At 42.2% G+C, this 288,358-nt stretch overlaps 6 protein-coding genes and 2 long non-coding RNA genes across 21 annotated transcripts; 4 read left to right on the top strand and 4 right to left on the bottom strand.

Moving 5' to 3' along the window:
- Positions 1-21,240: 21,240 nt before the first annotated feature.
- DCAF4 (DDB1 and CUL4 associated factor 4) lies at positions 21,241-34,468 on the top strand. Of its 2 annotated transcripts, none has more exons than XM_079990238.1 (14): positions 21,241-21,361; positions 22,790-22,942; positions 24,065-24,153; positions 26,753-26,910; positions 27,464-27,546; positions 28,959-29,061; positions 29,377-29,520; positions 30,319-30,368; positions 31,627-31,706; positions 32,321-32,416; positions 32,492-32,589; positions 32,952-33,128; positions 33,249-33,363; positions 34,037-34,468. In XM_079990238.1, the coding sequence occupies exons 2-14, from the start codon at positions 22,833-22,835 to the stop codon at positions 34,285-34,287; spliced, it is 1,554 nt and encodes a 517-aa protein (XP_079846364.1). In that variant the 5' UTR covers positions 21,241-21,361; positions 22,790-22,832; the 3' UTR covers positions 34,288-34,468. The 2 variants fall into 2 exon arrangements, with proteins under 2 accessions (XP_079846364.1, XP_079846363.1); XM_079990237.1 differs by lacking the exon at positions 21,241-21,361 and adding an exon at positions 21,386-21,536.
- Positions 24,388-25,839, bottom strand: LOC307224104. The gene is made up of 2 exons (XR_013842425.1): positions 25,323-25,839; positions 24,388-24,532 (listed from the first exon to the last, which is right to left on the bottom strand). It is a non-coding gene; the product is annotated as an uncharacterized lncRNA (long non-coding RNA).
- On the bottom strand, positions 34,411-38,523 carry LOC307224056. Its single transcript, XR_013842397.1, has 2 exons — positions 37,514-38,523; positions 34,411-37,481 (listed from the first exon to the last, which is right to left on the bottom strand). It is a non-coding gene; the product is annotated as an uncharacterized lncRNA (long non-coding RNA).
- Positions 38,524-40,070: 1,547 nt separating this feature from the next.
- Positions 40,071-60,949, bottom strand: ZFYVE1 (zinc finger FYVE-type containing 1). Of its 2 annotated transcripts, none has more exons than XM_079990086.1 (12): positions 60,670-60,949; positions 58,945-59,758; positions 53,930-54,434; positions 52,007-52,221; positions 49,530-49,636; positions 48,620-48,728; positions 47,991-48,088; positions 47,764-47,881; positions 47,013-47,183; positions 46,018-46,222; positions 42,696-42,809; positions 40,071-42,193 (listed from the first exon to the last, which is right to left on the bottom strand). In XM_079990086.1, the coding sequence occupies exons 2-12, from the start codon at positions 59,434-59,436 to the stop codon at positions 41,961-41,963; spliced, it is 2,367 nt and encodes a 788-aa protein (XP_079846212.1). In that variant the 5' UTR covers positions 59,437-59,758; positions 60,670-60,949; the 3' UTR covers positions 40,071-41,960. The 2 variants fall into 2 exon arrangements, with proteins under 2 accessions (XP_079846212.1, XP_079846213.1); XM_079990087.1 differs by having other exon boundaries at positions 46,042-46,222.
- A 6,512-nt stretch (positions 60,950-67,461) lies between these two features.
- RBM25 (RNA binding motif protein 25) lies at positions 67,462-103,920 on the top strand. 3 transcript variants are annotated; one of them, XM_079990062.1, is made up of 19 exons: positions 67,462-67,609; positions 77,773-77,891; positions 78,143-78,192; positions 78,816-78,986; positions 81,791-81,848; positions 82,506-82,666; positions 87,026-87,208; positions 89,212-89,265; positions 89,523-89,606; positions 93,253-93,533; positions 94,068-94,281; positions 94,754-94,843; positions 96,021-96,094; positions 96,869-97,019; positions 97,391-97,715; positions 98,038-98,312; positions 99,993-100,091; positions 102,299-102,346; positions 102,497-103,920. In XM_079990062.1, exons 2-19 carry the CDS (start codon positions 77,786-77,788, stop codon positions 102,587-102,589), a joined length of 2,517 nt encoding a protein of 838 aa, XP_079846188.1. In that variant the 5' UTR covers positions 67,462-67,609; positions 77,773-77,785; the 3' UTR covers positions 102,590-103,920. The 3 variants fall into 3 exon arrangements, with proteins under 3 accessions (XP_079846188.1, XP_079846187.1, XP_079846189.1); XM_079990061.1 differs by having other exon boundaries at positions 67,567-67,709; XM_079990063.1 differs by lacking the exon at positions 89,212-89,265 and having other exon boundaries at positions 67,568-67,709.
- A 3,448-nt stretch (positions 103,921-107,368) lies between these two features.
- Positions 107,369-136,759, top strand: PSEN1 (presenilin 1). 3 transcript variants are annotated; one of them, XM_079990277.1, is made up of 12 exons: positions 107,369-107,473; positions 116,129-116,259; positions 119,664-119,702; positions 122,124-122,383; positions 123,421-123,562; positions 124,954-125,021; positions 126,009-126,229; positions 128,808-128,906; positions 130,408-130,494; positions 131,020-131,196; positions 132,498-132,616; positions 133,231-136,759. In XM_079990277.1, exons 2-12 carry the CDS (start codon positions 116,176-116,178, stop codon positions 133,384-133,386), a joined length of 1,452 nt encoding a protein of 483 aa, XP_079846403.1. In that variant the 5' UTR covers positions 107,369-107,473; positions 116,129-116,175; the 3' UTR covers positions 133,387-136,759. The 3 variants fall into 3 exon arrangements, with proteins under 3 accessions (XP_079846403.1, XP_079846404.1, XP_079846405.1); XM_079990278.1 differs by lacking the exon at positions 119,664-119,702; XM_079990279.1 differs by lacking the exons at positions 107,369-107,473; positions 116,129-116,259; positions 119,664-119,702; positions 122,124-122,383 and adding an exon at positions 122,908-123,075.
- A 24,189-nt stretch (positions 136,760-160,948) lies between these two features.
- On the top strand, positions 160,949-217,133 carry PAPLN (papilin, proteoglycan like sulfated glycoprotein). Of its 3 annotated transcripts, none has more exons than XM_079989889.1 (28): positions 160,949-161,268; positions 168,757-168,819; positions 176,873-176,988; positions 178,722-178,782; positions 179,896-179,998; positions 181,285-181,415; positions 185,211-185,334; positions 185,770-185,850; positions 186,453-186,625; positions 187,293-187,416; positions 187,962-188,088; positions 189,275-189,340; positions 192,049-192,256; positions 193,632-193,808; positions 195,264-195,420; positions 196,983-197,069; positions 197,984-198,257; positions 198,361-198,478; positions 201,706-201,835; positions 203,666-204,311; positions 205,291-205,428; positions 206,210-206,334; positions 207,463-207,604; positions 208,786-208,923; positions 210,571-210,698; positions 213,287-213,395; positions 213,681-213,856; positions 215,826-217,133. In XM_079989889.1, the coding sequence occupies exons 2-28, from the start codon at positions 168,760-168,762 to the stop codon at positions 215,972-215,974; spliced, it is 4,068 nt and encodes a 1,355-aa protein (XP_079846015.1). In that variant the 5' UTR covers positions 160,949-161,268; positions 168,757-168,759; the 3' UTR covers positions 215,975-217,133. The 3 variants fall into 3 exon arrangements, with proteins under 3 accessions (XP_079846015.1, XP_079846014.1, XP_079846016.1); XM_079989888.1 differs by having other exon boundaries at positions 198,361-198,508; XM_079989890.1 differs by lacking the exon at positions 189,275-189,340 and having other exon boundaries at positions 198,361-198,508.
- A 3,708-nt stretch (positions 217,134-220,841) lies between these two features.
- On the bottom strand, positions 220,842-284,757 carry NUMB (NUMB endocytic adaptor protein). Of its 6 annotated transcripts, none has more exons than XM_079990124.1 (11): positions 284,633-284,757; positions 247,985-248,127; positions 244,242-244,316; positions 239,428-239,460; positions 235,230-235,304; positions 232,136-232,276; positions 231,409-231,610; positions 228,408-228,707; positions 227,567-227,716; positions 226,389-226,544; positions 220,842-222,844 (listed from the first exon to the last, which is right to left on the bottom strand). In XM_079990124.1, the coding sequence occupies exons 2-11, from the start codon at positions 248,108-248,110 to the stop codon at positions 222,135-222,137; spliced, it is 1,968 nt and encodes a 655-aa protein (XP_079846250.1). In that variant the 5' UTR covers positions 248,111-248,127; positions 284,633-284,757; the 3' UTR covers positions 220,842-222,134. The 6 variants fall into 6 exon arrangements, with proteins under 6 accessions (XP_079846250.1, XP_079846252.1, XP_079846251.1 ...); XM_079990126.1 differs by having other exon boundaries at positions 284,591-284,688; XM_079990125.1 differs by lacking the exon at positions 284,633-284,757 and adding an exon at positions 284,445-284,584.
- Between the last annotated feature and the right edge of the window lie 3,601 nt (positions 284,758-288,358).

Here is a 288,358-nt window from a genome sequence, read left to right as displayed (position 1 = left end):
TTTTCCCAATATCTAAAGCCCACTTGATCATTACCTCCTTGACCTGTTCGTCTTTGACCTCCCACTCCAATAATGTATCATACATTTTTGATATTACCTTGGTTCTGTTTTGTAATAACACTTTTTCTAATAATGAAGGTTCATTTGAGAAACCTTTTTTCTTATCTGTCCTGAACACTTCATTTTCGGCAACACGTTCATTTTAACCACCGATATTTTGCCAACAAGTGATAATCTTATTCCAGATTTCTAAATCTCTTTTTATTCCTTTCCAGGTTTTTATGTAATTATCTTTGAACAGATTACTATTATTATTTGGTCAGCCAAATTCCTAAATACTTGGTCCTATTTACTATTATTAATCCTGATATCGCCTGTAGTTCTTCCTTTTCTTGCTTGGTCATATTTTTGACTATTATGTTGTTTTATTATTGTTTAACTTGAAGCCGGCTACTTTCCCAAATTCTAATATTCTTTCACTTATCTGTAGTATGCTTTCTTTGGGGCTTTCAATAGTCAGAATCAGGTCATCTGCAAATGCTTTGATCTTATCTTCCTTTTTCCCTAATGAGATACCTTTTATTTTAATATCATTTCTTATGGCATTCATCAATAATTCCAATACCATAATTAATAATAGTGGTGACAAGGGGTAACCTTGAATTGTCCCCCTCTCTATACAAAATTCTTCTGTTATTTCATTATTAAGAATAAGTTTGGCTTTTTGTTTCCTATATATTGCCTCTATAGCTTTAATATAATCTTCCTCCAGTTTCATTTCCTTTATGACCCTTTTCATTAAGTCCCACGACACCTGGTCGAATGCCTTTTCCGCATCTATTGATATCAAAGCAGCCTTTTTGATCTTCTAGGTATTCTAGTAAATCTATTACATTCCTCATGTTGCTGTGTATGTATCTTTAGTCCCCACCCTGCACTCCACTCTCACCTGTGGCTCCTAGAAGCTGTCAGCATGCAACAGCGGCTACATCCTGGGAATGGCTTTGACTCGCTGGCTAAATCAGGTGAGGGCAGCCAATGGGTCTCAAACCCTCAGTGAGTTGGGGACTTCCCCCTGCAAGCAAAGTCAGGTTCCAGCAGATTGAACAAAGGAGACCATCTGCTGGGTCCAACAGTCAAGAAGGCAGTTGCTGTAGAGTGGGTTGAGGGGCCGATGGGACTGATCAACCTGGGAAGGTAGCCCATCTAGGAGAAGGAAAATCTGATCCTGAACCTCTGCTGTCTTGTGGGATATCTTCAGGAGAAGAAAAGGCTAAGGAGGGTACCCTACGCAAATCCGGAGTGGGGAGTCCCTAAGATGACTGGATGGTGCCTCCTTCTGGCAACTCTTGTAGCCAAGCTGGTGTCAAAATGCATTGCTTTCCTTTGGACCACATCAGCATGACCGAGGGGGGGGGTCTTGTCTGGGCAAACCAGGACCTCCATCCACACTGCCCAGGCTTGTGCTCCAAGAGGGTCACTTCAGTACTGCTAACGCAGCAGTTTGACTCACCCTTAGCAGTGGTGGGCATTAGAGTCTCAAATTTCAGTTGTGCCATGTGCAATGCCAAAATCCAGCACCCCTTGCCTCTTGCTTTCTGTTGGATGTCATAGTTGTAGTGTCCCAAGCAGAGTCCCAGAAGCTCTGCGCCAAGTGCAACAGCACCAGTAGTGCTCCCCTAGATCTTCCTTTGCCTTTGGAGGAGCACTCCATTTTCTCTTGTGACAGACGGATACCAGCAACAACGCATTGAATTGTTAAAAGGCATCAGCTAAGAATCCATACTCTTCCATATCCTCCCTTCCAAGAAAATCTTTGAAGACTATGTATTCTCAGCTATGAAAACAGCTTCCTTTCTGGTATATAAATTACTGCTATGGAGCAACTTCATTACTACAGCCCTGGTACCCTGAAAAATGTACAACTGTAACAGAGAACCTAAAGAGGCTTGGAGAAGGAGAGGAGCTGTTTCTTTCATTTTCCTAACCCTTATTGCAGCCACTTTGGCTAACCTCATACAATTCAATGGGATGGTAAAATGGACTAGAGAGGATCTTAAGCAATCAGTTGAACTCTTCTGCATTTGAGCCTGATACAGTGATAGCAACGTGTGTATATGTCTGTGCACGCACGCACGAGTGTATTGTATATGCAATGGATGAGGCTGGCCAGGGAGGATGTGGCTTTTGCATTTTTTAACAGCTGCTGGCTGTGCACTTGTGAGTGGGTTGCACAGCCTATGAAGAACAAGAGGGAGGGGAGGGACTTCTGAAATATGGCACTCCTGTGAGCCAGCAATCACACACCAACTCCTTAGTGTGACACTGAGGCAGCACTTGACCTTGCAAGTAATTTTTTCTTTTAAAAAAAAATATAAAATATAACCCGGAGCGCACAAAGTGGTGCAGGCTGCGAGGGAGGCAGCAGCTTGTATTGCACATTACCAGTAATGTCATGGGCCTGCTAACACCCACGCAGTCCTGTTTCACGGAATAGTGCTGCAATCAAAGTACTAGCTGGGGGCTACAGGATCACATTTTCCTAGTAACAGTATATGGTATTTTGAGCATTAGGAAAATGTGATTTTCCTGCTACAGCAGCATTTGCTTGAGGGAGGCCAATTGGATCCTTGGCGCCCACGAAGGAACTGCTGTGCATTCATTGCTCAGAAAAGCAATTGTCTGCATTATACAGACTGCATAAGCTCCAAAGACTCATCAGGCCAAAATCTCTAGGGAGAATCCATGCCTAGAGCCACAGTTAAACACATGCAGTTCCAGCCACAAATTTAAGGGAGCAAATTCACCCATTATTGCAGGCCTGTGCATAACTCAGGGAAGAACTACAGTAGATAAATTGTTGCCTTTTCCCCTTGAATAGGGGAAAAGAACAAATTTTCCACAGAGAACAAGATAGTGACCCACAGGGAAAAAGGATTCGGTCATTTCAAAGCACCATAGCATTTATTTTATAAGATAGATATTATTTAATTTCATATAAAGCATTGTTTGTGTCTGAGGCTTTAAGAATATTTTTTTACCAGCGAGTGTTGCTTACCTAAAAGGGCCTGCAAGAGAAAAGATCCTGAACATTACAAAATTGTTGTTACAGGTTCAAGGTCCTTGTATTAATTTACAAAAAACTTGGGTCCAGGAGACCTGGGGGACCCCCTGAACCCTTATACCTTTGCTTGATCACTGAGATCATCTGCAGGAGTGTCACAGGTTGTTTCCCAAGTTGGCAAGGCTCATTTGATAACTGCAAAAAACTGAGTCTTGAGTGTCATCTGCCCAGTATTGTGGAACACCCTGCCAACAGAGATACAGTAGGCACCTTCTGTTTCAACTTTAAAATACAGTGGTACCCCAGAAGTCGAACAGAATCCGTTCTGGAAGTCGGTTCGACTTCCAAAACATTTGGAAACCAAAGCACGGCTTCCGATTGGCTGCAGGAAGCTCCTGCAACCAATCGGAAGCCACAGAAGCCGCGTCAGACATTCGGGTTCCAAAGAATGTTTGCAAACTGGAACACTCGCTTCCGGGTTTGCGGCGTTCAGGAGCCAAAACATTAGACTCGCAAGGCGTTCAGGATCCAAGGTACGACTGTATGTGCTGAAAACTTTACTATTGCATCAGGCTTATGCAGGCAATTAATAATACATTGTAATAATACATCTTTCCATAATAGCTGATTTCTATTTTTAATATTTTTATATGGTTTCTATTATATGGTTTTATATGCCTATTGTCTTTGTCCATGGAGTTTTCTTGGCAGGGATATTGGAGTGGCTTGCCAGTTCCTGCTCCAGGTGGATCACGTTTAGTCAAAACTCTCCACTATGACCTGTTCGTCTTGGGTGGCCCTGCAAGGCATAGCTCATAGCTTCTCTGAGTTATTCAAGCCCCTTCACCACGACAGGGCATTGTTGCAAACCATTCCGATAATTTTTATGAATGTTGTTGTTGTTTAGTCGTTTAGTCGTGTCCGACTCTTCGTGACCCCATGGACCAGAGAACGCCAGGCACTCCTGTCCTCCACTGCCCCCCGCAGCTTGGTCAGACTCATGCTGGTAACCTCGAAAACACTATCCAACCATCTCGTCCTCTGTCGCCCCCTTCTCCTTGTGCCCTCCATCTTTCCCAACATCAGGGTCTTCTCCAGGGAGTCTTCTCTTCTCATGAGGTGGCCAAAGTAGTGGTATATAAATATTTTTAGGAATAAATGACCCCTTTTATTTATCTGACACCACAGACAACTCACATGTGCTGTAGCTTGTTGACTCTTGGAGAAGAGACAGTAAATATCATGTCAAGTCCTTCAGCCTCAACTGCAGATCCTCCTTGCTAATACAAGTCATCTTTCTGCAGTGGCAATAATGAAGATCTGCAACAGAAACAGACACCTTTTGTAACCCCATACAACAGCAGGAGCCACATTATTCAAACCATAGCTTTGTTTTTAAACACAATTCCTTCCAGTACAACCAGAAATGCGGAATGCCTCAAGGCTATCAAGATCTACTCAGCATCTTCTGAAATTGATGGCAATCTCAGGGTTTACACAAATCCATTGAATTCTGGTACTATGGGTCCTATTTTCCAGGATAAATGGAGATGGAATCAGTGGAGTTCTGTTTTTTAAAAGAATCAAGCAAATAAAATAAATAGGATTCATGGTAGACCTCCAAAGACATAACAAAAAGGCTACTTGTTTTGACCTTTAAAGCTCTGATCACTTTAGGCTCCTGAGACCTAAAAGACTGCTGGCGTTTTCACACCTAAGATTTAAAATGCCTTTTTCCTTCACTTTGTAATGCAAATTATAAGTGTATTGGCCATAATTCTCATTCGCATTACAATGCCCCTCTTCTAGGGTCTCTTCTGCATTTAGAACGGCAACCAGACACTAGAAGCTAACATAAAAAACGAAACAAAAAAAGAAGACTTGGAAGGCAATTTGAGCCTTGTTTCTGAAATTGCACTGCTTCTCTCCTAAGTGATGGTTTAAGTTGCTATTTCTTGGGAGGAGGAAGGCTGGCCATCCTAGTCAAATAAAATGTTGTGCTAGCTGGTGAACCCAGATCAACGCACCACTTTTGGATTGTGCCAGTCTAGACAGGAGCCTTATTGGCATGTATGGCAAAATCTGCTGTGTATTTCCTGTCTCCTGCCCCAACATTTTAAATCGACAGTTTTCCCACCGTGTTTTTTCTCACCATTTTCTGAGATTTCCATCATGTGTTCTAGCTTTCTAGAAATAATGGTGGTGGTTGGTATGGCATGCTTTAAGAAGAGAAGAGCCCTGCTCCATCAGTCCAAAGGCCCACATGGTGCAGCAGTGGCCAACCAGATGCCCATGGGAAACCCAATAGTACTCTCCCTTTCATTCCTTTGATTCTCCTCCTCCTCCTCCTCCTCCTCCTCCTCCTTCTTCTTCTATCACTCATAGCCAAGTAAGGTTGTCTTTCATGAATATGGCCTTAACGGTGTGTCTGTAGGTGACTATGGAGGCCAATTCTGGACCCACATGTCCTGGACATAGGTTTCCAGGTAGGAGTTGATTGATCAAAGTGAGGATTTGCCAAACTGGTACTCAAAGGCATGCTATCTCTAAGGGCTCCTCCACACTTCCATTTGCTCTGCCACTTTCCCCTGAGCAGCAGGGAGACGATCCATTCTTTACCACTGAATCAGAACAAACTACATTCGGGTTTTCCATAGATTGACGTTTGTTGCGATTCAGCAGTAAAAAGCGGGTTTTCCCAGGGAAAGCTGGGAGGCAAACAAGAAACCTCTCGGATCTGTGCTTTCTAGGCATGGGACAAATGTGTGCATGAGCTATAAGAGTCGAGACAGAACATAGTCATCATGACTAGTAACTACTGATAGCCTTATTCTCCATGAATTTCTCTCATCCTCTTTTAAAGCCTTCCATGTTGGTTGCCATCGCTACATGTTATGGGAGCGGATTCCAGAGTTTAACTAGGCGCTGTGTGAAAAAGCACTGTCTTTCGTCTGTCCTGAAATAAAGGTAAAGGTACCCCTGCCCGTACGGGCCAGTCTTGCCAGACTCTGGGGTTGGTGCGCCCATCTCACTCAAGAGGCCAGGGGCCAGCGCTGTCCGGAGACACTTCCGGGTCACGTGGCCAGCGCGACATCGCTGCTCTGGCGAGCCAGAGTCGCACACGGAAACGCCGTTTACCTTCCCGCTAGTAAGCGGTCCCTATTTATCTACTTGCACCCGGGGGTGCTTTCGAACTGCTAGGTTGGCAGGCGCTGGGAATACTGCCTCATATATTACAGGTTATAAGGAAGACACACGCTTCTCATTCTCTTAACATTTAACCACTTCTGCAGTGGCTGTGCTGGGATTGAGAAAGTCATGGGATGGGAGAGCTAGGCTCCTGGTTAGTGGCTGCTTTGCCCCATTAGACCACTTTGCCCTAGCAGGAATGTGCTGTGGAGGACTTGACAAGACTTATTCTGAAATTCTCAGTGATGGATCAGTCGGATCAGACATATGCTGCAGGGCTCAGTACTATTTTTGCTGCTGACCATGTCGCAACACTGGCACACGGTTTGTAAGGATCCCCAGCAGAATCCTCATCAGACTCAAGGTGGTTTGTCATGGCCCAGGAAAGACAGATTAAGGCAATGAGCCTGCTTCTGACTTCACGATGGGCTGAGGTTTAATTCAAACCACTTTAATTCAAACAAGCCCAATATTTATTTATAAAAGTATTTATATGCTGCCCTCACACAAAAGATCGGGGATGCACAGCAACATAATAAAGCTTCAAAAGCAATACAGAACAATCATTAAAATGACTTGCTACACAAGAAAAGTTAAAATGACTTGCTACTCAAGAGAAGTTTAAACAACTGCATAGTCCTGTTGTCATAAAAATAAGAGAAAAACCCAGATAATAGGGAAGTTAACATGTTCACAAAGTGAATGTGTAGCACCCTGCTTGTGGTTAACGCTTAGCTGGAATGAAATATTCAACGCAGCAATAGAGAAATTAAAATAATAATTTATTTGTCGGACAAATAAATATGAGGCACAGTGGTATATGGTTACCAAGCTCTGGCCTGGCCTCCTGCCGTTATGGCCAGCACTTATATTTCCTTAATCCAGCCCCCTTGCTCCTCCTTTGGCTGCCTCTGTCCAATCAGCCTGGTTGAAATTCCTATTGGCTGTTTGCTAGAACCAATCACAAAAGATACACCCATTTCCTCTTGCCTTTTATGGGAAACAAAAAGCTATATATTCTTCTATCTATAAATGACAAATAAGTAGTCATTTATCTTACATTTGTCTCAACAAGGAACCTTAATTACCAGCTCACCTCTTGCCCTCCTTGCCCTATTGCCCTCCAAAACAAATGGTTAATCTTAAATTTTTATCTTAAACAGATGTCAAGGATCTTGAGTTCACATCATCATTGAAAGATCTCCTTCTTTTGGAGGTCTTTAAACAAAGGCCTGACAACCATATGTGTGCTCTAATGATGTTTCCTGTTTGGCAGGGGGGCTGGGCTGATGGCCCCTGTGGTCTCTTCCAACTATATGAAATAAGAATCTAGCATAATGATTTAACATTTCTTGGTTTCTAAATCCTTTGCATAATTAAAGGTAAAGGTAAAGGTACCCTTGCCCGTACGGGCCAGTCTTGACAGACTCTGGGGTTGTGCGCCCATCTCACTTAAGAGGCCAGGGGCCAGCGCTGTCCGGAGACACTTCTGGGTCACGTGGCCAGCATGACATCGCTGCTCTGGCCAGAGCCAGAGCCGCACACAGAAACGCCGTTTACCTTCCCGCTGGTAAGCGGTCCCTATTTATCTACTTGCACCCGGAGGTGCTTTCGAACTGCTAGGTTGGCAGGCGCTGGGACCGAGCAGCGGGAGCGCACCCCGCCGCAGGGATTCGAACCGCCGACCTTTCGATCGGCAAGCCCTAGGCGCTGAGGCTTTAACCCACAGCGCCACCTGCGTCCCATTTTGCATAATTACATTTAAGCTAATATATTTCATACATTATCATAGATAGCCTTTTAGAAGAATAAACCTTCTCAAAGTAAAAAAGGAAGGAACATTTTACAGCCTCAAAATAAAACAGAAAGAAAACCTCTTCTTCTCTTTACACTCCCCTTCTCCAGCCAAGCCAGTCTATTTGTTCTTGGCCTTTTAACCTTAGGAAAATATGGCTCAAGTTTAATGGGAGGCACATGGTTTTATTTTACTATTTATCAACTCTTAATTATGTTTATCTCTTTTTTATCTTCTGTAATATGTAGGGTCAGTGTAACCTTGGCTGTCAGCCTGTAATTCCCTTTTTACGACTTTGAGAATTGTTTTCTGCTATAAATCAGGGGGGCCCCTTGTCCAGGAGGATAAACATCTTGCCAAGGTTCTTAGGCAGCTGGTCTTCTGCCTGGCATTTAACATTTGAAAATCTTTAAGCTCATTTTAAAATGCAGGCCCTGATCAAGCCTTAATAAAAATGCAGGCTATGATTAGATGCCTCAAATGAAAAGCAAAGCAAATACTAGCTGGACCTCAAGTTATATTAAACTCTAGATTCAGTCTAAATAAAAGCACATTAATATTTTGCAGGTACCAGAAAGCCAGACTTCTGAAGTTCTTAAATCCAGCTATAAAGCACGCTACTGCAACTTAGTTAGTTCTGAACAAGTGCACTATAAATCATTGTGGCGCATGTGTGGATTCCAAGAAATAATAGCAGCAGCCCGTTCCTATGCATGTTTGCTCTAAGAAAACTCTTATTTCAAAGGGGGTTATACTCACATGCACAAGATTTCAGAACCAGGCTGAAATCCTATGATTTCAGAACCAGGCTATGAAATCCTACAAAGGGAAAAGTGAGACTAGACAGCTGCCCACCTTCTACATCCCTGTGCTTCAGCTGAGATGGTCTCTGCTTCTGCCAGTGAGCAACACAAGGCTACTCAAGAACCATCTTGTTGCATCAAGGTAAAAGGAACTCTAGTTCTCAATAAAAATATCCCTCCTTGTCATTTGTCTTTTTTTCCGTTACATAGTTTTAACGGATGTCCATTCTTTTAATATTTCTATGTACACCTCTTAGAGAGGTTCACCTGAAAAGTGGTATAGAAAGAAAGAAAAGAAAAGAAAAGAAAAGAAAAGAAAAGAAAAGAGAAGAGCCAGTATGCACTGGAGGATCAGGTTGCCATAAACAGAAAATAATAAATATCCCAAGTATTGATATTGAAGCAGCTTGTGTGAACATCAAAAAACCTTCACACAACATTCTAAACACTAAGCTTTTTTGTTCCTTGAATGTACTGACTTTAAGAGAATATTGTGATTTAGATATTGGAAGCTGCCTTGGGACAGCATGGCCCTAAAAGGTGACCTAGAAATCTCCAAAAGTAAATGAATGAATGAATGAATAAATAAATAAATGCAGGTTTATTTCCCAGACCCACTCTCTGGGATCTCTTTTGTACAGGGACCTTCAATTGCCTTATTTGCCCTCCTCGGGGCCAGGTCCTGAACCCAGAATCTCTAGCACTCTAAGTTAAAACCTCAGCATCTCTACAGACTGACACACCGGTTTTAATCTACAAGACACATGCATCCTCCTGCATTTTCTACAGGTGAATTAGTTGGTAACAGTACGCACTAGCACTAGGCATGCTGCAGATTCCGTATTCTATTTATACATTTGGAACAATTTCCCCACCACCACCACCTAATGCTTTCCCTGGGTAAATAAACACCCACAGCGTGGAATAGATCCCACATTTCCAGAGTATGGAGGTTGCACACCAAGGGTCAGCATGCGAAGCGGAGTGCCAAAGATATGCAGCTGTTCCCTTCAGTCACTGTCTGCACTTACAGAACATGGGAATTCCGCTTGTAGTCCAAATCCCAACGTAAGCATATTATATTCAGAAGAACTCTGGCAGCAGTCCAGCTTGCAGCACTAACAACAACCCGATTCAGATTCCTGAACGGCATGACAACATTGGTGCAATAAGGGACAGATCCCTTCTGCCTTACTGTGAGAACTTAACCCTTGCCCCGTTAAAGGTTCCAATCCTATGTTGAAAGATTCAGGGCTGATAAAAGAAAGTACTTATTCACGCAATGAATGGTGAGACTATAGAATCTGTACCCACAGCAGGCAGTGATGGCCACCAACTTGGGTCGCTTTAAAAGAAGATCGGACAAATCCATGGTTAGATGCAGTAATGCTTATGAATACCAGTTGTTGGAAGTCACAGATGGGAGAGTGCTCCTGTGTTCTGGTCCTGTGTGTCGGTTTCCCACAGCTCTGCAGCTCTGCAGCTAGAGGAGGCCATGGCTGGCACTCTGAAAAGAAGCACTCTTGATCAGGTGTGAGAATAGACTGCAACACGATTGAAGAGTGGAGGATGAAACTAATGGACTACGCGGAACTTGACAAACTAACAGGAAGGATCCGGAACCAGCGAGACCAGAAATTCACTGAGGACTGGATTAAATTTACAGATTATATGAAAAAATTATGTGGTGATCAGACAACGTTTGTAAGTTTTCAGGAAGTTCTGTGAAGAATTAATAGTAGAAATATTGTAAAAAAGAATAGGCTAAGCTATTATTATATTGCAATTAATCAGGGAATGTGAAAAAAGTGACTAAGATGGAGAATTACACTGGTCAACAACAAATTTGTTGTCTGTGTTTTTTCAGTTGATTTAGGACGAATATGATGCGCTGAATCCAAAAATCACATTGGTTTTGCTCAATCAGGTCAAGTTTTTGAGCTATGGCCACATGTCATTTTTTTACGTTTTTGTTCACATGTACGCTTGTGTGGAGCATTTTAGAAGAAGTTGGTGGGGGGGAAATGCCATGTCGAATAATTGTTTTGATTGGAAATGATTATTTTAATGACAAGAAGTATTCAGGTCTGATAGTTCTGGGTGATTATGTCGAAAAGGTATCAGTTTGAAGCCATAAAACCTTGAAATCTTCCATAAATTGGTGCGGCAAAGCATAAAGTTGCTTACCATGCTTATTTTGGTATTAAACTTGGTGACCAGGATAAAGCTTGGGTGCCACACATGGTGTGCAAGGCATGCACCAAGACTCTACGTGGGTGGACCAATGGCAAGAGGAGTCTGAACTTTGGAATTCCCATGGTTTGGAGGGAGCCGACAAACCATGTCACTGACTGCTACTTCTGTGCTGTTGATGTGACTGGGATCAACAGAAAGAACCGAAGCAGCCTCAAGTATCCTGATCTTCAATCAGCACATCGTCCTGTAGCTCATTGTGATGAAATTCCAGTGCCTATCTTCGGAGAACTTCCTGACATTAGTGGCGAAGATGCCTCCAGTGTTGAAGGACATGAAGAAGAAGAAGTGGTTCTTGAAGATGATGCTCCACATCCATTTTCCCAAAAGGAGTTGAATGATCTAGTTCACGACCTCAGCTTGTCAAAGGACTCTGCCGAACTGTTGGCATCCAGATTGAAGGAAAAAAACCTCCCCTCTGACAGTGCTCACATCAGCTTCTTCCGCAACAGGCATCAAGAGTACCTCCGTTTTTTCTCGGAAGAGAAGGACTTGGTGTATTGTGCAGATATTGCGCAGCTTCTGCTCAAGCTTGGAGTGCCACAGTAGGAACCCAAAGATTGGAGACTGTTCATTGACAGCAGCAAGCGATCACTGAAATGTGTTCTGCTACACAACGGCAACCAGTTTGCCTCTATACCCCTGGCTCACTCGAGTACACTGAAGGAGAACTATGAAGCGGTGAAGTATGTGCTGGAGAAAATTGGTCATGATCAGCATAAGTGGTTTATTTGTGTTAACCTGAAGATGGTGAACTTTTTCTTGGGACAACAGTCTGGCTTCACCAAGTATCCATGTTTTCTGTGTACAGTATGTGGGATAGTAGGGACCGTGCTCAGCATTACACAAAGAAGGACTGGCCTGTGCGGGAGGAATGGGTGCCTTCCAAAGAAAGGAAGGTCATCAATGACCCTCTGGTGGACAGAGACAGAATACTCTTCCCACCGCTGCACATCAAGCTCGGCTTAATCAAGCAGTTCACCAAGGCTCTGGACAAAGATGGTGACTGCTTCACTTACTTGTGCCAGGCTTTCCAGGATTGACCATGGAGAAGTTGAAAGCTGGCATCTTTGACGGTCCTCAGATCCATCAGCTCATCAGAGATCCAGAGTTTGGAAACTCAATGAACGAAGTGGAACTGGAAGCGTGGAAGGCATTTGTTCTGATAGTGAAGAACTTTCTTGGTAACAATAAGGCCAGAAACTATGCAGAACTTGTCAACAACATGCTGACTGCTTTCAGAAACCTGGGCTGCAACATGAGCGTCAAGATGCACTACCTATTTTCACATATGGACCGGTTTCCTGAGAACCTGGGTTCAATGAGTGATGAGCAGGGGGAGAGATTCCATCAGGACATGAAAGAGATGGAGACCAGGTATCAGGGTCGCTGGGACGCAGTCATGATGGCTGACTACTGTTGGACTCTGAAGAGAGACCTCCCTGCCGCTGAGCATTCCTGGAGTTCCAAGAAATGGAAGTTCAAGCCCTGAAGTTTGAAAAATGGTGAAGCAACATGCAATTTACCTGTACTTACCTTTATCAATGCCTAACATTCAGTTTACAGTAAACCTGACCTGATGGAGAGAAACGGACGCCATTTCCTGATTCAGCAGTGCAAAAATACCCTAAATCAGTTGTAGAAATCTAGACAACATTCAAAAAGTAAAAAATTGTTGCCCAGTGTTATCAGACGAGCTGGTGGAAGTCCAAAAAAAAAAAAAAAAGATGATGTTGGTGATAAAGTGGATTTTTTTTATAATTTTATATTGGAAAATTAATAAAAATATATTTTTTTAAAAAAGAGAGTAGACTGCAACATTCTGTTGCAGATCCTATTAGTTTAGTTTAGTTTAGACCTTATACTTCCCTTCTCTTCCTGTCAGGACAGCATATTAAACAATGAATACATTTGAAATATCGAAATATCTAGACATCAACACAATGAACAAACCAATATTGCAAAAGACAAAGCACCAGAAGGTAATAAATGCCCAACTTTTAAAATGGCATTTTTTCATAATTAAAAACTATAAATGATTGCCCAGAATGGTTCAAATATCTTTGGAGACATTATACTTGCCTCAAGTTCACATTCCTTCCTCTGATTCTCTGTAGTGCATTCCAGTATCTACAAACCTCCATAATTATGTTGAAAAACTAAAAAAGACGTCCATTCAGCTTAGATCTGCTGGGTTCCAGTAACCACCAGAACTTATATATGCTAGTTTCAATGTTTTGCATAAACATTCATAATAGTTTATACATTTTCAAAAGTATACCCTAATTCACACGAGACCCCATTTCAACAAGATTCTTTATATGCATCAACCCACCACATATAATAGGTCACATCAGGACAGTTTTATAGCACAGAGACGTGCTATCAAAGCATAATCTGCAGGGTCAGGTATTGCTGGAGTGCCCCACCCCAGTCTATAATGTCCCAGATGTCTCTGCTCATACCGCAACAGATGCTAGACTTTCGTATTATGTGACCTGTGCTAAGATCTCAGCCTCCTTGATGGTCCCAATAACCAAAAGATATATGCAGAAAAAAATAAGGTCTAGGCAATCCAAGAAAAGATACATTCTCCATCTGCATATATTATGCAAATTGGTGAAACTATAGAACTTGCATATTTCCTCTTATTATGTATAGTTTTAAAAGTTTTGCTATTTTGCATAATTCTGGTTTTTTTCTCCTAATCAAGGGAGGATGAAGAACACTGACACTTCGTTCAAAAGAGTCTCTGGCTTCTGAGTTTTCAGTAACCATAGTCCACATAACCTTCATGCATCTTTACAGACATAAGGCCTAGAAATGTACTTGGTTTTTTAAAAAAGTACACTACTACATTTTATGCTTCTTCTCTCCATAAAGACATAGCCCTGTCAATAAGGATTTCAACACACCCTGCGGCACTATTTTATCTATTTCCAGATGAGCCCCAGTGACCAACATTTATTCACCAAACTCTTAGGTTATGTTCTATCTAATCAATTCCTTTTCCCCTGGACATTTTGAAGTTAAGTTTAATTTTTGCATTAATTTTTCTACAGTGGGAATACATTCTTGCAAAATTTAAAATGCCACGTAAGACCTCCCGTGACACTTCTTTCTGCCACCACCACCTCACTAAGTGGCATTAATTACCAAGGGAGAGAAGATTTTGACAGACTCAGCAAATGTCATTTGGTGGCGTCCTAGTTGTAGCGCTGCCCAGGCTGCAGTGGGATAAATCCATGTCAGGCAACAAGGTTATGACTTGCACCTGAAGCTCATCAGGCATTGCTTAGCCACCCTGATTGACCATCTGATGTGGGAGGAAGTAAGTGTTTGAACTGGTTGCTTGCTCATGAGTCAGCCAACCAGCAAGCAGCTGGTTGATGGCTGCAGCTGAGTAAGAGAGCAGGGAGGTTGATAAGGTTTTTCCAGTGTGACAAGGAAATTGGGAAAGTAGTACAGACTGCTCTTGAAAAAAGGATGGTCAGCCGTTTATGTTCTGAGCAGTGAGGACCCTGGGACTGCAACATGATGATTTGTGGACACCTATAAATCCATAAAGCTAAATTTAAAAAACGAACATTTTAAAAACAAGGATTCCATTCCTAAACACAGAGGTCACACAAAAGATTGAATGGCATATCTGAATTTCAAGTACATAATATATACAGGATCCATCCAGCTCTCTAAGAGTCCAGGTTAACAGGTAGGTAGGTAGGTAGGTAGGTAGGTAAATAAATAAATAAATAAATAAATAAATAAATAAATAAAGGCCCAATTCCCTGATCTTTCTTGCATGCACAGAAAGCCCTGAGATCCTTCATCTATACTACAGTGATAGGCATGTAACAGCTGAAGCCAGTGCAATAGGACTTCACCCCCTTCCTTCCTTCCTTCCCTCCCTCCCTCCGAGCAGGAGAAGCCCCAGTACTTCACATGGAAGAAGAGAGGAAATATAGTCTTGTCTGTACAGGCATTTCTGCTTCCCCTTAGTGAGTACAACCCAGGATCTTCTCATTAGAGCCAGAAGTGAAGATGTACAGTAGAAGCCATAAATATGGGCTAGAGTGCTGCTCATAATTAAGCTGCAAAATCTCAATAAGAACTCAGTGAGATTTAGACTGCCATGATATAAAAACTATGATCCAATAGGATGATGCAGAATGTCCATCAGGTGCCCAATTAAAATTTACCAACTTCTGCCACTTTAGCTCTTGTATAAAGACAGAAACCTCACTCTTGTATAAAGACAGAAATCTCACTCACAGAACTATCTTGGTTTGAGGCCTTGTAAATAATAATTTACAGGTAGTTAACCCTTTACCATTCGACTATGTATAAACCCTTTACAACCAATGATTTATTTCTTTCTTCCTTTCTTCCTTTCTTCCTTTCTTCCTTTCTTCCTTTCTTCCTTTCTTCCTTTCTTTCTTTCCACTGTATAGAAGATACATAACTTGAAGCAGCAATGTGATCCTTTGCTCCTTTCCTTTGGGCAAGCCATAAGATTTTTACTGATACTCATCCAAACTCACAATAACTTTCATCATTTATGTTGCCATCTTCAGATTTATTTTTTCTGTAAAAATGCTCTGGAGTGAAACCAAACAGTTCTTCAAAGAATGTCAGACTGTCATCTGAAATTACCATTCCCTGTCATCCCTGTTGTATGTTACATAAATTGCCTTCCAAGTCAAAGTCAGTGCTTGCTGTTCCTGAATCCGGTAGCTCTACACACTTGCAAGTAGTTGGTTGAGCTACAGAATCGGCTGTTCCCTCTGGAGGAACTGATCACACACAAAAAATCGTTGTTTGTTTGCTTCCCTTGGCTTTACTGCACTTCCAAACCGCCTTATCAGGAAGAGTTTAATCACTCTGTTTGTAATAGTGCAATCTGACAATGCCTCCTTTGGCATAATTCAAAAGTCAGCAGCGGTAAAACCTTCACCTACTTATAGCTTTGGGTTGATCTCCTTCAAAACGGACAGTAGTCTTTCATCATGGGGTGCCATCCCTGATTCTTCTGATTGTGCTTTTTAAACTGTTGCAAGCTCTGTCAGTTTGCATTTCTTAGTGCAGAAAGTATTGATCTGATGTGTAGAGATCGTTCCTATTCTAATTAATTCAAGAGGGTTCTGGAAGCTTCTCTGCGTGAAAGAAACAAGCAAGGTTCATGACATTTGGGTTATTCCTTCAGAGAAGCTGAATACAGCTGGCTTAAACTGGTTCTGTTATCTTTTTCTGTCAAGGTCATGCTGACTGTAATTGTAAGGCTCACTCTCTGTCTCTCTTTCCTTCTAGTGTGGTGTTCCGTATATAGTGTTACGGTTTAATCTTATTATAAATTATTGTAAGTTTAAGTTAAGTCTGCTGCAACTGGATGTCTTATGGACAGTGTCAATCCTGAATGTATGGATTTGTGACCATTATGCTCATTTGCCTTCAGTAGCGGTAAAGCTCTGCTGGATGAAATATTAATTTACTCTGCTAACTATATGTTGGAATCTGCTCTGGATCAATTAGAATACATGACAAGCTCATTCTACAATATTTGTTCACTTGATTTCCTTTCATTTATGAACCTTGTTGTTGGCATCCATCTGCCTCAGGAGACTATAGATGAGTGCACCTTTGTGGGTGAAGTCAAACTGTTGCCAGGCTGCAGCGCCTTCTGTGACCGTGGAGACTGATGCGGGAGAGACATGTTTTCTTGCAGCTAGGGAAGTTGAAGGTGTCCAGTTGTGCCGCTGCACATGTGGTTCTTCTCTCTGTGCTCCTCCCAGCAGTCATTCCTCCAGTGATCCATAATCACTGTTATGGATACATGACCTGACTCTCTCCTCTCCAGGCACTGCAGTTGTCTGCAAGGGATTCCCATACGGCAGAATTGATGTGGCCAGCCTTCATGTCGGTCTACCAATGGGCCTGGTGCCTGAAGCCAGCTCCCCGTACAGCACGTCCTTGGGGATCCTGCCATCTTCCATTGCGTGGACATGACCAAACCAGCTTAGACGTTGCTAAGATAGGAGTGCGAACATGCTGGGAATTTGGGCTTGGGAGAGCACATCTTTGCTTGAAACTCTGTTCTGACATGTGGTACCCAAAAACACCCACCCACCCCAGTAGCTATGACCCTGTGTATTATTATAGCTGGAAAAGATTCCTTGCAAACACAGGATTACTCTTGGTGCATTACACCATCTGCAATCATCTGTCAAAATAAATATACAGGTGCCATTGTGCAAAATTCTTTTAAGTGTGGATGGGACTGTATATACATTAAAAAACAAACAAACCAAGGGCATATCATGTCTCTGCAGTAGATAACCAGAGAAGCTGGGGGTGGGAGATAGTTACAATAGCTAACTATCTAATGATGAAGACTCACCTGTCTGATCAAATTTTCCTCTCAAAAATGATTGCACATGCACTTCAAGCTAGCCTATGCCTGTTTAAGTAATTACTCAAGGGCCAAGAGTCAATGAAGGACCTGTGTATTGCACCCTGAATGGAAGGGGAAAAACAGAATCTGCGTATTCTTACTGACATCATGGTTAAGCATTTCTGGAGCTTACATCCATGGCTTAAATGGAAGCAAAGACTGTGCATAAAGTATTGCAACAGGATGTAACATCAATATATTGAAACCAAGGAGATGAACTGTAACTTTTACTAGATGCAACTCTCAAAAGCTCAGTAAAAATACTGTTGCTGCTTTTGTTTCTTTTTAAAAGGAAGTATGGGAGTTTAGTGGTAGGAAGATGAATATTGACTGTTCATTCAAAAATGAGAATGTCCAAGACTGGGGAAGTTGTATGTGAGAAGTTCAAGACACATCCCAAGAGGTGAATTCACCCCATATGATTTAACATCACCCATAAAACAGCATTAAGCTCATCAGTATGAGCATGTGGGGGTTTTGCTAGATCAGTTAGCTGGCTATTTTCCTGCTATGAGCTAGCACGGGACTCCACTTTCGGAAGAGAATCTCTCCAGAGAGGACATCTGCTATGGAAGAATTGCATCCAGATGCTGAGGAACATGCAAATAAAGCCCTGGCCTGAATCTTGGGCCTCAGAAACCAGGGATTTAGTAATAAGACCAGGCTGCCTGTTTTTGCCTCTGGGTTGGCTGCGGGGGAGAATATGCTGCTACTACTGTAAGAATTTTTACCTGGCAACACTGGATGGAGAAGTGAAACTTTTTGCTTGGTACTTGGGGGTTGGGGTGGGACAAGCACTTGACTCTTGGCTATCAGCATCTGATTAGCAAGGAGAACATTTGCTCACTAGTCAGTGTCACAAGGTAAAACCTCAGCCCTGTAAAGGTAAAGGTAAAGGTACCCCTGCCCGTACGGGCCAGTCTTGACAGACTCTGGGGTTGTGCGCCCAACTCACTTAAGAGGCCAGGGGCCAGCGCTGTCCGGAGACACTTCCGGGTCACGTGGCCAGCGTGACATCGCTGCTCTGGCGAGCCAGAGCCGCACACGGAGGCGAGCCAGAGCCGCACACGGAAACGCCGTTTACCTTCCCGCTGGTAAGCGGTTCCTATTTATCTACTTGCACCCGGAGGTGCTTTCGAACTGCTAGGTTGGCAGGCGCTGGGACCGAGCAGCGGGAGTGCACCCCGCCGCAGGGATTCGAACCGCCGACCTTTCGATCGGCAAGCCCTAGGCGCTGAGGCTTTAACCCACAGCGCCACCTGCGTCCATAACTGCTGCCTGCAATGTGTTTATTGTGCTGTTTTATACTGTTTCTACATAGTTTTATCATAGCTAGCCATTCTTTCACTCTTAGGAGAGGGAGGTCAGGATATAAATTAGAACTATATAATAACTAGTAATAATACCAGCAGATTAAACTATAAATGGGATGGTAAAAACAGCACAAGCAGTAAATTTAAAGAGAAAACCAATTCACTGATGAGGCATGTTAATTTTAACACCACTCCTTCTACTAGTCAACCCAGTGGCCAGTGTGTCAACTGAAATGGTGCTGTATGTGACCCCTTCCAAAAATATTTTTCAATTGTCCTAACATACACTGCTTCACAACAAACGTAAAGTTTTATTTGTAAAAGAATGTGCTCCGTTGCCATTGATTAAAACAGAAAAAGTATACTGTGTTAATGCAATGCTGCTCTCTACTGGCTGGAATTAGTCCTGACACTGAGCTTATAAAAAACCCCACACCTCATTCAGTGTTAAAAATATTACAGTGGTACCTCGGGTTACATACGCTTCAGGTTACATACGCTTCAGGTTACAGACTCCACTAACCCAGAAATAGTACCTCGGGTTAAGAACTTTGCTTCAGGATGAGAACAGCAGCGGCAGCAGGAGGCCCCATTAGCTAAAGTGGTACTTCAGGTTAAGAACAGTTTCAGGTTAAGAATGGACCTCCAGAACGAATTAAGTACTTAACCCGAGGTACCACTGTACTTACTTAAAATAAATGAGCAGATGTACTAGTAATGATGTGCAGTACAGTACTAGTAATTATGGATTTAAAAGTTTGACAAACTTTGGCCCAACACTGGGAAATAGAGAAACAATAAAAAGAAACAAGAATACCTGGATTGCCAAATAATTCATTAGGCCAAAATGAAAAATCTTTATATGAGACAATTAAGACTTCACAGCACAGTAATGCCACACATTCCAAAATCATGATTAAACAAAACAGACTGGATTAAAGTAACTGGACATGCTAGCAGCCCATACAAGGATCTCCACTAGTGAAATGGGGTTTCCCCACCTCATATCCCCCTACCTAAAAAATAGCTTGGAGTGGTCAGAACAAAAAAGAACAGCAAGGTGGGAGGAGAGGGAAGAGGGTTCCATCAAGCAAGTTGCTGTGTGTTGAATTTTATGTCCCATCTCTTGCATATTTAATTCCAAATTATCCCTTTTAAAGTAATGAGTGACTGGTGCAACTAAAGTCCAAAATTCCTCAAGCCAGAACTCACCCAATATCCATACAAAACAACACTAATTTAAAGGATTAAATCCATCCCAATTTTGTGTAGCCAGTAGGATTTCACTGTATTGCTATACAATATAGAAGTTCCACAGAATTCAACCCAGTATATATACTTATGGGTGGCATTCAATTAAGTCAAAAGTTAGACCCCCTGAAGTCAGCTCTATGATCTCTTTCATATATACAGTTACAGATAGGTAGCCGTGCTGGTCTGCCATAGTCAAAACGAAATAAAAAAAATTCCTTCCAGTAGCACCTTAAAGAGCAACTAAGTTAGTTCTTGGTATGAGCTTTCGTGTGCATGTATCTGAAGAAGTGTGCATGCACACGAAAGCTCATACCAAGAACTAACTTAGTTGGTCTTTAAGGTGCTACTGGAAGGAATTTTTTTATTTTGTTTCATATATACATTAGCTGTCCTAGGATTTACATAGCAGTCCAAGGATTTATTTGCAGTTTCATAAGGGTATATATTGAAAGTAAATAATTAAATGAGCAAATTAAATGAATTTGGAAGGTATTTTAAAAAAAATAAGGAACAGCAGAAAGAGGGGGAAGGAAGTCAAACTTTGAAATGTTAAATTGATTGTAAAACTAATGAAATGTATAAACTTGAAAAGTATAAATACTGTAAAAACTTTTTTTTTAAAAAAAGGATTTACTTCTCCCTAATTGTACTATTTCTATCTTAGCACTAGGCTTTCAAGAGAAAGAGCTGAGCTCTCGATGCCCGCGCCCCGAGCAACAGCGCATCTCTGAGGTAAGACCAAAACCGAAAACTTCTCCCGACGGCGAGATGCCGTTTCCTCAACCAGTTTCTACGAGTTGCTCGAAGCCACGCCCACACGGGTTCGTCGCGTGGCCAGAGAATCCTCCGCGCCCCGCCTACTTCTTCTGAACGGACAATACAGTAACCCCTTCCCCGCCGCCAAACAGTCACGTGACCGTCAGCGAGGCAGGAGGACCGCGCGCGAGTGAGGTTGGGCGGAGGGGACGCGGGGAGAGACACTAGATACATAGTCCGGCCGCTCTGACTCTCTCTCTCTCTCTCCCGGCGAGGAAAACAAAACGGCATATGATCGGCAGCCCGATTCGACCAATTGAAAGCCTCGGGCGGGCGGAGAGGCGGGACGAGGAAGGGAACCAATGAGAGAGCAGTTGTGAAGAAGGAAGCTGAAGGAAGTGCTGAGTCGAAGTAGCTTAAAGCTTCCGAGTTTTTCCTGCCACGTCGCTGCTGGAGGTGTCTGGAACCTTGAAGATCAAAGATTAGGTGGGATATGCGTGCGCGCGCATGTGGTCGCTAGCAGAGGGAGGAGCTGGGAGGAGGAGGAGGAGGAGCAGAAGCGGAGTAGGAGAGGCTGGAGCGACTGCTTGACCACTTCCAGAGTTTTGAGAGAAACGGAGATGGAAGGAAGGAGGCTGTTGAGGGCTGCTGCTTGAGGCTGGTAGGTCGGAGTCCGCGGGGGGGGGGAGTGGGAAGTTATGGGTCTTTGCTTCACTCCTTGAAGCGGGAAGGGCAGAGGCGCCGTGTGCTACCGATTTTGTGGACTTCCGACAGGCACCTGGTTGGCCGCTACGGCCCCCTCGGCACAAATTCGCTGTTTTTTCTCCTCTGACTTTAGCTGTGGGTTAGGTTTTGGTTGGGTTATGATAATTTTAGGTTATATTTTAGTGGTCAAGATTTACTGTATATTTTTAACTGCTGCCAAATCTGAATCGTCTCTGTTAAACCCAGTTGCAATTCAATGTATTCCTGTTGTGTTTTAAGATTTTTCTGATCTTGTAAGTGAGCCGGAACTGGTCTGTGACCGTAATAATAAAATTCGATTTACTTGTTGGGTTGGATAGCCTTTCTTCCTCTTAAGGAGACCCTTGACTTAATCTAACCATAAAAGTAATGGTTACAGGTAGTAGCCGTGTTGGTCTGCCGTAGTCGAAACAAAATAAAAAAAATTCTTCCAGTAGCACCTTAGAGACCAACTAAGTTTGTTATTGGTATGGGCTTTCGTATGCATGCACGCTTCTTTAGATAGTCTGGCTTGTATAAAAATAAACAACTTCCATGAAAGCCGGTATAGAAACAGTTTCCATTAAAGTTGGCGTTAACACAATTGCAGTACAAGGCTAATAATACTAAGACAAAACTAACCAGTAGTAGGAATATCCAATACCTATATCCTCACAGAAAGCTTGTTACGGGTTTCGCTTGATGTCTTAAATGAATCAGAGAGTAAGTTGGATGAATGTTATTGTGCAGCGGCTAGGATCCAGAGACTTGCTTTACTGGAGCTCTGGTTTTACTGCTAGGACTTCTTTCCTTATTTTTTGTTTTTTAAGTTGAAGAACACATGTTGTATGTACAGTAGTATGTACAGTATGTACAGTGCTTCAGGATGAGAACAGAAATTGTGGGGCGGGAGGCCCCATTAGCTAAAGTGGTGCTTCAGGTTAAGAACAGTTTCAGGTTGAGAACGGACCTCCGGAACGAATTAAGTACGTAACCAGAGGTACCACTGTATCACAAACTACTTTTTGAAATAATTTCCCCAAAGAATCCTGGGGGAGCTACAATTCTCAGCAGCCTTTAACACGCTACCATTCCCAGGATTCTTTGGGAGAAGCCATGTGCTTTCAGGGTGTATGATGTGGCTGTGAACACAGATTTTAAAGCAGCTGAATTGAGGTGTTATTTGTGTAGAGCTCTTCAAAACTGCTGAAAGTTGTGCTGTACAGTGCACAGAATGAAACGAAACTGTTGGCGAGGCAGAATCTGCTGGCGAGACAACCGAAGGCCAGGTCCCAATCAGACTTGGAGAATACGCCACCGCTGGACTTCTTCATCAAGGCTAGGGTAGGTGATGATACTTTCAAATTTTTAAGGATTAATGCTTTAAATAGAATGGATGAGTCTCGGATATTTACAGTGAAAGTCCACGCTTAAATATTGACACAATAGTTGCCCTGCCGCACTCAGTTTGCAGCTCAGTGCTGCAGAACATCAGTGTCGGTATCCATCAGAGGAAGCAGGAAAACTGAAACATTAATTTTTTTCATGCACTTTCTACAGTGGTTTACAGAAATAAATATGCAGATAGTTAAGAAAAGTAATAATAAATATGCAGACAATTAAAAATATTTTCTATCGTTTCAAATTTTATGTGATTTCAATATGTACGTATAATTGGTGTAAACCGCTTTCATTGTTTTTATGAATTTGAAGTATACAAGTATTTTTTAAATAAAACAAATATATAAACAATGAAGCGTTTTGGCCCTTAAGCATTATCTAAGAAGGTCTTTAGGGTTTTGTGTTAATTTTTTGTTCACAGTTCATATGTGATATATGCCTTTTAGATGAAAATGGCTAATTTTTTGATTGCCCCTATTAAAACAGATAGCAAACTAATGTTTGTGTGGACGTCACTCCGAGTCAATAGTAAATTATCTGAAGTATGTATGTTGCTCTGGATAGCTCTGTAGAGATTAGGTAATCTGCCTATAAACTGCATACACACAGTAAAATTGATTCCTATATTGGGATAGAGTAGACCATGGGACTTAACATTTGGTTATTGTAAGCAGTGTTGTAGGAGGACTTGGAAGTGAAAGATCCAGGGGGATATTGGATGAGGTGGAATCTGAGTATTATACTGAGAGGTGGGGCATTTTTCCAATGCGGGAGGGAAAAGAAATGTAATAGCGGGAGAGAGAGAGAAAGCAGGGGACATGTTCCCTTTTCTTATTCCGTTCTCTTCCTCAGCGTCCCCCAACAAAATTGAGTTCCCCAATAGAACACTGGAGTAGATGGCTTTATATTGCTCAGGGTAACGACATTTCTTGAAATTAGTTTCCTGCTTTTTAATTCACTCTTAACCTTTTCACTCATAGTTAATTCGATATTTGTACTTGTTTAATATTTAACCCACCAAATATTTTATGGAATCTTTCTTACCTATGTATCTCCTTCTTATAGACAAGAACCATCACTGTACCCAGACACTGGCGAAGATGAATCTCCCTCCGCTGCATTATCTGAAATACTCTCGAGCATGCCACCACCTGGTAAGGAATTTACCAAGAAAGTTCCCACTGCTTTCATGTGTTTGAGACCTTTGACATGTATTGTCACTCAACTTTTCAAAGGGTGCCTGCCGCCTGTGTCTAAGGAATATTTTAATCGGTTTTAAAATATTGACAAGTTAAATTGACAAATGGAAAGTAGTGGCTTTCTTGAAGTCAAATCTTTTTTTCAAATGATAAATATATAAACATTTTTTCAAACATAATTCACATAAATGAGTATTTCAAGGCCTTGCCATGCCATCTTTATTAAAACAGGTTTCTTTAGGGTGCTTCTGCCAGACATGTTGTCAACTTCAGCAACTGAGAGTGAGGTTTCCATCTTCATTTCTGTACATAAGAACTGCCCTGCTGCATCAACCTGCATGATTGACAAATAATTCCATTACTAAATTCAGAGGGTTAATATACTGTTCAAAGATTCTCACATTCTAGCAATGTCAACAGGGATGAGTGGGGGACAACTGCCATATCTGGTCAGATAGAAATCAGATACATATGTCCAGAGCAACTTCTTGGAAAGTAAAGCTGAAAATAATACATGTTCATATTGTAAAAGGAGTTAACCTCCCTGAAGCCTTTTGGAGACGGCCAGTATAGTGTGCTAAAAAAGTTGTGTGCAAAGTTAAAGTAATCTTAAAGAATGACTATGCTGTCTCTATTCCACTTGGTGAATGCAGTAACTTTGATTTGCTGCTTTCATTATAAGTAGCCAAGGTGGGTACAAATCAATGATTTAAAAAACAAAAAAACCTGATTTTTTAAAAATTAAAATTGGATTTTTAAAAATAAAATGCTTTTGGAGGAAAAATCTTTCTAAAAATAGTTTTCTAATAAGGATTTGTTTTTAATTATGTAGCATGAGGCTTTATATTCAATGTTTAAATTTTTTTGTAAATGAATTTCATTAATCCATTCACAATGTCATGCTCTTCCAGAGGTTTCTGTAAGATTATTTGGGGCAGTTTTTCTAACAAGAAGATGTTATCACAGATGCTTGTTTTTGTAGTTCTCAGAAGTGTGAATTTGTGTATGCCGATATAGCATGCCTTTTCATCACAGGGAAAATGTTATAAACATACAGAGTTGAGGAAAAAAACTTAATCCCATTGTGCCTTTCCAAATTTACATACACAGAATCAACCCCATACCTCTTAAATGCTGAGTTCCAAGAGGTTCAATGAATAGATTGTTCGGAGTGGAATAGATCTGCACAAGTAGCTAAGTGTGAATCTGTAAAAATGAAAGTGCAACCTCGTGCGCAGAAAACTCCACAAGTCTTGGGATCTTTGTGTAATAATTGTGCAAGTCAGTTGTTTAACCACATCAGTTAACAAGCATGGATACATATGCTATAATGTTACTGTTTTAGTTAAATAAATTGGTTAAATTGTTATTAAGGAAATGGTTATTTTTCTCCTTCCAAAAAAGTACAGCAGAAAAGTTGTCCGAATATAAATAGTTAAATTATTAAATCTCACAATAATTTCATAATTATTTATGTATTTCTAATAGTATAACCAAATCAGTAATTTTTGCTATAACAGTAAAAACTACTCTGAAAATTTATTATTCCAAAAATGAGGGCTTCATCTGGTTGTAAATATTAAGATTATACCAGGAAGAATGAGTCTTTTTGTAAAAAGATTATTTAAATCAAGTCTTTTTTAAAAAAACTATTTATTTTATTTGATTAGATGTTCATACAAACATTAATACACATACATTTGCAACCATAATAACAACAAAAAGAAAAAAAGATAAGAAGAAAAACAAAAGAAAAAAATTAAGGTAAGAAAGAAGTACATAAAATAGGTGGATGATAATACACCTTTGTGACTTCCCTCCACCAGTGCTTGTCATTTTTTCATTCAAGATCTTATTTACATTGCAAATAATGTATCACTACATTATTTCTTTTAGTATACTATTATCAATACAACTTTACGAGCTTAGTCTAAACATCCCAGCATGTTACCTTTAGAGCAGTGTTTGCTCATGTACTCTTCGAACCATAACCATTGTGACCTTAATTTCTGGTGTGTTTGATATCTTATTGCCGCAGTTAATTTTGCCAGTTCTATAAATTCTGTTAATTTATATAGCCAATCCTTTTTTGTGGGTATATAATTTCCTTTCCAGTTCTTTGCAAGGAGTAACCTGGCTGCTGCAGTTGCATAAAAGAATATTTTTTTCCTTTCTTGTGGTATCTCATCTCCTACTATACTCAGTAAGAATGACTCGGGTTTTTTCCCCTAAAGATACCCTGAGCATCTTTTTTAGTTCCTCATGGTTGCATCCATCCTATTTAAATCAAGTCTTACTGGCTAGTGATTTAAATCATGATTTAAATCAAATCCACCCTGTAAATAGCTACAGTTGTCCTTTGCACTGAGTTTTTATATTTATTTGTAAGAAAACTACCAACTACTTCCTCGTGTTAAACTGCAATGGTAGATGCTTTTCCTACCACAGAAAGTAATTGTATGAAGTGCTACAGATGTTTGTCCATTGTCATGCAATATAATCTATGGGGAAGATGGAAAAGGGATCAGCTAACGGTGTTTGATTTCTTTTTAAGAATTACCAGGATTTTACTACGATCCTGAAAGGAACCGCTACTTTCGCTTGCTTCCTGGGCATAACAACAGCAACCCCCTCACCAGTGAGAGTATTCAGCACAGAAGGCTGGAGAGTCAAAGGCTAAAGCTCTTGGAGGAGGAGGAGAAATGCATGAAGGTGAGCTGTTTCACTTAATTATTCTCTCATAATTAGGTTCACTTAACGCGTAAGGTCATTGCCATCAGCTGCTTTAAGAGTACGTAATTCTATGCCGGATTCTGGTTTCTGATGTAAGTTTACACGTTTCTCTTACGTTTGAAAATCTTATTGTTCAAGCTTTAATTCATAAATTGAAAGCTTACGTTATTCATTTGATTAAACATAGAACAAGATTATGTGAAGTCCACACGCTTGCTCGATGTAAGAGTGACAATTGTACTTGAAGAGTTCATGGAGTTGTATTCAATGAAGTCATTGGATGAACAACTTCCAGTGGTGCAATGGAACTTCCTACCCTTTGTCCTTCTGAAAGCCCCCCTCCCAAAAAATACTGCTTTGGGAGTTCCCCCATTCCTCCAGAGCAGGACTGTGTTTGTTTGTACTCAATCACACATGTGGAGGTTGGGAAATTCCATTGTGTGATAGTTCTGCTTATGGTTTTGTTGGATTCTGCCCATGATTTTTTTAAGCACAAGGAACATGATTGTGCACTTTCACCATTTTTAAACAGAAAGCATCCAGGTCTGGGCTGAACTCTTCAATCGTTTTACGCAAGAGGCAGTTAGGTTTGCCTAGCTCTATCAACTATCGCAGGTAAGATGATTTTACATTCCTTTTATGTTGCAAAGCTCTTTCTCTTAAGCTCTGTGGAAAAGGGGAACTTCTCTAACAGACCAGAGTGACTACAAGGTGCCCAATTACTAAATATATCAGTATCAGATTCTACAGTATGTGGAGGATGGATCTACAACATACCTTTCACATTTATTTGGTTTGCAGCCTACCTAAAACTACTTTTGCTTGATTTGGTGGAAGATATAGTTATCAAAGTACTTTTTTGATCAAATGGTAATCTTTCTCTGTTCATAGTATTTTAAAAACAGTGTGTAGTTCTTGTATATAAGTTACTTATACTCCATTTTTATCCCGTCCTTCCTCCCAAAGGGCAGCCTTTATTAGACTAGATTTTATTTCAGCTAAACAGTCTAATTGTTGCTGTCACTGAGGGTGCTATCCAACTAACTCACTTGTAAATGCATTTGCGCGATTCACCTTACAAGCCCCATCAGCAAAAACCCTATGCGAGGGCTTCCACTTGCATGATGGGGCTTTCCCTCGTCTCTCCTCCCACCACTGTATGCCACCTGAAATTGACTGGTGGGAAGGTGGAGGTGAACCCCCAGAGCAGTGAAGGGGGGGGTCGATCCATCTGGCAAGTTGATAGGGGAGGAACCACCTATTCAAATCAGCAGGCTTAAGTCTCCTTTGAGTATGGTGAACATTGGATATCATCTATGGAATTTCATTGATGTTGATAGGCAATACACTGCAATTTATTCTCTCTCCCCCCCCCCCCCACTATTGGACTTTGCACTGGAAATGATAGGTTTGGGAACGCTCAGGTACAATCCTATGGCTAGTTGGTGGGGAAATATGAAAGCATTTTAACCACCAATCTGTTAATGCCTTGTCAGACTCTACTGGCAGAATAGAAGGGAGTACAGAGTGCAGTCCTTCCATTACTATGTGTAAAATATTTTTTTTAATACTTTGGTCTTTCATTTCCCTCCTGTTGGAAACAAGGGGCTGGATACATTTAGATAAAGTTCAGAAGTGTACGTAAATCTCCGAGTTTTGGAATGTTATCAGGAAACCAGGAGGGCTTTGGACCCAAGCAGCTTCCTAGAATGTCCCCACCCTTTTGACCCTGCATCATGTTGGGCCAAGGTGTCAGAGGAAGCTGGTGCCATTGGAGAAGGATTATCCGACACTGGTTCTCCCTGACCCAACGTTCTGTTTGTTATGTAGAAGGGTTAGATCTGATCTGTCCTATGACGGCTGCTACACCATCTCCAGGGGCCATAGGACAGCACTCTTAATTTATCTGACCACTCTAAAACAACACTTGATTGTTAGCACTGATACTGGCTCTCATACTGATTTTGGCTTTGTTGACATTGAATGCCAGTTTCCTTGGTGGTTCTCTTTTCCTCGTTCTGACGTAGGTCGATCCATGAATTAAAAGTGAATTGCATGCAGAGAAGGAAATTGGAAATTGAGACCCCAGATTCCTCTATTTGTGGAAGCAACAATTTTAAATTGATAATGGTAAGTTGGAGGGGTTTTGTTTTGTTTTTTTACTTATGTTAGGACAGTCATTTATCTTGGTATTAAGGTTGCAATGTGATCTTACAGCAAGAATGATCTCTTCCAGATGCATCCATGGGAAATTCTTCTGCCATTCATTTGGAAGAATGGCAGCTACTAGCTGGATCTTGGGGCAGGGTGGGGGGCAGGGGGGCATTTGGCAACTGATAAACTTTCTGTAACATTTTGAGATGAGATTGCGATTTTCTTCATTAGTGGAAGAGCCCTCCTTGGGGGAAAAGTAACCCCTCAGCAATTCACACCTTGCTTTTGCAGGCAGACAGTGCCTCTGAAAGAATATTCACTGTGAATGACGTGGAGCATGGAGGATGCAAATGTGGTATTGTCAACCTCAGTGGTTTGGGGAAGAATACTCTTACTGTGGAAATGTACGACAACCTGTATTTTACAAACCGCAAGGTACTGCTCTGTCCTTCTTTCAAGTTTAGAATTTATTTATTCTCTTTAACCCTAACTATTGAGACCAAGCAGAAATGTGGAGCACTTAAGTAGATTTCTGAATATCAGTTGCTGGGGAACAACACTTGGAGAGGACCAATTTACTTGTGTTTTGCTTATGGGCTTTCCATAGCCATCTGATTTGACCACTATGGGACATGGGATGTTGAACTAGATAAGCCTCTGGTCTCATAAGCTGGTCTGGTCTTGTGTGAGAGCCTAGCCACAGTTATCTGTGTTCCAGGTTAGATTATTGTAACTCATATGTGGTTTGAATATGGAAGCTCTTTTCAGAATTCAGTTGCAAGACTGCCAAACCAAGACCAGACATCAGGAACATGTTTCATCTCTGCTTAAACAAGTTTTTGGAGGGTGGAATATCAGTCCTTATAACCATAGGGATGAGACCCTTTCCCAAAGATTGCAGTGTACAGTATAAAAACACAAAATTCCTAACATTAAAAAAAAGAAATAGTTACACACATCCCACACAAACACACTTTTAAAAAGCCATAAATTATTTAAAAGGCCTGGTTAAAGAGCTGTGCCAATCTGTAGGAAATCTATGGATTCTCATTTATTAACTAGATTGCATTCAGCTTCCTATTCATTTTCAGGGGGCGGGGGGAGCAGGGTTATACTTTCATCACTAGCCTGTTCAGTTAATCTATCTGCATTCAGATATCCTTGTTCCAATAGGCATTTTCTGTGTTTTTTTGTTTTGTTTTGTTTTTTTGTTTTGTTTTGTTTATTTTCAAGGTGAATTCTGTGTGTTGGGCCTCGCTAAGTCATCCGGATTCCCATGTGTTATATCCTTCTTATAAAAAAATGAAATGCTATCGACTGTCTGGCTCCAAACACCCTCTCTGATTGCATGAAGCCCGGGTGGCTCTGTAGTTTTCGCTGGAGCTGAGGATGATGAAACAATCGCTGACACTGCTAGAGCACCGGTGGCTGAAAACTCATTCTGAGTCAGACCGAACACTGGTTAGAGCTCAATGTTGAGCCTACCAAGTGGTGATAGCGACAGCGAAGAGCACCTTCTTCACCGCCTCTATTGCATATGTAGAGAACAGCAGCAGGAGACTCTTTTCAAGTGGTTCACAATCTAGCGGAACCACCTTCACCATCAGGGCCTTGTGATGACCCCAATTATCTCCTACAATGATTTTGAAAAGTTCTTTGCAGATAGTCGCTCAGATTCAGAAAGATGTAGACGCCACAGTGGGGTCCAGGCTGGGGTGGAAGAGTGCTTGGGTCCTGTCTGGTGATGTTGCATGGATCAGTTCCAATGAGGATGTGGACAGGCTGCTTGGACAAGTGAAACCAACCACATGTCTCCTGGATCCTTGCCCATCCTGGCTCATAAAAGCAAGCCGGGCTGGGCAGTGGGCTCCGCGGGGTGGTGAATTCTTTCCTCTGTGAGGGAGCCTTCCCAGACCCACTGAAAGTGGCGGTTATTAAACCACTTCTTAAAAAACATCTTTGGACCTGGCCAATATGGCCAACTATCGCCCAGTCTCAAATCTTCTGTTTTTTGGGCAAGGTGATTGAATGGGTGGTTGCTGAACAACTCCAGGCATGCCTGGAGGATGTGCACCATTTAGACCCCTCCCAAAAAACATGAAAATAGTGTTCTCTTCAGTATGATTCTAGAAAAATCAGTTTTCTGTTCTGGGGCTTTGAACTTAAATTAAGTAATGCTACTGCAGTGTTTTTGTGCTTTGTGGTAGAAAGAAGAGGAACATGACTTCCATCATTTATCTGTTTTTTTCCTTCTGTTTATTCTTAGTATCTATGCTAAAAGTAGGGAGCAGAGATTGGAGACATTGGTTTAAATGGGGGTGGGGAACCCCATAAGTTAACACTTTTATCTATGATGCTTTCTTGATAGTGCATGTTGTACATCTTGAAATGCTCTGAAATCTCCTGTTTTCTAGTGAAATATTTATTAGTGCAACTGTGGCAGAGGGAGATCTGCCTCTTGTGCTGATTTAAAGTGACACATTCTGTTCCTGCGAGAGCTGTCTGTATTGTCTCTTTAATATCCTTAACTACCTCCATCAAGCTGTGCCTCATGGGCATTGCAGAAACTCTCGGCTGTGCCAGCCTGCTTCCAGCATCTTTGTTCAATAACTCTAATGCAGGTAGTGTATATCTGTTGGGTGAAGTCTTAGGCATGCGGAGATCCTATATGAGACATACCAGTTTTACAGTTGCCAAGCGTGATTTTTCTGAGTGTTATAAGAATAACACTGACATTGCCTTATGTCCAGGCCTCTGGCTTTTGTTGGCTTAGTTTAGGTAACTAGTCAGCCTTCTGTCGGTAATTGTTTTGCTCCCTTTATTGAACATAGTTTTTAAAATTATGTCTGAAGCACGTTGCTAATGTTCAGCCACTGAAAGAGGCAAGCAATATGCTTTGGGTAGAGGGCATACTTATAAAAGATGGGATTTGGGGATGCATCGTGCAAATTCAGTCATCATAATTCCTTCCTCAAAGCAGTTCGACTAAAGTAAATGAGACTGCTTTGATCTAAGTGGACTATGGCCTTGCTCCCTGGCAGGCATGCAAAGCAGGCATTGGGTCGTCAGTTAAGCAGTTCAATGTGGCAGAAGCTCTTCCAAGTGTTTTTTGCATTTTAATGTTTTGAAGATACAGTGGTGTGAATAATAAAAGATAGGTACCCTATACCGTTTTTGGGAGACAAACCTGGTGTTGAGGATACTTTCCTAATGGCTTCTTCCTTTTTCTTTTTAGGAGACCAGCCTGGAATGTTGTGCAGCTTCAAGATCTCCACAGCCTGGTCCTGTGCTTGGTGTCTGAATCCTCAGGCTGATAATTACTTTAGCACAGGTAAGGTGAAATACTTTACCACTATCATTATGGAACTAATTACATGTCTGGTGCTTACATTTTGTTTCATCTTAGGTTTAAGTCAACAAGTCCATGTGACCAATGCAGTGACCGGTCATCGTCAGATATTTTCTATCAGCAGTGATGCTCTCGCACAGCAGTTTGCCACCCAGGTAGGAGAGACTTTTTGTGCAACAAGCAGACCCAGGCAATGATAGCCCTGAATTTCTGTGGTTAATGTTGTCACCACTCAACTTAAACAAGCTTTGAGGATACAGTAAAGTTGTACTATGGAGTAGTGGATAGAGCACTGAGCTTTGGTGGAGAAAACCTGGGATCAGATCCTAGTCATTGAATTTGCCTGGTTTTCTTTGGTTGGTATCATGTAGCTTATTTCAGATGGTTGTTGCTTGGATAAAATGGAGGTGGGGGAACAGCCCAGGTACACAACCCCTCGCTACCCAAGAAGGAGGGTTTGGGTACAAGTAGTAAGGCAGTGTTGAAATCCACTGAATTTGTTCTTTGGCTTTTATAGGCTCCAGTGCTGTATAATGGCTGCCGTTCAGGGGAGATTTTCAGCATTGATGTCCGCCGACCCACCAATACAGGGCAAGGGTTGAAAAGCCTCCGGCTGTTTCATGACTCAGCAGTCACATCTGTGAATCTTCTGAAGGATGAGCAGTACCTCTTGGCTGCAGACATGGCAGGCCGGGTAGAGATCCAGTTTGTTTCACGAAATATTCCATGAATACTGTTTTTACTGCCTTGCCTAAGCATTCCGAGGATTTTCCTTTAAGTGATGTGTTTGTTCTCTTACTCTGTCCATTTACAGATAAAACTCTGGGATCTGAGAAAACTAAAATGTGTGAAAGAATATCACGGTCATCACAATGAACACAGCATTCTGCCTTTGCATGTCAATGAGGAAGAAGGGCTTCTTACAGCAGGTAGGGCACATGGCCATGCACAAAATGGAGTTTGCCTAAAAAAGGCTGTTGAGACAAAGCTGTCTGCCGTTGTTTTTGACAAATGTTTTATATATCTCTAGGGCTGTGTAGTGAGAGTTTTTCCATCGTTGTTCAGCCAAAGGATCCAGTGCATTTCACTCACAGTAACTGTACCGAGTTAAAATATTGGTCCATCTGCCTTAGTGTTGTCCACACTGGCTGGCAGCAGCTGCCCAGTGTTTCAAACAGACTTATATAACCTATAAATAGAAAATAATGCTGTCCTGCATTTGAATTGTGAAGAAATCTTAATAGCTGACAGGAAACATGCCCAGGACTCCACAAAATGTTTCTAGTCTGCTGACCCAAATTTTCAGAAAATTTCTCCTCTCTGGGAGATTCATTTGCCCTTTCTTCCACATATGTATCTCCTGGGCCTGTGTTTTGCTCTCCACAAATGGCTGAGCTTTATCCTTGGCCTCTGATGTTGCTGGCCACCATCTCCATAAATCCACAATCAGTCCCATCCTCCTGGCATAACTCTTGCAGCTGCAGCAAGCAGCCTCGCATGATTGAGGAGACAGGGAGATGTAGATGTAAATGTAACAAGTATTTCATTAAATGGACGTAATGGGCTGTTAGGTGCTAGAATTTTTGTTTTTTCCTTCCTCAGTGGGTCAGGATTGTTATACACGAATTTGGAGTCTCCAAGATGCTCATTTGCTACGGACTATCCCTTCTCCACATCCATTTTCCACTGACTCCATCCCAAGTGTGGAGTTTTCATCACACCTTGGAGGCTCCAGAGGGGTTCCCGGCTTGCTTATGGCTGTCAAGCAGGATCTCCATTATTTCTCCTATAAAACAGACGATCCATATTGTCTGTCTGCCAATGAAATGGACAATTCCACTCCACCTCAGTGATGGAGAACAAAAATGTGGAGGCTGTCTGCTCTGCATATTGTTGCATGGAGATGGGCTGTGGTTCTTTCCTTTAACATTCTTTATTTTCTTATTTCGTGAACACTTTTCTCCTCAGTTTTCGTATTTCAGAATATTGTGAATAAAGTCATGGGAGCATTTAGTTGCTTTTGCTGTTTTCAAACACAGTTCTTTGATTTTTATTGCATATTGTCAGCTTCAGATGTTGAAACTCATAGAAGAAAAAATTCAGTATACCTGCGTCCTCAGATATGCCACTTTACAGTTTCCATGCTACATGCTTGCTCCTAATTGTTTACTTGGAGAGCTTATAGGTTTTATATAAGCCCACAGAAATAGTAGAACAGTGCTGGCTATCGAGGAAGGGTGCTTTCATCGGCAGTGCAAGCAACCTGCAGGAATATTGCCCATGCCATGCAGAATGGCTGCTGTTCTGGAAATCCTGATTATACCTAGCATTCTTGCTTCTGGGCTGAACATGTTCAGTTCCAGTTACTGAGCTTGCTGATTACTCAATACATAATATTTTTCTTGCTTCTGTAATTTGCTAGAAATGCTTACCAAAAGCTATGCCATCTTGCAGAGTCTCTGAGGTGGGTCTGCTCGTGTTCCCAATGTCCTAAGAACTAGAATTATCTGAGAGATATTTCAAGTGACATAAATCAAGCACAACAAATACTTGCTTCCCAAAGTATGTTTCTACTGTGATGGATAGGGAACAAGTACGTGCAGATTTATGCTAAACCTGACCTGTTCAGCACACCATTTTACGCTTTTTAAAATAAGTGGATTTAGATTTTATTTTGACTGTTCTTCGGCAACTTTTGTGTTAAACTCAAATGTTTAAGAATTTAAGTGAAAGTTTGTTATTTGTTGCTGCTGCTGTTTTTAGAGATTCTGCATCTTCATCATTCCACTATGAAAATGTTTCTTAAAAAATAAAGGGAGACTGAAGTTCTTAGTGGATGGTGGATTTGAATCCGCAGATCTGTTCCAGCACAATAACAAATATTTTTGCAAAGTCTCTGGAAAAGTGGTATGGTTTTTAAGACAACAGCAGCTGAAGGAGGAATTTAATTATTTTACTTGGAGCTCAGATACCAGCATGTCTGATGACACCTAATCCACAATAGCAGCTTGTAGCTCTAAAACGAGTAAGGAGTGAGAGACGGCTGCCAAAGTGGGCTGCCACAGCACCAGAACAGAAATTGAGACTCTGTTGCCCACCTTTGGGGGCTTGGAAGACAGTTTTGGAAATATCAGCACAGCTTTTGCTGAGATAACTGTTAAACATCATTTTCAAAGGCTCCAAAAAGCCTACCAGAACTCAAAAGACAAGACTTTTGATGTGGAAAACAGTTCTGGGTTTTCTCATCTATGGTTTTAGTGAGCGTTTGGAACAGGATATGACAGGTGTTTATGGCTTGCAGATATATTTGATTTGAAGGTCCCCCAGGGGTGTGGATTTGAGTATACTCATTGAGTTAACTTTTCCACTGGAGTGGCAAGTGGGACTTAATGACATATTGTAGTTAGCATTCAAAAACAATATAAGGCACTTATTCCTAGACATAAAGTGAAAACCTTCCTTACCAATGAGGATCAGCACAGTATTTCAAGACTGATCTGTTGGGCTGTTTCATTGCAGGGAACAATTTTCATTTAAGTGGGTCATTGAATCCTTAAGACACTTAGGTGTACAAATACCTACTCAGTTGTCAAAACTGTAATTTCATACTACAGGCAACCACCACATCAACCCCCTGGAGAAGGAGAATCTGGAATATGATGCTTTTGAATGAACTCTATAACTTGTGACTTTGTGCATAAGCATAACCAAGAGTCTGTTCCATGTTCAAAATATTTTAAGACACTGTAGGCTTTTTGGACGAGTAGGAATAAATTAAATATTTTGGACTGGAGGTTCTGAATGTGGCTCTCCCAGACATCCCTTTAGTGTGCACCAAGTTCCCTCACCACTCCTTCTTTATTATTATTATTAATTGGGATTCCTTGGTGCTTGCTATTCCTTTCTGCCTTCACACCCCGTGTAGACTAGGACCTGGGTAGCCAGGGTTGAAATCCTGCCCTGGGCCAGTCACTGTCTTTGTCACAACAGCCTTGTGAGGCAGGTTAGACTAAGATTAGAGGGTGGGAGAAACCTTGCGCTCCTTAAAGGAAAAGTGGAATACGTAGAATGAATAAATAAAAATTCTTTATAGGATTGGAAAGGAAGAGAGAGTAGCAGGTGGCAGAAGCCTGTGCATCTTAGCCTCCTGCTACTGCCTAGTAATTCTGAGGGATCAGGGGAATGACCAGGAGTGCTTTGCTTAGAGGTGGGGACAGGTATCTGCTTTTTAAAAAAAGCTTTGGCCAGTTCTTGTGGTTGGTCTGTTGCTTTGGCCCATAAACCTCTCCAGATAGGTTTCTGCAGCAGCTTGAATCCTAAGCTGGTAGCAGGCACTCCTAGCCACTGGCTCTTCCAGAGAGTCCAAGAGAACCACCAAACTGTATTCTTGCCCCTTGAGAGGAATGCAACCCTATCCTGATAAGACACAACAGTGAAGATTCTCTGGATGACCTTCCCAGTGCTTTCATGTAGAGAAATCATAAATGTGTCACCATAAATCAGTTAATGGAAGAATGGTGACTTGCAGTTACCTTTTTCAGAAGGGGAACAGTAGGCTTGGGGAAAATATGCTTGTTTTTACTGAATCTGTAAAACAGACTTTGGTATTTCTCTTATTATACATTGAATCTTTACATTGAAATAATATATAGTGAAGGCTGAATTCAAATACTTCATTGTAAACAAAAGAAGAAATGCTTCATTTTTTAAACCAGTATCTAAGCCTATCTTTCCATTTGCCAGCTGCCACGTTGGAAATAAATAATAACTTTGTCACGGAATAGTTAACTCGAAGCCTTTAATTTTGTAACTTTTTTTGGTATGTTTTGGCATGGTTGCTTCATCTTACTACAGCCGGATCCCAGACTGAGAAACACACCTGTGTGCTGGGTTAACCATGCACTGCGCCTTGTAGAATATGTGAACCAGGAAAATCCCTGTTTGTGGGGCTGTTCATGGTATGGTGTGTGAAGAATATTTATTTCATTTTTATACTAAACCTATGTGGAATTTAAACTTCATTTTGGCACGGGTGTATCACCTTTTCCTACTTGCTTTATAATGGCAAGCCAAAGACACTTCAGTAATTTGTATTATCTTATGACAATTCCTTTGTGAGCAGGCACCTACTTTTGGCTTCCCATTTAAATTCCCATCTTGGCTGTGAGTCCTGTCCCCTGCCCTGCAAGCCGTTTCCCACTTGGCCTGGGAGGACCTGGGCCCTGACTGACTTCAGCTACAAAAGCTGAGGCCGCTGAACAGACTTTTGGGGCTCTACTGACTGAGGTGGGGGTGGGGGGTTGTTGCTGTTACTTTTTTTTTTTTTTGTATTTTTATGTTGATGTTATGATTTATATGGGTGTTTTTTTAATGTGGTTGTGTACTTTTTGATGTTTTATTGTTTATGACTACTTTTAATAATTATGTATTTTTCATTTTGTAAGCTGCCATGAGCATAGTTTTAACTATGGAAAGGTGCCATACAAATAAAATTATATATGTTTGAAAAATCTGCTAATTTTTATTCGTATTTTTTTGTACTAGTTACCACTAGCTGTACTAATTTAGCACCAATACACACATCCCTTTTTGTCAATAGATTATGAAAAGGGTGTAACTAAAGTCCATGGCAAAGGTTGATATTTTTGGCATATAAGCCCTTCTTACCGATAAAATCCCGGTTAGGAGGTGGGAAGCAGCAAGGTGGAAGGGGAAGGAAAGAAGGCTTTTCAGATACCTTGCCTTCCTTTTATTTACTTTGGGCACACTAAATTTAATTTGGACATTCATAGTTGTTAAGTTAGCCTGGTACATTTGCTTATTTGTCATTTTTTTTTTTTTTTTTTAAGGAAGATGAATGCCATTTCCCCAAGGCTCCCTTAGGCATATCCCTCTAATGCAGAGGTTTTCAACCTCTTTTGAGTCCATGGCTCCCTTGACCAACTACCTTCTTTCTTGTGGAGCCCAGTTATGTCACCCCTTGCCTGCAGAGCTGGCAGCCCCTCACTCCTTTTTGAACACCCTCCCTTGTGGAGTCTTCCCTCAGCCCCCTTTCCTCGGGAGTCCTCTGGGAAGCCGCAGCTGCCGCCCCTGCCCCAAAGAGAGGTGCCTCCTCACACTTCCCCACAAGGGCCTGGGAAGCATCCCCTGGCCAGCCCCAGAGGCACCGTTCATCTGCTGAGCTTGTAGTCAGGGGTTCTGCAACTAACAGCTATGCATGCCTTTGGGAGGCAGAGACACAAGAGGGCATCAGAGTAGGGAGGGAAGGAAAGAGGGACAAAAGCCAGTGTTGCCCGCAGCACCCCGACCATCATTCAAGGCACCCTAGGGTGCCACAGCCCACTGATTCAAAACCACTGCACCAATGGCTCACTTGAGGTGGTCTGGCTTTGGCTGGAAAAATACCTCAGTAATGTCTTTTTTTTAAAAAAAAAAAAGTATTTACACATGCAGCAATGCCAGCCTCAGGCTTTTTAATCACTTGAGGCAAAACATAAAATGGTGCACGTCCCCCACCTTTACCACCACTTGAGGCAACCGGAGGTGGCCCAGGGACACTTCAGCGTGCTGTAGGTGATGAGGGGGAAAGGAGGTTGGAGAGGAGCAGATGGCGACAGCAGTGGCCTTGCTGTTTCCAGCAACAAACTCGGGAGGCAGCAAGTGACGTGCTTCTTGGCCTTCAGAGCTTCTTCCGAGCTCCTGTTCTGAGGTACCAGAGGGACTGTTCCCCCTCAGGGGGCGACTGGGATGACAGCAACAGCACATATTTGCAGACAAAGGAGCGGCAAAGGTTCATGAGGATCCCTTCACCTTCCTTTCCGGATCTGCTGTCATGGTGACTGCCTCAGGGTAATGGGTGGACAGGCCCTCCCTATTGCGGAAAGGATACTAGACTAAATGGGTCCTTGGCCTGAACCAGAAGACTCTCCTTATGTTTGAGGTGCAGGTAAACGCTAAACTCTGAAAGTCCTTGTGCTGGGCTTCCACAGCTGTGGCAGGTTAGTAGAATCCCACCAATGGTATTTCTCACAGAGAGCCCCAGTAGTGTGAAGTCTTGTTTCTTGCTATAAAATTTTCTAGATTTGTTTGGTTTGCTACTGATACAGCTAATCTTTTATCTGAGGGGTTATAATCATTCACATACCTAGCTTGTCTAGGAAAAAAAGGCGCCCTAATTATATTGATGCCTTGAGTCCTTTTGTATCTGGAGATTCCAATCTTTTACTTGGGTATGATTTTGAAACTAAGGGAAAGCAACCAGTTGCTCTTGGAAGCATAAACCTCCCTCTTGTTTCCAATATAATACGGAGTATTGCAAGGCCAAGCAAAATTACAGGTTCAACTTCCCCATCTCCTAAAAATTATGGCACGTTATTTCTACTTTGTGGAAACTGAGACAGTTCTTAAAAGCATTGCCACTTATAAGCTTTCTCCACTTTCTAGAACAGCTAAGTGACTTAAGGGGAGAGGGGAGGGCAAGGAGAGAGAGTGAGATGGTGCTAACAGGCTTTCTGTTATCCCTCAGATACACTGAACCCACCATGGCACGCATTGTAGAAATGCAATAGCTGGCTTTAAGAGAACGAGGCTGTTCTGTGGTAACAACAAAACCCAGACAAGTCAACGAAACAGAAGCTTACAAGTGAAGATTTTATACAAGGAATGCCAAGGGTGGTCTCTGGGTGTGCAATAACATGGTAGAATACCTACATGCATGGAGAACATACAGAGGGCATGGACTACACAACAGGTTTCACTTGTATTTTCCACCACAGAGTCAAAAATAAAACACTTCAAAGTGCAGTTACCTAGGTTGAAAAATCACTACAAGATAACTTCTCCCACTTCTATCCCTTGAAGAAAAAAACCCCAAACCTAGTTTCTAGTTACAAAACACATATTAATCCCTGTAGAGTTTAGACAGCAGGAATGTACTACTACATAATCCAGTTCCATTTTGGCATGCAAGCCGGAAACTGTCTCTCCCTTCCCAAGACACAGCAAGATTAGGTAGATATACAGAAGAAATCAGCACACTTGTTCAGAAGGGATAGTCCTTTATAGCACTTAATTTCATATTACAGTTCTAAAATAGGGGTCAGTCATCAAGGTATACAAGGTTATATTTTAATAAATGGGAGAAACAACAGTGCCAGGGTATTGTGCCTGACTATCATGCCAAACTCCAGCTGTTATGAGTGACGACAAATCTCTGCCATGGGAATGTGCCATTCTCAGGAGTAAAAAGGAGAAGGATTCATTCTTCAAACTGATTGGGTTTCTGAAGGTCTCTTGTCATGGAAGCAGAGATCCACATCAAAGTCTAATGCGATAATTTTACTCAGTGGTTTGATCAGTGTCTCAAAGTGATTCAATGCAGGGTTTTCTCCCTCCAAAAAGACAATCCCCCGATGTCATCAGAAGTACATCACTGTTTTCCAAGTTGGTTTATATGAGTGCTTTAAGGGTGGTTCACATAGATACTGCTAAGAATCTATACTTGGGACCATTTACAGAAGACAAGTGACTAAGATGCTAAGCATACACTACACTGCAGGTTTGTGGGTCTTGCCTAGTACTTACCTTTGCTCTTAGCCTGAAGATTTTTGATGGGGGGGGGGCGGGGAAGAGTCCATCAACAAGGAAAACCAAGCATAGAGGAATGTGAACAAGAGAAATAAGGCCTCATCAGCCCAAAGTGAAGCTGAAATAGCTGTTAGAAGACCAGCTTTAAGTTTTGTGTTACATTGTTTGATTCCTCCCATACTTCCACTGCCTTTAGCGCATGGCCCTTCTAAGATTACCATCCTTTCTGCAGCAGCACATATTTTTATCAGGACCTGTACAGAGCAGCTTCCTCATTTCTCTGGCTGTTTTCAGCCATGAGGAAACTCCTTAGCTCTGGATGACAAGGCCCTATAAACAGAACAAAAGCCATCTGGGGTAAAATAAATATGGGTGATGGGAGTTCCAAAGGGTCAGACCCAAAAGCTTAGGACTCACTGTCTGAAACAGGGAGTATGAACAACGGTTAGTTCAAGGTGTATAGAACCAAAGCCTTTGTAAGTCTAAGATGCTGTAAACAAACAGCAAAATGCTTCACACAAAAGAATTCCAAGGCACTCAAGAAGCTGTATGTTTGACCCCCTTTACATTTCAGAAAACAGTTCTATTTACCTTTGCTTGTTTTAATTGTAAATCATCAATGCTTCATCAGCCAGCTGCATTCTTAGCATACTCAATAATATAGATATAGAGATACATACTTTAAACTGGTATATAATACACTGGATTTTTGGATTCCTCATTTTACTGCAAGCTTCTCCATACATCCCAAGTTGGCCAAGTCCTGCAGAACTTGTTAAAACTAGCTGTTCAGCAATCCTATAGAAATCCGCACATGGGGAAAAAGGGCCAGAGATCAGGAGCATGCACTCTGGCTGTAAAAGGTTAAAAAGGGTGACTTTTGTTTTATCTAACCCTGAGAAGCTAAGGTGTTATGGAGGACCCAGAAAGGTAGGTAGGGTTAAAGGTCACCGGGCTTTTTATTGCAATTAAAGCAGACTCTGACAGGATGATCCCAGCCACGGGAAGGGACAGCTCTGCGCTCCAGAGAGCACTCGTCACAGAAACCCTGGCCACAGGCACGGCAGTGGTGCTTCGACAGCTTGATATTGAATTCCTTCTGGCAACTGTGGCAGTGTAAGATTTCATGGTCGGGCACCCAGTAGGCAGGTCTGGCAGCATCCTTCACGAGACCTACAGAGAGTTAGGGGGGAAAACCCACAACACCATTTCTGTTTGTTGCCAATAAAGAGGAGGAGGGACTGTACAAAACCCACCGCTGCTTTTGCTGCCCTTAATGAAGGATTAGGACTAATCTATAGGATGGTTCAAGTAATTCTCAGGCTGTGGCTTATAAAGGATTAGTGAACAAGTTGTCGATAAGCCCAAGATTTCTGTTTTCCCTGCTTACGCTTTTGGGTGCAACCTTATGTATGGGAACCAGGTTTAGAGAATAAAACAACCTATTGCAAAGCTCTGCATCTTAGCATTAACTTGGTGGGGGAGAGGGAAGGATGGCAATACCTGTGCAGATTCCCCACACCTGCCACCTGAAGAGCCCTGGTCTTCTGCTTCACTGGACTTCTTTTATTTCACTAAGTGCTACTTGCTGAGGGGGAAAGAAAAGCCTCCAATTCTATACATACCCACTGAACTGAGAAGCTAAAAGGTTTCTAAATGCACCAATAGTACTTACCCAACGGGATATCAATGGCAGTCACTACAGCTCCAAGAGTGTTCTGCACAGCTTCACCAACCTTCCTGGCAATCACTGTCCCCCCTTCCTCATCAGTTGGAGCCTCAGGCACATCTGCATGACAGAAGTTAGGGCTCAGAGACAAAGGCACAACTCCAGCCTAAGACACAGCTGTTCTATTTAGAATTAAAATTGATGTTCCCCCAGAAGTTGCAGCCAGCTGCAGTCAGTGGTTGGTCCCTAACCTGGTAGGGGACAATGACTGAAATCCATAGATCTTCCACACTGAGATCTTCACCGAAGGCTACCTCCCCAGGACGATTCCACCAAAAACTGTTTTGTGGGCAGAATCCATGAGTAAGAAGAGATGAAAGCTCACAATTTTCCTTTCTTGTTACCTTTACTTTCAGCTACTGCCAAGTGGGCAAGGCACAAAGCAGGGCTATATCCTCACAGTAGTATGAGTAAAACTATTGTGCTTCACTATCCTGTCAGTGGCATAGGCTATCTGTGTGACTGTGAAGGTTTTCAAGGTAGCAGCTGATGAGGGGACTAACTGCCACAGGATAATTTGCTATGATTTCTCATGCTTAGGCAAGAAATTGTTCAATCTGCAGCTTACTTAGCTGCCCATGCTTAAAGACATGGTTTCTACATGAACATGAGTTGGAAATGAGCTGAAAATGGGAGAAACAGGTTCTTGATCCCCTTTGTTTTATTTCAGGTTAAGTAAAGGTAAAGGGACCCCTGACCATTAAGTCCAGTCGTGACCAACTCTGGGGTTGCGGCGCTCATCTTGCTTTATTGGCCGAGGGAGCCGGCATACAGCTTCCGGGTCATGTGGCCAGCATGACTAAATCACTTCTGGTGAACCAGAGCAGCGCACTTTGCACTTTGACGTGCTTTCGAACTGCTAGGTTGGCAGGAGCAGGGACCGAGCAACGTTGCGGGGATTTGAACTGCTGACCTTCTGATCAGCAAATCCTAGGCTCTGTGGTTTAACCCACAGCGCCACCCACATCCCACTTTCAGATTAAGAGACCCTGTAAATAACAACAGGCCCATTATACCAGGGATAAAAGGGTGACTGGAGGTCTTGAATTCATTGTAATGCCATAGGATCCCTGAGACAGTCAACAAAAGTGTGTGGTTGATTCTTTGGGATGCAAACAGATATGCCTTCAAAGAGGAGGAAGGTTTTTCTGCTGTGAAGGGAGCTCTGCTTTCAGAAGCAGCTGGCATGGTGGAGTAATGCAGCAGGAGTGCCTTCCTGGTACAGCAGCCCTGCTGCCAGCTACTGGCAGTGGCAAGATCAGGGATGTGTTGGTTCACTGGCAGAGCCAGTCTGGCACTCCCACCATTGCCCCAGCGAAGTCCTTGCCACACTGCCACTCTGTCCCACCCCACTGCACCAGCCACTCCTGTCTTCTTCCCAACCACCGCTGCCACTCTTGCAATGGCACCACCTCATGTTACGCTTCCGGTGGATGCCTGCTTTGCAGGGTCGGGGGTCGGGGAGAGAACCTAAAACACAAGGATCTTGGCTAGCCATCTCGTCAAACATTGGTTCAGTGCTTTAAAAATATTATTAATTATTATTAATAAAATAATAATAATAATAATACAAGTTATGTGTTAAGCTTTATAAAACTGCTTTTGAGAAGGAAGTGGATTTGTGAATGACAGAATGGCTAGCCAATTGACACGATCAAATTCAGCATCTGAAAACCAGAACATCAGGACTTTCCTGTGTTTGATCGGAGCAGGGGAAGGTACATTTCACAACAGGCTCACTGCTGAAATTTTTTCATCTGTACAAACACCATGATACCCCCTTGTTGAATCAACTCTCATTTATCCACAGGTGTATAAGCAACCTCTATAATATGTTCTCCTAGCTTGAATCGTGCACAAGTGTCTTGAAATGGTATGTTACCAGAGTCATAAACAGCTCTGGTGTAGCCCTGGGTAGGTTGCCCTCCAAGGTTGCACACAAGGCTTCTCTGGTGAGCACCAGACTGAATGCTGCCACCTCCTCCCCTTGCAAGCTCAGCATGGCAGCAGCAGAGATGGGTGGCAGCACTCAGCCTGGTGTTCCCCAGCCGAGCAAAGCAGCTGTCGGCTGCCATCTTTATTAATCCAGAATGCCTTGGGAATTCTAGGGTAAGAAAAGATGATAGCTGCTGTGTTCAATTAGCTCAGTGCTCATCAGAAATTAAAACAAAACAAAATCAAGAATGACAGCATCAGCCCAGTCAGCTCTCCAGGGTCCATGGGCAACTATGATGAAAAAGTGTCGGTTTGGAACTGAGCAGCTTCAGGAGCAGAATGACAAGAAAGCATCAACAACGTCCTTCCTTCCTCTGGGGAAGCTACTCAGTACATACACACTGTTCTTCTCTATTGCCATTAAATAGATCATTTTCTTACAACCAGTGAATAAACCCATTGATTCTAGAGTTAAAATGAAGGAGATTTAATTCAATCTGAATAGTGATTTCTTAAGATTTAGGTGAGTTGTTTTCCTGGAGGAAGAAGACTTCAATTGTAAATGCACTGAGATATTTAGAAACTAAAATTTATTATTATGCTCCTTCGTTTTGCTTTCTCATTATTCTGCTGTTTGGTGGAAATTGCCCTCTACTTTTGGATACAGGAAGGACCACAGGTGAGTGTCAGGCCCAAACTAGATGAATCCCTCAACTGGAAGGGACAGGAGATCATCTTGCCTGATGCAAGAAATGCAGTGCTACCACATTCCGTATAGGTGGCCACCCAGCTTCTGCTTGAAACCTCTAATGAAAGAGATGAGATGTTGGAAATCCACAGCTAGATCCCCCAATTTATTTCATAAGCAACCAGAAAGCCCTAAATCAGAACATTCTCCCACCCATGGGGCAAATAGTGACTTTGGGATGTATTTAGATCAGGAGTTGGGAAGCCTTTGGTCCTCCAGATGTTGCTGGGCTACAATTCCCATCATCCCTAGCCACTGGCCATGCTTGCTGGGGTTGATGGGAGTTGTGGTTCCACAGCAGGTGAAGGGCCAAAGGTTCCGCACACATTCTTTAGATGATGCAAATAGCACAGGTTAACAGCTTCCTCCAGTGATGCCATCCCAATCCAACTCAGGGCCCCCATGGGTGCTTTTGAAGAATCAAAGCAAGACATCCAATCACAGATCTTCAACATCTCACATAGCCTGACCTCAATCTCAGCTGGCAGATGACAAAAGGCAACAGGGACAAGCATTTAAAAGCACAACATGATACACCAACACACACACAAAAGGTTATAGGTTCCCCCCCTTTGGTTCACACACCTACTATGGTCAGGATGGGATTACCTAACTGAACGCCCCTGCCGTCATAGCAGCCATCGCATACTCGCACAGGTGTGGGGCCCCAGCCACGTTCGGGAACAGGGCGGGTCTTGGATGAACAACCATCACAGAAACCTTCTCCACAAGCCCGACAATGGTGTTTGGTGTCATTATCTTTAAAAGAGATGCCACACTTTCTGCAATTCTGAAGGAGATAAAAAAACACAACAGCAAGCCATTGGACTAAGTAGTTTGGTGAAAGAGGATGAAGAGGCATTTTTAGTCTTTCAGTCAGCTAAATTGGTGGTGGGAACATCTGGCCAGCAGGGAACTCAAGCCATATCATATCCACACCTGATACAGCATTGTGTGTGTGTGTGTGTAGACCAGGAGTGCCAACGTGAATAAAATATTGGGTGGGCCAAGGTAAGCTCCACCCCGCATAATCAATCACAAGTCGCAGTGCACACACACCATTTGAATGGCAATGCCCATCAACTTGGGGGCCCCAACCCGCTCAAATATTTTGTGGGGGGGCGCAAAGGGAACTTGCCCTAGGAGCTGGCTCCTATGGTGAGGACACAGCTCTCTGCTAAAGGCCTCCTGAGACAAGATTGGGCAAGGCAAGCAGGTGTGAAGGGGTCATTAGCATCTGCTACAGCCTCAGAGCTAACCACACGATGAACAAATTTCATTTTGTCATGAGGCTCAGGATTGGCACCTGCATCAGAGGTGTCTGTGGTCCAGCTGTTGAGCCTTGAGCAGAAAGGCTTCTTTTTTTTTTCCTGGTGGGAAGCAGGAGAGTGAGAGCCCTCAAAGGAGGAGACTACACACAGGGCTGTCTCACTATGTCTGCTGGAGGCAACAGATTTGTAGAACACAGCAGAGGCATTTCATCAAACAATGAACCATTATTTCATCTCTTTGGAGAAAGAGAAGTAGGGGAAAGGAAAAGGACTTCTCATCAGCATGCAAGTATGATGACTGCTAGATACCAGAATCTGGGAATTGGGTTTCCAGTAGGCTGGAGCGATTTGATCCGTCAGCCAAGAGGTCACTGCTTTTGTGGGTCCCAGGCTCAGTTCAGACACTGATTGTGCCATAAAGTTCATCCCGTCTATGAGACGCTGAGCAGCATTGTTGTTGTCTTTCAGACTGCAATCCGTCTGCAACAAAAATGGATATTCAGTACAATTAACATCTCATTGTGCCTACCTGCTGCTGACCTGCTGACCTCTACCAAATGTTAGAAGATATACATTGTCTTTTATTTGGAGAAAGGAAGGAAATTAGACTTCTGTTACTGACTGGGATGCCCCAGATCTTCATGTAAATTCCTTAGAAGGAATTCAAAATAGGAGCTCTGTCTAGGGGCATGGAAGATCCTAATGCATGGCTCTGGTCCCTTCTCTCACTCTCTGCTTTGGAATGTGTGGCCTAAACACACTAGGATGGATCTTAATGGAGAGGTAAGGAGATGAACCAGGATGAATACAGAAAGTATTTCTTGAAGCTGGACAGGAGAGATCTGGTTTACATATTTCTCAATCCATGTCCCCAAGACACAACATGGTGGCATCAAACTTGGCTTTAATGACCTGGGCATGTAAAACTTCTTTCATCGCCAACATCTCCTGAAATGGGATGATTTAACACAACAGGGGTGGAATGCCTGCTACTGTGGCAGCCTAATCGTTTCCCCTTCAATTAAAAGGACAAGAAACAAATGTATGCAAGTGGACTTACACCTGGCCAGATGTGCACAATTTCTGTCCTCACCACGGTATCCACAGGGTCTTGGTTGCCAAACCAGTACTGTCGGCTGCGGTACACAACTCCGCAGTTGGGGCACTCGATCACGTACCTGCAGTCAGGAAGGAAGAAGAGCTGGTCACTCAAGCATGCTCCAAGTGAAGAGAATGGGAGTAGGGAAAGATGAAGGGGGAAAACAGCTCCTCTGCTTCTGTACTCACCCTGACCAGGCATACTTGGCAAGTCCCATCCAAGGGGAATCAGTGGAAGCGGATGTTTTGGGCACCACTCTAACTTCATTCCCACGTTCATAACAGGCCTGGAATGCAAAATATCAATTAAACTCTTCCATTTACAATGAAGAGTTATGTGTTAGTTCCCCCAAAATGGAGGCAATGAGGAATGGTATGGTTTGAACATATGCACGAAAACATTAACAGCATTAAAACTAGGAACTCGCTGTTCTTCAGTAGACAGTGGGTGCCAGAAAACAGGCCAGGGAAAACCCTAGTTCTTTCTAGCCTAAAGCTGTGAAATCTTTGACCCACCCAAAGTGAATTCACAGCCCAGCAGAGGCTCAAAGATCCTCTTGTTTCTGCCTCCAACTGCAAACATAGATGGGTTGTGTAATGTACAGAGGGAGGAGGATGCAGAGTTTGCTCCTTAACCTCTTCAGGTAAGTTGACAAAACTTCCAAAATACAGGGAATACCCATCACAGGTTGCAAAGCACCTTGCAAGCTACAATACATGGATTGATGGGCTACATTAATCTTAGCAGGTTATAAGCTATGCAGGCTCTTCTTGTCAACCTCCAGTACCAGAAGCTCTCTTTCACTTGCTCCACTCACCTTGCATGTAAACACTCTGTTATCGTACTGATGGGTGTATCTACACCGATTCTTGGCTTCATGAGGTACCCCTTCTTTTGAATGGTTCATGCTGTTTTTACATCCACACCTGGAGTTTCAAAGCAAAGCACATAAATACTCAGAAGGCAGACTGACCGGAAGCTCCCTAGTGATCTCTAAGGCTCCCAATCATTCTTTTGCAGTTGTGGCTTGCATTGGTTGCTCTTTACAATTAGAAGTCACATGCAAGCCACACTGCTTCAGCTGGGAGTCAGATCAACCTTATGTCAGATGACTGGCAGACGCCCACCTGTCAAATGTGGCCCATGGGTTGTTCGTTACAATTGGATCTGGCCCACCAGCTAAAAGTGGTTCCCCACCCCTGATTATATAGATTCCAGGTTTATGATGTTACCCAATGCCTTACCCACTAAATATATATACAGTGGTACCTCCAGTCGTGAACGGGATCCATTCTGGAGGCCCGGCCGCATCCCGAAAACGTTGTAACTGGAGACGCTCTTCTGTGCACGCACACGGCACAATTGAGAGCTTTTGCACATGCAGCGAAACCCACAAGTGTATGTGTTTGCAACCAAAGTTTACATATCCAGAGGGATACGTAAGCAGAGGTACGACTGTGCAGTAATGTTGGATTTTATTTAAAGATAATAAGATCGTTTCGGAAGCAGTGTTCTCCCAACAACATAAGAAACAAAGCAAATTCCCAACATGAATAACCAACCGCAGAATTTCTCACCCAAGTTTTACTTAACAGTGACATTGGCAACTCCCTATTTAAAATGGGCAATGACTGGGTTGCTTGTAACATGGTCATTATATTGTAATATATAGCATAATTCTGACACTGTAGATCTTATTCAAATAGTGTTCTTCCCATTCCACCTACCCGCAGCTGAGACATACGGAGGAACAGGTGAAATACTCGTCTGGAAAGAAGGAGCTGTGGGCCATCTGATCATCTGGGATCTCACCGCAGAACCTATCACTCAGTGCCTGCAGAACACACAGAGAGAAACCAGCAGTGAGCATAGAGCTAGCGGGACATCAAAAAAACACCAACTTTTATGGAACAGTATAGGAGTGTGAAGCGCCTCTTATGTGTCAGATCAGGGCATGGAACATTTTCGGCCTAGCACGTCAGATCTTTCTCTCCATGCACCCTGCAAGCCAACTTTAATAGATGCACAGAGCCACTTCCCTGACAAGTATCTGATGGTTCCACGAATCTGTCAAAACTGAACTGTGAGGGAGAGGTCTGCTTTGCCTGCATGTTCCCCAAAGGAAACACAGCACCTAGCAGGACAGAACTCTCTGCTCACAAGCAGATGAGCGGAGGGTACAATCCTGCCCTCTGCAAGGGTCTGCTGTCAGTGAGTTCCTCCTCCACTGTAGGGAGGCCTGACGAGGCACTCTCCTGTGGCGGATATATATCGTGATAGATTGAGGCCTTGTGATGTTTAGCTGGTGATAGATTGTGATGTTGAAAACCAGATATTGCCCAGCCCGATCTTCAACAAGGATGGAAAGACTGTCAAAACTGTTAGGTTCTAGCCATATTGCCATTTGTTTATTCTTTTCGTAAACCACTTTGAGGTTTTTATTACAATTAAATGGTATATAAATTTCATAAAATAAAAATAAATCATAAAATCCAAAATTTCCAGGAAAGAGAAAGAGAGGCAAAGAGCTTACTCCTACATTGGCAGCCTATTGGCAGGAATTTCCCTGAATGTTTTGTAAGCAACTTCTCCCCCCATCCCCTGCTCACAAAGATTGAATGTAAAGATTGCAAAAGCACCAAGCAGACCCTGGAAACCTTTTAGACTACAGGGGTATCATTGCCTGGCCATTACATGCATTTTGGGAGAAGCAAACTCCTCCCTGCTGCACAGTTATTAAAGCCACAAAATCTCTCTTTGGTTCAGCAGGCGAGAACCGTAGATTAAGACAGTGCAACTGATTGCAATTCAGATGAGAAACTTTTCTTCTGGCAACAAAACATTAAATACCTCATGATCAGAAAGTGTATACTTCACACTGCAACATCCATAAATAGATAAGCCATGAATGAATAATGAACATTAAAACCATGGGTAACTATACTCTTCACGTACTGTAAAAATGCCTGTCAAATCATAAACTGAACAAGGAGGGGTTGTGGAAAAGAAGAGTTCGGCTGCAATGCCATGCACAATTTCCGGGAAGTAAACCCCACTGAGCACAGCGTAAATAATCATAGGGTTCTGAGAGAACATGTTAAGGATTGTGTTGTTAGTGACAACACCACAATAAATGTAGGAGCGGGATTGTAGGGAAGAAGTCAAAAAATACATCTTCTCATTACATGGGAAAGATCTAATTGCATAATAAATGCTCAACGGAGGACGTGTTGCGGTAAAACTTCTAATTGCATACATATAAACTCTCTCCTCCAAAAACATATCCATCCTCATTTTAAAATACTCAAGCATTTGCTCACACACTTTCCCTGACAGCCACTCAAGACTCTTACATTGTCCCCTGAAGAGCTGTGCTCTTGACCTCCACTAGCTCCAGATGTTACATCTTTGCTATCTACAGATGAAAAACCATTTAAGGAAACTGAGGGAAAAGATCAAGGCAAGTCAGAGAACAGGTTGTTGCCTGGAGACCATGTCCTGACTCTCAAGTTACCCTGGCAACAAGAAGGATCTTTCCATTGTACTACAACAGCTTAGTCTTGCCTTGCTTAGCCATTTATGGTGTATTACTACTAGTAGAAGCACAGTGTCTGTAGAAACCACGTTTGTAAACACTGGGGGAAAGTATTAAAGAGACATGGGCTTGATGAAGTACTCTTTTCACCTACTCTACAAAGCCAGTCCAAAGTTTCTTCTGGCCTTTTTTTAAAAGAAGAAAACAACTCACAGAAGCTGATATGCCCTAGGCAACTGGAATAGTCAGGAAGTACAAATCAGACCTCAGTGTTAGTTGTAAGCCTGCCAATGTCCTCAATTTCCCTCGGTGTCAGCCTAACTGGAGGCGGGGTGTCCATTTTCTCTTGGCATGGCTCACTTGCCGTACAGTTCTGGATCTGCCTACTCTTCAGGAGCTCTGATACACTGTCTACTCCGGTCAACTCTCATTCTTTGCTGTTTGCTTTATATTGTGGGAGTTGCTCCGTGGATAGGAGGAGTGTGGGTGACCCTGCTTTGGGACGGGGGTTGGACTTTGATTGCCATCAGGTCCCTTAGAACAACTAAGAATGAAACTGGAGGAATTGGCAATTTGAAATATAGCCACCTGCCCCCAGAGCTGCTGGCTGTGACGACGGAATCTGTGGTCTTTGTATAGAGGAACAGTAATTCACCATCTTACACTTACTTTGAGTGCCTTGTAGATAACTCCAGGAGGCCTGGGAGAACGGGTTGTATTGTTTTCTAGCTGCTGCTCCACGGCATGCCTGAGCCCAGAGAAATCCGTTGGGGGGTTATGTGTCCTTGTTCCTTTGTAATGGATCGAGCTGAAGGCTTCAGGGAAGAGCCCAAGTTTCCGGAACCGATCCTGGACAAGTTTCTCAGGCACCTCAGAAGGGTGATCTAAAAGATTCAATCACTTTAGCTATATTATCGTGAGGTTTGCACACGTATTTACTTTTTTTTACATACATATTTACACGTATTTGCATGTGCATTCTTGATCAAAACAATGAATTCTCTCCTAAATAATAGGAAACACCTAGAGCAAAGCATAGGCTGGACCCAAAGGTTACCTTCCTTTCCCAGAAACAACATTTCTGTGAACACAAGGGCCTTCAATCCAATGGAGGGGCAATTTCTTCCAATCCCTGCAGCCCCACCACCACCCTGTCACCTATGCTGTTCTGGAGTAGACTGGAGGGAAGGGGGGAGGCTGGTGAAAAAACCAGCTGCCCTTTTCTATTAGCACATGACAGGATCACGGGATCCAACTCCATGCTACCAGCACATACCTTTAAAAAATGTGGCTTACAAATTGTTAACCTAAATAGATTATTAGAGGAAAGAAATGGGGAATAGGAAAAGAAGCCCTTTATAGGAAATCTTACATCATTATTTAGATGCAGGTCTGCAGAAATTTTAGTGCCATTGCCTTCAGTTGTATTGATGGCCTACTAATGGGGTCACATTGGTTTTTTTAAAGTGTATCTGCTGCAAGGTGCAACTGATGAAAGCCTCCTCCTCCTACAACAGCATAAACTACTTGTACTACCATGGTCTATAAACAAGGGATTTTTAATTTATATAATACTGCTTATTTTCTTGTGTGCACAAGTGGTGGTAGAGCTTTCGGGGTGGGTTTTTTTTACTACTCTACCTATTTCTGTAAAATCAGTGGCAATGACAAAGAGGGTGTTTTCCATTATACTCCAAAGATGGCAGAATCATCTCCTGCAAGAAAGTTCCAGGAACATGTTCTTGAAACTCTTTTTATTCAGATTAGATCTCAGCTGCTGAATATACCAGCTGGACCACTTACCACTGCTCTTTAAAATGCTTATTTGACTGTCTTTACTGTTTACTGCTTGTTTTATTAATTTACATTTTGTTGTTGTTGATGATTATATTGTTGCTTCAAAGCTCTGAAGCATCTTATTGAAAGGCAGATTTTTAAAACTTCTTAAATAAAACAAAATAGTTTCTGCATCTTTGTCAGTTTTTCGGTTGTTTCACTGGTCCAGAGCTACTGGTAATGCTCAGCAAAGTCAGTCCACAGGGAATTCCTTTCCTTTTAGTGAGGGGCTGATACCAGGGACATACATACTGCCAAGCTTTTTATTTTTTAAAATATGTATAAAAGTACTCTATAATGTGCAAGCAGGATTTGCATCTATTGCATAATTTAGTCTGCTTCTGTTAGGTATCAAGGGAAAAACTATGGAAGACAATAAAGCCATGCTTCCTGCCACTGGAAATTCTGATCAACCCTGCCTCTGGTTTCTGAGATTTCAACAGGTGGTATACACATGCTTTCAGCCCTAGCTTTGCAGCTAGATTATCTAGAAACTTCCTTCTTCTCCTTGCTTTTAAGAAAAGGACGATGAAATGTGATCCCAAATGCCATATTCTCAAAAAATACACATAATCCAAGCTAACTGGCTTATGCTTTGCTATTTGCCAGATGCAAACTCCCTGCACGTTACCTCTCCACCTTCTATATTCTAGATAGTGAGCTAAGTCAGCATTCAGACCCCAAATCTTCCACGTGGCAACACCCAACTCCATCCCAAGTGATTGACATTGCAGCAACCAATTTGCGTCTACTCACCAGCACCTAGTAACTGTGTGTATACAGTCTCGTGGAAGATAATGACTCCAGGGCCCAAAGTGGATAAGGGAACATCCAGGCCACAACGGGCTGTGGTTGCCTTCAGTTCTTTGGTGAAGTGTTTTAGGTAGGCCTCTGAGGCATCTCCAAGAAATTTGAAGAGATCGTTGTGAAGTCTGTCAGCATGAGTACGGTAGATGATAAGGTCCGAAATAGCCAAGACCTTCAGAAGCAGCCGGGTCCTCTGACTCAGGTTGACAGTGGCCCCCAGAAGACCCTCTGTGTCAATCACCACCATTTTGTGGACAGGGTCATAGGCTGCCCAAACCCCTACCGTACAAGACTCCTGAGCGGGAGATGTTTTAAAAACCTCACGACCGTAGAAGAAAGTGTGGTTAAGGGTATGAGATTTGCCATCCCCAGTGTTCCCAAAAATAGACACCACCTTTACGTGCTGATCAGGTTTGCAGTCCAGTTTCCTGATAAATTCGTCTTCGTTTGCCACCTTCCAAAACAAGAAGAGAAAGATTGCGTTAGAACTTTTTAATGGAAAGAACCCACTGCTGAAATGGTGCTGCTTCTTGGACATGACTTGTAACTGCAAGTGACATTCTTTTAGCCAGTAACACTCTGAGATACTGGTGCCTGCTAAAAACTTTTTTGTTTAGGCAAGGCATGGACGGTAACATAGCTAGCCCACACAGGAATATTTGGATTTCTTAACCTGCCTAAGGATGTCACATCTTAGCAAGAGGGGCAAAAAACTTAAATGACTGGGCAAGGATTTATTCCATTACTCTTACGCTATTTTAAAATTCTTAGCATCTAGATATCATTCTGTTATTATATTTGAGCGTAGTTGAACTATGCTGTTATCTTACCTCCAGGAAAAAATATGATCCAATCATAGATTCTTTGCCACTTTAATTACATACAACTGACATACATTTTTCCAGTATGGAGTGAGCCAATGAAAATGTGAACTAAAACTCTGAAGTATTAGAGGGGGGGTCATATATGAATGGATGTCATGTATTTTCTTGTCCAATCACACCATCAATTTGACTTTGTCAATGAGACATGAAATTATACATATAATTTGAAGCATATATCAGATAAATTGTACCATCTTTCTTCTCCTTAGCAGGACTCCTCTACACCTAACAACTGTGTGATAAACAAAATTTAGCGGATGAGGCTTTTCCTGGCAAACAGCTGAAGCGAGAAGAAAAGTTTCATCTGGTATGTTTTTGCTTGTCTTGCAGCCTTTAAAAATGGTACAGCAATTCTCCACAATGTATACTATTTAAATGAAGGTAGATATTTTGAGGGAGAAGCCACACCTGAATTCTCTTCTACTTCTTTGAGGCCGTTAGAGAAGCAGACTCTCCAGGTTGCAAATTGGCAACCTTAATTGTTAGGAATCCACTTTCAATGTCACCATTATGTTTATTAGAAAAGAGAACAGATGTGCTGCTAAGCCATAACTGAAGGCCTTATAGCCAAGCCACGGGAAGGTTTGTCCTCACTGAAGTCAAATACAAGCTTGACATTTATTGCATTAGAAAACAGCTCCACACACCAACCCACTACTGATGAAACAGCTAGAAACAAGGACAAATGGGATAGAAAACTGAGTCTGCATCCTACAAAAACCTTCTTGGGAGTATGCCCTGTTGAACAGAGTGAGAGTCACTTCCGAGTACACCTGCTAGGGTTGTGTTGTTAATTCAACAATTTTGTAGTTGCATCAGAGAGATACCTCTTTCAAAAGAACTTACAACTTTAAAAAGATATAAAACAGTAATAAAAAAAGAAAATCCAAGACAGCATGACAGTCAAGCTATAAAAGAGCTAAAAACAGCACCCCAAAATAAAGTTAATAGGTAAATCATTTTTTAAAAGCTTTCTCTAAAAGGATATTCATAACTGCTGGTTGCCCATGAGCTATGACACCCTTGCTCCTAAGGAGTCTTATTCAAAGTCAGTGGAACTGCACCAGTTTATACGGTAAATGAGTTATTTTCAATCTGACCTGTAGATGAGGAACCATACCACCGACTTCTCTAGAGATGGGAAGGCCTGGGAAAAAAACAGAAAATTGGGAGAAAAACCAGGGTGTTTTTTTTTTGTTTTGTTTTTTTCCAAACGGGGAAAAAACAGCTTTGGGGAAAAAAACAAAAAAAAAGGGACTGGTTTCCCCCCAGTTTTCCGGGTTTTTTCCAGGCCTTCTGATCTCTAGACTTGCCTAAGAAGAGAACAGAAGTTACAATGCATTTTACAAGCCTGTAAGCTTTCACACTGTTGTTAGGGCTGCCATTTTATTTCACTTGTGCTGTTCTTCTGCCTGCAATAGCAACCTCATACCCAGAACTCCACCCAGCTACACTTTTCCTTATCTCTGTAACAGAAAAAGCTTTACCTCAGTGTCAGTCACTAGCATTTGACCAAACAATAGAAACAGTATAGATGGATAAGGGGAAAGTTATTCCCTTATCACTAAGTATGGAAACTGACAATGGATGCCTTACTTAGGAAGTGGCCTTATACCTTTTCAGGTATATGAAATGTAACAGAATACCTTTCCCTATTAGACATATTGTACTGAAACACGGATACTTAATATAAGATACTCCAGGATTTGCCTGTTGTAGGATATTGGATCTTTAAATGTGAAGAACAAAATAGTATATTCAGTTACAGTTTACCACATGAAACCCCTTATTACTAAAGGACATTTTAACAAAGTTAATATTCCAGATCTGTACAACCTGTACAAACAAAACAATTTTTTAATCCTAAAGATGGTAAAGCTTTTGTTTTACGGGAATTCATTACATGTCACTCCACACATGTGATCTATGTGATTGCATATCCTTGTCCACGTGTATATGGAGGAACAACAAAAAAAGTTGAATTTTGGAATTATGGATCATTGAGCAGTAAGATCAGAACCAGAACAACTGAAATTTTATTACTTCCATATTTCATGGTATACAACCATACACCGTAGCATTTGAAGTTTTTTGCAACTGAGCAAAAATTTCAAATCCTCAGCACTATTACTCAGCAGGAATCATATTGAATTGATACATTAAAGACAGTTTCTCCCAATGATTTAAATTAAAGATTTGATTTCACAACATTTCTGTAATAAGGTCAATGTTATACTACGCCTTCCCACTTTGGATATATTTTTATGGGCATTTGTTATTTAAAACTTGTATGGAAGAAGTATGTCATTGTCCTGTCAAAGGAGTGAAGGTTGTCCAGCTGACAAATCAGAGAAGTGATAGTAGGATAGTTTCCTTAGGCCAGTAATGTTACAGTAGTATTTCAGACAGCTTGTTTTGTTCTAACTACTGAAGCACATTTAGAAAGCAATAAATATGAGGAGTTGTTGTTGTTATTTTAATGTGATAAAGCAGGGAACTAATGTACCTTATAGGCAATAATTTTTCTATAAAAGAAAATACTTTTAAGTTAGAAGAACTGCAGCACACAGCTATCTAGGAAAAACAATTGCATTATATAATTCAAGTTGGAATCCGTCTAAGAAATGTAGAAGTTGTTTTTCATCTGTGGAGCTTGAAAACGGATGTTTTACGGGTGATTTGTAGTATATGTTATTGTTGTAGATGGTTGATAACTTTTATTATTAGCACAGTATGTGGACTATTTGGATATAATTTGGGTTCCCATTTGTTGTGCAAACACAAACATGATCTTAAAGGCATATTACAGCTGAGAGTGTGATTTTGGCAAGACTCTACAGGAACTCATCATTCTCTTTGAAGCTCTTTACTTATCTGCTCAATCTCAGCCTCCCTTTAATTTCCTTATACCAAGTAGGTTAACTCTTTCAATGGATTGCAAAACTAAGAACATTGTAAGTATGATGATTAACTGCCATGATAGTCTTGAGGTCCAGCAAACAGCACTCTCAAACCTGAACAGATTATGTAAGACACAGTGCAGAAAAACAGAACTATTATGCAGCCACCGTTACAATAGAAATTGGAATGAAGGTTCAATTCTGACATCCAACAAATCAGCAAGTAGTCTGTTTACATCTTAACCAACTTGCATTGGTCATACTTATTGCAGTTCAAAGCTGCTTGTGGACTTTGGAATTCAAATCCTAAGATCTCAACTCCTCTAGCGGCCAGACCAAAGCTTCCTTCTGTGACATCAGAGCAGTTAACCCAGTGGCAGCAAGAAGACTTATGATGCCTCTGCCTACTGTGACATCATAGCAAAGAAGCCATTGCTTCCTGACTTCAGTGTATGCTACAAACTACAGAAGAGTTTCTCTGTTAGGACAGATTTACGTGACTTTGACCATGACCTCATTTGTATGTATTTGAACCAAGTGGCTTTGTTAAAGTTTGCAAGTTGAGGAGTGGGAGGGAAAGTGGGTGGGTAAAGGAAGAAGGGGAAACTGATTTTGCCATTGCTAATACTTGTTATATGCGCTAAATAGGAGGGAGGTAGAGAGAGAGACAGACAGATTTAAATGTAAGGCACATATGTAGAGGCTCTCAAAAAAAATTTCTTTAAAGACTGAATTGAGGCTGTAATGTTAGCTACTTACCGTGCATCTTGCCCACTCAAGAAAGTATCCACCACACAACTGTCAAGTTGAAAAGTCACAAAGAATAATTCTATACTACAGTGATACCTTGGGTTAAGTACTTAATCCATTCCGGAGGTCCATATTTAACCTGAAACTGTTCTAAACCTGCAGCACCACTTTAGCTAATGGGGCCTCCCGCTGCCGCCGCACCATCGGAGCATGATTTCTGTTCTCATCCTGAAGCAAAGTTCTTAACCTGAGGTACTATTTCTGGGTTAGCGGAGTCTGTAACCTGAAGCGTATGTAGCCTGAAGTGTATGTAACCCAAGGTACCACTGTATATCATTGGGTTTATTCCCCCCAATATGATGCTGCCTTGAGTCCCTCAGATAAATCATGCAGATTTAACGGTCTGCCTTTCAAAAGTCACATTTCTTACCTGGATCTCCTCTGTTTCATCTACCAACAGGAAGCTTACAACGTTTTCTGTCATCTTCTTCCTCTTGGTCTCCTCATCCATCCCCTCCTCCTCCTCGTGAGATTTGTCACCATGGTAAACAGTAATGGGGTGCTTCCTCTTGTTTCCACCCGCATGTGTCCTCTTCTGACACTCTACACAGAGGTTAATTTTGCATGCTTGGCATCTTATTGCTGCCCTCTGTCTGGAGTTTATGATATTGCTCTGCATGATATTCCCACTGGCAACCTTGCAGGTGTCACAGTATGGGACATGGCCAGCTTTAATTCGGGTCCGTTCATGGTTTCGTAGCCTTTCCTGCCTGTGTAGTTCTTCTTCACACCGCTGGCACTGCAGGCTTCCACACTCATCGCACTCAAAGGTTGCTTCATCTGTGCCACTGCAAGCATAGCTTTCCTGGCACAAAAGGGCAGTATTCAGGCCCTTATCAGCTGTTGGAGGCTGGGCACTCATTTTCAGAAATTTTACTGTTAGCTTTACAATTTTTTAACAGATATGTACATTGGTTTTCCAAAGGATTAGAATTTGTATTTATCTTAACATTGAGGAAACTCTGCATATGTTGATATTTCTATTAAAGAATGTGTCCGTCTTGATTTTCTCTCGTCTATAATGGTATCATCATATGCGAAGCCAAGGTAAACACTGCAGCTTTCCACAATTCAGGACAGGCCCAAATGTATTATGGGCTTAAAAGTCACACTGAGGTTAGATATGTGTAAGAAAAACAAGGATATGTTTCTAAAATGCAAGCCAGATCTTTTCCCTGAAAGGCCTGAAAAAGAAATAGGAAAAAGATTTATAAAGATAACATCAGTGGTTTTATATTTTTTAAAAAATCAACAGAAAATTCAGACAATATTAGTAAACCTTGTGCTTTCCTGTCACAATTCAACTCCTCCTGAACAATGCAAAGCACTTGTGGACATTTTCTGCATCTATGTTTTTTGCAAAACAAGGAATGTATTTGTCTGCTCACAGCAATGCTATCTCAGACAAGATCTTTATTTCAGCTGCAATTATATCTGAACAAACTAAAGTTCATCACACAAAATAAGCAGAAGGGCCTTTATAAAAGTAAGTGGCATAGGCCCCAATTCTATGTATATTCACTCAGAAATAAGTCTGACTTAAGTCTGGTGGCAGTATATAGGATTACAGCCTTAGGAAGCACGGAAACAAATCTGACCAGGGAGAGCCACATCAAAGCGCCACATATTTTTAAACCCTACTGTATGGGTTTTTATTTTTCCCAGCGGTGAGTATCTACTTACCTTAAATTAGGACAATAATAAATTACAAACGTAAGTCAAGCAATGTTTAAGCCAGCAAACGGGGTGGGAGGAAGGGTAGGTGTCTTACAGTAAGACCATTCCATCTGTTTACATTTGTAACTTATTTGCTTCCAAAACAGGACCTTTTGCCTTAAAGCACAATAAATATTTGTCTGCCCATATTGCCTAAAAAAGGGCAAAACATATACCTAACGAGCTGCTTACTTAAGTTTACTTTAAATCACAATAGGAAAATATTGCTATATACTAAACATTTCTTTTAAACTAGTAGATCTTCTCATAAACAACAACGGGGTGGGGAGGAAACAGAATAAACGAAATGACAGGGTCTGCCTAGGAGTAAAATATCCCCCCAACATCCCGATCTATTGTTTACAAAAACAGTAGGCACCTTCCTCCTCCTCTTCCTCCCTGGAAGTCTTAGTGACTAAGTAATCAGATCACAGTCTCCTCCTCCTCCTCCTCCTCTGAGCTTCAAAGATCGAGCTGGGCAGATCCTTCCTCTCCCCCGCAGGGTTAGGGCTTAGCTCCTACAGTGCCTGAGCCCCACCATGTAGACCTGGGACCCTCTAGGAGGGATCGGGGCCAGTCCAAAGCTCTTCTCCTTCTCCCCTTGTTGTCAGTCTTGATCAGCTGATCGCAGGGAACTTCAGGGTTATTTTTTTTTCTAAGACAGGAAGGTGAGCGGTCGAGGGGGGAAAGGCCGGGTGCATTGTGGGAATCGTAGTGCTCAGGGGGCGGCGCTTCAACGCGTTCGGAGCGGGGCAGAACTACATGTCCCAACATGCACTGCGGAGAGAAGTTGAGCCGCCTTGCACAGCACCCCGGGAGATGTAGTTTCAACAATCCCTGGGCTCGTAATTGTGACAAGCCGCGGCGGCGGAGTGAGGTTTCGTAGGAGGAGGAGAATGCATGGATGGGTGTGATGTGGCGTAACGTGTTGTGTAACGCGGAGGGATAAAGAGAGATTATCGGATAGGGGTGGAAATTCGTATAGATGTAAGCTCTTCGCCTTTATGGAATATTAGGGTTGACTGCGGCGCACCTGGGAGTTCAGTTTGGCTAAGGTAGCAAAGAGGAGGTTGCAACAGAGCCCCATAAAACTCCCCTCTGGTTTATTCCCAAAGCGAGGCTTCCTTCTGGTTTGCCACGAATTATCTTTAGAATGTCAGTTTAGGGATCTCAAGGGCTGCAGGAGTTGTTAACAGAAAGCGCTTCGAATCTGTTCTCCCGGTTCTATCTTTTTGATGGATGATGAACTTCTGTCCAATTGCTAGCAGAACTTCCGTATAGCTATGAGTGAAGTTGGTCCGTTAAACTTGGCTTTGGCACTGGGAGATCTACTGGCAGAAAACTGGTAGAGTTGGACTGGAACCTGAAAGTGATTGTGCTATATAACAATCTGATGAAGGATGAAGAGGATGTCAGGAGGGGTCTGCAGTCACAATACAAGTTCCCAAACACACTGGTGTAGAGCACACACTCCCAGAATAATTGTACTTTGAACTAAAGAGCCTGAAACTATGATATATATGTATAAATGGAAGTCTTCAAACTATTCATCAGTAATATAAGAATAGTTGAGCATAAGTGATTATGTTACATTAACACATTAATAGAAACAGATGCTATACATAAAGTACATGTATTGGGTATTAAACAAAGATGCCAATGCATATGCTAATCTGAGCATGATACTAAATAAATGTGTTGCCAATAAAGTCACATAGGTTCAATAAAGATGAGCATCCTAATGTGTAAATTAGCAAAAGTTTTCTATAGGTGTATACAAGGTTTTTTGAGATCCAAAATGACCAACACGTTTTGAATTCAATAGAATTCGTCACGAGAAAAACCTTTTTCTGTTTTGCGTTCAGCTGCAACATGTATCTTCACTCTCATTGGACTGTAAGGTTGCAATCCTTTAAACCCTTAGTAAATGGCTTATTTCTGAGTAAACATACATAGTAATGCAGTGCAATGCTACAAGCCTGTACACATTTCTCTGGAAGTAAGCTTCACTGAATGCAATAGGACAAAATTGTACTGTGCTGGTATGAACAGTAGAGTGCAACTACTTCGGATTTTTTTTTAAACCATATGAACATTTTATATAATTTTTCAACTATTTTTCTACCCACATGGCGTACCCAAGGCAACATTCAAAACTCCATAACTACAACACACAGATATCTCATAGTTTAAGGCAAACAAAATGGTATCTCTGTCTACTTATTCCTGTGACGTTGACTCCTTCTCGCTGACTTTATACATATCTATGGTGTGATCACTCTTGGAATTCTCTTGACAGTTCTGGTTACCACAGAGCTGGAAAAGGTGTAGAAAATGACAAACAAAATAATCAGGAGGCAGAAGCAACTCACTTCCAAGAAAAGGCTATGATGTTTTGGGACTTATTAGTTTACAAAAAAATTAAGAGTAAGCGGACATGATAGTTTATAAAATGATGCATGTTGAGAAAGTTGTTAGAGCTAAGTTTGTGCGTTGAACCACTGTCAAAGCACAAAAGCTGCTCAAAGGTCTGGTTGGCAACTCTACAAGTGTCTTCTGATTTCCCCAACATAGTGTGATCTGTTTGTAGCTGACTTCAGGAGGTGACTGTAAGGCAGGGAGCTGGATCTGCTAATGGGCAGCTGAGCCTCCTTTCTCAGTTCACTTAGGTCCTGTAAGCTTTAAGGGAGGCTACTCAAATACGTAGTCAGTTGGTCTAGATAGGATAATGGAGTCCTGCTGCAATGCTACCACATTGGGCTTATCAGGCAATACAGGGGAAATTGCCATGGGGAAAGGAGGGGGTCAATATGGCTAGTTGGCTAATGGAGGAACAGGATTTTACTCCATGCATGCATGGTTGGCTCAGGTGTGGAGGCTGACCCTTCTTTCCTAGTGTGCTGTGTATCCTGAATTTGACTTAGGGCCCTCCAAGCATGCAGCAATTGTTCCACCAGTCCAGGGCTCCTCTTGCATCACCTATGTTCCTGGTACCTATGACTGCATGTTGGGGTTGTGGGCTTCAGAGTGACAAATGCTCCATGACATCTGTACTTGCCTTCTGCTCTTATGGCTAAGTGTGTAGGCAATTGCTTTGTGGTATTTGAAGTGTGGTCTCAAGTCCTATGTCCACTGGGAAGGATTGTTGGAGTGCTTCCCAATTAGCCCACTCTCCCCTGTTGATGTTCAAACTTCTTTCCCAAATTGTGCTTTATGGAGTGTGCCACTATGTCTGTTGGAGTGAGTACACTGTAGCAGTGTACGTTCTGCGTGGGGTGAGTGAGGAAGTGCCTGAATCATTGCAATGATATTGGCTGCCTCCACATGTCATGTGGCCATTGTTAGTGGTTGTGGCATGTGTTTGAGCTGCATCAGGGAGCAAGGGTGGGCACATCTATCCTTGTTTTTGTTATTTGTTTGGAGATGTGTTATTACTAACCTCATGTATGGCAGGCATAGGATGCTTCAGCTATAATGTTGGTGTATTGGAGGCAATTCTATGACCTGGCGTAAATAAGAATATAGCACAACTTTATCAGAGTGGGGAGCTAGCAAAGCAAAGCAGTATTTTTTTACTGCACTTTGCCTTGCCCAGTACAAGAACTGGGCTGTAGATGTGAAGCTGGCTTTGCCACTCCATCAAGCTCTGCTGAACGTCGATTAGGGTTGTATTCTAATTTTTTGAGAGCAACTGTTGTAGCCCCAACCAAGGCTGCATCACAGTTTAGCTAACGCTATCCAAACTCTCAGCATGATCACTCTCTGTTAGTCACACACAAACACACACACCTTTTCTCAGGAAACTTCAACCTTAGCTTCTATTGAGGGAATGCCAATGTGGAACAATTAGCAAGCAAATAAATCCTGAAATTGTATTGTATTATTTTGACTGCTTAATGAGGAGTTGTCCATCAGCCACTGTAATGATGTGTAAAGATCAGAATGCAAGGTATGTAAATGTAATTGCATAAAGCATAATTTAAAATATAGTTGTTACTCTACTGAGTTTAATTGGAAACTGCTTCATCAATAGCCAGATCATCTGCCACATCTTAATATTCCCACTGAATATTATTACTTGTATCTTCATTACTTGTATTGTAAGACTGCTAGTTGTTTAAAAACGGTTGTTACTCTGAGCCTATGGAACAACAAAGGCTAAATATAAATCCATGACCCGTAGTCTTTCTGTCTGTCCTTTTCTCTTTCTATCCCTATTCAGGCATTATATTCATGAATAAGTAATATACAAAAGCTGAAAGAGTGGGGCCAGGTATGCTAGTTCCACCACCACCCCATCCTCATTCACAACTTACATTATAGTACTTTACATCAGGGGTGGGGAACCCTTTTCAAACCAAGGGGCCACATTCCTTCCAGGGAATGGACAACCTTCCAGGAGCCACATGCCAGCAGTTGGTAAAATCACAGATAAATGTGGGCAGAGCAATGAATCTGTATTTTACCTTTGTGTGGCAAGCTAGTTTATTCACAGAATTGCACACCCCTCACTAACCTCCATCTAGGCAAGCAAGAAATGTAATATGTGTTAAAGGACAGTTTCTAGCCATAAAAAAATCACCCGAGGGTGCAAAGCAGGGATGGTGAGAGGTGTGGTCTGGAGAGGCCTGAGGGCCAGATAGAGAGGCCTGGATTTACACGATTAACTAGTACTTTTTTTATCCCAGGCTGATACTGACATGTACTGTAATTCATGTTTTGCCGTGTTCAGTCTAGAAGCTACACAGGAAACACCTCATAATTCACCTCATAATACTCATAATTCAGTATTATTCTAGTGAACAGAGTGCTGAGTGCTTTGCAAATTTTAGTGACCATCTGCTGCAGGAATCCTGCTCTGCTCCTGTAGATTCCCTGGGCAATGTAGAACCCTGCAAAACTATTCAGAGACCTATTTGTATTTTTAATTTTTAAAAAGAAACACCTGCATTAGCATAGATTCAACTGTACTCATGCGCAGAAAGACACATGGAGTTTTATTAAGAAATGGGGGGTGGGGGAAGTGTCAGCTTTTCTACTTAAGAGCTTGTAAAATATGAACAGTTTAGAGAATAATGTAGCTTGGGCCCTGAGCGTATGTATGTGAGGTGTTGTGTATTAGTGGTTTGTAAAAAAGGTAAAGGTAAAGGTACCCCTGCCCGTACGGGCCAGTCTTGACAGACTCTGGGGTTGTGCGCCCATCTCACTTAAGAGGCCAGGGGCCAGCGCTGTCCGGAGACACTTCCGGGTCACGTGGCCAGCGTGACATCACTGCTGTGGCCAGAGCCAGAGCCGCACACGGAAACGCCGTTTACCTTCCCGCTGGTAAGCGGTCCCTATTTATCTACTTGCACCCGGAGGTGCTTTCGAACTGCTAGGTTGGCAGGCGCTGGGACCGAGCAGCGGGAGCGCACCCCGCCGCAGGGATTCGAACCGCCGACCTTTCGATCGGCAAGCCCTAGGCGCTGAGGCTTTAACCCACAGCGCCACCTGCGTCCCTGGTTTGTAATAAGAGTTAAAAGGGGTCCTTCTCCGGAAGGGAGCCTGGACCTCTGGCAGAGCACAATTGAAAGCCCTTACCAGCTAGTAAAACGACAGAGACCAGACCAGAATTCTAGTGAAAAGCAAGACGGCTAGTTAAGCCTGATTTTTATTTTTAAAAACTGTTGCAACAGGGTGCTCCCCCACACGCAGGAGAGAGGAGGAGGACCCAGAACAAAGGTGTGCCCGCCGTTATATAGACATTTCAAATTGCCCGCCCTGGAGTCCAAGACCACCCCCCAGATACAGCATCCCTACATCACAGAAATCTGAGTGCATTGTTTTTACCCTGTCTGCCAGGTTACCTGTTAATGGTCACTTGACCGGATTACCTGGGGAGTCTGGCCATCCTTTTGTAATGATAACACTTAATTCCTGAGCCAGGTCACAGGCTCACCCTATTCATACCTTAAATGTGCCCTTAAGGCAGGATTTGTGAGGACAGGGACAATGGGGAGGTTTCTGCATTTCCTTTGACCTTGTAGAGAAATATTTGAGGTGACTGAAAATGGCTTTAGGACTTCCTATGGATTTCAGACATGTGGTTTTATATATTTATATATGTGTTTGCTTGGTACATTTATGAACATTTATTATTATTATTAATGATATCATAGCTGTCAACATTTCCTTTTTTTAAGGGAAATTCCCTTATTCCGAATAGGATTCCTCGCAAGAAAAGGGAAAAGTTGACAGCTATGATATATATATATATATATATATATATATATATATAAAACCTAAAAATTCTTATAATGCCAAACCACAACAGGGGAAATCAGGCACAAGTTCAAAATCCCCCCCGCCCATGAATTTTACTTGGTGACCTTTGGCCAGTTACTACTCAACTTGATCTACCTCAAAGAGTTGTTTGGATTTCAAATTTCAAGAATGAAGCTGCCCTACACCAAGACACCTTGGCTTCGCTACCTAGAAACAAGGCCACAGCAGTTTCCTATTTTCATAGTTTTTCCGAAGGCACTGAAGGCAGCCTGCTATTGAAGTAGGGAGCCCTACAGTTCAGGGTTCCTGAATGTTTATTGTGGCTGTGCGTGTCTAGGAAGCCATTTCGGAAACGAAGAGAGCCCCAATAGGTTCGCTTGAAGCGCTGGCGTATGCTTAATGCATGAAGGGGTCGATGAGAACAAAGACGCTCTACAATGTTGGTTTTCCATGGTAAGAATCCAAAGAAGCTCAGATGTGACCGGGAAATGGCGGCTCGCCGCAAAACATTATGCGGTAGTGTTGATTGCCCACAGCAAAGATGGCGACAGAGTCGTCAAGCCGCTCGCCGCCCTCTTTGCAGGTAATTGACGAGATGCACCACAGACTTCATTCCTTCTGACGCTCTTCTTGTGTGAGCTAAAGGAGTAGGAGGCCGCTACTCCTAGGAAACATTGCAGCAGGGGCAGAGGTTCGCACTTTTCTCTAACTCAGCTTTAATCCTCGGCGATTTTTCTCAATGAGAAAACTAGTCAGTTACAACTCTACCCTCTGAGAGACGGGCGGACAGGCCGTGGGGAAGAGCTGAGGTGATTCCTAGAGGTTTCTGTTTCCTTTCGGAGCGGGGGTCGCTCTAGCTCCTATCTCTATGGTCGGCCGCGCGCGCTGCCTCCCGGTCTTCTGACGAAAGGCGCTCAGGGGCGGCCCCTCACGTGACCAGCGGCGTAACGCGACGGCGCCTGTGGCTCATTGCGGTGCGTTCGCGGCCTAGTTGCCTTTGCCGGGTTTAGAGGCGTCGCGAGGGAAAGGCCTCGTTTCCTCCGGCAGCGCTTGCGGTGAGAGGCGGGTGACGTCCGGGCCGCTGCCGCTAATCCTCCTCAAGGAACGGGGAGGGGGCGAGGACATGACGGGCCTCGCCGGCATGGGGCACCTGCGGTACTGGGCGCCACTCTAGCAGGGGGCGGGAGCGGGTCGAGGGGGTTGGGGGGGGTCCGCTCTTGGTTTCCCCGGGGGAGGCGGAATGGCGGAATCCGCGACCTACAGGCCACGAGGGGGGGAGGGGAGCTGGGCGGTGGGATCGGGTCCTCTTTCGCGGGGAGGGGGTTGTTTGGAGGTCCCCCCCCTTTCTTAGCGGATGGGCGGAGGGAGAGGCTGTGGGGGGCGCTAGTGGACGAGAGCTTCTTCGGAAGGCAGGGCCACACTCTCAACCGCCCTGCGAGTTAGCCCGTTTAGAACGAAGCCTTGTAGTTGTGTTCCTGGAAGCCCCCCTGCGTGTTTTGTACACGGGCCTGATTCACGACGTGCGTGTTCAGAGCTTGACGAGCATCAAGCTTTGACTCGTACGTTTGAATGGGGCCATCGCAGATCACGCACCGTAGGCAGAATTGTCAGTGTTCTTGAAAGGTCTGACTCGTGCAGAATAAGCTTCTGTATGGCAGTGCGTTGGCAAATGGGTAATTTTATTCCAAAATGTTGAGCAGCAAGCTGAACTTCGCTATCTTTCAAGTTCAGCGTGTAAAAAAATTAATAATCCTGCAGCTTCTATACTTGAACATGCAGTACCTGCAACATGCCCACATAATGGGGTTGGGATCAATCATTCATAACTGTGTTTTAAGTAGCAGGTTATTGTTCCTTTATTGCAGGCAAGGCTGTGTAATGAATCTGCACAGCTTCAATGGAGGTTTTCCATTATGTGTGTGAGAAATGTGTTTTAAGCCTTAATAACATTTACCTGAAATGAAACCCCAATGGAACTTGGTATGAATTAGACTTGCAGCAGAAATAATGCTGGGAGAGCAGGCATATTGATCATAGCTCAGTGGTAGAGCATCAGCTTTGCATGCAGAGGGTCTCAGATTCAGTTCCAAGCATCTTCAGGTAAGGCTGGGGGAGACTGTAGTCTGAAATCCTGGAGAGACACTGCCAGTCAGCCTAGGTATTGCTGAAATAGAAGGCTGTGTGGTCTGACTGCTTTCTATCTCTAAATATCTCCAGAAAATTAATGTTAAATTAACACTGAACATTTCAGATCTTTTTATGCAATTCCAAAATACAGTAGTTCATAGTCCTCTGGCTCTGTTTCCGGTGACTCTTAAACTAGTTGTCTACTTGTGTTTAGGCAACATTTTGATAAAATGTTAAGAAAAATGCTAACTGTATTGCATCTATAATCTTGTTTTTTCATATTTAAACCAAGATGCCACCAGTTAATCCAAACTTGCAATCTCTGGTGCAGACTGATTACTGAAATTTGTTCAAACATAAAACAATCTATAGCAGGATGAAGAGGATGCAAGAGGAGTACCTTAAAACAATTAATACAATGTAAATAGCATAACTTTAGGTGTATCAAAACAAACTTCTATATAATCTTGGCATTTTTTCTTTTCTAAGCATAATAGTATTGCAAATACCGTACTTTTCCATGTATAACATGCTCCCTTGTATAGCACGCCCCTTATTTTTGGGCACTCCCAATTTCATAAAATTGCCCAAAGTTGTTGAGCTTTTTTTGGGGGGGGGTGGATGCAGTAAATCACTAACCCAGCGATTGCAATCACTTGTGCTGCTCGTTAATAATTGCTCACATCAGCTACAGGCAGCTGCCCGATCGCCAACAGCCGATCCTCAGCTGCCCTTAACGCAGCAACCAATCACACACCTATTTCCTACAACTAATACAAAGAACCCCTTGCCACAGCCACCGATCACACTACAAATCACCAATGACAATCTGCAGCTCGTGGCTGCAACCAGTCATCCCTACCCACTACCCATGTATAAGACACCCCCAGTTTTTAAACCTCTTTTTTTTTTTTTAGTAAACTTCTTTTTTTTTTTTTGAGTAAAAAAACCCTAGTCTTATACACAGAAAAGTACAGTATTTTGTTGGTCACCTGTATTTATTAATATATATTTCTATACCACCATACATTTCAAGAGGATATATATACGTGTTAAACATGAAATATCATTTTTTTTTAAAAATACAGATTAACATTAAGCTGCCGCTTTGCCGTGCGTTTGTGGGGAGGGCTCTTCCTCCTGCTAGCCCATTCTCCATCTTGGGATTGGGGACGGGCCCATACTCCACCTCAGCATATAAGGCTCCAAGGAGGCCTCGGAACATTGCTGCTGCCGCTTTGCCGTGCGTTTGTGGGGAGGGCTCTTCCCCCTGCAGGCCCACTCTCCATCAGGCCAGGGGGCGGGGCCCACACTCACCACTACCGCAGCTTTGGGGACACTGGTGCTGCTGCAGCGGTTGCTTGAAGTGTTTTTATATGTTTTAAACTGTTTTTATTTTTTGCTTTGTTGTACCACCATAAGCGGTGGTTTTTATCCATGTATTTTTATTTTGTATTGGTTTATTTTGGGTTGGGGTGGGGGTGGTTGTGGAGTGGGGTGGGGATTGGTCTTGTTTTCGTGTAATTGTTTTTTGTTTGTTTGCTTTTATATCCTGTAAATGGAGGCGAGTATGAGGCTTGGGATTCCTACTGTGGAGGGGCGAGGGAGGTATGGCGGTGGGGGCAGATGTCATAGGCGAAGGGGATCGAGATACGGATATGCTCGTACCCCTTCCAATCTGCGCCCCATCCCGAGAGACGAGGGTAGGGTGAGCAAGGATTACTCACCTCCGTCACTGGTGTTGTGCAATGCCAGGTCTATAGGCAACAAAACCGCCACCCTGCGAGATTTCTTCACCTCGCAGGGGGTTGACCTGGCATGTGTGACTGAGACCTGGGTGCGCGAAGGGGATACTGTTACCTTACGAGAGATGGCGCCCCCGGGTTTCCCCGTCCTCCACCAGTCGCGGACTGTGGGCCGGGGGGGGGGAGGGGTGGCGTTATTAATCCGGGAAGATTGTTCTTTCAGGGCTCTACCATCGCCATCGATCCCCGGCATTGAATGTGTTGGCCTAGTGTGGGGCTCCGAGGTGAGCTTGGCTGTCTGGCTGGTGTACCGGCCACCTAGCGCACCAGCAGCCACCCTGTCAGGCCTGCTGGAGGCGGTGGCCGGCTGGGCCTTGGAGTTCCCTAACCTATTGGTATTGGGGGACTTCAACATCCATGCTGATGCCACTCCCTCCTCACAGGCTCTGCACCTGGTGTCTTCCATGGCGACACTAGGGCTCTCCCAGTTTGTTTCGGGCCCCACACATCAAGCAGGCCACACGCTGGATTTGATCTTTGGCATCGGTATAGATGTGATCATGTTTCCTTCGATGAAGGTGCCATGGTCTGATCACTATGCTCTGAAAGCCAGGATTGACGTTCCACCCCCACCCTGCTTGGGTGGCGAGCCAATTTGGGCTCGCCCGCAGAGGCTGATGGACCCTGATAGATTCCGTCAAGCCTTGCGGGACCTTTCTCCCTCTGGCGACTCATTGACTGAGCTTGTTGAGGCCTGGAATACCCAGCTCCTAGCAGCCATCAATGAGATCGCACCTAAGCGCCCTCTGCGACCCCGCAGAAACCGGGCTCCCTGGTTTACCGAGGAGCTCCGGAAAATGAAGCGGGACCTCAGACGGCTAGAGCGAGTATGGCGGGGTGCCCGTGACGGAGCTTCAAGAACATCTTATAGGGTTTTTATGAAAACCTACGAGATGGCAGTGAAGGCCGCTAAGAAGTCCTACTTCTCGGCCTCCATTGCATCCGCTAGCTCTCGCCCGGCGCAATTATTTAGTATAATTCGGTCTTTAATGTCCCTTGAAGGACAGGCAAATTTAAATAACAATTTGACACACAGCTGTGAGGCATTTGTGAGCTTTTTTGCGGAGAAGGTCTTGTTGCTCCGCCATGACCTCCCTGCCAATTTGGATACAATAAAGGAACTGGAGACCCCTCGACTGTCCTCGGGTTCAGTATTAGACCACTTTGACTGGATATCCCCAGCCAATGTGGACAGACTCCTCCGAGCTGGAAAGCCCACCACCTGTCCTCTCGACCCGTGCCCGTCCTGGCTGATTAGAGCGTATCCAGACGAGGTGCGGGCCCCCCTGGGAGATATCATCAATCTGTCCCTTGGCACCAGGACATTCCCAGGGGAACTGAAGGAGGCAGTGGTGCGCCCGCTCTTAAAGAAAACATCTTTAGATCCCTTAGATCTATCCAATTACCGCCCGGTTTCGAATCTACCATTCCTGGGTAAGGTGATTGAGAGAGCGGTTGCTGAACAGCTTGGTAGGTTTCTGGATGAAACATCAGCTCTGGATCCATTCCAGTCCGGCTTCCGCGCTGATCATGGGACCGAGACGGCTCTGGTCGCCCTAACAGATGATCTCCGCAGGCAGCTGGATCGAGGCGGGTCGGGGCTGCTGATTCTTCTAGACCTCTCAGCAGCCTTCGACATGGTCGATCACGAACTCCTGGACCACCGCCTTGCCGACGTGGGGATCCAGGGCACAGTCCTTCAATGGCTGCGCTCGTTTCTCTCTGGTCGGGGACAGAGGGTGGCGCTTGGGGGGGAATTGTCATCCCGCCACTCCTTGGTGTGTGGTGTGCCCCAGGGTGCAATACTCTCCCCGATGCTTTTTAACATCTTTATGCGCCCCCTCGCCCAGCTTGTCCAGAGTTTTGGGCTGGGCTGCCATCAGTATGCTGATGACACCCAACTCTATCTGTTGATGGACGGCCACCCGGACTCGGCCCCAGACACACTGATCAGATGCTTGGAGGCTGTGGCTGGATGGTTACGTGGGAGCCGGTTGAAGTTAAACCCTTCGAAGACAGAGGTCCTCTGGCTGGGACGGGATGACATGGGACTGAGGGGGCAACTCCCATCTCTTGCGGGGGTGCAATTAGTGCCAGCACCATCCGTTAAGAGTTTGGGTGTAATCTTCGATACCTCCCTCTCCATGGAGGCACAGATTGCAGCTATAACAAAGGCGGCATTTTTTCATCTCCGCCAAGCTAAGCAGTTGGCTCCTTACCTCTCTCGCCCTGACCTAGCCACTGTGATCCACGCGACGGTCACCTCCAGACTGGATTATTGTAACTCGCTCTACGTGGGGCTGCCCTTGAGACTGACCCAGAAACTCCAGCGGGTGCAGAATGCCGCAGCAAGACTCCTTACGGGGTCTTCGCTTAGAGATCACATTCATCCGGTGCTATACAAGCTGCACTGGCTCCCGGTGGAGTACAGGATCAGGTTTAAGGTGCTGGTTTTAACCTTCAAAGCCCTATACGGCCTAGGGCCCTCGTACCTACGGGACCACCTCTCCTGGTATGCCCCACAGAGGAACTTACGGTCTTCAAATAAAAACACCTTGAAGGTCCCAAGCCACAGAGAGGTTAGGCTGGCCTCAACTAGAGCCAGGGCTTTTCTGGCTGCGGCTCCAACCTGGTGGAACGCTCTGTCACAAGAGACAAGGGCCCTGCAGGACTTGACACCTTTCTGCAGGGCCTGCAAGACAGAGCTGTTCCACCTGGCCTTTGGTCAGGGCGCAGCCTGACTCCCTCCTTTGGCAATCTTTACAAGACTTTAGTTTATGGTTGCCATCAATTTTGATTTTAATTCATTTTTATAATGTTTTATAATGTTGTACTGTTTTAGTGTTGTTAGCCGCCCTGAGCCCGGCTTCGTCTGGGGAGGGCGGGATATAAATAAAATTTATTATTATTATTATTATTATTATTATTATTATTATTATTATGACTTGGTAAGCAAAAATTAAACAGCTGCAAAGACCTGTTGGTATTTATAGGATCTCTGGTGGAAATGTGGTTTGGTGTATGACTATGTCCCTCTTAATTTAAACTTTATTTAAAAATATTTCAACAAATGAGAAATGGAAAACATTCTGGGATCATATAACATGACCAGGAACTTTTTCTCTTTCATGCATCTAAAAGCCTGACTTTGTCCAAGATTTTTACTATCTGACTCCCCCCCCCCCCCCAAACTTTGAATTCTATGGAATTCATCCTTTAACTTCTTATTTTTCTCTTTTTACATACTGAACAGCCTCATCATAAAAGCTGGATTCATTAAAAGGCCATATTTGCAAGACAGTGCTATACATGTCTACTCAGAAGTACCATTGTTTTTCATGGAATTTACTCAACTAAGTGCAAATGGAAATTCAGCCCTAATGTCTCATCTTTATTGCACACACATGTATCTCACCTCTCAGGATACAAATGCTTCCGAGCTAGCTTATAAGTAACATTATGTTGAAAAAAAGTAAAGCAACACACGATAAGAAGTAGCAACATACAGAACCATTGGGATTCTTTCCACAGGACATATGGTGGTAGATCGCCCTCTGGGAAATGTGGGAAAAATCTACCGGAGCAGGTTCTGATGTAGTTTTTGCCTGCATTCCCATCTCCTGGAATCCTTCCCAAAGGACAGTTGATGGCTCTGATGTGATTTTCACCTGCATCCCTCTCTCCTGGAATCCTTCTGAGCTCTGTTTATTGTCTAGCTGTCTTGCCAGTATCCAGAGTTGAACATGGCAGAAATAAGTTTTAATTTATTCCTTTATTTCTTGACATTTATTCAATACACAAATCTTTTAGTTGTTTTTTATAGTTATATGTATGACTATGGTAGAGCTCTTTATTTTAATGCAGCATTCTAGGAATAAGCACTTTTCTCCATCCATGCCAAGGTTTTTGGCCAAGTTTTGTCAGTCCTTCAGTCTTTCCAGGTTTATCTATCTCTTTACTGCTAACTTGGTTATAACTGGTTTGAACTTCTGCAACTCCTGCCTGCTAACCTTCCTTCCAGCAGTCAAATTAGAATGCTTCTCTTGTAATCTTCAGACCTAACACTGCTGTAATTTCATTCATGACTTGCTTTCACATGTTCCCCATTGTTTTCTACCTAGGATGTGGATTTCCTGAGCAGGGGGAATTAATTAGAAAATGTAATGCTACCCTAAACTGTTTGGCTATGGCATGCATGTTTGACTTTTATATAGTAGGGAGAGGTTAAAAAGTATATCATGCCATTTTTTGTGCTGTATAAATATTTCTTTAAAATGTACTTTGTGTGATTTAAGTGTTACATTCTGTATTTAATTATGGGTGTTTATAGCTGTACAGTAGTTGATTTGTTTACTTGCGAACCCTTTATAAGTTTGTTTTGGCATTAAGCAGTATACAAAAGTTGGGTCTTCAATCAGTTTCACCTACTACACCAGCAAAAGCCATATCTGGATTGGAATATTCTGGCCACCATAGTCCATGCATTGGTAACTGGATTACTGTAATGAACAGTCAGACAGGCAATGAGGTGGTGGGCTTACGCATGCAAGTGGTGAGCTTGGTGACTGAGCATGGACTTTATCCAAAAAATTAAAGCAATACTGCATGTACGGGAGTGGGCGGGAGGCAGGTGTGATAAATATGTCAGTGATATATCCATTGTATGACTGCCAATCCTGCCTTTTAAAAACAGGATTTTAATTATTTATTGGTTAATTTATCCTTTGGAACAAAGGGTAGCAGTAATAATATTTTTACTAATCTTCTAAATTTTTGCTCATAATTGGTAGAAGATTGATTCATGAAGCAGCATCTGATACCCCCAAAATGTTTAGGTTTTTCACACCAGACAGCTGAAGGGCTTTTTTCTCCTTTACATTTTTGGGTCTTCCATCCCTTTGTTTTTCGATTACTGTACTACCCAAGACTCTGTTCCTTTATCTTTATCTTTCAACTTGTTTTCTTTATTTTCCATGCCTGCGTTCCTGCCTTCTGCTAAAATCTTACTTATTTATTGACCAGCCATTCCATTTTCTGCTCATGAATCCACACTCCTTTCCACCTTCAGGTGCTCCTCGGACCAACTACTTCTGTCTTCCCTAGGTCACTATAAAGTCAACACTTCTGTATCCCTTTGATATCAGTTAAGCTTTCCCTTACACTAGTCTTACTGCTGCTTGGTTAAATTATCATTCATGTTGTAATTTAGAAGCTGCCTTATATTGACCACTTTCAGACATCACATTAAACTTTGGTATATCACAAGAATAAGCCTAAGCGAGTCTGGGGCTTGTGTACTGCAGAGAGGACTTTAGACAGTTTTGATTTCATTTTTTATTAACTGCAGCTTGAGGTGACATACCAATCTGACAAACTCTAGTTAATCTTAACTACCTGTGGTTGGAAAGTAATTTATTTGAATAAATCATAGTTAAGATTAACAGTAGTTTTTCAGGTTCAGGCAACACTGACTGTTATTACAAAAATTTAGTGACACTTTCAGAGGATTTAGGGACACGCAAACCCAAGGCTCACCTAGACTCATTCTCATTATGATATAGGATTGTTTCTTGTGTCATCCAGATGCAGCAACTGTTTGTTCATCTTGTCCTATATTGTTCAGTCTAACTGGTAAAAGCTTTCTGGTACTTAAGAGTCTTTCCCAGCCTGAAATCTTTTCATTACGGATGCCAACAACTGGACCTGAAACCCGCTTGCAAAGGGTGCTCCACTACTGAGCTTAGCCTGAGGTCATATGGTTAGAGCAAGCCTTCATGCTTTTTATTGTTGAGCTTTAGTTTATTTTTGGTCCAGTGCACCCATATTTCATTTACTTGGAAGTAAGTACTGATTTCAACGGGACTTGCTTTCAGGTAAACATGTATAGAATTGAACAAATAAAAGCATTAAGTGCCTTGTCTAATATTTACTTTGTTTTATAAATTTATATGCCACCTCTTTAAAATTTTATTTTATTTATTGTAAAGGTAAAGGTACCCCCTGCCCGTACGGGCCAGTCGTGTCCGACTCTAGGGTTGTGCGCCCATCTCACTTAAGAGGCCGGGGGCCAGCGCTGTCCGCAGACACTTCCGGGTCACGTGGCCAGCGTGACGAAGCTGCTCTGGCGAGCCAGCACCAGCGCAGCACACGGAAACGCCGTTTACCTTCCCGCTATAAAGCGGTACCTATTTATCTACTTGCACTTAGGGGTGCTTTCGAACTGCTAGGTGGGCAGGAGCTGGGACCGAAAGACGGGAGCTCACCTCGCCGCGGGGATTCGAACCGCCGACCATGCGATCGGCAAGCCCTAGGCGCTGAGGTTTTACCCACAGCGCCACCCATGTCCCTTTTATTTATTGTAGTAATAATAAAATAACACAAGCAAGCAGTAAATACCAAGATGATACAACATCAAATCTAAAAACAGGGCAGCAGCAGACAAAAACAATCCAAGCAAAAATTCCAGCTCTAAAAGCAACCTCAAAAACATAGTAGGTTATATCCAGTTGATGCCGTTGTCCAAGCACAAGGGCTTTTGATCCAGCAGGAGCAATCCTCCTGAATCAAAGCCATATTAACACTTCATATAAAACACCAGTACCAGAATTGTACTTGGAAGCACATGGGAATTTAGTGAGCCTGCTTAAAAATTTGTGTCATACGGTTCACATAATGGTCCTAACCGATGCTTTCCCCATGGGAGAACTGTTTTCTCATTGGAGATGCATCTTATCACTGACATTGCTGACTTTTTGTAGATTGGTGAAGACACTTCTCTTTGACTAGGACTTTGGGAGGGCTTGAGGATTAGTCATCCAGCATTAAGCTGGAGTTCCTCAGTTTGGATATAATGGGGAATTCTGGCTTAATACAAGCCAGGGTCATCACATCAAAGCTGGTGTGCAATGAAGGGAGCAGCAAGGGAGGAATATTCATCTAGGCTGCAATTCTTATCCAGACTGGGCCTTTGTGGCTATTAGGATCAGCTGTGTTCCCAACTGAGCCTTTTATCTCCACAAAACTTGCTAGCCCTACCTACATAGGGGGGTAGTTTGTGTAGCAACAACCTGAGGTGAGAACCATGCTCAATGGGCTTTCTCTGTAGGTGTTTCACAGTTAGATATCTCATATCTGATAACTTGGAGCAAGATGTGCTTAGGCAGCTAGAGTTAGGCTAGAGCTCCTGTTTTCTACCTGGTTTTAAGCATCTTGCTCATTTAGGGGGAGAGTAGAAACACATGTAAACAAGCACTGATTTGAAGCTAATAGGTTCATTCTTTTTCTAGGTTACTGCTAAAAATGTCTTTTCCGCCTCACTTGAATCGCCCTCCTATGGGTATCCCAACACTTCCACCTGGGATTCCACCTCCACAATTTCCAGGTTTTCCTCCACCTGTACCTCCTGGTAAGTTTTCTATCAGAAGCTTGTCTGATAAACCTCATTCTTCTATATTGGTCAGTAATATCTTAACATTTTAGGTTGGTGTTTAGTTTTTATTTGTGACATGTGAACAAAATAATCCTGCAGCTTCTATACTTCCTGAGAGCACTCAACAGTTCTGTTCTGCCTATTTAATACATGATTTGAAAAAATATATATATAGTTTTTTGGTAGCTGTTGCTCAGAGACTATTAATGCAACCTCTTATTTCACAGGGACACCGATGATTCCTGTGCCAATGGGTATTATGGCTCCTGCACCAACTGTAAGTATTGCATAAGCCACTGTTCACTGTAAATACCTTTTTAATTTAAATGATAACTTTATAAAAATGCATTAAGATAAATAACAATAAAGCCACAATTAGCAGCATCAAATATTAAAACACAGCATAGTTGTGTTCATCTTCTCCCTACTGTATATGTAACACTGTACCGATCCCATATCATTGTTAGCAAATTGGGAACCATTCCCATGAACACATGACCCACCCTCCTCCAAAACAAAGTCCTACCTCCTTTCGCTTTTTGACTTTAACCATGTTTAATCATTGGATCTGCACTGACACTAACTATGGTTGGGGTGACGTCTTTGAATTTGAAAAGAATGTGCATGAAAAATTGCAAGGCTGTAACAGTGTAACACATTTAAATACAAGGTTCCTGACTTAAATGTTATTTCCTGTGTGCTTTTATTTATAAGGCACGTGTATTGCAATTTGTGAAGTAGAATCGACTCAAAGGAACTGTATGAAATTTCCTTTGCAGGCTAATCTGTTCAGGCAAAAATAATTAATGCTAAGTTCCTGCTTGGTACAGTGCTTTTTAAACTTACTAATTGTTGCAGTGGGGAAAAAATCACAAGAGGTATTTGTTCCTCGTCTTTCAGGTTCTGGTCCCAACTACCGTGTCAATGGTTGGAAAACATATGGGAGTTAGAAAGGAACATCCAGGTCTAAAGAACAAGGAAAATGATGAAAACAGCGGTCCCACTACTACTGTTTTTGTAGGCAACATATCTGAAAAGGCTTCAGATATGCTTATACGACAGCTTCTTGCCGTAAGTGGAATTGCCTTTTAGAAAGCAACCTTGCATTGTGTTGATTAGAGATTTTAGTGTTGCTTAATTTTTCATTGATTTCATTGACTTTTTGTATCCTTTAAAATGTTAGTTACCGTAAATTCTTTCATGTTAAGTGTTCCATATGCATGCAGGGCTTTTTAGCTCACCTCTTCCCAATAATAATAAGAATAAGAATAAGAATAATTTTATTATTATTTTTATACCCCGCCCATCTGGCTGGGCTTCCCCAGCCACTCTGGAAAGTCCACCCTCAAGATCACGGCCCTCCAGACCATATCTCATGTGACACATGAGGGGCTGCCCTACAAAGATAAACAATCTACTCCCAATAGACATGCAAAAAAATTTCCTGCATTGCAGGGGGTTGGACTAATGACCTTCATGGTCCCTTCCAACTCTACAATTCTATGGTGATGGTGATGGTGATGATATTTATATTCCACCCATCTGGCTGGGTTTCCCCAGCCACCGTGGGTGGCTTACAGCATATAAAAAATTGTTGAAACATCAGACATTAAAAATTTCCCAATACAGGGCTGCCCTGAATCTATGAAATGCTAGATTATTGCTACATATTATTTCACCCCTGAAGCTAAGTACAAATTTACTAACTTACCAACCTGTTTGCATTGTGTTAGGATAGTCAGTGGTGGGTTGATGTAGTTTAGGCTGTTACCAAACTAAACTCTTGGAGAAGCTCTTTTCATGGAAAATAAGGCTAGGTTATGCCTTCACTAGCAGTACGTCACTGGTAATCACAAGCTGGGAGAGGTACAGTTGCTCTCAGGTCCTTCTTGAAGATTTTCCATAGGCAGCTGGTTCACCACTGTGAGAACAGGATCCTGGACTAGATGGGCCACTGGCCTGATCCAGGATGGCTGGCCTTATGTTCTTTAGTGGAGAACACTAAAACATATACATTAAATCAGAAACTGAAATAGCAAATACAGTCCATAAAAATAATTACAATAAAAATATGAGCTATAAATGAATTTCAAAAACAAAAACAAGTTTCCTATCTAATGGGTTACAATGGCACAAATAAAAAACTTAAATCAGACTGGATTTGAAGGGCAAATATCCAGGAAAGAATAGGTTTTCATTGTGTAAAGTTTAAAAAATATTTCTGTCTAGGAAAGAAGTTCCATAGCTGGGGCACCACTACTGAAAAGACCATATCTAATTGCTATGCCTCAGATAATAGGAGCAGATGTAACAGGGCCTTATTGCAAAAATTTCAGTCAAGGAAATGAGTATTTGGAAGGAGATGGCAGACCTTCAACTCACCAAGGTTGCAGATTAGGGTTTTAAACATGACAGCCTTTAGAATCATAGAAGTTGGAAAGGGACCCTAACCCTCTGCAATGCAGGAATATGCAGCTGTCCCATACAGGGATTGAACCTGCAACCTTGGTGTTATCAGCAGCATGCCCTAACCAACCAAGTGATCATAAATTATCATGATTAGTAGGGTTTTAAGGAATTATAAGTGAGATCCAATTCTGGCAACCCATTTGCAGAATGAGATTTTGATTTTTCCCTTTCCAGCCACATACAAGCCCTAGAATTTGCTCTGGTGTGTCGCCTAATCCTCCAGATTTTGGTAGTGCAAGTCCCAATGCACGATCCTGCTTTATAAGATGCAACCCTATTAATATATAGAAGTACAGTTCTTAATTCATATTTCATTTTAAACCAGGTTCTTTTTAAAGAGACACTTTATAAATTGGGAAATGGTAACTTAAAATTTTGTTTAGTGTTTTAAAAAATCTGGTTATTTTTCCTCTCCTTTTAAAAAAAAATCAAACTCACTGAGAGATAATGGAGGATATGTTTTAAGACAAACTTTATGTACAAGGAGTAAGGAGCTGTCTGTGGAGGTGGTAAAGGTAAAGGTACCCCTGCCTGTACGGGCCAGTTGTGTCCGACTCTAGGGTTGTGCGCCCATCTCACTTAAGAGGCCGGGGGCCAGCGCTGTCTGGAGACACTTCCGGGTCACATGGCCAGCATGACGAAGCTGCTCTGGCGAGCCGGCACCAGCGCAGCACACGGAAACGCCATTTACCTTCCCGCTAGAAAGCGGTACCTATTTATCTACTTGCACTTAGGGGTGCTTTCGAACTGCTAAGTGGGCAGGAGCTGGGACCGAAAGACGGGAGCTCACCCCGCCGCGGGGATTCGAACCGCCGACCATGCAATTGGCAAGCCCTAGGCGCTGAGGTTTTACCCACAGCGCCACCCGCGTCCCCGTGGAGGTGGTAGAAGAGGCTAAATAATGATGATTAGCAGGGTTGTGATAATAAAATACAGTGGTGCCCCGCAAGACGAATGCCTCGCAAGACGGAAAACTCGCTAGACGAAAGAGTTTTCCGTTTTGGAGGTGCTTCGCAAAACGAATTTCCTATGGGCTTGCTTCGCAAGACGAAAATGTATTGCGAGTTCCTGCAGGGGTTTTTTCCTCCCCCCCCCTTTTTCTAAGCCGATAAGCCGCTAAACCGCTAATAGCGCTAATCCGCTAAGCCGTCAATGGGCTTGCTTCGCAAGACGAAAAAAACGCTAAACGAAGAGACTCGCGGAACGGATTCTTTTCGTCTTGCGAGGCACCAGTGTACTAGACGCCACCACAATTATTAGGTGTGCTAATTTCTTTTAGGATGTCTTCTCAACTGACACAAAATTCATTGAGAACTTTCAAGAGTGAGAGAAGTTTTCTGAGTAGCAAATTTTTTTAAAAAAAAATCAATTGCCTCAATAAACATTATGTTAAAAATATTTTACAGAAGTGTGGCTTGGTTTTGAGTTGGAAGAGAGTTCAAGGAGCATCTGGAAAACTTCAAGGTATGTATACTTTTTTCCTTTTCTTTTCCCTCTAATAGCTATGAGGATATACGCAAGCTTGGTTAAATTTCTGAAGTGCCCACGCTTCAGTAGCAAGGGCTGAATTTTATTTTTCCTCTGAGCTATTCTGTGAGTCAATAAGTGTATCGGATGGAACACAAGTTGTGCCTTCCACTGCAGATCAGTGGTGATCTGGGCACTTGATCTGGCACTGCTTGCTGCCCAACTGTACTGTACCAACATAGCACTGAGAATTAATGCTGCCATGCTAACCAGCTTCCCCTACTACTGAAGAGTGGATTGTAACTTTATGCAGCCAGTTAAATGTTGCAGCAACCTAGTATTTTTGGAAAACGAGTAACTGACCCTAATGGGATTTCAGATGAAAGGCAGCATCACAGGATGGGTGTAGCCTTCACCCTCTGAATTGCAGTTGCTTGGGTTTATGGGACTGGGCTGAAGATTTTTTAAGGCATTTAAAAATGTGTTTTAACTGAGGTCCTGCCATATATTTGGTGTAATCATAAAACAAATACTTGACATTAAAGGCAATTGTGTGTGTGTGTGAGAGAGAGAGGGAGGGTGTGTGTGTTGCTCTCATGTGCATATATAATTTTTAAAATTTGCTTTTATAAATCTCAATTATTCATCCCCTAGCCTTTGGGTTCTGCGAGTATAAAGAACCAGAGTCCACACTACGTGCGCTCAGGCTACTACACGATCTCCAAATTGGAGAAAAGAAACTACTTGTGAAAGTTGATGCCAAGACGAAGGCTCAGCTAGATGAATGGAAAGCGAAGAAAAGGGCTTCCAATGGGGTATGTTGTGTGTAACTATGCTAAACTGGGACAGGAAACAATTGAATTACAAATAAATTGGATTGGCATTAAGTGCTCTTAGTTCTTTTACCTGATTTGCTTATTCTCTGTTGCAATTTAACCTGCTATGCTGACTTTATTACACCTTTTCTGCAGATGACTGTTGCACTGTTCTTTTGTTTAATTTTCATGATCAGAATTTGACTGTAAACTTCAAATCCCCAACAAACTGCACTTTCTGCTTGAGAAACTGGATTATAAAACTTTGGCTGACAGAAGAAGGTTAAGGGATGAGCAGCTGCAGGCTCTCAGATCAAACCCAACCATTTTCAGGAGGAAACCAGATGCCCTGCTCTCTGCTAGACTTGCTGATCCAGAGTAGAGTCTGCCAACTCCAAAATAAAAAAAATCTGATTCCAGCTGGGTATGACCAGCATGAAAAGCTTTGCTTAACATGCAAAGTTGTACATGTGCTTGCATGTCCTCTGCCAACAAGCACTGTGCCCATATACGTTCTCAGGCCACCATAGTTCAACCTAACCATTTAAGTGATAGTTTCATAACAAGCACAAGCAGGTGAACCTAGCCACAAACTGCATGTCAAATCACATTTGTAAACACCCTCACAATTAAGTACAGTGGTACCTCGGGTTAAGTACTTAATTCGTTCCGGAGGTCCGTACTTAACCTGAAACTGTTCTTAACCTGAAGCACCACTTTAGCTAATGGGGCCTCCCACTGCCGCCGCATTTCTGTACTTATCCTGAAGCAAAGTTCTTAACCTGAAGCACTATTTCTGGGTTAGCGCGTATGTAACCTGAAGCGTATGTAACCCGAGGTACCACTGTATTTAGAAGAGAAAATAGTAAGATTGGAAGAAGTAAGGCATAGAATAGTCCCAAGAACAGTCAGCCCCTGGCTAAGATGCAAAACATAAGGAAATCAATCTAGAAAGTGAGTCATTTCACACAGGTGCACTATTATCAAAAATTTCAAATAAGTTCACAAGTTGCAAGTCCTTGAATTTTTTTACAGACTTGCCTATCAACACGTGAATTCACAAATCACTTTAAAAAATGTATCTAATAATAAGCTGTCTGCTAATAATACAGTGTTAAAGGGTCTAAACCACTGAGCCTCTTGGGCTTTCCGATCGGAAGGTTGGCAGTTTGGATCCATGCAAGAAAGTAGATGCTAGTGCAAGTAGATAAGTACTGTGGTGGTAGGAAGGTAAACAGCGTTTCTATGCGCTCTGGTTTCCGTCACGGTGTTCTGTTGTGCCAGAAGCGGTTTAGTCATGCTGGCCACATGACCCAGAAAGCTGTCTGTGGACAAATGCTGGCTCCCTTGGCCTGAAGCAAGATGAGCGCCGCACCCTGTAGTTGTCTTTGACTGGACTTAACCGTTATGGGGTCATTTACCTTTACCTTACCTTACATTTTCTGGAATGATAATGTTAGAGAAAAACATAAAATATTTAGAATTTTTTATCTTGATTTAAGTCTATGGCCAAGGCTCATCCAAAGAAGATGTGAAATATAGTGCATTTTCTTACTTGTAGTAACTTAAGCAATCTTGCATAGCTTACAGTGTTGCTGTACTCTAGCAGCTTCTGCAAGCTCCTGGTTAGGAGTACATGCCTCACCATTCACTATAATTTGTCCTTGGGGCAAGGAAGGGAGAAATAAAAACCAGAAGCAAAACACAGCCAACCCACTCACTGAAACATCTTAAAAAGTGTTTTAATGCATTGTTAACTTTTTGCTATGTTTGTGTGATAAAGTAGTTAAAAGCTTTTAATGAGTTAAATTTAGTTACCCATGTGCCATAGAAAGGGGTTTAGGGTTTACCATTTTGATACACAGCCTATAAAGTAGGAGTATTTTAGTATAGTGCTACCTCGTGTTACGTACCGTGCCCCTTATGAATGCTGTGGGTTACACGCTCCGCTAACCCAGAAGTAGATGCCCCTTGTCCCATGATGCGAGCGGAAGTCGCGCTCCAGGGGCACAGGAGGCGCCATTAGCAAAAGCGCGCCTCATGTTATGAACGGACCTCCGGAACGGATTAAGTACGTAACACGAGGTACCACTGCATTTATTTCACATGAGCAGACAAGAAAGCTCTCCATAAATTCCTGCTGTCTTAAAATATGGAGAAACTAAATAAGGCAGATATCTGGCTCTACTTAACTTCCATCCCTGACTAATACTGTTACCCCCTTAATTTCTTTTACTACCACCTAAACGGCACTACCTATTAGGTCATTTCAGGCTGTCCCTCCTTGACATTGCAGCTTCTGCACCAGCTGAAATCCCCTCCTGCCCCTACTTCTTAGCTACTGCTTCTCCATAAGCCTGTCTCTTTCCTATTTACTCTTTATCCACTTGGCATTTGACTGGACATCCATCTCTTATTCTCAGGTGAGATTCCCATCCCCTCTTTTTAAGGCAAGAATTTATTATTTAAGTTTAATACAAGTGTATGAAAAAGGGGGGGACATGATAGGACATTGCCTGTTTTTCCCCCACTGCTCCTCAGTAGCGACAGCAGTGACAAATGTTTGATGGGATGGAAGATAAAAAAATAAATGTAATATGCACATTCTTTTTCTGTATTTAGGTTTTCCTTGCAGCCAGGCTGTAGGCTGAGAATGGCCTGGAGCAAGTTGAAGTCACTTGGCCTCAGGTCATTCATACTTCCATGTGCAGATGAGAATTTATCTATTTACTATTTGTAAGGAGGAAAGTGGGGATTTTCATTTCTTACTGTATTTGATTCTGTGATTTATTTATTTTTAGATTTAGAATTGTGAGCCCCTTTGAGCCTTCCGAGAGGCAAGCTATAAGCCTTTAAATATATAATCATTAAAGTTTTGTAGGCAACTGTGTATATATTAATGTTTTTATTAATAGTTTAAAGTCTATGTTACATTCATCTTACATGGAAAATTGAAATTCAGCAATTCTAGTGTGGAAGTGACAGTCTACAGATATGTATGTTAAAGCATTTTACACACATGTATTGTCATTGTGCAGTATGACCACTTACATGCAAAAGTCTGTTTATACTGCAGTCAAACTCTGTGTATAAGTTTGGTAATGTGTGACCCAAAGGGTAGCTTGGTACGGTGTTGCCTTGTATGTGTTCTCCGCTTTGTTGAACAGCATTCTTAATCCTACGGAACAGAATATTTCTATAACTGCTGACATAGGGTATTAATTTGAAACCTGCACTGTATTATGTGGTACTTGCTGCATAAAAATATCACATGAATCCACACTAAATTATTTTTATTCCTTCAGAAAGCACACACATTGTAGTGTATCATTCTCTTTAAAGTTTGTGCCAGGCGTCAGCAAATTCATTTGCCCTCTGTCATGTGTGGTGAGCGGCAAGCATTATTCTCTGAGCAGTAGAGTGGTGGTTCCTGCCACCACCCCAGCTTCAAAATTGGGAGGAAGGCGGTATGGCAGAGGAACCAAAAGAGACTTAGCTATAAAGGATTGGCAGGCACGGGAAGTGTTGGCTCTTGCTACCTAAATGCATCTTATGCACCTTTGTGCAGCACCCAAAACTGCATGCTGCTCTCTTCACCCAGGAGTTATTGGGTACCACTTCCCAGAAATGCACAGAGGACCTTCCTGCAGCAAGTGCCAAGCACTTTTCAGCTGGTCTTTTCTGAAGGCAATGCTGTGTGTGTGTGACCACTCTGCAGCTTTGTCAGCTGGTTGGTTCTGTACAAAACAAAACATTTTCAACTCTAGCAAAACAAGCAGTGCTTTAGGCATTAATTTAGCTTTGTCTTCCAACAATGAGAATAAGTAGTAGAGTGCTAGGAAGGCCTTTTGTCTTGAGAAAATGATGGGGATATATGTGAACTTTCTGGGTTTGCCAATTGAAAAATTCTGTGTATCACTCTTGTGAGGACTAAGGCTGGGCAATGTATTGATATATCATCCAAAACTGGTTGAAGTCCATATCATTATATCTGTTTCATAATTGTTGACCTAGCAATATACTGAGAATCATGGGGGTGGGGTGGGGTGTGTTAGTTATGCAGAAATCCCAATGTGGGAAAACTGAAGCCAGCCAATGCCTCTATATAGCTCCATCCTTATTTCAGACCTTGTGATGTATCAGTATATTGCAGTGTTTAGCTGGTGATATAGCACAATGTTGAAAACCAGATATCGCCCAGCGATAGTGAGGACCTACTAGAATCTGTAGTTGTACACCTAGCACTTCCACTTGCTAGCTACATGTAATAGACCTATCTAGTTCATATGAAGTAAACATTTTGGATGCTGTTCTGCTATGTCCCATGTGCTTGACTTCAAGATTTGTGTTACTCTTTAGAACACCAGGCCAGAAACTACAACTGATGATGATGAAGCCCTGGATGAAGAAGCAAAGAGAAGAGACCAGCTAATTAAAGGGGCCATTGAAGTGTTAATACGGGAATATTCCAGCGAGCTCAATGCCCCCTCCCAAGAGTCTGACTCTCATCCCAGGAAGAAGAAAAAAGAAAAGAAGGAGGATGTATGTGTTTTGATTTTGGACACAAACAGATTTACTTCATCTCCCTACATAAGGGCCAAACCCTGTGCCAATACATTAGCTCAAAGCATCTGATGAGAACACAAATCAACAAACCTTGATGTTAGCAGAAGTTTTCATGTTTCATACTGAAATTAAATCAGTTCTAGATGCCAAACCCTGTGGATGTTGTAGGTCTGTGAACACAAAGGTCACAAATGCCTAGACTTCTTGGAGCTACAGGTTTGAATCTCAGCAGGTTTGATTCAGCCTTTCATCCCTTCTAAAATACATGTATTGAAATAATTGCAAAATGTTTTTTTGAGATGGGGAGAAGATTTTAAGACCCTAAAAGAGATTCTGCCTGTAATGTTTGACATCTTAAATGCCCTAAGTCACTGGGTCATAGAGGTTTGCACTGGTGTTATAGCCACAACTCAGCTGATTGGCAGCCCTTCTTCACTGTCCTGATTTAATTATGTTTGTGCACATAGCTAAGAAGCTCTTTCTTATCCTTGAGGGATGAAAGCCATGATGTTACAAAATGGTTTGTTAATATTTGGCTGTTGGGCCGCCTGACATCCATACTTTTTAAGTGTAACATTTGACCCAAAATGCTATAATTCCCCTTCTGTGGATAACCCTGCTAATGATTACACTAATTTTTGCTTTCCTCTGGGGGGGAAAGGGTACAGCTTAGTAGTAATTATGCCAGCCTTGAAAATGCGTCATGATTGTTTCAATGATGGGCTCTTAATACCTGCCACTCACAGCAAAAGATGGGGGTGAATTTTGGTTTCTGTCTGCAGCCTTTCTTACTAAGCTTAACTTTCTCCCTTATGTTGTGCTGATAGCAAGCAATAAGATAGCTTTGGCTGCTGGTGAAGTGTATGAAAAGGCAGTGCAAGAAATAATGCTTCTCGCTCAGGGAGTGAGTGCACCTCCCACTGTTCTTTAGCCTCCACTTAACTTAATCTTGCACTGATTTTTTTGCATTCTGCACTTATTTATAGGCAAGCCATGTCTCTCTCTTTAAAAGTTATTATCCATGCTATGGATGGTGTTATGCATATAATCAAGAATATAATGGTATCGAGAGACATAATGGTACTGAGAGGGTACTTTTTAGAAGCCCATATTAAAAGAACTGAATATTGATCTTCCTCCTTTAATAACTGCTAGTTTTAGGGTGACCTGTAGCCACACCTTGCTGATGTAGCTGGGTTTTAAATTTAGGGTGGTCTATCAGAACAATGAAATATTTAACTGTGTCCTTGTCTTCCTGCCCCTTGAAATAGTGGAAGTGCATCTTTATTTTGTAAGGATGAACATGGGACACGAGCATGACTTCTCATCCCCTTATCTGTTGGGAAGTGTGGGACTAAAAAAGCTCTGTGCATGGTGGGGGGAGGGAACTATATAAAACTGTGGTGGGTGCCATGTAAAGCTGGTTTTGAGGCACTGTTATCCCCTTTATTGAATGCTTATAATTGTGACTGGTTCCCTTGCCCATTCTGTTTGTTGAAAAGATGAGGGATAATGTGGGAAAATTGAGAGTGCGGGGAAAAGAAATGGCAAGTGAAATCTGACTCTTGATTTCAGATGTGGGGAACCTCGCTAATTTGCAGTAACTGTTGGCAACCCCCCCTTGATATAATTACAATTTTGCGAATTAGCGAGTAAGAAACAAAACGAGGCTTATAATAGTACCACAAAAGGCCACTTTTAACAAGCGTAGCTTAGCTTGCAAGATTTCCTAGAATGCTAATGTTCTGCAATTTTAAATGGAGACATGCCAGGGTGAGGTGGCACCCAGCAAACCTTTGCCGAGAAGTAGATCAGTAAACGGAGAATTAGCGAGGTTCTTCTGTAACTTTGTTGAGTCAGACCTACGGTCACAGCAATGCAATATTGCTTATTCTGCAAACATACAGAACATTGTTTTTTTTCCAGAGTAGTGTGCAATCTATTTTTTAAAAAAGAAATCTCCGTGGATTTTTCCGCAGATTTTCCGCAGATTTCCAGTGGCCCCACTGATACCCTATCCACTCATCACCAAGGTTCGTTTACATTGTAGGCTTTGACAATGACTATGTTTACTGCTAGTTACCAGATTTGTGACTCGTGTCCATCTAATTTTTTTTTTCATTCATTTAACATCAGACTGTGAGGTTTGGTACTGCAGAAGGCCTTTATTTATCTCTTACAAGACTGGTACAAAACATCTAACCTTCAGCTTTTCTTTTGGTTCTCCTGTTTCTGTGCAGATGGGTTTTAATATTCTATCTCCTGTTCTGCCCCCCTTTCTCTCTTACAGGAGGATATAAATGCTATTGAAATGGAAGAAGATAAAAGGGACCTGATATCCCGAGAGATCAGTAAATTCAGAGATACGCACAAGGTAGTATACTTGTTTTTGTACCTTATACAAAATTAGGTTTTTGCAAAATCCAGTTTCCCTCCCCCTTTAGAAAATTTAAAAGCACATGACCATATCACATATAGTAGGCATAATGTGTGTCTAAAAAGCCACTAAGGACAAAATCCCACTTAAATCATCTTATTTTGTCCTTTTTATTTTCTAATGACTACCTTGCAGTATCCTCAGTGTGAATACATTAAAAAAATCAAACACATCTACCCCACTTTTCTTTAAATTAACCCAAAGCAGCTAAAACCATTTACATAAGACCCAATAATTAGACTGGGCTGCTGCGTAAAACATTCTGGCCCCCACATCATTCAGGCAGTTGTAAGACATAATTCAATCTCTGTTTTACTGAGCTCTGCTGCTTAATTTAAACTTGAGATTTAATTTAATAGCTCTGAGTTGAGAATGGGGGTGAAATTAAATTAGGTTAGTGGTTATCAGACTTTACCAAAATTTAGATGCATGGAAGAACTGTAAATTCCCATTAAGCTAATCTATTCATTGACCCCCACCATTATGATAGAGATCATATGGTGACTAATGCAAGATGAAAAACACAGCTTGGAAAGTAACATGGAATAGGATGTAAGTATGAGCTTCTGTTTTTTTTATTATTTATGGATGCCCCCTCAGAAAAATATGCAAAGGGGTAACTGGCTTGGAAATGTGTTTACACAGCAAATCCTACCTCAGGGTTCCCACCTACAGAAGTTTCTGTAATGTGAATTTGTGAATGTGTTCCGGTTGGGAAGGGTGGTTTAAGGGGGGGTGAAATTCAAGCTATGCATGCACTGTCTCTTGATGTTAGCTTCTAAGGGAATATGAACTGCCCACCAAGGCTGGAGTATTGCACGCTCAGTGAAGTATTTATCCCTGAAATGAGTGCTTGTAATTTGCTAATATTGGTATAATGGTGTGAATTTACAAAACGGGTAAAAAGTACTCTGGTTACAGGATCACACTTACTTTAAAGCAAAAATGGATGTACATTGCTGGCAATGCAACATATTGTAGTATAACTTTGGAATGAGAACCTGAGGATAATTGTTCCAGAAGATGTATGAAACTGTTCAGTGGTGAAACATCGTCTTATTTCCAAGCCCCAACATACCTCTGAAATGTAAAGAAATAATGTGGTTAAAACAAAATCAAAATATGCTTCACTGTTTCAGAAGCAATCGGGCATTTTGCTGCCTTTGATCTATCCTATTGGGGGAATATTTTGAATTAACCTTTTCTAATAGATGGAACTAAATCTAATACAAAATGGCCATTTCATATATTGGGTGGGATGTTCAAAAAGGGGCTGGCTAATGAGCACAGTGAACCTTTGCATGTTTTTTGGTTAGAATTTACAAACAATCGGACTGTTAGGGTATCAGCATTGCAGGGGGTGTCCATTTACAGCACAGATGAGTCTGAAGAGAACCGAAGGTAAGATTTTACTTTTTTTTTCTACCTACCTTCTTTGCTCATTACTTTATTAGCATATCCTGAATCTTTTTCACCCCTCATTTCCTATAAAACATCCTTTTGTTCACTTGGAAGCAGCCTATTACTTAAATTTTCAATATGAAACAGCAGTGCTGATTTGGCTTTTAAGAAAAGAGAAGCTTGAAATAAAAGCCTTAAGATGCCAAAAGTCAATGCAAATTTTTATCATGGCTTTTACTACAAAAGAAATTTTTGCGGGGGAATCCCGGAACTTAACCAAAGACATTGTTATTGGAACAACTAAAGTAATCTGTAAGTATCGATCATTTCAGTATATAAACTTTTCTATAAAAGTATACGAAATTTGAGGTAAGTTCTGCTTTTGAAAGTTAATATAGCTAGCATAACCTTAATACACTAAATGAAATTATATTGTATGAGAGCATTTCACTTAGAAAGTAGGTTGCCACATTCTGTACACTTTCACTTTTTCCTCCTCCATTATGGCTGTTCTCTACCATTCTCAAATACCCTTTTCTTTTGTGAGTTCAATGTATCTAACACCATCCTCCCTATATTTCACTTTTGGTACCGTTTAGTGTGGTGGTTAGATATATTGACCTTTTGTTTATTAGTTTTATTACTGTGACTTTGTTTTGGTTCTCTGGTCCATGAGCGCACACGAGAAGACTGTCTGACAGGTAAGATTGTTTTTAAAGTTGTCTTAAATTATTTGTTGAAAGAGAGAAATATATGCGCACTTTATTGTTCCAGTTTATAAATGATTTCAGCGGTGGTAAACACGGTGCCAAATGGGGCGATTTTGCTCTTCCCCCTTGCATCAAGGGCATGCAATATATTCAGGGTGTGATCCTTCCTCACTCATGCTGCACCCATGCACAGGCGGTGCTCTGTTACTTTCTCCTTAGCATACATGCAGGCAATGAACCAGGCCACTGCTGAAAATAAGAGGCTTGTGCACTTCTCTTCCACCCTCCTCCACTTGCCACTTGGTGAAGGAACAGATCATGCTCCTTCCACCAAGTGACAAGAGGGGGCTGAGTAGTGATGCAAGAGCATCTTATTGGCTGAAATGGTATGGTGCGCTGATTGCACATGTGGGCTAAGGAGAGAAGGCGTGAGAAATGGGCTCTGTTAAGCCCTATGTTGATCTCTTCAGGCACAACACTTGGATGTGGAAGGATCATGCCCTTAATATTTTGGCACCCATCAGGCTGATATTTGGCTTATGTTTTTTTTCCCTTCCTTTTTTTGGTTTACTTGTGAACCATGTACTTGCTCTTCCTCCCAGAAATATAGCTTGTAGGCAAGGTTAATCCAGTGTTGGCGGTCCATGTCCTAGCACAGCATCTGTAAGTTAACACACACCAATTGCTTCCAAGGATGGATTTATCTATCATTTTAATGAGATTTTATTTTTCTATTGTCTTCATGGGAGTTTTGGTAATAGGCATGACTTTTTGAATTTAAAAAATGCACTTTTGTATAGAATTCAGTAAAAATGTACTGTATAACCTTTTAGTCTTGTCTATGTGCGATTTCCAACCTTCTTGAGGATCCTGTTCTTTAGAAACCATTACTTTAAGCAGTGAATGCAAAAAATTAAAAAAGTTGGGGAGAATAAAGTGATTGGTAAGATGTATCCTTCCAAACATTTCAAGTAACATACACAGTTGAAGTTGATTTTACTTCCCATCCTTGCATAGAATGAATTTGGTTTGGCTGTGGTATGAGGTAATCTTGTCTGTCAGCATCCTACTAAATGATCTGCCTACATGGGCAGGATTAACTTTGCCAGCTAAAAATTCATCTGTGTTCAAGCTCTTTTCTATCTTTCGTGGCTCGGGAGTTTTCTGTGAACTATTGATGGCAATGCACTATGTAATTGTCAGCATATGCATATATGAGGTGAGCATTGCCCTTCTTTCCAAGGTTGGAGATTGCCAGTCTATGTTAGATATATGCTTTTTGCACGAAATCTAGCCTTATGATTGCAGAACTTCTTTTCTTATGAGCTGACAGTAAGCTGTTCAATATTTAAATGTTAAATTATTGGTGTTCTTGAAATGCTCACTACCAGCCTTGGGTGTTGTGCTTGGTGGTGGGGTGGGGCCTCCGACTCTAGCTACATGCTAACTTTGAAAATCCTCTTGGTTTCTAGAAATTGGAGGAGGAAAAAGGCAAAAAGGAGAAAGAGAGACAAGAAATTGAAAAAGAACGGCGTGAAAGAGAGAGGGAGCGGGAGCGTGAAAGAGAAAGAAGGGAGCGTGAAAGAGAGAGGGAGAGAGAGCGTGAAAGAGAGAAGGAAAAGGAACGGGAGCGTGAACGAGAACGGGATAGAGATCGGGACCGCACTAAAGACAGAGACCGGGACAGGGAAAGAGATCGAGACAGAGACCGCGAAAGAAGCTCAGACCGAAATAAAGATCGGAGCAGATCTAGGTAAATTGTGCTGTGTAATGAATACTTGTTAATAAATTTGACAATGGTTCTTAAGGAAATAATTCATGGATGCAACCTGTTTTCAAGACCAGCATGCAATAAGCCATGAGGCAATGAATTAAATGGTATGATTTGCTGACAGCCGTGGTGCCCTGACCCTCAGGCCCTTTTGTATGGTTTGGCTGACGGAATAAAGCCACAACCAATGTACAGAGAGACGTGTGTGTGTGTGTGTGTGTCTGTCTGTCTGTCTCTCAATGTAAGACAGCAAACTGATGTACTGTGTCTATTCAAAACGTCATTTGTCTAATGACTACACAAGCAACGTTGTAGCTAATTTGAAAAACTTAACAGAGGTTTTGAGTTTTGGCTTAATTTCGGTGATCTCAAAATCACAACTTTTGTAAACCTCGTATTGTATGGTGTTTTAATTATCTATTAGAGTTAATTTTGTTAGACCTAACCTCTATTACCAGCAGTATTAAATGTTGACAATTATATGCATTAATCATTTGTCATTATATTTGTCCACAGAGAGAAAAGCAGAGACAGAGAAAGGGAGCGCGAGAGAGAACGGGAGAGGGAACGGGAGCGAGAGAGGGAACGGGAGCGGGAAAGGGAACGAGAACAACGGGAGAGAGAGCGAGAAAAGGACAAGAAAAGGGATAGAGAAGAGGATGAAGAAGATGCCTATGAGCGGCGCAAACTGGAAAGGAAGCTTCGCGAAAAGGAAGCAGCTTATCAAGAGGTATAGGAGGATGTTGCTTCTGATCTGGGGATTGGATTCAAAGGGATTCTGTTGCAAATGGAAAGCACCCGGTTTTTGGGGGTGGGGTGAGAATATTAACTCTGCCATTCCACCCACTGGCTTTAGAGCCCTGCATTGAAGCCCCTCTCCTCCAGTACCCCATGCTCCCTCAGGAGACACTTGTTGAAAGGAGGTTGTCTCTTTTCAGGGCGAAAGCCCCATTCTCTGAATGGAGGTCTGATAACAGTTGTTAAAGATCCAATTTCCTTATCGTGGAGCATGTTTCCTGCCCATACCTGTATTCTAATAATTTTGTAGCATTGACCATCAAACTTCATTTTACAGAACCTCTGTATTGAAATAGAAGACTGGGTGATATAATTAAATGTGGATGGTTTTGCTTCTCTCAAGTGACATATGGGATTTTTTCCTCTCTGGTTCAGTACATTGTAAACAGATTATTTTGTTTCAGCGTCTTAAAAACTGGGAGATCAGAGAACGGAAGAAAGCTAGAGAATATGAAAAGGAAGCTGAGAGGGAGGAAGAAAGGCGAAGAGAAATGGTAAGGGGTTCATTATTTTTTGCACTGCCTTTATTAGATGCTCAAATGGCAGAATCTCTATGCTGGTATACAAGGATGTCCTGTAGTGGCAGTAGTAGTAGTCGTAATATTTTTGTGACTTAAGTGGTAGCTCACAAATGTGAATGCAAAATAGCTGAGTCTGTATGTTGCCACAATTTTTAAAAAAGCATTATGCAAAAAGAAAGTGTTTGGCTGCTTTACAGACTTTGTTCCTTATAAAGTAAAAAGGTCCGCTTCCCACCTGAGAGATGCCCGCTCCCACTCCAGCTTGCATGCAAGTAGGAGTGGGATTGCTCACCTGGGGAGTTCAAGCCCTTCCTTCCAAGCTGAGAGAGCCATGATCCCGCTTCTGCAGCCCGGCAGCGGCATCTGAGAACTCCTGCACTGCCTCTAACGCAGCTGTCAGCCTGTCTCCGCCTTGCCAGGTGGTGCTCCTTTAAACTTCTCCATTGAGGGGAACGTAGCCACACATCTCTCACAGGAAAAGTGTGATGGAGCCAGCACCTCCTCAGCTGATCCATCTGCTCCCATGCAAGCAGGAGTTGGGGTCAGAGATCTCTCACCTGGGAAACAGGGGCTTTGCACTCCCCAGCTAAGCAGCCCTGATTCCGCTCCTACTTGTGCGGGAGCAGAAGCTGGATCTAAGTTTGCATGCCTAGTGACATTTTTACATGTTTCTTTCAACAGCAGGACCCATCCATTTTCAAAAGCTATATTGTAGACTGTTTTCAAAAGTGGATTGGCACAGGAAACTGCTTTCTAAAATGCATGCCCAAATTCCTCTCATGCATTTAGAGCTCATTAATTTGGTTCTCTTGCATCCTAGCCAGAACTGACAGGCTACTTGAGGCAGATTTGCACTCAAAGCGATTATTTCAGGTCCCTTATGCAAAGCCTGGCTAACTTATCTCATGCCTCTACACTTTAGTTCAGAACTGGGAAGACCATTCTCAACTCAAGCTTCAGAGGGTTCAGTAGTTTGTGAGGAGGAAATACAGTTCCAGAAGCAGGAAAAGCAAACTAGTAGTGACTTGCTATCTACTTAAAGGAAGGTGCTACTCTAGAAACTTTCTGGTAGGGAATAACTTCTACTCCTTCAAGGGTGACGAGCTAATTTCTGTCTGAAATTAATTAAATGTTTTCAACTCTCTTATAGGCAAAAGAAGCTAAGCGTCTAAAAGAATTTCTAGAAGATTATGATGATGACAGAGATGATCCAAAATACTATAGGTATGCTTAGCATGAACTGCAGGAGATTTTTATTTATTTATTAAATTTGTATACCCTTCTATACCCGCAGGTCTCAGGGCGGTTCACAAGATAAATCAGTTTGTGTTCTCGGGTTTCATCAACATGACTCCTATCAGAAAGACATATGTAGGAAACCTTGTGTTCCAACATGTGATGAGTAGGAGAGGTTTACAGACAATGTGATTTAGAATAATAGAATTGTAGAGTTGAAAGGGATCACAAGGGTCATCTAGTCGAACCCACTGCAATGCAGGGATATTTCTGCCCAATGTGGGGCATGTAGTGGGTGAATCAGGTTAAGCTAGCCAAAGGTGCTCCACACCACAAAGGAAACCTGTGTGTTCCATGATGGAGATGGCAGCCCCAAATTTGTAAATTTAATGCAGCACCAATAAGAGTGATCATTAGATAAATCCTAGCAAATATGCACCTCTTTTATGAAAAGCACTGAACATATTCAGATAACTTTGTGTTGGAAGAATGAGGAGACTTGTAATCACTTTCAAACTAAAGGATCTTTTATTTCCCTAGTTTTAAGAATTGCTATTCCTTCCTGGCATGTTCTTGTAAGAATCCAGGTGCAAAGAAGTGCATGGCTTAATCCTACTCCAAACAGAATATTTTAGTTCTCTGATGTAGGGAATGAAACACGAAACTTTATAGTCAATATTCTGTATCGGGTGCTTATGGTGTGCTGTTTGTGGGAAACAAGTGCCATGAGACCTTTAAAACAAAAGTGAATACATGTTACAGGGGAAGCGCTCTGCAGAAGCGATTGCGAGATAGGGAAAAGGAAATGGAAGCAGATGAAAGAGATAGGAAAAGGGAAAAGGAAGAACTGGAAGAAATCCGGCAACGTCTTCTTGCAGAAGGACACCCAGATCCAGATGCAGAGCTACAGAGGGTAAGAAATGCCTTTTTTGGCAAAGTGTGGTGAATGAGCATTTTTATAATAGTAGACCATGTCATGTAGTCGATTATTGGTAAGCTAGAGATTTGTGACTGACACTGTTGGTTGACATGTCTTGGCTTTATCCCCATGTTCATGTGGAAAGCAGTTTTTTGTTTCAGATCTCTTTATATAAGTATCATAGTATTGTTAATCTGGATTATTCCTTACTTATAAAGCCAAATAAAAATGAGCTTTTAAAAAACTGCCTCGGATTAACTAGGATTATCCATTTACGGGGACAGCCAGGCTTGCTTTGCATGTTTTAACTCCTAATAAGTGCATTTGGTGAAGAATGTGCATAAGACCACAATTTTGTTCCATAGATGGAACAAGAGGCTGAAAGGCGTCGACAGCCACAAACCAAACAGGAGCCAGAATCTGAGGAAGAGGAGGAGGAAAAGCAAGAAAAGGAAGAGAAGAGGGAAGAACCCGAAGAAGAGGAGGAAGAGCCAGAGCAAAAGCCCTGCCTTAAACCAACCTTGCGACCCATCAGCTCTGCCCCATCTGTTTCCTCAGCAAGTGGCAATGCAACTCCTAACACTCCTGGGGACGAATCTCCCTGTGGTATTATCATCCCACATGAAAACTCGCCAGATCAGCAGCAGCCAGAGGAGTACAGGCCTAAAATAGGGCTTAGCCTCAAATTGGGCAAGTTTTTTTTCTTGTTTCTATCCATGTGAGGAAGGAGGGCACAAAGATAGGAAGTCAGATTCTGTGCTTCCCTTCTTTGAACCTTTTGATTGTATAATTATTATTGATCCATTTGAGAGCAGAGCAGTTGAGTGAAGCAGCATAGAATAAGCTCTTTAATCTTAGCCACTTTGCTCTGTGGTTGATTTTTCTCCCCCCAGTCTTTTATTATTATTTTGTTGATATCCCATTGTTTTTAAAAGTGCAGCTCTTACCTGAATTTGGAAGAGTCTCCAGATTGTGTTTAAATATATTAGAATGAATCTTCTTTATATTTTAGGTGCCTGCAATAGTCCTAACCAACCCAATGCCGTGAAAAGAAAGAAACTCACTGTGGACAGTGTCTTCAATAAGTTTGAGGATGAAGACAGTGATGACATGCCCCGAAAAAGGAAACTGGTGCCCCTGGATTATGGTGATGAAGACAAAGGCTCCTCCAAAGGCAGCGTCAATACTGAGGAGAAGCGCAAGCACATTAAGAGTCTAATTGAGAAAATTCCCACAGCCAAACCAGAACTCTTTGCTTATCCTCTTGACTGGTCTATTGTGGATTCAGTAAGTGTAAATTTTTACAAAATCTTGAGTATGAACTACAGGACATGTGTTGCACTAATTTGCCAGCTCTTGTGGTTCAACACTGAGTATAGGTAAAATTTATGCACCTTATTGAATAATGAGCTCTGTTGTAAAATCCTTATTTCAGTACATAACCAAGCCCCCATGCCTGCTATTTATCTTTAACTAGAAAAAAAATACCCTAAACATAGGCATGTCACATCATTTTATTTTATTTTATTTTATTTTAATTTAAATATGTTCTATTGAAAGCCGCCCAGAGTGGCTGGTGTAGATAGTTAGTTAGTTAGTTAGTTAGTTAGTTAGTTAGTTGGTTAGTTGGTTAGTTGGTTAGTTGGTTAGTACCGAAATGCAAAGATTGGCTTGGATCCTAAGGCTTCCAGTCTAGCAAAGGATTCCACTAGCAGTAGGAAGGGGAGACAATATTCACTTGTTCATCTTAAAGCTCTCCCACAATGTTCTGGAAAGTCCCCCAAACCTATGGAACACATTACAGTGGTACCTTGGGTTACATACGCTTCAGGTTACAGACTCCGCTAACCCAGAAATAGTACCTCGGGTTAAGAACTTTGCTTCAGGATGAGAACAGAAATTGTGCTCCGGCGGCAGCAGGAGGCCCCATCAGCTAAAGTGGTGCTTCAGGTTAAGAACAGTTTCAGGTTAAGAACGGACCTCCAGAATGAATTAAGTACTTAACCCAAGGTACCACTGTATGGAGGACACAAGAGGCTGGGGGGAAGAGGAAATCACTTCTGCTCACTGTACTTTAATCAGTGAAAGAGAATTCTGGATTCGAGCTATTCACTTATATATCAGATCATTTAGTAGTGGTAGCATGGAATACATAGCAGGCAAGAAGTAAGGAGGCATGTTGCTGTTCAGTCAAACTTGTCTCCTTGATGAGATCTGCTGCAGGCAAAGGGAGACAACTAAAACCTGTTGCATTGATACATCTGCCCATGTCCTATTTTGGATCCTGGCTTACAAGTTTGGCAAGAGCTAGCTACCAATTAAATAATGTTAAGTTCATAAACATTTTGTCTTTTAACTGATCTACTTAATTTTTTTTACATGTTACATACTGTACATGCCTTGAAATCGAAGGAATTTAAAGCAAATTTTGATAAAGGAATTGCCATCTTAACTCTGCAGTCCTATGCATATTGTTTTAGAAGTAAGTCTCATTGAGTTCAGTGGGACTTATTTCCAGGTGTGTAGGTTTGCAACCTCAAACATTTTTTCTATTTCATTCTGCTATAATTAAACACCAGAAGCAGATAAATCTAAAAAAAATAGCACCAGTACTTAAAATTAATTCAAGCTTTACTTGGTTTATTTACTGATGTAAGCCCATTTAAATCTTGCAGTCATAAACACAATAGGAACTTCTTTACACACTACATTACAAGATGTGGTCATAGCCACCAGCTAAAATGGAATTAGATAAATTCATAGAGAAGGCTTTCAGTAGCTATTGGGCATAACGGCCTGAAGCGAGATGAGCACTGTACCCCAGCCTTCGACTGGACCTCACCATCCAGGGGTCATTTACTTTTATCTTTACTTTTACCTTTTATAAGTGACAAGGGATGAAAGCAATGTATGGTCCAAATAAAAAAATATGGAAACTATTTAAAATGATAATATTTTCTATTCTAGACATTAATGGAACGTCGAATTAGACCATGGATCAACAAGAAAATAATAGAATATATTGGTGAAGAAGAAGCAACGCTAGTTGACTTTGTTTGTTCAAAGGTAAACTTCTTCATAAATACATATTTTAGGTGGCTGGTGCTATAATTTCGCTTGCCAGTTGGGCTTACTCTGGACTAAGTCAGGAATAGCCTTTACAACAAATAGGCTGGCTCCTTTTACTCTTTCATTTCAGCTTAGCAATTTTCTTCTGTGATTCCGCTGTTTCTACTGTTCTTTCTATGTATAAATACTAAAAATAAAAATTAGACTTCCTTTCCCTCATCTTCACAGACTGGCTTCTGAGAAGGAGACACAAGAAGCTTTCTTCCCCCCCCCCCCCTTAGGGATAATTGCATTGCCCTCCTTAGCAGCAGTGATACAGTGAGATCTACCTCTCTGCAGGCTTTAATTTTTAGCCCTTACAGAGGTGTCATTGGCTGAGGTGGATTTTTAGAAATGTGTACAGTGGTTACAGACGCTTCAGATTACAGACTCCGCTAACCCAGAAATAGTACCTCAGGTTAATAACTTTGCTTCAGGATGAGAACAGAAATCGCGCGGCGGCAGCGGGAGGCCCCAATGGCTAAAGTGGTACCTCAGGTTAAGAACAGTTTCAGGTTAAGAACGGACCTCCAGAACGAATTAAGTTCTTAACCCGAGGTACCACTGTACTGTCATCACTAGTCGAAGTATGAGCTGTTTCCCACCCCCTATGCACCCAAGCCACCACGGCCTGAAGTAAGCCAAACACTCCTGAGCAGGCTAGACCAGGCCTAGAGGACACCACAGCTGTGTGTGGCATTCCCTTCACCAATGGAGCTAATATCCCCCTTATAGGGTAGGATGGCAGTCTCAGCATCACATGAGTGCATTGGAGCACATTGCGAGGGGCAACTGGTCCAGATGGATGGGAGACCCTTTGAGTCACAGCACAGCACTGACTGGCTCAAACTGCAGGCAGCATGTCTGGCCACTCAGTACTTCTTCTACAGCATGCCTGTCTCACACCCTTTGCTTCCTCTGAAACAGCATTGGCTGGAGTAGTAAGTTGTTGCCGTTGGGATCCACCCTACTTGGTTGGGCTTTTGTACATCCCAACCCAGTGACGCTACATGGGCAAGTGAAATAGCACCATTGTACCTATCTGAAGAGTCGATTTGCTTGTCCAATGTAGCATCACCGAGGCCACACCTTTGCATAGCCTGCAACACCTCTTTCCACCTCTGCTAGCACAGTCGGCTTTCAGTTGTAGGATATAGGTTAACATTAGTCTGAGTTTCATTTCTGGACTGTTCATGCTCAGTGAGTATGCAAAACTAAAGAGGAGTCAGCCTATTTCCTGTAAAAGGTACTCCTCCCTTCATCCACTGGAGGCGCAAGGAAGCCCAACTCAGTGATGCTACACTGGACAAGCAAATCTACCCTTCAGTGGTACAGTGGTAACTTTCTCTCCACCTCCCAATCCGTGCACTTTCATTTCACAGTATTTGCCCAAAAGTAAACTACTGACAGTGTGTTGCCTTCTATGCATAAATATATAACTATGTTGTTTTTTAAACTGATGGGTCAAAAGCCTGATACTAGACTTGCACACATAACCTGCAGGCTTGTGCATCAGTTATTTTGGGAACTACAGTCTGCTCCAACATGACAGCAAACTGTGTGAGGGTTTTGTTTTGAGTTAATTAAGGTGGCAGGACACAAGTGGTAACTTTCCTTTCTCACTGTTCTTGGTCTACCTCGGTCACTCACAAATGCAATCAAATACCTGTTATGAATCGAACAAGGGGGTTGAAACTAAAAATGCCTTTTGGTCCACCTTTCAAATCATTTAGGGTTGTATCCAGTTGTGTTTCTACTCACAATAAGGGTTTTTGATCAGCAGAGGCTTTTGTGAATGGATTGGGAAGAGAAGCCGTTTCCCAAATTTCCTATTTCTCCTACATACCTGGAACACCTCCTGTGCTCTTCCAAAAGCCCCCCCCCCTCAATCTTCTGCAACAGGTTTTTGAGGTGCAAGGAGCTACAGAGGAAAGGGGGGAAACAGTAAAAATCACAGTGCTTGCTTCCATTCCCCTGGAGCAAACAACCTTATTTAAAATTGAAAGCAACGGGCTTGCTTTTCATGGATTTTATTTTAAGATACATGTGTTTGCTACCTGCTAGAATGTTACTGTTATGCGGGTAACAGTTCTAAATCTTGCATGGTTCAATTTTCAGTCATACAAGTGCTGTGTTCTCAATGTTGATATGCCTCTCTTTTTCAGGTTATGGCTCATAGTTCACCGCAGAGCATCTTGGATGATGTTGCTATGGTGAGTAAAGGAAAAACATGCCACATCCAGAATTTCTAATTTGTGTAAACTTAGAGCTCTTCTGTGAGAATCACCTTCACTAAATGTATTCAGAGAGATGTACCTTTTCCTCTGGTTTTTAATGCCCTATTTTCTTCTTTTTTGGTGTAGGTGCTAGATGAAGAAGCTGAAGTTTTTATAGTCAAAATGTGGAGGTTATTAATATATGAAACAGAAGCCAAAAAAATTGGGCTGGTGAAATAAAGAATCCCTTTTTGTTTTGGGGGCGCCATTTCAACTTTTGTTCTGCATCACTGAAGAACTTTGAAGTTTCTCTGTCTTCAAGAGACATTTGTGAGACCTGTATTTTTTAAATGTAGAAAATGTGAATTTTTTTCCATCTTGTTACACTGAGGTCCCCTCTCCTTCCCTCCTACCCTCACCCCAGCTTCCTTGGTTGTAATTATCTGAATTCTGCATTGGTGGTTTTTCACTCACCAGGTACAGTTACAGGTATTGTTTCATAAACTACTGCAGCTGCTGTACACAGTCTCTGATATTCATCTTCTAAACTGTTCCTTGTAAATATTAAAAAGACCCATGTTTTAGAAACATCTGTGCTTACCACAAACCAAAATAATTGAATTTTATGTAAATACACCAACCTCTTCTTTCCCTTCTCCATTTTAAAATATTAGAATAAACTTTAAAATTCTAAAAATGGATGGGAGTCATTTTGTTGGCACACAGTTTTCATCTGCATGGATAGGGGATCATTCCCTTGTTGGACTTTCTAAAATTTCTAGAGGAATCTATAGAAAAACATGGTGGACTTGCTTCAACTCAGGCATTCTTGTAAAGCCATTGATAAATTTCCTCCTGCTCGTTACATGAGGCCTTTTGTTCAGTTACGGTGGTGACAGAATTTCATACTCAGTTGTGTTTTTAATCAAGGATAACTAGTGCAGAAATTTATTTAATTTTAGCTTCCTACTAATACAAGTCTGACATCTAAAGTATTCTTTTTTTAATTATTTAAAATAAAATCCATAGACAGGTTTGGGAAACTTGTGGATAGAAAAGGTTTAAAAATGTAACTTGAGCACAACAGTTTACAATGTTAAAATCATATGCTTTCGAACAGTGGAGAAATTTGTTTTTATGTAAGTCATCAAGTCAGTTGTGACTTCCTTTTTGTACTGTAAGCTGTCTGTCGGATAGAGGATGATATTTCTTGTCCTCTTATTCTGTATGAGTTTTATACATATGCTGATGTGGTATCAATAACAATGTACTGTAAACTGCATTTTTTAAAATCTTCACAAGTAGAAAGACTGTACGCTATGGGCCTTCTTGATTGCAGGATGAACACTTTCCAGGAAGCAACAATTCTCACTTTTTAAAATACTGCTCTTCTGATATCTCTTTACCTGAAGGATACAGGTTGACCTATTTAGGAGGTGCAACCATGACACTGAGTTACTGAGTACATGCATTATAAGAAGACAGCTGGAAAAAACTGTTCTTAATAAATGGGATCCTATAAATGGTTCCACCATGTAAATATTTCAGATATTAAAAATGTATATATTTGATCTGGATTTTGATTATTTAATTATGTTTCAAAATATACTACTACTTCTATTTCATTTCTGGAAGTAATGGATTAGTTGGCTTGTTGATCTGGCAAAAACTTCCCAGTATGGAAATACAGCTTCAAATTCTGTACACTGGCCAAACTATATAGTGTTGAGTTGGATCTAGAATAAGCTGGTTGCACCTGAGTTTGTTGAAATCAAGTTAGTCATAGTTACAGATAGGTAGCCGTGTTGGTCTGCCATAGTCAAAACAAAATAAAAAAATTCCTTCCAGTAGCACCTTAAAGACCAACTAAGTTAGTTCTTGGTATGAGCTTTCGTGTGCATGCACACTTCTTCAGATACCACACTTCTTCAGATACTTCAGGTATCCGAAGAAGTGTGCATGTACACGAAAGCTCATACCAAGAACTAACTTAGTTGGTCTTTAAGGTGCTACTGGAAGGAATTTTTTTATTTTGTTTCAAGTTAGTCATGTTAGTCATGACTAACTGAAGTCCCTAAGTACAATTTGTTAAATTTGTAGCCTACGTTTCCACCAAATGTTGCTGTGACTAACAGTAATAATTTAAATAGAGCACAATAAAACACCAACAAAATACAAGTTGAAGTAAAAACAAAGTTGCCAAACTTAATCTAGATCCCACCTAGTGAATTGTATTGTTACAATTACTGGGGGTGGGGGGAAGGAATGGAATCTCAAGAATGAGAACCATACCACTTCTAGGAGACAAATTATATGTATTGACCTGTTACACAATGATAGAAGTGACAGCCTAACTAATCAAAGAACAATAAAAAACTGAATAATAATGGTCTGTTTTACCACAACCCTTCACAAAAAGGGAAAGGGCCATAACTGGATCATAGCATTTCCAGGCAGGATCCAGCTGAACTGGAGAGTTGCTGTCAGGCATTTCTCAATCTGATGCCCTTCAGATGTGTGAGATGAGGACTCCTGTCATCTGATGATCATTGATCATGCTGTATGAGGGTGATGGTTTAGAGTCCAATCTGGAGGGGGCACCAGGTTGGGAAGCCTATGCATGATGAACAAGTGGCCTGACTGCTATAAAGCAGCTTCTATGTTTGGTTTATCGAAAAAGCAACACTGAACACTTGAAAACAAGAATGTATGCTTGATATGTATGGACATACAATGCTAAATTAGCAACAGCAGTGCAGCAATAAAAGGTAAAGTTAGCTGCATGGCTCCCAGGAGTTGATGTTGGTAACAATCTCACCATCAAAATTAACAGTTTGCATCCTAACCAGCAAAAAAAAAAGTCGAGAGCAACAAAAATTACTGCTGAAAAATTAATTTTAATGTACGTAACTCCCAACCATCTGCTGAAACATAAGTTTTTAACGCAGAATTGACCTGATAGTGTCTTTTATTGGTCCCTTTTTTTAGCAGACATGTAACTCATGTAACTTGTGTATTTGTTTTGAAACTACCTATGTTTGATAACATTTTCTGTCTTCTTGTTTTCAAAGTTTTATTTCACTGGCATTTTATTACAACTATATTCTATGAAAACCACATGGGAGTTTTTATTGATTATCAGCATATACATCTTGTAAAATATAAATAAATAGATCAGAGGGGGGGAATAGTTCATCATCCCAACTTGGCCATGCATGCATCTGATGGAAGTTTGATACCAGCAACATCTGCAGCACCGTAAGTTCCCCAGCACTTACTTTATATAAAAAGTTTTTCAAGGTGTGTATTAACACAAGGATATTGGTTTATAAGAGGTGCTGAGATAATAACCTAGCTCAGGGTTTTCAAATGCCTTGGACTACACTTCGCATCTCCAGCCAGCATGGCCAGTAGTTGGAGATTATGGGAACTGTAGTCCAAAATTTAAGTTTCTGCAGTGTCTTTCAAGTTGTGGGACCCTTGATTGTATGCTCCTCACTTTAAATCAGGGTAGATTTGTCTAGCTGACAGTTGGGCCAAGTTCACACACTAGTAGTCACAGCTGTAGCAACATAAACTGGATACCTTGTACATCTTATAACAAAGCTTATCTAAAACTATGAAGGCAGTCCTTATTCCCAAAATCAAAAGGTATTGTAGGTTAGGATGTTGAAAGCAATTAGGCTTGTTTGTACATTATTTTAAGTTCTTACATTCATGAGAATCGCCACCACAGACAATCTACAGAGTTGTGTCTACATGTAAACAGCTTTGTATCGTTTTTGAAAAGTCAGGAGCCTTTGCTTGTCAGAGTAAGGCAGGGGTCAAATTGCCAGTTATGCATGAAGCTCACGGGATGACCTTGGGCCCCTCACTGTTTCTCAGCCAAACCCACCTCACAGGACTGTGAGGCTAAAATGAAGAGGGGAACCATATACACTACCCTGAGCTTGGAGGAAAGGGGGGGGGTATAAACGTAATAATAAAATGAAATAAACCTTGTCTCATAGGGCAAATGTAGCAAGTGGCAGAGGTAAGATACTAGTGGCTGTGACTCCTAAACTGCTAAGGGAGTTGTAATCCTCTGCACACTACTTGAAAGTAATCCTAACTGAATAGGATTTTAGTGTCAACATACATGTATACATAGGGTCGGGCTGCAAAATAAAGTGGGTGTGTACCAAAGATGTCATGGACTTTGAAGACGCTCGAACTCAGGACGAAAGGTAGAAATGCGCTAATAATAATAATTTGTTAAGAGGAAGGCACGTTTGGCAAACCCTCACCACGATAAACTCCCACCCGGAAACCTACGTCCCCACTGTGGAAGGACGTGTGGATCCAAAACTAGCCTCCACAGTCACTTACGGGCTCACTCTTAAGACCGTGTTCATGGAAGACAATCTTACTCGGCTACGAGTGATCGCCAAACTTAGAAGAATAATCGCATGGGATCTACCCTAGCAAAAGGAGCGACTTCCCTGTTGACCCTCCACGAACAGAGCTAGTATTTTCTCTCGGCCGAACTAAACCCAATGCGCAGCCCTTCAGAAAGAACGCAGACGGTTTTGAGCTTTAATGTATTTATTACCCCCCTTTTGCGCCAATACAACCTGACCAACCTTAGCTACTAGGCACCTACACTTCGGTGGAAGGCGGCGGGCGGGCGAGCGAGCGAGGACCTTTTAACTCTTAGGCAGCAGAATGGCTGCGCCGGCCTTGCTTCGAGGAGAAACGTGCAGATTAAGGCAACCCTTCTTCGAATGGAGCTGCTGCCTTTTTGGCGCAGCGATTCCTGACGTCATCAGCCCCCGCCCGTTTCCTCCGGCGGCGGCTGCTGCTGCTGGTGCAGCTGTTGTTGTTGCGCGGCCTTGCGCGCTCCTTCTGATAGACAGCTGCGGTCTGCCGGGGAGCTCGGCTGCGCAGGCGCACCACCACCCCCGAGCGAGCGTGAGTGGGCGGGGACGAGGCGCCGAGTCCCGAGGGGAGGGGAAAATGGGGGCGGGGCTTCGGCCGGAAGCGCCGTGCGTGTCGCGGGAGGAGGGGGTGGGAGGGAGGGGGTTGTGCTGTGAATTCGGGCCGGGAAGAAAACAAACCGGTGGGACCGGCTCCGAGGGGGGACAGGTAAGGAGAGGTGGGCCCGGGGCGGGGAGCTGCGAAGAGCGCGACGAAGAAAGCAGGCCCGTGAGGGGGAAAGGAAGCGGGGCTCCTCTTTCGGGGGGATGGGGGCCCTTCCCCTTCCTCTCGTCACGTCCCCCCTCCTCTCGCCCCTTCCTCACACGAGCGTTTCCGAGGGGAGTCATGCGACTCCGGAGCCAGCCTTCCCTCACACCACCGTGGCCCTCTTTGTCTCAGGTCAGAAAGGATGCCCCTCCCCACACGAAACCTCCTCCTGGCTTCAGACGCTTTAAACAATACGGGCTGGAATCCCACCTCCCCGCCTTCCCTTCGTGGGTGAAAATGCCCCGGAAAGAGGGCGGGTCTCCTCCAACCACTCCCGCGGACCTCCAGTCCGTGGCGGAAGTGTGTTGAAATCTGAATTAATGTGCACTCCCAGGCGTGTCTACTCATGAGTAAGCCTCGTTAAGTTTGTTGTTGTTTAGTCGTGTCCGACTCTTCGTGACCCCATGGACCAGAGCACGCCAGGCACTCCTGTCTTCCTCTGCCTCCCGCAGTTTGGTCAAATTCATATTAGTAGCCATCTCATCCTCTGTCGTCCCCTTCTCCTTATGCCCTCAATCTTGCCCAACATCAGGGTCTTTTCCAGGGAGTCTTTTCTTCTCATGAGGTGGCCAAAGTATTGGAGCCTCAGCTTCAGGATCTGTCCTTCCAGTGAGCACTCAGGGCTGATTTCCTTCAGAATGGATAGGTTTAATGGGATTTATTCCCAGGTAAAGGTGCGTAGGGACGCAGGTGGCGCTGTGGGTTAAAGCCTCAGCGCCTAGGGCTTGCCGATCGAAAGGTCGGCGGTTCGAATCCCTGCGGCGGGGTGCGCTCCCGCTGCTCGGTCCCAGCGCCTGCCAACCTAGCAGTTCGAAAGCACCTCCGGGTGCAAGTAGATAAATAGGGACCGCTTACCAGCGGGAAGGTAAACGGTGTTTCCGTGTGCGGCTCTGCTCTGGCCAGAGCAGCGATGTCACGCTGGCCACGTGACCCGGAAGTGTCTCCGGACAGCGCTGGCCCCCGGCCTCTTAAGTGAGATGGGCGCACAACCCCAGAGTCTGTCAAGACTGGCCCGTACGGGCAGGGGTACCTTTACCTTTACCTTTAAAGGTGCGTAGGATCACGCGACCTTAAGTGATTTTGAGTGTACAGCATAGCCAGAATGGACTTGGTATGCTAGCAGAGGCTTTAGAAGCTCTGAGTGGCATTCTAAGTTTTACTCGGAGAGTAGACCACTGGAATTGATGGGATTAGTTGCATTCATTAATTTCACTGAGCCTACTCTGAGTAAAGCTTAGTTGATTTTTACCCTCTGTGTCTTTTATAGTTGTACAGAATGCGGAAACTTGGAGCTTATGTCATCATGGGGATGTGGTAATGGGGAAATCTTTTGTCTGTTGAAAGTTCTCTTCTGAGTGTTTTTTAAAAAATTGTGCTTTTTCCTTTGGCACAGTGTTCTGATAGTACTGGACTGCTGTTTGTGTCCAGTTGTTTTCTGACTTTTTTCAGAATAAAGACTAAGTGCTCCTTTTGAAGTATGTTAGCCAGTTCTTTTTTTCTTTCCACCAGAGGTCTTGAAGCCTCTAAACTGGTGCTTATCAATGAGATGCAGAAATATGTGGCGATGCACATATTTCTGATTGGCTGTACTGATGAAATTTGGTCTTAGGTCTGCTTTGCTAACCCACCCCCCTTTATTGAGTTTTGAGGAGATTATCTGATAGGAGAGGGTTGTAGATGACTTAGATGGTATAAGACTTTTTTAAAAAAAAGTCTAACCATATTAAAAATTGAAAAAAGTAAGTGTAAATCATTTGTATAGTCAGGATAGTAATAATAATAATAATAATAATAATAATAATAATAATAATATCTTTATTGTCATTGCCCCCTCTCGGGGACAATGAAATTACTTGGCTGCTCCATCCACCCAGGTAGGGCACTCCGCTCAAAATCAGAACAACTATAAAAACACTAATTAAAACAATACAGTATAATACAGCAAGGAAGATTAGATGACTTTCAAAGTCCAGGTTTCCCATTCAGGGCCGAGATCACTCTGGAGAAGAAGCTGTTCTTGAGACGGCTCGTTCTTGTCTTCTGTATCTCCGTCCCGACGGCAGGAGCTCGAAGAGACAGTGACCAGGATGCGATGGATCTTTTACTATGTGTAGAAAGTTGGACTTTCCCTTATTTCTTTGCATATTTATCATATGTAAAGTAGGGTTCTAATTGGCATTGACAATGGAAATATGGAACCCAGCAGTGTAACTGGGGTATATTCCAAGCCAAGTAAGTAATATTCTAAGCACTCTTGGAAACAAATGAAAATGAGGTAATGCACAGGATTCCTTTTTAGTGCTTTTGAATTGGCCACAGCTCCTTCTAATTGCTATTACTATCACATTTCAAAAAAGTTGGCAGGACTATCATAATCTGTCTAGACTGTTCATGAATTGATTGGTTGCTAAGCAATGGATTATGTTTTCCTGTCATTTTGTTTCAGTGGTTTCCAATCAAATAATGTCTGCTAAGAGAACACTTATCAGGAACCTTGGTTAGTTCCAACCATGATTAATGTCACTGCTAATATAATAATTTGTTGTCACTTGAAGCTAGTTTGAAATCCCGTTAAGGAGGGCGCTAGTCGTTGCTATCTGTAGCAGCTAAGCACGACTAGGTCCAGCAAGACAAATTTGTGTTCTAGAAAGGAGAAAGAATTCAGTCCTGTGGTCCACTCCTGACTGCTTAACTGTGATTAATTTCCAAAAATTATAGTGCTCCCTTCATTGTACAAATTATCTCAGGGTGAGTCACAATAATAGTAGAGCATCCACAACATAAAATTGATAATAGAATATTGCTAATATGCAGATTAGCATCTAAAAGTACAGCAACCCTTAATGATACAACAGAAAACTACTACTACTACTTCTTTGGCAAGCACTCGTAACCGAGTAAGATTGTATTCCATGAACACAGTTTTAAAAGTGAGTCCATAAGTGACTGTGGATGCCAATTCTGGGTCCACACATCCTTCCACAGTGGGGACATAGGTGTCCGTACTGGAGTTGATCAGATAACAAGGTTGTGTCTGTACTGGTCTTGTGTTGTAAAGCATCTCTGTGCTGAAAATAAGTATCCAGAGAAATGTTCCTGTTTAAGAACAGATCATCTCTACCTGAAATAATAATGCATTAATATATTTTTAATCCTATTTACAACCTGTCATGCACTTTCTTCCTGTTTTTAAACCAGCTTCATTTCTCAGTTCCCTCCAATCATTCCAGTTTGTTTCCTTTAAAATTTAATTCTCATTCATTGTGCCATGCATGCAGTAACTTCTAAAATCCACTTGGTCCACATGTGAGATATTTCTTAATAATTAATATGTGCATCCCTTGTAGTTAGAGGCTTTTTCTAGGTTGTTTCCACATAGTTTATGAAAGTTCAGTGGAAATACTACAGAAGAGAGTACCAACACTTCTTTCAAAGAATCAGTCTGAGTAAAGTATATCATTTATTTCATTAACAAATGTGAAGAAAATTATGGACTCTGTGTTTTTATAAGCATTTGCAACATCCTTCCTTTATAATATTCTCCACCTCCCACATTCACTCCTCCATGCTATCGATTTTTATCAAAATAATAATTGGCAATGCTAACTGCAACAATACCAAACCAGAAAAAGTTAACTAATAGATGGTGCTCATTTATTACTACAAATGGTGTTCAAATATCTGACTTTCCCCATTATTGCATTCCTTCACTGATAAATGGCTGTGGAGAAATAAGTATGGAGTCTTATTTAGCTCTCTTAGTAAAATATAATAACAGTATACTACTACTCAAACATTGCTTCCTTAGACTTGATGAATAGAATGCAAACTCAAATAAACAACAATAGATGCTATGACTATATATTTTAATTTTTCTCTGTGATTGTTTAATGCTGTCCTACTGGACAGTTAATAATCTTCCATGTGTGTATGTCTCATAGAATAAAGTCAGAACAGAGTGAACACTGAAATCTTAAGCAGTTTTCGGTGAAGGTGAAAGCAATGATCAACTGTCTGAGCCTATGCAATTATTGATTCTAGACATTCTTCAGGTGGAGCTTGGTCAAACTTGTCAGTAGAAGAAGGATTACTATTATACACATCAGCTAGCCTACCAATCTTGCCACCAGGGTGGAAAGTATAGAAACCATCATTCTTGATTGCATCCCCAAAGCCTTGTTGGAGCATCTGTTCAAGATGATAATGAAGTGTTTCTGCCAGTGAACTCTGTAGCTATCTTTTATTTTAAATCTCGGAGCAGGCACATTATTGAAACAGTATTTTTCAGAGTAGAGTCATACCCCGGGTTGAATATGCTTCATGTTGAGCGCGTTTGAGTTGCACTCCGCGGCAACCTAGAAGTAACGGAGCGTGTTACTTCCGGGTTTCACCGCTCACGCATGCGCAGCCGCTCAAAATGACGTCATGCGCAGAAGCGGCGGAAGCGACGTGCGCGTGCGCAGACATGCCGTCGCTAGTTACGTTTGCTTCTGGATGCGAACGGGGCTATGGAACAGATCCCGTTCGCATCCCAAGGTACCACTGTATAGAATAAATAAGTCTAAATGGGTTGAAAATTTCGCTTGTCTCTGTTGGTTATATCCTACCATTTTATGTAATTTCCTACAGACCTATGCTTGATTCTTAAACAACCCTATCCAAAGAAGAGGATGAAAGGGCAGAGTAGATTGTGTCCCAGTGGTATAGTAAAGAGACCTGGGTGACTGATTTCAACTAATTAGTGTGCTATCAAGTTATTATTTGAATACAGTGGTGCCCCGCAAGACGAATGCCTCGCAAGACGGAAAACCCGCTAGACGAAAGGGTTTTCCGTTTTGGAGGTGCTTCGCAAAACGAATTTCCTATGGGCTTGCTTCGCAAGACGAAAATGTCTTGCAAGTTTTTCCAACTTTTCCCCCCTCCCCCCCTTTTTCTAAGCCGCTAAGCCGATTATCTGCTTATCCGCTAAGCCGCTAAAAGCCGCTAATAGCGCTAATCCGCTAAGCCGTCAATGGGCTTGCTTCGCAAGACGAAAAAACCGCTAGACGAAGAGAATCGCGGAACGGATTCTTTTCATCCTGCAAGGCACCACAGTAATTGCATTCGCCATAGGTTTAAGAACACTAGTGTGTAGACAGTGTGTATTTGGAAGTTTAAGAAACAGTTCTCTTGGCTCTGGTTTTGCAAAACATTATTATTATTATTATTATTTGTAATAATGTTGCACCCAGTAGAGCCGATTGCTTGTCTTCCATTCTTTCTTTTATGTGTCTAAAACTAAGATTTCTCCCATCCTTTTGATTTTTCAGAATTATCATATATCAGTATTAGATCTTATTGTGTACATATCATTCTAATTGGTTTTCAGAGGAGGTTTGCATTGTTTTTTGCATTGCATTGTTTTTCGATAACAGTTAAAAATCGTGAATGGCTGTCACATTTGAATCTGTTTCCCTTACTACTGCCCATCAGCTCCATGTTTCTATGTTGCAGACAGCTAAGGCTTAGAAGTAATTTCCATTTAGCAATGTGGAACTTTTCCGTTGTGCTCAGTAGGGCTGGGCAATATATCAATATGTCATCCAAAACCAGTTTGAAGTTCACATTGTCATAATTGTTTCATAATATTTGAGCTGTCAGTATATCATGAATCACAATGTGTGTAAGGACTAGGCGATAACTGGTTTTCAACATTGCAATAACTCACCAGCTAAACGTTGCAATGTTATCAACAGCTAAACCTCACACAATATCACCAGCTAAACTTTGCAATCCATCACATCTGTAATAAGGATGAAACTATACAGAGGTGAACAGGACAATGTCCAGGCAACTGCTACTACTTAAGAGGTCTAAAATGGGTAAATGACAATATTATCAATCACCACACAGTCAGTTTCATCAGCAGGCAAGCCAAAACGCATCCCAACAGGACTTTTGGTTTTGGCTTGGCTACCAAATGGTGGTATGCAGGACAATCCAAAGTACAGCAGTGAGTCATAGTGAATACATATAATCTGGGACTGCCAGTCTGCCAGCAGGAGGCAGAAGCAGCAGTGGCAGAAACAGCTGGCCATGACCGCAGTATGTGTTGGCAGTAGAGGTGACAAATTGCAAGGCCTCACTGTGACAGCCCAATCAGTGGTGGCCTGCGAGTCCTTGTGGTGGTGACAGGAGGGGGCAGTAGTAGCAGCGGCAGCCTGCAAGGCCTCGTGGCGGCAGAAGTAGCAGTGGAGACTTGCAAGGCCTCACAGTGGCAATGAAAGCTGGTGGCAATAGCGGTGGCAGCCTGTGAGGCCTTGCGGTGCCAGCACAAACAGTGGCAGCCCGCGAGGCCTCCCAGCAGTGATAGAGAGTGACAGCAGTAGCGGCAGCAGCCTGCAAGACTCACAGCAGCGATGGGAGGCAGTAGCAGTGGCAGCCTGTGAGGACTCAGCAGTGATGGGAGGTGGCGGCAGTAGCAGTGGCAGCCTGCAAGGCCTCGCGGTAGTGATGGAGTGACAGCAGCAGCCTGCAAGGCCTCATGGCGGCGACAGAAAGTGGCAGCAGTAACAATGGCAGCCTGCAAGGCCTCACAGTGGTGACAAGGAGTGACAGCAGTGGCCTTGCGGTGGCAGTGGGAGATGGTAGCAGCCTGCAATGCCTCACAGCGATAACAGGAAGTGACAGCAGTAACCGCAAGGCTTCGTGGTGGCAACAGGAGGTGGCGGCAGTAGTGGTGGCGGCCTGTGAGGCCTCACGACGGCGGCGAAAAGTGGCAGCAGTAACGGCGGTGGCTTGCAAGATCTCATGGTAGCTACAGGAGGTGACAGCAGTAGCCGTGGCCTGCAAGGCCTCACAGCAGTGATGGGAGATGGCAGTAGTGGTGGCAGCCTGCAAGGCCTTGCAGCAGCAACACACAGTGGTGGCCTGCAAGGCCTTAAGGCAGTGATAGTGATGGCAGTAGCGGCAGTGGCCTGTGAGGACTTGTGGCAGTGATGGGAGGCAGCGGTAGTGCCCTGTTGGCCTCTGCATAGTTCCTTCCTTATTTCAGATATCATGATATATCAATATATCATGATGTTTAGCTGGTGATATATTGCAATATTGAGAACCAGTTATTGCCCAGCCCTGGTGCTCAGTACCTTCTGCCAAGCTGTTTCGTATACATTTTCCCCCACTCCACCCCCCAGTTTATTAAGTGACTTCTCCCATCTTTAGGATCTTCTTTCAAAACCCAGTACCTTAGCACAGCCTTTCTGCAACAAGCCTTGTCTCAACTTACTTACACTTCTGCTGCCATTTGACATACTTTTTCCCTTCCACTGGACCCAGAACTTACACTTACTTTTCATTTGTGATTGGAACCTTAGGTGGGTGAGCAATAAATAAATGGAGAGCAAGGAAAATACACCATTCCCTGCTCTCCATTTATCTATTTTTCCTCCTCCCCCCCACCCCACCCCCCGCTCACCCAGTGGGTTTTCCTTGCTTACTGGACATTGGGAAGGTTGCAGGAAGGTTCTGGTAGCATCCTAGGGCCCTCTCATGATCTCAGATTCTGGTAAGCAATCCTCTGCAGTGCGGGAGGGGGCGGTTCTGGGGTTACTGACTTTGCACGATTTTGCCTTTGTTCACGTTCTCCTGCAACAGAACCTTAATGTAAGTAGCAGGCCAACTGTATATTTATAAATCCTGGGTGTTCCCTTTATTCCCCATTTCTGGTGAATATAACTTGCAAACTGTGTACAGCACATATCAAACTTTGGCAAATGGTGGTAATAGTAATGGTGGTTTAGATTAATGTTTTATATTGATTTAGGAAACCATCAGAACAACAAATGTATCAGATGGTTGCATGTAAAGATTGGCTTCTTTCTGATGTAATCATTTTAAATTCTGTTCTTACCCCTTTTGAGTTGCTTCCTTAACCACTAACAAGAAATTCTAGATCACTTTCACACTTCCTGGTATGCCAGATTTTTTGTGGGGGAGGTAGATATGTTGAGGGAAGATGGCAGACAGCATGTTTGTCTAGGCACATGTTCCTGTCCTGAGCACTATCACCATTTAGTTTTCAGGGGTTCATTGGCCTGCTCCAAGCAAAAACACTGCTCAACTTTCTAGCCATAGTTTAGAGACAATTGAGTGTTCTGTGGGTTCACAGGCTCATCTTGTGTGAGCATTCCTCAGTCTTGTGGCCAGCTGTGGTTAGCACTGTCTCTGCTCAATGTCAAAATTAACCATAGGGAGTGACAAACAACCATTTTCAACCCAATGGTTAGAAATTGGTTTGTGTTAACTATTGTTAGCTTTTTAACGTCAGTGCAGATATACGAACCACAATTATCTCCAAAATAGGAAGGGCAGGAAGAACAAATGACTCCATGGTGTACAACAGATCACCTAACAATGGTATGGAAATAGTTAGATGGTCAGGCAGCAGTGTACTTGCATTCAGTTACTTTCCCCTTCGCTCTTGTCTTGAAAGCCAACAGCTTAAAGCAAGAACATCATTTCAGTTCAGGGTAAGATAACAAAGGATTTCAGACTCTCTCTTTTTAAAAAAAATTACAGTTGCAGTATCTCAAGAAGAAGGAGCATTTGTGGAGTACCAAGTTCCAATGGCAGAACTATCTGCACACTTATCACAAGTCCAGCGTGGGCAGCTGAGAGAGAACTTGCCTGACAACCATCAGACCAATACTGTACGTAAGGACTATTTTTTTCACATGCCAGATTATAAACTGCATATGGTAGCTGTGTTACAAAATGCTGAAAGATTGTGTAAAGCCTCTTGTGTTTGTTAAATGGGTCTTGTAATCTTGAATGTCATGAAGAAAGCAACATTTAGCAGGTGTAGTGAAGTGGTTAGAGCAGGCATAGGCAAACTCGGCCCTCCAGATGTTTTGGGACTACAACTCCTATCATCTCTAGCTAACAGGACCAGTGGCCAGGGGTGATGGGAATTATAGTCCCAAAGCATCTGGAGGGCCGAGTTTGCCTGTGCCTGGGTTAGAGTGTTGGACTAGGAGTGAGAAGACCAGGTTCAAATCCATGCTTGGCCATAAACTAATTCTGTGATCTTTGTCCAGTCACTATCACTTAGCCTAACCTACCATTATAAAGTGGTTTTGTAGATTAAAAAGTCACGTGTGCTGTCTTCAGCCCTTGGAAGAAAGACAGGATACCAATGTAAATAATAATAAAAATAATATAAATGCATTTAAGGGGGGGGGGAATCCTGTTTCATTCTTTGCTAAATCTTTCATACCACATGCATATTATACTACTTTAGAAAGCAGTGACCAGTAAACTCTTTAACTTTGATTTATTAAGTTATCAGATTGTATACACTGGTACCTTAGTTCTCAAACTTAATGTGTTCCGGGAGTCTGTTCGACTTCCGAAACCGTTCAAAAACCAAGGTGTGGCTTCCGATTGGCTGCAGGAGCTTCCTGCACTTAAGTGGAAGCCACATCGTATATTTGGCTTCTGAAAAGCATTCACAAACCGGAACACTTACTTCTGGGTTTGCGGCGTTCAGGAGCCAATTTGTTCAGCAACTAAGCCATTCGGGAACCAAGGTTCCACTGTACTGCTTAATTTTTATAGACAGTACAGATTTATTTATTTATTTTTGCTGTGTGAACATTAGGATTTATTTGTTTATGTTTTATTAAAATATTTACAATCTGCCATTTGCCTGTACTGATATCAGGGTGGAGCACAGAACAATAAGTAAAAACAGCCACCTAAATAATAAAATAAACAGTACTGTTAAAATATACCATCAAGCAAAAAGAAAATGTCTGAGAAAAGAAATAACTCTTAACCTGGTGCCAACATGAGGATAGCATTGGTGTTGATTGTAAGGAAAGGGTGTTCCACAGACAGGGCGCCACTATGGAGGAAGCTCTGTTCCTTCTTTTTCTTCTCTTACTACACATAATGCTAATTTAATGGTGCAACTGATGTATCACACTTCAAGAAATTGGCACTGCATACTGTGTTGTAGCATCTGCTTGAAGTTTTGTACTTGTAGTATCTTCTGTATTTGCAACATACTCTTCCAATCTCACTTGCCTGATAAACAACCACAAACTGGGCTCAAAAGCAAATGACTGATGAAGTAACTCTGGAAAACTTCTTGCTTTAAATCCTTGTCTTGTAAATCAAATTGTGAGGGCAATGTATCCTGCAAAGTGGGTTATCTTTTAAATAAAATAAACGAAAAAGGCCTTATTCAATCAAAGTTTCTGAAGATCTGAATTCACTAGGCATGATCTAGTTCATATTCAGAATTACTGGCCTTGTTCACCTGTCACAGCAAACCACAGTTAATGGTTTATGGTTAACATATCAGTACTGGATGTTTTGCTCTTACCCACTTCTGCTACATAGGTAGAAACAAACCATAGTATCTGACTTAGCCTTACATCCAAATTAGTGTGAGCCGCGGGCCATTTTCTCCAAACCATACCCTCCAGCTCATCAGCTGATGTCACTTAACTCCCTGCTCATCACCTTATGAGTTAATGTTAAAACCTGCTCAGTTTGGCAGAATTACATGCAAACCCCTTTCTGATTTCTTGATTCAGGAAGGGATATGTTTTGGAATCCAATGCTAAAATGTGGGATGGGGGCTTTGTATGATGCTGCCTTGCAAGATGCTTTGAAGTCTTGACTTGGGACTTTCTACCTTGTTAAATTTATGGCAGTTCAAATCATATGCAATTGCAGGCAGCTTGGGCCTGTTTTGGAGCCCCACAAGCTATCAAGGAAGCCAAGAGAGGATTTTACATCTTAAGACACATGAGCATCATCTCTTCTGGTCATTTAGCTTACTCATTCAAAGCTTCAGCTGTTTCATCAGGTCACTGCTAAATTCTGGACCTTGTCTCTGTGTTCTGATCCTCAGTGAAATTTTAGAACTCATAAGGCTTCGTGGGCAATTTGGTCATTAGCTTTACCAATAATGTTGCAATACATTATGCAGGAAAAGTCACGTCTTTTATTGCTTTAACTGTGTTCTACTATATTCATTCAGAATGGGGCTTTTACAGAAATACCATAGCATGTGCTGAACAATGAGGGGCCAAACAGAAACTGAGATTTGTGAAGAATTTGTAAGACATTTTGAACCAGTATTATTTCAGTATCATTTACAAAATCTTAAACAGCTTGTGCCATAAAAGTGGAAATTTCAGTATTTTTTATTAAAATAAATGCATAGGTATTGTTCCCATTCTGAGTGACCAGTCCAGATGATGTTAACTTGGCAGGTATACGCAGGATCAGCATGCAGGAACAGCATCATTTAAAAAATATTATTGCTCCCTAATTTCCTTACAAAGATCGCAGACACTTGTAATACCTTACCTGTTCATTGCTTTTCAACATGAGTTCCAATGCTTTGAACATCTTTTTGAAACCTTAGTGCCAAGCAGACCTCCCAAAAGTTTCCATACTGAATGTGAAGGTTTCTCAGCATTAGTTCACCCAACTCCTGATACAAGTTTTTCAAGTTTCCCTGAAAATCTCTTGCATCTTAAGAGATAGTAAACACATTCATTTGTACTGAATGACCCAGAATCTGTGTTTCAAATATTGCCATTTTTACATGCTACTTGATAACCATTTATGGTAAGAGCCGTAGTTGGAAAAAAGTTTCCCCTCTAAAAGGTTCACTTACTGCACTGACTCCTTGCAGAAACCAAGGCTCCTCCTACATAGAATCCTCAGTAATTGAAGAGTCAGTGGAAGTCCAAAATTTGGCAAAATTTTCAAACCCTACACACCATCATATCTCTTTCCTGGAGCTGCCTTCTGCATTTCCAGTTGGGTGAAAAGGCACTGACATAGTTCAGGAAGTTCACACGTCCCAGTTCTGCACCTTTGGGACTATTGCTTGGGTTTGATATTTAACTCTTTTTTTTGATAGTTGCCAAGGCTGCTGTTTATCTTTGGTATTACTCATTCACCTTGAAGATATACAGTCATTCTTGCCCACACACCAGAAGTACAAGGGTCTGGTTCAAACCTCTTTCAAGGCTTTACTTCCATAATGGCTGATGAAACTGAGGAATCTGTTCCTTTGCTTCCACTGCAGGTGGCACCTCTGACCTGTGATCTGTTTAATGCTAATCAGGTAGGGATTTGTGTTTTGTCTGTACTGGAACAAAGTGCAACAAATATGACACAATCCCCAGTGTCATAAAATGCATCTTTGCTCAGATATGCCTGCAGGTTTCACTGTTGTGCATTACTTTATCTTCTGTTCTGAATTGCAACCCTCAGCACAGTTCTTACTTGGAGTAAGAACCATGTCATAATGTCTTTTTTCCGTCTTTGTGTACTTGTGGCCAAAACCCATCATGCCACCCTTCAGAAAAACTGATACAAAAACTATTTAGTTCATACAGCCTGTGAAAATTAACTCCCTGTAGGAAGCAGTCATCAATATTCACTTGCAAGTGTCTTTGAATTGTACTTCATACTGCACTTTTTTTTTCCTTCCAAAGTAAGGGCCAAAGATGTTTCTTTGAATCCATCAACAGTTAATAAAAATGTGATGCACTTGACTCGCACCAGGAGAGGAAATTTAGGATCATGGGTGTGGTTGTGATGTGTATTCCTGTGATCTGTATTCTTTTATTACGCTATAATGTTGCGGCTTTTGGGAGATATTTTTTCCTCTCTAAATTGAAATTATTTCATATGGTGTATTACGTTTGAATGCTACAACAGCATACAAGCTAATGTTTTATGTTTTTATGCCACCGCTGCCAACCTCCACAATCTCAAAAGCATAGGTATTACTGCTCTTGTACCTGCTCCTGTCTTGTGGTAATGCCGTACTTGTTTATTTCCAACACCCTTTTATAATTGGCCTGTGTTCCCTTTGCAATTAAAAAGCAAAAGTGTAGGAATGGATACAGTTGCACTTACGGGAACAAAGGATAAGTCCTACTTTGTTACTGCTGTTGAGGACATAGATTTTACCTTGGACCCTCTAGCACAGTATTGGAGTTTATTATTTATTCACAAAATTGGTTGCTACACTGACACCATACCTAATGCAAGTACACCAAAGGAAGGAAATGAAAATCTTGGAAATTTTTGAAGTCTTCTTGCTTATATCTGCTTCCTGTTTTCCTACTTCCTCTCTTCCCACCTTGCTCTAAAGTATTACCTTTCCCAGACCAGAAGGTGCAGCACTTTTGCATACCGTTCAGCCAAAAGGGAGGCGCTTCTCAATGTCATTTTTGGCAACATTGAAAAGCACACTCATCTCCCAGTTTAATTTATTTTATATTTTGTAATTGTATCAAAAAGGCTGGAGGAAATCTTTGTCTCAGGGTCATGGCAACATTTCAGTTCGGAATGATAGCCAAAATTGATATTGTATCTTCATGATGTCATCCTGTTCATTACATCATCCCTGATTTGCTGTCACTGTATGACTAATTGAGGGGGGGGAATCAGTGCTGTGAGGAAAGAAAGAAAATGGTACAGCAGACTTGGTAAATGGTACAGCAGAGTGCAAACATTGGCATAAAGAAGGGGGTGGGGAAACATTCCTGCATATATTTTTTAGGAAATACTTTGGGACTCGAATCCAAATGTATTACATTCTATCCAAAAACCAAATCGGAAGACTATCTGACACAGCCATATTATTTCAAAGCCGCAACTTCATGCCATGAAGCTCTTCTTAAGGGAAAGGTGCTGTGGCAGAAGGAGAAGCTTCTACTTACTAAATGCCCTAGTGGAAGGAAAAGATGTGTATCAGTAAAAAGCACATGAATCCTAATGTGCTTGTGCGTTCCTTGTTAAAATACTGAATGTAAATTGCAGATTTTAAAACATTTTTATATCTCTTCAGGTTGTAAAGAAGCTTCAGATAGAAAAGTGATGGGAAAATGTTGGGGAACGAGGAGACTAATAGGTTGAAATTTACCAAAGCTCTTGCCCCCAAGAGCTGATTCATTTTTTATTTTTGGCACATTAGTAAATAGCAATATCAAGTAAGAATATTGTAGACAAAATTATTGAGGTAAATTAACTTTGGCATTTGTCGCATATGTAGAAATCGTACACTAATTAACTGAATACAGGTAACTGATATCTGTCTAATTAGCATAATTACCCCTGAGGATTGTAACACTAACTGCCCTGCCTAACATGCTTTCTTTCTGCTTCATCTACAAGTGCACATTTACCATTTATCACTTCTTTTTCTTACAGTGTGACTGTTATCATTAATTGCCCCTGTATGTTAGATGCTCTGCTGGTCTTTAGATCCTTTCAGCTGAATCTTTCCTTTATTTCACATGCTGCCCTTTAGTAATATAATTTTATTATCCCTATAACCGGCAACTTCATGGGGCTTCTGGCGATGTCCTGTCTGGGCACAGGCGGGGCCCACGCCCACTTAGCTTCAGCAGTGCTGCAGCATCAAATGCTGCCAGACTACTCACTGGGCTCTGCCCTTTACGATTACAACATGGAATATGCATGTTGCATGCAGGTTCTTATGGATCTGGGATTTTTAAAATTACGTTTGTAGAATGACAACGTTGAAAGACGGCGTAATGAAAGCAGCGATCGAAGATGCAACGATAATCCCGGTTCAGCCTCTAACGGGCAGCCACAGCACAGCACTCGGCAAGTGGTGGAACAAGATGATGATGACGATGATGAAGAGCTGACGCTGAAATACGGGGCAAAGCATGTGATTATGCTGTTTGCACCAGTCACGCTTTGTATGGTGGTAGTTGTTGCAACCATCAAGTCTGTCAGCTTTTATACGCGGAAGGATGGACAGCTGTATGTATTATTATTTTTCCTTTTTGCTCTGATGTCCTCTGATATCTACCCCTTTTTGTGTTCTGCCATTACACCAGTCTCTTCCTCTAGCTGCTTTTCTCCCAGCCATGCTCTGAGACTAGAAATGAGCTCTACCAGGAGAAAAGCAACTAGGGGGGGAGGCAGTTTTGGAGGGGAAGAATAAAGCTGCTTCTTCCTCCCACTTCTCTTCTTTAGATCATTCTGGACCCAGGTCCCACTTTAAATGACCCATATTATAATACTGTACACTGTTACATCTAGTTATACCTTCAGTGACATTCTGTGAACCAAAGGATAACTTGAGGTTTCTCATTTTATAATGACATGCAACATTGCTCCTATTGTTGCATTCCCATGTAAAGTCAAGTTGCACCTAGTACTTTATAGATAAATAACCCAAGTTTTTATTCTATATGCTCAAGTCCTCAGTCTTAAGGTTGTTTTTTAGCATGGTAATCTTTTATTAACCTCACTACAAAAAGTAAGCTTTCTGACTACAACGTATTTCCTGTGTCTGCCTTTAGTTTTGTTCACAAGTGAATGAAATATTAAATTGTAATTCATTCCGTATCCACTAGATGGTGTGGGCATAAAGGCATTACAATGGAACCTTGGTTCTCGAACGGCTTAGTTGACGAACAAATCAGCTCCCGAATGCCAAAATCCCGGAAGTAAGTGTTCCGGTTTTCAAATGTTTTTCAGAAGCCAAACATCTGATGCGGCTGTTGGCTATTTTTTCCCGGGGCGCCAGCGCCAATTGGAAGGCGTGCCTTGGTTTTCGAACGTTTCGGGAGTTGAACTGACTTCCAGAACAGATTAAGTTCGAGAACCAAGGTTCTACTGTATTTAGAAGAATTATGGCTCAGAGTATGTACTTTATGTGCTAATGCTTGCTTATTTGTTGAACTCTCCCTAGGGTTGGTCTCTTGCGCTTAGTCAAAAACTTACTACAGTTTAAGAACGCATTCATATTGCACAAATTTCACCTTTTACTTTTTATCTGTGTTCTATTGCAGCATCTACACCCCATTCACGGAAGATACAGAAACAGTTGGACAAAGGGCTCTGAATTCTATTCTCAATGCTGCCATTATGATTAGCGTCATCATTATCATGACCATACTCCTGGTTGTGCTTTATAAGTACAGGTGCTATAAGGTGAGCTCAGGTTTACTCTTACTGTATCGAGGCTATTATTGAAGTCTTCAGCATGTCTGTCTCATTGTTTCTAATAGCATACCTGGAATATTTTCAGCATACAAAGAGCCAAAATATTTTCAGCATACAAAGAGTTGCTAAAACAGTGCCTAAGCTAAAGATCAACTGTGATAGAGCAGCACAGGATGATAATAATAAAGATAGCTGCTTTTTTCGATATTTCACTATAGATAAGGATAGTTATGAATATTTAAATTGGCAACTAATGTGTATTTTTGACTTTAATTTAGTGGGCCTGTTTTCAGGGAAAGAATAAATATTGAATTAAATTAAAGCACCCTTTAAAAGCTGGGAATAATATGGAAATGTGCAAAAAAAAAAAAAAAAACCCACCCCAACCTATTAGAGAATGGTTTTGTTGCATGCACTCCAATCTCTGATCGGTAAGAGACTCCAGGGGTCCCAGTGCTTACCCAGGCTTTAGTTTTCTTGGAATGAAGGTCAATGGGGACTGTAGTGTCTTTGGGATATATTGCTTTATTTATACATATATACTACATGAGAATAAGATGGAAGGGCTCAGAGCATTAACAGTCTAGGTTGGAGGGGGAGGGGGAGGGTCACCAAAGTCATAGTTCTGGATTCAGCACACAAAGCAGGTCAAGCTGCTGTGTCTCTCCAGCTTCCTCCTCTAGCTTCAGACCAGACTTAAGACAAAGGGCTCACTCTTTATTGATGTTTTCCTTGATCTTGTACTCCTAGGATGATGTAACGTTCAGCCAGGGGGCAAAGGCCCATGCATTTGTCTCTATAGCAGTATGGTCACTCTTGCCTTGTGTAGCTGAAGGGTGCTTCCAAGCCCAGCTAATCTTACAGAGAGACTGGCTTGACTGGTTCAGTGGTTCCCTCTGCTAGATTCCAACCTAACAGATACATCATCACCGACTTGGAAGGGACCCACAGGCATCATCCAAACCACCAGCCCAGTCCTGTAACAGGTTATTTGGACCTCTTGTAGTCTTTATTTGTCCATAATGTTGGTTCTCCCTCCCTTTGTCATGGACTGCATGTACTTACGAAATGAACACATTTTACTGTGGAATATATATGTACTCCACTCTGTCAAGTATAACCATCTCCCTATGGCACGTTAAGCCAAACCTTGGCTTAGTTGCCACACACACTCAGCTAAAAAACCCCAAAAGGAGCCAATCACCTGTGACGTGAACCAGGTTCTTGTCTTATTGACCAACAAATGACAGTTTTCTTTTTTTATTAGTAGTTTAGGTGTATGTAAAAAGAAAAAAAAAATCCAGAAAAACAGGCTTCAATTTTCATTATTATATTCCTTGTGTATAGTAAAATTATACTGTTGTTTTTTGTGTTTTCAGGTGATCCATGGGTGGCTCATCGTTTCTTCACTCTTCTTGCTTTTCTTTTTCTCATTCATTTACTTAGGGTAAGTTTACAAGTATTTTGATCTTTAGAAATGTTAGTAAGTAAGAGGATTAGCAAATTTTTGTTGTCTTGTAAAGTCTATACCCCTTGTAAAAAGTAAATATTGAAGTACATCTGGAGTAAAGAATACCACGGGTGCAACACTGCAAAGCTTTGTGTATATTTCCCTGGACATTCCTCACAGCGAGGAACTAAGTAATTCTCGAAGTCTTGTAGTCTGAGCTGTAGAGGAGTGTGCTTCTCAATCAAGACTAAAATAGAGATATTCAACCTTGGGTCCCTAGATATGTTGCAAGTCACATTATCTTAGACCATGGGTAGTCAAACTAAGGCTCGGGGGCTGGATCCGGCCCAATCGCCTTCTAAATCTGGCCCGCGGACGGCCCAGGAGTCAGCATGTTTTTATATGAGTAGAATGTGTGCTTTTATTTAAAATGCATCTCTGGGTTATTTGTGGGGCATAGGAATTCGTTCATCCCCCCCCCAAAAAAATATATATAGTCTGGCCTGCCACAGTGTCTTGAGGGACAGTGGACCGGCCCCCTGCTGACCCGTGTCCTAGACCGTAGGTTAAGCTGGCTGGGCTTGGTAGGAACTAGGAACATTTGGAGCCCCAGAATTGAAGAAGTCTTCTCTGGAACATGAGTGAATGGTGTTCAGTTATAGCGTAGAACACTTACATGTCTCACTGTTGTGATTACTTTTCCAGTTACGGAGATTAGAAGGAGGTAAAAGGCAATAAAACAATGTGATGCACAAGCGAGCCTAAAAGCATGACACCACATTTGAAATGAAACTTGAATCCTGTGTTTCTTCTAAATGAATTCCCCACCCCTAAGCTTTAAATCTAGGCTAGGAAATGAAGAAGAAACTTTGAGCTTGCTGCACAAAATGCAAACATAATTTGCAGGGTTGATGGTTGCTGTTTCTTCTCCACCATTCTTTGCGTAACAAGTTTTTCTCATAATCTTGTGTGTGTGTCCAATAGGGAGGTTTTTAAGACTTACAACGTTGCCATGGACTACTTTACCCTAGCGCTCATGATCTGGAACTTTGGAGTGGTGGGAATGATCTGCATTCACTGGAAAGGCCCTCTCCGGCTCCAGCAAGCCTATCTCATTATGATAAGTGCTCTAATGGCCCTGGTATTTATCAAATACCTCCCTGAATGGACTGCCTGGCTCATCTTGGCAGTGATTTCAGTGTACGGTAAGATCCTTCAAACACATCTTTTACTAGGAACAACATTGACTTACTCTGCTTTTTTCCACTTTTATATTTAATGCCTAGAAAACTAGAATCAAGAACCAGACCCTTTTACTTGTGTCCTTTTGAAGTCTAAGAAATCATACTGTGAGTCTGTAGAATACTTTGATTATTCTTCCGTGTGTGGACTATTCCATCACAAGAACAAAGCATTTATTTTCCCCAATCCTTTGCCCTCAAGGCAGCCTGTCTCTGGTGAAATGAGATAGGTGATGCTAATGGGAGAGAGATATCATTCTCAATACCTAAACTCAGAAGACCTCTGAAAAAGAGGGAACTAGAACTTTTCCATATTTTGCTGCTTGATAGCAGCCAGTCCTAAGAAGAATCTCTTAACAAAAAATCTCATAACAAAAAAATTTGTTATGGAAAATATCTAGTAACAACAACTCTTCGTAGTTTGCAGTTAATAAATTAATACCGTCTTATCTTTTATGACATACTTCCTCCTTGGTGATGCTGGACTAGGTTTACCTTTGATCCAGCATGACTTTTCTTAAGTTAAGTTGCTCTCATTCTAAAAAGAAAGAAAAGGGGGAAAGAGCAGATTTGCGCAGGCCATGTGACAAGTTTCTTCCCAAGCTTGATCTGAGGTGAGAATTGTGATGTCTTTGCAGCACTGAACAGTAGAGAACACAAAGAGCAGCCAAATTCCCCAATGACTAAAACATAAATTACTGTAGGAAAGTGTTCATTTATCACTTTAGTTAAGCGTTTAGAACAAAATCTACTTTTAAGTATAACAAACATGTCATTTTTTTTTATTTGCACTCTTGTTTCCCCCCAAGACAGCAAGGTATGATGTAAAGGGATGATTCCTCAGGTTTTGCCTTTCATAATTTTTGAATACTTACATCAGGTTTTGGCTAATGCTAAACACCTCTAGTTTTTGAGCCAGATCACATTTAAATGTAAGCTTTACCTTTTTCAAGTGGGAACAGGAGCTTGGCAGCCTTTTGAGATATACACACAGTGTAAAACAGGTTTGTGAATGTCACATGCTTTCTCCTCAAATTGTATTTGTTCAGGAAATCCAAATGACCTTTATAAAGCATTCTTGTTCTTCTGCATAAGATGTACAGAAACAAAGGTTGCACATAAACACAGATGTTCCGTGTCACAAGATTATGCAGATTTGACAGTACCATCATATAACACTCTGTCATCATTCAGATTCTGCACTCAAAATTTGTTTGTTATGCATAAAGGCAATTTATATAACTGTTAATAACATCTGTGCTGAATATGAAAAGAATTGCCAGATCACGTGGAAATACACATTTGCATCTGCGTAAGACTGTAAGTGAGGATGTTTCGTTCAGGAAGAGTAGATGTTTTTCACACTATTGAATTTCAGGCATATCTGATATTTGTGTGTGTGTGTGTGTGTGTGTGTGTGTGCGCGCTGCTAAACAAAGTGATGGCATTTAATTTGGTAAAGAGTGTCTAAGTGTCTTAAAATGACATAGTTCTAGAGATAGCCATGTAATGTTCAATTTTAAAAAGAACCCGGAGAAGAGGCTGTGTCATGTACATGCTGTAAAGGTAGTTTTATTCTTTGATATGTGAGCTAAAACTATTGAATGCCCAGGTGCTAACATGTTTTTGAAGCCTGCCAGAAGCAGCCACATAGGGTGGAGCAGGAATAGATTTAAGCCCCAGAGGCCACATTGAAATGGAGGACAGCCATCATTTGCTAAGTATGCCTTGCCTCACTAGTTAAGTCAGTTAATAAAGATGCCTGAACTTTTTGGTATCCATGGAGGGAACTTAGAAATAATCAGACTGGAAAGCTCATAAACAGATACATTACTCTGGTTGCTGCATATATATTTTTTCAAATAAGACTTTATCTTCACAATTGTGAGACCTGTGAAGATTTGGTTACTGTAATATTTTGTCCACAATGTGGAGAGATATACAGGCAGTATCCTAGCACATAACCTGAAATTTTCTGTAAGACTTCTTCCTGCAGGAGCACTGAACTGCTTACTAAGCTCTTTACCTGATCTTTGACATCTGAGGCACAGTTTTTACTATTATTTATTAAATTTGTATATCGCCCTTCATCCAAAGATCACAAAGCAGTTCCCAACATAAATATCCAAAAGGAGAACACAAAATATATAATAAAACAAAAACAAACCAATTATGCCCCCCCCCCAAAAAAAACACATTTAAAAGGCAGTGGAATATTAATCAGCAAAAGGCCTGGTTATAGAGAAACGTTTTCGCCTGGTGCCTAAAGATATATAATGAAGGTGCCATGCAAACCTCCCTGGGGAGAGCTTTCCACAAATGAGGAACTGTTTTTAGGACTCACCCTACTCTTTTTATGTAATTTATTTTTACTGATTTTAATATGGTATTTTTATACTGTTGCAATCCACCCTGGTGTCCTACGGTGACTGCTGAGGTGTAAGCAATCTCCACTTTTAAGAAACTGTATTGCTAAAGTTTAGTTTTTTTCTGGACAGGAGTTTTTTCTGTGTGTGTTGACCCCAATGTTGGTGTCTTTCAGATCTGGTTGCTGTATTGTGTCCTAAAGGACCTCTTCGTATGCTAGTTGAAACCGCTCAAGAAAGAAATGAGACTTTGTTCCCAGCACTCATTTACTCATGTAAGTATACAGAGTTGAGTTTTATATTCTGCAGCCTACTCCCAAACTATGGATATTAAAAATCCATCTGATTTTCTGCTGAAGTTGTGTGATGCTAGATGTGCAGCTGTGTTGTCGCGTTTTCATTTCTTTGGGACTCAGATCTGCTGTTGGCTCAAGAGCTTGGAACGTGTGCTGCGTAGGATGTCCCAAGATGAAAAGAACATTATGTTCTACCTTAATTAAAAATGGAAAGAGAGAAAAAGGATTTGGCCTGGTCAAAACACCTCTAATTGTTTTTAGCAGTACAGTGGTGCCTCGCAAAACGAAATTAATCCGTTCCGCGAGTCTCTTCGTCTAGCAGTTTTTTCGTCTTGCGAAGCAAGCCCATTGACGGCTTAACAGATTAGCGCTATTAGCGGCTTAGCGGCTTTTAGTGGCTTAGCGGATCAGCTGATAAGCGGCTTAGCGGCTTAGAAAAAAGGGGGGGGGACCCGCAGGAACTTGCAAGACATTTTCGTCTTGCGAAGCAAGCCCATAGGGAAATTCGTTTTGCGAAGCGCCTCCAAAACGGAAAACCCTTTCATCTAGCGGGTTTTCCGTTTTGCGAGGCGTTCGTCTTGCGGGGCACCACTGTATTAACTTACTGCATTTATATCTTTCTTCAGTGGATCCAAGGCTGGCCCTGTTTACAAGCATTTATAAAGATACAACTGAAAAATACAAAGTTCATCTTAGAAATTTGGGAGATCTCTACCCATTGATTTGTATGTAACTTTCAAGGATTCCTTTCAAGGATTCCAATGTTCAACATTGAAAGTAGAACATTGTTACACCCTGCAATTTCATGCACATAGCAGTACAAATGATTTTATGGTTACGAAACTATACAAATAAAACACACGTGCCTGTCTATTTGGAGTAAGTCAATCTGATTACTTTATACTAATCCGAATGATTCTACCACGGGTGTCTACTATGCATTTGTACTGGCAAATTTCTTTTTTTAAAAAATAAATAAATAGCCTAATCATACTTCTATTTGATTTTGACATTTTGTTTCAAATTAAAATTGCATTATAGTTTTATGCAATAGAGAGCGTTTTTTTTTAATCAGCTGGACTTACGACTAGCCGCTCCAGCACTCATTTACTCATGCAAGTGATTTAATGGTAGCTGTGCGGTTAACAAACAGAGAAAACAGCCTGGTTACTGTCGTCTTCCATTTTTTGCTATATTTATTTGTTTATTTAAAATAATTTTTATGCTTCCCTTCAAGCTCAGTAGCAGATGAAACGTCTTGCTGGCTTACAATCTAAACACCAGGTTTACAACAGGGATTGGGAGGGGAGAAGGGTTAAACAAAACCAGTCACTGGTTCCTGAAGTTACAAATGGCATAATGGAACCCTGGAAGAAGAAAAAAACCTTAAAAATATACTTTCCTGTAATTGACGTGTAGTTAAAAAAATTAAAAATAGGTAGCAGCAGTTAATTAAGGATATCTCTGATTTTTCCAATAGCAACAATGATATGGCTGGTGAACATGGCTGAAGAAGATCCTGAATCTCAAAAGACAGCCACCAAAAACTCCACTTACGATAAACAAGGTGGGGTTTTTCATCTTTGCTTAGTTTAGTTCTTTTCACAATGACTTACCGATCAACTTACAAGTGACCCTCCTTTGCTAATAAAAAGTACTTTACTCATGTACAAGGATTTTATGAAATTGTATTAAATAATTTTGCTTTCTGTGATTGGTACAACTATACTGGAATGGTAGTTGGCGCAATGACACATAATGTTAATTCTTCTGGAATCCCATGCTCTTTTCCTTTCATCTCCATATCTCCTGCAGACATGGAACAAAAATCCTAAATAACAGTTACAACAAGGACATAAACATAAAGTACTATTCTGTTAAAGATAGTTTTCACAATGTTTTTAGATGTCCAAAACATTGGATTCCAACTGTAAAATTAATCCTACAATGTATTTTATTATAATTATTATTTATTAAATTTGTATATTGCACTTCATCTGAAGATCACAGAGTGGAAGTTCTGTTACATGAGCAGAGGTTGTTCTGTTCATGCAATAATTTTTTTGGGATTCAGCCCATTTTCTCTTTTCAGTTACAGCAAATCAGAGCCAGAATGCAAGTAGTGAGGCAGATGATGGAGGATTCAATCCGGAATGGGTGCAGGAACGAGATCGTAGAATAGGGAATCATGAATCAACCCCTGAATCGCGACAACCTGTTCAGAATCTTCCCAGTAATTCACCAGCAAGTGATGAAGACCCAGAGGAAAGTAAGTAACATTGCCATATAAATATATGCTCACTTTGTTGTTGTTATTTAGTCGTTTAGTCGTTTCCGACTCTTCGTGACCCCATGGACCAGAGCACTGCTTGAGTTGTATTGAATGGAATGAAAATACAGAGGCCCTCCTGTTTTCTGTTAATTGAATGTTATGATTCCAAAAACCTTGCCAAGGTGCTGATTATCCTAAAAAAATAAAGCTAACTCATACAGAAACCATAAACATAGGTTCAATTATAAGGTTGCATCATAATTAGACACATGTAACTTTATAAAAATCATTATAAGAATTTTGTAGGAGACACGAGGCACTGAAGCAATCTTCCAAGCAAGCAAACTTATCATTTTATGCACAAACTGCAAGCTCCGAGCAAATTATTTGCTTTCTAGGCAGAAAAACTGAAGTTGTCTTTTACCAGAAAGTTGTAATCAAGTAAGATGCATGATGAATGTGCCATAATTTCAGTCAAGGACTTCCCACTTGATGATACCACTTACATGGCAGGGAGATGACTAGGAAACATGAGGGTAGAAGCATAGAGGTATGTCAGGCAGTATTTGTAATGTCGTGGGAAGGCAGTAATGTAGTACCTGACCACACTGTTAAGCCCACTGCCACTACAATTTCCTGCAGCTTCTTGGAAGCAAGGAGAACACTGAGCTTACTGTGGAGTCAGAGGCTGCAGTCTGCCTCTCTACATCATGGGTGGAGGACCTTTGGCCCTCCAGATGTTGAACTGCAACGTCCATCATCCCTAGCCATTGGCCATGCTTGCTGAGGCAGATGGGGGTTATATTCATCAATATCTTGAGGGCCAAATGTCGTCCCCCCCACCGCCTCTCCAAGTTCTACCCTATGATTCTCGGTCATCTGTTTCCACTCAGTCTGAAGCTGTACACTTAATTTGCATATGCTGATGTGGATGTTGTTGAGCGTCCACCCACCCCCCCGATTTCCGTTCTAGTGATGTGCACTCACTCATCTTCTTGAGAAATAAAACTTCCAAGAAATAATTTGTGTTTCTGCTTTTTCCAACTCCCTGTTTTGGTTCTTAATTGACTCAGTGGAGTTGAAATCCTGGGACTTTGACCATATTTATTCAGGTCACATCTGCTTGATATGAAATAACAAGCATTCGGCACATTGCCGTAATATCGCCAAGAGAACTCATGGAAGGGCAGCAGGAAGAACCAAAATACTTTTAGCTGCTTAAGATGGCCTTGATTTCAGGGTTGAATGACAGGAGTCATTTTGTGCCATTGCTTAGTTCTTCTCCTTTTCCTCTGCAGGGGGAGTTAAGCTTGGCCTAGGGGACTTCATTTTCTACAGTGTCCTAGTCGGCAAAGCCTCGGCGACGGCCAGCGGAGACTGGAACACAACTCTAGCCTGTTTTGTAGCCATTTTAATTGTGAGTATAATATTAAGGTAGCAATGTTAACGTCCCACTCTAAGTAGCAAAGTGAAGGGGATTCTAGAGATCACATTTCAGAGCTCTATTCTGTGGGATTTGTTTGTCTGCCTTGCCGGTCAGGCAGCCGCATTAGCCCTTCTTAAATGTGTGTTACCTTTGTTTTGTCCCCCTCAAAAATCAGTGGATGAATTGTGATAGATTCTGAACCTGGTATGTAGTTTATGTGAAGAATGTGCATACCCAATTCGAATTCTCTGCATGATGCTGAGCCACCAATACCTACCTGCCTGGTGGAAATGAGGCTTTTCAGCTTGCCACTCTGGGCTTTGATGATCAGTTGAAAGAGCCTCTACTCCCTGCAGATTCCAACAGCAGGCGGGCTCTGCTGTTTAACTGAGGGAAGCCGAGCTCAGAATCTGCCAACAGATAATACCCGGTGGCCATATCCATGTTGGATTTTCACTCAACAAGATAAAGTGTGTGAATCATCTGTAGAACATTCAGTGCAAATAATGTTTCTTGGAAGCAGGCAAACATAGCCTGTAGTATTTTGTGTTTGTTAGAGTTCCACTGTCTAATTTGTGTGTACTTTTTTGTCTTTTCCTCCCCAGGGCCTGTGCCTTACCCTCTTGCTGCTTGCCATTTTTAAAAAGGCCTTACCAGCTCTTCCAATCTCTATAACCTTTGGGCTCGTTTTCTATTTTGCCACAGATAACTTGGTGCAACCTTTTATGGACCAGCTTGCGTCCCATCAGTTGTATATCTAGCACACTCAGAGTTGATCACCCATGGACATTTGTAACGACTGTAGCAAATATGGGAGGGAGCAAAGATTTTTCCCTATTTCTTAACTGCCGCTGTGCTGGGCACTACTGGTTTCTTCTCTTCTTTTTTCAAAAAAGGGTCTCTTAATGAAAGGGTTATAGCACATTAAGTCTTCAGCAAACTTGAGTTATACATCTTTGAAAGGACCTTATGTACAAGATACCTATGCTTTCACCAGCAACACTTCTGTTTAGCATAGCGATTCCACCTCCACCCCACTGCTGAAGAGTGCTGAGAATTGTTGTGATGCTACAGAAAGGGAACTGGTAAATCAAACTGAGATATCTGGACCATTTGAAGTCAGCCTGGCTCCGGAACATCAACTCTTGCATCCCGGCTTCCACTCTGGGTTACCTGGAGAACAGTAACTGGACTTTGGATGAGAAGATTTATATCTTGTCTAAAGAAAAAGAAAAAATCATGCAAGTCATTCTGTGTGTTTTGTGTTGAATTTAAAAATTCCTAATTATCATTCTGGCACAAAACCCTGTGTGCAAATTTGCACATTTCTAGCATTCTTTGGCACAAAACACACACTTTCTGATTATGCTGCCACGTGTTCATCGGATTCCATTTACAACAGGTTCGTCATGAGATCAGAGGTGGGGTCCTTGTTTTTGAGACATTTTTAATCCTATATTTCTCCCTGTCCCCCCATAAAAATATGCTGAATATTTAATGTCCTTTCAGCATTATAATGAACATTTTAATCTATAGAAGAATGAGAGATTTGAAAAGCTGTAGAAAAGCAATGAAACACACTGCAACCAAAAACATTTATAGTTTTCTTTTCAACAGAGTGGTGAATTTTGGAATTCCATCTTGTTTTCTCAGACTTTTTTTTAGCATTTCTTGGGATCATTTAGTAAAATAGGATGTGTTTATACTGTAAAAGTAAAAAAGAGTAAATATTTATTTTATAAGACTGAGGGCTGACACATAACATTTACCCCCACAGGACTGTTATGTAGCAAACTCTGTGAAAGCATACATGTGAAAAATACTACATCTGAGCTCGTCACACATATGGGTTTTTCAGACAAAGTCTATATGCAAAATAAGTTCATCCTCTGGCCTACCCATTGGATAATTCCAGAAAAATTCTTGTGGTAACCACTTGTAGGGTAATTTTAAAAACAAACTTGTATTCTCCATTGGGAATCATTCCAGAAGTACTCATATAGAAGTGTTTGTTATGTTAGGGAAAAAAAAGACCTAAAACCTCCACAAAGACTATATTGGCTATGTTGGCTTTCTTCTTCGATTGCCTCGACTTGAGTGCCCTTGAGAATGTCAGATGCACCAGGCTGCAACCTAGAAAGTAGAACATCTCTATTGAAATGAGATGTACCTACCTACCTAATCCTGTAACACTGAATGGCTCACAATTACCTATTGAATTCAATTTGGATAAACATTAATAATGTGGAAAAACTTACTGTGGCTCTCGGGCTGAGATAAGCCAGAGCAAGCTGTGTAAATAACAGCTTTCTGTTTCCAATATTATTTGAGGAATAGGATCTGAAATGAACTACTGATTGTCAGATGATAAGCTGTTGGTGTTTTGTTTGTATTTGTACATTGTTCCTCACTTGAACATTTATCGGGGGGGGGGAGGGGAGAGAGACTCTGTCAGTATGATTCCTATAGAAGGAGATTGACAAAGTCTGATACTACAGTTGATACCCCAGATCTACATCTTAGCAGAGCAGTGCAGAGAGGTCATCTTACATGTGATGTTTATCTGCAGAAAGAAAGAAACTAGTCAGCGCCCGCAGAAACCAATAGAAGTCTTTACATGAATTTCAGGAGGCCCTGAGAAACTTGCTTAGAATTGACTCGCACTACTAGTTTTTGCACTGCTAAGATCAATTGCACCAAGTTTGTTAGGCCTCAGTGAAATGGGGAACCTATGTCTGTACAGGTTAGGACTATAGCGGAATGGCCTTCTGTGCAAAAATAAATAAATCCCTCCATTTAAAAAGACAACATTCCTCTTTCTGACTTGCTAGTTGTCTATCCTTCAAGTTAGAAAACTCAAGATGGAAAGTGTTTATTAACTAGTGCATCGAATACAGTAAACTTTAAATAAAGTAAACTAAGTGATCTCTTTTGGTCTTGGCTTGCACCTAGGAAATAAAAGTTGCACAAGAGTCTGAAACAAGATCACTCACTAATTGTATCTTGTGAAATATTAAAAGAATTGACTGCATTGCTGCCAGTTTCTTAATCAGTGGCAGCAACTAACATGGTTTAGGTTTAGTAACCAAAATCAAAACTTGGACACAAGAGATGTGTGTATTTAATATAATATTCATTTGGAAAGTTGTAACCCAGAAGAGGTTGCTAGGTACTAACAGCTTCTCAGGCAGGAGTAAGTCATTCAGTAATTTGAATTCACTTGAACACATTAGATTACAGTACCTTTCAAAAGACAAGACAACTGTAGTGTACTGTTTGGTTAGATATGAATATAGTTCCTTATTGAACAGGCCATCAAATTTGACCTTAGCACAGAAGTCAGTGTTCTATTGCGAGCTCTGGTATCTGCAATTCTGCATGGCTATTTTAAGGGGGATTGCTTGTAAGTTTGAAAATTCAAAGCAAGAGTTACAGGAGTACTACTGTGAATGTGGAGTTTCTCTGTCTTTTCCATATAATGGAATTTATTAATAGATTGGCGACAGAAATGGGGGAGGCGTCTGTAGCATACAGTATAGTAGCATTTTAGAATGAGGCATGTAAGTTCAAGTGCCATTTAGAAATGTTGGGTTAATGCAGTTTATTCAACCTTGATGGTTACCAAACTTTTAAGGGCTGTAGTAAGCTGAAAATAGCTGAATCTTCTTGAAGTACAAAGCACATCCTGGATGTCTTTGACTTGCAAGCTCTTGATATTACAGTTAGAGCAGTTGCTTTATGGTGTAGTAAAAGAAACAAATAATTGGGGTACATTACAGAGGATGATTAGAATGAAGAACATTTAAGGGTTTTTTGGTAAATTGTTTTGGCAGCTATGTGTAAAGGCCATTATCAAGAAATCTACAGTACTTGCATTTGTACAGTGGTGTGATTTTTTTAATCTCACAATATTGGTCTGTCAATGGGAATACTGGAAATGGGGTAGAGTTGAATTATTTTACACTCTAGCATTTTGTTTTTTGTTTTTTCCAAACACTGGTTTGTATATAACCTGAACTGAATGTGAATAAGTCTTTTTAAAACACGTTTCCAATTAAGATATCATTTTGATAGGTTATTGCAAATTTCCCTGTATTTATCTGATTATTAAAAATAAAAAATGCATGGATCCTATGACTTTTTCATTATTTTTGCCGAACACTTTTAATTCCAGAACAGATGAAAATCTTGAAGGGCACCTTGTCTAGTATTTGTGTAAAAAAACCCCAGCTAATATATTGCACCCACCTCTATTACTGTGGTGCACCATTCCAGAGATAGCTGTGTAGGAAGAAATATGCATAACGTTTAAAAATGCGAGTGGCTTAAAGCATATTTACTTCAATTGGAATTAAGTAAGGTCACCTGATCTGGAAAATCTTTGCCACACTCCAGATTGAGAACTGAGCAAAAATGCAAAACTTGCACGTTGAAGCCCTCTAGGATAAATAAATTATTTGGTCAAGCTAATTGAGATTGTTGTGGCAATTTTTATTTCATTTCAGGGAAGCTGCTCAAAATTTTTAGTAGAAAACATTCCTGTCAGTGATGGGCAATTTACAATGGGCAGAATCCAACTAACCCGTGCCATCGGGGCAAGGATTTGCAATGGTGCAACAGGACCTTTCTCCTCATCCCCTCCAGATACTCCTCAGATCTATTCCAGAGGGTTGGGGAAAGGCCTGGGACAAATTTGATGGACAGAGGAGAAGATTTAGTTGTGCAATCAGAAATACTTGCAGTGATTCATTTAGCAGGGTGTTTAATTCCTCTCCATGATGCCAGGTTAGCATTTATATAATGCCTTTTATATTCAATTTTGTTTTACAACAATGTGGCTGTTCCCATCTAGAACAAGAGTTCTCCTTATCCCTAGGACTAGAGTAGAGATGTCTGAAAAACCACCAGTCACAGTTACAAAATCTTGGTAAATGTGGGCACAGTTTGGTGTCATCGGTTCCCAATTACTGACATTTTCTACTGATACCTAATCCATCTTCAGAAATTTCTAAATCCTTTGCCGCAGCATTTTCCTTGTGGCAATGAGTTCCTTATCGACTTTCCTTCACACAGGCATTTGCTTTGGAGGCATAGTGACGCGGCTGCTTCATTTTAGGCAGAACCTGCTGCTCCAGAGGCTCTAACTGGAGAAAGCCTTTTTATTTTCTTTACTTAAATTAGTAAATTCATATCCCGCCCTTCATCTCCAAGGAGCCCAGGGCAGCAAACAAATCAGTTAGAAAACAATGCATTTTAAAACGCACATTTAAAAAATCAACCCAAAGCATGTAAAAAAACAACAACACTCATACCATCAAAGCTAGCAATTTCAAGGCTGCCAGGAGCAGACATTGAAAGTTAATAATTGGGAGAAGCAGATGAGCCACACCAGGGAAGGCATTTAACAAATTGAGGAGCTGCACCAACGAGCCCTTGTGGGACAGCATCAACTTGACCATATGACTTTGTAAGGTAAAGGTAAAGGTAAAGGGACACCTGACCATTAGGTCCAGTTGTGGCCGACTCTCGGGTTGCGGCGCTCATCTCACTTTATTGGCCAAGGGAGCCGGCATACAGCTTCCGGGTCATGTGGCCAGCATGACTAAGCAGCTTCTGGCAAACCAGAGCAGCGCACGGAAATGCTGTTTACCTTCCCGCTGGAGTGGTACCTATTTATCTACTTGCACTTTGACGTGCTTTTGAACTGCTAGGTTGGCAGGAGCAGGGACCGAGCAACGGGAGCTCACCCCGTGGGAGGGATTCGAACCGCTGACCTTCTGATCGGCAAGTCCTAGGCTCTGTGGTTTACTAACACTTTAAATTGGACCGGGAGGCTCAGTGGCAGCCAGTGCAGTGCTTTCAGGACTAGTGCCGCACGGTTCTAGCAGGCTTCCCCACACACCAGCTCACCAGCCACATCCTGCACTTGTTGCAGCCTCAAACACCTTCTTCTAGGGCAGCCCCATTTAGACTGCATTATGGTTACTCTTCCCACCCCCACAGGCCACTCAAAATATTTCTACCCATCTCCTGAAATTTATTTAACTCCCTTCTTAACCCCCTTCCCTTCACCACCAGTTGGTTTCGTCTCTCCTCCCTGATCCCTTTGCATTCATTTAGTCTGCCTGTAACAGATTTTCTCCCTTAGCATCTTCCTTTCTGTTCCCAGCTGGTTTGCTTATTTATATCATTAGTAATTCTTAACCTCTTATCTTGCTTTCTAATTTCTATCAACACCTCCTCTGGCCCTTACTTGAACCCACAGGAGACATGATTAAGACACGGAAACAGCTATACAGAAACGCAGAAAGGCAACTTGCATTTGAGCAAGAAAAAGTAGCCTTATTAGGACAAAATGTATATAGGTCACTGATGGAGGAGGAGGAGGAGTTTGGATTTGATATCCCACCTTTCACTCCCATTAAGGAGTCTCAAAGCAGCTAACATTCTCCTTTCCCTTCCTCCCCCACAACAAACACTCTCTGAGGTGAGTGGGGCTGAGAGACTTCAAAGAAGTGTGACTAGCCCAAGGTCATCCAGCAGCTGCATGTGGAGGAGCGGAGACGCGAACCCGGTTCCCCAGATTACGAGACTACTGCTCTTAACCACTACACCACACTGGCTCTCACACTGGGCGGAAATACTTCATGGACAGTCAAATAAATCATTAGTGTTTATAATACGAGAATAGCAAAATAAGGGCAAATGTTTTCTTCTTCTTTTCCCCAGTTCATTCTATACTGTTGAGTACTTTCATACTGGGGTAAATTTATCCTTTATGTGTTGGTGGTGATCAACACCACAAAGGATGTAATAAACACAACTTCAGGACATTTATCTTGCAAACCAGGGAGACTAGGGAATTGCTACTAATGAACATTGCTTAATATAGTAAAGCAGGTGGCAGATGGGGTCTTCCACCTACTGCTGCAAAATAGTCTCCACTGAATTTCAATAAATTACGTGGAATTTAGTGTTTCCTGGGGTGATTTGTAATGTCCTGTCCTATGGACAGCTGCCCAGAAGATTCCTCCCATGACATTACCTGCTTAGTGAGCCTGTCTTAGGATCAAACTCACCTTAGATATCAGGATGGTCCAATGTGGGGGGTTTGGGGGGGAGGTGTGTGTGTCTAGAAATAGACCAGTGGTATATATAAGCCCACTCAACTATTCAGTCAGATTTTATCAGATGCGCAGAGAATCCGAAGACAGATTTTCTTTAACTTAAGCTTCAGTTCAGCGGGTAAGATTGGATTTTCACAAGGCACAGCAGCGGAACAATGAGAAAAGCTCTCAGACCTGGGGGAATTAATCAGCGCACCTTGCAATCGAAATACGGGTCAAGCGAAAGCGTGAATGAGCCCTCAGATAAATGGGATTTATTCCTGGTTTGTACGGACAGCAGGGGTGAGGAACCTTTTCCAGACTGAGGTCCTCACCTCGACAGCCTTTCGTGGACCACATGGTTGCACTGTAATGTGCCTTTTCTCTGTTTCTAACCCTGTTTGTATTGGTTGTGTTGTGATACAAGATTAAAACTGACTTTTTGAGAAAAGATCCACTCCATTAGTAACCCCATTAGTTTGTCATTTCTTAGTTACGGCTTAAACTATTTTGTTTGTTTTACATCTTTTGGTATCCCCTTGCTCACTGTGTCCTTAACATCCTTTTTTCATATGGAACAAAAGATGCCTGCCATTTAATCCTTAACCATTACATAGCTCATTATGTAAGTTAACACTTGCTCTATGTGGAGAAGGAGTGACAGAGAAGCTGACCATCTTCCCATGGCCTGGCCTTTATATCCTCTCCACCAGTGAGTGGGACAGGGGGTTGCCTGGTGCTATAAGCCCCCCGCCCCACAAAGAAATGGCTGACTAAGGAAGGGGTGCTATAGGGTAGGGTTGCCATATTTCAAACTGAAAATCCGGACAGAAAGGTTGTTGAGCTTTTTTGGCAGAATCGCAAAATACATGCCGTTTTTGAGCTATTTTTATGGGAAATCGGCAAAAACAGCACTGCTGACACGGGCTGCCATACGTCTGGATTTTCCTGGACATTTCACCAATTTCCACCCAGATACTGCTGCCAACTGCAGTATTCCAGATGTGTCCAGGAAATTCTGGAAGTATGGCAACCCTACTATAGGGCTTTTATGAAGAGTCTCAAGAACCAGATAGGGCAGAATTTGGCCCCCAGGCCTGAGATTCTCCAGCCCTGGTGTAGAGGATTTTTATATTCTTTGCCAGATGGAAAAGATTGTGGCCTCAGCAAAAAGTACATATATTCTCAGGAGTTTATTGAGCTCTTTATCCTATCTTTCTCATTATAAAAAGAACCATTTAACACAGCTAACTGTATCATTAAAAAAGTATACACTACATACTATTAAAATAATCAACAAAGTATCACAATAATAATTAAAAGCACTTTAACAGTGCAATCCTAGTTGAATGGGAATTAACCCCGGGTAAGCATATATAGGAATGCAGCCTAAAACACAATGAATAATCGGCGACAGCCAATAACATTTTCAGTGGGTGAAATCTAGAGGACATAAATTTTACTTGCAGTAGTTTCTCCCCCTTTCTATTCTATTTCTATTCTATTCCAAAAATATATAATTATAGAATGAAAATGCACACATAATAGCAGAGGAAACAAAAGGCAGCGCACCTTGCTTGGTTTGACATGAACTACAAAGCCGTAGGTCACTGGGACTGTATCCTGGAGGTGAGTCACAGTGAGCTCAAAGTCATCAGCAGCAGTTTCCAAACTATTTTAAGAGTATAACTTGGCTGTTGCCATAGCAGCAATAAACCCTTTTAATCTCGCTTCCTGCAAAGATGAAGCCGCCGCTGATTATCCACTTTGGAAATCAGTGGTAGGCTGTGAAAACATGAAGCAACAGTATGCATTGGCTGGCTGTACTAAAGACTCAAGTGCAACCGTTTGATTTGTATTTTTCAGGAGCAAGGAATAGACAGGTTCCCTATCACACACTGAGCATCTCAATGGAGCTTTTGTGGCAATATGCCAGTGTGGTGTAGTGTGGTGGGGGGGGGCAGCTGCTAAATCTGGTAGATTGCTGCAAAGTGTTCTCAATCCCAATTGTTTAAAAATAGCAACAGCGACAAGGCTATTTTAAAAAAATTCTTCCTAAATTAGGCAGCCGAAATGAATAAAGATTGGGAGGGAAGCCAAGAAGTGATTTTTGTGTGGAAGGGACTGTGTGTTTAGCCATCCTGGTATAATACTCATGGGGTGCAGTAATGGACACAGCGATTGATGTGGGCTGAGATGGCACGTGTTCAGATCCCTGCTCAGCCATGAAGTGATCTCTCGCAGTCTCCCGCTGCACAGCCTCCTTCACAGAGTTGTTAAGGACAAAAAGTAAAAAGCCCAAGTATGTAACAATGAGCTCCATGGAGGGAAGCTAAGGACCGTGAGGGCCCCTCCAAACTGATGGCTTCTTCTTTTTCTTCTTCTTTGGCTGGTATATTCTGCAACATGTCACTGGCGCAATAGTAGTGCATTAGTGATGCTTTTAATACTGGACCACCCACACTTCATTCTGGTTTATTAGTTGTGTGATGCTCCTCCAAACAACATTATCAACAATTTCCAGAGTTGTTTTAACAACCAATCCCTCTTCACAGGGAACTCTGGGAATTTTAACTCTGTGAGGGGAGTAGGGGTGCCCTAACAACTCTCAGCATCCTTAACAAACCACAACTCCCAGAATGGATTGCTTAATGTGGTATCAAAGTGCTTTAAACGGCTCCAGGGTTTCAAGGTTTTCACAGCCCTATCTAGCAATGGCAGGGATTGAACCAAGTGCTTTGTGCATGCAAATAATGTGCTTTGCCACTGAGCCACTCTGCCTTATTGGTTTTTTAAAAAATAAAACGATTTCACAAACATTTTACGTGAATAACAATACATTGGGACTGTGGCACTGCAGGTGAGGTTAAGCCTTTTTCCTGCATCCCTCCACAGCAGGGATTTAATTTGCAAGGATACTACTGATACCACATGAGTCCCAGTATGTTTTCTCCCAACAAGGTAAACAGCTGCTTCAGGGCTGTCTTTTTTTATTGGAAAAACAGCAGAAACTGTTTTAACAACTATTCCTAGCACAGAAATTCTAACCCAGTTCAGAGTTGCTGCTATTAATTTTTTAATAGCTTCTGAGCTCCTGATACAGTGGTACCTCTGGCTACGTACTTAATTCATTCCGGAGGTCCGTTCTTAACCCGAAGCACCACTTTAGCTAATGGGGCTCCTGCTGCTGCCGCGCCACTGCTGCACAATTTCTGTTCTTATCCTGAAGCAAAGTTCTTAACCCGAGGTACTATTCCTGGGTTTGCGGAGTCTGTAACCTGAAGCGTATGTAACCCGAGGTACCACTGTACTGGAAACGCCAGGAACAAGTCTAGTTGTGTCTACATGGTGAGCTGCTCTGCAAATCATGAACACAGTGTGCAGGGTTGGGCTTGTGGAGGCTGTTTATATGGGAATAGGTAAACCAGTGAGAAATTGGCCCCACACAATATTTAATTTATTATATATATATATATATATATATATATATATATATATATATATATATATTCTTGCAAAAGTATTGTATGCATGTTGTTTAAGTAAGGGCACTCGGTGCTAGTCAGCACACATATAAGCCCAGCCCACACAAAGATACCTTACCACCAAAAATGTCAATCTTTCAAATGTATTTCTGTAAAAATGTGTTGCGATAGCTGCTCTTTAGCAGATTATCTTAAGGCTTAAGCAGTGGAATGTGTGAATGCAGAATAGCTTCCTACTGGAGGCTGGCCAAAGCATCAGCATCACAAGATCCTATTTATGCGGTTGATGTTTACTGGCAGAGAAACAGAACTAGCTTAACTTTTACATGGGAACTGTTTTAAAATATAGTTTGAAAATTCTTGTTTGCTGCGATGCTGCACATCAAGGTGAATTATAGTGTTATGTTGTGGGTGCCAGACTCCCTTGAGTTAGGAGTCTGTGGATGCCAGACCACTGTAATCTCCAGATCTGGCTAGTGCTAGAATTTAATCAAGGCTTGGTTGTTGTTGTTGTTTAGTCGTTTAGTCGTGTCTGACTCTTTGTGACCCCATGGACCAGAGCATGCCAGGCACTCCTGTCTTCCACTGCCTCCCACAGTTTGGTCAAGCTCATGTTGGTAGCTTCAAGAACACTGTCCAGCCATCTCGTCCTCTGTCGTCCCCTTCTCCTTGTGCCCTCAATCTTTCCCAACATCAAGGCTTGGTATATGTGTGTTAATCTGGGTGCCAGACATTTCTAATCCCTGGACCCAGTAAGTGTTAAAATCTAATAAATGTTCTTATTCCCAGAAATAAGCAGGCTAGCTTGGGGTGTTAAGCTGTGTGCTAGACCTCTCTAATCCTTGAATCAACAAGTGTTAAAAGGTAATTAAGTTTCTAATGTTTGATGTTTCATTATGTTTTTTATATTCTGTTGGAAGCCACCCAGAGTGACTGGAGCAACCCAGTCAGATGGGTGGGGTATAAGTTGTTGTTGTTGTTGTTGTTGTTACCACCACTACTACTATCTTTTTAAATGAACTTTTTAAAGCTGTTATGATTACAAATTCAAAACGTGAATTAAACTGATCAGTGATCGGCACAATACAAATATTCACACAAAGTATAACTGGCTTTTGGTATTTATTGCCAAATGCTTCTTCTAATGCAAATGCCCCAAGGTCACCTAGGCCACATACAAACCTTGGGTTACATACTCTTCAGGTTACATACGCTTCAGGTTACAGACTCCGCTAACCCAGAAAAATATACCTCAGGTTAAGAACTTTGCTTCAGGATAAGAACAGAAATCGTGCAGCGGCGGTGCAGCAGCAGCAGGAGGCCCCATTCGCTACAGTGGTGCTTCAGGTTAAGAACAGTTTCAGGTTAAGAACGGACCTCCAGAACGAATTAAGTTCTTCATCATCATCATGATGATAATTTATTATTTATACCCTGCCCATCTGGCTGGGTTTCCCCAGCCACTCTGGGTGGCTTAACCTGCCCAGTTCTTAACCTAAGGTACCACTGTATCTGTCAGTGTATGTGAGTTTATGCATTCAGAGAAAAGGGACAAAAAAGAATTGATTTGGGTGTGCTTGTCCTATGCCTGCAGCTGCTTAAGTGTGAGCCAGCAAACTTGTGAGAGTGAGTCAGAGAGTGGCTCAGCACAATCTAAAGTATAAATACCCTTGTGTTTGTAGCAAGTTTGCCTTGTGCCCTGCTGCTTGGCTAGAACCTAATCTGTGTAGCAACGCTGCAAGGAAGACATGTTGCTGGAAATACCTTTTAGTACTTTTGCTGTGAGCAGTCGAGGTAGGATTATTTATGCTACAATGGTGTGTAACTGCTAAGCTAAGGAGCTGCATTATCCTTTGGACTACCTGTCAGTAAAGGAACTGACCCTACCCAAACTGTCTGGTGTTTTTCTTTGACAACCCCATTCTGGGTTTTCCATTTGCTGGTATGTTGAATGGGCAATCTGCACAGTATCATCACCCCAACAGTACCATCCCACTGTAAATAGTCCTGGGTTACCTCAAAGAATCCTGGAGTAAGCTGCTTGTTATGGGTGCTAATAAGTCTTGTTAAAAGGTAAAGGTAAAGGGACCCCTGACCATTAGGTCCAGTCGTGGCCGACTCTGGGGTTGCGGCGCTCATCTCGCTTTATTGGCTGAGGGAGCTGGCGTACAGCTTCCGGGTCATGTAGCCCGCATGACTAAGCCACTTTTGGTGAACCAGAGCAGCGCATGGAATGCCATTTACCTTCCTGCTGGAGCGGTACCTATTTATCTACTTGCACTTTGACGTGCTTTCAAACTGCTAGGTTGGCAGGAGCAGGGACCGAACAATGGGAGCTCACCCCATCGCGGGGATTTGAACTGCCGACCTTCTGATTGGCAAGTCCTAGGCTCTGTGGTTTAACCCACAGCGACCTCTATTATCCTCACAGAGCCCTGCAATTTAAAGAGTTTGCTGGCAAAAGGGATTGATTGTCAGACCACTCTGACAACTGGAGCTCTTTGAGAGAAGGGGAATGTGTGGGTGAGTGTGTATACTACAATGACAAACAAAACATAAATGTTAAATTCTCATAACAAAATGTTTTGGCTTCTGCCTTCATCAGTTGCCCTGAGATGTATTTACTCAACACAGTCAGATTTTATCCCCACACCCACTGCCTGCTGGGGACAAACTTTATATTCTGATGCATCATTTTTAACTTCCCAACTTGTTAGATTAATCTCTCACTTGAGGGTGCAGAGCTTTGCCAGACGCACCATCATGTGTATGTTAGCAACATTAATCTTACTTTGCAATTTCCCCCACATTCTAATGGGCTTCAGGATAAAGTCTGAAGATAATTCCCATCCATCTCCCTGCTTTGTGCTCTTTGCTCTTCCTCCTAAACTGTGTGTGTGGGGGGGTGTTAAATCTTCCACCTCTGCAACATCAGCCCCATTACTCCAGATAGCTCCCTTTCCATTTGTTCCATCTACTTCAGCTGACAAGCTAGAAAACAATATATTTCCATCAAATGTTTCCCCCCAACATGGAATGTGAATTCTAAGCAGGTTGAAATAGAATTAAACACTGTATACGGCACTGTATCAGCTGTAGAAATCTTCTCCAACAACTTCTGTGCCAACGTTCTGTCTCTGCAGCACCATAATTCTATCATTATAAAAGGGATGGGGGGGGGGGTCGTCTTCCATTAAGAGCTGCTCTTTCATAATGCTACATGTTCCAACCTGTTATACGACTAGCCGTGTCACACAAGTTCTGGGCTTGAAGCCAGCACAAACGATTCCACAAGGGCATCCAGGACGTATATTTTCATTATCATTTTCTCCTGCTCGCCTTTTCTGTTTAAAAGCATCCTTCGGGAACTGAAGCTCTCTCACACCCTAAGCAAGAATTGTGCCCCTAGACTAGGAATGGCAAACCCGTGGTTCTCCAGATGTTGCTAGACCGACCTTTAGCCTTGTTGGCTCAGGCGGATAGGAGTTGGAGTTGAGCAACATGTGGAAGGCAAAAGCTTCCTCAGCACTTTGCTAAACCAATAAGCAGGCTGGGTCTCTAAAAGCTCAGTTCCAGGCCCTGCCTATGTATAAACCTTCTGCTCCTTACAAGTCATCCATGCTGAGAGCCAGTGTGGTATATAGAAACCTATTGTGGTGTAGTGGTTAGAGTGTTGGCCTAGGGCCAGTCATTTTCTCTCAGTCTAACCTCAGGCCTGTAGTGAACATGGAGGGAGGGGAGAACCATATATGCCATCTTGAGTTCCCTGGTGGGATATAAATGTAATACAGTGGTACCTCAGGTTAAGTACTTAATTCGCTCCGGAGATCCGTACTTAACCTGAAACTGTTCTTAACCTGAAGCACCACTTTAGCTAATGGGGCCTCCTGCTGCCGCCACGCCGCCGGAGCACGATTTCTGTTCTCAACCTGAAGCAAAGTTCTTAACCTGAAGCACTATTTCTGGGTTAGCGGAGTCTGTAACCTGAAGCGTATGTAACCTGAAGCGTATGTAACCCAAGATACCACTGTAATGATAATATTTTTTTAATAGCATTATATTTGGATAACCAGTCAGCCCATACTATAGTGTAGACACAAAACTATTTGTCTCCGGAGAGTTTTGTGTGCTTGTCTGATTCCTAACCGTGATGATGTTGGAAGTACAACACCATTAATCATTCTGCTTGTAACTTCAGGTAAATTTTGGTATCAGTAAGTCAGCTAATGAAGCGAGGGGCAGGGGTGAGGTGTTGCTTAGCAACCAGGCAAAGTGGTATGATATTTGCTGAGGTAGTATATGCTCTGATTGGCTGTGTAATTCTGAGGAAGTTTTCCTCTGTATGTTTGGTTGAATGCAAGGCCTGAAGTAAAGAAAGGCAAAACCCCTCTGTTCCTTTCTCCTCAATTTATACACTATTTTTTGTTCAGTTTCCTCCACAAAGTGTTATCAGTATTTCTTTTCTCTCTGGACTCTCTCTGCTTTATTTAAGTGACTTTGCTTGCTGCCTTTGAGCAAGCAAGATTGGGAGCAAGGATGCCTCCTGAACCAGCAAGGAAGTAGAAAAGAAAAAGACAAAGTTTTACTTTCAGACTGAAAGTTCAAATAATAGAGGTTGTATGTCTGTATCGTGTTTGCGCTCTGCTGTCACATTTTCCAAACGTGTCCCTGCAAGCACAAGGTCTGGAACAAACTCTGAGGTAATAATGTATGTGAAGAGTTTCCTCATACTTAAAATAGGTTACACAAAAGTCTACCTATTCCAACTCATAGCAGAAGTAATCCTAACATTTTAGAGAGAGCCTGGTAAATTTTGTTTTTATGATAGGAAAGCTAGTACAATGCAGTTTGTTATTAGTCATCTCAAACACATAGGAAGAGAGGAATGTGGATGGGACGAAAGCAGGTGGTTCTGGCTGGTATCACTGGAAAAACTGCAGGAGAGGTAATAGGAGAAGGGGCTTGAGATGCAAACTCAGCAGGAAACTGGCAAGAATGTTAATGTCAGCAATAAAATTTTAGATTTAATTATCTGGATGATGGAGAAGGAGTTGCAAACTTCAAAGCACCAAGGATGAAACCTGGTGCTCTCATTAAACCCGGTTTTGCCTCATTTTATATCTATACGTTAATGGCAAAGTAGTAAAAAGGCCAGCGCTCAGCATGGGAGAAAAAACTGACAAGGGCGCATTTATATTAGACATGCTCTCCGCATTGTTGCTGAAGCAAGACTTAACTCCAGCAGGAAGGCCTCTTATAATCCTTCCTTTCTAGAAGAAGCCAGTGACCAGCTTGAGCGGATGGGAGTCAGTCCATGGGCTAAGGATACACTGCAACCTGCAGTTCAGTGGCTCACTGCATAGGGATGCCAAACACAGAACCAAAGGTTTCTAGTTAGAGCTCCTGTTACTATGACACAGTGCCAGATTATCTGGATACTTCATGGAGGTAGTGCTGCTGAGTTGGCTCAGGTCTACTTATTAGCTCAGTTTGTGGGTGGAGCTGTGCTGCTACTGGGGCTTTTCAGTGGTGGTGCCACTAGAGAAGTGCGCTAATCTCCATTATTAATTGTCAAGAGGAATTTGAAAACATTCCGGTTTACCCAGGCATTTGGTGACAGAAGAATACTGTTCCTTGCAACCTCAAGATGTTTAGATGGAAGTATGCTTTCAATTCTAATTGTTTTTAGAATATATTTTTAAAACTGTATTTGCTTTTAGATGTTTTTAATTGTATTTGTTTTTAAAAGGTTTTGATCTGTTTTTGAATGTTTTTGTTTTGTCATTGTTTTTAAGTGGTACAGTGGTACCACGAGTTAAGTACTTAATTCGTTCCAGAGGTCCGTTCTTAACCTGAAACTGTTCTTAACCTGAAGTACTACTTTAGCTAATGGGGCCTCCCTCTGCTGCCGTGCCACCAGAGCACGATTTCTGTTCTCATCCTGAAGCAAAATTCTTAACCCGAGGTAATATTTCTGGGTTAGCGGAGTCTGTAACCTGAAGCATATGTAACCCAAGGTACCACTGTATATCTGTTTGCCACTCTGGGCTCCTTGGGGTGGAAAGGTGGGATAAAAATTCAACAAGCAAACAAGCAAAATGTCTGCCGGCAGGCATCCAGAGAATACTGGCTGGGAAATAAGGTTGGAATTTAAAACCACACCGACACTATGATGAATGAAAACATGGAACATCCTGTCAGTGAAAAAATTCTTTCACACAAAACCATAAAGCCTGTGCAGGAAAGCACTGGGTTGATACAAGAAGAATATTCTGTGCAGGTTACTCAGGGAATTACGGTAATTTATTTTATATACAAGCTTAATACCCAAAGAATAACAATTTCTCAAAGATAATCAGTCTTTCATTACCTGACTCTGCAGGATACATCAGCCTGCCAAGTAAATAATAAACATTTAATACTATTTTACACTTATGTCAATATTATGCCATTAAATAAGCTACACACACTTATTAGAGTGATCTATTATCTTTTGCTATGCATTATGTAATTTTTCTCCTATGAGAAATAGATCATTTCTTACTATTGTGTGTTGGGGAGCGGAAGACACACCCCTAACTCGGCACACAGTCCAGCCAAAGTCAACATCTTTTGAATATCATTGATTTCAGAGGGACTCAACTCTTCACATTCCTCTGACTTGCAGCACAATCCTGTGCAGTTCTACTCAGAAGTAAGTTCCACTGAGTTCAGAGGGACTTACACTCTGGTATGTGTGTGCATGCATTATTGGCTTAAAATGCAGCTACATTGTTTCTTCCCCCAATTTGGATTAAAACTGGTTTGGGGAGGGGGAGATACACACACACATAAAAATGTAGTTACTCCTACTACTGGTTTGTGAAGCAGTTTATACAGGACATTACCCACCATCCACATCTATTGAGAAATGCTGCATTTTGATGCGTTTCCCTCCAAACCAGCTTTGATCCGATTTGAAAACATAAACTATATGAAGACATGCAGGCCCTGCTCTGCCTACTGATGTGGACAGACTGATGACAAGTTGAAAACACACCTAACCATACTGATGTGTACCATGACATGCAGCTGGAGGGGTGGGGAGACCTTTCTGTGTTTCAAGATGATAATGCTTATACAACCTCAGTGAGCCCTTAATGTTAGCTGGATTGTGTGTGTTCCATTCTCAACATCTTCAGCTAACAGATTGTTACATCTGATGAGTGGTTGCTTTCTGTAAGCTTTGCCATGCAGCCAGCATGTATGTTACTTCAGAACATTCAGCCCTTCCATAGGTTTTTTTTTTGCATTGCAGTATAAATAAGTAGATTATCCCCAGCAAAGAAGATTAGGGGTAGTTTGGAGAGGAGAAGGGAGGAGGAGGACAGAAGAGAGAGAGGGTGAATAAAAGAGACATCAAAAGTGTCAGTATCCAGGCTTCTTGCTTCAATATCACACGGTGGCTTTTTTTATCCCCTTTGGGTTTGGGTTTGGACTTGGGCGAGTCAACGGGAACGGACCAGACACCAACATGTCTCGGGAGAAACTGGAAGCGCTTGTGAAAAACATGGAGATTATGCTCTCCGAAGTGGAGCAGCTGAAAATCCACTGTACCAAACAGACGGAAGAAGTCAACCAGGTGGTTCTGGAACTCCGCCGTGAAAACAAGGAACTGACTCAGAAGTATGAGCAAATCTGTCAGGACCTGAAGGAAGCCAAAGAGGCCATAGTCCAGCTACAGGACACCAAAGTCGCCTTTGAGGCCAAAGAACGGCAAGCACAGAAACTGAATCGGCAGCTGTGAAGCAGGAGGAGGAGGAGGAGGAGTGTGTGTATGTGTGTGTTGAGGGACCATGATATTTCCCCAGCAAACAGAAGCCAAAGCAAATTAAGGGTTGTGGATGCAAAACCATGGACTGGCACCTCTAAACCAGCATTTGTCAGCTCCCCTCCAAATCCATGGGTAAGCTGAAGGTTAACATCCATCTGTGGAGATAAAGTTAAGGCAAGAAAAGTGCAACTGTGTGTGTACATCACAAGCTTGTCGGTGCCAAGTGATGTCTCTGAATTTCACCACTTTGAGAGGGGCATTTCATCACTTTTCTTCTCTTTGATTGGATTTTCCTGTTGGAGGTCACGACCTGGTGAAAAGAAACTGAAATCCACTGTGGAGTATGTACCAAAAAACACAGGGAAAGGAACTGGTCCTTCACCGAGCTTCTGAGAGGAACAGGATTGTATACTCCTGCGATTTTCAAAGATAAACAGTGAACCATTTTCTGACAATCTACTTTCTTCTGCCGAGAAGATCCTTTCTGAGCTATCAAGTTATGGTACCATCAAGTCTCGTTTTGTGGTGTTCTGACATTGTTACTGCCCTCCTGAGAGTGACATGCAGGAAGGATTGCCACATCAGCCTCAAGATTGTATCCACTTACTCTTAAGGTCATGTCAGGCAGTGACAGGAATTAAGTTTTGCTCTAACTATCTGCTGCAATAATAGTGATACAAAGTGCTTAGTATAGGTGCTTCTCTGATATTTCAGAGCATTTTGTATTTGAACTGCATTTTTACATCATTGTCAATATAACTGTGTATTTAGTTGAAAGTGTGAAGGGGGGAAAGTACAAAACCAAATAGTAAGCATGAGATTCTGTCATCTAAATCTGAACCAGACTTTAATTAATAAGCCATATAGTGATAACAAGAGAATGAAGATCTAATGTTTCTAGTAACAGAAAGGCTGAGGGTTAAGAATGGTCTTCTTGCATATGTGGATTATTATTGCTTTTACCTAAGGGAAAGTTACCTGCAGGCCTCTGGGGTGAATGGGAGCCTGAGTGGCATTTGCATTTGCAAATCAATAATGTTAAATCAGGCCCCCTCTGCCTCTTAGCATTGGTGGATATTTTTGTTTGTTTGTTTGCATACAGATGTATAGAATCCAACCAGTATATAGGATCTGTGATATTGAGGGAGGAAATATCTTGATCTGCAACACAAGTACCCCAGAGGCAGAGGTGAGGGGATGAGACAGACATTATAATTGTTTGGTTAGGTGGTTATAAAGGTGGAGTTCTTCAGGTGCCTGTTTTAACTTGCCTGCTTGAAGACCAAACCCCATTTGTAAACAGATAAACGTAATCCTCCTCATGGGGACGAACCCAAACTGAGTGAATTTGATGGGAGGTTTTGGCACCAGTTTTAAATGGAGCAGAGCTAGTCCTCCTAAACGAGACATATTATTAAGAATTGTAATAAGAAATACCCACAACAGTACGGTTATTGGGAGGAAGAACCTTTTGTCTCTTAGGGCAATGTGGGGAAAATAAGATCATTGCTTCATCATTGCTGGTGATGAAGGCGACTGTTGAAGTTATTGCAAGTATTATAATTAGCAGCTTCAGTTTTGTTCTGGGCTCGCCTGAGATACTTTACTGCCTGAGGCAGAGCATCAATAGTGCCCCGTGTTATGCATTTTTGTGTTTTTATACTTTAAACTGTTATTGTGATCCTCAAATGAAGGCTGGTATATCAATTTAATAAATAACAACAACAATAGTAATGTTATGATAACTAGAATCCAAGGACAGCAAAGTTATTTTGGCACCTGAGGTAAAACGTCCCTCAAGCACCTCTCCCCATCCTTGGCTGTAAAAATACTAAATTAAATAACATTTTGCTGCCTATTTATTACACCCAAAATCTGGTGTTTTGTAGTATTCCATTTATTCTCAACAGAATAGTGTGTGGGGCAAAAGAGATGCAAAGGAGAAGAGCAGAGGCCTCCTGTATCTTCAGGAGCTGTGAAGCGAAGAGCATTTCAGCAGTTGCAGTTTGTCCCACAGGAGGTGAAGGGTTGCAATGCCCTCTTCTGCACATCACCTGCTAAAGGTGTGGGAGCCTTTGGTAATCTGTCCATAGCTGTGAAGAACATTAAGCTGAGACAAAGGTTGTAGACAGCAGGTGATAGGTTTTTCAGAGGGTAACAGGAATTGCCTTTGCGGACACATGTCTCGCTCTCATCTCTTGCAAAACAGTTTTTGCAGGTTTTCGAAACAGTACAAAACCTTCCCAATCTGAAGTCTCCAGGGGTGAACAGAGATATGTCTACATCATGGGCACCCCAGTTAGTGCTTTTTTCATTCTGCTTCTCAACAAATATATTTTTCTTTGTACTTGCGACATACGTTTTATGCAACACCGACAAAGGTTGATGTGTTAATCAGTCTAAATTAGATTGGGCCTGTAGCTGCCAGATTCATTTTATGTTGCACATAAATCCAGAACTCCAAAGGTGGGGAGGGGAAAGAGGTTTCTATTCCTATACGGTCTTATTTCTTCGTTATTTTTCTCCCTCTTACTGGGCACAGCTTTATACCCTCCCTATCTCTTGTCTTTGTATGGTATACCTAGCAGGCTATAAAACTGTCAGTGCTGATTTTATTTTCTTCCATCTTTGCAAGGAGTCTAGTTGTGATATAAATAGTGTAAATAGTGACTAGAATCTTCAGGGCCAAATATTATATACCTTGGCAAGAAGCAATAATGAGTTTTATTTTAAAAATACTTAGAGGGTACAGTTTTGAAAATAAAATCTTAAAGTTCATATCTACATTACAGAGACTTACAGCACAGGCCTGAGAAAATGTCTACTCAGAAGTAAGTCCAATATAATTCAATGAGGCTTACTTCTAGGTGAGTGAGGTCAAGATTGGAGTCTTGGAGTATAATCCTTCGTGTTTGTTCAGATGTAAATCCCACTAATGGCTTTTACTCCCTAAATTTCCTCATAAGCGAACAACACTGACTTTAGTGGGATTTATATCTGACTAACCATGCATGCAACTGCACAGTTAGACTGGTTTAATAGTGGTTGTAATTCAGGTAGTCCATCCCTTGTGGTAGGTGCAACATCTCACCAAATTATATTTCTCATGATCCTTTGTGAAAAGCCATGGCAGTTAGCAAATATACATTTGTTCTAGATAACACTCTAAGAGGTGTTATCTGAAAAGAACCCCAAGAATGGAACAGCCCAGGGCTGCAACTATTAAAGGTACAAAAGACCTGTCCTCTTTTGTCCGTGACCACTCTTTTTTTAAAAAAAAAAAAAGCATATGCTTATAAAAACTTCAGATGCCAAGCAGCATCTTAAAGAGTCATTCTTGCTTCTCTTACACACAAGAGAAATTACTCTTCTAAGGCAATTGCTGCTAAGACACCTGTATGCATCATCTAAAAACCAAGGGAATATGCTTCCTGCTTTGGAGATAAAGTTTTTACCCATATGCAGATTTAACTCAATAGTTTAATCAACTTAGATTTATGCAGTGAATTGGTTGAAATTTGTTTAATTGGGCTATAGTTGTACTTAAAATGTAGTTGATATTTGAGATCCAGAAGAAAGGCAAACAAGTAGTCTCAGGTTTGTTTGTAGGCTTCGATGTTATGAATATTTTCAATTCAATGCAATCTTATAACACGTCTGCTTTCATCATCTTTTTTCTACTTAAAAATATTATTGTCATTATTACTACTGCTGCTTCAATAAACACTGAATAAAGAAAAGCAAATGTGTAAGGTCTCTATTGTAAATTTCAGGACATTTGTGACTGCATACAATTCCCCCCTATTAATAGTTAATCATTATAACAAACTGAAAGAATAAATAATTATTATCAGAGTAATGAAGAGAGGCTGCTCAGATTCCTCTGTGCTCCCAGATTACTTGCTCCAAATTAGACTCCATAGTGACTGTAGCTGCCAGATTCAATCTGTAATGCATTTGAACCCACAATTCTAATGGTGGGGAAGAGGATGAATTTATACCTCTTCCTACAATATTTTTAGCAAGTCAGGTAATTTCTCCTATCGTGCACAAGATAAGACAGGAGAGTAACCAGCCTTACCATCTCATGGCCAATGGGGCAGTGAATCAGAGGCATTTATAAATGCCATCTCCAACTCCTTGAAAGATTCCATCAACGGTGTCTCCAAAATATTTTACACATCACTTGGGAAGACAGGTGAACTAATATCAGTGTACCGGAGGAAGCAAAGATCACCAGTGTTGAAGCAATGATTCTTCAACATCAACTTCGTTGGACTGGTCATGTTGTTTGGATGCCTGATGATCATCTTCCAAAGCAACTACTCTATTCCAAACTTAAAAATGGAAAGCGTAATGCTGGTGGTCAACAAAAGAGGTTTAAAGTGTCTCAAGGCAAATCTTTAAAAATGTAGTATAAACACTGACAACTGGGAAAAACTGGCCTGTGAGCGCTCCAGTTGGAGAACAGCCTTTATCAAAAGTGTCATGGGCTTTGAAGACACTCAAACTCAGGACGCAAGGGAGAAACGTGCTAGGAGGAAAGCAGACTTGGCAAATCCACACAGTGATCAGCTCCCGCCCAGAAACCAATGTCCCCACTGTGGAAGGACGTGTGGATCCAGAATTGGCCTCCACAGTCACTTACGGACTCATTGTTAAAACCGTGTTTATGGAAGTCAATCTTACTCGGCTACGAGTGATCGCCAAAGAAGAAGAAGAAGAATCAGAGGGCTCAGAGGGTTTACAGGTGCCAGGGGAAGATCTCAAGGGTGCCATAGTGCCACGTTGCCAACCCCTGCTATGTAGGATGCAGCTGAACGTCTTCCCTTCCTTGCTCACATATTGTTGTTATTGTTGTTTAGTCGTTTAGTCGTGTCCGACTCTTCATGACCCCATGGACCAGAGCACGCCAGGCACTCCTGTCTTCCATTGCCTCCTGCAGTTTGGTCAAACTCATGTTGGTGGCTTCGAGAACACTGTCCAACCATCTCGTCCTCTGTCGTCCCCTTCTCCTTGTGCCCTCCATCTTTCCCAACATCAGTGTCTTTTCCAGGGAGTCTTCTCTTCTCATGAGGTGGCCAAAGTATTGGAGCCTCAGCTTCAGGATCTGTCCTTCCAGTGAGCACTCAAGGCTGATTTCCTTAAGAATTGATGGGTTTGATCTTCTTGCAGTCCATGGGACTCTCAAGAGTCTCATCCAGCACCATAATTCAAAATCATCCATTCTTCGGCAATCAGCCTTCTTAATGGTCCAGCTCTCACTTCCATACACCACTACTGGGAAAACCATGGCTTTAACTATAGGGACCTTTGTTGGCAAGGTGATGTCTCTTGTTGGCAAGGTGATGTGCTCACATATAGCTAACGCCAACTGTCCTGTGGAAAGGAGCCTGATGAATTGTTATGTTTTGATATTATCTGACGAGAACCTGCTCGCCATCCGTAAATAATCAGTCTCACGCCAAGATCGGTTGAAGAAGTCTGGCCGCAGCTCTCTCTAGAAGCTGCTGAAGCCCAACCTTTATTGTGTGTGTCCAAGAAAAGATACAAATTCAAGGAGAGAGCTTTGCCTCAGTCAGCAGATAAAAGACAATACAATGCATTAGTCTCATGTTCTCACACCAGACCACGCAGTTGATCATGCTATGCTACGTGAACCAATCATCGGATGGCATGAGCTCTCCACGCGCTGCTCATGCTTCCAAGCAATGCTTTCTGCTTATGAAATCACCTTGCAATAATGAACTTTTGCCCATGCTCTTATGGACAAATGACCATATTCCCACAATTATCTTACGGTGATTTTATTGTATTTTGATTGTACTTATACCCTGCCTTGGGCAGGTTAATTACAATTCCCAGAGTGGTTTAACAGTCAGTCCTCCCCCCAGGGGGGCAGGATTGTACTTCTGTGAGAGGAATAGGGCTCTCAGCATGCTTAACAAACCACAGCACCCAGGATACTTGGAGGGAAAGCCACGACTGTTTAAAGGGGTATGATACCGCACAGGTCTGGACTTTAAATCTCTGTGCCCAACAACAACAACACACACCTCAGAAATGGAGCTTTAAAGCGCAAACTTGTGCCTGGAAAGCTCAGAACAAAAGGATGTTGGGATAAATACTTCCTTGAGTAAATTTTGCTTTTGGGCTGCTTTGGTATCCAAAACCAGGTACTGCTTTTAAAGCTTGTATTTCAGGATGGTGAACCACTTCAGCCTGTTTTGGGATTAAAGTGAGTTTAAGGTAAGGAACAGGCATGCCTGCTTCAACCTTACTGCAAGACTTGTTCTTTGTTTCTGATCTGAGTTGATAAAGGACATCATTCTCTTTTAAAGCTAACTGGGGACTACAGAAGATCTATGAACAAATGTAATGAGCCTATGCATCAGAATCTTTAAAGGACCCTGGAGGGACAGCAAAATGTCCATTTAATTGCAGGCATTGTTCTCAGTTGGTTCAAAATGAACCCGACCTAACTGTGGGACAGGCAATTATATAATGTGTCTAGTAATGGAGAAAGGCATGAGGAAAATGTCCACTCTCTTAACTTAAATGGACAAGAGAGATGATGGAGTTTCTTGCTTCTGAAGAGCAGATGGGCAGGAAGACTTTGGGGAAAATAAAAGAACCGAGGTGCTTAGGTGAAAGATGTGCTCTGATCATCACAATCAGTGTGTGCTTCCCTGTCAGCAGCAACATAGCGGCGTAGACTGCAGTGGTACCACATAATCAACCCTTTTCTGACCTGATTGAATGGGTTTCGCGATTGCTTCAGCTGAAATCTTTTTGATCCCTGACAGCTTTCGATCAATCAACAGCATAATGAGGGTCGACAGCATGGGCTCTTGCCACAGACATGTGGGGAACAGAGGTGAAATGAAACGGACACACACTAAGCCAGGGGAGCTGTTCTGAAATGTTTTAAATGTGCCTCTTCTCTGAATTACTCTTGGTTTTCCCCTCACCTACCCCAAACTCAGCACCACCCATAAGGGAATTTTAAACTTAACAACTGACTAATTTATATGAAAGTACAATTTTAGTGCAATCCCAAGCATACGATTTGGGGGCAGGGAAAATTAAATAGGAGCCCATTGAACTCAATGAGGCTTTCTTCTGAGTAGGCATAACAGTGCAATCCTATCCATTTCCACTCAGAAGAAGAAAGCCCCACTGCAGTCAATTGTATTTACTCCCATTTTTCTAATAGCATCCTATTTTTAAACCTTGTGGTTATTATTTTAAGAGGCCCAGATTATTTTTAGAGGAAGGTAGTGATTGCTTGTTTGTTTGTTTGTTTGCTTCTTCTTCTTTTTTCTTTGGCCTTCAAGCGCTGCAGTTTGGTGGTCTTTTGAAGCACAGAGAACCTGTTTCCTGGTACTGAATGATCCATTGCTAAGCCAAAACCTCACAAGAATAACCTTTCCCTATCATACTAGCCCATCTGGATACAGGATAAAACACAGTAACAAAACCTTTGTTGAAATCTTTTTAAGAAGTTCAAAGTCTTCATTTTGGGCTGACATTTCATACATCCCAAGGGACTACTCCTTAACTGAGCAAGATGCTGCCCTTAAGCAGTGGCCAACAGAGCAGTAGGCACAGCTGGTCCCCCCCCCCATGCATCTTGGCTGGATCCCAGCTTGGATAGTCACATTATCTGATGCCCCAAACTTCCCAAATAGCTTAATCATCTAACATCTCTGAAGAGGCTGCTATCAAAGGGAATCAGGCAGGAGAAACAAAGGAAACTTTTGGGTGGAGAGGAACAGGTTTTGTCAGGGTTATTCTTAATGAAATAGAACAAGAGTTTTAGGGCTCATCCACACTGATCCCCACCCACCCACCAAATGGTTTTGCTGTGAAAAGTCACTCTTTAATGCTCTTGGCAATCCATGAAAAACCCAAATTGCCGTTTTCCAGAAAAGCTCAGATCTGTGCCTAAAAAGTACAGGGCAAAAACTAAGTGTGGATGAGTCCTTACCTAGAATTTGTATTTCAGTACAGTGGTACCTCAGGTTAAGAACTTAATTCGTTCTGGAGGTCTGTTCTTAACCTGAAAATGTTCTTAACCTGAAGCACCACTTTAGCTAATGGGGCCTCCCACTGCCGCTGCGCAATTTCTGTTCTCATCCTGAAGCAAAGTTCTTAACCCGAGGTACTATTTCTGGGTTAGCGGAGTCTGTAACCTGAAGCGTATGTAACCTGAAGCATCTGAAACCCGAAGTACCACTGTAATTGTTTACAGAAGGGAGGCACACAGTGGGCTTTCCTTAAGAGGCCCTTGGCATTTTTTCTTTTCGGTCTTGTTAGCGTTTTGTTCAGAAATTTAAGCTCCTTATAGGCAAACAAGGTTTTACATGCACACATCAGGTAGCCACTATCACTGCTGGGCATTTATATCTAGGAAGGTTAGAACACACAAAGAGGACCCTTGAACTCATATGAGGTCTAGGCGTGTCAATTTATTTAATACAGTGGTACCTCAGGTTAAGAACTTAATTCGTTCTAGAGGTCCGTTCTACCTGAAACTGTTCTTAACCTGAGGTACCACTTTAGCTAATGGGGCCTCCTGCTGCCGCCACACCACTACTGCGTGATTTCTGTTCTCATCCTGAAGCAAAGTTCTTAACCCAAGGTACTATTTCTGGGCTAGCGGAGTCTGTAACCTGAAGTGTCTGTAACCCGAGGTACCACTGTACTGGTGAAAAGAAGCAGGTTTGACTTGGCTGTTTAAAGCACCACAAGGCAACTTCTTTACTGCCCCCTGCTGTACCTTGAACAGCAGCCGCTTCATCATCTGCAAACATCTCAATGCAAGGAACAACTTCACTTGCTGATTTTGCAGATTAAGCTGGTATTAAAGGCACAAGAACATGCTGGGCTGTTTAATTTTGTAGTTGGCTGACAACCTCAGATTTGTATATTGCTAGTGAATAATGTATTGGTTTTTGAGCTAATCAATAGTATTTCAGTTATATTTCAGAGTGGACAAATGCCGAGAGATGAAAAAGTTTGATATTATCATTTCTTTGTTAGGATACTGTGTTGTTCTTTTAGTCTTTAATTTTTTAAAATGAAAGTCAGATTATTATTATTATTTTCATTTATTATCAGCTGCCTTAGGAAAACTTTATTTTGAAAAGCAACATAGAAATTCCAGAAATAAAAAATAAATACTCAAAAAAACCTGTGCAACCAGGGTTATGCTTCAGTTGGGCCTATAGGACATAGCCCATCAAATCACTGTGGGTCCTAGCTTTATTTTTTTAAAAAAAGATGTGAGGTCTAGGTACTGCAGAATGCACTGTTTCTCCTGCCTGATTCCAGTGGTGTTAACCAGGGGATCTTTAGAGACAGGACTGCAAAGAAGGGGAGGAAAAAGCAAGCATTCCTCCCACCAGCTTTTTTTGTGTGTGCACAGCTCAATGCCATAGTTATTTTCCAGTTGGCTTTTCCTGAGGATTATTATTGTCAAATGAAGATTAAAGTAGAAACAAATTCTTCAAGCAGAGATTCGTATCTTGGTGCTTCTGCATTTTTTCCAGACTTCTGAGATGTACAAGTCCTAAGAATTTGAATCACTGCATTGTGAAGATGGATCCAGCCCTGCACAAGATTTGGGATTGATGTTCCTGGCTTCAAAGGGCAGGAGGGGAAAAGTTCAAAGGTGGACTTTGGTGTAGGCCTGTTTTCAGGTTGCAAAGGAAATGCGATTTGCAAAATCTCACTGTTTAAACTCCAGGACTTTAATGGAAATGAGAAACAACAGCTGCAATTATAGACTGTTCTAATAATCTCTCTTTCTTGTCTTTTGATGTGCTGCCTGTGGCTAAAATAAAAACTTAGCTGAGAAAGGCCCCGCCTTGGAAATGACTTGTGCAGCCAAAGACAGATTGTGTGTTGTTGTTGTTTTTGTTCAAAGACACTCAGGTTAAAGAGCTGGAGATCATTCAAAGCCTGTCCCTTCCATGTGTGCGTGGTTACAACTTCAGCTTCTGAAAGCAAAACAGGAAAGCTGTGGAGGAACTTTTGCAGCGGAAGGGGTTAAATGAAACCCAACTCTCCTTTTCCTGTGCAGTAAAGGATTAGTAACCAAACAGAAGCTAGAGGAGAGAGGTGGTGTTAAAGAGCCACTGATTGAGCTGGAAGACTGAGGACTTGAGTGGTGGTGATCTAAGGTAGCACTGCTGCCTCTTGCAGTCATCTGTGAGCAGACAAGCACAGCCACAGGTAAGTCTTCGTTTTGGATTACTGACTGTCTGGCTCTTTGTGCCTCTCGTTGTCCACATAGTGTCTGGGTTTGGGGCTTTTTTATCGGAATAATAAAAAGTTTTGTAAAAGTGACAGGGAAGAAATGACTTAATGTGAGCCTTGTTATTATAAACATCAGATTTCCTGGCAGTAAGAAAGCAGCCTCACGTATTAAATTAATGTTAATCCACCCATAGCTTCAGTAATTCAAATATTATCAAATAGCTAAGATGACATTCCCATGTGGAGGGCAGGTAGAATTTGAGCTTCATATATACTTGGATTGTCTGCCTTTGGATAATCTTCTCAGTTTCGAGCTGAGAAGGCAGTGTATACATTTAACAGATTCTGCATGTGCAGGAAAGGTGATAAGGGTGCTTTTATTTATATGTCAGAAAGTAAGTTCCAAGTTTTGGAACTATGGTACCACAAAATCCATTGGTTTCTACACATGCCTCTGTTTAACTATCACTTCTGTGTATATGCTTGGCTGCTTCGAAAAGCAACAGTGGCTGTCTGTGAGCCAGACTGCACTCCCATGAAAATGTGCAGTTATGCTTCAGTGCCAATGGTGAAATAAGCTAAGCTCAGCACAAGGTGGACAGCAGTGGGTGGCATTATACAACTGGCACAAACCGTGGTGGCTGGCATGGGCTGATTAAACAATCATGTTGCTACATGCTAAAATGGTTGTGTGAACAATTCCACAGATTTTCTGGAGCTGTTTCAAATACTTGCTTGATCCTGTAGGCAGGATTTCATGGGAATTTCTTTCTTTGTCTTTTTTTTTATAAAAAAAAACTTTGTGTGGGGAAAGGTTTGCAGGATCAAGGCATTTCTTATGCAGTTTTCTCCACATAAAAACCAAAAGACTTGTTGGGACAGCCTCCTTTTAAGAGCGGATCAAAAATTCCAGGGTATTAATCAGAGTGCAATAAATCTGACTACTGTATTAGAAAATGGTTCCGTTTATTTAACAGCTGCCAGAGAGAGGTAGAAATTCAACAGGTGTAGCTTTTCTCCAACATGAAGAGGCAGTGCTGGGTTAGTGTTAGTGGGAGCTTCTTCAGGGAGGGATCATCCTAAGGCTTTCAGAGCATGCACTCAACACGAGAAACATCCCATGTTTATTCTGTGGCATCTCCAGCTCAAAAAACTGTATATATTTTTTGGTGGCTGGGGGAGGAGGTTGTGATTGTTGAGCTGATGCCAGTCACGCTGGAACAGATATCAAACAAAGCAATATAGTAGTAATAATGTATGCATCCTAATTAATTAGTTCCCCAATGTTCAGTAACCATGTCCTGTGACTACAATTATTTTTAGACCTTAAGCAACAACTTAAGCTACTTCTACCCCCTTTACTTGGTTCCACTTCCTCATAGACGATGTTCTTCAGGCCTTCTCTTTATGCTCATGTCCATGTGCCCTACTAATGTCATCAGCAGTTAAGTTCCATACTCTGGCCTCATCATATCAGCAGATGCTTATTCTCATGCAGTCCCTTATCTGCTGACAAACCTTTTGCCACATGTCATTGGCCAGACGGTGCACCCCCTTGCAGCTAGACCCTTGTCAATCAGGTGCCTGACATCTGTGGAGACATTTGCCATTCTTCAAGTGAACAACGGTAACTGCATGTTCACTCCAATACACAGAGATGAAGTTAGTACAGTACAGCATTGACTTGCCACACCCTTGATGTCCCTGTGTTGCACATCAAGTTTCCATAGGGGCTTGCATGTGTGGGGGGTGTACATGCCTGTAGGTACAATCTATACACCACAAAATGGAGTGAATAGTTTCTGAGGTTGGAGCATAAATCAGTTGGGATCTGCATACACAGGCTTCCAGGGAAATCTAATATCCGGTACAGTATGTGGATGGTAGGGACGGAGCAAGCTGCCATGATCCTGATCATTCACTTGTGCTACAAGTGTTTGAACATCAAATAGTTCTACATTAAAGGAATATCATGAAAGGAGATCATGTACCAATCCCCCTGCCATTCCCCCCATATTAACTCCCTAGCGCTTCCCCTTCCCACCCCATGCAACTACTAAGCTCCCTTTTCACCTTCTGACAGGGGTGCAGTCCGCCCTGGGTGTCATCCTGAAGGGGGGTGACATTTGGTGCACCCCCCGCCCACGACTCCCCCAAGCCCAATGAGCGGCAAAGTGGCAAGTGGTGAAGCAGCTGCTGCAGTTCTCTCCCCCCCCCCACTCGCTGTAGGCTTGGGAGTTGCAGGGGGGCGCACAAATGTCGGCCCCCGGGGAGCTCCATCATTGTCTTCTGAATCCCATTTCTGAAACCTCTTCTCTCTTCTATTCTGCAGCCCCACTTTGCACCCTTGTTTCCATCTTCTCCCCCATACCCATGCTTCCTGCTTCCCCTCCTTTTGTGAAAGCCCTCCCCTTGCACAGACCACCCCCCTGGTATTCTCTTGCATTTTCCCTCCCACACACTGCAACTACTGTACTAAGGACTTTTTTCAGCTTCTGCCCAGTTATAAAGCCACCATCCCCTCATTTTCTTCAGACCCTTTCATGTCCCTGCTTTCATTTGCAATGCCATGCCCATGCCTCCTACTCCGCCTTTGTACCCCCATTTTCACCTTCACTCCCATTTTTCCTGCACCCACCTTGTTACTTTTCTCAACTCTGCCTTGCACACAGATCACCCCATTTCTATACTACTCTCTCTCTCCTATTGTGTAGCCCCCTTTGTGCACACACCCTATGCTGATATATCTTTCAAGGTGGATAGAGTCTTAAGAACAAGTGTGTTAGCTACAACTCAGTTGATGGATATGGTAAGAAGGAACACCACTCCCCCCCCATGCCTTCCCCTTCTTGCTTGCATGCCATGGCTACTGTTGTGCAACCTGCCTTCACTTTTTGCTCCCTTACCCTACCCTGACTTTGTGCAAATCCAGGATTGTGATGAGGCACTTCAAATCCTCCCAATGGAGGCTGTGTGATGACAACTTCACTTTTTATGTATATAGGAAGATATACACTGAAGCTTTAACTTCACAGTTATTATTGTATGTGAACACACCCATTTATGTTTATGTCTGCTAACTTGTTCAAAAAAACACATTCTCCGTGCAGAGAAAAATTACCTTGTATGGAAGAATACTGCCACTGCTTGTTTGTTTCTTTCTGCATGAATTCCAAAGAGAAATGAATCCCAGTTTTGTTAATGCTGTGGTGAAAAGACAGTAATTATTACTTGCAGGGAAAACAGGTTTTATTTCCAACAACACAGTTATTTTGTTCTGATCGCACAGTCAGTCCCTCACGTGCTTCCTTTCATGTGCTGCAGTGCCAAGAGAGATCACACAAATGCACACACCCCTGAAACTGTATGTGTTAATGGCTGGGGGAATAGTGTCTGGACTTGCAAGTATACAGACTGAAGTACTTCTTTTCCTCACTATAAGCTAACATAACATAATATAACATAATCTTATAGGCTGATGTTCTTCTGTGAAACACTTGTTTAAGTGTACATATATCCTACCCTTGCTCCATGTAGCTAAATGCTGTGAACATGGTTCTCTACCTCTTCCCCAATTTTACCTGTGAAGTAGGCTATGCTGAGAGACATTGAGTGGCCCAAGATCATCTGTTGAGCATCTCGACTGAGTGAAGATTTGGACCCTCGTCCTAGATCTGACACTTCAAGTTCCTTTTGCAGTTGATACTTGCAAAATACAGCCTTCCTCCTCGCTCCCCAATCACCTGGTGTGGAGTGGAGAAAGAAATGCTTTGTCAGTCCTATGCTCACCACTTTCAAAAGCGTAGGGCTAGGAATGCTCCATGTGCTGTGGTTCCCAGGCACCTGACAGCCAGGTGAAATCCCACACAAGGGTTTTTGAGAGTGTCAAAATTTACCCACAGGAAGCCAAAAAAGATTCTCTCTCCCTACTCTAACTACTGGTAGGAAATCCACCACACATATTAGAAATATGCTTTGCTTGGAATCTCCTTACTATATCTGAAAATCCAAAATAGTTGGGAAGCAGGGCCAACCCTTCTGTTGTGTGGGGGGAGATATTTATCCCTCCAGGGCCTCATTGAGTAGCTATTATGGAATTATGGAAGAAGTGCCAAAGGAAGCCAGGATCCAAGCACCATGTACATGAGTGGATATTAGTCCAGCTTCCAGGGTCAGAGGTTGATGATTGTTCTTACTGACCTCCATCCTTGGCACTGTCTTGTATCCTGTTTTGGAGGATCACCTGACCTCCAGGAGCAGCTGTTCAGAGATGTGTATGTCTGTGTGCAAGAGGCTGCAGTAGAAAGGTGGATAGGAAGGAGCTATTCTGTGCAGGTCCAGAAATGGCTATTTGGGTCCAATACATAATTTTCATTAATAAATAATAAACACCATGAGTGCACACAATTCCTTCCAGAATTGTATAAGCAAAAAAAAAAAGTCCTTATTCACCCAAGGATTTTACAACCGCAGGGGCTCAGCAGAAATGGATTATAGCACTTCTTTACCATGTGAAAATTAAGTGACAGAGAACAATATTTATGCATTGATCCACTGCCACAGTTCATGCTTTGTGGATTATAAAATGTTATATAATGATCTGCTGCGCTATAGTGCAGCATGAGAAAATTAGATTATTTCCTCTATTACCACCACCACCACCCTATTCACATGCACCTCTGTCCAGATGCAAGAGGTGACTTAGCGCCAAATAACCAAGGACGTTTTGCAGCAGCTGTGAAATCTCCCAACTGGGGAGCGACTCTGAGAATATCCCAGAGACAGATGCTGCATCAGGGAAGACCTAGTTTTCAGCTCTCTGTACACTTTAATTCCTGGCTTGATAGCTGTCCTGCCACCGGAGTTGCAGTCTTGATGACATGTTTTAAAATACTATCTGACATCTCTGCTTACTTGAAGCCTTAACATTCAGCATTAAGGCACCATTGCTAAGGAGGCTGATATTAACATAAATAGACTATAAACTCAAAGCATACCGTCATGTTGAGATACTCTTCTCTTCATTAATTAAAGGCAGGGTTTTCCGAAATGTGTTGTAACCAAGATCTAGAATTTCCTCTGGCCCGTTATCTTGAGAGACAAGCACCTGGCTTCACAAGGAATTCCAGGATGTTTCAGCCTACATCCTCGCTACCTTGGCACCTTCATGAATCACGGTTTCTTCACAGTTCAGAGTTGACATAGGGAGAAGGGTTGTAACTCCATGCTACAGCCACATGTTTTGCCCGGTGAAAGTCCTGAGTTCATCTCCAGGTAGGACTGAGACAGGCCCACATCTGAAACCCTGGGAAATCACTGTCAGTCCTTGTCGACAATACTGAGCTAGATGGGGAAGTGGACCAACTTAGTATAGCTTCATGTGAATATGGGGGATATATTTTTATTACAATTGTCGTGGGATGCTAGAGAAGGGGTAGTACCTTTGGTGAGGGACACGTTGTGCTCCTTCAGGGATAATTTGCCCACCTTTGGTCCCCATCCTACACTCAGCTCTTACCCATGGCTCCCAGTGGTGCAGGCCCCAGTCCAGTGGTCACTGCTGCACCAGAGCTTCAGAGATAAGGCGGCACTCCACATGCCACTTGCCTTGCCTCCTCTGCGCACTGAGCAGCGCCTTACCTGTGGCACTCCAGTGCAGCAGCGGCTACTGGACTGTGGCCTGCTGTTCCAGCACAGTGTATTTTGAATACAGATCTCTCTTCTGCTCAGTGATCTGTTTATCTCTAACATCTCTGTCATCAATTAAATGTCCTGGTCTGCCAAGAGGTAACGAACAGGCAGTTCCAATCTATCTTTTCCCCTCGCGTCATCTTTTTGCACCTCTCAGACATGTAGATTTCCTAAATGGAGGCATCTTTACTAAATGGATTTGTAATTTATGATGTTGTTGATTTTGCTGCATTTTCCCCCAGAAAGGGAAGTCCAAGCATTGCAATTATCCCATTTGTTATTTGTGGTGTGATAATTCTGTACTGCTGTTCTTATTTGAGTTGTATCTGAGTAAGTCATATTCACAGCAGACCCACTTAAATCAACGAACCTAAGTAAATCACATCCATTGATTTCAATGTGCTTGTTCTGAGCATGACTTGGACAGATGCCACTCTGTAAGAGCCAGTGTGGTGTGGTGGCTAGAGTGTTGTAATAATAATAATAATAATTATTATTATTATTATTATTATTATTTATTATTATTATTTATACCCCGCCAATTTGGCTGGGTTTCCCCAGCCACTCTGGGCAGCTCCCAACAGATTAAAAACAGAATAAAACATCAAACATTAAAGACTTCCCTAAACAGGGCTGCCTTCAGATGTCTTCTTAAAGTCAGATAGTTGTTTATTTCTTTGGCATCTGATGGAAAGGCGTTCCACAGGGTGGGTGCCACCACCGAGAAGGCCTTCTGCTTGGTTCCCTGTAACCTCACATCTCGCAGTGAGGGAACCACCAGAAGGCCCTCAGAGCTGGACCTCAGTGTCCGGGCAGAACGATGGGGGTGGAGACGCTCCTTCAGGTATACCACGACCTGGGGGACCAGGGTTCAAGTTGCTCATTCTCAGCCTAACCGATCTCACAGGGTTAAAATGGAGGAGAAGAAGAGGAAATATGTACACTTGATTGCCTTAGAGGAAAGGAGAGATCTCAAAGTATTAAATAAAGTAAATGATTATTATGCTGTTTTTCTTTTAAAAAAATGGTCTCTCATGAGAAAAGAGCCTTTTTGGTGGTGTTTTAGCTATGGAACATTCTCCCCTTATCAGTTTGCCTGGTGTCCACTTGATGACCTTTGGTTGCTTGGTAAAATGGTTTTCTCTCCCTCCTCATGCCTTTAATGATTTTTACACTGAGTTTTAGGTGGTTCTCGAGGAGCTGGCTTGAAGAGTGTTTTGCTGTTTTAATCACATGTTGCAAGATGCTTTGAAAATGTTTTATTGAAATGTGAGGTAAAAACCAGGACATGTGCCAAGGCCTATACCCTAGTGAGGGCCGCACTGGAGCCCCTCAGTCTATCTGCTGTTCCTCCTCCTTACTGTCCTTGGCTGTTCACCTGAGTTTTTCAAGCATGTGAGCAGAAACAGGAGTGGGAGCACTAGATTTGCTCTGCTGGTATGTCTACACAGCACCACCCTTGTCATCCCTTCCTGGTAAACAGCAGTTACTCTGCTGCCAGGAGGCTATTGCTGTGGCTCCACCCTCCCAGGTGAGGCATTCCTGGCAACAACCTCAGTTTGTCTTGCCCTCTCCTTGGTAGCCATGCATACTAACCTCAAAGGAAGAGTACAGATGAAGAACAAATGTTGACATTGATGAGGTCCTGCTAGGGACTTTCTGTCCCTTCTCCCCCACTAATTTAGAGCTGACACTGGTTAAAACAAAACAAAACAATTTAGCTAACACAAATTTGGTCTTCAGTGATGAGTAACTCTGTTTTCACCCACACAGGACATGATGATATTTGCGTTCCTACTGCTTATACTAACAGTGATGCCTTCTTCCATGTTAGCGGTAAGTATTCAGATGTCCTTGTGAGTGGCTGGTTCTGGAGCTCGAGTCAGGTGACAGAGCAAAAGTAATAAACCAAGCTAGGAAGATCAGCACGTGAATGCCATTTATGCAACTTTGTTGGCAGATGAAAAATTACAAATTATCTACAGATTAAAAGAGAATAATGCTACCAACATCTACTGGTCATTATGGCTATATGCTGTCTCCACAATCAGAAGGAGCATACCTCCCTGAATACAAGTTGCTTGGGAAGAATAATGGGGGACAGCTATTGTCTGTGTGGACTTCTTGTGGGCTTCCCATAGGCATCTGGATGACCAATGTGGAAAACAGGAAGCTGTTCCTATTTAGACTTTGGTTCTGATGTTCTGATCCAGCAGGGCTGATTTTAATCTTACTTGTTTAAATAATCATAATTGTTCTAGAAATTGTAGTAGTTTCAGATCAGTGAGTGGGAATTAAGAGAGTCAACAATGTGCTGGAACCTGCCCATTGTAAGTTGGTAGGAGGTCCATCACTAATTTCAAAGAAAGTATAATGTAATGTATTTCTGAGAAGAGACTGTGGTCCCATCGATATACAGTGGTACCTTGGGATGCGAATGGGATCTGTTCTGGAGCCCTGTTTGCATCCTGAACGCAATGTAAGCCACGACAGCGCGTCTGCACATGCGCGGGTCACGTTTTGCCACTTCTGCGCATGCGCGTTACGTCATTTTGAGCGTCTGCGCATGCGCGAGCGGCGAAACCCAGAAGTAACGCGCTCCGTTACTTCCAGCTTGCCATGGAACGCAACTCGAATGTGATCAACCTGAAGCATATTCAACCCAAGGTATTGACTGTACTATCATCTTTACACAAAATGTATTTTGATAGCTTCAAAAATCATTCCTTCTTCATGCCCTACTTCTTTTAGGTTTTTAAGAAATGCTGGACATGATACAGTCCAGGTTAAGCATGGTGGTCTTAAAACTCTCTAATTTGAATAAGTGTGGTGCTAAAGTACTTAACTCTGCAACATGACCAATTATATGTATCACCTTGCAGGACCAGGTGTCAGGCTCCCCATACCCCAACCCATATAATGGGCAAGGGGCAGATCTGAGGGAAGCCCACTGTTGGCTCCACCCCCTGGCACAGCCTAAGTCCCAGCCCTCATTCCCATTTGCCAAAGCAGGGTGCAGGCTAGGATCCGGTTCCTGATAGGCGCACACAGGGAGGGGTTCTCTTATGACTGTTTTTTGGCCCCATTTCAGCCTCAAATACGGATTAGTTCTAACTGAGCTGTTGGGGTTGGGCAATTTCCAACTGCTGGTGGAGGACTTAAATGATTGAATGCTCTTTCTTAAAACACACAGAGAGAGAATTAGATGCCCCCCCGCCACCCAAAAGCCAATTGCTCTTTACCTTTGCCCCAGAATAAGTACCAAATTCTGCATCAATGCATAGTACATGCATTGTACTATGGCACCAGAGTTTGCCTTCAAAGACATCCAGTTAGTATAATCTAGACTCCCTGGTTTCTGGATGGGAACCAGGGCAAAAACTGATGCAGTACTGGCTCTTATTTCTGCCATAGCTGTTGGCAGAAGAATTAGTTTTTAAAAAAACATGTTTATTGTATATTTATATTTGAGTGCATTGCAGCACCAACATTTATCAGCTTAGATTACCTTTACTTTTTAGGTATTGACTATTCTGCATCTGACATTTGAAGATTAATACACTGCTATTTAGTATGCTACTTTGTATTCCTGTTTCATCTTCTGTTTCATCTTCTGCTGTCAGTATTTTATTTATCTTCCCTTGCCCAGGAGGTTCCTGTTTTGTACAAGTGCATTTCCTTGATAACTGTGGAGTTATTATGCATATTAAAGATACTTATCCCATTTCACCTTGAAAGCTTTTTACAAACAAGCTGTCTCACTGAGGCAATGAATCAGGAGTTACAGAAATGATTACAAGAAATGATTTATTCCTTCATGGGCTAAGTGCTTTGAGCCTTCCCTGCACAGGACACACATGTTGACTCTATTTTAATATTGCAATAGATGAGCTTGTATCCCACCTGCATCTCTCTTGATATAAAGATTGGATATGTTGTGTTACTGAGCATCTGGCATGCCTCTTTGCACAGTCTCAAAAATATTCTAAAAGGGTTATTAGCTTTTGTTTGTTTGTTTTCCTAGTACTATTTTCCTGTACTAAGTCTTCACTGTTCCAAACAATCTTTCATATTGCATAAGACTGGAATTGGACAGGAGAGGGTAAATGGTCAGGGCACTACTGAAGACTGCTTTCGTAGCCCTGACAAAGTTGCCAAACACCTTCCTTTTGTTCTCATTAGCTTTCCTTCTGAATGATTAGGAAATACCTGAAATATCTGCAGTGAGATTCTTACTCTTTCTTCTGAACATAATTGTGATCTCCAAGCACATTAAAACTTGGTTAGATTTACATCTGCCACCACCCACCTTTGAATAAATGTTCTTAGGTTATTCTATGAATAAAAAAATTATTAGGTTAGAATAAATCACAGATACTTAGCATTGCAAATAAGTTTATGTTTTATTCACAGAGTTTCCAGAAGTTACATCAGACAAGTGTCTATCCATTGGCAGTAAAACAAAAATGGAAAAAAGTTTCCAAATGTTTTATAAATAAAATAACTCCGTTTCCTTACAAACAAACAAAAAAGAACATGTAATCAGACTAGCAAAGATCCAGGCTTTAACACCTCCCTTTGGGAAAGATTAAATTCACTTAGTTTTTCTTGTACAGTAGTTGGGAGCCATAGCCACATGGCTCCTTGCTTGTTCCAAGAAGCATGAAGAGAAGGAAAAGGGGTAGAGCATGCTAAGCCACACCCACTGGCAACCTGAGCTCAGGTTAACCTTTTCATGTGTGCAAGTGTGAGTCAGTGACTGTATACAACATATATATTGTCCCCTTCCCTACCCATGGGGAAGTTGTTATCTAGGTATCTGTGAATAAAATAAAAACAGACAAAGAGCTGAGTTTGGGCTCTGTAAACATCTGATCTGACACTGGTGGCACTGTGGGTTAAACCACAGAGTCTAGGACTTGCCAATCAGAAGGTCGGCGGTTCGAATCCCCGCGACGGGGTGCACTCCTGTTGCTCGGTTCCTGCTCCTACCAACATAGCAGTTCAAAAGCACGTCAAAGTGCAAGTAGATAAATAGGTACCACTCCGGCGGGAAGGTAAACGGCATTTCCGTGCACTGCTCTGGTTCACCAGAAGCAGCTTAGTCATGCTGGCCACATGACCCAGAAGCTGTACGCCGGCTCCCTCGGCCAATAAAGCAAGATGAGCGCCGCAACCCCAGAGTCGGTCACAACTGGACCTAATGTTCAGGGGTCCCTTTACCTTTAAGCATCTGATCTGATACAGGAGCACTGGCCCTAGGTATATTTTTAAGTAACCTCCAGGTTCTATGTGGGACTGCCCTTGAGTTTGGTCTGTCTGCATGCAGCTGATGCAAAATGTGGTGGCTCAGCTGCTCACTGGTGCTGGATCATTGCCAACTTGTTACTTGAGCCTTGAAAGAATTGCACTGGCTGTCATTTGGCTACCAGTCTAAGTTCAAGGTGCTGGTTTTGGTTTATAAAGCCCTCTGCAGCTTGGGACCAGGATACCTGAAAGTTCATCTCATGCCTTGTTTACCCAGTTGATCACCTCACTCTGCAGGCAAGAGCCTCTTGCAGATACCATCTTATCAGAAAGTCTGTTCCACACAATGTAGGATTTGAGCCTTTAGTGTTATGGCACTCATGCATTAGAATTCCCTCTCCTTGAATATTAGACAGGTGCTGTCTCTGTTGGTGTTTTGGTGCCTGCTGAAGACCTTCCTCTTCCAACAAGCCTTTTAAGTTTATATATTTCCTAGTCTGCATCTGCATTAGAATTGTTTTAAATAAGCTTTTACTGTTTTCCCCCTTGTTGTTTGCCACCCTGGACTCCTTTGAGATACATACACACACACACACACACACACACACACACACACACAATGCCAATAAGCCTCCAGTGATCTCCCTGCAAAGGGAACCAAATCTGGACATATTCTGTGCCCAGTAAGATGTCACCACAGTGAGTGTGAGAAGTGGATTGAGAAGGCGGGTCGGTGTAACAATATCTTCATTATTGCTCATAATCTTGGGATTATTTGCCAGCAGCACAGTTGGTACCAGAGCAAAGTCAAGCCTAGTAATTGGATTACTTGGTTTGTTAAGCTGTAGTGATACTAATTGTAGCATCACTAACTTTCTGAGAAGGGTTTTTCAAGGCTGCCATATGAAATTCTATTAAACACCTCCTTCTCCATAAAACTCAAAAGATCACCTTCTAAATGCATTTGTATCTGTAGTGCAGTCCGATGAGGGGAACAAGCAAAATACCAGGCAGAACTCTGGAAGTAATTAGGAGTAAATTAGGTGACTTGGTATTAATTTCCAGTACGCTTGGACAGACTTTTGAATAAAAGTTCAGCAGTTAATTCAGCAGGTTCTTGGTGATTTCTGGTTGCCATCCTCTGGAGCAGGGGTAGCCAACATGGCGCCCTCCAGATGTTGCTGGACCACAACTCCCATCATCCCTGCCCATTTGCCATACTGGCTGAGTCTGATGGGAACTGGAGCCTAATAACATCCAGAGGGCACCCATATTTGGTGCCTTGGCTCTAGAACAAGGTGGTCTAACTTTTCATACCAAGTGGGCAGCAAGAGTACTTTGACACAGAACCAGTGGGTGGGCTGCACACTGCCTTGTTGCACAGAGTGGGGGGAATGAGGCAAAAAGTTGATAGTTCTGCCACTGTTGTCCCTCTCCCTCTTTTGCCCACTGCCGCTCTTCCACTCCCTGCCTTGCTTATTTTTTTTAAGACTGCAGTTAATGCAGTGGCGGTGCTGGTGATTTTGCCGCCTGACTCTTGAGGAAGAGGGCCTTTCCTCAGAGCACAGAATTATGAGTAAAGAGGCTCAGGAGATTGCCTAGATGACCATCGCTTTTCTTCAGTAGATAGAAGTTCTCTTTTAAATGTAGTTTAAAGTTACTTTGAAAACTGTGGTTTGATTTTTTTAATGTGGCAGTGCTGCACACTCTCCTGGGCCATCTGACCCAGAATGCCTCTCTCTGAGGAAGAACCCCCTTCAGCCTGAAGGATTGGGTGGGCACTCTGGATAGCCCCACAAGAGGTCACCAGATCAGGAAGGCAAACAAACCAGGATCTACAAGAGGCAAATTCAGCACCCCATCACCTGAGGAAATAGTCTCTGTTTGCAGATGGGAAGACCAGCCCTGGAATCAGCTGTCAAGCCCAGTCAGCTTCTGTATGTGCAATGGGATAGTGGTATCCTCTTATTATTTGCCTCAGGCAGCAGAATGTCTTGGGCCTAGCCTGCTCAAAGGGATGCCATTTTTCCTCCTTTATCTTTGTGTGTCATCGAAAGAAAAAAGAAGCAAAAGACATGAGTTCTGATAAGTGTGTACTTATCATCCGACCTTTTTTCTTCTGGTGTGAAAATGACGAAGGCCAGCCTTGATTGTGGTAATAGTCTAAGGTCTAAGCATATAATCTATAAAACACAATGTGTCTGAAACCAGTATTGCCCCTTGAAGATGTGCTTCTCATCAGACTAATTCAGAGTATTCCAGCAGCTGTATCTTTTTTTATTTGGGGCTTAAACTGGATAGAGCAACTGGAAAGCTCAGGGAGAAACATATTGGGGCCATCAACAAATGCTGGTAGAGTCATGTTTTTTCAACCTAGAACACTTCATATTTAAATAAGATCTGGCATCTAATCAGAAAATGGACCAAGAAGTCACTAAATTAACAACATAAGCCCTGTATGAACTTTGGTCAAATTCAAACATTTAAGATGCAAAATTAAACTCTATGCTCTGCTGGATGGTTTGCAGATGTTTAATCTTCCTGTACTTGGAGTGAACCATCATAGATACTCTTAGCAAGAAAGGGGTGCTTTTATCTTTTGCTTTTTTCTCACCCCTCCGCAGTGACCACAGGTACATACTTGCAAATTCCTTACCAAGCCCGCCTGTGTGCCTGTAATCAGGGAGTACCAGATTCACTGGGCCATATTCTTTTGGACTTCCCTTTGCACAGCAGACTCCACAAACAGGTGTTGAGCAAGATATTGGACCTGCAACCCATGGCTCCGAGAGAAAGCCAAATGAGGTTCCTCCTAGCGGATAGGGACAAGGACATTACTGCCCCAGTGGCTTCCTTTTTAATCTCCATATTACCTGAAAGGGTTCTTAATCATTCCTCTAGGGCAGGGGTTGTCAACCTGGTCCCTACCTCCCACTAGTGGGCGTTTCAGGATTCTAGGTGGCCGGTAGGGGGTTCTATGGCACAAGCTAAATCCTCCTACCATCGAGCGCTGGTGGGCAGTAAGGAAATTTTACCATCAAGAAAAATTCATTAGTGGGCGGTAGGTATAAAAAGGTTGACTACCCCTGGTCTAGGGAATAGACAGCGTGAAGCAGAACAATCGAGTATCTTGTGATCCTCGACAGCCTCATTCCTGTCCCTTTTAAATTTATCCTAGTGTTTTGAAATGTTTTAACTTATAATGCCAGTAGAGGTATTTGTATTTGTATTTGTACTCTTAGTAAACTCATTATCCAAGTGTGAATCTTTATGTGGTCAAAATGGCTACATGCACAAAAGGAAGGTAGTGTCAGGGTTGGGAATAACTAAAAGCTTTGCAGAAGTGATGCAATGAAGAAAAGAAAAAAGAAACTCTGGTGACTGAACATGCTGAGACTGCAGGATACTGAACATCTGTTGAAGGTTGGGATGGGGTGGGGAAAAAGAATGAAAAACTAGGGGAATGGAATGGTGTATCCTCGAAAAGGGCATGGCAGTGTTGTGTTCCCCATTGCAACCTTCTGTTGCAGGTCCCCACTTGTTTAATTATAAATTCCAATTGGCTTAGATGCATTTTGATACCACCCTTAGGACATACTAACAGTTATGTTAATGTGTTGGCATCCTTCACCAATACAGTATGTTTCAGGCTCTGTGAAGAGAAATAATTCAGAATGGACTCATATCTATCTATATCTGTATAGATAGATATAGCCTGTATTGGCTAAGGAACTGTCCTATACTAAGTCAAAACATTTATATTATAGACCAGTACTATCAATGCTGACAGCTGGTGGCTCTTTAAGGTGCAGCAAACAAAACTATCACTCAGTCCTGCCACCGGGGATTATTGAACTGGAAATTATTGGGACCAAATTTCGTGATACTAAACTCTGACACCTTTGCTGATTGCTTGAAGAATAAAGGAGGGCAAATTAGCTGCACTTGCCAATGCACAGAAATAAGTGTCATGAAATTCACTGGGGCTTAAAGGTAAAGGGACCCTTGACCGTTAAGTCCAGTCATGGACAACTCTGGGGTCCTGCACTCATCTTGCTTTACTGGCCAAGGGAGCCGGCGTTTGTCCGCAGACAGCTTCCGGGTCATGTGACCAGCATGACTAAGCCGCTTCTGGTGAAATGCCGTTTACGTTCCTGCCAGAGCGGTACCTATTTATCTACTTGGACTTTGATGTGCTTTCGAACTGCTAGGTGGGTAGGAGCTGGGACTGAGCAATGGAAGCTCACCCCATCGCAGGGATTCGAACTGCCTACCTTCTGATCGGCAAGCCCTAGGCTTGTGGTCTGAAGGTCAGCGCTTTGAATCCCTGCGATGGGGTGAGCTCCTGTTGTTCGGTCCCTGCTCTACTGTCTGTTGACTGTTGAAGGATATTCTGATTTAGGTTGCATATTAAGTTTACACAAATTAAATGTTACTTTTGTACATTCTACACACAACCCAAAATTCATCTCATCAGTGTTACAACTCTGATGTGTAGCTCTCGGGCTTCGAAATGCTGGTCCTCTTACCACTTAAGCAGATTTTTATGATCATAGAATTGTAGAGTTGGGAAGGGACTCTGAAGAAGCAGTATACATATTTCATTCAATAAAATATACATGCAGCTGCATTATTCTTACAGGCTCGTAAAGCAAAGAGGCAAACTGACTTCTGGGGGAGCTGGGGAGAATGGGGCGACTGCAGTAGGAGCTGCGGTGGAGGCGTCAGTTTTCGGCAGCGACGCTGTTACTCAATAAGGTAAGAGCCTTTCCCTGCCAGCTTTCTCCTTCTGAAGCCAATACAGGGGAGAGCAGCTGTTAGGTAGGCTACCCTGTAGGGAAAGCAATAAAGAGTCTAGCTGGAACTTAAATATTAAACTTATATGCCATGATAAATATGTTTTGTGGGCTAGACCACAAAATGCATGATGTGGTCTAGCAACACAGTTCTAATCATGTCTACTCAGAAGTAAAATCTATTGAATTCAATGGGGCTTGCTCTCAGGTACATTGGATTAAGACTGCAGACTAAATCTCTTTAAGGAGAAGACTGGGTCTGGGCAATGATTGTTTTTCCAAAACTGAAATTCGCTTCAGTTGTTGCTGCATTCACAAAAGCTGTAGAATCAACTGGGACATGGTTAGCATGATGTCATTTTGTGAAGGCTAGAGAAAGACTAGATGCCATATCTATGTGGTACTAAAAATGCCTGAGCCTGCCAGGGCAGGCAGAGCTGCACCCTTAGACGTATGTTCTGGATGAAACTGGTCCGACAGAGAATACTATTAAATACGTAGTCTCTGCCTCGATGTTGCTTTGAAAAACCATCACATTTTCTACAGCCATGTAGATTTGATATACCACCAACTTTCTGAGACTGTGATCCTAAATGCACTTATTGGAAAGTCAGCACCATTGAACACAGTGGGCTTACTGTGAAATAAACATGTCTAAGATTGCCCTGTGAATTTTGCATTTTCTCCAGAGTGTTTATCTGCCTGAAGGGTTTATCTACTGATTAAATTGTAGCTCTTTCCAGTACGGATTGGCATCAGAGAAGGCAATGCCCCTCCCTTACCGAAAGCACAGTACTTCAAAGTATAGTGAATTCACATGATGGGAAATTATAGCAGCTGGAAACTGATCACTATGCACCTATGTTTTATATGCAGCAGGGTTCTGCCCTTCTTTAGTTACTAGCTCACTAGCAACTAGTGCTGATTAATTACAATTTAGGGAACTTTCTAAAAACACTATCCAAGCTGTATGCTCTCCTAAGCCATATAGGTGGAGGGGCAACTGCGCAGCAAATACATTGGTGGGATCCATGTAACTGGCCTAGGGGCCATATAGTTGGGTTTTCCCAGCTGCTCGTAGAATGGTTCCCATGCAGCTAGGCTTGCATGGATTTCAGCTCACATCTATCTTCGGCAAGGTGGTGGCTGAGCCTAGTGCAAGGGTAGTGAGAGAGGGGGAAATGAGCAGCTTGCATGCCACCAAATAAAGAGACAGGAGTCTACATGTCACTGGCCTGTTGGTAGGCTGGAGGCTGTGGTTGTTTTTGGAGAACTGAGGCTACTTCAAGGCTAGTACTGGCTATCCAGGAGTCTTCCTACTGTCTCTGTTTGTTTCTCTGATCTGGCTTGCAATTCTGGCTGGGACACTGGTTTAATCAACTATCATACCTTTTGAAGGTGGGCATGTGAGGGGAAGGCAGAGAATGCTCAGGCTTATCACTTGTTCTTGCTCCAACAAACCATAGTTGAACTGGGCTGGGAGAAGTAATCTAACCTGGGCCTCATTCCCTTACAAGGAAACAGATGTCATAAAAGGCTACCTTGAAACTTCCTACCACCTGGGGGGAGGGGAAGTGCAGAAGACTTCACTGTCAACTAGCACTTTATTAGCAAATGTAAGAATGAATTGATGGTAGGTTTTTGTCATTTATAATTTCCCCCCAAGCCATTGCAGATTATTGATTTCTCTTTCAGGGCAGATGGTGGGTTCAGCTGCATAGGACCGACCCGAAACTATCGCTCGTGCAATGTTAAGGTAAATTGACCAGTGAGTTCTTTTATGCTGCTGTTCTCCCTATTACTTCAAGAGCATCAAGATTCCCCCGCCCCCCGCCAGTTACATCTGACACCTACTCAGTGTCTTAAGGAAGATTACAAACGAACTTCCTTGAACCAACTCTGTCATAAAAACAAATGGGCTAACAGATGAGTAAAAGGACACCATTCTCACCCTTTAATGCATGACAGCTATTCAGAACTAATTAACATTAGCAAACATTGAGTACAAGAATGTGATCATTGATATATACAATTCGTTTCCCCCCATGTTTCCTGACAAATGGGATTTTATACTATATTGAACAACCTTTGTACAATCTTTCTATTGCACAACTGTACAGTGCATGTATTTACATCTGCTTCTGAATAGAGTAATTTCTTTTATAAACATATTATGTAAGCACTCTGTTATCCCTGGATAGTATTTCCTTGACTTTAGTTTTTTATGTATTTTGGGGATGAAGTAGAGGTTGAACTGAGGTGAAAGACTCTCAATAAACTTTTGAAAAATGGCTACGCATGGAAATTTTGAGTAGGCAGAAGAAGCAGTAGTATCTGTGTAGTTCCCATGATTATATAAACAAGCCCAGAAATGTGCTATGTAGTCTCCACCGAATAGATGCCATTTTCTGTTGATCACCATGATCTTTAGTAGCCTTCCCTTTGATATTCAACATTGCATTTGAAAGACTCATATAATGCAAGGTAAGAAGAAAGGCATAAAAAATAGAGGCAGAAGCCTGAACTCTGAATGGGAAGGAATAGAAGGTTTGAATAGTTTTCCTCACTTATTGTGCCCACTGACTAGCCTAAGATCACTCAGTGAACTTCATGGTTGAGTGGCAATTTGAACCCAGGTATCCATGCACCAGCACTTAGTTCACGGGTTCCAGTTGCATGCTGGTGATACCCAAAGTCTTTTGAAAATGAGGAAGCATAGAATAAGTGGATCCCGAACCACCTTCCATAAGTTAGGCTGACTTGAAGAAAATACAGAAAGCCACATACAGGACAGTTCTTCCAAGCAAGATGCTTATCTTCTATTCCAGACTTTGTTCCAGATAACAGATTTCTTTCTCATCCTTCCTAGAACTGTCCTGAGGGCTCCAGAGATTTTCGAGCAGAGCAATGTGCTGAGTTTGATGGGACAGAATTTCAGGGAAAGAAATACAAGTGGCTTCCTTATTATGGAGGTAATCCATGGATTTACTCTCTTACTCAATGATTATGCAGTTCATTTGACATAGCAAATTACGGAGAAAGTGAAATGGCTTCTTTTAGAATCAAATCTCTGCTTGGACAGTACTGCAGTGTTACATCCTGCAAAAACTGATTAGAGTCCATTGAAATAGATTTTGCAGGATTTGTGGAGAAGTCCAGTTTGATCACAAATGGTATGTAGGTGGCCTTGTTCCAAATTTTGAGAGGTATTGGGGTGTGTTCATAAGGTGACTTGAATATATTTTAATTATATTTAAAGTGTAGCGTTGGTAACTCCTGGTTGTTGCTAGTCAGTGCTATTTTTCTGGAAAAAGAGGTGCCTGAACTCACCATGAACGCATCCCTCATTCTCTTAGAATGGCAATGGTGCCCAGCTGACGGGTGCCAGAACTGAGTTCTGGCAAGTTCCGACGGAAAAAAAAGCCCTGTTGTTAGTATAGCTAATTCACTTTGTCTGTGGTTACAAGTGAACTCTATTCTTTTCCTTTTGCAAAGTTTTCCATTCCATCCCCATTTGTCTAGTCCAAAAATATACCTTTCTATGGGGAGTTGTTATGCACTTCAGGAGAGCTGGCATAAAAATGAAATCCATGTTGAAATGTAAATACGCCCTTAGCCACTGGCAGAGGAAAAGGGGGTGTGGTGGATGCGGGCCACCCCAGGTATCATCCCTGAGGGGGGGTGACATCGCTGCGCTGCCGCCCCCAGGACGCTCGCCCCACCCCCGCTAGCTCCACCTCTGCTCTCAGCATATCCCTTGATCAGCTTTAAAACTACCATATGGTCCTTGACACATGTACACAGATACAGCAAAAGCGAATCCTGCTTCATTCAACATGTCGCAGGGCTGATTCAAACCAGTAATAATATACAGCCCAGCCTTTAAACCCTTTCTCCAGGTACTGATGATCAGGCTTTACCCTCTCAGTACTGAAAAAAGTTTTCTTAATAGAAAGTGTGCTTTAATAAACAGGAACCCCAATGAAAGCCTTCTTCAACTTGATTCAGGGACTCAAAGAACATGCCCTATGCAGTTGCTTGCATCTTTATTGTGCAGTCACTTGTTTCAGTGATGGTAGTTCCGTACTGCTTTTAACCATTTTCTTATGTTTTCACATTGCTGTGCAGTGCCCTGATATTCTATGGGATAGAAGTATTTATATAAATAAATAAAGCTGCACAACGTTGTATGTGCCTTTGTGGGGAAAACAGAACATGGAGAGTAACACATTGCTTTTTCGCTTTCCTCTCCTCACAGCACCCAATAAATGTGAACTAAACTGTATCCCAAAGGGAGAAAACTTCTACTATAGGCACAAAGACACTGTGACTGATGGGACGCCCTGTGAGCCAGGGAAGAATGATATCTGTGTGGAAGGAGTCTGCCAAGTAGGCCTTTGTTATCTCTCTCTTGAAAACTGTGTCCGTCTTCCTCCCCCACCCCTTATTTCCTTTCTCCCCCCCTCTTTTGCTCTTAGTTCTCTTATTTATTAATCAGATTTGATCCTATCCTTCTTTTTAGATGCTCACAGTAGTATGTATACCTGGGGTTATCCCATTTTACCCTCAATTTTGATCTGTAGCAGACGGTGTGAGGAGTGGGATGACGACACTGCTGCTCATTGACTTCTGGTGGGTTTTTACTGCAAAGGAGAGGGTAAGGCAGAGACGAAGTCAGTACACTGCAAACAAACCAGCAGTAGTGCCCTATTGGCTCTGCCAGTGCATTGGTACTGTGCTGACCTTGCTGCCAGCTCACCCGTCTATCTCTTGATAAGCAGCAGGTCAGGTGATCGGTGGCACCCCACCCCTTCCCATCATCTACTATTGACTTCGTTTGGTAGGCTAGGCTGATAGTAACTTGCCCAGTGTTAACCTGTGAGCTCCATGGCTAAGCAGGGATTTGAACTCTGGTCTGGATCCTCAACCTTTTTTTTCTACTACCTGCTAGGATGTTACCTCTTAAGATTTGGCAAATTCACTTTAATTTATGGGTACTTTAGATACATAGCATGCAGACAACTTTGTGTGTGTGTGTGGCATATCTGCTCGTGCTTCAGATCCTGCAACATGTGCTCTCTGGGCTCCGGAAGGGGCAGAGCATGGAAATAGGAACATGCTAGTTATTATGAGGCAGCAAACTCAACGGAGCTCTATTGGACTCCCCAAGTACATGAGGTGAAAGCCTTTGTTGGGCCTTTAAACCAGTGGTGCCTCGCAAAAGCAAGGGACTGGAACAAAAGGGTTTTCCCAGTTCTATTAAGTAGTGGGTGGACATAGCAGACAACACGTCTGTAGTTCTTTATAAGTAAGCTGGAACTGAACTGAACAGCAAACAGCCCAGCCGGCCTGCTTTTATAGGCAGCCAGCTGTCAACATTGTAACAACAACAGCCCAGGGTTTCCCCACGTAAATTAACTGATGTGGACCTGAGTGAAAACTATATACACAATACACCCTGGTGGCCAGGGTGAGAACTTCAATGCATAACAAGTACCTCTGGGAAAAGCAGTAGGGAAGTCTTGTGTACAGTGGTACCTCGGGTTAAGTACTTAATGTTGGGATACTGCCAGGGAGACAGAGTCCATCATGACCCCACGTCGTCTCCGTTGCGATCCATCGACCTCCCGTAGACACGCAGTATCATTCAATTAGCGACACGAGCTCCAGAAATAGCTTGCCACATTCCAGAGCTGGTGCACGCTCTATCAGCAGATAATGCACAGCGAAAGATGCACACAGGAGAGCATTATTTACAATTTTATTCAGCGTTGGTCAGAACAAAGAAAAAACATGACTGCCTGCTTCAGTGTCTCAGACACAGAGAGAAACGAAAGCATAGACACAACAGAAACATCCTGTGAACAGGAAATACACAGGCTGTGGCACAAACATCCTGCTCCCTTTTAAGGTGGAACGGAAATATCCTAACACTTAATTCGTTCCGGAGGTCCGTACATAACCTTAAACTGTTCTTAACCTGAAGCACCACTTTAGCTAATGGGGCCTCCTGCTGCTGCCATGCTGCTGGAGCACGATTTCTGTTCTCATCCTGAAGCAAAGTTCTTAACCTGAAGCACTATTTCTGGGTTAGCGGCGTCTGTAACCTGAAGCGTATGTAACTTGAAGCGTATGTAACCCAAGGTACCACTGTAATCCAAAACGGTCAGAAGCCACCTTGCTGTTAAGACTGCTTTGAGTTCCTGCAGCCCCATCAATGACCGCTAGAGGACACACAAAGACAAAAAAGAAACAAGCCCTCTTTAATGGGGTGAGGGCAGGTGAAGTGGGATAGAGGTTCCTGCTCCCCCTCCTTGTATTATGCTCTGACTTTCCTCCCAAGAGAGGTAAACATGCACTTCCATCCCGTCCCTGTCTTTGACTTTCTGGGGCTCTTGGCTTCCCCCCTTGCTTGGTCACCTGCTCAAGGCTGTCTTTGCTGTTTGGCCTTTCCCACAAGGGTTGGAGGATTAGGTGAAGGGGACAAGGCATGTAAAATGACCTTTCACCTTCCCTCATACTTTGGTTGACTGCCTACTTTCTGTTTTAGCAGCTGTGGGTTTCTTCTGTGAGGGAGAGTGTTGGCTCATGGAGGAGCTGCTCTTTTGGGAAGCGTGAGGCAAGCAGGCAGCTACCGTGGGGCACCGTTCTGGCTGTGCTCCATTTCATTATAGATTTTAATATCTAAACTTCATTAAAATGGCCATTTTTATGGTCGGCAAAAAAAAAAAAAAAAAAACCACAGCCATCTTTTTTTAGAAGCTCCGGGCCATACAAATGCCAGATGTATTTTCATCTCTGGTGTTTCTTAGCTGTCCAAGTTTAAGAGTTGTCTTTTCCCACAAAGCAATTATGTAATATATTACTCACGTATTTGAAACTTGAGCTGCCAAGGAAGACTAGTGGCTGAAATGTGTCTGGCGTTTGGATGATATTGCTTAAATTTTAAAAGAAGACAGACACATTTTTCAACTGGACATGTTTATGCCTCAGGGGGATACTCTGATGAAAGTTATTTTATTTTATTGAACAAGATTGCTTAATAAAAAATCTCTTAAGGCCCCATTTGCACAATACACTTAAAGCAGCATTGTACCATTTAAAACAATCATGACTTTTCACAAAGAATCCTGAAAACTGTAGTTTGTTATGACTACAGAGAGCTTTTAGGAGACCCATTATTCCCCTCACAGAGCTAGAGTTTCCAGAGACATTTAACAATCAATCCCTCTTCCTGGGGAACCCTGGGAAATGTACTCCTGGGAGGGGAATAGGGGTCTTCTAACAACCTTCAGCACCGTGAACAAACTACAGTTCCCAGGTGTCTTTGGGGAAAGCCACAACGGTTTAAAGTGATATGATACTGCTTTAAATGTATAGTGCAAATGGGGCCTAAGTGGTGTACATAAAATGACATAAATTATTAACAGCCCTTTAAAACAGCCCTTTAAAACAGTAAACTTTTGTTTGTTTGTTTGTTTGTTTGTTTGCTTTCTTGTTTGCTTGCTTGCTTTTTATATAAGATAAGAGTTAGAGGCATAAAATCAACAGATTTAAAAAACAAATGTACTGTACAATATAAAATTAAATGTCTGGGTAGGCTTGCCTAAGCAAACAAACAAAAGTTTTAAGCAAGTGTCAACCTGTACAACAAAGCCGCCTTCCTCATATCTACAGGTTGGAGTTCTAGAGAATAGGTGCTGCCACACTCAAAGACTGATTTTTTTCCCCCTTGCAAGTGGATATGGTTAATAGTCATGACCACAAGACTATTGCTTTACCCACTATGCTACCATACGTATGCATTTTCTCAACCTGGAGTCAGACAGTAGTTCTTTCTTCCAGAGATTTGAAGGTGGGTTGAAAGAGAAATTGATGCTTGCTATGCGTATATTTATCCCACTGTTCTTGTGATAACAGGTTTTGCAGATTTGTTGTGTTTCAAAAACCTGCAAAACGTGTTTGGACCAGAGGCAAATGTAGGTCAAAAGAAAACAGACGTTCACCATGGGAAGTGAAGAGGTGCACAAAACATTTCTAAAAACTGTATCCAGTCTGATTCTTCCAGTCCTTGGTCTTGGTATGAAATGTAGGCCTTTCCTTTATTTTTTTCTCATGAAGGCATTTCTTGATTGGCCTTCTGAGTCATACTTGCATTTTGGTTCACACTCTGCTGTTTTACAGGCCGTTGGCTGTGATAACATTCTGGATTCTTCCAAGAAGGAAGACAAGTGCCTACAATGTGGCGGAGATGGCAGAGCCTGTTTTGAGGTGAAGGGCTTCTTTGATGTGCCCAACCTCCCTAAAGGTACAGAATAGCGTATCTTCCACAACAGCTCAGTAGTGAGATAGCAAAAAATGCTTGGGCTGGGTCTGGCGGGGAGAGATTCCATCGTGCTTCTTCATCCATTTATATCTTCAAGGCCCAAGGAGCTGAAGCACAGAAAGGCCTTGACTGTATCAGTGCAGAAGCTTGATGCATCATTAGCACCACTGCTTTGGGTTGTAACTTATCAATTACATGGCTGGGCTGCTTTATGGGCAATATGAATCTGGATACAACCAATCCAAAAGCGACGGAGTAGTTACAAGTGGATTTATGTCTTCTTCCACTTGCCTGCTTATTCATTCTGAAAAACACCTTCTGCACATGAAAGGGCAACTTTAGCCTGCCTTCCTTGTCTATTACCATCTGCCTTAGTAAGTAGAATTTACTGTGCCTGACTTGCTGCACTTTCTTTAGGCTACAATCAAATCTTCATCATTCCCATGGGGGCCACAAGCATCCGGATTAAGGAAGCGACACCTACCAGGAACTTCTTGGGTATGTACAACAGTTTTTCTATTGCTCTGTGTTAAAAGAGGGGGGGGGCTTAAAGCACATAATTCCCAGTTCATTCACTCAATTGTGCACTTAACTTAATTCTATATTAAATTAACTTAATTCTGCATATTCAGAAATTTCACATGGTACAGTTGTCCTGGGACTATACCACTCAGAATGCAAGTGGAAGACAGCTCAGTTCATGGATGAGATTGGGATATAAGTAACAAGGTTGGCCTTGCAGAGAAAGTCTGGCAGTGGGCCTCTGTCTGCTACAAAAGCAAGATACTTGGACAAGAGAGCAACTGATGTCAGCTGTCTAAGAATACTGGCTTCCCATGGCGATTTGATTTCACAGCATTTGTTCAATGTTGCACACAGCTCTCAGTAAACTTTGTAATATATCAATAAACCCTGAAGCTATTGACATCCATTTTTTATGGGATGCACAGTAATAACAACCATGTAACAACAGAGGTGTATTCTGGATGTGGTATTAGTCTTCTATAATGAGCCTGAAATGAGCCTAGTTTGGTTTCCAAATTAGACAGCTTTTACATTTCCCCCCTTGTGCCCTCTGGGTTTTTTTCCCTCCCCCTCAGCCATCAAGAACGCGCAAGGGGCATACTATCTGAATGGCCACTGGACGATTGAGTTCAGCCGTGCCTTGCATATTGCTAGCACAGTTGTGCATTATGACAGGGGTTCTGAGGGGGATCTGGCTCCTGAACTTCTTCACGCCAGGGGCCCAACTACTGAGCCCTTGGTCATTGAGGTAAGCCCAGTTTCCTGTTTTGTATATTCCCCTCCTCTTCCAGCTTCCACAGAGGGGGTGCTCAACATTATTCCCAGAGGGAACTGCGGGACCTTAAATAAAAATGCAATGCCATGCAGATTGAAGGGAGAATAGCCATTTCTTGGCCAAAAAACCAACAGTGATGGTGGATAAGAGAACTTGTATCTATGTTACCTACACAACTGTGCATTAAGATCCATTTAGATTATTGCCTGTTGCCGAAAAGAGGTGCGGGGTACGCCCTATTCCCCAGCAAGAAAGCAGTTCTTTCTTTTAACTGAAGGAAGACTCTTCTTTGTGAAATAGGAAAGGCATAAAGTAGACCCTGGGTGGGGAGGACAGTCCCAAACTGGACATGAGCAGTGGATAGAAAAGGAGTGTGCTTTGGCAAGGATCTGGGTGTTAGGTGTAGTTCATACCTAGAGCAGATGAAGCGAGGAAAGTTCCTGAGCTGTAGCATTCCAATCAGCAGATAGGTGATCACATGGATTAATGCCTCTCAGCGAACACAAGCCCAGTTCCAGGAATGGTTTTACCACCTCATCTGCCTTTTTGAGGTGAACTGGGCCAACGCCAGATAACACAGCTACAAGAGTGAGGAAAGCAGTTATTTGCATTACACCTTATTTGCCTCTTCCCTTTTCAGCTTATCAACCAGGAGCCAAACCAAGGGGTACATTATGAATACTACCTGCCAACACAAAGGCAGAGCTTGGGCTACAGCTGGGCCTATGGTTCCTGGGGCGAATGCAGTGCTGAGTGTGGTGGAGGTAAGGACCTATCATAGGATGCTAACTCCACACGGGAGTTTAATGTGGATTTGAAGCTGCATGTGCCTTGAATTTTTCATTGTCATTCACATGCCATTTTCAGCATCCAACTGGCAGCCTGCAGCAAACTCGGATTTTTCCAATTTAGGGAAAATCCAAAAAGGGAAGGAGATCTATTATAAAAGCATTCACCATCTGGCTGTGGATACACTGAAGAGCATTATGTGGGCAGCTACTGGTTTCAGTGATGCCATTTGATGCCACACCCCCTATTTCCATCTTGCTTCTGTCAGGCATAAAATTGAAAGCAGTCATGTGTGGATGAAGGCACACAAGATGACAACACAAAAACAGCAACCCACATATGTGTGAATGCTCTCATGTGGACACAGCCTTCTACTTAAATTTTGCTTCTTGGGTTCGATGAAGATGATGGAATGCTTTATTGTTCTTAGATGTATAGTGTTTCTAATCTCTCTGTAGTTTTAACTGCTGCTGTGGATGAGTGGCGGTAACCAACATCCTTTGCTGTTTTTCTTTTATAGGTTATCAGACACGCTTGGTCTTTTGCACTATTGACAATGAAGTATATCCAGATTATATGTGCAGAGATAAACCACAGCCAGAAAACAACCAAACTTGTGGCCTTCAGCCATGTCCCCAGACAAAACGGTAAGACTTGATTTGGCTTGCCTGCCTGGTTTGAACCATTAGATTTATGAACCTGACAATTCCGAAATCCCCAGGCAGTGTCTCTCTTCTGCCCTTAATGCTGTCATTGGAAACATAGATAAGGAGAAATTGTGGCTCCTAATATGCATGAAGATGATAAACAGATTGTTGTTCAAGACAATTCTTTGTGCTGACAAGCTGTTATGGGGTGGTTTTAGTATCTTTGAAAATGCTAAAAAGGACAGGGCAAAAACCTCAGTCTGAAGGATCATAGAACTTCTTCAAGCTAAGTTGGAGGCTGGGGTCATGCTGGAGAGCAGCCATTGTGGTGAATACAAGTGGTAAGTGACAAGTCCCTATGTGGGGAACTAATTTTTAATTTCATGCAGAGGTTATTTGGACGTGATTATTTGCAGAGATATGGAATGGTTTTTCTGTGTCCCGGTACTGAATTTTTTATATTGGAATGGGATTTATGCTCAGGATAGTGTACAGATTTTAAGGCTTCCCTTCAAATTGCCATATGATACTTCCCTTGTGGAGAGAGATGGGCTGTGGAGCTTTTCCACTTACAGAACTTCTCAGGATCCAAAGCTAACTTCCAGTGTGCCATTTTATGGGTCCTTGTAACTAGACTGGCACAAACAAATCTGCATCATTGCATACCCAGTTGAATGCATCAGCCAAACATTGGAGATCTGTGAATGTATCACTGATGTATTTCTTCGTGTTGTCTCTAAATGCAAGGGCAGGAGGGACAACTTGAGTTCATAGGGTAGAAGTAGGTGGGTTTAACTTCACACACACACACACTTATCTCCATTTCCTCCCACTCTTGCAGCTTCAGTTAGCTGTGGAGATTGGGGGGGGGACCCAGACACCTGCAATAAGATACCTGAAAACCTTCCATGGCTAATACTTTGGGGAGATGCTTCAGGGAACTGGTACAGGAAGAAAGGGTTAGCTGCCACTCCCCCAAGTGGCCTTGATCCAAATTGGACCCCAACTCCATAGCAGCCTTTTTATTTAACAACAACAACACACACATCAGGGCTGCATGAATAAATTTTCAACATCGTGTCTAGTTTGGCCCTAAAAGACAATGTGCAGTCATGCTGTATCAGGCAACCCCAGATGTCTATATATTCACTTTTGGCTTTAAAATCTTTGTTCTATATATATAAAGGATATCTTACCTCTATCTGCCGGGAGCATGGAGCCGCAACACAGCATGGAGCTTACAAACAAAGAGGTAACAAGGAGAAAGTGATTGCAGAGGCCCTGCTCAGCTCCTCTTTCCCTTTTCCCCACCTGCAACAGTGGTCTTCAAACTTATATAAATTGTGCAGAACAAATTCGTGCATGTTGCCAAGGAACTCTGGGTTGTGTTCTGAGTTGCACATTCAGTTCATGTGGATGATGTGGTATCCTGGCCATTCCTGTGGAGCTTCACCATTGCCCACTGCAAACTGAGTGCGTGCCCCCAGACTGCATCCATTGGCTGCACATCGCAGGACCAATTTGCTAATAATGGACAAGCTGTCTTTAAGGGCAGCCATACACCAAAGAACCCAGGGCAAGTTTCTGAGGAGTGCCAGGGTTCATAGGTATAGCAGCGGGGCAGCTGCCTCCTAAATCAATACAAATCTGAGGTTCTGCCCCCCTAACAAAAGCCTCCCCCCCTAACAAAAATCCTGGCTACGCTCATGCCAGGGTTCTTAAGGATATTGTTTGAAAGCCACTGTTCTAGATTGCTTAGAGGAGCTTTCCTCCTTGGTGACGGTCTCAGTGGCTGCTTATAGCTTTGGCTTTTCTCTGTAAATCATGATAGGGTGTGGTAGATGCTGAGGAAATGGAGCTTTGCCTACCTAGGAGTGGCTGACCTGTGGTCATCCATCCTTTCCCATTGGATATGCTGGCTGGGGCTGACGGGAGCTGGACAGGGACGGCCTAACTTCTCATGTCTATGCACTGGTATCCTTTAGATTGTGATTACTCAGGCTGCCTTTGAAGATGGTTGAGAAACTGCAGCTGGTGCAGAATTCTGCAGCCAGATTATGGCTGAAGCAGGAAGATCCATACATATAACACCAATTCTGGCATGATTGCACTAGCTACTGATTGGTTTCTGGGCTGAATTCAGACCTATAACGCCTCATGTGGCTCAGGACCCCAGTACCTTGAGAACCACCTCTCCTGACATGAACTAACCTGGACCCTGTGATTGCCATCTGAGGCCTTTCTCTATGTGCCCTCTTCACAGGAGGCCCGGAGGGTGGCAACACAATAAGGGGGCTTTTCGGCTTTATTGTTATCTATTTTGTAGACACCAAATAGCCTTTTTACCTGGGCTTTGGGCCCTTAATTTGAAAGGTTTCAGGTATTTGTGGCCTCTTAGGGCAGGATCTGTAAGAACCGACTTATCTGTATAGATGTGTTTGTGTAGATGTATTTGGCTGTGTTTGTTGTAATTGGTTTTAGTGTTTATATTGTTTTTGTAAGTTGTGGGTAAAGTGACATAACAATAATAATATAATGAAGAAGAAGTTGCATTAAAATTATCCTATGCTGTTCTCAGGATGGGGAAGAAATTTTATTTCATTGCACTGATCATTGGGCATTACATCATAAAAGCACTTGCCACTGGGTGGCACCAGGCAAAATTCCTCCTGGCATCTAGGACCAAGAAAAATGTTCAGACAGTGTTTCTAGTTTGCAGTCTTTTTTTGTATTGTCTGGCCATGATAACAGAGCTGACTAGATTGATCATCTGCCAACTGAGTTTATTTTTATCAATAGACTTCCTTTGGGAAGCTGACCTCCAGTCTCAAGGAAACTCTTGCATAGCATCACTTTGGGTCTCCTTCCCTGCCGTTATGGGTTGAGTTTATTTTACTGCAGCTTGGAGGACTGAATTGTCCATTACTGCTCAGTATAGACAAATGGCTATTGATTGCAAGTACAATATTTTCCTTCTGAATATAGATCTTGCTACTGTCAACTTTGTGACGGAAGTTCTTTGGAAGGTTGGGAGGGTTTAATGTCAAAGGATGCAGATAGAAAAGCATTTTATTTCAGGAATGTCAGGTCTAGGTAGAGGAAACTTTGTTAGTCTTGGCGTCAAACTAGACAGGTCACTGGAAAATATGTAAGCAGTCTCTAGAGGGTTCCCCTCGCCCAAAAAATGCCATATGCCGAATCACATCAAAGAATCAGTAGAATGTTTAACACTTTCCCCCCGGACCATTTCTCTAATAATGAAAAATAAAGATACAGTGGTGCCTCGCAAGACGAAAATAATCCGTTCCGCGAGTCTCTTCGTCTAGCGGTTTTTTCGTCTTGCGAAGCATCCCTATTAGCAGCTTAGCGGTTTAGAAAAGGGGGGGGGAGGGAAAAAACTCGCAAGACTCGCAAGACGTTTTCGTCTTGCAAAGCAAGCCCATAGGGAAATTCGTCTTGCGAAGCGCCTCGAAAAACGGAAAACCCTTTCGTCTAGCGGGTTTTTCGTCTTGCAAGGCATTCGTCTTGCGGGGCACCACTGTAGGTCACAAAAGAAAGGTTATCATAATTCAGAATTTGGAGATTATCCTTTGTTGGAGTATATATGACTTTTTGCTTGTTCTCAACAGTAAGTGCACCTTTGCTTTATCAAAGCCAGTTCAGTTTCTTTCTGTGAGAGAGACTTCCACAGTACCTAACAGCTTCCACCGCTGAGGCATCCTCTAGCCATTCAGTCTGAAACTATCCTCTCAATCCATTCCATTCCTCCTAGTACCATCATCGTTTAATCTGCGGTCATACCATTTTAAATGCATTTAGATACTTTTTGCTGTCACCCAAGTTATTGTTTTTTGAATTCAATTACTTGAAAGTGGTAAGCCTTCCTTTAGTCCCGTGGATTTTCTTGCTGCCAGCGTTGGCTTCTTGGTTTCTTGAGAGATGCTGCTTCTGAATTTACAGATGGAAGATTGGGGAATGGGGAGCTTGTTCTGCCACCTGTGGAGGAGGCACCCAGACTCGTTCCGTTTATTGCGTCTCCCACCACGGACCGGGTTCTCAAAATGCTGTGGATGATGCTGAGTGCGCATCCTTGACAGAGAGGCCGCGTAGCACACAGCCTTGCAACATGCGTCAGTGTGCAGCATGGACCACAGGGCCTTGGTCTGAGGTGAGTTTGTCCTACAGGTTTAGTGAACATATATAGACGGTATAGCCCAGTTACCTCAGTGGCTTGAGGAGGAAAAGAAAGTACAAGCTCACCTACTCCTCCCATTTCGCACTCTTGAGTCTCCCCTCGTGTATCATCACTTTGCCTGTGCCTCTTTGCTCATGAGGTGGATTCCGCCTCTCTCTCCGCCTTGAGAGAAATCAACAATTCAGGCTTACACAGACTGAAAAGATCTCCCCTCTCACCAAAGAACATGGGAATAGTAATTTTGTGAAAGAAGCTAGAGCTATGTAACATAATTATGAGGATGTTCACCAGGATTTGGGGAGCAAGCCATGACAGTTAAATTGGTATAAAACCAATATAAACACTTAATTATTTGAATTCCTTCCCAAAATGTATTTATCTGGCAAAGCTTTATTTTAGTCACGCTTGTTTCACCATCTCTGATAATCGGTTGTCATTTATTGAAGTGTGTATTTTATGAATTGCTTTCCATGAAACATCCCCATGAGCCATCACCAGGCTGGCCTCATGAGGCAGCTAGTTGTTGTTATTTCCAGCCATTGCTAAATTCATGAATTTATGTTTTTTACTCAAATTCTGACCCTTCACTGAATGCAGTGTTTATTGGGGAGGAGGTCTACCCATGTACTGCAAAATTTGCAGACATGTCAAAACCAAAGTATAATTATGTTTCAATCAGTATGTTAGTCTCGAAGCAGGAAATTAGGTGGTCCAAACAACAATTTTCTTGATCCCTATTCCTAATTTTTTCATTATTCCTACCTTTTATATCTTGAATAAATTTAAAGCTCTTTCAGTAGGCATACCTTCAATTTATGTATTCTATACAGCACTGTAGCACAATTGGATGGTATGAAAATGGCTAGTAGGAAAGAGTTTTTAAAAATTGGTGCTAACTCTCACATGTGTTTATGCATGTGTAATGTATGTATACATACACTTATGTACACAGACACAACAAATATGGTACATAAATATATATGACAGGCATAAGGTAAATGAATATTACCAAAAATTCCACCTCTGAGTTATTCTTCCCATCCAGAGGAAGCTTAACCATAGAACGTCTCACACACTGAATTACTCTTTCTGGGACAAGAGGATTTCTGAAAACATTTAACTTGAAATGATGCCTTCAAAATGTGGAGTGAGCAGACCAAATAAATGCAATAGATGTTGCTGTTGTTTAGTCTTGTCCGACTCTTCATGACCCCCTGGACCAGAGCACGCCAGGCACTCCTGTCTTCCACTGCCTCCTGCAGTTTGTCAAACTCATGCTGGTAGCTTCAAGAACACTATCCAACCACTGTCCAACCAACAGTGACTGTCATTTATTTAATTTTTACAGTGCACAGCTAGTTGTGGGGAAGGTATTCAGACCCGGACTGTAAACTGCATGTCGGAGCTGGGCACTCGGACTCTCGAAGTTGCCTGCTTAACACAACCAAAACCTTCACACACCCAGTCCTGCACTGGTGAGAATTGTATCCAAGAGATCGGCTGGCATATTGGAGACTGGGGACTGGTAAGCATTGCAACAATTTCTGCCTACTTTGCTATAGGTAAAAAAGGTACCTATACTTCGCTATACCCCAGTTTATCTGTCCATTGCTGCCCATCTCCTCTCTGCTGCCTCTTTCAGGGCATTTCCACACTAGGGCCTTAATTCATATGTAGATCTTCACACATGAATGTTTTGCATGTTAAGCACTTGAAATCCGTCTCAGTGTTTTCATTCTACAGTAGTGGGTGGTTCTTGATGGAATATGTTCTTGCTGTGTGTTATCCCCTCCCGACAGTGAGTACTTCTCCGCTTACCACAGACCACTGTGGGCATACACACAGATATCTCTTTACCTGTGCTTGCCCACTTATATTTTTATATAAGATTGGCACAAAGTACAATAAATAATTATTTTAAAAACAAAAATGTCGCTCCAAGCCAAGCAATGATTTTGAGTTGGTTGCATGAAAGGCTGCAACTTCCTTTCCTACCCCTTTCCTTTCCTGCCTTTTGCACCTGCAAGGGTACATTTTATGTTTATTTTTAATGCAGCTGCTTTGTAGAAGATCAGCTCTGCACAAAAGAACCCCTTTAAAAATAACAATATCACTTAGCTGCCTTCAGAAACAACCAGTGGAAAAAGGCGGGCTGATTTTTTTGCCTTTGTGCAAAGAAAATGGAAGTAGGGTGTGTGGCAGTGAAATGACATCACACATGCTTTGAAAAGAACACCTGCTTGCACAATGAGCTTCAGTTGGGTAACATGGAGTTTTATATTGGATTTTCTTCCATTACCAGATTATCTGTGGATTACGGAAATCCAAATTTAGCAGGGGGGAAGTGTGGGCTGCCGTTTGGGTGAGGAGAATGTTGTGTGGACAGTGGAAAGAAAAACAGAGACATAAGCAGCTTCAAATCCACACATTAAATTCCAATGTGGACAACCTCTTTACAAGACCTGTTTGCATCAACATAGCCTTTGTTGAACCTCTGGAATAATGGAAACTAAAGTGAGAATGAGATCACCTCAAGCATGTCAATAGGTAGAGTTGTTGTATTCAGAGACAACCCAGACATTATAATTTATAGCCCAGCTCAACCATACATGCCCGTGGAAAGTGCTGGTGAATGAAGCATGCTCAGATTATCACTTTCTCTGGGAATTTGTTTATTTCATAAAATTTATACACCACTTGACTGTAAAGTATAGAGAAGATACAATTGGAGCCAACATAATTTGTAAGTTTGTCTGGGACTAATTTATCCCATGACATGGAAATAATTTTTCCATTTACCATTTTATTCTCCCACCAAGGCCTACAACCTACTAGCAGTTACCTGCTCACTACCTGAAAATTCATGTTTTAACACCTGCTACCAGAAACTCATAGGGTTACTCAGGATAGTGTTACTCTTGTAACGTTACTCTCTCGGGTTACAGCCCCCTAGTAACTCGGCTTGCACTTTGTGATCTAGTGCTCAAAGAGCTGTGACTCAGGCATCCGAACGCGCCAGGTCATGTGTGCAGACGGGGATTCCAAGTTCTACAACCACGAGATGTGCCGGGCCATCCAGCCGCAGATACCAGCCATGCTTGGGACATGCAACACCCAGCCCTGTCATCTGCCGCAGCGTAAGTGAAAGCTATCAGCTGTCCACAACCCCCCTTGGTTCTTTTCCTCCTTTTAAGGTGCTATTCCTACCCAGTATCCATTTTCGGACACCTGGGCTGTTAGAATGCATAGTACCACCACCTTTACGTAACAGATTCAGCACTGGGTGTTGTTTTCTTTTGCTGCTCCTAAACCATGGGTGGGCAACGTCTTCTCTTTGTTAAATAAAGGCCCGTTGACCCATGGGAGAAATCAGTTGGGGGCCTGAGCCAAAGATGGTCAGAGTTAGAGCCAACGGTGGGAGGACCCAGTAATAAACTGTGTATGGGCCCCTCCAGAGATCTATACAGTGGATTAAATTATGTCATCAGGGGTGCAAGAGGGCCTAGGAGCCTCCAAGCTGGCCGCAGCAGATTGGGTCTTCCCTGCTCAGTGTTGGAATCACTGAGATGTCATCAGGATAGCAACAAGGTCTAGAGCAGCCTTTCTCAACCTGTGGGTCCCCAGATGTTGTTGAACTACAACTCCCATCACCCCTAGCTAGCAAGGCCAGAGCTCAGGGATGATGGGAGTTGTAGTCCAACAACATCTGGGGACCCACAGGTTGAGAACCACTGCTCTAGAGGTTTCTTGGGCCTTTTCATACCTATTGATGAAGAGATGGGCCTTTCCGTTTCCCTGCTAACTGCTCTTTAAAAAGAAAAAGAAAAAAGGAGATGCCAGAGGTTGACCCTGGGAACTTCTTCCTTCAATGCATGTGAACTGTCTCTGCTCTTTTGGCTACAAATTACATATGCCTAATCAAACTGTGGAAGCTGTCAGAACAATGATGAGAAAAGCAAGAGGCTTATTATCTGGATGTGCTAGGGTATCCGTTAGGGTTGCCATATGCCTGTAATCTCCCGGCAAAATTTCAGGGGAAATCCGGACGTATGGCAACCCATGTTGGCAGTGTTGTTTTTGCCAAACCTCCTTAAAAATAGCTCAAAAAGATCAACAACTTTGTGTGTCCCCCAAAAAAATCTCAACATCTTTATTAGTCTGCTTCTTATTGAAATCAATTAATATTATGGTACCACATAAAGCAGTACAGAACAGCATCTGATGGGTTCAGTTAGAACTGCCCTAAAATCTGCCCCCAATGTCAAGTCATACAGACTCAGCAATAATCCAGTTGGTGCTTCTCTGTTTCAAAAGTGTAATAAAAGTAGGTCCTTTCTCCTTGCATTTCTGTTTCTGTGTTGGTGCATTTTTGCCTCATAATAACAACATCTCACATCTCAAGCCCTGGGTGTGAAAGCCTGCAGAGGTGACTTTTTGCAGCTTCATTTTCACATGTCTTGAAGTTCCATTCCCCCCACCCACCACAACATTAAAAAACATATAATTGAAGCTTCCTTTCACTGATTTCCATGAAAGCAGGATTTTTTTGGGTTAGAGGATAATTTAGAACAATTCTCTCTGCTCTGCCCCTACCCTGCTCACCTAGTTGCTGAAGACACAGATGATTTTAGGTATTCCCAGTTGTTGATGTTGATCTTAGTTCAATGTTTCTAACCTATGGATACTAATCTCATTGCAGAGGTTCCCAGTATGCAAGACTCTGCAGGCTATGATGTCAACCGCCAGACCTTGCTGACCCGGTACAATCCTGACCACGGCACCATAGGTTTGAAACTACCTGAACTTTGCTTTCTTTCTCCAATGTTTATGTTGTTGTTTTTGTACCTTCCTTTAGAATAGCATTACAAAAAGTTAAGAGTCTTTGTGGCCCATATGTATGTAGAGTACAGCTCTCTGAGGGAAAGATGGGAAATGGGATGGACCCTGGACCAAGCCAGTGTCTGTCTTTCATTTTCCTGACTCTGAAATGATGGTATGCCTCTTAGAAAAGAAACATGGAGGTAGGGAGTCAAACCTAACCCAGGAGCCCAGAACCACTCCTCTACCACCACACATCTTGCTAATCTCCAATGCCTGGCAGTGGGTCCCACTGAAATTTTGCCTCACGCCCCTCCCTCCTTAAGGAATGTGAAACTGCTTTATGAATTCTGCTTTATTCAGGGCACATTCTGAGAGGGCCCCTGGGTTAGGAAAGCTTTTTGTGGTTCATTATCCTGGCGGGATGCTGCCTGATCCTGCATACTGATAGTTGTTGAGGCCAGTTTCAAATGTGTGTTGGACTTCTCCCCAAAATGGACAGGGCCAGACAGTAGTCACATGCCCTTAGCACATAGAAAATCACAGACACTTGACCGAGTCACACACTTGGCACACAACACATATGTACAGGGGCGATGGAAGACTCTAACATAATGCAGGAACAAAAAGCAGTTGTGAGGAATTTCTATGAAAGGGTACTGTCAACTTATTTTTACTCTGAATAGACCTATTGAAATTAAAGGACCTAAGTTAGCTGTGACTGTTAATTTCAGTAGGTCAACTATGAGTTGAATACAACTTGAAGTGCCTGTCCTGCTAGGACAGAATGAGAGGCCCTGACATATAACCATAGATCTGGGCTTAAATCTAGATGTGATCCTGTAACTGTGGGTACATGCCATAAGATATTATGTTTTTCAGCTTCTGCAAATGAACGAATAACCCAAGCTGGTTCTCCTACTCATCACCAAGTCCAGCCCAATGGAGATCATGACTCCAATTTCTTGCCCCTTCAATGGGAGTCTTACTTAGGATCCTCAGTGTCCCGCCACTTCAATTCCCATCAAAATGTTGCCTCAACAACTGAAGTTCAAGACTGCAACCAGAGCCTTCATGGTTGCTGCTCAGATGGCCAGACTGTGGCCGCTGGTCCTTTTGGCCAAGGCTGCCCATTTGACACTTGCCATCAGAGCAGGTAAGACAAGCTGGTTAAATCCATTTAATCTGCCAGCAAAGACAGCAGATCTGTTTGAACAGATTACACCAATATTGGTTTCCATTCTTTTCCCCTGGTATAGGTATGGGTGCTGTCCTGATGGAATATCACCTTCTCAGGGGCCAAACAAGGAAGGGTGCCCACAATACTACAGTGATGTTTATGTGAACAGGAATGAACCTGCTGTTGCTGCTCCAACAGTAAGGGTGACTCCAGACATCCTTCTTGTTGTGAATTCATAATGATTTGTACTCATTATGGTACCTGGGTGGTTATATGCAATCCTGCTTTAATACTGTTTGCATCTTCAAATGCTTTGGGTCGGACATACAGCCTCATTTCCAATCAGTGTATATACTGCATCTTCCTAATGAAATCCTATAACTTTTTCTACCAGTGGTGGGGTAGAGGGTGTTCCCCTGCTTTTGTTGCATTGTAATACAATAGTGCAATAAGGCTGGAGAAGCCTTGCAGTAAAGCAGAATGATGTGTGGTCAGTCCAGTATAAATCTACCACTAATGCACTATTATGTTGCAGAGTACACCTAAGCATAGGAAATATTTATGCCCGATGTTCTAGGTGAAATAATTCAACAGTAGTCAGTATTTATACTACGGGTGGCACTGTGGTCTAAACCACTGAGCCTCTTGGGCTTGCCAATCAGAAGGTTGGCGGTTCAAATCCCCATGACGGAGGGAGCTCCCGTTGCTCTGTCCCAGCTCCTGCCAACCTAGCAGTTCGAAAGCATGCCAGTGCAAGTAGCTAAATACAGTGGTGCCCCACAAGACGAATGCCTCGCAAGACGGAAATCCCACTAGACGAAAGGGTTTTCCGTTTTGTTTTTTTTTAAATAATTTTTATTCATTTTTCAAACACATAATAGAAACAAAACACAAAACAAAAACACAAAGCACAAAACAAAAACATACAAAACATTTAAACAAATATAACTTCAAAATTGTATTTTCATACACCTTCTTTCCTTCGACTTCCCCATACCTCCCCATCCCTGCATCCTTGTTTTATGGTTCTTTAGCAACCCTTTGGTCAATTTATCTTGATTCCCTTTCATTAAATTACCTTTACTTTTTTAGTTACAGCTGTAATTCTCTGTTTCTTACCCCTTGACATCTTAGCATTCCTCAATTTTACAACAGTTTTTAAGGTATATTTTAAATTTCTTCCAGTCCTCTTCCACTGTCTCCTTCCCCTGGTCACGGATTCTGCCCGTCATCTCAGCCAGTCCCATAAAGTCCATCACCTTTGTTTGCCATTCTTCCAGAGTAGGTAGTTCTTGCCTCTTCCAATACTTTGCCAGTAGAATTCTTGCTGCTGTGGTAGCATACATAAAGAAAATCCTATCCTTCTTTAACACCAATTGGCCAACCATGCCCAAGACGAAAGGGTTTTCCGTTTTGGAGGCACTTCGCAAAATGAATTTCCCTATGGGCTTGCTTCGCAAGATGAAATGTCTTGCGAGTTCCTGCGGGTTTCCCCCCCCTTTCCCCCCTTTTCCTAAGCCACTAAGCCGCTTATCAGCTGATCCACTGATAAGCCGCTTATCAGCTGATCCGCTAAAAGCCGCTAAACTGCTGATAGCGCTAATCTGCTAAGCTGTCAATGGGCTTGCTTCGCAAGACGAAAAAAACGCTATACGAAGAGCCTCACGGAACGGATTAATTTCGTCTTGCGAGGCACCACTGTAGGTACCGCTGTGGCAGGAAGGTAAACAGCAGCTCCGTGCCCTCTGGCACTTGTTAGTGTCCTGTTGCACCAGAAGCGGTTTAGTTCTGCTGGCCACATGACCTGGAAAGCTGTCTGGACAAATGCCGGCTCCCTCGGCCTGAAAAGTGAAATGAGTGCCGCAACCCCACAGTCGCTTTTGACTGGACTTAACCGTCCAGGGGTCCTTTACCTTTTTATCTTTACTTTATACTGTATTATACCAACAGTGCGCTAGATTAGAAGTTTTGGATCTTGGCTCTGGTTTTCAGTTAAACCTGTGATGATCTTCTCCTTTCAGGGATCTAAATATGTCCCTTTATTCAGGCGATGACTTTGAGGCATTACAGTTACATTGTGATTGTATTGCATACATCGTGTAATGAGTAATAATACTACGGTAATACCTACTGCACACACACAATCACACACTTGGTTCTAGTGGGTCAGTTACACATTAAGGTAGGGTGTGTGTGAGAGAGGAAGACTAGCTTGCTTAAAGTCACGTGAGATCTTCTGGTTCACAGCTCAGTATTATATAGGGACCATATTGCCCAATCCGTAATTGTGCAGTCCATAATGCCCCAAGAAAGACCATTGAAGCTGGGTTAGTATTTGAAGCACAACGTTTTGTAAATGTTTCTCTGGAGTTAATGATAAACATATAGACCTTCAGGGGGATCTGTATCTCACAGGAAACAAACAGAAGTACTGGATGAACCAGATTGCTCGCAGTGTATATTATGATAAATTTTCAGATCAATGGTGGGTGACTAGAGTATTGTCCAGATAGCAGCCACTGAGTTGTAGCATCCCATTGTCCATTCTGGACTCGCAAGCAGTATTTTGGCTTTTTGGCACCCAGGACATTAGCCCTAGCTCTGACGCCATAGTCCCTCTACTTTCCTCCTCTTTATTGTATTTATATACCGCCCTATACCCAGAAGTCTCAGGGCGGTTCACAGAACAAGATCAACATAAAACACCACAATATATACAAGATAGATAGTAGACAGATCTATCTGTCTATCTACTTTCTTCCTTATTTTCCTTCAACCACTTCTGGGCCTGCAGCTGCCTCTGGTAATCATGCTTGGATCCTGTCCCAGCTGCTTTGCTAAGCACAAGCAGTAGTAGGAGCCTCTCCAGTGGCTGAGGATTGCATTTGCAACACCTAATTATCTACTGCATTTTTTAGCAAAGTGCATGGGCTCAGTTCCCAGGGATACTGATGGTGGGTGTTTTGAGAACAAAGTGGGTGGGAGCTTTGCCCAGCTGCTCGGGCCATCTGGAGAAACATCCAATTTATTCATAGGTGGGCAGACTCATGGGTTTCCTGTATTATCTGAGTTGATGGTCCCCATTTAGTTCACACTAGGCAAGGGGTCAACTTTACAAGCCTGAAGCAAAAGAAGAAGAAAAAAGATTTTTCTTTCCTTAGCATGTCACTGGAACAGCTTATGAAACAATTCCCCTGCTCCCAATATTGCTTATAATTGTTAGTGGCAATTATCCCAAGTGAAAGAGAAACATTCTGGTGCATGTTTTCATTACCTGTCAAAGTTGCCCCATCAGGTGCTTAAAAAGGGATGGTTGGTCTTAGCTCCTCCTGTGGATTTGTTTATGGGTTTGGTTTTGTGGTATGAGATCTTTTACACCATCTCAGTAATGAGACCATCTCAGTAACTTCTGGCTTTGTCCAAGGTGAGCCGAGTTCTGTCCCAGGAGAGGCCAGCGGAGGAGTGTCGTGTTTCTACGTATGGTTGCTGCTACGACAACGTTGCTTCGGCTTCTGGGCCTCAGGGGGATGGATGCCTCAATAGACCCAGCCAACGTAAGTGATGCTTAGGTTTTGAAAGGTGGTTTACCCATTGCTTTCTGCCAACATGAACAGAATCACTTCACATCCTTCTTCATGGCACTGTAAGCTATAGACAACCCATTATCCAATTATTATTATTATTATTATTATTAATAATAATAATAATAATAATAGCAACAATCCCTTGGCCAGAATTTAGAATCAGTCTGAAATTCACCCTTAAGATCCCAGTCTCTGAATTCTGTTGGTTTTATAAGAAATGCCTATTAAATAATCAGATTACCATTTCAGTTCCGTTTTATGGGACTTCTGCATTCAGTGTTCCTGACAGGAAGGAATCACTTAACACATTTCTGTTATCAAATTATTCTTGTTCAGCTACCCTGAAGAATGAATGGCTTCTGAGCACAGTTTCCCAGAAAGGAAAACAGCATGGACAGGGGCAGGGACCAAGCGACTGCAGCCTTGAAGCCACCTGGCACCTTGCCGTCTTTTTCAAAGCTGCATTGTTTATCACAGTCGGCTACTTCTGGTTGGCTTCTGCAAGCTGTGATGGGCATAGGCCCAACCTAGAAGTGCTCACCCACATACCCTTGAAGCACAATGCCTGGTTTTGTGAGCAGTGCCATTTGATACAGAGACAGAACTGAGCCTCTGATAACGTGAATCCTGACTCCCCTCTAAGGGCAAATCCATAATGCAAACTTTTAAGTGCAAATTATTTTAAACTAACTGTCCCAGCTTTCTCAAAAGAATTCTAGAAAATGGTTATGATTTTTTTTTTAAAAAAAAAGATCTGATCTTAAATGATGTTTGCTGCCTTTTTTTTTACACCTGCTCTCATAACGCCTGGCCCCCTGCTAGGCTTTTTCAGGTGCTGAGGCAGAATACTGTGACAGGGGACCCCTCCAACCCCAGACTCATTTATCTAAGCTTCCAGTGACTGCTTTGTACCGCCATAGCATCCTTTGTGCCAGGAACGCTGGCTTGATTTTCCAACAGTTGAGACCTGGGCAGTAGTGACAGGATGGGAATGGTATGTGGTGAGGGGTAGGCAAGTCTGAGAGAGTGTGTGGTTATCCCACTTCTTCTTATCTGATACCTCCTCCCAGAGTGAAAACACTCTCCAGTTGCCCTTGCGCCATGAATAGGGCAACACTCTTTGCACAGTCTATCCTGGACTGGTCTGCGCTATAGTACACATCTGACTTTATTGTTTACTTGTACTAGCTGTACACACAGTTCTTGAAAAAGACTACGACAAAATCACACAGTAGAAAATAGTTTTGCTGTGCCTAAGCAACCTGTAGTGAATGAGCAAGGGTTGATAGCAGGCTTCAAGTTCCTGATACCATATTGTCATCTGGGTTTATTTACTGAGCATCTTACAGACGAACAGCGATTTGGGGCTCATGAACACTTCGGTTTGTCCCATGCCAAGAAAGCTTGGGCCTGAGAAGTTTCCCACTTATCCTGTGCTTTCTAGGTGTGGTTCCAAAGGACTTTGCCACTTGCTCCTGGAAAACCTGCTCTTTGTGTTTATCACACTTCCTCTTGTCCTGCTGCTTCCCCCCGCCCCGGGGCACCTGCTCTTTAAAGCTCATTCAGAGCAAATGGCAATTTGGGTTTTCTCCAGATTGACATTTGTTCCGATTTAACACTAAAGAGCGGGTTTTCCATGGGAAAGGAGTGGGGCAGAGGGGGAAATCACTCAGACCCATGCTTTCTAGGCATGGGACAAACAGAAGCATGGATGAGCCCTGAGTGGGGATGTGGTCAGAAAAAGATTTGTGTATCTGCTTATTCTATAACAACTGCTTCTCTCCTAACATTTCCTATTAGCTTATCCTATTGGTTGCCTGTTGCCCAGCGCCCATGGCCCCTGCACAGATTGGACTACACGCTGGTACTTTGTACATGACGTTGGGAAATGCAATCGGTTCTGGTATGGGGGCTGCCACGGCAACAACAACAACTTTGCTTCTGAAGAGGAGTGCATGAAAACTTGCCATAGATCAGTGGGAGGGAGTGATGTGGGACACCACCACCATGCTGCAGTTCCTAACATCCACTCTAGTTCTCACTTGGGAGGAGTTGCAGAGGAGCAGCACCAACAGCAGCCTGCAAGAGGAGCCACGAGTCATAGCCATGGAGGAGGAGGAGGAGGAGGAGGACGTGGGGCTTTCCATGCTCACACTGACTCAGAAACTCACTCATTGCTACGTCATGGGGAGAGAGGCTGGGGAAGGACCATGACTATAGATAGCCTGCCTGAGTCTCAGCAAGGGATGGGGGAAAGAAGGAAGGATCCAGCAAACCACCTTCATGGTTTAGGGGAAACTGTGGTCTCTGGACACTCTGAGAGGTGGCAGACGGTTCACCGTGAGCATGAAGGGTGGAGGAGAGAATCTGCAGCAGATGGATCAGTAGTGAATGGATTTGAGCGCCAAGCCTCAGCAAGCTCTTCCTTCCCTCATTCTCTAAACAGGTAATATTTTGCAATAGCAGGCGTCTCTGCTAGGAGTTGTTTTCTGCAGCATGAGATTGTTTTGCTGCAGGGTGAGGACAGACAACCTATCATAAAGGATTCCAATATAAGCCTGACACAGGAGTAATCCCCTCCACCCCCTGGAAATGTGAGCTACCCAGTACCAGTATTTTCTGTTTAAATTTTAAAGTGGCCATGCATTCATTTTTATACACCCACAACCACCAACTTCACAAAGGGATGTGAATAAGTTGTGTCTGCTAACAGATTTGTAGTCAGCTGTATCTCTCCTGACTCATGCTGGATTTTAATGCCTGGCAGCTGTGGTCTTTTAAAATCTGTTGTTGGGAGTAACTTCAAACTCTTACTGGGGCCTTTTGGATAGCAAACGACAGTTAACTAAAAGGCCTCAGCTCTTGAACACTCCACTGCAGGAATGGAGAACCTCTGCCGCCTCCCAGTGTTGCTGAACTTCAACTCCCGCCTTCCTTGGCCATTGGCTTGCTGTGGCTGTTGGGAGTTGTAGTACAGCAACATCTGGAGGGCCAAAGACTCCCCCCCCCTGTTCTAAAGATAGGCATTTGGATATGACAACATGGTTTGGCCCTTCATCTAGATAAAGATTGTTCTGGATCAAGAACTGGTCTTCCAGAGAAGTGTGTGTTTATGAATTTTGGGTCTGGTATGCATGTGATGCAGCAGGCTTAACTTTCTCCCCCAGTCGGTTTGCATTGTCTCTTCAGTCTGCAGAAGACTCTTCTCCCACTGTTTCCTTCCTTTAGCAACATGCAGACTGCTTCCAGCTCTGCCTAACATGGATCCACAGGGGTAGGTAAAATGCTATTATTAGTTACTCCAGACAGTATTGCCCTTGCAAAAGCATCAGGTGTTTTCTCTCATTATCAGCAGTTATGCATTTCCCACCCTGTCCTTTCAGAGCAGCCTTTGAATTTTGGGCTAACTACAGTATGTCTTTCAGGGTCTTCTTGGATGGTTCGGGGTCTTCAGCAGTGGAGGCAGGCTTGGGACAAAGCATCCGTCTTCTCTGTAAGGCAGGCAGTTCCCGCTTCTCCAGAGTTGAATGGCAGAAGGATGGGCGGCCAGTGTCCTCTGACAGGTGAGCTTGACCCTGGCACCTACCCCTGTGGTGGAACCCACCCTACTGAAACCTATTAACACCACAGAAGCTTTTGGGTGAGTGGAGGACTTTGACATGAGTCTTATATTTTAGAATTCCTAGACACAGCAATTTCGATGAGTAGCGGTAGAAGCTCTCTCTATATTATATGTGGCCTGCAACAGAATATTGCAGCGTGGAGTGCTGCTCAGGATTCCAGCCACTGCACTCCATTCTGACGCGCACACCAGCCACTGCTCACTGCCTTGGCTTTATATTCCACACCCTGCCCTGCTCCACACAGGATTTTTCTAAAGATTCCTTTATACTTCTTTAAACTTTGGGGCTCCCTCAAGCCTGCTGCTCCTCCCCTCTTGTGTGTGTGAATAGTGCCGAGTTTGTTAGAAAAGGACCAGCAGCATTCAGAGAACTGAGATTACTGTTAGTATTAAAGATTATTGACTGATATCAGACAGCTCAGTGCAAAAAATTACGCACTGAGCAAAGCGGACTTCTGTGGCTCTTGTGCATGACATGAAAATGAAGCACCCCTCCCCATGTGTGTGCATTTTCTTGCATTATTCACTGGGCCCCACCTACTCAACTACTAGAAAAACTGATCAGAAGTCCACCACATCGTTTAAGATTCCACCAGGCACTGCCCCAGTAGAGAAATAAATAAAAAGTTACTGTTAACAGGCATTGGGTGCCAACAGGATTTGCTGCTGCTTTATAGCTCGTCTGCAATCTATGTCAAATGCTCTCATTTCTCCTCCTGCAGGCATACCTACCAGTCTGACAGTTCCTTGGTGATCAGCCAGCTCAGAGCTGAGGATGCTGGGACCTACATGTGCAAAATTTCGAATGGGAGGGTAGAGCACAGGAAGATTGTTCTGAGGATCAAAGGTGATGCGTTGTTTCTGTTTTAATACTTGAGCTACCTTTGTCCATTTTCTCAATCGAAACAGCCAGGCATAAGGAAAATGCCAACTTTGTAATAATAATCTGTTTGGTATAATAAAAATGCTATGGGTTGTATCTCCTGAAATGAATGGCCACAGGCAACTTAGGCCTATTAATTTTAATGGATCTACTCTGAGTAAAAGTTAGTTAATAAAACCCTGTGATGCCAGCAAATCAGTCTCTTAAGCTTAAGCCAATAAATAGTATTCTCTATGAAATTGAATATCAATACACATATCAAGGCTTTGAGATTAGACCACTAAAGAAGCTCGGAAAACTAACTTGGGAGTGTGCTACCTGCAAGCCCCAGTAAAAGGGCCCCATTGGGGGCAAACAGCGGCCTCTTTATTACTTGGACTGCCAGGGCGAAACAGGTGCAAAACGCCAGCACCCTGTCTACAACTTTATCAACATCCATCTACAACTTCACTAGCATCTCTCGATTTTCTGTTGATTGAATGAGCAACATCTTTTCTATTCTAGCCCTGTCTTCTCTGTGGTGGTAGGTCTTTGAGGGAGTTCTGCTCTATCATAATTTTGCAATGTATTTTGTAAGCAAGGTCTCTGATTTTCCTTCCCATCCACCTCTAATTTAGCCATGTTGGGAGGAGCTACACTTTTCAATTTCTAGTAGGAATTGGGCTGTTGCCTGAGCCAGGGCACATTTAAACTCTGGCCTCATAAATGAGGGGGGGGGCGTCCTTTGTACATTCAAGGGCCCAGTTGGGTAGTGTTTTGCACATAGCATGCTGAGTTACTGGACCTTGCATGAAGGGCATTTCACTCCAGGCAAGATTGTCTGTTAGGGATTGCGAGCAATACACATACTCCAGATTAGGTTACCATTTTATAGTGGGCTCCCCTCATAAACTGTTCCTGCTGGCAGGGGAAAGCATATTTTTACAATTGGCACTGGGGTGAGAAACAAACAGGTAAACAACAGGTTTCCCATGGCTGTTTTAAAGGAAGTGAGCAGATAGATAGTTGGTTCTGATATGTGAAGTCAGCTGCTGATTTTTTTGTGCAATCTTATGGCACAGGGCAATCTTATTCAGAATTCTCTCTCCCTAGAAATCCCTGGATCTGATGTTTCACAGAGAGCGGGGAATCAGCTGATCCATGGTCAAAATCACCAGCACAGAGCATTTGTTTCAGGACTTAGTACTGGGCAGTCACATGACTCTCCTGTCAACCTTCCTCAGACAACATACAGGTAAAGCTAACAGGAAATATTATACCTCTGTTCTCCACAGTGTGTCAAACCAGGCTGTGGCCCTTAAACACTGTGGGCAGGCAAGAGAACTATTTTGAGAAGCTTCAGGGTATGAAATCACAACTATATTGCAACTCATCTCAGGAATATTCACAGCAGCCTCCTTGGGGGGGGGGGGCGGGACAGCTTGTTGCCGTCATGTTTAGAAGTCCATCCCATAATTTTTTTACAAGTGTTAACATTCCAGAATCTGGAACAGGTCTAGTAGGTCTCCTGCTCTTTCCCCACAAGCAAGACTTGGCCCAAAACTTATGCCAGTCCCAGTCTCCTGTTAGTTGTGGTGGTGGTTGAAGAGGCCTTAGTCCACTGTTTCCGTAATGGCCATAGTCGTAGTTGCAGTCAGTCCATCCTGAGTCATATGGGTGGATGGTGGCAGTTCTTGCCAGTTGCTGCTGTCTGCACCTCCCAGAACAAAAGGAGTGGTTCTCGGTAGGCTATTATTTATTTGATGAATTTCTAACCTGCCCCTTCAGGACACATTGATTTCTCAAAGCAGTTTACCAAAATAAAACTGCCCTCCTAACTCATGCAGTTCCCACTTTCTCTCTCTAGCTGGCTGATAGTTCAAGCAGTTGGGAGTGTCTAGCATGGGAGGGGAATGGGAATAAGTTGACCTCTTGGTACTTTTCTGGTAAGCATTGGGGTTCTTTATCTTTGGAGTGATAGGAGTGGCTAGTGAAGATCCTCAAATAGCTACATGGTGAAACAGTAATATTCCACTGAAATTCCTCCAGCCCTTTGTAGACATCAAGATACAGAACCAGGCAGGCTGGGGCTACAGGGATGGCACTGAAAAGAACATTCTGTTACTGTGGATTCTTGTGGCTAAAGGCATTTCTCTAGGCTTGCAGCCAAGAGAGTACTTAAGGAAGATGTGTTTATACAAGCCTGCATTTTGTAAAGCACTCGCCTAGTTGCTTTGCAGCTTCTGTCTTAAGTGCAGCCTCTGCAGCAATCCATTCATGCTCAAATCAAGATGAGGAGCCCCTGCATACTAAGTGTGTGTGTGTGTGTGTGTGTTTGCGTAGGTGCTGTTCACAGGAAAAGTCAAGAGAAAGGTTCTGATTACATTACACAGATTCAAAATACAGGGCTAGAACACTAGTAAATTTGTTTTCCAGGTTAAAAATGTATAAGAATGAACCCTCAGTTGTTGATGCCAATATCGGGGAGCGAGTCAGATTGCCTTGCCGTGTAGAGGCTTTGCCTTCTGTAACCATTGAGTGGCAGAAAGATGGAGAGCCCATCTCCTCTCCAAGGTAAGCTACAACTAATGTGTTTCTACTTTCCCATCTTCTTCTTTCAATGCCGGGGTACACAGCTCAAACCACTCTGACCAACAGGGCTACGTTGTTAGGTTAATTAGGGACAAGCATTTGTTACAATTTTTACTGTTTTTAAAGGACATCCTCTGCTAACGTACATTTTCACTATTGTAGGCACTCTTTGTGACAATATAGCTTTTTGCATTCATCTGAGACCAGACCCCATTTCTCTTGATGCCAACCCAGGTCATTCTCCATCCTCATTTTTCATTTTAGCAAAACATCTGAGCAACCCCCTTCTCTTTCTGTTTCCCCACCCAAAGTCTTAATTACAACTCCCATTTTGTAGCTACCTGCTATTTTCCCTTCAGCCTGTGACTCCTTTCAAAATTTCTGAAAGCTAGTTCTCTCCTGTCCTGAGGGCAAGGTGGGTCCTTAGGTAGCCTGGTGGCAGTGTTGGGTGTTCCAATGGGGGGCGTTGCTCCCTGGGTGCCATGTCTGGGGAGGTGACAAGAAGGCACTCTGCTTGCGGCTGCAGCCACATGTAGAGGATCCTCCCTTCGTGGCTGCAGCTGCGAGCAGAGTATCCCGGCACCGTCCGTACGGCACTGGGCGGTGGCAAACTGCTATGTACAGCGCATGTGCGGCATCGCTATGTACGGCGCATGCGTCGCATGTAGCTCTGCTGCACATGCACCCTACGTAGTGATGCCCCACCCCAGGTGTCACAAGGCCTTCATTCGCTCCTGGTTGGGGGGAGGCCACCTCAGCTGTAACTCTGGGAACTAGATGGCAGGGAATTCCCCTCCCTTCAGGGCAAGATGGTCCTTGCATAGCCTTGTGGTGGAGGTTGGGGAAGTAGAGGTCACCTCCATCAAGAAGGCTGCCCTTACATGGTACATACCTGCTCTGCTTACCCCACATTTAGTGACTTACTCGGTCCTTATTCAGGTTCATCCAGTTCATTGCCAAATTCACTGAAATAATGTGACAAAACTGTTGTGACCACTTAACCAAAATTGGTTCTTGTGACAACCAAGGACTTAAAATTCTTCAAAGTCATTACATAGTAGTTGACAGCAAAAGTAATTGTTATTTTAATAATAATAATTTTATTATTTGTACCCCGCCCAACTGGCTGGGTTTCCCCAGCCACCCTGTGCAGCTTACAGCACACATAAAAACATAGTAAAACAGCAAACATTAAAAACATTAAAAACTTCCCAATAGAGGGCTGCCTTCAGATGTAATTCTTTATCTCCTTGACATCTGGCTAAAGGGAGGGCATTCCACAGGGAGGGTGCCACTACTGAGAAGACCCTCTGCCTGGTTCCTGGTTTTACAGATAAAAGGGGTGAAGCCCACCTGCACTGTACAAGCTTGAATTCAAAAGGATGAGCTTGAAGAGAGACTACTGCTCTTTGGTTGTTGTTCACTTTGCAGCAGTCAGACAGGCTTGACAGCTGATCCTCAGAGGTCGTAAACAAGTTTTGAGAGAGAGATGTGGAGGCACAGTAAGGGTACCTGCATTCAGACTATGCTTTGAGCAATGTAACCTCTCTCAAATAAGTCATTGAGTTAGATGCAAATAAATTCCTTCTCATTAAGACTCATAGTCACTATTCTTCTCTTGCTTTCCAGGCACAGACAGCAGTCTGACGGTGCCTTAGTTATCAGTCGCCTTGCCTCTGAAGATGCTGGCTTCTTTACCTGCATTGCTTCCAATGGCCGGGATCAGGATCAGCGAAGAGTCCAGATCATACCTAGAGGTACTAAAAAGCGAAGGAAGATAGATCTTGCTTTGATATTAAGGGGGGACTAGGGTGAACTTGCACAGGAGGTAAATGGAAATGCTCAATTTGTGCCACTGCTGTTAAACTAAGCATCAGACCAATGAACAATGCTGAGAGCCAATACGCACCTACAACCAATCTGGAGTGGGAGATATTTGTGTGTTTCAAACAATGGGTTCCTTCGTATTTAGGTTATCTGAAATAGTTTGAAAATGAGAGGGAGATGCAGTGATGTGCTTTTAAAAAACCAACCCCAAACTGAGCCACTCACACAAAGCAGCCTCAGACAGTTCTGTTTCAAGCAGCCAGCAACATGTTTATTAGTACTTGGTGCTAATGATGATGAGGCCATGTGGGCCCCTCCAGATGAGCATTCATCCTGATTTGCTTGCACAAATAAGGTTTGATTATATCCAGCCTTCATGGACCATTTGTTCCAATTTGTTTGCAGGGCGGTTATATGACAATAAACATTCATTCTGTTTTGCTTGTGGGGTGTTGCACACATATTCCCATCAGTAATTCATCACACTTTTCAAGGCCTTTCCCCATCACTTTCCAAGCTGCAAAAGGTTTGATACACTTTTTAAAAATAAAAATTGTTTTGCTAGGGCAACGGAGCTCTTTAAACCACTTTAAGTGCACAAAGCTAAAGTTCTGGCGTGCAACTGAATCACTCCCACACAATACTGACACACACTGGAGGTGCCCAAATTTAGCTTCATCATTAGTAGCACCAAGTTAGAGCTCATGCTTTTGCATGTAAAAAGGTCCCAGACTCTGTCCCTGCATCTAAGGCTGGAACAGATTTCCATCAGAAACCCTGGAGAGCTGCTGCTGGTTAGTGTAGACCCGAGGTCACCAATGTGGCCCTCTTCAAGACTTCCCCTGGTGCCCACAAAGCCTCTGAGCATTTCCCCTGCTCACTAACCCTTTCATATTGAGATGGTGAAGGGGATTACCTTTCTCTTCCACTGCCACCATTGGAAATGGCATAGAGCTGAAAAAGGAAGTTGAAAGAGCAATGTTCTTTCCCACTTCCTCTTTCAATTCCACAGCCTTTTCAAGGAACTGGATCAGCACCTGAGTAGCTGAACAGAAGACAGAGTGACCAAGAAGATAGGAAAGAAAAGGGAGCAATCCAGGAGGAGGAAATCAGAGCAGCTGGGGGGACAAAATAGGGTGGAGACAGACAGACACATGCACAAACACTTAAGTTGAATCCAGCAAAACAGATCCTCTCCAATTTGCATGATTTCCCACCATCAGGTCACAGATCGTATCTACCTCAATTGACTTTCCAGTAAGGCCATGGAACAAAAACATAGAGACTCATAATTTTTGTAAGAGATCCTCTCAAAACCACAACCAAATCATTAGGCACATGTGTACACAGATGTAATGGTTCTCTTGTCACACTGTGTAAAAACCAAGAGGATCCATGCCTTGGATCAATGTTTTTGTAGTAATGGAAATCACCAGATGTGCAATGTTTACTATAAAGCTTACAGGGGTAACCTGTAATTGGATGTATTTTGAGGGGATCCCATGTACAGTGGTACCTTGGTTTGCAACCGTTTTGGATTACAACCACGTCAAACCTGGAAGCGTGGGTCCCTTTTTTGGATTACAACCCATTTATTTTTTTATTACAACCCATTTTTGGAGGCCCCATTGGCGAAAACGTGCCTTGGGTTACAACCTGTTTTGGTTTACAACCGGACCTCTGGAACGGATTATGGTTGTAAACCAAGGTACCACTGTACAATCATACACATTCAATCCATTCTACTTTACCCGTAAGTCCAAGAGCAAGAGAGCGCCTTTTATTTTTGTTCATCTGTGAAGGGAGGGGACGCTGACTGCTGGGGTGGGGTGAAGAAGAAAAGCAACCAGAGGGGATGGTGCCCACAGTATATTTTGAGTGTGCCCATGGGCCAAAAGGAGGTTAGCAGCTCCTGGTGTAGACAAGAGTGAGCGAGGTAGACCTGTGGTCTGACTCTACATAAGCCAGTTTGACTACAGCGCAAAAGCAGCCCTCCTGGTTTAATGAGTTAAGGTCTCTCAAATTAGATGGGAGGCTAGAAGACCACACAAAATTCACAAGGTTTTTTTTTTGTGGGGTGGAGACTAGGGCAGTTTTGGCAGTTTCAACTTTCAAACTAGTTTAAATCTTCAACTCTATGGAACTCTGGGAACAAGTAACTCCTGTGACTGAACAAAGTTGTTGCTTTTTGTTGTTGCTAAGACCAGAGTTCATATTTTTGCTGCTAAAGAAGAGCCTTGAAGAAAGAGGCATTTTAACTATAGGTTGATGGTTACATCATAAGGTTTCTGGACAAAGGATCCTGTTGTGGAAAATGGCGCTGAGATTCCTTTCCCACACTTTACAGTAGGCTAGTGTCCAGCTTGAGAGGCCAAGTTCATGCAAGCAGCAGAGCTTTGGGTAGTTAGTCAGCGCTGGGTATTCAGAGCTCGGCATTCACAGCACCGTTCCTGAAGGAATTGGCTTGGCCCCCTGCGTGGACTCTTCCTGGGATTGACAATACCCTTTTCCTCCTCAGGGGAGCTGAGAATCACTGGCCTGCTGCCCAGCCTCTCTGTGTCAGAGGGGGAGACTGCTCAGCTTCAATGTGTTGTGACAGGCAACAATGTGAACATAAGATGGTCAAGGTAAAAAAAGGAAAAACTGAGCTGCAGAATTTACCTTCCCTTCCTTTCCCCTTCAATTCCAGTGAGACATGAATTGGCAAGCAAAAACTTGCATTACCACAGCAATGGTGAATCCAGGTTTACTTTAGTCTTCAATCCCAACTCAGCTGTTGAGAATGTGGTCTCTGTTCATGTAGGCTTGTTAAAACACTTGTGTCTCTGCCTGTTTCCTTCCACTGGGGTCTGCAGTAAGTGAGAGGCCTCTCTCTTTCAAAGTGCAAAACGAAGGCATTTCTTTCTGCTCAGGAATGGAGTGCCGGTGAGAGCCGATGGCCATCATGTCCAGACGTCCCAGGATGGAAGCCTATTCATATATAATGTGCAGACGGGTGATGAGGGGTCCTATACCTGCAATGCCTACAGTGGCAGTAATTCTGTCAGTGCTAGTACAGAGCTGAAACTTATCCGGAAGAGGCCAGAAGGTATGTATGCTCTACAGTCTTTCCAGCTAAGCCTCCACAATTGTAGAGTTCCATTCTGAATACTATGAGCACATGCTAGCCTCTCTTAGGCCTCAGGTAAATGCATCTCCCAGTAGGATCGGGTTCCCCTTGGAGCAGACTTGTGGGGTTCTTAATTTACATTTCAGATGCCTGTCCTGTTTAATTTTCTCCTTTAAACACAACTGCCCTGATTGGTTTTACCACTATCTTTATGCTTTACGTTATGCTTCAGTATGGCTGAAACCGAATTTTCATGTTCAGTAGCAAGTAGCCCTGTGCCATACCACTTGCTAGGACGCCAAAGTAAGAGATAACACTGTTATCTTTAATGCCCTGAAGCTTTTGACCTTAGGCCAGCATGAACATTCACAATGCACACAACTGCACCAGTAGGAGGTGAATTACCGTATTTTTCGCTCCATAACACGCACCTGATCATAACACGCACATAGTTTTTAGAGGAGGGAAACAAGAAAAAAAAAATTCTGAATGAAACAGTGGTTGTATCATTTTGGTGCTTCATGCTGCGGCACCAGCATGTCACAGACATGTGATTTGACGGTGAGTTTGGGGTAGGCCAATGCAAAAATCCTGAGAATCCATGTGGATATGTGCTTTGTAACCACAGCAACCGAAAACAGCTTTTACAACTTTGTAAACAAAGCAACCGAAAACAGAAGAGGGTGGGCAATAAGACCCTGAGGCAGAATGCAGGAAAGCAGCAGCCTCCTCTCTGCAGCACGCGATCTGATTCGGGCCAGTCAGCTCCAGGGACCACACATTCACTCAATAACACGCACAGACATTTCCCCTTACTTTTTAGGAGAAAAAATGTGAGTGTTATAGAGAGAAAAATATGGTATGCTTCATTCCCATTGGAGGGGGATATAGGACCAGTAGGTAATGACTACCTAGTTCTACTTCCTTATAAATTAGGAACTAAAGTAAAACTATATTTCTTGGGGTTTGGGTCAAACATGTTTAGTAGCTGGAGAAAAATGTTGTTTGTACATTAACAAATGAGCTTGTACGTGGCAAACTATAGACCTGCCCCAAACCACTGTGTTAAATGGGACTCATTTGTTCAATCATGCCCATAGTTTCCCCTCAGTGGAAACCCTGCACAAAGGCTTCCAGTAGCAAAACGGCCTTCTCTCTCCACCCCCCCCCGGTGCACCCCTAAACTTGGCTCCAGAGGGGGTGTTGGGAGTAGCAAATGGAACCATCTCCTTAGGTTGAGCAATTTTAGTGCTACAGGGGTGGTATTCAACTTACATTTTAGATAGTGCAATGGGCTTGAGTAAAACTTAGTCGATTACCACCATATACCACTAAAATTGCCAAACCTTATTTTGAAAATGAAACAAAATGTTGCTTGTATAGAAGTGGAGGAGGAAAAAAATACAAGGTCAAGTTCATTCAGTTTCAGTTATTAAAAGCTAAGGGCTGAACTAATTTCAACCTGCCCTTATAGTAGGTAACAACTGCTTGGTGATTCTCAGACTTAACCGCACACATACCACAGGACACATTAGTGTGTTGGCTGCAGTGTGTAGGTGTCACACAAACACTCCCTGTGCTCTTCCCGGGGCTGGAAAGGGATTAGTTTAACCTCCGGTTTGATAGTAAAACTGAATTACTGTGTCGCAAAATGATGCATGCCTACAAAGTGTGTCACCAACATGAAAAGTTTGGAAATCTCTGGCCTAGGGGATAGTTTCTTACTAAAAATGGCAGCTGCTAAGAACATGGGAGATCAAACAGAGCTTATTGCTCATTTCTGCCTTTGAATATCTCCTAAGCTATGGATTCTTATCACATTTGTTCAAGGTGCAGAACACAGAATATACTCTAGCCTATAGTGCAGGAAGTAAATTCTTCTGTAGTCTTAGATGATTGCATGAAACAAACTGTGTTCAAGTCCTCTTCTCTCTTCCTTCTCCTGCAGTACCTGCACGCCTCCCTTTGGACCCAAGCAGGGAATGTGTTGACCAACCACACCTTGCCAACTGTGACCTGATTATACAGGCTCAACTCTGCAATAATGAGTATTACTCTAGCTTCTGCTGTGCCAGCTGTTCTCACCACCAGGGCTGAACCTCATTTTCCCCTAATGTGGTCCTGCTCCAGAAGAAGGAAGTTTATGATCTACAGTCCTGATTGCTTGAGAAATCCCATATTTGTTTACTCAAGCACACACTGGCACACACTGGGAAGTGGAGAGAATAGGTAGCAGTAGCCAAATTTCTACCTTTCTTAAGCTTTCTGTGGTGTTTTGCAACACAAGCACTGATTGTCTAACAGCTGGCTGACCTACCCATTCAAGGAAATAACAAGGGACTGTTTTTCTAACATAGTTTAACAAGCAATATGGACAAGAGTCAAAAAGCAAGAAAGGTTCCTTCAGGCTGATTAATGATAACAAGCAGCACTCATCTTTAAAGTAGACTAAAACACAAAAATAAAGCCAGTGAGCTCACATGTCTGTGGAAAGTTGGCAGGTTGACCGTCAGTCTTTCCCTTATGGTATCACAAGTGTCCTACTAAAATCACTCAACCCTTTCCAACTTTCAAGAGTCGCAATTGGACCAAGTGGATTTGCTTCACTACAGATACAGACAGCTGTAATGAAGAGGCCTTGGCAGCATGCAAACAATGCTTAGTATTAGAGCTGCAAGGGAGTTGCTGAAATGAAGAACTATAGGAATTTGGATTGGGTCTTGCACTTCCGATAATCCTGAGAAAATAAGGTTGCAATTCTGTAGCCCTTTTCCTGGTAATAAGCCCCTCTGAACACCGGGGGGGGGGGGGCTTAATTCCAAGTAAATATGCACAGGGTTGTACTCCAAGTCTCCTGCAGAACAAAGTCTGTTGTGAAGTTCTGGGATTCTTCATGCATATCAATGCCAGAGTATATGGGGTATCTCCTATGTGTAGCTAGCCAGGGCTCTGTTTCTTCTCAGAAAAATTACTCTCAGATCACAATGTGAATGTGTAACATCTAAGGATAACCACTGATGCCAAGAAAGGTCATGTTGGGCAAGGGAAGCTTTTACGTCCAGGCCATAAAGCAGTCAACTTTATTGATCTCTAGAAATTGCTACTGCAGTATAAACAAATTATGTAAACAAGGATGGGATCCCAAACCACTGGCAGAAGGGGGAAAAAACCCTGTATGTTCCGTATCCCAGTAATCTGGGCAAGTCACTTAGTTGTTGTGAGAACCCAAAGTAAAAAGTCTACATGTCATGTGGAAGGAATGGGAAGAAGCATCATAGTTCTTAATCAGAGGAAAAATTATGCCTACAAGTTGAACTTTAATGAAATTTCCTTTCCAAAGCCTTTAACAGGAAGCACATGTATACTTTTGTACATTGACATTCAGTTCAACCCACTACCAACAGATGTACTTATAAGGTAAAGCCATGATTTACCACCCAGTAGTCCTCTTTGCTAACTTTTAGGGACACCTTTTCGTTAGTCTGATTTTGTGTCATTTCAGTAGTCTGCAAACAAGCACAGTGGCCTACAGTGCAACAGTCCTGGAATAAATTCAAGGCCTATGGTTCCCAAACTCTCCACGTCCAAGAACCACTTAGTTTCTTGATGGCTCATTTTATGATTTTTCTGCCTGCTGTAGCAATTGTAATACACCAAGCTAGATGCGGTATGATTTCTCATTGTATATTGATTTTTTTAAATTTTATTTCCTGCTTATTGTATTTTATTGTATTACAAATTGACTTCTGTCATACAATAAAATGCAATATAAAATAAAATATAAAGAACGCCATGAAAAATCAGTATATTTACTGTGGTAGATGTGCCGCCTCTCCTCTTAAACCACAGACACACTGCAGGCCACCTAAATGAAGCTTGTGGACCACCAGTGGTCTGCAGAGCACAATTTGGGAACCACTATTTTAGGCTATGGCAGGCTACATGAATGGCTTCTACCTTAAGACTGCTCCTGCGCTCTGCTAAAGCTGTACTGAACTTAAAAGGAGAAAAAGGCAGCCTTGTTGGGTTTATGCAGCTGTCATATCCCTCCTTGTTCAGGGTGACCCCGGGGGGCAGCCTGCGGTAAAGTTTTCCACCGAGGAGTTATCCACATGCAAACTGTAACACAGTTTATAGGGACACTCAGCATGAACAACTTTCACATTCTATCTTCTATAGTCTAAAGCATAACAGCATCTTGGCTGATAAAATGTCAACTTTCCGTCATCCAATGCTTTCATGGAAGAAACGTTTTAATGCACCACCACCACTTGCTCTTGAAATGGCCTGCATTTTCCCATTTGCAAAGCACGTGAATGTACACAGTAAATCACAGTTCCAGGATCCCTGTATTATGACCAACTGCAATAACATCTGCCTTAAAGCCTGCTTGCATGGAGATCCCACACAGCCAAGCACCTGAACTATGCTCTTTCAAGACCTAGGATGGAAAGAAGTATGCGCAAAACTACCCACACATAAAAGGGTCAATAGACTCTTCCAAGTTTATAGGAAAACCCAAGTCTAGCCACAAACCATAACTCCAATATGTCACTCTATGGAACAGTTTCGCAGGAAAACTAATGAAGCAGCTCCCAGATCTACTAATAGGTTTTCTTAATACAACAGCATTTGAATACAACAAGCATTTAGTGCGACAACTGACACCATACTAGGCTTGGGGATAGATTAACTATATGGGTAGCTTCTCTTTCCAAAACACCCAGATATCTAATTTCAGAAATATTGGAATGAGCAGCATCCATGAAAGGATGCACCAATTGGGATCACCACCACCATACACACTAACATATTATTAGCAATCACAATTCTGCAAGTGCATTTGTGTAGCCAAACTGCTACCTACCACCCATGCAAAAGAGGTGGAACTTGTTCAGGGGAACTATGAAAAAGAACATATTCTGCAATCATGGAATGCTAATAGAGCAGAATGTGTGGGCATGTGCAAGAGAATGAATACTAGACTTGAGTAACCTAGAGTGCAACATACCTGACAGCACAATCCTATACATCTCTAAGAAGCATATCCCATTGAGTTCTTACTCCCAGGTAAATAGGTTTACAATTGAAGCCTGTACCAGGCAGGAGTGCTCCACACTGCAACTTGCATTTTTTCAGGTCGCACTATTTTTCAGTTTTCAAATAGCTAAAGGCTGATATAAAAGAGCCAAACTGTTGTGAGTTTCAGGGCTATGAACAGTTAAAAATCGGCCACTGTAGAAGAGTGAAAGAAAAATGCATTGGCATTTTATCCCAGAGATTAGTGTTCATAAGTCAGCCTTTGTTCTCAACATCATCTGGCTACCCAATGGGAACAGCTTCACTTAAGACTGTTGAGAACATGGATCTATTGCTCCTCTAAAAAAGCAGCATCTACAACACAGGCAATGCTTAGATGACAGAAACTATATGATCAATGCATATTGTCTGCCACTGAACAGCTGAGTGCTATGGGAACAATTATGTCACAAGTTTTTTTTCCCCAGCTGAAAAACAAAGGTGCAAGCAAACTCAGTGCTTGCATATTTTCAATGCAGCAAGGATATGATAGTTTAGATTTCCTTGAAATGGTTTGTATTCAGAATTTGTTTCCTGTGGAAGAGGGAAGGCACACTCAAAAGATTTACCATATAAAAACCAGGCAAGGAATTATATATTTATCCAATCTAAAATTGAAAAAAGAATCCTTTGCAATTCACAGGAATTTTATAGATCTGAAACAATGAAAATACAATTCTCAGGAAAGACACAATCCGGGATTTAGAAGCGCAATGCTCCATCTGCACCACAATGGATGGTAATCTTAATACAGATGCACAGGCACCCTGTATTTGCAGCTTTAAAAACATAGGGGGGCATTCCAGGTCTGGCTTCTCACAGCAGGGAAATGGAGTCAGCTCTGCATTAATGCTTTATAAAATGACGACACAGGTTCCTGAAATGGCAGAACGTGTACTTTTGCTATGATTTTTTAAAATGCTGAAGGAGTACGCCAACGTTTGATTTTAACAGCTGGGTAGCATATATAGCTGAGGGAATCACTTTTTGGAATGTGCTCCTAAAATGCTGAGGAGTTGCGTCCAAATTCATGTACAGTTAGCAACTGCCTATTTACTGTGCAAAAGCACCTTATGGAAATCCTTGCCTAATTACTTGAGGCTTTGTGCAAAAGTTCTATGGTTAACAACAGATTGTGTAGTTGGTGGCAGCTTTGTTAAGAGTGTGTTTATACTTTCAGAACTCATGACTAGAATAAGAGAAAGAGGTGGGATGGATTTGTACATAGGAGCAATAGGGTCTGTTCCAAATTCTCATAACCAAGCATGTATTTACATTTGATGCAATTATATTTTAGTATAGGGACTCATGCTTTTTCTTACTTTTTTACTGAATCTTGGGAAAGTCAAAATAGCCTAATCATCAACTGTTTTCCAGTGACAATTGTGTAGCCAGGCAGAGTCCTGAATTATGGATGATGCCAGTTATCACAGACCATGCCAAATCATTTTCATGCTGCAGCAACAAACAGCTCTATCCCTGCAAAGGGATCAGTTCTGGAATGACAGGAATATGAATGATAAAGCTGCATAGGAAGCACAGAATGCTCTCCAGGGTTACCTCTGAGTAGAGTGCGGTAACAACCACTAAACAAAAAAGAGATTGCCATATAGTTTGAGATCAGAAGCAGGTACATAAAGAACCATATTCCTCAAATGCAACACACAGAAACCTAGTGACTCTGCTCGCAACATTCAAGAACTCCAAATGAAGCAAGAGCAAACCAAGTGTTCAAAAGTCTAAGTTCTAGTTTTCAAGTAATCAATTTCATATGGAAATGCGAATGGCAGTGGCAGCCTGCTACACCAGGAATGCGCCAGATGAATTTAAATTCAAGGAAGTACAGACACTGCAGGAAAAGGACAAGGAAACCTGCTCAAAAAGCCACATTATCTACTACCAACATTTATTTCTGTTAAAGCAGATTATAAATCAGTACAAATATATAACTTACGTTTGCTTGTAAGGCCAAGTTTTACGAGTAAAATTAAAAATGAGATGGATTTTCATGATTTGCTGAAGGAAGAACATGGAATAGCTGCAGTCTAGCCACAAGCTTTCACATAGAACAGTGGGGAAAAGCTTTTTTAAAAAAATAAAAAATAAAATCTAAACTCTATTCAATGCACATAAAATGGGTTCCTAAGTAGACCTGATTGTAGATATGATTACAGTCAACTTACCACAGTAGTGTTAAAACAGATTCAAGACAAGGAAACTGCAGCAGTATATGAAAAAACCTATATGTACTCCAATATGATCTAGTTTGAATTCTTTTTTAAAAAAGATAGAATTTACCCATTGTTTTTAAACCAAGACAATACTGCTCTTAATACTACTCTACTGTGATTTTTTTTTTTTTGAATTGGTCATGATTCATGATTGTTGTTGCAATATGCTACTTACAATGATAGGACAAGAACAAGCTAATAACTCTGCTCCCCATTCTACTCTCATATTACTGACCGTAAGAATCAGTGATAAATCAATCTTATGTACAATTTTACATCCAACCCCCTTTTATACCTTTGGCAAGATTACTTACAACTCATTCCGCTTTTATTACCTAGAACTATTTAAAATAATCTAAAATGCATAAAAATAAAGATTTTGGCTTTATTTTATATATAATAATTATTGTGTTACTCAAAATGGAAGCTCATCCTTTTCCACAGACGGCATATGCCAAGCAGCTCTCACTTCTTCCCATTCCCCAACTGAGCTTGCATCCCCTGGCTACTCCTCCCTCTTTCCCCCCGCTCAGAGGAATGGCTCGCTCACAGGAAGGTAGACAGATACCTCCTGAAGATAGTGGCGACTAATTTGCTTCTCATCTTACGAGGTCTTCTGAAGTTCTGTGCGAGGAAAGGGCTTCAGGGCTCATTTCCCTTCTTCAGCCCTTTTGAGGTTTCCTTTGCCATTGAAGCTCCCAAGCAGGAACGCAAGCGGCCCAGGGACATTTCCTAGATTTCCCAATAGTTGCATGGTTGGGGCTTGGAGCGTCTCCCCCCACCCCACCCCAATTGTTCCCTCTCTGTATGCCCACTGATTCCATGGAGACACCAGCAATGGCGCATATGCTGCTCACTCGTCCCCTCTGCCCCCTTGTATCCCCCTTCCACCCAATCCAATTCCAACACACATACATACAGACTTAAGCACAAAGCCATGGGACTGCTTAAAGTTCAATCTCAAAGGTCTTCTGCAATTCGCTCGAGAAAGGGTTAGTCGGAGACGGGTTGGTGCGCTGCTTCGATTTGCTTTCCAGCGCCGCCCATTGCGCTTCAAACGGATCAACCTGCTGGGCAGCTGCAGGCGGCAGTACATGCTTGTCCTCTGTGGGCCATTTGGCAGTGTCCACACCGTTGAAAGCAGCCGACCCGTTGAGCTGCTGGGGAGGAGGTTTGAAAAAAGGACTGGCAGTAGCACTGTTAGTTTCGTACTGGGGGAATGTCTGCTGCTTTATAAGACTAGGCGACTGGTGAGAGTGGGATCCTTGAGTGTGGCTTGCCGTGCCAAACACGTTTGCTACCATCTGGGAAGGAGTGATTCCAACCACCGGCACGCTTGGGGCGGAATAGGGCATTCCGTTTGCAACAGCGTATGGCTGAGCCGGGATAAACGCTGGTTGCATGGGCTGGACCACACCGACAGGCACAGGCTGAGATGCAATGAAGGTGCTGCCTGGAAAAGCTGGGGCCGCTTGAGAAGCCACAGGAGGCTGGAGGAGTGGCTGGGGAGCTGGAGGTGGCTGCGGCTGTGGCTGCTGGGACCGGACAGTTTTGGACACCTCTTCCAACCAGCGGTCTGCCTCGGAGGGAGTACGTCTGTGGTTCGCCTGGAATAGATTCGGTGAGGCAGCTCCTGAATTGGTACTCCACTCGGAACCTATGAAGGAAAACAGAAGTTAGGGTAAGATCTCAGCAAGGGATACGCGTCATCCTGTTTCTAATCGCAGCTGATTGATAAAGGATCTAACAGAGACCTTGAAGAAGTTCCAGTTTCCAACCATAACTGGATCAGGCTGGTCAGTTTCATAACAGAAGTGAGATCACTAAAACTAATATAGCAGGTTTGATTAATTGGACAAATGTGAACTTGCACTTGTTCATACTGGAGTTATGCCCAAAGACAGACTTTACAACATCCAGTCCCACTTTCAAAGTAGAAAATATTTACACCCATTCAGTTTCAGTAGAATAACTCCTCATTCTAAAGCTCAGTAAAGGAAAAGTGCAAGTGGTAACTGGACTACAGGAATGTACCAGATTGCCAGCCCCCAGACCAGGGGATGTGATTTATTTTATTGGCTTCAGGAGCCAGAACTTAGAAATAGGCCAACTTTGAAAGGTGGATGGGGGCTATCCTGTCAGTCACATAGCATCACAATTGACAGGTGGGTTGCCCCTTCCACCAGTCAAATTACAGGTGCGAGAAACTGCTGCAAAGAGCACCCAATTGCTCTCTTGAGTCCAGCACTAATTGGGATCACCCCTTCCTCGAATAGAAGGAATGAACCTGCTTACCACTGAGTTTGGGTGCACCTGCACTGCAGGCAGCTCTCTGATATGCTTGACTCAGAATAATCACTCAGATGATTGATGCTCAATGCTGGGTCTTGGCTCTGCACAGGTAGTTGTCAGGTACTTTGGGCGATCAATAACATGGCTTTGGTCAAGCCCTGCTTCTACCAACATGCTATCAGGTATGGGTGGGATATGACCTGCCCAAAACGGCATTGTGGACCTAGAGGGCCAAGATTGGCCTGCAGACTGTAGGATCCCCACCCGCCCTGGGCCAAATGAAATGCTAACAAGGGAAGGAGGGTATAGTACATGGCATTCCAAGCAGGCACTGGGGAATTTATGCACCCCACTTTGGAATCAGGGAGATTGCCAAACATGATGTGCAATGGCCCAATCTCCAATTACAAGCCTGAGCATGGGATATCTGTACTGACTGCTAAATAAATAAACTCTATGACTCAGAATTCACCAATTGCAAAACTGGCATGATAGTTTGAAACTGTACTTACTGACAGCTTGTTGCTTTCGTTCTTTCCCTTCCTTCACTTATACTCCTTGCTTACGCTCTCTACGCAATTCAGTCTGTTAACCTCTGTCTAATTGCTCTGTAATATTCAATACTTAACATTTCAGTTTCTTTTAACTTATTCCAACTTAATACTTCTTTTCTGGATCATGCCTTATTCCCACCCTCTTCTCTGCAAAGGATAAACCCCTGACTCCTCCTCTATTGAGTTTCTTTACTCTTCAAATCTAAAAGGGCATATTACTGTTGTCCAACAGTCCCCAACTTAAGCAGATTTTGATGCTTCACCTTGGAGCTGCTTCTGGGTCTTTCCTTCCAACTATTTATTTTCATTAATTTTGTTACATTTATATCCTGCCTTCCTTCCATAGTGAGTCCAAGGCAGTGTATATCTGGTTCCTGGGCTGTTATCCATCCAGGCACTGACCAGACCCAGGCCTACTTATCTTTGGAAAGGTGGTGGCCTCATGTGCCATCAGATGAGAAGCTATAGCTCAGTGGTAAAACTTGTATGCTTGGTTCCATAAAGCATGAGGTTCTACCCCTGCCTTCTGGCTTACAGAACCTCAGATAGCATTGTAGGGTTCTGAAAGGTCTCTGCTTCAAATCCAGTCCTGCTGGATCAGACCAAAGACCCCTCTAGTCTCACAGAGGCCAACCAGATGCCTGTGGAAAGCCTACAACCAGGTTCTGAGTGCAACAGTGTTCTCCCCATGTGTTATTCCCAGAAACTGTTATTCAGAGGCACACTGCTTTCAACAGTGGAGGCAGTAAATATGAACATTTATTGACCCAAAAAAGGGTGTACAAATTTGGCTTGGCTCAGTAGTCAGCCATCGCTGGACTTCACCACTGATTCTCCACTTTGCCCAAGTCCTCTACACATGCCAGAGGATTCTGGGTAGGTCACATGTTGCTCTGTAGTTTAGAGAAGGAGCAGCACAAGTCTTATGCTGCTTCTACGTGCTCCAAAAATGCTTCCACACTGATCTGTGCAAAAGGAATCTCATGCTGCACGGAGCAACAGGTTTTTAGCCAACCAAAGTACAGTGTGAAAAAGACACTTCCCATAAGTTCTGCACAATTCATGGAGAGCTTCAGGGAGGGATCTTTGTGCACATGGGCATCATGCTGTGCCAAAGGTCTGGGCTACTTGCTCATAGTAAGCAGAAATGTGGAGGTCCAGCCAGACACAACTGGCACAACCAACCTGTGGCTTTCCACTGCAGCAAGGTACGACATACATACATTTTTATGCCACTGGGTAAATGTATCTGGCAACCCTTGCTAAAATGCATGCATACATGCATTCAAGACTGTACAGATGTTTGGGAAGTACTGGTATGCAAACAGTGATCATGTCTGGTACATTACATGTACAGCTGCCCCCAAATCAGTAGATTCATCCTTTGCTAGAGTAACTATGAGCTGCACTTCAGGGGTGAAGTCAAACCACTGTGTTGGCAGCACCAAAGTGACCTCTTTGGGGCACAAGCATGGTCAGTGTAGATGGAGGTCCTGGGCTGGCCCCTCATGACCTTGCTGATGTGGCCCAGAGGAAAGCAGAGCAATACATTTGGCACTAGCCTGGCTGCAGGAGTTGCCGGAAGGAGGCATACAAGGCGCCATCCAACCATCTTAGGAACTCCATTCCGGATTTGTGTAGGGTTTACGCCTTAGTCTTTTCTTCTCCCAAAGATATCCAACAGGGCAGAGGAGGTTTAGGATCAGAGTTTTCCTTCTCTTAGATAGGCTACCCTCCCAGGTTGACAAGTCCCATGTGCCCTGCTACAGTGCCAGCTTTGAATTTACAAGTGGTGGCAGATGTATCCTGGCTACTAAAGTAGTCTTGCTCCTGCAGTAAATTCTTATCCTCTCTCAAGCCATCTAAATGTTTCCCTAGATACTGAAGTAAAAGTACAAAGCAGCACCTCAAACATCCTTGAACACCTATTATTATTCCTACAACTGTCCCTGGCTGGTGATGATGCAAGGGAGCGCCTTGCTGGTGGTGGCACCCCAGATTTGGAACTCCCTCCCTTCTAAGATAAGACTGGTGCAGACACAGTTGAGCTTCCTGCACCAGGTAAAGACCTGGCTATTTGCCTAGGCCTTTGCAGGAATGTAATGCCAGATTGGATTTTTTTCTCTCTTCAAATTGCAATTCCTCTGCCTTGCTTTTATTGTTATCTTCTCTGGAATTGCTTTTTGTAGCAAAGAGTGAAACAGAAAGGCTGTAAATAAAATAAATGGATTCCTTTGCTTTGCCTCAAACCAGATGGCTTTGGATATTAAAAATCCCCAAGCAATGCATTAGATGAAAGATCCCTCTAATCCAGCACCACATATTTCAACCCACAGGATCTGTGCCCGGTCTTACCAGAAAGAGTGGCTGCGGCTCTAGTTTTAGCAGCAGCTGGAGCAGCAGGGGCAAGAGCCCAAGGATTGGTTTCACGAACTGGTATTGCTGTGGGTGCTACAGTAGTTTGAGCTGGTTTAGCAGTAAGCACACTGAAGGCAGAGACAGTGCCATTAACTAAAATGGGAGCAGACAACATCAATGCTGTTAATTCATGCAAGGCATGCAGGTGACTGGGATGTTAAAAATAAATGTATGATTTCTGCCAACATGCAACACACATCAACATCTCAGCCACTTTCACACTGTTAATCTACTGACATTTTCTACGATGCAAATTACATTTCCTGTTGACTCAGGTGTTAAGACAACCAAGTAATTTTTAACTATTTTTCCTAAGCAGAATGCAAATAAAATGACTTCCACATTTTATACTCAAATGTAACCCAATTTGTTTTTTATAACCTAATCAATACAGTTAAACTACTTCATCTGCGCTGCAAATTCAAAGCCATTAATTACAGACTTCTACTACCCTACCCACATGCTTAAATTTAAAGTGTCCATGAAAAACCAAAGGACGTGAACTTCACGTTCCACACATTCTTACTTCTTCCTCTTTCTCCCCCATTTATTACTATTTCTATTATTACTTGCTTGACCATGAGCAATATTCTTACTTCCTGAGCACTAAGGGTGTGGTTTGAATTGAGAAAGTGTGCAACAACTTGGAACTGTAAAGATCTTCTGGCTAATGAAATCAATTTCTACTCCACAACCTGAAATTCTAATCACATTTTGTCTTTCACCAAAATTCGTTGGAATTATTATTGGTCTCAAGGATCCAGTCTTAAGTTACTTTGAGCAAAGCTATCAAAACTTTGAAGTTCAGAAACTAATAAAAAGAATTAAAAAAAAAACTTTGAAGTTGCACCTCATTTAAATCAACACACCAATTGTTTTCAAGGCTAAAAATGTGATCTTCTCTTTGAAACCATTTTATATAATTAGTTGAATAGTTTTGGATGGGTCCTCATCTTTTGAGGAAAAGCATATAAAATGAGCAAAGCATAATGACTTCAGAGACAAACAAGGCAGCTGCAAGACACTTAGAGACATTAAAGCAATGGTGGCGGAGGAAAGCAGCATTGCATATGTAACAAACACCATGAATGCACGCAAACTTAGAGAGGACACACCTTGAAAAGCAGGAGACTGTGGTGCAACTACAGTGACTGGTTTTGTCATAGGGGCAGAGGTGAAAGGGTCCTCCGACGGTGTGCTAAATGCATTTGTAATCTGGGAGCACAGGGAACTAATGCTATCCACTTCTCCTTCAACCTCAGGAACTGAAAATAAGAATAAAAATTGCACAGGAATGCAGTCAGCTGAATGCACAGGGCACATTCTTCTCTCCTCCCCCCACTCACATGATATTTCTATGGCTATGCAATACTGGATCAGCCCTAATTTAGCAATATCTAACAACAACAACCCCCAAGAACTACGTGTTTAATTCATTCCTCTGTGCAAGCACATGAATTAAAATATGCCAACTTAAACCACGATGCTCATCGCCCAGACGTTCAGACCATACATTTCTATCTCTTAATGTGTTCCATGTATTTCAAACTGTAAAGGTATTTAACAATAGTAAATATTATTGGGCTAGGTATGTATATTACAGTGGAACCTCGGTTGTCGAACGTAATCCATTCTGGAAGACGGTTCGACTTCTGAAACACTCGACAACCGAGGCACAATTGCCAGTCGGCAAAATCCATTTTAAAAATGGAGAAACACAGAAATCTTATACAGAGGAAAGTTGATAGAAGTTAAGGTCACAATGTAAGTACACTTTGGTGCAGAGCCAACAACAAATTGGTGCCTGCCACTGACATTTCAAGAAAGAAAGAGTGAAGGTATATGGGGTAGAGGATCATAACATCTCTTTACAGAGATCTCTCTCAAATGTGGTGATCAAGTGAGCTCAAACTGCATCCAAGTGTACTAAGGACATGGGGATAAATTTTGCCCTACCTGAGTTTTTCATGGGGAAGTCGCTCTTCCTCTGCACCGTTGAAGGGAGCTCATTTATTCGCAAAGAGAGCTGTCGTTTAAATGGGGACATCTTCTGGCTAAGAGCAGGGAAACCTCTGAACGAGCCTTGTCTGGCTAGTTGCTCTATGGGAGCGTGTCTTCGTGGGATAGCATGGGGGTTATTTGACTCTTTGTCAGCAGAGGATGCAACCTCAGCACTAGGAGAGGTTGGGGAACTTGGTGATGGGGCTGTATTGCCAGGTACAACACTCGACACCGCCGCTTTCACATCAGTTTCAACTGCGAGAAAAAATAGCAGGAAAAAGTTAATACAGGGATATTGGCTAAAGAGACCTTTTTATCACTGGGTTCTTCAGAGATTTTTTAAAAATTAATTAAAAACAATATGGTAACTTCCTGGATAGATAGATAGATAGATGATAGATAGATGCAAAATGCTATTTTTCTACAGTAATTGTTTTTTGCATTTTTATCATGTCTATTGGAGAGACAGTGCTCGGTGCAATTAACTAGCCTCTTAATCTATCCAGGTTAGTTTAGCAAACATTTCAACGATAATAATGACTTGTTATGAATTCCATTTTCCGCCTTCACTGCTCCTGCTCTGTTGTTTCAAGATCAGGATGGAGCAAATCGCCTCTCATCTTGACACACTCTAAATGGGGCTGCCTTTGAAGACTGTTTAGAAATGTCCTTTGGTTCAGACTGCTGCAGCTAGGCATCTTATGGGGGTATAGGGATGTAGGACTCATGTTACTCCCCTTTTGTAACAAATGCACTGGATACCTATTCCTTTCTGAATGCAATTCAAAGTCCTCATTTTTACCTATAAAGACCTAAATGGCTTGTGGCCAGATTACCTGAAATGCCTCCTCCTCCTCCTCCTTCCATATAATCTTGCCTGAGAATGTAGATCTTTCACAGAGGCCCCTCTCAGTGTCCCTTCAGGTATCCATAACATATGACAGGGGCATTTCTGTAGCTGCCCCCACCTCTGGAACTCCCTTGAGAGATCTGCACTGGTTTCACGGCTTGCGTTTAGGAAGGCAGTTAAAGCTGCTGCTTTTAATCAAGATTTTAGGCCCTCTGAAATACTCTGCTGTGGGTTTGGTTGTTTGCTATTGTTTATGCTCGAATTCACTACAAATGGCCCTCTAGAGCTGGATTTAAGTCTTTTATCTGTTTGAACATTTCATAGACATCACACAAAATAATAAGCCATTAATGAACGGCTTTTGCATAGCAAAGAGCCATGGAGATGCTGCACATTGATCTGCCAGAGATTTGACAGAAATGTATAGGGAGCAATTCAGTGCTTCGCTGTTTCAAAAATCCTATCAGTTTAAGCGTTCTTGCTTTCCCAATGGAATAAGCTTCCCTCGCATACTGTATTGCAGTTTGCCCCAGTTCCCCCCCCCCCAAACCAAGCCAATTTGGGGTGGGTGGGCAAGGAGTGGAGAGAAGGGGAAAGCCCCCATTGCAGTAGTGGAAGTCCCTGCGCAGGCTTCCACTAGCAGGACCAGGTAGTAGAATCTGGTCTTCAGTGTGTCGTTCCAGATAATGAAACTAAAATTGCAAACATCTTATCAGAATATTGTGTTCTACATTAAGCATTTTCCAGGCATATTTGAATTAAATGTGGTGAAATAAGCAACAGTACGCCAAGATATGGGACAGAGAAGCTCATTTAAATGATTTGTTCGAGAATAGCTCCAAGACCTGCCGCCTTCTTCCACTTCTTAATTTACACACTTCCCAACTGTATTGGTGCCTATGCCCCACATACCTCTAAAGGAAACTAACAATTTCAGTCATTATTTAAAGGGCTGGGTGGGGGGTAACCTAATATATAGGGGGCAGATACATCTCTACGAAGTCAAGAGTGAAAATATAACGTGTTTTTCGCCCCATAGGACGCACTTTTTCCCCTCCAAAAATGAAGGGGAAATGTGTGTGCGTCCTATGGGATGAATGCAGGCTTTCGCTGAAGCTTGGAGAGCGAGAGGCATTGGTTCGCACCGACCCCTCTCGCTCTCCAGGCTTCAGGAAGCTATCCGCAAGCCTTGCAAGCCCGGCGGGAGTTCCGGAGGGCTCCCCGTGCTTCGGGCGAGTGTCCACAAGCCTTGCGCGCCCGGCGGGAGGTCCCGCCCGGCGCGCGAGGCTTGGGGCGGCAGCCTGTCGACCGAAGCACAGGGAGCCCTCTGGAGAGTGCCCCGTGCTTCGGGCAGGTGTGCACAAGGCTTGGGGCGGCAGCCGCGGCTGGGGGGGGGGAATAATTTTTTTTTATTCATTTCCCCCCCAAAAAAACGAGGTGCGTCCTATGGGCCGGTGCGTCCTATAGGACAAAAAATACAGTAAGTGTACTAAAAGATTATCTGCTCTATCTTGTCATGAAGATGCAACCATTGTTTGAGAGCCCATGTGTTAAGACAGCTTCTATTCTTAACCAACTAGGTAAATCATTATTACTTTTTCCAAGATCACTGGCTCTGAAGTGTTGCAGGCCATGAAATCTGCAGGTGCTCCTTTAGTATTTAAGAAACCAAAGTATTAGACTAGGAGTGGCAAAATTTTGGCCCTCCAGAGATCGCTGAACTACAAGTCCTACCTGTCCCAGTAAGAATGGCCAAATGGCAAGGGATGATGGAAGTTGTAGCACAGCCCTTTCTAGAGGGTCAAAGGTTCTCCATGCCTATATTAGACAAATCAAGCTCAGAAACACGGGAAATTAATGAGTTACACTAATCCCTCCTCCTCAATCTAACTCGCAGAATACATAACACACTATATCTCTGTTTCTGCAAAATCCAAAGCTCTCAGGAGCCTACTGAGGATATTTTAGGTCCAAAACCTTATCAAAAGGTATAATGAAGTTATTTTGCAGTAGGGTTCATAATCTCACTTTTATTTAAAATGACAGGCCAGGTAAAATGGTAGTTTGATTAAGAACTTCCCAATAGCCAGACTTGTACCCCATTACCTTTTGTGTCTTGTATCTGCCTCATGCCTTCCTCTCTTTCTGCTTGTTCAGTTGCTGTAGTAACCCTGAAAGACCCCTCTCTTGTGAATGTGGTTCTGCTGGCATCAAAGGTGGCAGTCACCCCACACTCCTTCTCTCTCTTTTGCTTTCGCTCCAAGCAGGCTGCAAACGCACAGCCAACTGCATGACTCAACCTCTCTCCCTGAAAAGATATTGCGTCATTTAGAAACCAAAATGGAACTACACATTTCCTCCAAACACTGCCAAATGATAGCTGGCACTCAGTGCAAGCTTCCCTTCTCTGTACAAATTCTGGTCAGCAGAATTCAGAACTATTACATCCAGATAATGCACAGGTTATGAGAGACATGAGACATACACATGGATTCAGACTTTAAATATATATTTTAGCTGCCAGGTGTTAATGCTGTTCAGTCAGCTCATATACTGAAATATTGGTGCTATAAAATCCATAATGCAGTACTGTACAATTTTTTAAAATGGCAATTCATGCTCTGTAAGCACATTAGGTTCCTTGTTTGTATTAAGAAACATACATGATTTACACTAGCTACAGCATTTTAACATTCCAGTTTCAAATATCTGAGCCTGTTGAATGCACTGCTCTTAAATGACAAGATTGCCACAAGAAAGCTAAATTTCTCTAGACAAGTGACATAATTTGGAAATGGCCTCTTCCTTTTTTGTGATCCTAAATGCAGCTTACCGTGTCCTTTACAGCCATAAAGCAGTGACATATCCAGCGTCGTGTTGTGCCATCTCGACAGATGTAAGAAAATGCCCTATCAAAATTCCTGTCCGGAGCACAGAAAGAAACCTTCTCTATTGTCTGATCAACTATAAGGTCCTAAAGGAAAAAACCAAGAAAGATGATATAAGAAATTCAAATCATTACAGGAGCATGGAATATACCACACAGTACATTTCTAGATTTCCTTCTTCCCTCTATCAGATTAATACCAAAGTTGTACCTTTCAGTCTGCCAGATATATTTGCTTTATATATTTCCACATATATACTACATATTTAAAGGGGTGACTTAAAAAAACAACTTTGGCTTCTCTTCAAAGCTCTGTGCAAGTGTATCCCCAAAATTATTGTACTGATTTGAGATTCAATGTTTGGAGACCTGTACTAATTCATCCAACCACCAAGGGGCAATATTACAATCAATTTCCCACATGAGCTAAAATATTACCATCAAGCATTATCAAGCAGAGTTTAGAATAACAGCTTTAATATTGGCATCTTTAAGCTAAGCTGTTTATTAAGCAGCAACTGGCTCTCAAGCATCCATGGCAAAGTTCAGCTGCATTTTAAAATAGTTAAATATATAACATCAGCAGCTCTAGAGAGTTTAGTTTATGGAAACAGAGGTCAGGTGAACCACTGGAAGCACAGGACTTAAATCAGGTGTGGGGGAACTTTGGCTCTTCACATGCGGCTGTAGTGCAACCCTTACCACTCCTGCCAAATGGCCCTGCTAGCTCAAGCTGATGGGAGTCTAACAAAATCTGAAGGACCATAGGCTTCTGATTCCTGACTTAGACAAAACTATAATAGTAAGAGGCATAATAACAACACCACTTGACTTTCATATAAGGGCTTAAAAGGTAAAGGTAAAGGGACCCCTGACCATTAAGTCCAGTCGTGACCGACTCTGGGGTTGCGGCGCTCATCTCGCTCTATAGGCCAAGGGAGCCGGTGTTTGTCTGCAGACAGCTTCAGGGTCATGTGGCCAGCATGACTAAGCCGCTTCTGGTGAACCAGAGCAGCGCACGGAAACGCTGTTTACCTTCCCGCCGGAGTGGTACCTATTTATCTACTTGCACTTTGACGTGTTTTTGAGCTGCTAGGTTGGCAGGAGCAGGGACCAGGCAACGGTAGCTCACCCCATCGCAGGGATTCGAACCGCCAACCTTCTGATCGGCAAGTCCTAGGCTCTGTGGTTTAACCCACAGCACCTCCCGCATCCCCATATAAGGGCTTACGTGCATTCAAAGCATTTCACATACATCTTCAGGTCAAAAACCAGATATGCACATGTTTGCTAAAGATGTCGCTGCCAATTAGGGGTGCTGGGGGGGTATTTTGTCATTAAATTTAGTGGGGTGGAAGTGCAACCCTCCGCCTCCCTTGCCTTACCTCTGCTGCTGCTGCTTTTAACCCTCTGGCCCTCAGACTGTCTCAGATACTGAAAGTTAATAAGGGAGGGGGGGTCTTCAAGCAGAATTCTGGGAAGGCAGCCAAGAGTCGTTTCCCCGCTATATTCTTTTTTTGTCAAAAAAGTAATAAAATGCACGTTGGTTCTTCATCTCCACTTTACGATGAAAGTGGCAAATCAATGTTTACCAAATCTGCACACATCTGGTTTGGGCCCTCAGTAGCCCTTACAACAGCTCTATATTGTAAGTGGGGAGCTGAGAGTGGGGGAAATCTATACAGCAGGCTCACGCCCAACATTTGAATCATTAGCTTGCCAACTCGCATCTTATTCTCTTTCACTACGCAACACATCAAGTTGACTCTGAACCTGCATGGGGCTCTGGACTTGCACAGTGGGTATTAGTCACATGTATAAATATAATCATTGCTGGAACAGTTTCTTTACGCTTCAATGTACATCATTTCCACAGCTGTCCCTGGGATGCAGCTGCCTTCCACACTGACACAGAGGATCGAGGCAGCAGACATACAGAGTTGTATCATCTGTAGCATCCCAAACAGTGCCACTACAGGGTATGATCCATCACAGAACCTCCTTATATTTGACATTAAATGGCAGCTGCAGCGGATGCAAACCTGTCCTTGGTTGGCGTTATTCCCCTCTGCAGATACCTCCATCTATTACTACTTTTTTAAAAAGGGAGGAGCAGAGAGCAAAGAACATAGGTGACCCCCAGCCTACTAGAGTCACTGGCAAGACTCCCGCTGATCTCTGTGTGCTTACTGGGGAAAGGGACAAGTTGGGCTGCCAATTTAAAAAGAATAACTGTAACCCTCCTGCAATAAAATAGGATGGCACAAATATCACGCAAACATCATTTAAAACTAAAAATAGGATTGGACACATTTGGGTATTCAACTAAAAAGGCATATGCAGTTTTTAAAATATGCACCTTCGGGATACGAATTAGCATATAAAGCGATATACAAATCATTAATTTTAATGCTCTCCCTTCAGTAATGCCTTAGAGATATTTTAAAGATTGAAAACCTTGATTGAGAATTAATTTGAATTGCACTGGCTTCTAGAGCCTTCAAATAATACCTTCCTCACATATTTTATTCATTTCTCACTGCAATATTTTATTTTACTTATTTTTTAAATATTGCCCTTCATCCAAGGATCGCAGGGCAGTTTACAATATAAAAACACAAAAATACACACCATAACAAATGTAAAAACAAACAAAAACAACAATTCTCACACAGATTTTCAAAATCTTAGGATGCAGCAAGAATGAAATTCAGATCAATCACATATCTGTATGCAGTTTAATCTCTTTCAGCTTTTCTGCAGGGACAGAAAGAACAGGATGAAACTGTTGCCTTCTCCCTATTTATTGCTATGACAAAAAACACTTTTCAAGCAAACAAAGCAAAACAAGAATTCAAAGGACCTAAGTTCACAAAGGCAGAGAAAGCCAAATAAAATTTGAGCCATATGTAATTAGCATATTTCATTCGCTGAACTAGGCATGTATGAAGTTATTAAAACCCTGCAATAGAAGAAGCAGTGAGAACTACAGTGATTATCTGTACAGCTTATGATGGTTCCAAACCCAGCAGTGTCTAACCTTTGTTTTCTCATCAACAACTCTGAGTCCATCCGCTGAAACCCACAGGACGGCTTTAACTGCCTTCTTTCCGCTCTTGCAGGGAAAAAAGAAAAAAGAAAAACAGTATTACTGCTGTGCTGTCAATAAGGCTGAATGCAGACTTCCTCTTTCCAAGAAGCACAAAAGTCAGTGTGCAGATGATATCCAACTTCAGTAGGAGTGCCCAAAGCCAGATATTCAGACCAAACAACAAAACCTCCAGAGAATCAAGCTGAAGCCAGCCTTTCAAGAACACAATGCAAAAGGAAGGGGGAAAAGAATAGAACAGGATGAGTCAAGTATGTTAATACATTCAAATAAAGGCAAAGAATTCAAGCTTAAATTCTTTACCTGTTTAAACACCAAATAAACTGTCAGTTAACACTGACGCTTAAGGAGTTACACCACAAGTAGCCTTTTTGCTGCCAGTTTCAGCAACAAGCATTCTAAGTCTGTCTTCCCATCACCCCAATGTTCTGTCCTGTGTCTCGTGCGGTAGCACTACCATCAAATGTGAAAGTACTTTATAGGATCGTAGTCAGCATAGGATTAGGGAAGTAGTTCCATTTCTCCTTGCAAAACGGAACTTTTGTCCCGTCCCCCCCCCCCATATACCCCCTAAATCTGTTCCACGGGCTCTTCCATATTGGGCAAAAATATTCCAATTTAATTTAATTTGGTTTGATTTGTAATAATTTGGAAAATTAATAAAAACAATTCAGAAAAAAAGATTCCTGCATTGCAGGAGGTTAGACACTATGACCCTCAGGATCCCTTCCAACTCTTATTATTCTATGCAACTTTCAAATGACCCATAATGTGTGCGTGTGTACTGTATGCATTCGCTGGCTTTGATTGGTCAGCAAAACTGGGGGGGGGGGGCTTGCTGAAGGGTCTCAGAGCCTTCCCTTGCACGTGATGAAAGGCTTTGGAGGATTGAGCAGACAAAACTAAGAGTGGTCCAACTGTTAAGAAGGCCGTTTCTGCACATAGTATAGAGGGAGTTGAGGGGCAGGTGGGGCTTATCAACCTGGAAAGGTAGCCCATCTAGCAGAAGGGAAACACTGATCCTAGACCTCCACTGCCTGCAGGATATCTTCAGGAGAAGATAAGGCTAAAGAGTAAACCCTAGGACAGTTGGATAGTGCCTTGTATGCCTCCCTCTGGCAACTCCTGCAGTGAAGCTGGTGCCAAACATGTTGCTCTGCTTTCCTTTGGACCACATCAGCAAGGCTGAGAGGGGGGTCTTGTAGTCTGGGCAGCCCAGGACCTCCATACACACTGCCCAGGCTTGCGCCCAAGGGTGCACTTGGGTGCTGCTAACGCAGCAGTTTGACTTCACTCCCAGAAGTGCACTCCATCGTCTCTCCAGACGGATGGATGCCAACAATTGTGTTTTTATGCTTTGTAAGACATCCTGATTGGGCTCAGCTCTAACAGTTAGGCTATAAATATGTGGGTGACTTATGGGATCTTTTATAGGCTAAGCAAGATGGCAAATACTTCAAGCCCCAACAAAATTCCTGTTACAATTCCCATTCTCAAATGTTCCAGGGCTATTGCCTGAAGCCTGTTCCCTTCTTTGGAGATGCGGCAATCCCACTATCTAGGAGTGGGTTGCAAAACCCCTCTGACATTTTAGAAGGAAGCATACATATCACTATTCCTTTTTCCATTTCCCCTTATCAACAGAGAAGATCTCACTACTGATACTGGCCTAGGGCTAATAAAGTTCCTCACAGCTACCCTATTAATTGTTTGGAAGAGTCTTGGAGACTAACTCCACTCTGTGACACTAAGAGATTTAACCTTTCATCCTATAACATATAGCTTAGATTGTTTAACGTTACACTAAATAACAAGTGCTAAGATTATTGAAGTCATAATGTGATGTGATGCAGATTAGCTGGTCATGTTCTCCATGTGTGGTATTATAATCTAAGCAACATTTATGATTTTAAATACTGTTTATTTGGTATTTCAGTACAAAGTGTTTGCTGGGATGAACAGGAATGGGCCGGCTGTTCAGATTCATTACACACCTACAATTCTTGAGTTCACAGAAGGAGACGCCTAGTTTCAGGGCAGGGGTGGTAGAGCTGGCATTAAGACAATTTGAAGTGTCATACTAGATGTGTACCTGTCTCACCTAGATGCCTTAACAGAAGCATATGTTTAATACTTGAAGTAAGATGTAGCTATTGATTCGTAGTTTTAAAAATGAGTTTTTGCTAAAAGTACATGATAGTATTATAAATATTTCTTTGATGGTTTAGTAGTGGCCTACCAGAGCCACTACTTCTTTCTTCACTTGAGACATGCAGAGAACATAGACTGAACAATTGGGTGGCCTAGATTGATACAGTGACTAAAATACTGAGCTAGGGATTCTCACTTTGAGATTCAACACTGCCATGAACTCATTAAGTGCTGTGGTATATTTTCAAAGGAGGTAGCCAACTGGTCAGCGCTCACAGCAGAAAATGAAAAAATAAATAGCCCAGTAGCACATTCAAGACTACAGAAAATGTATTGTTAGAGGATTACAGGATTGGCTTAGATGATATTTTAGGTCTCCAAGCCTGTGGTTTTCTATCTGCATGTTAGGATTCTAGGTAGTGATTAGAAGTGATGAAACCAGTTAATGACTCTGGCAAACCTTTTAAAGATCCTTTTTAGTTGGACAAGAAGTGTGTGTTGTCTATAGTTTACTACCTAAGCAGCTATGACAAGAGAAACTGGTTTCAAGGATATAACAGTATTATTGTGTAAACTTAATGGATTACCAAGAGTGAAGCTTCTAGTGATGTAGACTCCAGCCGAAAAAGGTCTATGCCATAATAAATGTGTTAATCTTTAACAACTCTCTCCATTTCCCAAAGTTATCCTAACAACAATCCTGTGAGGCAGGTTAAGTTGAGATAGTGACTGGCCCAAGGTCTTTTGTGAGTTTCATGGGAAATTTATTCCTAGTCTTTATTCCAGGTCCTTGTCCATTTATAATCCCTCCACTTTATTGCACATTCTGGGGTGAGGTGGGGGATATAGAAGCAAATAAGTTGGAGGAGGGGGAATAACCCTTTCCCATAGGTCTGTTATGACCTTTAAAACTAAGCAATGAAGGAAGGGTGTGAACAGTGGCAAGTAATTCATGAGGTACCTTGCTCCTTGCCTGACATGTGAGGCTTTCCCGGCTGTTGCCCTTAACTTCTGGCATGCTGCAAAAATGTCTGGCAGCAATTGCAACTTTCTCACCAATTTCTCAATGCAGATTGAAAGAATTGTGTCCTGGCATAATCGTATAGTAGATGACACACAAATAAGTATGGCAACACAGACAGTTAATGTACAGAGAAACACAGCTCTGAATAGGTGTGGTACAGCCTTTTATGATCCTCTGCCTGCTGTTGTCCACTCTCTTTCAACCAGAGACAGGAGACAATGCCAGCATGTTCCAGAGATTTACACTCAGTGGGATTTTGTAAAGAAAATATTTTTTGGTTCTCTGTTTTTAGTTCAATTTTAAATGCCAATATTTTTAAAATTACAGCAATTTTCTAGCAAAATAAATGCACATTTAATTATTTAAAATTAAGATTAAAAACACTCTCTCTCATGGTTTGAGCTCATTCTGTCCCCCCATCCCCCGCTGCTGCTGCTGTTGTTGTTGCAGTTGTTGTTGTTGGGTTTTATAAACAAGAATGTTATACAAATAAGTATACCATGTTTTCTCATGTTATTTGCATATCACAAAAATGGAGTAGTAAATGTGGAAAGCTATCTACAACATATGTTTCATTATTAGTCAATGTATGAGTTTTTAATCCTGCCCCCTCCCTTAAAGGGGACTCCTATCCATGTTTGCTTAAATGCAAATAGAAGTGTCAATGAGTACATTAACCAGGTTGTGTGATTGTTCAAAGGTTCCATTCACATTCAGATTAAGACAGGTAGAAGCTCCCTTTAGACCTTCTCTGCTCAACACAGGAATGCCTGGGACAGAGAAGGCAGGGAAGGGCTGTTTGGGCTAGTGCCAGCATGTGCAGCCCTATGCACTCAACACCAATTGCTATTTCCTGTTCAGACAAAATGTCTGAACGGGGCTCCTGACACAAGGCAATGTTATACTGGGGATGTAACTCCTTACAGCACAAACACAACAAGGCATTAAACTTACTTTTCCAAAGAAGCCTTTGAAGAACTTCCTTTCCTGGAGGAACAGGGGGGACAAGTCGAATGCTATTACTGTAGGTAGCTAAGGTGTCCCAGGGTTTTAAACCAACACATACATACAAAAAAATGGGGATTGGAAGGAAAGTAGGGAATGTTTAGGGTTATCCATAGAGGATGTGACAGGCAGATATGGAAAGTCCCATGAAAATGCACACAGAAAGCATTACATGGGCTTTTATTAGGACAGGCCATAGCTCTGAAATTGGTGGAAAGGAAAGGAAAAATCAGACCCAATTTCATGCAAAATGTTGTAGACTTCATTTTGTTTGTCCCTTTAGCTTTTAGTAGGTTACAAGCCAAACTTGGCAGCAGACATGGAGATGTTCCAAATTGGATGATGATGACTTGAAATCAGCACATTAGATAAGTTTTGAAAAGCTCGAGTTAATTAACAGAGCTCAAATAGCATGACAGCAAAAGGAAAATAATTTGGAGAGCATATTTCCAGTCCTCATCAAAAGCCTGCTTAGAAAAGGTGTTTGTGTTTAAGCTCATATACCCTCCCATCATGATTTTCCAACAGTATTTTGTAAAGCAGATTTAGTAGAAAGTGTAGGGGATATTTATGCCGCAGTTTCTTTTGTTTTAGAATGTGGATTCTTTCACTGAAGAGGCTCCATATTAGATTTTGGCTTCTTACCCCCCCCCTCTCTCTCTCTCACACACACACCATTCAGAAACTTACAAGTAAACTATCTGCATCACCTAAGAGTTCTCTCTTCACTGTTATTATATGTATATAGTGCTTAGAGTTTTGTGATTAAGCAGTTTTATGAAGCTTTCCAAATAAACAATGTGTACACTGAACAGGAACACTTCATACACATCTTGCAATATACATATAGAAAATGTAGTAGATTTGACAAGCACAATCAGCGAAGTGGGAGTATTACACATTTTGATGGCAATCAAATGCAGCAGCTTTAAGATATATTTCACAGGCAATTTTAAAATTATTTATCCATTTCAGAGACAAATAAAAGCCCAGATATATATTTCCTAACAATCCTCACTGAAAATTAAGGGATGGATCAATAGTGCTTTAAATTACTCCTGTGATGACTACCATGAAGCAAGCCATTTATGGGCTTTGGCTTGCTTCACAGCCTCCAGTACAAAACATTTATGGTGGTTTGGAGAAAGTTAGTCAATCTGTATGGTGAACTGCTGATCTTGAATGTCTTCCTACATGGCGGCAGCAGTTTCTTCATATGTACAGTGGTACCTCAGGTTAAGTACTTAATTTGTTCCAGAGGTCTGTACTTAACTTGAAACTGTTCTTAATCTGAAGCACCACTTTAGCTAATGGGGCCTCCTGCTGCTGCCATGCCGCCAGAGCACGATTTCTGTTCTCATCCTGAAGCAAAGTTCTTAACCTGAAGCACTATTTCTGGGTTAGCGGATTTTGTAACCTGAAACGTATGTAACCTGAAGTGTATGTAACCTGAGGTACCACTGTATAAGAGATACAAGGCCACATCTATGGTCACCTCTGATACTTAAGGGCCTTGAAGTAACAGCAGACTTTATAGACATTATGCCCCTTCTCTGCCATCTATCAGCTATTTCAACACATGGCACTGGGTGGTGAAAAATCTAACTTAATATTGTTGCCTTAAATGATTAAAACTGTCTTCAAGATAGTTTATTACAAAAAAATCTCGGTAAGAAAAATGGAACAACTGCACTAGGTTAAAAAAATGCTATAGGAGTACATACTTTAAGATTTGTTATGGAATTCCTTTTTTTTCCTTTTTTAAAGTTACCAGTTTGAAAATGTATAATCAATCTCATTCACACACACACACACACACACACACACACACACACAGATATATGCCACCACTGCCAAGTTAAGCATTAAATATCAATATAAGCCTTCAGAAGATATGCCAGAGTTCAAGAGGTCCATAAGGTACCTTGCTTAAGAAACTATAATTAGGTTTAATTTTCAAAAAGTGTTAACTTGGAAAAATTTAGATGTTCTAGAAAAAAGTATTAATGATAGAGAGCATGCAAAATGGATTTTAGGGTAGCTATGGAAGTTAATATTCAGATACACTAGTATTTTCAAACACTATTAAGTTTCGTTTACCTGCTAAAACAAGAAAATACATTAACAAATGTATCATATTTGCAAACAAAACGAAAAAAGATTTGTTAAAGACACTAACACTGAAGACAATTTTAACTACATGAGAGAGGATGGAGACAAGACACAGGCAGCTTCCAAAACAGTTTACTGATGGGCAGGTAAAATGCTGTTTGTCAAGAGGAAAGCTACATTTTAAAAGCATTGTGGTAAAAATTGTACATCAGTATTTTATTCTGTCAATTCATACTATTCTAAGTAGAGTTAGGAATAAGACTAATGAAACTATGCCATGTTCCAGCAGCCGTGACAACCAAAGTATATAAACTCAAGTATTCCCACCCCTCCTCTAGTGAGCTTGGATATGTGTTTCTCCGTAACTGAAAGTAAAAGGCAGTGTGTCCTAAAAAAAGAAAGAAAAAGTAACATTTTATATCTTTGGGGGAGCACTGCCTCACATAATCTTTTTGGTATAATTATCCAAATCTGAGGCATGCAGCACGTCCAGTGAAGACCATTTACTGCAGCCATTGAAGAGCACAGAAAAGGAGAAACCGGGTTTAGCCATTTAAGAGTTTACCACACACAAGTCAGTCTGTTTTGACAACATCAGATTGCTACACCCAGATAGATACATCAATATTCAACTGCCCTTGAATGACTTATGACTTGTTCTGAGAGGAAATTGTTCTACTGTATTGGAAGAGACACGGTTGCCCTGTGAAAATGGAAGTTCAGTCGACAAAACAAAATCCTGGGTATAAGCTAACAAAGAAAATCCACATTTATGAACAGAAACAAAAAGCAGCAACTTAAGAATGATCTCTACAGTTGGATGTTTGGTTGACATTTCAAGTCCCAATATGAAGTGGCTTGAGAGGAGTGAAATACATCAATATTTTAGAAAAGCAGCACTAAAGTCAATATCAATTGGCTTTATTGACAAATGGTCTGACAGAATCAGTTAATCTTTATAGAATAATATAAGTGAAAGCTGTATGAGCTTAAGATTTCAGTAGAAATAGAAGTCTCCTGTGTTGAATGCCACACAAGGAAGGCCCATAGTCTTGTGATTTCCATGTGCCATCTGTGTGTAATAGGTGGTTTCAAGTGACTGTTATTTCAGAGTGATTTTCATTGGATATAGTACACAACCATTTTGTTTAAGTTATGGACATGAACAGGGAATTCAAAGACTGAAGTTATGTTCTTTGATTCCAGAAATGTAGTGTGCAATGTGCCAAATGTGTTATATGCACAACTTTAAACATCTGTCTCTTTGGGCTTAGAAATCGGGGGGTGGGGATAGTTCTATTGATCACTTTGTAATTAGTTGCACCAGACACTCATCTAACTAATTTGACAATGTGCTTGCTCCCCCCCAAAAAAAAATATGGAGAGCATCATTTATACTAACAAGTCTGAGACTTCTTCCTGCCCATGAAATGCTCTGTGGAGTATAGCATTCACATCTTCCAAAATGTTCAAGACTAAGAACAATGAGAAATTGAGGATGGCATCTAATCATATCACTGGAGTTCGTTCAAAAGCTCAAAGCCCATTTTTTTCATCCTCTTGTCTGTGACTGAGAGAAGGAAACAACAGGTTTGAGTCTGAAGTCACTATGTTCACATGCAAGAGGACCTTTTAAAAATCCTTTTAGTATTTTGTAGTAGGCTTAAGATTTATTGATGCAGTCAATGAAGAACACAAAAACAACTAAAAAAATGTAATCAGTGGGTGTCAAAAGTCAGCTACTCCATTTAAAACAGGGATGCAGAACAGAATTTAGCCAGTGGGCCGGAACCCTGCGAAGCCAGGTTCAGGTAGGCGGACCCAATCTCCTGTCAATCACTTGATGTCACAATGATACCAGGTGATCCTTTTTGCCTTTGCAAAGCATGCAAAAGGCTTTCTAAGCCATGACAATCAGCTATTAATCAGGGCTTAGAAAGCACAGTGTTTGGGGGTGCCTGCAAACTCCCTTTCACCCACTCCCCCCCTTTACCTGCTCCACTTCTGATGGTGTATGCATCAGGTGTAGGGCAGGTGGGCATGACTTGGCTGGAGTATAAATAGGCCCCAGGCCGGAGTTTCCCTGCCCCTAATTTAGAAGATCTTATATGGCATGTTTTTCTTCTTAGTGAGGAATCTGATCACTACAAATATTCAAGAGAGGTTTTTCCAGTTCTTCCCCATCTTCAGTCATGAGTGGAAGCAGGTATCAGGAAGAGTAAACACTCTATACAGCTAGTATCAGTTAACCATCTGGACACCTAAGTACAGCAGTAAAGTGAAGGCCTCTAAGCACATATATGCTATGGCAGTCCCAGTCCATATAGCACAGAGAATAACTATCCAAAAAGCTAACCGGCTTAATATAAAGATAGCAGCATTTGTTTGAAGCACAAATAGCACACTTCCAAGAGAGGTCTCCTTAAAAAAAAAACAGCAATAAGCCTAAGTCTTTCAGAACTGTTTTAAGAACACAGAATAGCTACTTTGATCAGGACAGAACAACGGTTTTAGCTCTTCTTCCAATTTGACTGGTATGCCTCTGTAATCATAAGCTCTACTTTAAGGCAGCTATTTAAATTCCCCTACAAAAACCTCTGTAAATGGAAAACAATTGCATACTTAAAGTAATATTTAATAAGTATACATACAGCTTTCAGTCTCTTCACAGCATCTTCACATATATGCATTCCTCTTGATTCATCTACTTCCACATGTCCCAGATACTGAAAGGGAGAGTGGAGGGGGAAAGCACCGATTAGAATAATTGGACTAAACCAGCACTTTGTAGTTGTATTTATCTTCGTGTATCAGCTGGATTAAGTAGTCCAGTATTTTCACACATACTATACACCCTCAACATAATTCAGACAAAATATAAGTCTATGGACAAAACTATGACTCAGAACACAGCCATGTGATTTTTAAACAGGCCTTATTGTAGCTAGGATTGTGAGAAGGATTTAAAAGATCTTTATATCACCAGGCACAGCCACTGCCCTCGGACCAATGAAATCTTGCCATTTTATCGCCCTTCCACCCAAGTCCATAAATAGTAAACCTTCCAAGTGCTGTCTTGAGACATGGTTAAGACAGTCTTTCCTTACAACAAATGATTTTGTGGTTTCCATTAATCCTAGAATTTATAATACTGAAGAATCTTCTCTGGGTGATCAGTCTAATTCTACTTGTTATGATGTACTATATCATAGATAAAACTAATATAATGCCAACTACTGACAAGCCATTTATTTAAACAAGGCTCTAGAACCAGCTCCTCATTTTTAGCAGGCTGTTATGGATGGGGCTAATACGCAGGAACATGACTGCTGCAGTGTTATACAAAATGACTTTGTATGTCCGGCCAGTCTTCATTCTGAAAAAGGGATGTTATATTTCATCAAGGAACTACAGTATGCAAACTATTATACATTCCCAATGACCATAGCATTGTTACTAATTATATAGGCTTAATCTAAATACTTTGCCTGGCAATTTACCTCATGCAAATAGGCAAGGAAAAAGGTGTCACGATTAAATAAAGTTGATTTATTCTAAAGGCCCTATTTGTTGGCCTATTTCTAATAGGAATGAAATCTTAAGTTCCTAATTGCATAGAGTGTTACAGAAATTATTTAAGTTCTTACACCTATTTCATAAGTTTGAGAAAGCCCAACTCTTCCCCATCCCACGCCAATAAAAATGAGGCAGAGTGAAGATCTGCAATTCTAAGCAACTATTGGTACCAGTGGAATAATTTCAATTCATCAGTTCAGCAAAATTAATATGTTCAAGTCCATTCAAATGTAAGTAGGATAGGTCTCCATGTTATGGCTACCATTCTATTACAGAACAGTGCCATTTAGAACTGGACTGGTAGCTTGAACACCTCATGTGCTTAAAACGTCAAGAATTAAGGGTTCTACACTGTAGTTTGTAGGATTAAATAGAAAGATTCACAAGCAGCAGCCACAGAACCAAAAGTGATCCTCATTGAGGGACGGGGGAAATTGTCCCATCCTCCCAATGCCATGCCACAAACACAGCTATTTAGTAGTATGATTTGTCCACCACTCTTAGAATAAGTTCAAGGTTCCAACCCTCAAAGAGGTCAGCAAAGCATCTACAACCATAGATTGACTTTTATGCAAGACTGTACTATCATCCATATTTCTTTGAAAAAGTAAAGAAAGCCAAACCAAATCCATGTTTTCTGCAATCTGGGGGTCTTCACAAATGCCCATTAACTTCTTTCCAATTTCTTCTATTCAGCAAGACTTCCACTGTTGTTTTTAAAAAGCAAAAAAAGCAGGTATCTTCTTGCTATATAAAGCTTCTCGGTACTCTATAAAACCATGCTCTTATATTTCTGGTCAGGTATGGGTGTGTGATATTCAGTTGGAGGTACACATTCTGACACTGGAAAATGCATCTTAAGTCTTCTCATTTACTTACCTATTTAATGTTCCAGTGAGGTTTATAAACACAATGACAAATAAATGACATTGGTGGAAATAGAGTCTTCTTTTTAATAATAATAATAATAATAATAATAATAATAATACCATTTGCCGCAAGTCAGAAGATTAACATTTACTTTACCACTCCTGAATGCTTATCTCGCACCAACAGTACCACAAAGGCAGTACTGCAAAGGTCAAACATCAAGCCAGCTGAAACTGTGTACTAAACATAGATGAAAAAGTAAGCATTCTACTTACTGAAAAGAGTTTAATTTCTATAAATGCAGCTCTACTTCTATAAATGCAGCCCTACTTTAATGGAGTAGGGAAGGCAAATACAAAAGAAAACCACCTCTACTACAAAACAAGTGTAAGAAAATAGAATTTAGGGGGAAATAAGACTGTACTATTATTAGCCTATGGGACATGGGTGGCGCTGTGGGTTAAACCACAGAGCCTAGGACTTGTTGATCTGAAGGTCGGCGGTTCGAATCCCCGCGATGGGGTGAGCTCCCGTTGCTCAGTCCCTGCTCCTGCCAACCTAGCAGTTCGAAAGCACGTCAAAGTGCAAGTAGATAAATAGGTACTGCTCCAGCAGGAAGGTAAACGGAGTTTCCGTGTGCTGCTCTGGTTCGCCAGAAGTGGCTTAGTCATGCTGGCCACATGACCCGGAAGCTGTATGCCGGCTCCCTCGGCCAATAAAGCGAGATGAGCGCTGCAACCCCAGAGTCAGCCACAACTGGACCTAATGGTCAGGGGTCCCTTTACCTTTATTATTAGCCTGGATAACTGATAAAAACACTTTTCTACTGAATATCTGCTTTGTAAGCAGTCAGTTTGCAACAAAAGTATCTCCATTAGATCTACAGAAATTATTTATTGCATTCTTGTGTGTATTCCATATGTGTGTGACTCCTGCAAGAAACGGAATAAGAGCTACCTGATACAGTTGATTGCGAACACCAACATAAGGTGGAAAGAGGTAGTTTGGGACAAAAGATATAAAAGCCATGACTGTGAGCTGCTGGTAAGAATACTGTTGCACCAGTGTAGAATATGGATCAGTACAAGCATCATATCAAGACATAGGCCTCTTACCATCAGAGTTGCCTACTCTTTTCATATTCTAGCCTGTCTTAAGATCGCTTATTTCATATCCACTTAAACAGATTCAAAAAGCACAATGCTTTTTCTTTCTTTAATCTGCTACCTCCTCTGTTGAAGCAACTCAAAGACACACAATACAGATCTATGAGAACCATTAAAACAGCCATTCCTATTTGCTAAAGTGTGCTTAACACTACTAAGCAGCATGAAAAAATTAGTTATCCACTAAAGGGTGAGACTTGCTGTGAGAAACAGAGAACAATAATTTTTAACACTGTTCCAAAAGTGTAAATCACACCCTTGCCTTAGCTAGCAACTTTCTATAATGAACTTTTTTTTTTTAAAAAAAAATCTGACTAGCATGGAAGACATTTGGAAGTTTTTTTAAAAAAAATTATGGCTGCATGATGTAATGTTTAACTACTTTGATCAATCAACGAATACCCTTTTGATTAAAAGGTTCTCCAATTAACCTTTAAAGATACATTACTCTTTCTCTATATAACAAATGCATTTAAGATGCCTACTGTATAATTTAATAACAAAATATGCTTATTCTTCAGACTATAGCTTTATACATGTGCAAATGTATGCCAATTTAAACAAGTAAAACTTGTAAAAAAAATTTCTTTAACCAACATTTCTTTATTTGGCCCCAGCGATATTTTACATACAGGAAGAACTATAAAGAAAATGTGTGCATAGACAAGAAACAGGATTTGTACAAATACAAACATTCTTCCATGTAACTATTGTTAGCATGATCCAAACACAAACAGGATTTAGAAGTTTGCTGCAGTTCTTAAAAGAGTAAATATATTTACCTTAACAGGAAAGCTGCATTTGCCAGTCCGAACCCCTTCTTCATCTGTCTGCCACTGGTGTGGCCTACTTGCTTCAGGGACATAGACATCTTTCTTTCTTCTGAAGCTCTGTCGTAATTTATTCATTGCTCAGTTCTTGTGCCCTACAAAAAAGGACATGGTTTAAATGAAAATTGAACTCGGATCTCAATATAAATAATGAACCAATCTACCATATTTCTCCAACATGGTAAAAGGCTTGCTCAGGAAGTCCTTTAATATTACACTAACACGGGGAAGGCTTTTCCATGGATTCATCCCTTGGTGCATCCCATGGTGCTTATGTAACCTTGGAAGGCTCACAAGCACATGCACAGAGGCCAATTGCATGTCTCTTTTCCATAGAACCAGCAGCCCAGGATGCTGACCTTGTATATAATTGGATGAACCCATGGAAATGTGCTCCTTTCATGTCAGTGCAGTAGTTAAGAGGATACCTTGGGGGGAGAGCGAAGGAAAGCCTTGTGGCATGTGCTTCAGGACCAGCTTGAGTGGCTATGTTCAAATTGTCTATTGTTTCACATATTCAAGTTATTACTGATCCATCTTCCACTTCCATTTTCATCTCCTGACACAAGATGATGCCCCTTCCATAAGCACATAGGTTTTCTGCCATTCCTGTTCATGAGAAAGGCTTACATTTCCTAAAGCCTCCAATACTGTATTGCAAATTATTTCTAAAATGCTATTCAAGCCTCATACTTAAGTCTTTGCCTATACAACACAAGATCTATTATGCCTCTGTGGAGATCACCCACACATGTTCAGACACCACAGAATACCCTATGGAGCAGGAAATCACTATAATGCTTGGCATTATAGTGATGCCCATACAGTTCTGCACGTTCAAAGTCACTATTTCCCACAAAAGAAAGCATGGACCAGCACAATACCAAAATATGAAGCTTGACAGAGGTCACCACTGTGAATAGCTTCATAGCTGACCTGCTAGACTCCTTAATGAATTAAGCAACAAACATTATAGCTAATGAAATTTATATTTTGACAATCTATGGAAATTAGTATTTACCTCAGTACTTAGGCTATTTTATATTAGAATGCATTTATAGCTATTTATAGCTATTACCCTTTACCTTTACCTAGCCATTCAGCCCATGTTAATTTAAAACAAAAGATTTATGGATGCAATTGATAACCCTTTTGGGTTATGTAACATTACCGAAGGGGACGCAGGTGGCGCTGTGGGTTAAAGCCTCAGCGCCTAGGGCTTGCCGATCGAAAGGTCGGCGGTTCGAATCCCTGCAGCGGGGTGCGCTCCTGCTGCTCGGTCCCAGCGCCTGCCAACCTAGCAGTTCGAAAGCACCTCCGGGTGCAAGTAGATAAATAGGGACCGCTTACCAGCGGGAAGGTAAACGGCGTTTCCGTGTGCGGCTCTGGCTCGCCAGAGCAGCGATGTCACGCTGGCCACGTGACCCGGAAGTGTCTCCGGACAGCGCTGGCCCCTGGCCTCTTAAGTGAGATGGGCGCACAACCCCAGAGTCTGTCAAGACTGGCCCGTACGGGCAGGGGTACCTTTACCTACCTTTAACATTACCGAAGGACTAAGGTGAACATAAACCCAATCTGAATTTCAAAACAACCTGTCACTGACTTTTTCAGATGGTACATTTACCTTCTAGCAAGCCAGTAAGTTACTCTTCAGTATCCCAGCAATGTCAAGTATTGAAAGCAGTCTGCCAGCATCCTGGGTATGCTGGTGTTACTAAGGCTACTTGCCAAAGCAAACACTTCCACCCACATATGAATTCCTAGTTATTACCTGGGGTGCCTTTCATGATCTGATGACAGGAAGTTTACAGCACAGGAAGCAACTTTGGTACACAGTTTGGTAGTGTCTGAACCCCAGAAGTGAAAACCTATCTTATTATTAAAAGATGCAGGTTGGCCCTTGAAAGTGCTTTCAGCACCATAGCTCTACAGCCATTGCAATCCAAACCAATAAAGCTAAAATATAATTGGCAGCAAATGATCATTAATTGTACAGTAAATGATAGGATACCCTCTCAGTTACTATAACAATTGCATCATGTATGGAGTAGAAGCCAAGCTATTACAAGTGATTGTTATGAAGAGTATCTTAACAGCACATATGTTTGAACCTATCTGTTTTAACAACATGCTGGTAAACAACTTAATAAACAGAACACACACCCCTCAAGCCTAACATTTTAGCAGAATATGTTAAACATGTCAAGGCACAATGAATTCATCTGTTGAGTTCAAGTATATTCCAAGGTGAACAAACTATGAAGCAAATTTATCAAATGGCACCTGGTCAAAGCTGCCGAAAGACTGTTTGTTGCTCAGAGACCAGACTGTTTCATTGAAAGCTATTAACATAGCTGCTGAACTGCTCAGACCGAAGCCTTCAGAGAAGGAAGATGAACGGGCAGTTTTTTCCACTGGCTTCTAATTCATCAGTAGGCACATGTTGTGTCATGCCTTGTTATCCGAGATGAATGGATACACTCCAGATAACTTCCATAGCGAAGATACAGGCATTGCCCTTCTGCAAATACAGAACTGCCTAGCATATACTAAATGGTTTCTCTCCACCCACAATGGCTGCGTCTGCACAGAATGCTAAACCATGGTTTGTTTCAACTGTGGCATGTTCAAATCACAAGTTATCTTACAGACAATCAGACAAGGCACTGCTTGTTTCTTCCAAGCTTATTTTGTTGTCCAGCGGTTCTTCATGATTTTTATCTTGCTGAACATCTGGGGTGGAGTAGCCAAACAAGCAACACTGTGGCTGAACAAATCATGGTTTAGTGATATGTGTGCATCAGGCCTGAATCAGTACGTCACCCAGCTTCAGAAGACAGTGCATATATTATGACTTCTGCAGTCAGCATGAAATGCCTGGGGGCCAGAAGATACTATTACTGAGGATGGGAAGAACAATTATATGCTGCAGGTAGGGGCTGGAATTTGACAGAGGTTTCCCTTTGCTGCTGCAAAAAGACCCTGCTGCACCCAAAATTGCAGGCTGTTGTGAAACTTCCATTAGCATTTTGGAGATGAGCAGAGCCAGCTAGGGATCCACTGGATCTGAAACCAGTCCATCTTCCGTAGAGCTACCCAATATGGGCCTCTCTGCTGCACCAGTCCAAGAGGAAAATTAACTCTGCACCTGCACACAGTTAAGATTACTCAGTTAGTGAATCACAAGGTAAAGGAAGCTTCTTACCTGTGGGATTCAACAAGCCCTTGCCACTCATGTGTGTTGCATGGACAGAACTATAAATGAGGCAGTGTCAGCACAAAGGACACTGTTAGAACCAGGACCTTGTAAGAATATCTGAGGTTATTACCAACACAGTACAGTTGTGCAATATTTAACATTTGAACTGAGAAGTTTGGATATCCACCGGTCACAGCCTTCATCAGCAGGGACACATAGAGCTCATCAATAAGCTTTAAAGCTTTAAAAAGTGAACTGGCAGGTAACGGGAGGATTATAGCAAATGGATTTGATAAAAATGGATTACACCTATCTCTGCAACCTGGCTTTTCAGATAGAGGTGTCAAGGCTATGAATGATGCGAACTATTGGAGTTTGAAGTCCAGTGAACTATCGTTCCATAACACAAGAACAGCTGATCTATTACCAGCACAATCGTGTTGAATAGGATTTGAGAGCTTGACCAAGTTAAATTCTCAGTCACAACTAGACATGTAAGAACTGAAACTATCAGAGCAAGATCACAAACAAAGGAAACATAGAAGCTGCACATATATTTTTCCAAGTTCTCTCACGATAAGAAGCTGAAATTTTCCTGTTACTTAGGAGTACTGATGCTAAGTTCGTGAACAGCTAGATAGAATACTCCCTCCTCTGGAATACCATCAACCTCTTTTCACCTTATTCCTCTCTCACTTTTAAAAAAATGCATATCTGCATAGTCCATCCAGCAAAATGCAACAATTTAAGACACATCTCATGTAACTCCAAAGCAGCTTCTTCAAATTATGTTGAAACTATTCCCTGAACTCCAGAACAAGAAAACATTATGTACTGCAACAGAAACCAAAGATTATGGATTTCAACCAACTTTGATTTACTTTTAATCATAACTACTCTTAAGTAGTTAAGGTGGCGCAGGTGGCGCTGTGGGTTAAAGCCTCAGCGCCTAGGACTTGCCGATCGAAAGGTCGGCGGTTTGAATCCCTGCGGCAGGGTGCGCTCCCGCTGCTCGGTCCCAGCGCCTGCCAACCTAGCAGTTCAAAAGCACCTCCGGGTGCAAGTAGATAAATAGGGACCGCTTACCAGCGGGAAGGTAAACAGCGTTTCCGTGTGCGGCTCTGGCTCGCCAGAGCAGCGATGTCACGCTGGCCACGTGACCCGGAAGTGTCTCCGGACAGCGCTGGCCCCCGGCCTCTTAAGTGAGATGGGCGCACAACCCCAGAGTCTGTCAAGACTGGCCCGTACGGGCAGGGGTACCTTTACCTTTACCTTTTTTACTCTTAAGTATTCGACAACTTTTCCTTTATCTGCACTTCTAAAAATGCACACCACATCCCCTTCACTAGCAGAACATCGGTCTTCCTCTCAAGTAATACTAGTGCTGCCAAACTACTTTCAAAACTGATTCCTATTTGTTGTCCAAATAATTAGGCAAGTAGTAAAATGGCAGACTAGCCCAGGACATATGATTTAATAGTTACAAAAAAGGTCAAACATTGGCCCTGGACTCAGTGACTCTCAGTAGGCAGGAGGAAAGAATGGACGACGAAACCTGGAGAAAAATAGTCTAGGGAAACTTACAGCTGTACTATATCCTTCACAACTTCAGAGCAGGCACACAGAGAGGAGTCCAATTGCATTATTTCACCAGCCTCTCCACCCCAACCCCTTTATAGTTATTTCAGCCTCAGAGATACTTTTTGAATGTGCACACAAAAATGGTTTAAATGAATTAAGGGGTTATTCCAGGGCAACAGATGGTTTGCTACAAGCTCAAGATTTTACAAAGGAAAACAAAACTTTTAATTGCTTTTTGTCTTCGTTTTTTCAGGCTTATATACAAGCCTAACTTGATCCCCTTTCCAGCCACAAGTTGTAGCAAAACTTTCACATCTCTACATCAAGTAGCTTTTTTAAAAAAGCTATTCATTTTTGGCCCAAGCTATATATGATAAAAATCTGTTACTCTTCAGTCTGCCAGGTTTTACAGAAAGCTCTTCTATGGCACACACTTTTATTTAGCATTTTATGCATCTTCTGTAAGAAACATAATAGCATAAAAGTTCTTTTAAAAAACTATAGTAACGATACAACCCTATTCTTCCTTATCATTACAGGTTGAGATGATCCAAGAGTCAATACTGATTGCTGCCGTTTGATGGCACACATTTTTGAAGTTTTAGAGACTTAAACATAAAGGCATGCTCAGTTTTGAATCCTAAAGAAGAAAAAGCTGTAGTAGTGCCAATAACTTAAAGACTGTGTATTTTAGAACCACACCCTGAGTTCTACCGCTTGCCAAAGCCAAACAGCTGCATGCTGTTAAGAACTTAACAGGAACAATACATGTAAGAACTCAATTGCTTTTACCACTAGTTACTAGACATTCCCTCTGCTTTAGGTTATCAACATACCATGCAACTTTTGCTCAGAAACATTTCAATAGGATCGTGCCTGCAACTTGTGCAAGGGTTACGTTCTGGGGAGCGTGCTAAAGCCAAAATTGTGTATAGCCAAAACACAATAGCAGGTGTCAGCAAACTTTTTCAGCAGGGATCTGGTCCGCTGTCCCTCAGACCTTATGGGGGGCCGGACTATGTTTTGAAGGAAAAAAAAATACGAACGAATTCCTATGCCCCACAAATAACTCAGAGATGCATTTTAAATAAAAGCATACATTCTACTCATGTAAAAACACGCTGATTCCAGGACCTTCCGCGGGCCGGATTTAGAAGGCGATTGGGCCAGATCTGGCCCCCGGGCCTTAGTTTGCCTACTCTTGCACAATAGGTTCAACAGCTGACAGGATTGCCAAAGACTTTGTTCCCCAGACAACTGCCCCCTTTTAATTTGTTTACAATTTCTGAGTGCGTAAAGCTAAATGTGCAGACGTTAAATGTGTGTAAGTTGCAGGCTTATTGCACAGCCAAAAGTCAACAGAAGGGTTTGGACAGGGGTAACTGGTGCCTCCAGGGAGTCAGAATAGTACAAGTCCTGCTCCCAGTGGCGTAGCGTGGGGGGTGCAGGGGGGGCCGGCCGCACCGGCCGCAACATCTGGGAGTTAGGGTTAGGGGCACAAATCCACGGGTTAGGGGGCGCAAATCCACAGGTTAGGGGGTGCAAATTACTTGCCTTGCCCCGGATGCTGACAACCCACGCTACGCCAATGCCTGCTCCCTCTACCAAGCCACTCCCATTGCACCTTCTTCCATCAGCCCTACACACTTCAAGCTTCTCCTACCCGTTCCACTCAAACTCTGCCCTCACTAACCCCTCCTATCAACCACAGAAGGTAAATGGAAGGCAGCTGGGCAAAAGTATTTATCCTTAGAGTTCGTTTCATTTCATTATGAAATGAAAAACAGTATTACATAAATCTGCCATCATGAACTTGCTTCTGGAGAGCAAAAAGCCCAATGTCCTCAAGTACAAGAAGAATGCTCGGCTCACCTAATGAATATGCAGGTTCTCATAGGGTATGGAGCTGTGCATTCTGCTCCCTATAGCCCACTATCAAGCCACAAGCAGCAAGCCAAGAACAAACGTTGACTATCGCTTGTGATTTGTTAAGCGGGAAACACACCACAAGTCCATGTTCAGATGGCATGAAAAACAGCCCTGCGCAAAAGAGCATTATTCACAATACACAGTCTGTCCAGGCATATAGCAAGAGCATCTGTTCCAAATGAAATGGGTGGCAACCTATACAAAACTGCAGGTTTAAGGTCTATTTCAGCTTAGCTAACTATTTTTAGCATGAATTGTGGCTTTGATTTCTTTAGTCTGCCATGTGTTTCCATTAACCTTTAAAATCAGATACAAACTCAAAAATTGTATTTGGGTGTTCTAAAGTGTATGCTGACCCTTAAACCATGACTTTACTATGAAAGCCTCTGCCACAAAAAAGATCTTAAAATGCATTTCACTACCACCACATGAGTTTCAAACTTTCCCAAGTGAATAAAACTGGAACTGGAACTTTAGAATACTGCTTCTCACAGCGGAATTTTTATAAGTAAAAGCAAGAGAAAAAAAGTTGTACGTGAGAGATTCATCAGTTTTAAAAACAGAAGTGGTAAAATCAAATCATTCCATTAGAACAAGTGTTCAGTCCTCGCAGAAGTTTTATCTTTATATATTCAAGGTACAAAGGCCAATCATATTTATCCAGGAGAAACGGATCTGGAGCAGTGTGTGTGGTTGGTCTAAAGTTTTACCTGTCCTTTGACAGGTTTTTATCTGCTGCAGGCAGCTTGGTAAGTAAGTACAAAGTTCTTTTGTGGACTGGTAATCGTTAGCAACCAATCCACCTATGGAGTGTAGTTTGGACAGAGGACTTGACAACTTAAAGATTCTTGGAACAATTGCTACTTGCCTCAAATCATTGTTCGAAATTAATCAGGTGCCAGGCGCATTTTGCAACTGGCATGTGTCCAACTCTGACCATGCAGAGATCTCTGGGGGCCTGGTTGGTGCCTGACACCTCCATCTGGCTGGCCCCTCCAGCTTCCTGGAGCTTTGAATTCAGAAGTTAGGATCCTAGCAAATGCTCAGCTAGTATCTATGCCATGAAATTCAGTTCCAGAACAACTGAACTCTTGGTTTCTCAGCTAGCAGGAACCTTAGATATGATTGGATAAAAACACATTACTGTAAAACAGCCTAAAAAGTGAAGCCCAACATTCTATTCTTAGTTCTCTCTTCCAGCAAGGGGACTTAAAGCCCTTAAGGGTGAGGATTACCGCTCGAGTACAGAAATCACTTCAGTGAGTTCAATGGAACCAGGAATTAGCCAACATGCATGAGAAGGAAACCAAGAGGGTGACAATTGGAAAAGTGAATGGCACATGAGTATTAGGAGTAAAAAGCATCTCAAACTGTACTTTTAAAAAAAGAAAAGAGGGGGAAAGGTGTTGTTACTCACCATGAAGTTGCTACAGTAAATGCCACACTGTTAACATTGGTTGGGTTTGTGTGTGCCAGTACAGTGGTACCTCGGGTTAAGTACTTAATTCGTTCTGGAGGTCCGTTCTTAACCTGAAACTGTTCTTAACCTGAAGCACCACTTTAGCTAATGGAGCCTCCCATTAGCTCCTGCTGCCACCGCAGCACGATTTCTGTTCTCATCCTGAAGCAAAGTTCTTAACCCGAGGTACTATTTCTGGGTTAGCAGAGTCTGTAACCTGAAGTGTATGTAACCTGAAGTGTATGTAACCTGAGGTACCACTGTACAGTGGTGCCCCGCAAGACGAATGCCTCGCAAGACGAAAAACCCGCTAGATGAAACAGTTTTCCGTTTTGGAGGTGCTTCGCAAGACGAATTTCCCTATGGGCTTGCTTCGCAAGAAGAAAATGTCTTGCGAGTTTTTCCCCCTTTCCCCCCCTTTTTCTCAGCCGCTAAGCCGCTAAAAGCCGCTAATAGCGCTAATCCGCTAATGGGCTTGCTTCGCAAGACGAAAAAACCGGTAGACGAAGAGACTCGCGGAACGGATTCTTTTCGTCTTGCGAGGCACCACTGTACTGTGTACCCTTGAGTACCTCTGAAAAAAGCACTGATCTCAGACATGTGTACTAAGAAACACTTCAATCATCCATTCAGCCAAAAGGATGGAACTAATCCTTTTCTAGTTTGTTCATGCAAGATCAATAATAAACAAAGCAGCAGAACTTCATAACCTCATATGGTAGGAGGTTGCCTACCTCATATATATCGACCATTGGTCCTGGCTATGTACTTGGTGCAGCACCAGGGTGGTGTTTCAAAGGCAGTTGATATTCTTTATGCATATGCAGTCACTGCAGAATACAGTCAACTTTGAATCTTTATGCCATCAGCCACTCCACCACATAATGCAGAAAGCTGTCTGTGGACAAACACCGGCTCCCTCGGCCTGAAACAAGGTTAGCGTCACATCCCATGGTGAGGTTTGACTGAACTGTCCAGGGGTCCTTTACCTTTTACCACTCAATTCCTATCAGACTTCTGGTCTGTTTTGACAAATGGTCTTGTGCCTGGCATTTGACTAGAGTGACACAGGGGGGCTTAGGCATGGCATTTAAGTCACGTCAGAATGATCATTTTGGAGGAGTTTTGATACACATCCCAAGACTCCCTTCCTTGGAGATGGCACAGAACTTCACATCTGCCAAGCAAACCCTGATCTGCTTCCCAATTTTACAGGCACAACTGACCACACATGTGCTGCACTGGATTACACTCAGGTAACCTGACCAATATACAGTATTAACAGGAGGAAAAACTTGACTGTATTAAACATCTCCCCAGCAACCTTGGATACTAGGAATAGTCAGTTCTACTGATTAATCTGCAGGTTTTAGCAGGTATAACTGGCTCCATCTTAGGTTGTTGTTATTTGTTTTGCAGGTCGTTTTTGGTGTGGGGATGGGCAAATGAATCAGCTTCCTAGAAGCTGATAAGAGGAGTGCTCCAAAAATCTATCTTGCCCCTTTGAACATCTCTATGAAATTGCTAAATGGCATGATTCATAGGTCTGCTATGGGGTTATCATCACCCTGTCAATCAGACAATTCCATTTTTATCAAATCTACGAGCGTCAGTTTTAGTTCTTATCTCAGGTCTGATAGCTGTACTTTGGCTAAAGCTGAATACAGATAAAATTCATTTTAGTCCTCAGATTGCAGGGGACATATATAAAAAAATTATCCAGTAGTATCTTAGAGACCAACCAAGTTTGTTCTTGGTATAAGCTTTAGTGTGCATGCACACTTCTTCAGATACACTGAAACAGAAGTCACCCGACCCTTATATTGCAGGGGACAGTGAGGTGTATTTGATTAATCTGCTGTCATTTGTCAATTATGCTTGCAGTCCAGGAGAGATTTTCGCTCTGCCTCTGATATTAGTTAAATGAGTGAGAGATATAGCCAACACAAGTCTTTTACTATCTGCATTCAGTCTGCTATATCTAGACAGAAGGAATCTTTACATAACATGCATCTGATTGCCTTAAAGCACTTGGAAAATTTACGCTTGGACAAAATGCAATAACTTGCCTCCTGCCTGATACAGGATAGCAGGGTCACATAACAGTACCTGCAGCAACTGCGATGTTGCTGGCTTCCAGATGCCATTCAAGATGTTGCTTTGACCTTTAAAGCTCTAAATTATCTTTCTCAGGATATATTAGGAATATCTCCCTCCCATGTATCTCCTGGGATACTGGGAAGCCACCCACTTTAAAAATTATTTGTACTGCAATGTCTGTCAAAACTATGCATGATGGTGGTGAAACAAGTAGTTAATATATATTTATACTGAATATTAGCAGCCACATACTGCTCAATAACAGATAAGGCATTATAAAAGTATTCAGGAACTGCCCCTGACAACACAGTATTGACACTATATCCCTTTTTTAATGAAGAGATCAGAAAGGTCATCAAGTCTCTGCTCGTAGGACAAACATTTCAGAAAAGAATGGTTACGAAACAAGCATGCCCTCAGAAGTTAAACTAGTATTAGCTTGGAGTCAGCAAAATGAAACACTTTATAATGTCTTTGTACAGGTTCATACAGAAATGTAGTAAAACATACTACTCAACAATAAAAGTGTATAATGGTATAATGAGAAAGTGGATTGTAAGAGGACACATGGAATGCAAGACGTACGGTAAATCTTGATTTAAAATGGGCTGCTTTACTATTTCCACCAAATTAACTCACTGCAGTATTCTCTTCCAACAGGGTTAACTGACAAATGGTTAGCCCATGCAACTGCACTTTAGGGTGAGACTTTTGATTTATCAGACTTTTCCAAACAGTGTTTGGGATATAAGCCCAAGAAAAGCTTAATTGTTAGCCTCAGTACAAAGCAATCATTCTGGTCTAAAATCTAAGCTGGAGAGGAACCTAAGTCCTCCCTTTGTCCCTGCCTCCAACTCAACTACCCTTCACTGGTTCTAAGCTCCCTCTTACATTTTTGTTGCTCCAGCAGTGAAGCAAGACTACTCTCCCAGCTCTCTCCCCAAATGTCTGGCATGCTGCTAGAGAGCTGCAAGGAATGGAGAAAAGTAGACTTTTCCCACACTACTGACCCATGTCAGTAACTACATTTTGCAACTCCCCAACATTTGGACTCTTGTGGAAGAGTGACTGGACCTGATCATTTTCCGGTGATATCACGGGGTGGGGGTGGGGTTGATAATCTGAAATGAGCACCAGGCAGCTATTTTCCAAGACTGTTCAATTTTTGAGCCTGACTGGGACAAGTTCACCCATCACTTGATGAGACTATTAAATCCAGCAAGAACTATCCATTTGGTATGTTTCATTACTGATAGTAATGTTTCATTACTTTTGTTATACAAGTCCTCTTAGCAATGATAGCTACTGCCAACTTGCTATTACACATTCCCAGATATTGTGCCCAAGTTAAAATGTTTTATTCCAAAACTAACAGCAATCCAAACTACAAGGAGCCAGCATTATGCCAGTGTAATTTACCCTAATTCCAAACTCCATTCTGCTAGATTAGTCAGCCCAAACCTGGCAGAGGGGAAACAAGCTTTTAAAATACAGTTTGACATACACCACCCGCTTCTGCTGGATTGCTAAGTCATGTGACTGAGCATTTGGAGTGAGGTAAGCCTCCCCCTGCCCTGCCCCCAGCCCAGAAGATTCCTTTACGGTGGGGGGGGGGGACTTACCCCACCTCAACCTTGGGCTCAGCCAACTTTGGCTCAGCTAGTTGAGCCCCAGTTGAGTCAGGATGGAGGGTTTATGTTGGCATCTCTCTGGATCAGCCATAATCAGGGCTTCAAACAGCTGAGCACCACCTGAGCCAGAGATCTGCCTATTTCAAACTCTGCTCAACACGGTGTATCTTGGGTTTGGACTGCTCCCTAGAAGTTTATACATTCACATATGATTCATTCATAAACCTTATGTTGTCTTTATGCCTAACATTACCAAATACACCAGGATCACACAAGAGGTGCCCCCCTCTAAATGTTGGACTAAAGCTCCCATCATCTCAGACCATTAACTATGCTGGGGTAAATGGGTGCTATGTTGGCTACCTCTGCAATAAATTACACCAAGAAAATTAGTGGTGTAGGAAGTCATATTTACATAATTTTACATCCTGCACCTTCAATGTAATTTTATATTCCCTGGGCAGAGTAGTACAAAACAAAAATATTATAACATGATCAAGTAAAATAATGCTGCAGCAGACAATTTAAATAGAGCAGTTTGATTTTACTATACAAGTTGGGGGGAAGAGCTTACTTTGCAATTCTTAAAAGCCTGGGAAAACAAATTTGCTTTTGTTTGGTGCATAGGTAAAGGTAAAGGGACCCCTGACCATTAGGTCCAGTCATGACTGACTCTGGGGTTGCGGCGCTCATCTTGCTTTATTGGCCAAGGGAGCCGGCGTACAGCTTCCGGGTCATGTGGCCAGCATGACTAAGCCGCTTCTGGCAAACCAGAACTTTGACGTGCTTTCGAACTGCTAGGTTGGCAGGAGCAGGGACTGAGCAATGGGAGCTCACCCCGTCACGGGGATTCGAACCGCCGACCTGCTGATCAGCAAGTCCTAGGCTCTGTGGTTTAACCCACAGCACCATAGGTACTTATGAATATATAGGGTCCAAGTGATTTACACCAATAAAATGTTGCTAAAAGTTGCATTACAAAGTGAGTATATACAATTCTGTTACACTGTATGCCATCAAAGGCTACTTACTTGCATGCTATTTTTGTTTTGATATGTTTCGTTGTATTGATGCAATGCCTCTGCATGCAGAAACTCCAGAACAGATTTTTTTTACTAAAGTTCAAGGTAGAATGGAAGCTATTGGGTTTTGGAGATGAAAAGAAGCTCGCACAAAGCCTGAATATCTGGAATGAGACCTTGCCAAGAAATTTTGAAAGCCCTACTCTAGATAAATATTTAAGATTTTAAAACAAATGAATTCTATGTTGTCATTTCCTGACCACTGAGAGACTTCCCCAAGATGGCATTTAACTCTTCTGATCACTCATTAACTGCCACAGAACCCCAAGCACAACTAACAATTACATATAAAATTTGCTTTACAGATTGGAAAGGAGAAATATATTCTTACCACAAATAGCTTGCAGTGAAAATGAGGCTGTCAGCTATAATCACCTCTGTAATAATGACTGAGAAATTCAGCAAGTCTCATACTTGGATCCCTTTTCTCCTCCTAGACTTCTAGGAAATTGGGGCCACTCCATAGATTCAAGCCTGCCATGAAGCAGGTTCCACGCCACTCCACACCAGAACTCCAATGCTGCCTGCTGGTCAGAGAATATAGCCAAGGCTAGTTTCCTTTAGGTAACTCTCTCTTGTGTATCCTAGAGCATTTCCTTTTCTCAATCAGACAGCTGAGATTTGATAAAGACTCTAATCTGCTCCCAGAAAATCAGTCTTGGTTGCTTTTAAGGAACTAGGTGTTATAGCACCCCCCCCCCAAGATAAGGATGTATGTGTGTGTGACAGTGGCTCCTCCTCCTTCCCCCTCCCTTCCACTCAAGATAGCAAGTAGTAAAGTAATGTCTTCACCCACTTTGAATCTGCTCCCACTTTCAAAGGATTCCAAAGGATAGGCATAGGGCTGTGGTAGTCATGCATGCACACAATCTGATGTATAAATTATAAAACGAGGTAGAGGACAAAATTAGCCCAGTTACATCCAAATAGATGGAATCTTAATTTTTTAAATTTAAATACCTAACCTCAAATTTTCGCATGTCAGACTGTATAAACTACTTTTCAAGTGTTCTGTCGCAAGCACACAGTTTTAAAAGTTCACTTAGAACTTAAAACTATTAAGACTTTTTTCCAAACCTCAAGTATCATAGAATCATGCCAGCACTTAACAAATTCAAAGTTCTATGCCAACAGTTAAGTGGGTCAGTTTTCTGCTTCACTGGGTGTTTTGTCACAGAGGTTCCACTATGCTTTAATAGACAGCTTGTGTCTTCTGCAGCAGACGTACCCCCCTCTTTCGTCTCCATTATTTCACTGCCTATTCTATCAGGACACCTCTCCATCATGAAACATACAATAATTAATGACACAGGTCAATGTTACCAGGAGCGTGCTTGCTCTGAGTTACACAGCTATAACTCCAGCTGAAAATCAGATTCAATGGGGCTCTCCAAAAACCGTATCAATTATTTTCAGTACTGGCATTTACCAGCTAATTTAGAAGGTAATACAAAAATATGAGCTTGCCTGACTTCAAGAATAATCCTGCTCACATGTCAACATGGCTATTTTAACTCATTTGTAAAAATATCTCAAGAAGCAATTAAATTTCAAATGGAGAATGACTCATTTGCTCATGCTAAGCTACAGGCTAAAAAGTGCAAAACAGAATAGGATCAATGTCTTAAAAGTGTGAGATTTTGTAATTAGGATAATTCCCCTCAAACAGAAGTTGGTTCAACTGTGACCACCTTCACCCATACCAATTTGCCTAGTCACTGGGCTCATCAGAGACATTTCTCTGGGTATCATCTTCTGGGGTTCAAGCACATTGGTGACCAGATATAGTATATGAAATCCAATTAGGAAAGGGATCTCATTTTTATTCACATCAGTCTTGACACTGAAACACTACTGTATTACTGACTTGTTCTTTTGTCAAGAAAGCATGATACTAGCATATTTTTTTACATTCAGGAGAACTGCTGTCCTGATCTTCTGCATTTCCAGAAACAACGTTGTCTCATCCTTCACAAACATCTCTAGTCCAGCAATTAAACTACACCACACACTGCAAGCCATTCCAATTCACCAAACCAGATTTCCCCAGCAAGCGATAGTTAAGTATTCAAAATTATGCTGTATACTTTATATAAGTAACAAACTTAATTAGTTTAGAGCAGGGATGTCCAACTTCCAAGAGACTGCGATCTATTCCCACTAAAAAAAAATGGCAATGATCTACCCATTGTACTGACCAAAGTTGTTGAGCTGTGTGTGTGTGTGTGTCCCAGCATTTTCATTTGAAGGGTATTCACAGAAGTGACACAAAAATGAGGCAAACAAACCATGGTTAAAGCCAACTGTTACTTTTTAACATTATGCATTAAACAGACATTTATGTGTAACAGCCTTTGCCACATTTGTAATCAGTGTTAAAAACTCAGATATATAAGCTAGGCACCAAATGGCTCCTTAAACCATGGTTTAAGCAAATCTCTTTTAGTTCTTCCCATTGAAAAATCAACTTTAAAAAGATGCCTAGTGGAAAAGCCTCATGACATATTTGTCTGCAATTTGGCAGATTTCTTAACCAGGGACATCTCTTTCATGTCGGCAGTTTTCAGACCTATTACCCACAAAGTACTAGAGGAGAGTAAGTGATTCCATTTTTAGACACTCCTAAACTGTAATGGCAGTCTTGCAGGAAAACCACCGAAGCTATCACTTCTGAAGTTTGGCAGGATTCATCCCCTTAGAAGGAGTGACCTTTGCCACCAAATTCTTTCCAATTCTACCCATAAATAAAAGTTAACCTTTAAAGGTGACCAGCGAAAAAGATCCCACCCAGACTAAGTGGCTTGTAATTTAGCAGATTTTATCTAGTATATAGGACTTACTATGCCTGCAAGTTTTTGCAGAAGAGTGAAGAAGTATCACTGTTTTTTCATTTCCCAATAGTGAAAGTGTCATATTGGAGTTTAAACCAAATTTTGTGGTCTATGCACATCCTTATTAGTTTCTTCTATTGCTTGCCTACATTGGCCAATTTCCATAAAACAAGGCAAAGCTTACAGGCACCTGATCTTCCCTATCCATACCAAAAACCTCTAAGAATGAGTGCAAGTATGCTTAGCACGTTGTTTAGCCATAAAAACTTACATGACAAACAGAATGCTTAAAAGTTTCAAAAACAGCTATTTATTTTTCTAGTTATATTATATGCTAATCACTGCACAGCCTGCCGGCGCCTCAGTTAAAGTTCTGGGGAAATGCTTTTTAAGTAATTGGATCAATTGTCTGACAAGCACAAAACAATTTAAGCCTCAAATACTTTTTATCATGCTCAGGAGAACTGACTGGGGGCTGTTAAGATCTAATGGTCTTTTTGGTCTTTGTTGCTCTGGTTATGTTTGAAAAGCTGATCTAGGAGGATGACAAGAAAATCCTGCCCACTAGACACCAATACCCATTAGGGAAATGTACACTGCAGCAGAGCTCAGTTTACAAGTAAATTGTTTTAGGTCTACAAACTGCTTGAAAGTTAATTTCCAAGCCTTTATATATTGATGTGTTGAGATTTGCTACAATTACTCAAAGTAAAAAAAAGGCACCAAGTATGTTCCTAGGGACACTTGTTTTTCAGCCATCTTGAAGCTGTACATGGACACCAAAGAAATAGCTATGACCTGAATGCAAATTAATCCAAGGTGTAAACTAGGGTTAGAGAACCTCAGGTCTAGGGGCCAAATGTGGCTATCCAGGCCTCTCTGTAAGCCATGCCCCTGCCCAGGCCACCTTCCAAACACCTCTGGCTCCACTCTGTCCTCAAGTGTTTTTCTCCTGTCAGGGATGTGTCTCTGAACTGTAATAATGCCTCCGGCTTGTCTAAAGTGAGCAATGTTTGTGTGGGTTGGTGGAAAACACCTGCTAGCGTGGCTAGAATGTAGTCTACTGTACAAAGGTTAAGAGCACATCCACTGATTGGCTGACTTTTGCTTCTCGCCATAACCACCACTGCCATGGTGGCTGCCAGAAAATTCCCCACAAAAGAATTCAGTCCTGATGTTGAAAAAGGTTCACCAACCCTCCGCTAAAACAACAATTCCCACCACCACCTCAAGTCCAGGAAATGTGCAATTTAAGACCTGATTGCATAAAGTTCTTCAGTGAACACAGCTGATTTGGTCAGAAGTTTTCTTGCAGTTTGGTGGCTATGGGCAAATTCTGTTCCTGTGTGGTTTTGGAGACTTGCGAGTCATCACTGCAAGTTGCAGTATAGTAGTTGTGAAATGAACATTGCTCACGATGCAACTGAAAGCATTATTTAAGGCAGGTAAATGTTGCATCCCAGAAAACTAAGCAAGCAAACTCTAAGTACCAGAAAGACAGACCCGTACAGAGCTTATCTTGTACCCAGCTGCCCCCCACCTGCCAGGAAGTCTCCTGGTGGTAGACATGGCTTTACTGAAGAAATGCACTGCAATGAAAGTATTGAATATATTCCTGCAACAACTAGAATCAAATGCAAATACTGGAACTAAAGAAGCTGGTTTTCCTACTTGGCATAAACACACCTTTGAAAGGAGGTTGCTCAGGCAGCCATTGCAGTTTAGCAGTAAAACACAGAAGAGATGCACATGACATAGACTGAGAGGAGGTTTAAATGCTTTTGCATAGACATGCGATAAGCTCCTATGCACAATAGAAGCTTTTGATAGTTATGGTTCAGTTTTTTCATCAGATTGCCTTGCAGAGATGAACATTATGGAATCATAACCTAGCTTGGAACAGACAAACACATTGTGGATTTATATTAGACACATGGGATTTACTTCAAATGAGAGAGAAGAAAGCCCTGAAAGTTTATTGGTTTTGTGAACTGCACATTTCCATTTGGTAAGAATGCAAGTTTTTTCAGCATCATTGTCTACGATTTAGCCTCTACAACTGCTGAATCCAAATGAAAGTCACACTTTTGCCAAAGTGACAGTCTAAGTTTGGAAAAAATGTATATTCACTTAATACAGTCCATGTATAAATAGACAAAAAATTCTGAACAAGCACACACTGTTCAAGAGTAAGAACGTAATAAGAGTTCTTCCGGATCAGGCCAACCTGATATGTTCTCAGTGACTAACCAGATGCCTATGGGAAGCTCTCAAATAGGACACAAGCTGAACAGTGTCTCCCCATCTGTGATTCCCAGCAACTACTATTCAGAGCCATACTGAGATAGCTATTGTGGCTAGTAGCCATTGATAGGTTTATCCTCCAAGAATTTGTTTAATCCTCTTTTAAAACCATCCAAGTTCATCGCTATCACTGCCTTTTTGTGGGAGAAAATTCCATCGTTTAACTATGCATTATGTGAAGTATTTTCTATTGTCTGTCCTGAATCTTTCAACATTCAGCTTCATTGGATGCCCTGAAGTTCTAGTATTATGAGAGAAGAAAAAACTTCTCCCTATTCACTTTCTCCACACCATCCACAATTTTATATCCCTCTATCACAGGCTTCCTCAACCTCGGCCCTGCAGATGTTTTGGGCCTACAACTCCCATGATCCCTAGCTAGCAGGACCAGTGGTCAGGGATGATGGGAACTGTAGTCTCAGAACATATAGAAGGCCGAGGTTGAGGAAGCCTGCTCTATCATATCCCCCGTTACTCACATTTTCTCTAAATTATGAAGTTTCAAATGCTGCAGCCTTTCCTTGTATCAGAATTGTTTGCTCTTAAACATATCACCTCCTCTAAAGTAAACAATGAAATAGATATAAGCAGGTTCAACATGGGCGATGTTTTCAAGCCATCATTGTTCATATTCTTTGCACAACAACTACTGGTTTAAAAAGGAATGGGGTCTTTTAAATTTAGTGTCACAGTGAACTTAAAGGGGAGGTAACCTTCACCAACAGACTTTTATTATCTCTAAAATGATCTAGAAACACATCTCAACTTATGTTACAGTAAGCAAAGGCCAGGCTGATCTGTAGGAGACTGAGGGCTGTAACTTTGTGCCTTCAGACCCCTGAAGTTCCCAAATTTGCTCCTAGTTTCAGGATATTGCTGCATATGCCTCTTGTTTAGACTTTGAATATGTGCCTGCACTGCTGCAAGGAGAGAAAGTATACAGTAGCCTTCTAGGTGCTGTTGGGACTCTCAGCAACCATCAACTCCAGACAGCATGGCCACTGTTCAGGGATAATGGGAATTGTAGTCCAGAACATCTGAAGAGCACCAGGTTGGGAAAGACTGGTGTACAGCATAGTATTCAAATAAATCAGGAAACTGTTCTTAAACCAGGGAGAAGAAAGTCAAGAAATTGTCCTTTTCACAAGGCATTTCAAAGGATAGCAAATTTACTTTGAATTCAACCAAGGAATGAACCTGTGATAGCCAAAATCACAATATTCATTTAATCTGTACCACATTTCCCTCTTCAACACACTATATTCACTGGCTAACAGTAACATGCAACTGCAGTAATTTACTATTGCACTGTTTTGAATGTCACCATTCCTTTTTCCTCTTCCCCCACTCTACCCACTCCACTTGTGCGAACTTTGGAAGCTAAGGATTAGTCAAAGAATGAACGAACAATGTAAAAGACAGAAGGTCCAAAGGGCAAAAGTTCTAGCTATTTCTGGTTAACTGGTATCAGAATGATTTTATGATCCATCTCTACCCGGAAGAGTATCAGACAAAGTATACCAATCTAGCCATTTAGATTCCTGGATTTTTAGTACAGTGGTACTTTGGGTTACATACACTTCAGGTTGCAGACGCTTCAGGTTACAGACTCCACTAACCCAGAAATAGTACCTCAGGTTAAGAACTTTGCTTGAGGATGAGAACAGAAATCGTGCTCCAGTGGCACGGCGGCAGCAGTAGGAGGCCCCATTAGCTAAAGTGGACCTTCAGGTTAAGAACAGTTTCAGGTTAAGAACAGACGTCCAGAACGAATTAAGTACATAACCAGAAGTACCACTGTATTCTGTAGTGCTTTTACAGCACATTTATTTGTTGAATATCTATACCACCCTTCATTTGAGGATCACAGGGGGGTTTACGATAAAGAAAACATCTCCCCGTCTCTCTCTCTCTTACACACACACACACACACACACACACATAACAGAATTTAACAAGTATAATGCCCTACATTGATGAAACTGCAGTTTCCTACTTCTTTTGAAAAACCCCTGTAATGAAAGCATGTATAGAACTATAAAGAAAAGAAGTACAGGTGTTGTGGGACTGAACAGTTTGAAAATCAAAAACTTCCCTGACAAAAGATAAAGTAAACAGCTCTACCGACCTTTCTGCAAGAGCTCTCCCCCACCCGGGCTATCTTCTATTCACCTCATCCACAGCAACATGTGCTTATCTCTTGCCCCAAAACTATATGCTTGTGTGGCTGATGCAGCAACCAAACGCAGTTAAAAGGCAGGAAAATCTTATGAACGTGAACAGTTACGCAGAAATTATCAGGATGCCAAATGTTATGTCAATTACTGTATTTCTAAGCGGCGTGATCAAAAGATTTTGTATACACAGGCACAATTTTGATGTTCAACTACGAGCTTGCTATACAACAGCGTCGTGGCTGGGAATGAGCAATATTCCTCACTCCTTGAACGCACACACACACCATACGTACATACTAGTTTAATTAAAATATAGTTAGGTGTAATGCCCCAAAAGAAAATAGTGGTTTAATGGTCAGCCAGGCTAGCTCAATCAGCAGACCATGAAACTCTTAATCGCAAAGCTGTAGGTTTGAGCCCCACGTTGGGCAGAAGATTCATGGTTAGACTAGATGACCCTTGTGGTCCCTTCAAACTTGACAAGTCTATGATTCTATGATGCTTTACGATCCTGATCCTAAACTAACTTCTAATTGTGGTTTGATAAAAGATTAAAGCAATCAATAGGTATCATCATTGAACTCACTGTAATCTACACATTCTTAAATTTTAAAATTTTGTTTGGTTAAATTGCCCTTCTGTTCCCATATCATGAAATATTTAATACAGTTCATGATCTCAGTTTACTTTCTGTGGACCAGCACTATATTCATTAACTAGTACTTTCTTTTCACAAGCTATTGTTCCAAAACACATTTCTCCTCTACACTGCTACTGCATCAAGACTATTGTAGCACTCCAATATGACAGCAGAGAGACAGGGCATCAAATTCTACTGCTCTGTACAGTTCTCTCTAGAACTCAAATTGCATTACCCTACTTGTGTTTTAAAATGGTACTTGAAGCAGTCATCAGCTCATAGCACCACAATTCATTTTATCCAAGCCAAAGTTTCAGATTTCCTAATCTAGCAAGCGTGTTGAACAACTGCTATACCATGGCTAACCATGTCAGGAACATTGCAGGTTAACTTGCTTCCTTGCATTATTCACTTGCATCACTTCAAATGTACATACCTCATTATCTGCCCCCAAATTAGGAAGTTCTTCTGCCTGCATGAACTAGGCTTCATTCTGGGGCCAAAACAATACAGATTTTGTATAGATTCCATAATCTTCAAGTCTTTTTCATAGAATCATAGAATCATAGAGTTGGAAGAGACCACAAGGGCCATCGAGTCCAACCCCCTGCCAAGCAGGAAACACCATCAGAGCACTCCTGACATATGGTTGTCAAGCCTCTGCTTAAAGACCTCCAAAGAAGGAGACTCCACCACACTCCTTGGCAGCAAATTCCACTGTCGAACAGCTCTTACTGTCAGGAAGTTCTTCCTAATGTTTAGGTGGAATCTTTTTTCTTGTAGTTTGGAATCATTGCTCCGTGTCCGCTTCTCTGGAGCAGCAGAAAACAACCTTTCTCCCTCCTCTATGTGACATCCTTTTATATATTTGAACATGGCTATCATATCACCCCTTAACCTCCTCTTCTCCAGGCTAAACATGCCCAGCTCCCTTAGCCGTTCCTCATAAGGCATCGTTTCCAGGCCTTTGACCATTTTGGTTGCCCTCCTCTGGACACGTTCCAGTTTGTCAGTGTCCTTCTTGAACTGTGGTGCCCAGAACTGGACACAGTACTCCAGGTGAGGTCTGACCAGAGCAGAATACAGTGGCACTATTACTTCCCTTGATCTAGATGCTATACTCCTATTGATACAGCCCAGAATTGCATTGGCTTGTTTAGCTGCCGCGTCACACTGTTGGCTCATGTCAAGTTTGCGGTCAACCAAGACTCCTAGATCCTTTTCACATGTACTGCTCTCAAGCCAGGTGTCACCCATCTTGTATTTGTGCCTCTCATTTTTCCCCCCCAAGTGCAATACTTTACATTTCTCCCTGTTAAAATTCATCTTGTTTGTTTTGGCCCAGTTCTCTAATCTGTCAAGGTTGTTTTGAAGTGTGATCCTGTCCTCTGGGGTGTTAGCCACCCCTCCCAGTTTGGTGTCATCTGCAAATTTGATCAGGATGCCCTTGAGGCCATCATCCAAGTCCTTGATAAAGATGTTGAATAAGACCGGGCCCAAGACAGAACCCTGTGGCACCCCACTAGTCACTCTTCTCCAGGATGAAGAGGAACCATTGATGAGCACCCTTTGGGTTCGGTCAGTCAGCCAGTTACAAATCCACTGAGTGGTAGCATAGTCAAGTCCACATTTTACCAGCTTCTTTACAAGAATATCATGGGGCACCTCGTCAAATGCCTTGCTGAAATCAAGGTAGGCTACACCCACTGCGTTCCCTTCATCTACCAGGCTTGTAATTCTGTCAAAAAACGAGATCAGGTTAGTTTGACATGACTTATTTTTCAGAAATCCATGCTGACCATTGGTGATCACAGCATTCCTTTCTAGGTGCTCACAGACTGTTTGCTTAATGATCTGCTCCAGAATCTTCCCTGGTATTGATGTCAGACTGACTGGGCGATAATTATTTGGGTCCTCTCTTTTCCCCTTTTTGAAAATAGGGACAACATTTGCCCTCCTCCAGTCTGCCGGGACTTCGCCTGTTCTCCAGGAATTCTCAAAGATGACTGCCAGTGGTTCTGAGATCACATCTGCCAGTTCTTTTAATACTCTTGGATGCAGTTCATCTGGCCCTGGAGACTTGAATACATCTAAACTAGCCAAGTATTCTTGTACTATCTCCTTACTTATTCTGGGCTGTGTTTCCTCTGCTGAATCATTTGCTCCAAATTCTTCAGGTCGGGCATTGTTTTCTATATCGGAGAAGACTGAGGCAAAGGCGGCATTGAGGAGTTCAGCCCTTTCTGTGTCCCCTGTTTGCATTTCACCATCTTCTCCTCTGAGTGACCCCACGGTTTCTTTGTTCTTCCTTTTGCTACGAACATACCCATAAAAGCCTTTTTTGTTGCTTTTAACCTGTCTAGCAAGCCTGAGTTCATTCTGTGCTTTAGCTTTTCTGACTTTGTGTCTACACGTGCTGGCTATTTGTTTGAATTCCTCTTTGGTGGTTTTCCCCCTTTTCCATTTTTTGTACACATCCTTTTTTAATCTTAACTCAGTTAAAAGTTCTTTAGATAGCCACCCTGGCTTCTTTAGGCACTTTCCATGTTTCCGTCTCATTGGTATTGCCTGAAGTTGTGCTTTTACTATCTCCCTCTTAACAAACTCCCAGCCATCATGAACTCCCTTTCCTTTTAGTATTACTGTCCATGGGATCTCACCCAGCACTTCCCTAAGTTTTATGAAGTCAGCTTTCTTAAAGTCAAGAAATTGAGTCCTAGTATGCTTGGCTGTTCCTTTCTGCTGTATAGTAAACTTCAGAAGAGCATGATCACTCGCGCCTAATGATCCTTCCACTTCTACCCCACTAACCAGGTCATCAACATTGGTTAGGACCAGATCTAAAATGGCTGTTCCTCTTGTTGCTTCTCCCACTTTCTGGACAATGAAGTTGTCTGCAAGGCCAGTGAGGAATCTGTTTGACCTTATGCTCTTGGCTGAGTTTGACATCCAACAAATATCCGGGTAATTGAAGTCCCCCATTACTACTATCTCCCTTCCTTTTGCATGCTTGGCCATCTGTTCCAGGAAGGCATCATCTATGTCCTCCGTTTGGCTTGGGGATCTATAGTAAAGTCCCACAATGAGGTCACTGTTATTCTTCTCTCCCTTAATTTTGACCCAAATGCTCTCACTTTGGCTTTGAGGTTCTAAATCTTGGATCTCTTCACAGGTATACACATCCCTGACATATAACGCCACTCCTCCTCCTTTCTTGTCTGTTTCTCTGAAATAGATTGTATCCCTCCATTATTACATTCCAATCGTGGGACTTATCCCACCAGGTTTCAGTGATGCCTATTATGTCATATTTAGTTTGCTGTACCAAGAGCTCAAGCTCATCTTGTTTATTTCCCATGCTTTGCGCATCAGTGCACAGACATTGAAGTCCATTAATCATTCCCCCGTGTCTCTTATTTAAGGATTTTTTCCTCCCACAACTAGGTCTGCGTGCTGTTTGCTCCATTTGGTCTATGACATTTGGATGATCATCTTCATCAATTGATAGACTCCTACCTTCAGGAGCACTGTCTCCCTCCCCCACATTAGTCAGTTTAAAGCCCTCCTGATGAGGTTTCTGAGATTTTTGGCAAAAACATTCCTCCCAACTGTTGTGAGGTGCAGCCCATCACTTGCCAGAAGTCCATCTTCAAGAAACTGCAGTCCGTGATCTAAGAATCCAAACTGTTCCTGTTTACACCATTTGCGAAGCCAGCTGTTCACTTCCACTATTTTTCCCTCTCTCCCTGGGCCACGTCGTTCAACTGGGAGGACAGATGAGATGACAATTTGTGCATTTAATTGCTTCAATTTCCTGCCCAGAGCCTCATAGTCTCTTTTGATCTTCTGGAGGCTATTGCTTGCAGTGTCATTGGTTCCCACATGAACCAAGAGGAAGGGGTATTTGTCAGTGGGTTTTATGATTCCTTGCAGTCGTTCAGTTACATCTTGGATCTTAGCCCCGAGGAGACAGCACACTTCCCGAGACATCTTGTCAGGCCCTCAGATCACTGCTTCTGTTCCCCTCAGTAGGGAATCCCCTATCACCACTACACGCCTCCTCTTAGGTCTGGTCGGAGTTCTTCCGTGAGCTGTCCGTTCCAAGGTCGCCTGCACATTCCCTGAGGACTGACTTTGCTGCTCATCTTCATATACCTGATCGACTGTAATGAGGCAGAGATCCTCAAATGGAGTCTGCTCTTCGTCTTCCATGCTAGGGGAGAGGACCTCAAAGCGATTGTGTATTTCTAAACAATCAGAGCGAACCCTGGGCCTCCTACTTCTTTGAGTCACGTTTTTCCATATATCTGGCTCCTGTGTTGGTGAACTAGCCTCCTTCTCAGGGGAGTCCCCTGTCTCCTCCTTGGTGGAGACGGTGTGCTCTGTTGCTTCCAAGAAGAGTTCCAGCTCTCTAATTCTTTGGAGTGTAGCTACACGTTCCTCCAGTTGCTGGACTTTGTCTTCTAAGAGGGCAATCAACATGCAATTGCTGCAGGTAAAGCTGCCTGCAACCTTTGGCAAGATGGCAAACATTGCACAGGAACCGCAGGCGACTGCAGCTGTTCCCTCACCCTCCATCTTGAGAACGTGTCGTTGGGGTGGCTACAGTGGTCCTCCATCATAAAAAGCGTGAAGACAGGACAAATAACTCCCCCCCAAAAAAAAACCTAGGTCTCCCCCAACAAACGTTTGAGACTAGCTCCCCTAAATCTAAAAGATGGATCAAACCCTGCCCCCCTCTGACCTTTGCACAGGGAGAGCAGCTAATCAGCCACAAAGAAACACACACACAAGAAAACCCTTTTTGCTCCTTCTTCAGCTGCTGCCCTGCAAGCTCTTGCAAAATGTTCTTGCAAAATGTGCCCACCTATATAACTACTGTAACTCTTCTTCTTTTTTTCCAACACAGTGGCTCAGGAAGTGAATTATGATCCTACAGATACAGTGTCCTCCTCCTTTATTTTATTTACAACAGGAGCTTAATTTGCAAACAACACAGGAAGACAGACTAAAATGTAAACACTCTTCTCAGTCAGTACTTTCGCTTTTTAAGTATAGCAGGTTATTTCATCTTGCTAATGCTTTGAGCAAGGTAACTGTGCACATTATACTTACACCAATTCCCATCCATTGTCAGTTGCGATACTCCAAAGAGTTGCAGTTTATAGCTAAGCTACAGTCCAGACACTGCAGGTCAACAAGTGCTCTACTATAACATGACACTGACCCACCCTGCAGTGTTCGGCAAAATTTAGTTTTCATTATTCATTAATTAGATATTCAAGACCTTGTATCAATACCCATGACATTTTTAAAAGTATTTAAGAATTGATCAGTCTTACTAAAAACAGTCAACTGCCTTGCTAAATGATAAGTCAGTTCTTCAGTTTTCAACATCTGGCTAACAGTGATTCCACGAAACTCATTTGCAAGAAATTATGTTGATGCCCATTCAAGATTTGCCCCCAGTCTCTGGTACTTAGTAGTAAATTGCCTCTGAACATGGAGGTTCTATTCCTAGCTATCAAGACCAACTACTGTTGAAATATCGATATAATGTATATTTGCTTCATCCTTCTTACAAGAAGTCATCACCACATGGTTATACAGTGGTACCTCGGTCTTCAAACGTAATCCGTTCCAGAAGACTGTTCGAGTTCAGAAACGTTTGAAAACCAAAAACTCAAGACGGAAGCCTCAGTATGGAAGCTGCATGGAATGTTCAACTTCTAAGGAGTGTTCAAAAACCAAAGCATGTACTCCTGGGTTTACAGTGTTTGAAAACCGAAATGTTTGTCAACAGAGACGTTTGAAAACCAAGGTACCACTGTACTTGTCAATTCCCTAAGTTAGTTATGCACTTCATGAAAAGGGATTTCTTGTTTGCCTTGAAAACTTGCCAATCAGTTTTATTATTTTTTAATATTGTATTATCATTTTTCATATCAAACATAACACATAACTCACATCAACCACTTTGCTTAAAAATATCAAATTTTTATATATCACCCCCCCAATATTTCCACATATTGCCAAACAGTTTTGTTGAATAGCCCAAAGCGCTAGCTAGCATTGAGAGAAGATAACTGATAACATAATTGTTCGCATGAAACCACTTTGCTTTTTCCCTCATCTAAGCAACCACAATTTCTATTTCCTTACTAGGAACATGATATGACCTTCGGTAATTTCAGTACACCTTTTCCATACCTTTTCCAGAGCTAGTATTACCTAAAAACTTAGCTCAGTTGGAACTCTTCACGTGCACCTGAACTTTGGCTTTGCTCTGTACAATGACTGCAGTGCCACTGCAGAAAAATTCAGGAAGCAATACTGGCTTAAGCTAAATGACCTCCTTAAAGCTAAAAGACTGAAAATACAGAAACTTAATTGGTCTTCAGAATCTCTATCCTTTCTAATGCAAGTATATCCCTCTATTTGACCATTAATTAACCCTGGTGAGAATAAAAGCCTTTTTTTCCAAGAAAGCACCTCTCTCCAGAAATTGATCGTTTTTTGTTCCCCACAATCATCATTTGTGACAATGGCCAACACCCATCAGAATTCTTTTTCCTGTAACTATGCATCCCTCAGACCCTGACACTGTTCTGTCTTGCTCCTACAAGATTGTGCCATGCTCCACTCTTCTTTCTTCTCTAAGCCAACTCAATTCTATTATTACAGGAGCAGACCTTTCCAACTTAGCTAGATCCTTTACCCTTGCCTCCCTTCCCCTTTTCCTTACTACTATACTTTTAAATTTTCTTTCAGATTATTCTGGTGTTCTTTTAGTAGGTGCTTTGTGACCACCCTTAAGGGAAGTACTTTTTCTCCTTTTTTTGGAACCACCTTAGGATGGTGAGGGGACTTAGGCAAGCCTTCTAATGTCATCCTTGAGCTATCTTTGACCAACCCATCAATGCTTGGACCTGGGTCCCTTAGGAAATACAGTAAACTTGCAAACTACCTGTTTTGGAGTGAACCCACCAAAAGGCTTCGCACTTAACTCCTGCTAAAGCCTCAGTCTACAGCTGTGACATCACACAAACAGGTCACAGTGAAACTCAAGAGAAACTATTCTCTCTCTTTCTCAGGACAGGTTAACTAGTTGTGTTTTACTCCTTCTTTCTTTTGCCTCACTTCCTAAATATCACCGTCTTGCTATTCTTACATTGTCCAAAGCATTTGAGCACCCCCTTGGTACACCTAGACTCACACTGCAGCCCTGACAGTTCTCTAGTACCCTCCCATTTGCCATTTGTGACCGCTCTCTACCCTCCATCCATTTCTATTTCCTAAATAGCAATTTTAAACTATTGGCACAAGAAGTGTGGATCTGGGTGATCTGTGAGCATTACTGAATGATTTATCATTTTGTTGGATAGCCTGTATTATTTTGTAACCATTTTATCATTACGTAGCATTGCAATTGGCACTTCAAGTTGCAAAACTATTTAACTGTCTGCCATTTTGCATGAACACCATTTTATCCACATTTATCTTGCAAATTTACTGGTGCCCCCAAGCAAGTGTGAATGGGCATTAACATAATGTAATAACCCCTATGGCATGCAGCCATACTCAGATTAAAGATTGCCAAAAACCCTGTTTCCAAGGATACATGCATAACTTGCAAGTTCAAGTGCACACATAAATAAGAACACTAGAAAGTGTGATAACACTAGGGTACCCCAACTGAGATGTGGGTAAGACTGTATTCAGAATGTATCTGTACCACAGATTTGAACATCACAATTTTAATACAAAATTTTGCTGTGTCCATAAATACAGTTCTGACCATATGCTATTACCATATAGAAAAAATATATAATATCCATATCTCATATCCATATCTTTCATATATTCAATCACTGAAAGCCATTTACCATATTTACTCGAAGCTAATGCTCACCTTTTTTGGCCAAATTACATTATGAAAATTAAGGTGCACATTAGATTCAATAGCACATTTACATTCGCCAGCAAATGCTTTTTTTAGTTTCAAGGTTCTGAAAATTGAGGTGTGCATTAGATTTGATGGCACATTAGACTTGAGTAAATATGGTACTTCGAAAAAGTTTCCTTCCTGTGTCTTCCATCATTCTGTAGGTTTATGCATTTTCATCACTTTCCAAAGTTCAACTAGCCATTATTTTAATTGTAGGAAATAGCTTGTTCAGTTTGTTCTTCTGTTTTTGGACTATTAACATAATGGCATCACCTATTAGGTTCCATATTAATCTTTTAGGTTTAATCTGGTCATCTAAGCAGCCCAACAGATTTGTTAAAGGATCCAAAACTATAACATAATGCATAAAGTAGTTTGATTAATATTGTAACTTATCCCCCATATTTTGTTATTAAAGGACAAGACTATCATACAGGCAGTGACCATTTTGCGCAGGGGTTCCGTTTCTGACCCCCATGTGCACCAGCGGAACATACATAAGCCCATTGCATTCCACCACCACCCTGTTCCGCCTTCTTCCGGGTCCAAGGGGACCCACGCATTGGCAATCATGTGTCAATAGCGCAAAATGGTTGCCACCTATATCTGCATTTGAGGATTCATGCATCCAAACCTTTATCCTCATGCCACATATATATATTGCTCAAACTGTGAGGTGTCAGATACCACTGGAAAAGCAATTTGTAGTAGTATTCTCTTATGTTTACAAATGTAGGTCTTGCTGGCCCCTGATAGCCAATTTTATGCCATTCCTGCTCAAAAATTCCTCTAGCCGCAATGTGATCCTTTTCTTCTTAAAACTATTACCCTTGTGTAAAATCAAAGTACATAATAAGGCATATATTTGGGATAACTTTTGTTTTCTTTTTAAACATCAAATCTTCAAAAGTCGTAACTGAGAAAGCCACTTAATGAGGCATTGTTTTCTTCAAACATAACTTTTTAATTGTCAACTGTGGTGTTAGACCAGTAGTAAATCTATAGATTTACAGTATCCATTACAAATACTTTCTAGATACCTAGTTGTCTTATGGTTCACACCCAGGTTCTTTCTGTGTGAATAGTGTTTCATATTTGATGTCTTGAAATTGCAACAAATATTTTTTTAAACTATCACCATTTCTTGCAACCCTTTCCTAAGGGTTCCTAGGCACACACTGCTATAGTTCATGCATCAAATTAAAACATAATTAAAATTAGCTATGGTTTAATGAGAAAGTAGTGTGATCACACAACTTAAATATTCTCATTCTGCTACTGGGAAACAAGCTGGAGTCCACCTTGTTGTGACTTCTTAATCTAGGCTCATGGCTTGTTTCTCTCCAAACGAACCATGCACAGGAAGCGAATAACAATCCTTGGTTATCTCTTAAGGCTTCTCTGGTTTGTTTCCCATAAGTGCAGTGGAAGTGAGAGCAGAACAAGGACATTTCAGCAGCACGCAACTGACACATTAACATTACACCACAGTTTGTTTTTAACTATGGTTTAATGTGATGCGCAAAGCAGTACAGAAAGCATTCTACTGTGGCCAAGATAGCCCTCCTAAATACAGTAGATGCCATGTATACTAGATCAGTGTTTCCCAACCTTGGGTCTCCAGCTGTTTTTGGACTACAACTCCTATCATCCCTTGCTAGCAAGACCAATTGTCAGGGATGATGGGAATTGTAGTCCAACAGCAGCTGGAGACCCAAGGTTGGGAAACACTGCACTAGATCCTGCACTGTCAGGCATCAATGTGCTAAATATGAGTCCTCTACTTCTTTATAGCAGATGTACAGAGTGAAATATTTTGTGGGGGGAAATCTATCACATATTTCTCCAAAAATACATTGTTTAGAAGATTTGCAACAATCGATTTTGTCAAACTGAGCAGCTTCAAACTTTGCCATTACCTTTTTTCAGGTGACTATCCCTACGAAGCATACCTGTATCTATCATGAACAGCTTTCTAGACTTGCTAAAAGCTATATCTTATGCAGACACTGTTCATGAATTTTATTTTGTATGAGTATGTTAGTTTTGTTATGGCTTATGCTTATGGTCAAACAAGATGTATTCCTACCATATTATTTTCTTAACATTTGAACAATGTTAAGTATATGCTACTGAGTTGTTTTGTTTTTGAGAAAAGTACAATACATTTTAAAGTACAGATGTGAATTTCTATGAACATTTAAACCAAATTAATTGTGCATTTTTTATTTGGTCTATATAAAATATTTCAGGTAAACTATTTTTGTATACTGAAAATAGTTAAACAAAAAAACAGTGTTTACTTTTTTGCTTTTAAGACAAATGCTAAATCAAATCCCAATTAATTAAAGGTACAGGAAAAGTTTCTGAAAACTCTGCACTGCCACTATCAATTGACTTTACCTAGTCTACCACTAGCTTCCTGCTTCTTCAGTGGCAGAAACCAAGAATGCAGCTTTAGGCAAAATATAAATCAAAGTTAAATGCACATGACACATTATTTTCTTGGGTGAAACTTAATATCTTCTACACTACACAAAGCAAGGCTGCATTTCTATACACACTTACTTGGTAGTAAAGTGCCATTTGTATGAATATATTAGTGTGTTATGGTCAAATAAGATGTATTACTCAGCGGAATATACTTCTGAGCAAATATGCACAGAATCAGGCTATAAGCCTCACCACATTTCAAGATTAATCAATATCAGATATCAATATATGTTTAGTAGCAGAACTGCCATAAAAGGCAGATAATTCATTTTAAAAGTGTAAGATATTAAATATACAGATGTCCATCAATAACGTGTCCCACCAGAGAACTCTGTAAAGGCAATAGTTCTAAGCTTTTCAAAACTAGCAGAACAAAGTACCCAGAACTATTCCTTCTGGGAATGTTGCAGTTTGCAGACGCAGAATTACAAAAAGTCAGTACAACTCAGAAGCATACCAGGTTTGCATGAGGGGGAAAATGTTGATTTAGTGATTTTCCACAGAACTGTCTCAGCTCTTTCCAAGAAAAAAAAGAGAGACATAAGCCAGCCAAGGTTTCTCAGGAATTTTATAGTTGGCAAACTAGATGGCTTTAAAATTCTAAATAAGAGTTTAAAGTTATAAAACATATAAGTACTGTGTAATGACTTACTATCCTTCATCCATAACTGTAATTTGCTATAATAGAGAACTACAGAAAATAACATTTCCAGCTTTTATAAGTCAACATATATCACAAAAAAGTTGTAATTATATTATTCTTGCATGAGAAGCAAAATATAATTTCAGAAGACAGTATTCAAAATGTTGAAACCTATTTGCTGAAACTTCAACATGTACTCAGCTGTACTCAGACAGGACAGTTAGAAGTAACACTATATTGGTAAGTGTACCTTTCAAGAAGGTTGACAACACTCAGAACCTGCCTCAATCAGGGTGGACAGAAGGTAGATTGGGATCAACAGCCAGATCTTTGGTTATTCTGCAGTAGATCAGCAAAGATTTCAGATTCCCAATTGTTTAATAGTAGCAACTACAGAAAGGCAGGGTTTGACTAGGCAGGGAAACACCAGATCTGTATCAGTATCCCAGACACAAGATAATGTGCAGATAGGGTGCTCCCTGTAGATCTCCTCACCAATGCCAACAATTTGGTATGATTGTTGCATGGTCCTGCCATGCTTGAAACAGGAGTCTGTGATTACAGTGGGCAAAGAAAGATATAAAAATAACCACCACCCTTAACCATTACTAACTTGAAGAGGCAATATATTGAGACCACATGTTTCACTCCACCCACAAGTAAACACAAATCTCTTAGTCTCTTTCATAATGAAGATAAACCTTTGATTCTGTGGAGCCCCTCCACAGATTGAGAAGCTTGGAAGTTCATTATTATCCCTTGCACAGGGTACTTCCACAGATAAAAAAAGCTTCTTCACTACAGTACTTTATCCTCATCATAAGAGAGACTGGAAGAGCTGCATGGTCAGGGGAGGGAAGAGGCAACTAAAGATGAACCTTTATGGTAAAGAACCTAAGAGACTTCTGGATTGGAACAAAGGCCCATTTAGTCCAATGTTCTATTCTCACAGTGCAAACCAGATGCCAGTGAGAAGTCTGCAAACAGGACCCATGAACAAAAGCATTCTGCTGTCTTGCAGTTTCCAGAAACTGGTATTCACTGGTATGTTGTCTCTTCAAGCCAGTTAATGCCAGAAGAGAGCTACAGAGTACAGAATATTTGAAGTCCAGAAAGACAGTTTACCTATATTCATCACTATGTTTAGACAGCAGACAATAAGGGAATTCTGGCACAGCGTGCAATCTACTTCTACTTTCACTACCATAGCACATTAGTTACAGCACTTGTTCCTATATAAGGCCCCCTTTTTAGGCATTGCAAGTGTGTGGAACAAGAGAGGTCATCAACAGAATAAACTTGCAGTATATTTTCATTTAGAGTCATGAAATTGTTCTCCCAATGTAATATTTTGTCCAATATTTTATTTCTCCAATAAAATATATTAGCCAATAAACGTTTGTATTGCTGATATCTGTTTTATTGATCTGGGTATTGACAATACCCTATTCCAGAGTACTCTAGAGCCTATAAAATCTTCAAAAATGGCTCAGGATTAAAAGATGTTATCTGATAAGATTCATTCTCCTAAAACAGAGTAGTAAAGTTACTTAGTATTGTATCTTCTGCCAGCAACACTTTAGACAGAGCACTTCAAATGGATTGCTTGATGTACCAGTCCCCAATTGTGCTACTATAAACAGAGTGCAAGATAATATCAATAAGTCATATCTTCCCACCAATACTTCCACAACATAAAAATCTCCTAAATTTAGAGATTACAAAATATTCCACTTCCATCATCCATCCCCTCATGGACTAACTGAGGCTTGATACAGCCTCTTGCGATCTCCATGATGAAGAGAACCAAAAAGCTTGGCTCTTTTTTTCTTAAAACTGTGTGTGGGCAAGTTGACAGGCTAGATCAGGGGTAGGCAACCTAAGGCCCAGGGGCTGGATGCGGCCCAATCGCCTTCTCAATCCAGCCCATGGACGGTCAGGGAATCAGCGTGTTTTTACATAAGTAGAATGTGTCCTTTTATTTAAAATGCATCTCTGGGTGATTTGTGGGGCACAGGAATTCGTTCATTCCCCCCCCCACACACACACAATATAGTCCAGCCCACCACATGGTCTGAGGGACAGTGGACCGGCCCACGGCTGAAAAAGGTTGCCGACCCCTGGGCTAGATAATATTTATGTGGGCTAGTAACTTTTGTGAGCTTATTTGCAAGGTTGAACACAGTAAGTCTTTAAAAACAATGCAAAAAACAAAAACAAAACCGTTGCTAGACTACAGCTTGAATTTAATTAAACCGGTATTACATTGTTGCAATAAGGTACCTAGAGTGTTTGCACAAATGATGCTACAGGCAACACAGGGTAATATATATTATACACACTACTGAATTAAGAACTTAAATCTGATTAGGCAAATAAAACTTTGGAAGATGCATCACATCACTGTGGAAATTATTCTCCTTGTCTCTATGTATTTTCTATTAAAAGAGTGCAAATGTCTGAGCCAAGGAGGCTTCAGTGACAGAAAGTTTTCACTATGCATCTTGGCTTTGCCACTCTTTGTACAGAACTTGTGTAACAGCAACTTTCCCCACCCCACCGTCTATTTATCTGTAGATTAAATAAGTTAATATGATAAAGGACAAGGATTGAACTGAGGAGGAACAGACAATTTATGGTTTTATTTTGCTCACATGAGTGATGTCACTGATTTAGTGTTTCCATAAAGAATGGCCAAGAAGGAAAGAATGGAAAAACATTGCAACAATCCAGCGGAAAAACTGTACAGATCAGCACTCTTTTACTATGTCAAACATTAAATAGCAGTTGGCCTTAAGAGACCTATCATGATTTTAACTACAGAACAAGCCCAAGGATTGGAGAAGTGAAATATGCGTAACATGCACACTTTTGCAGCAGAGAATAACCAGATACAAATGCCATTATGGTTCAACTGTATTCCTAAACATCATCTTTGCTAAAGATGCCACACACACAATTTGAGGACCACAAAATGTTTAAGAGTGGCTGGGAAAACCCAGCCAAATGGGCGGGGTATAAATAACAAAATTAGCTGATTACAACCAAATAACAAATCCTTATAAGTGCTTTTATAAGCGTCTTGGAAGACACAACAACCTACACATTAAACAGAATAAATTCTACCAGAAACTTTTAGAGCTTTATGAAAAATTAATGAGCAGGTTAAATAAATCTTATGGATGAAGGAGTTCTAGATGAGAGCTGCTGCAAGACATTACAAGCCAAATGGACACATCATTTCACAATAAATACTCATAGAAAGGATAAAAAAACTCGAGTATTTTGTTATTTGGAAACATGACACACAAACCTAGTATTTTATGATTTAGTAATTGTTGCACTTTGTATTAATATTAATCCTCTTCTTAAAATAGATATACACTTGCTTTGCGCCCAACATCCTGACAGAAAGCCATAAAAAGGAAATGAAGCTCTCCTTTAAAGACCAAAGTAATCATATTGCGAGTGCCAACACCCAATCTTTCAAAGTTTAACCTCGTCGATTTTAATCCTATCACACATCAATTCTGCTTCTCACAAAGCCAAGTAAGAATAGGTGGGACGGCGCTTCGCTCGATTAGCTTATCAGCTCTTTCCCGCCGCCGCCCCCTTTTCCAGGGGTTGCAAAGCCAGGAATCTGCAAAAAGGCTTCATTTACAAACAAGTAGTCCCGGAGACAGAATGAAATATAGGGCAGATATACTCTGAGGAGAGGAAGCCAGTTGGCCACATTCCTTCAGGAATCCCTAACTCCCCAAACCAAGCGGGGCCTGGAAGGGAGGCCAGTCCCAGGCAGGCAGGCAGGCAGGCAGGCACCCCGGAAGCCGGGAAGGGGCGGCAGGGCACCTTCGCCCGCCGAGGTCCCTCCGCTGCCGGGGATGCGAGAGCGGCGCCTCTGCCTCTCTCTCTCTCCCTCCTCGCCGCTTCCTGCACTAGCCGCCTCTCCCTCTCTCCTCCTTCCTTCCTTCCTTCCTTCCTCCCTTCCGCAGGGCTCCTCATCCGCCCGCATTCCTGGGCCACTCGCCGCAGATCCTCGCCCAGGTTCAGCCTCCAGCCCAGCCGACCATTAGATATAGACATATATACCCTGTATATACAGTATGTGTGTATGAAGCCGAGAGACGCCCAGCCGGCCCCTTCCTTTCCCGGGCACCTCGAGCGCCCCACCTCCCTCCGGCACCTCGCCCGACCTCCCCTCCGAGCAGACCCCGCACTCGCACCTTCCCTTGCACGCCGCTGCACCCATTCACACGTACTCCGCGAGCCCGCTTCTCCCCAGCCCCGGATTCCCCGCCGCCGCCGCCGCCTTCTCCAGCGACTCCTCTTGAGCGCAGCAGCCCCGCACCTCCTTCCTTCCTCCTTCCCTTCCTTCCTTCCCCTTGCGAGGCTCACCCACACGGCTTCGGAGCCGACCAGCCCCGCACCCGGGAGCTCGGGCCTTCCGCCACAGGTCGCCCCGCCGCTCTCCCCGCCGGGCAGGGAGGGAGGAACCGCGCCTCGTCGTCCACGGAAGCCCCTTCCCTCAGCCAAGCGCCTACCGGGCCCGGCCGCCGCTCGCTCGCTCCGTCGCTCGCTCTCACCTGCTACCCGCGGCCGCCTCCCTTCAGCTCCTCCTCAGCCGCCAAGCAGAGCTGCCTCCTACACCCTGACAACAACTCCCACCTCCTTCGCTACCCTCTCTCCTTCCCTACTTCAAGCCTCGCGGGCGCATTGGCTGCTTCGGCCCGAGTCGCTGGTAGGTATTGGTGGGGATTTGAGCCCGTCAAGCCTTCGCTCCGCCTTGTCGTTTCGCAGTATTTGATTCACACCGAAGCATTGACGCCCCCACTTCTTTCCTTGGGTTTTTTTTTTTTGTAGGTCCAAACCGCAAGAAGCGGCAGCTGCGATAGGTCAGAAGAGATGCGATCATTCAGGCTCCGCCTTCCTGATAAAGTACCCGATGCAAAGTGCCTAGCCCTGCTTGGTTTGGTTGCACAGTAGGGAGGGACACAGTTCAAAAGAGCGGGGCAGGGCACACCTGACCTGGAATTAACCCTTCACTGACAGAAACATGGCTGGTTGGTGTCATGCAGTTTACAGGTTTGTCGCTCTCCTCTAAGAGTTGCTGATATTCCCAGGGCAATCCTAAGAAGCGCTATACTGTATATTTAAAATATGCCAGATCCCATATTGGGTTCCCATATTTTCTCAGAACTAGGAGACAGGGCCAATGTTTTAACTGTTTTTAATTGTTTTAACTGATTTCAATTTGTGTGGATTTTTGTAATTTTTCTTGATGGAGGAGGATGTGCCTGGGAGGACAGGAGCAGGGGAGAGTATGAGGAAGCCGCCTCACCCATTACTGAGACCTGGGTGGGTGAGCAGAATGGAATTGGTCTCACCCAGCTGTGCCTACCTGGGTCCTCAGGGCAGCATCAGGGCAGAGCTGAGGGATGGAGAGGGAGAATTGCTGTATATGAATCCCCGCAACGGGGTGAGCTCCATTGCTCAGTCCCTGCTCCTGCCAACCTAGCAGTTCGAAAGCACGTCAAAGTGCAAGTGGATAAATAGGTACCACTCCGGCGGGAAGGTAAATGGCGTTTCCGTGTGCTGCTCTGGTTCGCCAGAAGTGGTTTAGTCATGCTGGCCACTTGACCCGGAAGCTGTACGCCGGCTCCCTCAGCCAATAAAGCGAGATGAGCGCCGCAACCCCAGAGTCGGTCACGACTGGACCTAATGGTCAGGGGTCCCTTTAGCTTTACCTATAGAGATTCCATCTCTCTCTCTGGGCTCTCTGTCCAGTTGCGGGAATCTAGAGTGTGTGTTCCTGACATTGAGCAATCGGGACAGATTAGAGATTCTGCTAATTTACTGCCTTGCTGCCAAGCAGTCTCCTTGCCTGAGCTGGCAGAGTTGGTCTCGGAGGCACGGTTGAGGACTCCCAGAGTGTTGGTTTTGGGGGAAATCCATGTGGAGGTGACTGATTCTGGTGTGGTTTGGGACTTCATGACTGTCATGACAACCATGGTGCTGTCCCAACATGTCATCAGCCCAACATATGTGGCAGGCCACACTCTGGACCTTGTTTTCTCAACTGGGCAAGAAGAAGGTCATCTGAAATTGGGAAATATTGACATCAGTCCCTAGCCATGGTCAGATCATTTCCTGTTGAGATTTAGGCTTTCAGCGCCTTTTCTTTTTTGCAGGGGCCAGGGAACTATTAGGGTAGTGTACCCTCCGAGGCTGATGGATCCAATGGGTTTCCAAACAGCTCTGGGGGATTTTCAGACTAATGTGACTGGCAGTCCTGTTGAAGCCCTGGCCAATCTCTGGAACATCTGAATGGCTTCGGCCATTGATGTGATCATTCCTGAGCACCCTCTCCTGCTTTGTGGAGCCCATTTAGCTTCCTGGTACACTCCAGAACTTAGGGCGAGGAAGCAAGCCAGGAAACGACTCAAAGACAAGTGGAAGACTGGCTCAACTGCACTGGCTGCCAGTTAGTTTCAATGCCCAAATCAAAGTGCTGGTTTTGTCCTATAAGGCCTTAAACTTGTCAGGACCACAATATTTTAAGTGCTGCCATTCCCCATACAAACCAATCCAGATTCTGAGATCTAAGGCCCTTCTTCATGCGCCTCCTCTGTGAGAGGTTTGGAGGACTGCAACATGAGAACAGGCCTTTTCTGCAGTGGCTCCCGGCTTGTGGACTGCTGTCCTCAGGGACACTCGCCTGACACCTTTATTGCATATCTTTCGGCACCAAGCAAAAACATTCCTCTTCTCCCAAGCGTTTGGCTAATTAAACAAGTTATGGCCTTTTAAACTGCAAGGGGTGGTGGGGTGGTATTGTTACTAAGGTGATTTTTTATGTGTTTTTATATTGTAAACCACCCTGTGATCTTCGGATGAAGGGCAGCATAGAAATTTGACAAATAATCATCATCTCTTCTGCTTTGAGGAGAACAGCATTCTATTTTTTTAAAAGCCTTTCTGACAACTAGCTGAAGTTGACATTTTAATCGTGATAATTGGGATGAATTGTTTTCATAATTATAGCTGAGAACATAAAGAAGTCACAGAGAAAAGGGTGGGAATCCCCAACCTTTGTTCCATGACATCTTTTAAGATATTTTAACCTGCAGTACTTTTACCCATTCCCCTATATTCCTCTATCTAATTGATCCAGTTAATGGTTCCTCTTTGTTTTTTCTCCAAATTTGGTACGTCTTTGCCACTGAAAATTATAATTCTTATATTATTGAATTTTGTCAAAGCACAGTTTGTATATCAGGCCATTAAAACAATACACATTTGTATTTTGAAATTCACAAAAGGGAAAAATCAGATTTAACTGTATGAAATAACACTTTCCCTCAATAACTGGAATCTGAAATTTGGCAGTTTGGTAGCGCAAGGGCATCTGGCACAAAAGAGAACAAGGTTGCCTTCAACTTTTCAATAAAATAGTGTTAACTTGTTAATCAATAAACGTTAGTGATTTATGAGTACATTTACTCATATTTAATAGAAAGTAAAGGGAGGCATGTTGGCCCATAAGAAAAATGCTCCAATCTGTATTGGAGTGAGACTTTTATTAAGCCAACCAAAATTACAGAAAATGCTGTGCAAGCTTTTGAGTTCTTCAGAACTCTTGAAACAAAGCAATGGACTGGGCGACAGGGTGGCAGTTAGGAGAGAAAACGACTGCTGTTGAAGCCATGGAGTCTACATCTCGGCACAATCTTAAAACTTAAGAGGGAGGAGGTAGCAGACATTTGGATTATGCTCTTGAGGTCCTGTACGGGTATCAGGTTGCACCAAAGTCTGCTGGGAACAAGAAGCATAACAATGGCTGATTCCCTATCTCTGAAAGCACAAGACCAGGTCTGTCTCTATCCTCCTTAGGTGAAACACACAGGTTTCTTTGAAATAAGTCTCATTAATTCCAGTGTGACTTATTTTCAGCCCTACTTTAGATTGCTGCCTAAAGCACAATATTGCATACCTGTTGTGTTATAGAAGTGTTATATACTGAGTTGAATAGGATCCAAAATGCAGCAGTCTGATTGATCCTAGAACAATAGGATCCAAAATGCAGCAGTCTGATTGGTCCTAGAACAATAGGATTCAGAATGCAGCAGTCTGATTGGTCCTAGGACAATGCAGCAGTATGATTGGTCTGCAGGAGCCACCCAATCCAGCTCCAGATAGAAGTGAATCCACAACCTGATTGGCCTACAGGAGAATTCCACAATTAGCGAATCACGTACAGCCCATTGTGTAAATAATGTATATAAAGCAGATACTTTGAGGGGACTTCCGTT

This window comes from Podarcis cretensis (genome assembly GCF_951804945.1).
Source record: "Podarcis cretensis genome assembly, chromosome: 1".
NCBI classification, from domain to species: domain Eukaryota; kingdom Metazoa; phylum Chordata; class Lepidosauria; order Squamata; family Lacertidae; genus Podarcis; species Podarcis cretensis.
This window is presented reverse-complemented; position numbering and strand designations above follow the sequence as displayed.

Excerpts from the sequence above, each read along its gene's own strand:
- NUMB (XM_079990124.1), bottom strand. The coding sequence starts at position 248,110 with ATGAATAAATTACGACAGAGCTTCAGAAGAAAGAAAGATGTCTATGTC. Across the intron at positions 244,317-247,984 it reads AATGCAGCTTTCCTGTTAAG|TATCTGGGACATGTGGAAGT; the intron begins GTAAATATATTT and ends TCTCCCTTTCAG. Across the intron at positions 228,708-231,408 it reads GCAGATACAAGACACAAAAG|TTGAAACTGATGTGAAAGCG; the intron begins GTAATGGGGTAC and ends TTTTTCTCGCAG.
- PAPLN (XM_079989888.1), top strand. The coding sequence starts at position 168,760 with ATGATGATATTTGCGTTCCTACTGCTTATACTAACAGTGATGCCTTCT. Across the intron at positions 195,421-196,982 it reads GCCCTGTCATCTGCCGCAGC|AGGTTCCCAGTATGCAAGAC; the intron begins GTAAGTGAAAGC and ends ATCTCATTGCAG. Across the intron at positions 208,924-210,570 it reads GAGCCCATCTCCTCTCCAAG|GCACAGACAGCAGTCTGACG; the intron begins GTAAGCTACAAC and ends CTTGCTTTCCAG.
- RBM25 (XM_079990061.1), top strand. The coding sequence starts at position 67,678 with ATGACGGGCCTCGCCGGCATGGGGCACCTGCG. Across the intron at positions 87,209-89,211 it reads AAAAAGAAAAGAAGGAGGAT|ATTTTCCGCAGATTTCCAGT; the intron begins GTATGTGTTTTG and ends ATTTTTCCGCAG. Across the intron at positions 94,844-96,020 it reads AAGAAAGGCGAAGAGAAATG|GCAAAAGAAGCTAAGCGTCT; the intron begins GTAAGGGGTTCA and ends ACTCTCTTATAG.
- DCAF4 (XM_079990238.1), top strand. The coding sequence starts at position 22,833 with ATGAAACGAAACTGTTGGCGAGGCAGAATCTGCTGGCGAGACAACCGA. Across the intron at positions 32,590-32,951 it reads CACAGCAGTTTGCCACCCAG|GCTCCAGTGCTGTATAATGG; the intron begins GTAGGAGAGACT and ends TGGCTTTTATAG. Across the intron at positions 33,364-34,036 it reads AGAAGGGCTTCTTACAGCAG|TGGGTCAGGATTGTTATACA; the intron begins GTAGGGCACATG and ends TTCCTTCCTCAG.
- ZFYVE1 (XM_079990086.1), bottom strand. The coding sequence starts at position 59,436 with ATGAGTGCCCAGCCTCCAACAGCTGATAAGGGCCTGAATACTGCCCTT. Across the intron at positions 48,729-49,529 it reads TCCGTATGTCTCAGCTGCGG|GTGTGGATGTAAAAACAGCA; the intron begins GTAGGTGGAATG and ends TTGAAACTCCAG. Across the intron at positions 48,089-48,619 it reads ACAGAGTGTTTACATGCAAG|GCCTGTTATGAACGTGGGAA; the intron begins GTGAGTGGAGCA and ends TTTGCATTCCAG.
- PSEN1 (XM_079990277.1), top strand. The coding sequence starts at position 116,176 with ATGGCAGAACTATCTGCACACTTATCACAAGTCCAGCGTGGGCAGCTG. Across the intron at positions 126,230-128,807 it reads GGCAGTGATTTCAGTGTACG|ATCTGGTTGCTGTATTGTGT; the intron begins GTAAGATCCTTC and ends GGTGTCTTTCAG. Across the intron at positions 130,495-131,019 it reads CTCCACTTACGATAAACAAG|TTACAGCAAATCAGAGCCAG; the intron begins GTGGGGTTTTTC and ends TTCTCTTTTCAG.